The 243,793-nt window shown below is 44.7% G+C and overlaps 3 protein-coding genes across 21 annotated transcripts; all 3 read left to right on the top strand.

The window, feature by feature from the left end:
- The first annotated feature begins 3,668 nt into the window (after nucleotides 1-3,668).
- On the top strand, nucleotides 3,669-138,700 carry MAP7 (microtubule associated protein 7). 11 transcript variants are annotated; one of them, XM_084776276.1, is made up of 18 exons: nucleotides 3,669-3,883; nucleotides 84,151-84,249; nucleotides 87,384-87,461; nucleotides 102,198-102,361; nucleotides 103,503-103,620; nucleotides 106,778-106,888; nucleotides 113,467-113,580; nucleotides 118,197-118,345; nucleotides 123,404-123,519; nucleotides 123,746-124,011; nucleotides 125,942-126,149; nucleotides 129,822-129,996; nucleotides 130,339-130,440; nucleotides 130,784-130,834; nucleotides 131,130-131,187; nucleotides 133,045-133,144; nucleotides 135,241-135,464; nucleotides 137,117-138,700. In XM_084776276.1, the coding sequence occupies exons 1-18, from the start codon at nucleotides 3,817-3,819 to the stop codon at nucleotides 137,125-137,127; spliced, it is 2,211 nt and encodes a 736-aa protein (XP_084632402.1). In that variant the 5' UTR covers nucleotides 3,669-3,816; the 3' UTR covers nucleotides 137,128-138,700. The 11 variants fall into 11 exon arrangements, with proteins under 11 accessions (XP_084632402.1, XP_084632403.1, XP_084632398.1 ...); XM_084776277.1 differs by having other exon boundaries at nucleotides 3,676-3,883; nucleotides 118,221-118,345; XM_084776272.1 differs by lacking the exon at nucleotides 3,669-3,883 and adding an exon at nucleotides 4,204-4,283.
- A 23,583-nt stretch (nucleotides 138,701-162,283) lies between these two features.
- BCLAF1 (BCL2 associated transcription factor 1) lies at nucleotides 162,284-193,793 on the top strand. Of its 6 annotated transcripts, none has more exons than XM_084776267.1 (13): nucleotides 162,291-164,254; nucleotides 170,665-170,725; nucleotides 174,304-174,417; nucleotides 175,260-176,162; nucleotides 177,451-178,116; nucleotides 178,269-178,438; nucleotides 180,517-180,622; nucleotides 181,603-181,687; nucleotides 184,273-184,448; nucleotides 185,616-185,796; nucleotides 186,623-186,769; nucleotides 191,004-191,216; nucleotides 191,354-193,793. In XM_084776267.1, exons 3-13 carry the CDS (start codon nucleotides 174,314-174,316, stop codon nucleotides 191,357-191,359), a joined length of 2,757 nt encoding a protein of 918 aa, XP_084632393.1. In that variant the 5' UTR covers nucleotides 162,291-164,254; nucleotides 170,665-170,725; nucleotides 174,304-174,313; the 3' UTR covers nucleotides 191,360-193,793. The 6 variants fall into 6 exon arrangements, 5 of the variants coding, with proteins under 5 accessions (XP_084632395.1, XP_084632394.1, XP_084632393.1 ...); XM_084776265.1 differs by having other exon boundaries at nucleotides 162,293-164,254; nucleotides 175,254-176,162; XM_084776266.1 differs by lacking the exon at nucleotides 162,291-164,254 and adding an exon at nucleotides 164,642-164,660 and having other exon boundaries at nucleotides 175,254-176,162.
- A 7,142-nt stretch (nucleotides 193,794-200,935) lies between these two features.
- MTFR2 (mitochondrial fission regulator 2) lies at nucleotides 200,936-218,238 on the top strand (the record flags this gene model as incomplete). Of its 4 annotated transcripts, XM_084774912.1 has the most annotated exons (7): nucleotides 200,936-201,389; nucleotides 209,415-209,519; nucleotides 210,115-210,227; nucleotides 213,226-213,371; nucleotides 213,858-214,188; nucleotides 215,086-215,257; nucleotides 217,587-218,238. In XM_084774912.1, exons 1-7 carry the CDS (start codon nucleotides 201,327-201,329, stop codon nucleotides 217,590-217,592), a joined length of 936 nt encoding a protein of 311 aa, XP_084631038.1. In that variant the 5' UTR covers nucleotides 200,936-201,326. The 4 variants fall into 4 exon arrangements, with proteins under 4 accessions (XP_084631038.1, XP_084631040.1, XP_084631039.1 ...); XM_084774914.1 differs by lacking the exon at nucleotides 217,587-218,238 and having other exon boundaries at nucleotides 200,936-201,085; nucleotides 215,086-215,266; XM_084774913.1 differs by lacking the exon at nucleotides 217,587-218,238 and having other exon boundaries at nucleotides 213,873-214,188; nucleotides 215,086-215,266.
- Nucleotides 218,239-243,793: the final 25,555 nt, after the last annotated feature.

Here is a 243,793-nt window from a genome sequence, read left to right as displayed (position 1 = left end):
AGCATGCAGTAAGAGCTCTGGTGCTCACTCAGAAGCATTTGTTAAATACTGACTGTAGGCCAGGGAGGTGACTCGGTGAGTAGAGGTGTTTGCCACACAAGCCTGGCAGCCTCTGATCAATCCGCAGAACCTGTGGGAGCAGAGAGCCCATCCCACAGCTGCCTTCTCACCTCCGTGTGTGTGTGTGTGTGTGTGTGTGTGTGTGTGTGTGTGCGCGCGCGCGCTGAATTCCACACACATCCTACACACAGCATGGTAAATAAACACGGGCAGTGCATACTGCAGTGTATGAGTAAGAGTGAGTTCTTGCCACTCACGCCCCATTGTCAGAAGTGCAACCAAACGTGTAGGAAGACCGTCTCCCACTTGAGTGGCTGTGACGAACCAGGCACTGTAGCACCCTGGAAGAGAAACAGCGCCCACAGTGCCTGCCAAGTGCAGAGACAGTGCAGGGACAAATAAAACAACTCGCAGTTCCAGGCTTTATGGAAACTCCCCAGAGACCCGAAGAGGAGACGGAGTCCCTGACATCAAAAATGAGCATCCGATTGCAGACCCAGACCTGCAACAGACCCTCCCACGTGTCTCAGAGCAAGTGTTAAAGCCAGGGAAGTGCAGAGGGTAGGCCCGCTGAGGCAGGCCAGGTGGACACATCCCATGTAGGAGGATCCATCCTCACCTGGGCCTTTCAGAGGTGACAAGTCAGGACCAGGAAACTGCATGGACAGACGACAGGCTAGAGAGGGGAGGTCCGAAGCATTCTAAGGAATGTGAGTAAAACTCATAGGCCAGAAACTGAAATGATGGGGTGAAAAGTTCAAGGACCCCCTCAGGAAATGAAGGGGAGGGAGGAAGTTTAACATCACAGTATTTGGGGACAGAGAATCTATTTTAAAAAGTGTTTTGTTTTTTGTTTTTGTTTTTTGAGCCAGAAAGAGCTGTGTAAAATGGACATGTGTTATATTTATAATCTAGTGACATGGTATAAGTGCGGGGAACCAAACAGGGCAGTTCTGAGCCTGTCTCAGATCTGAAAGAGGGTCCAGCATGAGTCAGGCTACTGGGAAGTGAGGGTGAGGGTGGCAGGGATGCGCTGTAAGGATTTGGGAACTCTGGGCAGCAAGGACAAGGTGGGGGGGTGGGGGGAGAGATAAATGCTGAGCCTATGTGGATAAGAGATTCCAAGGCAGAAACTTAGCGGGGTAGGGGTGGCGTGTGCTCAGGGGATGCTGACTTCATAGCAGAATTATTCAAAGAATATTGAAAAAGGGGCTGGGAAGAGATTTTAGTCAGCGCTTGCCTTGTACGTTGAGAACCTGAGTTCAACTCCCAGAAAAAAACAAAAGAACAACCAAGCCAGGCATTGGCGGTGTGTGCTTGTCACCTCAGCACTGGGAGGCCAAAACAGGCAGCTCTCTGGCCATCCATCCTAGAAGGAAGCTCCAGACCAAATGAGAGAGCCTGTCTCAAAAACCAATGTGGGCAGTGTCCAGAGGGATGTCTGAGGTTGCCCTCCGGTCTCCACACTTCCACACATGGCATACCTATGAACAAACACACAAAAAAATCTAAAGAATGCATCCGAGAAGGTTGGCACTGAGGTCAGGAGTATACAGTCTAGACCTGAGAGTCTCCAAGGGGGAGTTAATTATAAACGGAGGGTCATGAGAGACAAAGCAGAGATAGGAAAGGTGTGGCCTAAACTCTGCGGAGTATGAAGATGTCGGGAGGGAACAGGAGAAAGGAGGAAGAGAGATCTATGTCAACAAAAGAGACTGAGGAATAACAAAAACCTAGTTAGTGGCCAAGTGACCCAGTGGAGGACAGTGCGGCATCAAGCCCACAAACTATCTCGGGGACCTGGGGTGATTCTGTGCTCCTGTCGTCCCAGCCATCAGGAGGTGGAGGAAGATGTCCAGGAGACAACTGATTGAGAAACACTCAGCAACTGCATGTTGTGATTTGGAAAACTGCTATAGATGAGCAAGAAAAACTGTGCATCTGTTTTTTTTTTAATAGCTAAGTCTCAAGAGCCCATAGAGTTATTACTTCTGTTGGACAAAACATGTGACACTAGATGAAAAGTCACGAGAATGGACTTGGGAATCAAATGGCCCTGGGTAGACTGGTATCCAGGTGACGGGGAGAGCAGGAGGCAGAAGGGGAGCGGATGGTGCCAGCGGCTCGGCTCTATCCTGGGAAGGGAAAGCAGGGCGTCTGGAGAACTTCTGAGTTGGATGTGTGAGCTCAAGGCAGATGGCTTCTGTGCTCCTAGGAAAGTACAGCCTGAAGGACGGGATGGTGGCATCTGACATTTAACAGATGTCATCACTCCCCTACCGTGTGGCAGACACTGCAACTTAGGTTTGGAACAAGGACTCTGTCTAAGGGCCAGATTGGTCTCCTTGTTTCATTAACTTGGGAGAACTGACACACAAATTATCAGGAAAAAAAAAATGCCAGTGAGAACAAACACACATCAATAACCTCTTTTGTTTTTGAGACAGGGTCTCACCATTTAGCCTAGGCTGGCCTCAAACTCCTGATGATCCTCCTGCCTCAAGGATTAACTTGGGACAGAAACACCTAGTATGAATAATGTCTTGACTTACTAATGTCAACCAGAAGGCTGAAAACGAATCACCCTCCTTTTCCAGGGGTCTCTCAAATAGTTGAACTACATACACTGAGCTAAGAGCCTTTTCTGCTGTTCAGAGAAAGGTGTCCTGAACTCTCCTGATTTCACGAAGTGGAACATTTGCTGAGGCCAATTAGTGCTTCCTCTGCTTACCTGGGGCTTTATATGTACTGACCGGAAGTGTAGTTAAGATCGATCTGAATATGATGTAGTGCTATCTCACAGTTCTAAGGTCGTTTTTGACTCTTCTACTGCAGGCCTGGCGCTTTGGGGGAGAATCCAGAGCCGACCAGAAAACCTGTAAATGAAGTGACACACTCCAGTCCTGGGCTTGGGCTGACATCTTTTTCTAACTGTGACACTGTCCTGACTGACACTCTTGAGTGTCCCCCAATACGTTCCGTGGGGTTTCAAAGTGTAAAGAGTTCGTGGGTTATGTTCAGCTGATCACAGGTAGTAGGGACTTGTCTTTCCGTGTGAAGAGGCAGCACTGGCAGGCTGCTCCGTTCGCTCTTTTGTTCCGTCTGTTTCCATTTCTGTAGGTTACTTAGCCACCCCCTCAGCCTTTTGTTGCTTATCATTTATTTTGCCTTGCTCGGGCAGAAATTCGTTTCTCAGTTCGTAATGTTTCTTTTTTGAAACACTGCCTTCCCCACTCCCCTGGTCCATCCAAGCCAAGTCACAAGACAGTTTACTAATCGGAAACAAAGAATAAGAAAAGCCACACGACAGTCAGCGCAGGTTTCACAAAACCTGCCTAGTGGGACTTATCGGGGACACGGAAAAGCCAAGGGAGCTCAGACCGAGCCGGGATCCCCAGCGTGGAACCCAGCCAGTGCACTTCAGCTCTCCACGTGGCATCGGACTCTTGGGCGACCGAGCGCTCGAACGCCCTCTCCGCACTAGGCTGCGGGTTGGACCGGGGAGGCGACCTCGGGCGGCGGTGGCTGGGAGCCGAGGCTCGACGGCGGCGACCTTCGCGGCGCCTGCGACGCCGCACCTGCCCACGAGGGGGCGCGCCGAGCCCCGGCGGCCTCGGGCCAGCGCTCGCCGTCCCCGCCCGCCCGCGCAGGCTGCCGCTCACCTGTCTGGGCCGCGGGCCGGGGAGGCGGGGGCCCGGCGGGAGCGTAGCCGAGGAAGAGGGCGGAGCGGCTCTCCGGGCGCGTCATCGGAGCACCATGGCGGAGCAGGGAGCTGGCGGCGACGGCCACAGGGGCGGCGACGGCACTGCGCAGAGCGACCCAGGTGACGGCGCGGCCGGGGACGGGAGAGGGTCGTCGGGGGGTCGCGGGAGTGGGCAGGGGGCTTGGTCCCCACGGCGACAGCGACCCTCGGAGTCCGCGCGACCGGCCACCGCCGAGCGCCCTCGGGGCCACAACAGGTGGAAGCAGGCCTGAGCGCGCGGGGAGGTCACGGGCGCGCGGAGAGATCGCGGGCACGCGGAGAGGTCGCGGGCACGCGGAGAGGTCGCGGGCACGCGGAGAGGTCGCGGATACTCGGGGAGGTCGCAGACACGCGGGAAAAGTTGGGGGTGCGGGGAGGCCGGGGGCGCGGGGAGGTCGTGGGCACTCGGTGAAGTTGGAGGCCCAGGGAGGCGGAAGAATCCGAGCCTCCGAGCGACCAGGCGGCGGGAGCGCGCGGCCAGGTGCGCGGCTGGTGGGGTGGAGTAGAGTGGGGGTGACGGGGGAGCGAGACGAGCAGGACGAACAGGGGTCGGAGTCGAGGGAACCGGCCTGTAGGTGCGAGCCGCCGCCGCCCCCCTCCGGACCTCGCTGCCCGACCTTCGCCCGGAGCACCGAGAGTGCGGTCTCCCAGCCGGGCTCCTCCGGGACACCGAGCTGGAGCGTTGGTTCGGCGGCGGCGGTTGGCCCTCGGGCCTCGGTGTTGACAAGCCGCCTCCGCCGCCACCACCGCGGATACGCAGGGACGTGGCTCACACCCTGGGAAGATCTTCCCACTCGCTCCCATCTCACCGTAATATAAAGCCATCTCTCCCCTCCCACGCACCCCCCCGTCCCGCCTCGTGATTTTGTTTTTGGTCTTTGGGGACTGCATTGCAAAGCATACCCTTCGTCTAACCAACCCCCTGTTCTATTCCTGGCCGGTAAACAGTTTCTTGTACCTACCTACACTTGGCATGGGGGCGGGAGGCGCTTTTGTTATTTTAAAGAAATGTTAAGTTGCAGACCACGCAGTTGCAAGCTGTTAACAGCTTCTGTACACCCACAGCCCGAAAGTGATTTGTTTTCTAAATGCAAAAGTCGCTCCACCTCCTGGCCCGACCCCCAACAAACCGCTTATGGACGCGAGGTCCATAGAGCTTAGCAGTGTTTTCCCAATTATGTATCTGCGATTGTACGTAAACTCTCATGATTTACACCTGAGGTTAAGACTGACACGGTGTCCTGAATTTATTTCCACATCAGGCTACATCCTGTAGTGTGGTTGAGTTTGTCTTACCGCGTTTGAAAGATCGGTGATCATTATTTTGGTCTGGGTGGAGAAGCGAGGATGCCTGAGTAATTGAGGAACTTGATGAGCTGGGAGCTGTCCAGGCTCCCCAATCCAAGGCATGCTTGGTTGTGAATAAGGCACAGATAAGTAACAGCTTCTGGGGCGGGGGGGGGGGGGGCGGTTGTTATAGTGATTTAATAGGCATCAGTTTGTTCTTGATTGCATTGGTGCTTGTTCAGACATAAACGAACTTGCAGCTGGAGTATATTCCGTTCCTATGCAACTCAGCCAGGCGTCGTCACTGTAATGCTTTCTTTTTAAAAGTTACATTTATTTACATGGCGGGGGTGGGGGTGGGTTGCGTGCATGCCACAGCAAGCATGTGGGAAATCAGAAGGTAACTTGTAGGAGAGTTGGGTTCTCTCTTTCCATCATGTAGCCTCTGGGAATCAAACTTAGACTTGGCACCAAGTGCTCTCTTTTATTAAAGGTGGGATTTATTTATTGATCATCATTTCCTTCTAGTAAACAGTTCCTCCACATCTTTGCCTAGAAATTTAAATTTCCCATAAACGTGTTCTATATATGACCAACACACATGTGCATAGGTATGTGTGTATAGTCATATATTCTGGCCTGTATTTCCCCACTTTTCTATACTTGCTTTTAGTATTGGAAAACACTCGTACCAGTGGATGCTAAAGGAAGGGACTGTAAAGCCTATTTTTGGTTTAGTTTGGGGTTTGTTTGTTTGTTTGTTTGTTGATACAGTCTCTATATTTACGTACACACTGGGCTTTAACTCTTTCTACATCCCAGACGGGCCGCTAGCTCAAGCTGCTTCTGCCTCGGTTGGGATTACCAGTGTAAGCCATTACGTTTGGCTCTCAGCGTATTTTTAGTTGCATTGATTTTGTGTGTATTTGTGTGTGTGCACTTGTGCGTGTCACACACGTGATGGAGCACGAGTGTAGGAGTCAGAGAACAACCTGTGGGAGTCAGTTTCCTCTTCCCACCTAGTGATCCGACTCAGGTCCCGGGCCTGGCAGCAAGCACCTTTACTCACTGAGCTGTACCATCGGCCCTGTAAATATACATATATTTAAATCCAGGTAACGCTATTCTGAGAGAACACCTGGGGGTGTTTGAATGTTGGCAGCTGCGCCCTCCTATGTATGTATAAGCCATGACCTGTATCTGAATATAAAACTTCAGTTTAACGCTCACACTAAACATTATATACATTGGGACACTTCACTTCATTGTTTTTTAAATCACAGGTTTATGTGGGATTTTGTTTATTTATTGAAGAAGAGGGTGCCTAGGCCCATCTTTTATCGCCACTAGAAGGTAAAAGTCACCACCTCAAAATGCCACATTTCTTTCCTTCCTTTCTATCTTTGTTTTTGTGTGTGTTTGCTGGAGCTGGGGGTCTTGCCATGTGTTCCCGGCTGCTCCTATCCCCCACCATACCGCCCTCCAAGTCCTAGGTTACCTGTGTGCCGTTTTTTTCTCAGCCACAAACGGCAATGCATTTCTTGAAGCATTCATTTTGTTTTCTTTTTATATGCAATTATTTTGAGGTAGAACCCAACCTTAAGTGGTTGTTAAATTTTATGCCCCTGTGCAAAGGTTGCAATTTCAGGGCTCTTCAGATGAAAGTCTCAGGTTATTACAAAAACACTGCCTGTGATATGTTCAAGATTAAAGGCCTATGTATAGGCATGTGCAGGGCTTAGGTAGAGTGAACTTTATCCGCACAGTACGTATTTAAAGGGTGCTATACAAATGCAACATTCACAAACACTTCTGTGGATGTATGTTTAGCTTTTGCTCAAGGGTTGCAATTAGATTCTTTCAGTTCTTTCAGTATCCTGTAATGTTTTCCTTGTCTATAGTCAAAGAGAAGCAAGAACTAAAATAGACAATTGCCTTGGAAATACGTTTATATTTCACCACTAGAGGATGTCAGGTCCTTTTCTTTTAGAATATTATTTTGAGCAAATTCACAGGCGATCACATCACAAAACTATCTGAGCTCAAATTCTATGTGCTTGTGCTCACGAGCTATGGAAAGCGGCTACACAAAACAAATCCCCCTTTGCCAACCTCCTTTAAAACACACACACAGTTAAAATTTCAACGCTGCTTCCCATGTGCCTAAACTTTGGTGTGCAAAAGAATAAATTAGTGAAATCATAAAAAGTAAATGTAAATAAATTAGTAAAAAAATAAATGTAAAATTGGTAGGTTCTACTGCTGTTCTTTTGGAGAAATTACTTAGAACCTAGAATTGGGTTTTTGTTTGTCTTGGGGAGGACACTGGTGAGAGAACTTAGACTCTTACCGTCACCATGTATCTCCTGTGAATCTTTGCAAAATAAAAAGTGATCTTTCTGGTCACACTTAGGGCCTAAGTTAAACGTCTGCAAATGCACAGAAAGCAGATGCTCGGGGCTTCCCGTGATGCAAGCCCTGTTGAAACTCAGAGCCCAGACACTAGAAGGACGTCGTCAGCTGGCGAACTCTGCATCTTGCTAAGTCGGCGGTTCTCAGCCTTCCTGAGGCTGCGGCCCTTCAGTACGGCTCCTCCTGTCCTGGTGACCCTCAGCCTTAAGATTATTCCCACTGCTATTTCATGAGTGCAGTTTTGCTACTGGTATGAATTGTAATGTAATTATCTCCTACTCCTGATGCTTTTAGGCGACCCCTGTGAAAAAGTGATTCAAGTCTTAAAGGGGTCGCGAGCCACAGGTTGAGAACCACTGCCCTAAGTATTAACACGAGGTAGTCATGGTGCTGTCATACTTAGGCGTGTGTGTGAAACACTAATTTACATTGCCAGATGTAAATCAACACACTTGTGTCTAGATACCTGAAAACAAATTATTCAAAGAGCTTTAAAAAAAAAAAGCTAAAAAAATGTCTTATGCTACTGCAAGAACTAAAAACATGAAGGCTTAGAATAATTTGGCCAAGAATGTGTACTTTCTATAGATTGTTAAAATTATGGAGGGTGGAAGGCTGGCAAATATGATTTTCAGATTTAGTAAGGAAATCCAGATGAATTTGGGCATGTTGTGAGGAGTTTGGTCGAGGAAGGATTGCTTCTGGCCGTGGTCATCCGGGAGCACCTACTGCAGATAGCACTTAAACGTCTATGAGCTGGTAAGTGACATGCAGTTTGCTGGAGGAGGAGAGAAAACACAGATACAAGTGTGGCGAGAAATGCACCGAGTAAGTATCCGGGAAAATCAATTCAGAATGATGGTGCGTTGAGGGCAAAGGTCGAGCCAAGAGGTTGGCACAGTATTGTGTGTGCAGGGAGAAGTGTGTCTGTCCATCAGATATTTTCTATGCCGGTTAACTATGACTCTCAGTTGCTCACTTTAGCACAAAAGAGCTCTGCTGTGCCTTTAACACAAACTGATCGCTCCTAGGAGAGGAATTTCTGTTGTTTGCCCAAGGGTTGGGGTGCCTTCAATTATAAGCGGTTAGTGATGATCCAGTAGTTGGGTAGCAGAATAGCCCAGTGGACCTTTGCAGAGAGGTTGTCAGAGAAAGTCAATACATTGAGCATCCATAAGTAGAGGGATTGTTTTTTTTTTTTAATTTTGCTTTTTAATTTGTATATAACCATTTTCTTTCAATACACAGTTAACATAGATTTATAGCTATGTTGTTGCTATCACTATCAACTAGACTTAGAAGAAGAGTCCTTCCTCTCCCTCCCTCCCCCCTCCCCCCATCCCCCCCCCCCCAATTCCCTCAGGCTCACCTCCCACCCACTTATCTGTTTGGCATCTTTGGCTTTGACCTTTTCTGGTCTCCAGAGTGGAAGCATACAATGTAACCTTTGCAGTGGTCCCCCGCCTCCCCAAACCTGCCCTAATGTTGTTTAGATTTGACCACACTGTGAAGGACATTGTTAGTTTCCTCTCCTCACTGATACAGAAGTGAGCAGGGGACTCCTTCCCCATCCACCTAGGTTTGGGAGGGAGGAACAACCCTTTTGCAAATGGCTTGTATGCTGCCTTTTACGTCACCTGTTTTCATTTGAGGCATTACTGTCTTTCTTACATTATTGTCTGCACTGCGATTACAGAGGTTGCCACACTTCCAGGGTGGCCCTACAACTTTTTCTGTGAGCATCACATGGGAAATAATTGCTGCGCATCCTCATCGGCCCTTGTATGTTTTGTTGGTTTGATTGTTTTCATCTTAGCCATTCTGCCAAGTTTGTGTGTGTGTGTGTGTGTGTGTGTGTGTAAACTATAATCCCCTCAAAGTGAGGTATTTGTATGCTTGATGCTAAGGCAGGCTCTCTAAGGAAGTCAGGTTGGGCCCAGAACCCAAGTATAACGCTGAGTTTCTTTTCGGTGTGTCTTCTTTGTTCTGTGATTCTGAGAAGTGAGCCCAAGCTCTCGATCACCTGCTTTCTTCTTGCTTTGTCCCCTTTTCTCTTTATCCCCGTGGACTTTCTCACTTACTGTGCAGCCCGTACCCTGAGATTCCGAGCTGCAACACTTTCCCACAACAGCACACGAGCCAGTGCACTTCTCTCTTCCTCCCTAGCGCCTCTGTCCTCTCATCCCTAGACCTTGGAAGGGGCTGTTGTGTTAGAGAATTGTAAGTAGCCTGGCGTGGTGATGCCGGCCTTTAATTCTAACACTCAGGAGGCGGAGGCGGGCTGGTCTTCATGAGTCTACATAGTAAGGCCCAGGCCAGCCAGGGCTATATAGCAAGACCCGGTCTCTAGAAGAAGGAAAAGAAGGCAAGCTGGAAATACTGGTTTATGTCTTGCCTTGTGGTGTTCCTATTCCTTGTGGCACACTGTGTTACCGAGATGAATACTTTGTACTAATCTTCAATTTGTGCAGTGCACTCTCAGTGCCTTGCGGTCTGTCACTGGACACTCCCCCATCAGGGACCAGGCCTGTGTGCCTGTGGTAATGGTTTGTTCTTCTTCCCCAGTTTCAAAGTCTATCTGCTCTTTAGTGATGGTGCCAATCACCTTATATTAGTTGTTAGTTATTATCAAAAATTACTATTTATAATTAGTTATCCCTATAATGCTTGGTTGTAGTCATTTGCAATATAAGTTAAATGACATTTGTTTTCTCCCTTATATGTTAAGGATTATTCTCTTTAATGTATTTTTAAATTTGAGAATTAGCCAATTGAAGAATTAGATTTTGGTTTATTAGATGCTGCTTTGATTTTTCATTTTTCATATTTTTTCTTGTGTGTGTGTGTATGTGTGAGGATGGTGTGTGTACTTGTGGTGTATGCGAGTGTGCAAGGTTCGCCCACCTGTGAGTGTGAATGTGGAGGCATGGGCATGGGCCGTGCCATCCTGTCACATTGTGCCTTATTCTGTAGCTGACTGCCACCCCCACCCCGCTCAGTCCTTCTGCCTCTGCCCACAGCTCCGGGGTTCCAGGCGCCCACATTCACGCCTGCATTCACACCGGCGTTCACACCGGCGTTCACACCGGCGTTATTCCTGGATACTTGACATTTAGCTCAAGTCCCCGTGCTTCTGCATGCGCCCTTGGCCACTGAGCCATCTTTCCGGCCCTTTTTCTTTTTTCTGTAGAGCTAAGGATCAAATGGTCCAATGAGCTGCATCCCACGCTAGTGACCTTGAATGTTTTTGATGATATGAGAACAACTACATTAGAAAAACAAACCAAAAATAAATGATTCTGTTACACTCAACCTTTCCTCGTCTTTGAGGTCCCTCCGGAGGTAGTTATGAGGCCCATATTTGTTGCTACACTGTTTAAAAGAGCCAAGAAACAGAACTGGCCTAGATGTACATCAGTATGTGAATGGATAAAGAAATGTGTCCCAGCAAGGCATGGTGACACACACCTTCAATCCCAGCACTCAGGAGGCAGAGGCAGGTGCGTCTCTGGGAGTTTGGGGCCAGCCTGGTCTACACAGTGAGTTCCAGGACAGCCAGGACTACACAAAGAAACCCTGTCTCAAAAATTAATTAATTAATTAATTAATTAATTAATTAATGAAAAATATGTGGCCCTGTATACCCAAAGTTTGTTTGTTTCTGTTCAGCCATAAAGAAAAGTGAAATTAGCACATGCAGGAAAATGGATGGAACTAGAGAATATTGTTAAACAAAATAAGCCAGACACAGACAAATATATTTTCTCTCATGTGTTGAATTTATGTCTAAGAGAGTGTATGATGGCCCTGTAGTCCTAATGCTCGGAAGGTGGAAGCAGGAGGGTCAGAAGTTCAAGGCCAGCCTTGGCCACGTGAGATCCTATTTCAAAACACCTGGTTGGGGAGGTGACCATGAGTGAGCAGGAAGACATCTAGAGGGGGGTGGGGAGTGATGGAACCCGTGTGGGGAACCAGCAAAGTGGGGGGCGGGCGGGAAGTTACGCAAAGAAGGTGAGCGGAGGCACGAGCCCCACTACTTTGTCTGATAACTTAATTTTAAAACCCAGTTGCATGAGAAAATGCCCAAGAGGGTTGGCACAGCTAGCCGGAGAGTGCAGGTGGGCACAGGTGGCAAGAAAGTAGGGTGGGCGGGTTCCCATATGTGAGCTGCACTTTGGAAGCATGGTTAGTGAAAATCGCTGTTTCTAAGGCTAGAATATTCCCATAGGAGGTATCTTAAAATTCCGTGGCTTTTCAGAAATTGCCACCAAAACCTCCTCCTGAGAGCTGGCTTTCTGGTAAATAGGACCATCCTGTAGTGTGTCATATCCTTCTGTGCATAAAACGTGCGTCACCGACACCACACTGAATATAGAAAGAAGCTACACTCCAGGGTAAGTTCAAATTTCAAGGTGAAATTCTAGGAAGAACCCCCTTCCTCCAAGCCGTGCTGGGTGGCTCTGAAATGCATAATAATTCGGTTATAAATAAGATGGGTTCCCATTGCAGGAAGCTTGGCTGCTTCTCAAGATCTTAAGCTCCCTGGGTATTTCTCAGAAGCTCCTGGCCTGAGAGCCTTCCGTGTGGCAGACAGGGCAGACAGGACCCGGCTGACCGAGTTCTGCCTTCGCTTTGGATTGGTTTCTGTTCACTGTGGTAGATGCTCTACATTAGCCTGGTGACACCACAGCCCTAGAGTGCTCTCTTAAATAAGGTTCACCCCTTGGCAGAAGAAGGTCTTGCTGTTGAGACAGTCACTGAGGTCATGTGCTAGAGCAGCGTTACTTCAGGCCCGTAGTGCTTTTGGCAAAAAGTTAAAATCACTCAGAGACCTAGAACTCCCACAGCGCCCAGGCAATTATCAGAGAATCTTGCAGGTGGGAGCCAGGTGGCAGTGGATTTAAAACTCCCCAGGTGGCTCCTGTGTGCAGCCCATGCTGAAAACTGGTTTCAACCCACTTTCCGCTCCGTGATCTTCCATTTGACTGTCTGGGTAGGTTTAATTTGGAGGTGTCAGGAGGTCCTCGCTTACAACAACCTGGAAAATCTTTACAGCTATTACTATCCTGAAGTGTGTACATTTGTTCCATTTCTCTCCCCAAAACTCTTTGAAGGATGTATAGATATAAAAATAGATGTGAATACATTTGCATGGACAAATAAACACACAATCAGTGGCACACTTGTATGTGTTTATATATAAATGGGAAGCTAGACAAAATGGCATATAATGAGCTTTTCTTTTCTCTCTCTCTCTACTTCCTTTTTACTCTTCTTCCTTCTTCCCTAAAAAGGGGGAAAAAGTTAATTTGGAGTGAGTAGATAGCGTTTTGTCAAAATATAAATACTCATCTCCAGAGAAGTTGCTGGTGACCCCATGGCCTCTGTTCACCTTGGTTGTTCTGTCATCTATAAACAGTTGACAGGTATGACCTCCTCCATCTGTTCCCTAGGAGACTGGATGCTCATGGCCTTTAGGTGGACACTCTGTCCCCTCTCCCTTCCACCAGGCTCTGTGGTGCCCGAGGCTGGAGGGCTTGGTTTCCTACCAGGCGCTCTCTGGTGCCCGAGGCGGGAGGGCTTAGTTTCCTTGCTGTTTTCACATGAAACTTTTTTCTCTGCATGGCTCTTCCCACTCCAGTTAATATCTGACATCACAACACTCCATGTGCTGAAATGCCTAGAGCTCTCCTGTGCAGCAGCTGTGTCTGCGTCTGTGCGCTTGCAAAGCCATCTTTTGCACTCTGAAGTGAGGCCTGACCTTCGGCATCCCCGCTTTCCCTAGCTCTTTTTCTCCTGGTAGCTTAGCCTTGTATGCATCACCATAAGATCTAGAGCCAAAATAACAAGGACTGGCCCCTCAAAACAGAATGCTTTTGATTTCTCCTCAAGTTCATACTGAAAATAATTTAATGTGACGCCAGACCTTGCAAGGACAGAGTGAGGCCTTGCTCTTTGAACTGGAACTGCTCAGGAATTATACTGAGCACTTGGTGCGAGAACACTGAGGCCTCCGTCACTTGCTCTAACAGGTTAATGCTGCCTCACCATGCAAAGATGGGCATACCCTGGCATGTCGAGTTTCTCCCTTAAGCAAGGCTCTACTGAACTTGGTGAGCTCACTGTGTTGAGGGCGTTGGAATGCAGTGCTGACTCAGAACGGATTGTAGCTGTGTGATCTCACTGTCCCAGGTAAGGCTGGGAGTAAGAGGCACAGCTTTCCACCTGTCAGAATGCTACCCAGCCTGCTTATTCTTTCTCTGAGTGCCACCAGGTGTCCCCACCACGGGGAAGTGGTCAAATATGGGGCACCAGAGTTCATGCCTGAGTCAGTCCCCACTCTCCACTCAACTGTGGAAAATGTCTTATCCATTGGCTAGATCTGAGAAGGGGTTCAATGTTTACTGCAAGTATTGTCCTTGGTTGGTGCAGTACTTTGAGCAGAAGCCCTGGGCCCAGATCCACCCGTCATGATGTTCTTCTTGTAGACAGCCTATGACCATATAGTGGGGGAGGAAGTCCCCCTCCGTCACAGACATAGGGGAGGGGAATAGGGTGAAAGCAGGAGGGAGGGAGGAACAGGAGGATGCAAGGGATGGGATAACAATTGAGATGTAATCTGAATAAATTAATTAAATTTTTAAAAATGCCAACCAGTGTTCTGTTCAGATGGCTCTGTACTAGCCCGTGGGACACATAGAGCATGTTGTGTTGTTGAAGCAGGCACCAGTGTCGGCACCTCTTGGCTCAGTCTCACTTTACTTTTATCTTACACAGTGATTTTGATATCTTAAGTTCTCTCTTAAAATATTATTATTACAGAAGCTAATTTGATTTATGCCACGAAGACAGACTTACTTCCCTTTGACCATGAGGATAGGATCCCTAGACTCCTTCATGCTAAAACACCACCTCTATGAGGAAAACAGGGGCCTGGGTAGCTCATCTTCCACTAAGCTTCCAGGAGAAACAGGCCACAAATATGACTTCAGGAAGTGATTTCATTTCTCAAAGTCACCAGTTTTAGAAGGAAATTCCTTAAGTTGCAAAAGCTCATCCTGGTTGTATGGAGTGCAGATGTGAGAGACCATTTCTCCCTAGGAAACGATATATGCAAGCCAGGCTTGGTTGTAATTTAGGTTTTATATCTCACTAAGAAAAAGCAACAACAACTTAACAAAGTTAAAAGTGCGTGGCCTCCTTGGATGGGTTCTTAGAGTCTCTGAATAGTTTCTTCAGTGTTTATGGGCAGTAGCAACTGATGAAGCAACTGTGCTTCATGATACTGTAGAAGTATTAAAATGTATCATTCCTCAATAACAGTATGTTACAGGAAATGATTGTTTAGTATATTCAACATTAAGATTAAATCCAGGCCCAATGCGGTGGTGCATGCCTATAATCCCAGCACTCGGGAGGCAGAGGCAGGTGGATCTTTGTGAGTTCGGGGCCAGCCTTGGTCAACAAAGTGAGTACAGGACAGCCAAGGCTACACAGAGAAACCCTGTCCCAAACAAACAAACAGGAATAAATCCCAAATCTGTTTTTCTAACAGTGACATTATACTTGCAAGCCCCCTTGTGAAGATACATTCTTTCTATATGTTCCATGCTCCATAAGGGACTGTGTAAGACACAGGCAGCATTAAGAACCAAAGTGGAAGTGGAAGAGATGGCTGTGCCATTGGAAGAAAGTATTCAACAAGTTGAGGAGGAGGAGATGGAGCTGCTTTAGTCCAGGAGATCTGTAAAAATCAAATGACGTTAGATAGGAAATGGTAAGTGTGCATCTAGCCCAGTGAAGCTCCTCACACTCTCCTCCGTGGACCACCTGCCCCCGGGGTCACAGCCAGGCGCTCCGTTCCAGCTCACTTCCGGGTTGAACAAGTCCAGAGTGTACCTGCTGCTCATCATAAGCACCCAGAGGGGAGGAAACAGCTCTCAGCACAAAGCCTAAACCCTTTATGTAATTAAAGCCATACAGAGTGGTGAAGGTACCACAGGATGCGTTGCCGGGCGTAAGAGAAAGCGGACATCTTGCAAAGAGAGAAGGAATGTGTGAAATGTTGGGAGAAACGGCAAAAGGCCACTGTACATCCCGCAAATGGTTCAGACTAGAACTTGGTATGCGGAGCTCAGACAGCTGTGAATTGAGTTTCACAAAATGCTGTAAAGGACTGTGTGCTTTCCAAAGCATTCAGGCCTAAGGGTAGAGCTTGGAAGTAAACCACTTACTTAGCGTGGACAAGTCCTGTATTTGATCCCAGCAACCAACCAAACAGTAAACAATTACTTAAAACAAAACAAAACCCAAAAAAACCTAAAGACCTGGCTCAGTGGTTAAGAGCACTGGCTGAGTAATTAACAGCAGTGGCTGCTCTCTGGGAGGGTTTAGTTCCCAGCACCCACACGGTGGCTCATGACTGCCTGGAACTCCAGGTCTAGGGCATACAGTGCCTCTTCTTGCCTGTGAAGGTACCCGACACACATATGGTGCACATACATATATTCAGGCAAAACACTCAGGCACTTAAAATAAAAGTAAATAAATCTTTAAAGTCTTGGAATGTGTGTCTTTCTGTCTGTCTGCCTGTGTTTGTGCCTATATCTATGTCTATGTGTATGTACATTAATACCTATACCAGCCATGTACGTGGTCTGCAGACAACCTAAGGTGTTTGTCCTCAACTTGCACTTTATTTGCGTCAAACAAAACTCTTGTCTTTATTTATTTCCTTCTGCATATACTAGGTTCTCTGGTCCATAAATATCCCATGATTCTCCTGTCTCCCGTCTCCTGTCTCCACATGGGCGTGTGCTGGGCTTGAAGACATGCACTACCATGTCCGACTTTAATACATGCTGGGAATTCAGAGTCACATCCTCACACGTGCATGGCAGGTGCTTTACCCATTGGGCCATCCTATCTCTTCAGCACCCCCACCCCCACCCAGTCACTTTTTCAGTTTTTGTTACAGACGTCCCTGTCTGGAAATACATTCCTGAACAGATGTCAGTATCCCGATATTTTTAAAATAAACAACTAGTTATGTAAACACCTGTCCCTTTGTTTATAAGCAAGATCTTATCCCAGTGAGCCGGATAAATTAAACCCTTCTCAGGATATAAAGGGATTAGTTTCAAGGGTGTGGTACAGGGGGCAGGGGAGCTCTGTGTCTAGAACAGTTTTCAAAGCGCTTCAGAGGTTTAGTAGACTTAACAGAGTGTAGGCATTTTGCCTTATGTTAAGACGTATAATGGTAAGATCAGGGTGTTTTAAAAGGAAGTTCGCCAAATAAAGTGTACATGGCACAGGCTTAGATGGTGAGTGTGAAGAGTGAAAGGACTTCAGAGGTAAAGAGGGGCCCAGGAAGTGCTTGCCAACTACTCATCTTTCTGGGGAGTTATTTCTTCCCACATAATGCCCCCCCCCACCGCCCTAAAACCTTCATGGCATTAGCTCACTCAAACACAAGAGAAAGGTGTTTATTGAAAATAAACAAGGGCACAGCTTTGGTAGCAGTAGCCAGTTCATGGGAATTAAACAAACGCTCCATATCTTGCTTTTATTGAAAGCAGTGATTCTGCTCAGAATCTTTTTTTCCTTTACATTTTTTCTTTACATTCTTTTCAAAGCGTCCGAGCTTTCCATTGAATCCTACAGGCGTCTGCCTCTTGTCTTACAGTCCAGCTTCCGGTGTTGTATGTCTGCTTGGCTGCTGGCAGTCACACTTGTTGACAGTTCTCACTGCCGCTTTCACTGACTGAAGAGTCACCCTGCCGGGTTCTATCACTTGGCCGTTCCAGTCGGCGCTACTCCCTGTAGGCTACTTTCAGACCGATCTTGCAGACCGGTGTCCTTCCTCAGAATTGGTTGTCAAATGTTAAGTGTCTACTGTTTAGTAGCCAGACCTTCATGCTCTGCTTTGTTTTGCTGTCCATCCTCCAGGCAGGGTCTCACAGCTGCAACCCTGGCTGCTTTCAGCCTCACAGACAGCCCTCCTGCCTTGGCCTCCAGGTGCTAGAAGGACAGGTGCGAGCTTCCTCCTCACTCCCAGCTGCACCCTTCATGCACTTTTTACCTCCTCACAGAAAAACACGCTATCCCCAACTTGACTTCCCTGTACCCTATCCACAAAATTACACGCTTGAGTTCCTAAATGAGACGGTGGGTTTGCTTTATGATAGCGTGTGTGTGTGTGTGTGTGTGTGTGTGTGTGTGTGTGTGTACTCTGCATTCCACTTAATATTGAGAAAACAAGACTGCTTATCTCTCAAAATGACAAGTGATTTATTTGCTAATACTTTTAAGCTTACCATTAGATTCTTAATGGGAGATCATTTATAAAAATAAAAGGGGATTTGATAGGTCTGGTCTGACGTGTCCTGATCCCAATCGTGTGGCCATCCCTGTAAGAGTATTACTATGCTGGGGAGTTATATGAGTAACTAGTATCCATTCTACCCAGTGAAGGTTATGGCCACTGACGTGAATGTGGGATGTAATAGACCTGTGCAGTCATCCGACTTTAAGTAGATATCCATGGATATGTGGGGAGGTAGGTGTGACCCACTCTATTGTAAGCCTTAGCAGCAAAAACTGGGGTTTCTTGGGAAAGGAATTCTGGCTCAAGACTGCAGTGGAAAAGCCCTACCCTGCAAGTCGCAGTTGTTTACACTGAGAAACATAACTCAAAACAGATCTTTGTACATATATTACACATTTATTATGTGTTGAACCAAAGATGCTGGTGTTTTTGTTTGTCTGGGCTGATACTCAGGCCCTCAGAAAATCAAGTTTCCCCCAAGTTTTACTCAAATCGTTTAAATTATTTCTTAAATGATACATTTTGAAAATAACTTCTGTTTGATTTGTGAGGTTAAGAAAAGAACATTAAACCTTTTTTTCTGGGGATTGAACCTGAGTTTCACTACATCCCTGGCCCTTACGCTATCTTAATGTCTTGGGGGGGGGGGGAAGCACTTCTCTATTGCTTATTTTGATGTTAGGAAATTTTAAGGAGAAAGATTGGGAAAAATGAAAACAGCAAAGTTGGGATTGAGCGAAAATCTCAGCACATTGTGAAATGAGTGTTGAATATGTTGTTATGTGCCCAGTTCTGTAACGATCTAAAGACAGTGATCACTGTCCTTAAAGTGCCCATAAATAACAAAGTGTATTGGTTTGCTAATGTTGTGTATTGCTCATCACCCCAAACCTTTAGATTTCCTCTCAAGTCGCATAGTTGCAGTGAGCCACCCAGAATAAATTGTCTCTCTGAAGAAAGAGCTCCGTAATCATCCTCATTTTCATGTTTAGTAGGAGAATGAGGGTATCTGTGCATCCCAGGTGTGAAAATCATCACAGTGCAACTGTGTCCTGACCAGAGGACAGTGGGTGCTCCAACGCTCTATTACTTAGCATTAAAGCCCAAATCTCTGGGACTGTCAGTGCAGAAAGTAGAGCATGCGTGCTGTGTCCACTGGCAAAATGAACCACCTAAGGTTTATTTTTACGGGTAGGTGCAGAGATTTATTACAACAAAAGGGTTATCTGAATTTGGGGTTTTTTTTCCCCCTTTGTCCATTTCCTTCTGCGTATATAGCTGTACTTTCCATCTTCACCAAGCAGGAAGCACAGCTCAGAAAAGGACTGAGGCCTTAAAAGCCCAGGCCATACACAACACATTAGGCTAACATCAGCACCTCAGGTCGGCATGTGTGCATGGCTACCCACAGTGATAAAAAGACAGCTTGTTACACCCGGTCAGCTTCCAGCCACTAGTCTTGGTTTTGTCTTCCAGATCTACATTAGAGGTAGAAATTCTGCCAGGCATGGTGGCGTGCCTGTAATCCTAGAACTGTAGCTATAAAATAAGAGGTTCATGAGCTCATCATGATCCAGCCTGGGCTATGTAGTCAACCACATAACAGCCTGGGCTACAAAGGGGGGGGATGGGCTAGAAATCCCTCCATATGATAACCCTGATTCTGTTATCCCCGAATCCTGTCAACCAAGCCCACACCTCTGCTGTGCCCTGGATGCCTGTGAGTCCTGTGGTAATTCCTTCAGAATGTTGTCATTTGTCCTCTCATCTGGAGCATTGTGTTCAGAGCCACGGAGCATGAGGACCAGAAAGTAAGACTGTCCTGCTCCGCATGCTGGACACCTGCTGACACCTTTTGATACTTTGGGGGAAGGGTGTTCATGGCCTCGTCACGTTGATGATGTGCAGTGAGTCCATTGCCCATCCACGTGCTGTGGCAGCTCCATTTTGCTGTCTGTGAGGTTGACCCCTTCTTTAAGGATTTATTATTACTATTGCCATTATCATTACTGTTGAATATGTGTGTGTGTGTGTGTGTGTGTGTGTGTGTGTGTGTGTGTGCATTTGAGTATGTGCACGTGAGTGTGGGTGCAACAGAGTCTAGAAGAGGGCATCACACTCCCTGAAGCTGGAGTTAGAGGCAGTTGTGAGGTACTGATGTTAGTGCTGGGAATCAAACCTACTTGCTCTACAAAAGCAGAACTAAGCCATCTCACCGACCCTCCAAATTGGATATCTGTCCCAGCAGAGGCCTTCCACACACCGTTCTTATCAAGTTCAGAAGTCCATGTAATGTGTGCTCATAAGGTGTCGCCAATAAGAATCATGAGCAAGAAGGCAAGAAGTATTCTAACACCATCCTACGTTAAAGTTTAATGTGGTGGGGCTAGAGAGATGGCTCAGAGGTTAAGAGCACTGGCTGCTCTTCCAGAGGTCCTGAGTTCAATTCCCAGTCACCACAAGCTGGCTCACAACCATCTATAATGCGATCTGGTGTCCTCTTCTGGTGTGCAGATAGACATGCAGGCCGAACACTGTATGCATAATATTTTTTTTTTAAGTTTAATATGGCATTTGATAATATTCCCAAGTTAGCAAGTGAAACTTAGGGTTTAAGGAAGAGTCAAAGAAAGCATTATGTACTTACAGCCATATACTTTGGCCATGGTAGAACAGGCGCAGGAAAATGCACTCTGTTGGGATTGTGAAGTGCTTAATGCCATGAAAGGCACTGCAGGGCTCTGGCCCTTCTTGCCTGATGGCTTTGCCACTACTAGTGTAGTACTTTCAGTTTCTCTCATGTGCCCATTCACAAAAGATGGTCAAAAAGAGAAGATCAAAGCAAAACCTCTCTTTTGAGTTTCCTCTCAAAGGGTCAGCATCTTTTTGTGCAGTGTCCTTTGTGACTCTTAGAAGCTATAGTGCTTCAAGATAGCAGAATGTGGCGCGTTTGTTGCCACAGAAGCAGCAGCGCCCTAGAAAAGTGTGAGGGAGCCCCTTAACTTGAAGGATGGGAATGGCTGGGCCCCCTTGATCCCCCGGAGTGGCTTGATCCCCCGGAGTGGCTTGATCCCCCGGAGTGGCTTGATCCCCCGGAGTGGCTTGATCCCCCGGAGTGGCTTGATCCCCCGGAGTGGCTTGATCCCCCGGAGTGGCTTGATCCCCCGGAGTGGCTTGATCCCCCGGAGTGGCTTGATCCCCCGGAGTGGCTTGATCCCCCGGAGTGGCTTGATCCCCCGGAGTGGCTTGATCCCGTATCAATCTGCCACGTTCAAGCCTTATGAGGTTGTAAACTTGCATTCCGGTGTGGATTTCTAAAAACCCCTGCTGAAGGTAAATTACCGCTTACCTTGAGGGGGGATACATCAAATATTTTAAACATTACTAAGTTCAATAGTTTTCGAGATTAAGCACCTCATTTAATAATAAAAAAAACATCAAAGAGAATTCTGATATTTCTGGGCTCTACCGAAAAGTGGGTAACATACACACGTAGAACTTATAATTTGCCAGCGGCAGCCACTCAACCCAGTGGTGATAATTTCTGTTTTCAACTACAGTCCTCGAATAGTCCAAAGTAGGCTTTTAGAAAGGAAAATTGTAGGTACTGCCTCTCACCGATTAAGCGGATTTCTTCAGTTCCAATCATGGGCTCTGCTGTTTTCTAATTCTCTGCTTACAGCATAGATGTGGTCATGTTTGCACATGTGTTTGGCTACACGTGCTCAGCCCTGTACGGCGTGGCCACAGCCACGTCCACGCCTTGAGCCGCCTTCCCTAAGCAGCAGCAGGTCTGACTCTGTCCCATGGTTTCCCACCTCAGGATTTGGAATGTGGCCAGAGGTGCTAGCGCAGCCATCTGGGAAAGGAGGACAACGCGGCAGAATTCACAGCACCATCGTGTTTGCTTGTTTTATTGGAGACAGAGCCTCGCCGTCTAGCCCAGACTGGCCTCAGTGTTTCGATCCTTCTGTCCCAGCCTCCCAAGTTGCCATCTACCTGACTCTACTTTATTTTAAACCTTTGAACATATGTATATTTTATGATTATTGCTTTTTTTTTTTCAGATTATTGCTGATCTGGTTGTAAAATCTACCCTATTTCACTAGGCCATGTTTCATTTGTCTCAACTTTATACAAAGCCTTCATTACACTGTTTTAACAATTTCGAGAAAGCAATGGTGAGATCTTTTTAATCTCCTTATGCCTACGTGCCCTTTCCCCTACACGGACTCTGTGTGCAGGTGACATGCAAGGATAGTTTTACTACATTGAAGTACAGCAGGATGTGGTTGCACACTCCTGTGGTTGCACACTCCTGTGGTTGCACACTCCTGTGGTGCCGTCGTCAAGTGCAACCTGGGCAACTGGCGCAGGAGGATTTAGAGTTCCAGGCCAACTTGTGCCGCATAGGAGGCACCATGTGAGCCTCAGCTACGTAGCAAGATCCTGTCTGAGTAGCTGGAGAGGAGGCTCAGGAGTTCAGAGCGGTGCCCATTTTACTGCAGGGAATACTTGAATTTAATGTCCTGCGATTCCCCCGTCTCATATTTGCCTTTGTTGTGAATCCAAGTGTGGAAGTCAAAGGAGCTGGGGTGAAGGTGGCAGCTACCTTGTGCCCCTGAGGGACTAAGCCCTGAAAGTGTAAGAGCAAACTGTTATGTCTGCTGAAGATTGCATGGAAACGCCTAAGAAAGCCATCTCAGACTGGAGAGGTGGCCCGCCATGTTGTGCAAGCACGAGATCCCCAACATCCACATGCGAGCTGCCCACAGCAGCCCTTGTCTTTAACTCTTGTTAGGGAGAGAATAGAGATGGGCGGGGTGGGGGTGGGGGTGGGGGGGGGCTAGTGAGGGGATAGAGATGGGCAAGTCCTGGCGCCAGGGGTGGGGGTGGGGGTCACTGGCTAGTAAGAGGACAGAGACGGGCAGGTCCCAGGGGTGTCACTGGCCAGTTTAACTGAAGCAGTGACTTGTCCCACAAATAAGGTGGTTGAAGGAGGCAGGTTCACGTCGGTCTCTGGCCTCCACATTGCACCCACATCCCGCGTACTCACGAAAGAAAACTGGTATGACATGTGTATGCATCTTAAATGAAGAGAGCTCAAGCCGCAGCATTCCTGGGGTTGTGTAAGAGCAAAGTCCTATGTCAGAGATAGGATTGTAACATTTAAGAACGTGATCTCGGGCTGGAGGGGGCTGGGGACTGAGTGGGCAAAATAGAAAATGGGAAAATGCGTATGAAAAAAAACAAATCCAACTCACTGTTACTATTGGCTGTTCGCTTCCTGGTGAGCGATCGCAGCTGTGGCTGTGACAGACAAGTCAGCGTTCATAAGGCCCCAGGACAGAAACGTCTTGACTCCTGGGGCAGGTGGCCAGGGTTTAGTCCTGACTCAGTGACCCAGTTGGCTGTTTGACTTTGGCCTCTCTGTGCCCATTTCCTGTCTGTCAGGTGGTGACTGGCCATGGTGACTTGCACAGCCTGTGCTGTGGTGAAGCTCAGCGTGTTTCATCAGTGGGCTCCATCCTCTGACTTGGACTCATGGTGTCTTTGGCGGGGGCTTCTGGCCCCTTCAGTCAGCCTTTCATTTTTTTCCAGTAAAGGTCGTCAAGGGCAGCTTACAGTGTACAAAGGAAGCAGAAGCTTCCATTTAGGTGATTTTCACACATTGGTGTAAGCCTGATTTCCGTGACCTCTCGAGCTAAAGTGTGAAGAACCTATTCTTTGTTGTTGGAGCATGTTCCCTGGACACGGACACCTTGGGCACGGTGGGTAGTGGCTGGGCTCTGGTCTCCTCACTGGTCTTCCTACGATCTCCAGCACGTGGAGCTTCTCGGTGAAAGTTGTTGTCTTAGGAGAACAAACTAAACTACAGAGCTTTTGCTTTGCTCTAACCCGAGACGCGTCCAAGGCCACAGTCTACTGTTGTGTAAAAACAAGTCGCACACGGGTTAGCACACTTATTTCTTGTGTTTTGCCAATTCAGATCTAAGTGTGTGTTAATTTAAATGTCCAAACCTTTGGAGGGAATCATTTTCTTGAGGATTTATTCATTTCAGCGGGGTTTGCCAGCCCTTATACCCAGCAGTGGGCAGGGCGATGCAAGTGAGAGAGTTTATAGTTGGGTTGAAAACACCTTGAAAATGCGCGCAAAACAATGTATATCATGACAGATGCTACCAGACACAGACGTTACACAGACACAGGGTGTTAAAACTATCGGGAGAGTGAGGCAGCCCTAGGATGCCAGCCTTGTCCTTTACTTACTGTAATAAACAACCTATCAAAGGAAAGAAGGAGAGCCCTGCCTTACTCTCCCCTCCTTCATGAAGAATTGGCTGCTGCTTATGCTGGCAAAACTGTTTCTCCTCCTCCACCAATCCAGCGGCTGTCTTCTGCCACCCGGAGGCAGAGGGAGCTGCCCAGGGGCCTCCCACTGCAACTAAGACTCTGCTGGTGAGTTCCAAGGACTCTGCATCCTAGGGCAGCCGCTCCCTGCCCTCCCTTGATTAGGCTGTGTCTGGGTTGTCTGGGCAACTGTTCACAGCAGGCATCTTGTCATCTTTTACCCTCTGCTGTGTCCTCCCACCCTTCCCCCGGTGCAGTAGCAAAAAGAAGACTCGGGGAAAGTGTCGCGGCAGGAAGGAGACGCTGGGCTCTGATTGAACAGGTTAGGCAGTCCGTGGGAGGCATCTGAACCTGCACGCCTTTCACAGAGTCCTTCTGGCATGGGTGTGCGTGCATGTGAGAGTGTTTACTCGCCAGCGCGTGTGCCTGTTGCGGGGAGTGAGTGGGAGGGGGCTGCTGCTAGGTGAGGGGAGCTGCCGGATCTCAGTTGCCAAGTAGCTGGTAGTATCTGTCAGCTGTCTGCACACTGTTTACCCATCGGGGATCTATTACAAGTGCTCGAATGAACCGGCGGCTTGGGAACTAGCAGCTTCCTGGGAGCTGCCGTTACATAAGCATATATATTTAATATAATTGCCGAACAAGTAGCAGCACTATGCCTGGATCAGCTACAGCTATCCGACAAGAGAGACTGAAGAAGACCCACGCAAGGACAATTCCCCTTGGTTTATTCACCATTAATGAGGAAGATGAGCTGCAAAAGAGTGGAAATTCCAGAAGACCCAAAGGTATGCATTAGCCCTGCTCTCTCACCGGAGCCGGATCCCACCCCGCTCCTGAACACTGCTTATAGCACATGTTCTGGGCTGCGCCCACGGTGCCTGCTCCTGGCAGCCCTCACGACCTTATGACAGTTTGTGGGTCGTGTCACACACCTGTAGGGTGGAGTATTTGAATTTGGAATAATTTTTGTAGGTTTGGTCTATTTCACGTCAGCTACTTTTTAAGACCCAAACTGTTTTCCTACTGTAAAGGTCTTTATTGTCCGCTCATTCCTTTAAATGGGGGCCAGTGACTGACCTCATTAAGGGGAAGAAATCTGAGTTTGAGGGGTTTAAGGGGAACAGTGCCCTCACCTTCCTGTGGGCACATCAGATCATGTACTTCAGTGAAGTGAGTTTATCTTAAAAAAGGATGGATTAGGTAAAGTGATTTTTTTTTAATGCACTCTCTCCATGGGCAGAGGATGAGGATGAGGAGGTTTTCTTTACTAAGATGCTGAGGGAGAAAGAAGGGAAGGCAAACTTCCAAGGCGACTGCAGCGCGCAGAGCCGGGGAGGCAGGCTTGCACTGTGGTGCCCAACAGCTGATAACTGCCACTAAGCACTTGTGTAGCAGTTCACACATGAAAAGAGACAGAAAAGAGAGGTCTGAGTCCTGCAGCGTTCTCCCCTGCGGATGACACGCAGCAGCTGGCCGGGCTTCGGTCCCATGTACCGCCTCGTCCGAGGTACTGTCTCATTCACTCTCATGCATTTTTGAAGAAGGGCTTTCAGGCGAAGAAGGGCTTTCAGGCTTGCGCTCAAGTTTTCCAGCATCCTGATTCCCATAGCAGTCTCCCTCAAACGACGCAAGCTGTTCTCTCACGCAGATGAGAGCAGATGAGGTACCAATCTTGTTATTTGCATGAGCTGATTGAGTGTTAGCTTGTATTCTGTCACTGGAAAATTATTCTATCACTGACATTATTAAAATATCCATAGTACGGCTTGGAGCGCCAGCACAGCATGGCAGCCTCAGATGGTTAAGCCGACCTCACCAGCCACTGCTGCTTTGTGTGCCTGGTTCCCAAACGGGTCCTGTTGCTTTTGCTAAGTATAAGGGATACTGCCTACTTTAAATCCAAAAGTGTGTTTTGCTTCCGCCTTTTGTTTGTTTGTTTTTGTTTAAGAATCTTATCACTGTGGTTGGTTTCTGTTTATTGCTGGGGCTTCTGTCTGAAGACCAGATGACCTCAGATTCCAGTTGACATGTAGAGGAAAGTGCTTCGTAATTTGCCCATGAGTTGACACTTGAGTCTGTGCTGCTCCCAGAGAAACCGCTCTGAGTGGTCAGCAGCAGATCACTCAGCCTCTGAGGAGCTGGTGACTAAAAGTTAGTGGAGTATTTTTTCCCACGGCGTGCTTGTCAAACCGTTGTGGACCGCCTCCCCCTCAGTGCCCTGGACTAACACGAAGGGTAGCTGCCTATTCTGTTCTGAGTAGTTCCCATGGCTTTCTCTTCCTGCCTCCTACTCTGGTTGGGTTGGGTTTGATATATATATATATTTTTATTTCCCTTCCAAATAAAAACTGCCTTTGGATATTTATTTAAAAGAAAAGGCGAGAAGGGAAAGTCAGTACTTCTAAAGAGTCTTATTCAAGGAGTTTCTAGTCCCCTGCCATTTATCCCTTTTTATGTCTGCACACATACACAGCCACGTACACATGCACACACACAGACACACACAGATACACACACACACACAGACAAGAGAGACACACACACACATACACAGAGACACAGATACACACACATACACACAGAGACACACACAGAGACACAGACACACACAGAAACACAGACACAACACAGACACACACACACACACACATACATACACACACGCAGATCCTGGGGAGTGATGTGGGAGCAGTAGGGATGTTCACTCTCTAGTCCAGCTCTGCCTAATAGAAACTGGCAGCAGCATTTCATTTCTGCACTGTCCAGTGTGACAGCCATTAGCCACGTGCGTGTGGCTGCAGAGCCTTGGAAATAAAGCTAGAACAACAGAGGAAGGGAGCTGTTCTTCTTAGTTTACCTAAGTCCAAGTTGCCACACGTGACTACTCTATAGGGGAGCATATTCTGGTCTGTAGAGCTATGACATAGATTTGCGTCGTCCCTGCTTCGTCCGTTCTCCTAATGCCAAACAGGGCACTAGGCCTTGTGGTAGAAAATGGGAGGATGAGTTGTTCAGGGCCAGTCCCAGCTATATAGCAAGTGTGAGATACAAGGCCTGGGCTACTTAAGACCCTGTCTCAAAAAAAAAAAAAAAAAAAAAAAAAAGGAAGAAAGAAAGAAAGGGAAAGAAAAGAAAAAGGTGGGGACAGCGTACTAGCTCAGAATGCATGAAGTCCTGAGTTCAGTCCTCAGTGTAGCATAAACTGGGTGTGGTGGCCCATGATTTTGGTACGCAGAATCAATAGTTCAGGGTCATCTCTGGCCACCTAGGGAGTGTGAAGCCAGCCCAGGCCACATGAGTCCCGGTCTCAAGATACAAATCCTAAATTTTAAAGGCCGAGTTGTGAAACCTACTAACGTCTTCAGTGCGTGGTGGCCCGCCCGTGGCAGTTCATTCCTCCGTCACCCCAGGCACGCCTTACAGTCGCCGCTGATGTATTATATGTGTATCATCTCTCGCAACTTTTAATGGGGCTTCTGTTTCCAAAACAGAACCTGATGAATACAGGTGAGCATTAAGGCAAGCAGTCAAGTTTTCTTCTTGTCCCACGGCCTAATTAGGCAGCAGTGTCTGAACCTGGTGCGCAACGCTGCTCTGCGTGCCTAATGCCTTCCTTTTTCCTGTAATGATCGGTGGTAAAGAACCTTGCTATCTGAAGTCATTAAGCTGAGTGCTTCTGGGGAGGGTGAGCGATCAGTGAACATACTGTTGAGTAACCAACCAGGGGCTCTCAGGAATGGACGGTGTGAGCCACCCCCCACCCCCCAACCCTCCCACCCCCATCCCCACCCAGGCTGTTCAATGATGTGGCCTCTGAGTTACTAAGTGGAATGAGACAGGAAATTTGGTTAGCTAGTGGACAAGACCAGTTCTTAAAGCAGTGAGCATGTGCCCATGGTGAACGTGTGCCTGTGGCAAGCGTGTGCCCATGGTGAGCATGTGCCTATGGCGAGCACATACCTGTGGAGTTGGCACTGGAGTGCACATGCTTCACACGCCTTGCTGTGGCTGACACATAGCACTTAAATAGTATTGGAGCAAGGAAGGCTGGTCCTGCGGCTTGTCTACCCCTACATGTTGAACCTCCACGTAACGGTTACCTCGGGCCTGCCTAAGCGAGCCTTTGTAGGCACTCCAGAGGTGAGTGCCCTTGCTGGGTTCCAAGGCATGCTTTCTGAGTTTTCGTGAGCACAGTATGTCATTAAGTAATGACGCCTTCCTCACTAAGCCAGCCAGCATTCATTCAATATTCGCTATGGCAGTGTTGGTTTCAGGGGTCACACAAATGCTGTGGTGCAAAGAAAGTGGAGTGTTGTTGCTCTCAAATGTGTTAACTGTCTAGTAAAGGACAGCAAATATAGCCACCAATACAAGAGTATGCCTTAAAATGAGGGAACCTGGCAGAAAGGACGGGGGAGCGACAGACACGTGAATGAAGTGCCCATGACGAGGCTGTTGGCTGCAGTTTCAGGCTGAGGGAGAAGGATCATGGCTGGAGTTCTATCCATCTCAAACATCTGGTCAAGGTTGGAAAAACATCTGGAAGCATACCCAGGACCCAAGGCAGGACACGGGATGAATGGACGGGGCGTACCGAGGACCTAAGGCAGGACACGGGATGAATGGACGGGGCGTACCGAGGACCTAAGGCAGGATATAGGGTGAATGGTGGAAAAGCTTCTTTAAAGTGGTAACAAAACCTAGTTCTAAGCCCAGTGTTTCTGATGGTCACTTGCAGGGCTCCAAGTCTACCCCAAAGCTTGACAGTTACAGTACTTGTGTAGCTTCCCTTCCGTAGTGACTTCTCTACCGTGTGTGAACCAGCTAAAGTGTTGTCATCAGACCATGTATTCCTGGGTTCTGTCTGTTCCTTACTCGTTTGTTTGTTTGTTTGTAACAGTGTCTCAGTTAGCCTAGGCTGGTCACAGACTCACCGTTGCACTGAACATGACCCTGAAATCCTGAATTCCTCTTGATCCTCTTGTTAGCCCTTCCATGTTCCGGGATCACAGGTGTGACCCTCCTGTCACTCCCTTCTACATGCTGGGATCACGGGTGTGTGTCACCACTCCTTGCTTGGCTTGGTTTTTAATAAACCTGATCAGCTTCTGGCTCCAGTATTAAGTTTATTTGTGAGGCTTGTCTCCAAATAACTTACTTTTAGAAAATTACCACCCTCAAAATATGAAGGGCTGATCCCTGGCTGGTCCCCCTCCTTCCTTCCTTCTTCCTCTTCCCATCATGCTCCATGGCTACAAGGTCTCTTCCCACCTCACACTCTTTGGTGCTTTTCAGTGGTGATGCTCCAACTGGGGCCAGTGTTAATAACTGAGATTCAGAGCCGTATTTGAACTATAGTATTTTCATTTATTGTCTGTTTTTAAATAAGCCTCCATTTCAATAGATTGTTCACAGTAATTTGAATTTCTGCTTCCCTTCTATCTTAATTGCTTGCTGTGATAAAGACTGACCAAAAACAACTTAGGAAGGGCAGAACTTATTTCTCACTACAGTTGCAGTCCACCATGAAGGGAAGTCAGAGCAGGGACTCAAGGCAGGAGCTAAAGCAGAGACGACGGAGGGGTGCTGCTTGCTGCCTTGCTCCTCCTGGCTTGCGCGGTGTGCCTCCTTATACACCCCAGGAAGACCTGCTCAGGGGTGGCATCACCCACAGCAAGCTGGGCCATCATCCTATACCAATCGTTAATCAAGAAAATGCCCAGAGCTTGCCTACTGGCTAATCTGATGGAGGCGTGTTCTCAGTTGATGTCCTTGGCTCCTGTCAAGTTGGTTAAACGACAGCGACAGCAGCAATCTAACCAGGAGACCTGAAAAAATTGGAAGGCAGGCCACACCTGACCATTTCTTCTCTGCAGTAATCAGCAAGAGCTAATTGGCAGCTGCCGTCTGGAGCAGTCATGCTTCCAGTATCCCTGTTCTTTAATAGAATGTGAACCAACTGGTCTACCTCAGCTACATTGCCATGGCCATTTGCTTTTAAAGCCCCTGACCGAATGAATGAATGAATGAATGCATGCCAGATTCTTTACCCTGGGACCTGAGTTTCCTGTGGTCTGGCCCTTATCATTCTCTTCCGTTTTACCCTAGCTGCACCAAAGTCTGGCTCGTCCCAGCCCCCTCGTTCTCCGGGCCCTTCTCATGGCGTTCCTTCCACCCTCTTCCCCTTCCTTCTGTGTCCAGTTACGCTAATTCATGGTTTGGAGTCAGATCAGGTGTCCTCCCCTCCAGACCTCCCTTCCTTGCTGGGCTCCTCTGAGAGCCCCCTTTCCCCCCTCCTTCCTGCCCCTCCCTCTTCCCCCCTCACCCCCCTCATCCCTGCCAGCCTCCCCATCCTGGTGCAGAAGGGCCACCCTTCACTATGCGCCCCAGCTCCCCGAGTCCTGAGCTTACTTCTCTCCTGACACTCCTCTCAGTTGACTCCAGCTGCATACCCCGCCCGGCCCTTCTCTGGACGGGACGCCTAAGGGCCTGAAAGCCTCCTCTTCATTCTGTGTCCGGGCGGGCAGAGTGCGTAGAGTGATGAAGAAGATAAATTTAGCATCTAATATAACTTCTCCAGTGGCACTCAGAGGAAGGATAGCAGGCTACCAAGATGCGACTTGATAGCCTATGATCATATGGTGGGGGAGGAGGTCCCCCTCAGTCACAGACATAGGGGAGGGGAATAGGGTGAAAGTGGGAGGGACGGAGGAACAGGAGGATACAAGGGATGGAATAACAATTGAGATGTAATCTGAATAAGTTAATTAAAAATTTTAAAATAAATAAATTTTTTTAAAAATTAAAAAAAAAAAAAACAAGTGCTAAAGGTCTGATATTCTAAGGAAGGGTTGGGTGCGTTAGAGCCGCCCTTCCAAGGTAATGAGAGGGGGAGGGAGAGAGAGAGAGGTGGAGGGGAGAGTGGGTCTGCTCTGTTAGCCACATTACTCACCACCTAGCTGCACTTATATAATAAGATCCCGGGATTTTGTTCCAGTTTGCTGTTTGCTGATTCTGTTATTTTCTCTGGTGTAAAAATGAAGGCATATACTTGTCTGGTATGGTGACTACTTTGCTCATATCAAGGTTAATACTTTCTGTCCTTTGTGTTCAGATTAAATTGTTGTGAAATAAAATTTCCCCTTGAAATCATGACATAGTAGTTCTGAAACACCACTTTCCTGCCACCCCTGTTGTTAAGTTGTATTTAGAAACCCTTGGCACATAAACCATAGGGGGAGAGCCCCTGCAGATTAAAGTCTGTAAATGGAATGTGATCTGCCTTTTACGTGGGTTGTTGGACAGGTGATGATCCAGCTCCTGTGATATCCGCCTGTGGGTGTTCTGTTGGACAGGTGATAACTATCCAGCACCTGTGATGTCCACCTGTGGGTGCTCTGTTGGATAGGTGACAATTCAGCACCTGTAACATTCATCTGTATGCGTTCTAGTGGACAGGTGATGATCCAGCACCTGTAATGTCCACTTGTGTATGTTCTGTTAGACACGTGATGATGATCCAGCACCGGTGATGTCCACCTGTGTGTGTTCTGGTGGACAGGTAATGATCCAGCACTTGTGATGTCCACCTGCTAAGTCATGAGTCTTTGTTCACTGAAGAGTCATGGGATGAGGCATGTGACACGACTCTGCTGTCCTTCTCACACACCCTCCTACTTCTTCCTTCCTTTGTTCTGTAGGACATGAGCACTGTCTGTTACCAGTGTCCTTTCCTGGCCATTTCAGAACAAGGTAAATGATTTCAGTAGGAAATGTTAGCAGTGAGTGAGGCAAAAGTGAAGTGTATTCTAGAAGAACACTAACTTCAAAACTCCCTATTATAAAAAAGAACTGCTGGTGTCAAGTTGATTGGCACAACATTGATGTACTTAAGAGACCCTAAATGTAATCTTTATTCAAAATATCTGTATAATCATAAGAAGTGTTGATGCAAGAGTGACTAACATTATCTGATCTTTATCTTTCTCTTTGTGGAATCTCTAAACATTTGTAAAACAAAAGGCTCGAACTGTTTCCTAGGCATTCTGTGTTAGAGAAGAAATCATTTCATGTCACTGAATGGAAGAGAACACGCTCAGCCTGTTTATAATCAATGCATTTTACAGGTAGACACTATATGAATGAAATTTCCTGCAGTGGAACACCAACAGGCTTAAATTAAATAGTTGATGTGGTTAAAAGATAATGACTCAAATCATAGGATCCAAGCACAGTTAAAATGCCTAGCTTGTAACCTTCGCACATTACTGACTTGAAGGTCATAGTCTGTTTGAGTTGACTGCCTTTTGTCCACTAATGTCAGTGCCTCAGGAGTAACTTTAACTTGTTGTTTCTAAGAAATATTCCAAGTGAATTGCCACCTCTTTCATATTTTATTTTTTGTTTTTTTCTTCTTATTTGGTTCCATGCTTTTATCCACTAGTTTGCTTATCAAGGCAAGAACGTACATAGCCCAGGCTATCCCCAATTTTCAGATCCTCTGGATATCTAGGAAGAACCTAACTTGTTTGGGGTATTCTCTGTGTTAACTACCAACGGCAAATCGTAACCCCACTGTACTGCAGACCCAGGTGCAGTGCCCCACAGTGTGTCACAGAAGGGCAGAGGACATTGCATTTGAAGCTTTTACCGCAACACCATTCCATGTATGCTGACTGCAGAGTTCAAGTGCGGTATTTGAGGCTGTCATCCCAGCAAGGGTTTGTTAGTGAGAATATAAATTTTTCTAAATTCTATAGAATATACAAACCTAAGTCCAGTGTCGAGTTGGTACTGAGTATGGGGTTGAAATGAAGTCCAGGAGCATGGATGAAGGAAAATGTTCAGTTTTAGTCATTAGTATATATGAGTTAAGGGGCTACAATGACCCTCATTGAAGACCCTGGCCTTACTCAGTGTGAATAAGGTATTAAAGTAGCAGAATTCAGCAATAGCACCTGTCCTGAAAACACTGGGGTCAACACTGTGGAGGCCAGTGTCACCTCTGCATGGGTAGCAGAATTATCCCTGACATCAGGAATCAAGCATTATCAAGAGATGGCTTAGAATGTGGCTAGAGAGCTGAGACCCTTACCGGCCCCTTTAAAGATCTTCCTGAACAATGCAGCACAAAATCTGCTTAAAAGAAATGTACCATGTTGACAGTTGCCCTGATCCCCTATATAGAACTGTACAGTTTCAAGGCCTACCTTTATCAGTAGTTACAGTGGGAAAATAGGGTGCTACGCATAGTTAGCCAGGCTGACAAGTATTGAGGGGCCCCAGGTCCAAGTGAACTGCTGTTAGTAGGGTTCAGTCTAGGTTTCTGTGAAAGACTGTGGTGTGACAGGAAAAGTGCAGCCGATGAGGTACGTTGTTCACTCATTTCTGCCTTTTCTCATCTGTGATAGGAATTAAATCATTCTTGGGTGTAGGAGGACTAATAGACTTTGTAAATACACAACACACTTCCGTGACAGAGCCGGAGCTCATAAAACGATGGATTATAACAGTGATTTGTAACCCAGTGACCCATATTTTCTGTTCACTTCTGGTTTTGTAAGATTCATTTTCAATCGTGTGTGTGTGTGTGTGTGTGTGTGTGTGTGTGTGTGTGAGAGAGAGAGAGAGAGAGAGAGAGAGAGAGAGAGAGAGAGAGAATCTGTACAAATGTGTGTGGGTTTCTACAGAGGCCAGAGGAGAATGTCAGATCCTCCAGTTAGAGTTTGTGGTTTTTGTGAGCTGCCAGAAGTCAGTGCTGGGAATTGAACTTGGGACCCCTGCAAGAACAGCATGTATTCTTAACTGCTGAGCCATCTCTCTGGTACTCTATTCATTTCTTTTTTCTTTTTTCTTTAATATTTATTTAATTTTAATTTGTGTACATTGGTGGGGGAGTGTCAGATCTTGGAAGTACAGACAGTTGTGAGATGCCATTTGGGTACTGGGAATCGAACCCGGGTCCTTTGGAAAAGCAGGCAGTGCTCTTAACCACTGAGCCATCTCTCCAACCCCCTCTATTCATTTCTGACATGTTCTATTGGTTGGTTTTACAGGAACACTACTGTGCTTAGCCATGCCTGCTGTTCTACAACTTTGCCCAGTGTCTTTATTCAGAGATGCCTCTCCTCCTTGTGTTTGCTGCCTTTATCTTAACTTGGGTATAAATGAAAGTGTCTAGGAATGCTGACTCAGTGTGTTGTGTTGTTGTTGTTGTTGTTCTTTTTGAGACAGGATCCTGCTGTGTAGCCCTGGCTGTCCTGGAACTTGCAATGTAGAGCAGACTGGTATTGAACTCACAGACTTTGTCCCCAAAGTGCTAGGATTCTGGTGTGTGTGTGTGTGTGTGTGTGTGTGTGTGTGTGTGTGTTGCATGCAAGCATAAGTGAGGGTGCGCTACCACACCCAGCCTTGAGGCCCTTTTTAGTAATTTCCCTGTAGTGGCCCTGTGTGACTAGATCTTTGTTCTGTGTTTACTCACGTGGATCATAAGTATTAGGTTACTCATGAAATACCCTGTAATTTTCTTGTGTTTAATGAAAGAAGTAAATTACTACATTAGATCAGATCACCTCACTCACTGTTTCAAATACAATTCAGGGAGTGTACTTTATTCCTTAAAATTGGTGACAAACTCTTGGTCTTTGTTGACTAGGGAGGAATAGCAGTGATTCATCTTGGAGTCTTCAGAAGGAATTTGTTTCTTAAAATGACCAGGTCCCTCTTACTCTTATGATGGACTGCGCGTGTGCCCATCACCCCATGGGAATGTCCTAGGACTGTCGGCAGCTTTCTACTGGTGTGGCCGTACAACTGCTTGTTCTCAGCATGCTTCATGCTGACCTTTATGTCAGAACTTCTTTCTCTGTGGTAGGCTTCTTTCTTCTTTCTTTCGTGAGTCAACTGTGATAAGTACCTCGTAGACACTTAGGATGGCAAAGCCCCCAGTTGCAACCAGGTAACACGCTGTTGTCAAGCGTGTGCAATTCAGACTCTGTATCCCGAAGCAGCGGGTACTGGATGCCTTGTGGCTTTCCTCAGAGCTCCGCCCTCAGCTGCATGGCCCTCAGCTCTTCCTCCCCTCCCCTCCTTCTAACCCTCATCCTCTCTGCTTGACCTGAGGTCATTTCCATAAGGACACACAAGCCAGGTCTCAGGGTTCATGGATCGTGAATTTGTCTCTTTTGTCCCAGCCAAACTATAAATCACGTGCCTGTTTGCTGAGTCATTGTTACGTCTCCTTCAACCTAGACTGTGCTCAGACATGACATTCTATGTTAAATTCACTCTGCGCTCTCCAGCACCCTAATACACAAGCTTTAGTGCAGCTGTAGTGCCCTAAATATTAAGATTTTTAAATTGATCAGAACATATCCAGCAGACTTTAACATTTCTCATCAATAGTTCCAAGACACGTGACCTCTGGTTTCCCAGTTGATGTATATTCTCTTTCCATTACGGCCTTGGGGGAGATGCCTTCTAGAAGCCAGTTCCAGCTTTCTGGCCCATGGGTGGTGGCTGTATGTGGAAGCATAAATCTAGCTCCTCAGGAGCACTGCAAGGCAGAGAGGAGGAGGGAGGGCAGCCACGGAAGTCTGGTTCTGCAGGCTTGAACATTCCAGGGCCAGGACTTTGTTCTGAACCTGGCAAAAGGCAGAGGCATGAGATCGATCATTACCCTGAGCGTTGTCATGACTGTGACTTTGTATGAAAGACCTTTGCCCACCAGCCTTCATGTGGAAGTGGTACGTGGCTTGTAAACGAGACAGCGTTATGGCCTCGAGACTCTGAAGCAACTTGCCTGCATCAGCTCCTAGTGGCCAGATCCTCCTGGGAGCACCTCGTACTGTCACACTTCTTCAAGTACCCGAGCTGATTATGAAATGTTCACTTTGAGTTTGTGGCACATAGTCACTGTGGCCATGTTTGAATTACTATCAACATACGCTTTCCTTTTGAGCAACTGGAATCAACTGTCAAGGCTGTACAGCTTTAAGTTATAGGCCAGCGAGAAATTACATAAGAAATTCTCAGTGGTTTAAGCTCACACCCACCCCTACCCACACCCACATGCTCCACTAGCTCCTCTGTGCATCAGGAAACGTCTCAGAAAGAGAGGATGGGTTCCTGCTAAATTAGCAAAATCCAGCCTGTACCCTGTGGCACCCCTGTCTATCCGCACCCTTGGCAGTGCATCTCCCTAAGCCATCCTCAGAAGTTGCCTTTTATGCGGCTCTTGTAAAGTGGGCTCCCATCAGGTTCTTTAAGACCTAGAAAAACAGGTTTCTCGGTAGGAAGACCTTTCAGACAGCTGAGGCCTTAGGTTTCAAAAGTTTGGCTCACTCAGAGAGCCATGCTTTCTCTATGATTTTATTGCAGCCAGTTCTTCTGTGAGTCTGCAGTGCTAACGCCTTTCCTCACCTGCGCGCGGTGCTGGTCACATCCCGCAGCTTACCTCTAGTAATTCGGGATGCTGTGACATTAATAGTAAGTGGAGTTGTGACTAGAACTCCAAAACAGCCACCTAACCAACACTTGTAGTCATCAACCAACTTTATGTCTTTTTCTCTCGGTCCGGTTAATTTCCGACTCCTCTCCACAGGCTTATATAACGCAGTGACATGTCTGAAGCTGCGCAGCCTTCACTTCAACCACCGTGCAGGTGCTCAGCGGCGCAGGGCTGTGCCAGTACTTGTATCCACTGCACCTCTGCATTCCCTGAGGCCCGCAGACCTCACCTTTAGCCAATGCCGTGTGTCTGTCCTGTGCTAGGCAGTGTGCTACATGTGTCCGTGTATGTGAGTGTATATGTTCCTGCAGGTCTAAAGCCTCGCCCCCTGGGAGCCCACATCTGTGTGCATTTCAGATTTCAGCCTTTGGGTGTTAGGGATGTTCAACCTGTGTCTTAAGGCCAATCTACTTTGGCCTTAAAGGGGAGGTGGTGTTTTAACTTATAACAAGGAAATGCTAGAAGAAGAAAAGATGACATAATAAATGCCCACATGCTCATGGTCTCAGCCATTAAACATATTTAAAACATTTTACAGTAAAAGACCTGAAAATGGGAGTATATATAGATGTGTATATATGAAGATAGATAGATAGATAGATAGATAGATAGATAGATAGATACAATATCTGATGGCTAGCATCAGTTTCCCCTGTATCCTTCTGTAGTTGACTTCTGTCTGTGCTTTCATCTTCTCCCCAATGCCTTGTCCCGGTCCATTTCTGTGTCTCTGATATGTGCACACATCTGTAAATACCATACTACCTGTCACTTCGCAGTTTTGTGCTTCTTCCCACATCCTCTGCCCATCTAGAATGTTCACCGCAGCCTGGAGCTCTGTAATAAGACAGGCTTAGCGTCTGCAGTTCCGCAGCTGATGGGGAAGTTGGCTGCGGCCATGTTTGGGCTTTCATCTTGTCGCCATTATAAATCTCCACTAACCTTTCAAGGACTTCGAGGGCACGCGTGCAGACTTGTCAGTGTATGCTCCTGGACGTGAGTGGGGTGTGCATTCTCATGTGCAGACCTACTGTGAGATGCTCTCATTGGCATATTTATTAGTCATGGACAGCGGATGGGAGTTATTGCACCTGGGCTTGATGTAGTAAGACACTTTGCTTTTCATGAATCAGATGGATATAAAATGGCACTTGATTTTAATGAAAAAAAAAAAATAGGCATTAACTCCTGTGGATTCTTTTGTTTTGCTTTGCTTTGTTTTTCGAGCGCTCGTCTATTCCTTCTTCCCGCTCTTACTCGGCTCACTGTTACTAGGTGAGCAGAGACGCTGCAAAGCCGGTGGATTAAGCCAGGCTTTGATCGAATTACTTCTACCAAAGTTTCATTCCGAGTGAAGGATATTAAGTAGAAAGAGGAGAGAGCATCTGGAGAGTTCTCAGGAGAGCATGTGTTGAAAACAGTCCTTAAAATCAGATTTGCTAATCGTTGGTGGGTTTCCATTATTCATGCAGTCCTTGGGCTTGATTGGCATGTGTGAAGTATAAACTCTGCAAATGCTGAGCATTAACCTGAATAATTAAAAGGCCAGGAGGTAGCTCCGTGTGACCGAGGGGTTCTTTATTATTATGGAGGCTATTTTAGTCACCAGGAGGAAGCGTTCATGTGTAGACAGCCAGTCTGAAGCCCTCTATGCTGCTGTAGCCCAGCCGCATGTATGTACGACTGCCTTATTTTCCTGGAAAAAGAGAGTTGCTTTGCTGGAAAAAAAAAAATCAATGTTCTGTGGTCTCTGTATCAGTAAGATGCCGTCTGAGTTCCTGGAACGGGAGCTGTGTTAGCATAGCCACGATAGGCCAGGAAGAGTGGTTTGTTTTAAGTTCCCTTGGTTCTTGTTCTGCAAATTTTCAGTCCCAAACTTTGGGCATTCCTCAGGGATGTCTAGTGGGCTCACACTGTTCCTGTGAGTTTTGGGGCATCCCGTCTCGGTTGGCATATAATGCTGGGAAACTCAGGGTCGCCTCTCGGAGTCGTAGCCTCATTCATCAAATGATTAAGAACTGATTAAACAGAGGCTTAAACAGAGTGCCACCTTCCCACTGGTGCTCAGTGTGCCCTGCGCCACCACTTAGGCTGTGAAGCTGTGTTTCCCAAATAAGGGTCTGTCACCAAAGTGGGGAGGTGGGGCGAGGTCTCTACTGAGATGCAACTGGGATTACAGAACAGAATTTCAGGGCCAATCAAATCAAAAATCACCAAGCTCATTCCTTAGGAGAAGGGAGGCAGGTGCAAGCATCAGGACAGAGCTCTGTGCTACGACAGCGTTTGTACTGTCTCTCCTTTTGAAACTGCTTCTCACTTATGCAGTTAAGGTCGCTCGGCCCCTGACATCACCATGTGCACGCCCGAGAGGGTGTGACCCCTAACCTTACTATGTGAACTAAAGGGGGTTTATACTCCGGTCAAAACTGTTGCCAATGTGACCCAATGTCAGTGAAAGGAGTTTACTTGAAACAGTGCTAGGCAGCAGCTAGGGAGCAAACCTTCCTTATATGGATGCCTGTAAATGTTCAAGGCTAACAACCACCAAATGCTAACAGTGTGTTCCATGAAGCAGGATTTGAGAGAAGAAAGATGTTTTGAAGAAACAGTGCAGGACTGCAAGGAATAATTTTTCCCTCCCAGAACACCTGTAAAAGTCTGAGTTTAGAATTTTTATCAGAACAGTTGTTTAGTGCTGCTTGCCAATAGTTAACCAAACGCTTGCTGTGTAGCACACAGCACTGTGCTGTTTGGACACTCCAGCGCGAAAATAGCCAAATAACTTTTTTTTTTTAATGAAGTGTCCAGCCTTCAGTGATTTGTTACAGTGACACAGACCAGGCTAAGTCACAGTCCATGCTTTCAGACTGGCAGTTAGCTTTCGGCTACAACCAGAAGTATAGCTTGTCTTTGAAGCATTCTTTAACTCTTATCTTTTGGACTACAACCACTTTAAGCTCATTGCTAGATCTGTAGACCCTGAAAGTTCAGTTAGCATGACTGAAATGTCCTCTCTTGTCCTTCTGCAAAAGAAAGCAGAAGCCTGGAAGTAGAAGACTCCTTATCATCCGAGCCACGCCACCACAGGAGGACTTGAAAGTCACATTCTCTTTTGCTACTTCCAACAGTCCTTGGAGGCACAGGCCCCAGAGAAGGGGGACGAATTCCTCCCCTAGCCAGGGGAAAGCTGAAGCCTCTGTCTGTCTGTTGGTGTAGCCCTGTGACTCATGGGAATTCCTGGCTGTTTGGAATTCCTCAGGGAGGAGGTCTCAGTGGCACAGTAGAGGTTGATAACTACACCTGCGGCCAGGACAGACTTCCCGAGCTTTCGTATCCAAGGGGAAAGAGCGTGCAGTTGAGCAGCGCTAATTCCACGCATAGCCTTTTACATTTCAAATCTGAGTACGGAGGAAGATACACAGCACGCTCCTGAGATCCCGAGCCTGGCACACATACTGCCGGGCCCCTGCAACCCCGGCCTGCTGAGCCTTGCCTCAGGTCCTCCCGTGTAGATGAAGGATAGTTGAACGTAATGAGTAAGGACGTGGCCTGTGGGACTGGAATGCTCCGGGCTCACTCCTGGCTCTGTTGCTCTTATCAGCCGTGTAACTTCAGGCAAGTCATGTGACCTCTGAGCCTGTTTCCTGAAAACCCTGTCAAAATGGTGATGATAACCGTGCTGGCTTCAGGGCTATCACATGATTAAACAAGGGGACACATGTGAACGTGTTAGGACAAGTAAACTGCATGAGACTGAATGGCCTCTGTAAATGGCTTGTTCACACACAGAATGCAGGGAGACCCCCTCCTTAGGAGAGAAAGACCCCTCAAGCTTCAGGATAGATGACCTTAAGAGGAGGACAGAGCCATGAAAATGCCACAAAGCACATGGCATGGTTGCAGGCACCTGTAATCCTGGCACTCAGGAGACTGAGGAGGCAAGGGTCTGAGTCTGATACCAGTGGTCTACAGAGTGAGACCCTGTCTCAAAAGATGGGGAGAGCAGATGGGAATGTGAAAGAGGGCACCCTAGGGCCTTTCCTACCTGGAGGTCCATCTGATATGAATGCCTGTCCAGGTGTGGCTGCATCTGCCGATGAGTTCTGTCATGGGCTTGCCATAACAAAATAGCAGTTGTGGCTTTAACAACAGGGACTTGTCTCCTTACCTAGAGGCCAGAAGTCTGTTGTGTCTGCAGAAATGGTGCCTTCAGGAACCTGTTTGCTGATTTGTAGATGGCTGTCTCTGTCTTCGTCCTGGATTCTCAGTCCACCTCAGTCAGTGCCTTCATGTCCTTCGATCAGGACACCAAACGTGCCCACAGGACCTTATTTGACCTTAGTTACTTCTTTGAAGCATTGTTTCCAAAGTACTGGGTGAGGGGACTTCAGGCCATGGCCCACGGCAAGCTCTGATTTCTACAGTTCTCTATGTGCATTAACCAGCCCTTTAAGGCTCCTCACAGTAAATTGGTTTATTCCAGTTAGAGCATCATCTTGGATCTGAATAGGGAGAGTCCCACACCACAAGGAAGGTGAGGTGGCTGTTGGCAGATTGTGATGTTGCTACAAGTTCTTAACCCACGTCCTCTGGCTGCTCAGTTGGCCATAAATATGTAAACTGGGGGTTTTGGGGCATTGGTGAGGGGTTTCCCCAAGACAGGGTTTCTCTGTGTAGCCCTGGCTATCCTGAATTTTCTTTGTAGACTAGGATGGCCTCGAACTCAGAGATCTGCCTAAGCAGAATTTTTTTTTTTTTAGATACAATTTTCATTTCTGGAGAACTTTGTACATGAGCACCCACTGTGTGTACATTACTCCCACCTCTCCCGGTGTGTACCGTTTTTAAGAGATAAATTCAAAGCTGGATGTAGTGATGCACACTTCTAAAATCAATACCCCAGATGCCGAGGCTGGAGGGTCTCTTTACAAGTAAGGCCGGCTTGGGCTACGTAGTGAACAGAGGGCTGCAGAGTGAGACGCTGTCTCAGAATAAATGAGGGAGAGATAGGAGGAGAGAGGAACAGGGTGGAGAAATGGTATCTGCATCGTAAGACTACTGAATAATTTGTAGTAGTACCAAAAAGTATATTTTTAACTCCTAATGTGCCACATCATTTTTTTAAAATGAGTATGTTTTTAGAATTGCAAACTCAGGAAGACACTCTGGAAGTCATCTCTTGAGCCACGTGGAGCTCCATCGTTCATCCAGCCGAGAAGGTCGCTCCACACCTGGCAGTCTTCGCACTGTGTACTACTGGTTCCATCCGATCCACCTGACACACCACACCCAAGGGACGCATGAGGAGTGCGGAAAAATTCAGGAGCCGCAGCTTCTCCGTGTCACAGTGCTGTGGTCTGGCATGGGCCTCTCTAGCTGGTTTTGCCCGTGCCTGCTCAGGCCCCTTTCAGCAAGGGCACGCTGGCTTAGAGCGCTGTGGTAATCTTACCTGCCCGGCAGTTCCTGGTAACTGTCAGCAGGTTTGTCCTTGTGCTCCTGCACAGGGCCTCCTGACCTCTGTCCTCTCAAGGAAACATTCCAGAAGAGTGGCAGCCGGCAGGTGCTGCTAGGTCCCTTTAGGCCCAGCCTTGGAAGTTGCCCATGGTTACCTTTGCCATGTACAATACAGGTCAAGGAAGTAGAAGAGGCCCCACTTCCTGGTGGGAAGCGTGGCCAAGTCAGAGCCAGAGAAGGCTGTGACCCAACCAGAGCTGTGACTGTAGCCAGCTGTGTGTTCCTGCGTCCGTCCATCTGCCAGTTGGTTGGTCTGTCTGTCTATATCTGTGTGTGTGTGTTCTTTTTTCTTTCTTTCTTTTTTTTGAGACTTTTTCTGAAAGAATTCAGAACCCCTAGAAAACTGCAACAGTTTACAAACCACTTTACTGGAGTAAGTTAGAGGCATTACATCATTTTCTCATTGGAAGAAGTTGAATTCCGTCTCCTGAACTCAAGCTTTTAGGGTGTCAGAGGCTCAAGGAGAGCATGGCGGGTTAGATGTGAGCAAGTGATGAGATGCAGTGGTAATAAGGAAGGGCCCAGGGCCTCTCTGAAGGGCAGCGTGACTTCCATCCAGGATATGGGTATCTGGGTTTGGAGCTGTTGTGTGTGAGACTTTATTTACGACAATAGATTAGGTGCTTAGATTAAGCACTTTGTCTTATTTCTCTGGGTTCTTGCATATACTCTCTGTGTGGTGGCCTGGCCTCGTACGATGCTCTCTCTCTGAACACGAGGAGCGGACGTCCTCGGATGCCATGCTCCTTCTTCCAAAGGCTCCTGAGGACACATTCCGTCTGCTGTTTGATGCACAGGGCTTGAAGGTAGTGTGAAGTAAGGTTACCCCAGGGGGACATCTCACTGCTCACCATTTGTTTCCTAATGGTTTATATACTTTTGTTATCACTTTCCCATAAATGTAGCCTCAGTGTTCAGGGAAACTACTAGACAGAAAACATGATTGTGTGAGGATGTGTTTAAAATGTGTTTAAAGTGTGTGTGTGTGTGTGTGTGTGTGTGTGTGTGTGTGTGTGAACTACATATATGTATGATCATAAACCCACTGTCCTAAACATCTGTAAGTGTATGCTTCTGTACCATTAGTACATTCACAGTGTTATGCCTCTAACGGGTTGGTTTAACAATTGTTTCTATATAAATATTTCTACCTTGCATAATCAGATTTACCTCTGCAAACCTATGTATCTTATTCCAAATCCCAAACATAATATAAGTGAGACATACCTGCCTCCTAAACACATCTGCATTAACAGATCCACATAATATTATAACCGCCACAAGTCTGTCACTGTCAGAATTCTATTCAGCAAGTCACACTCCCTGAATGTAGCCTTTTTCTACATGGTCAGCTAGCTCTAGCTACCTTCTAAGTCAGGGGGTTCAGCCTCTCAAACTGGAAAGTGGTTTTATATCTTACAAATAAAAAATGATAAGGTATTTTTGTTTGTTTGTTTCTTGTTTTTCAAAACAGGGTTTCTCTGTGTAGCCATGGCTGTCCTCAAACTCCATAAACCACCTGGCCTTTGAACTCATTGAGATCCACCCACCTTGCCTCCTGAGTGCTGAGATTAAAGGCATGCACCACCACCACCCCACTACCTAGCTATGATACAGTATTGAGAAATCTAAAAACTTTAATGACTAATAACTTGAGAGGCAGATAGGACATACCATTACAACTCTATAGATACATAATCTAAAGTTTAAAGCTTAAATAGACAGCATCTCAGTGGTAATATTGTTTTAGCCTATGTCACCTCATTATAAAATACATCCTCCATTTAGAATTTAATGTCATCCTTAGACTTAGAGGGAGACAAAAACAGACACGAGGACCCAGCATGCTCATGTGTCTGAGGCCATGAGTTCAGTCCCCAGGAACAAAAGACTAAAAGCATCAAGCATAAGAGAGCTAGGTATCTATGCAAAGACTCAAGGGACAGTTCCTGATATGGAGACACCATGACTATGCAAGTGTCATGTTTACTTCCTCTGGTAGATCTCAAATCCCCGAGTACAGCCATTTGCTTACCAGTCCCAACTGCTTCCTGTTGGAATTTCAGCTCCATGGTCAGAGGATGAGGACAGGGACAAGTCACTATCTCACTCCTAACTCTGCACCCACCCCACCCCCCGCCCCAACAGCTTTGTTAAATACTAAGAGGCTATTAGACGTATGGGGTTCCGAGTGATCATCTATTGTACAGAACAGGCATTACGGCATAATTATCCCTCTGTTTCCCCAACAATGCCCCTTTTCAGATCAGATCTGAAAGCAAATAAAGCAGCCAGTCATGTGGAGACAGCCCAGGTGGACCCTTTTAGCACTTTTTCATTTTTGGTTTCAGTTCTGTACCTGAATCTAGGATGTCTGCTTGTTTAATATGACCCTCTAAGTAAAATGTTACACTCACATTTTACCATGATTTTGGAATGCTGGGAAGATGATACCTACCTGTAATCTCAGCCCTGGGAGGTGGAAGCCGGAGGATCATCCTTGGCTGCGTATGGGCTCACAGGCCAACCTGGGCTACATGCAATACCTGCCTCAAAACCAAACAAATAAAAATTAATATTTGGACAAACAGTAAGGGCAAGGGGTGGGTTCTTAGAGCTGTCCTTTCACTGTCTGTTTTACTCCTCATATCCTTTCCTAGTCACTGGTGACGTACCTCGCACACACAAACACAGTCCCCAACCAGGGTTCTCCTCCTCTGTGCAGTTGCATCTGTAGCATTAGCCGCCTGCTGGCATGGTAAGCGAGGTGAAGCCACTTGCTAGACTGGGTCTGGGCACCACAGGGTAGCAAATCTAGGCCACCAGTTATGAACAAGGGGCTTGCTGGTTGCCATCTGTCTTTGCACAAACAGCTCATCTTTGCAGCAGAAAGATGAGCATAAACTGGGTCAGGTAGTAGATTGAACCATAAGAAATTGCCCCCATCCAACTATTTTTGACCCAGCATAACAGTTTAATGTTGTTCAGTCTACAGAGCACAAGTTGAGGAAATCTATTAAAATTGTAGACTCTTGTGATACAATATTAAGACATGTACTTAAAAAACACTACCCATTAAAGCCAGGCTCAATAATCCAAGGATTTCTACAGCACCTTTGACTTTAGAAATACCACTAATGTACAAAACATTGCAGAGTCCTAACTGTAGCAACACCAAAGAAGCTTCTGCAAGAGGGGTTAGCCATGGGGAGGAGAGAAGGAATGTTTGACTGATAAGGCTAGTCTCCAGCGGAGCACAGACGAGACAAAAGCCCGCAGGGCAGACCTGTGGTTAGAAGGGTTGGTCACCCAGACCCACAGAAGCAGTAACGATCGGTCAGGCCTCTGGAGTGCTGCAGGTAGGTATGTGGACACAGGATGAGGCTCCACACCCACTTACACCAAGTAGCTTAAGCCTTAAACTCAGCAAGGCCATGCTGTTTGCTGAAATCAACCTGGAAGATTTAATTTTCCCTTTATATTAAAAAAAAAAGTAAGACATGAATAGCTGGAAGGAACAATCCATCCAGTGCTTGGTAATAGTACGCTGTAATCAGCTTAAAAACTAAAAGTGAAAATAGTAGACTTCATAGATCATTGAGATCAATGTTAAGATAACAAAACAAAATCCAGGATGAGCTTTTCTAGTCCGAAAGCTCAAAGCCCATAAAGATCCACAGTCACTCTGAACTCGAACCTGGTGCCACAGTGGAAAATTCCACATCTATTCTTCATATCACTGTCAAAATACAGGTAAGGTGCATAAAGCACTGTATAAATTAACCTTCAGACAATGTGTGTGAAGGATACACGAGATGTAAGTGAATGCCAGGTTTAGCCTTGACTCCCATTTCCTGCATATCGTGTGTGTGTGTGTGTGTGTGTGTGTGTGTGTGTGTGTGTGTGTGTGTTGTCGTCAGATACAGGACACTCAACCTGTATTAAGAATATGTGAGATCTGGTGACGACTGTCCAGTAAAATGTTCTAGAATCTGACAGTGATTTTGTATTCTTGGCTCTTAGGTTTCTTGTGTTCATTCTATTGTAAAAATCAGAACTTGATAAGTACAGGATTACTAATTATGAGGCGTGATTCTTGAAGCTTTACAACTAGCACATTTTTCTTTGTGTTTGTCCTTAAAGACAGAAAGACTTATTTGCTCTTTAAGCTCTCAAGATTATCTCTTGCCAATTTATAAGGAAAAATATTTAGAAGTGGAGTTGAAGTCTTCAGCATTGCCTGTCCCAAAGACAGGGGTGTCTTATGAATCTGAGGGTCATTGACGCCTCTCCCAAATGTATGAGCTTGCCGTTCTGATTCTTTTAAAGGGCTTTGTTGTTGCCTTGGCAACTGTGATTAGGTTTCTCACAACTATAATATGGGAAACAAATTTAAAGTCATCACGTTACAAAACTGACAGGACAAGCAACATATTTGTGTTTCAGTTTTAAAATGTATCAGTTTAGTTGGATGCCATTTATCTAATTATAAATCATCTTATTCTGAAAGTTGTGAGGCTCCTGGTTTAAGATGAATATTCCCATTTGTTTAATCACAGGCCTTTTATTTTGTTTTGTCTTGGTTTGGTTTGGTTTTTTGAGACAGATTTTAATGTGTCACCATGGCTGTCCTGGAACTCACTTTGTAGACCAGGCTGGCCTCAAACTCCCTCTGCCGCCAGAGTGTTGGGATTAAAAGCGTGCACCAGCACTGCCTGGCTAATCACATGGCCTGATACACGTTGCTCTCTCAAGAGTCTTAATCTTTGTGATCTACTATCATAGTGTAGTATTTGTTTGTTTTTTTCCTCACGGCTCTAGGTAAACTCTTCCTTCCTGCCGCCCACCACTATCCTTTACTTACTCTTTTCTTAAAAGTGTGAAGTCACCGCAACCTCAAGAAGTGCTGGGCTTCTCTCGCTGGTCCTTGTTTCCTCTCTTGCTTCCTTGCTCCGAGCATCTGAAGAAAACATCTGTATCTGTCCATTGTAGAAGACAGGCAGCCTCCTGGGGGAGGTCTGTGAAGGCTTTTCAGCATCCTTATGGTGAGATACAGGATGTTACAGATTACAGTGATGCTGTGAGGGGACTGCAGTGTGTACAGGTGACTAAATAAACGGCATGAAGGACTGAGTTGAAATCTTAGGCAAGAACAGAAGAAAGAAAAGAAAACGACTGCTGATGCTGTGATAAAGGTCGTGATGCTGTTAGGTGTTTATTTGCTGGTTGGTGGCCACTTGTCAGTTGAAGGTCCTCCAGTGAGGACCAGGGAGACAGGCAGTTCAGCCAGTAAAGCCTGTAGAAGCGTGAGTTCAGATACACAGCACCCACGTTAAAACAAAAAGCCAAGTACAGCAGCATGTGCCTGTGGTGCCAGCACAGGAGAGACAGATGGGAGAAGCCCTGGAGCCTGCTGGCCAGGTAGTCTAGCTGGGCTAGTGAGCTCTGGGTGAAGTCAGACTTGACTCCAAAAAGTAAGATGGAGAGTGACTGAGGAAATGCCTGGGGTTGACTTCTGGCCTACATACAATTCGTTCTACCCCACCCTCACCCCCTGCCTCCCTCCCTCCCTCCCTCTCCCCTCTCTCATTGCTTTTCAGTTTATAGGTGAATTTATGTTTACTTAATGATACAGTACGCTTTGGTAACTTTCTATTCCCACCCACCTGCCTCCTCAAGGTGGGGGTAGGATAAATTCTGAAATTTTATCAAATAAAAACATGATAGTCTGCCCTTGGAAGCTAGAGACAAGGCTTTAACCTGGAACCTACTAAAGTCTATTCCTGTTAAATTGACAAGTTGCAAAAACAAAGGGCCAAGGTGAAGACCCATGTGGGGATAGAAGCCGACCACTATGCATGCACTGCGTGCTCCTCGTGTGCAGTATTGTCATGGGTTATTTCCCATAGCATACACAAACTTCATTAAGAACCTCACATCGCAAATAGCATAAATCAATGTATCTGTTGTTCTTCCAGAAGAAACTATTATTTTTGTTAGGATTCTGCTCCTGTCTGCCTACCTGCGATATCAGGAGCCTTCTGTGCCTACCTGTGATGTCATTGCCTACCTGCCATGGGGGCATGGCCCTACCCAAGATTATAAAAAACCCTCCTCTCCCTCTCTCTCTCCTCTCTCTCTCTCTCTCTCTCTCTCACCTTTCTCTTTCTTCCTCACTCTCCCTGTCTCTCTGCCTCTCTTTCTGGGGTACCCTTCCCCCCTTTCCTTCTCTCCCCATACTCATTTAATAAACCTCATGTAATCTAATATCTGTTACCTGGCATCTTTTTATCTTATTTCTTATTACTAATTATAAAAACGTCATTGTCTTCTGAAGTATTTTAATTAGTTGAATGTGAACATAATAGAAAATTGGAATTTAAGTGTCCTTATGACATAAGACTCGTCTTTAGGGAGTTCTATTTTTGTTTTTGTGTCCAGAGTGGGGCTGGGGGCACACCTTTCATGGGTGCAGAGAATAACTGTGCCTCTTAACAGAGGACTCTCCCGCTGTTCATTAGCATATGAAATGAGCATCTATATTACTTAAAGATTTTGTCTGTCCTCACTAATAACTGAGGCACACAAAATCCTGAGCAGAAGTCTCCAGGTATTTCTCACCTGTTTATGCCTAAATATTTAAAACCGAAATGCTTTTTTCTAATGATAAAGTAGCAGTGAGCATGGGTGTGCTTGATTACTACAGGAAAAGACTAAAACCATCAGTTAGCTGTATCCTTACTTTTATAAATAGCATTAGCATTTGTGTGCGTTGTTCTAGCTTTCACAAGCTGTACACACACTTGACTGGGAAGTTGACATATCATCACATACTTGATGTTTTAGCCCATTTTCCACTTAATTATCAGCAGCATTTTTGAGACATTCTTCTGACTTGAAGTTTGCTCCTAGGAAAAGAACTGGTGGTTTATTGTGATAATTTGCATCTTTGTGACTGTTGGTGAACTAAGGATTTTATGGATTTATTGGCATTTTCCATCTCCCATAGTTGCTTTTCTCTTCTGGTTGTTGTTGTTGTTGTTGTTGTTATTGTTGCTGCTGCTGCTGTTGTTGTTCCCCAGTGTCTGGGATTAAACCTATTGATTCTGATTTGCTAAGCAAGAACTCTACCACTGGACTACACCCCTCAGCCCCTTTGACATTTCCTTTTGAGTCATCTGTCTGTCTGTCTGTCTCTTATAAGGAATATTTATCCTTTTCTGTTGACATGTTTAACAAATAGCATCCTCATGCCAGTGTCAGGCTTGTGTTTAAATTTTTCTTGTTTGAGTTATTTGAGATGGCCCTCAGTGGTCAGATCCTCACTAGTTTTAAACAGCAAGTGACCTACAAACCGTAAACTCCTAAGAGCTGGTGAACCCTAAAGCCTGGAAGCTGGGGCAGGATTAACCCAGCTCAGATGTACTCAGCCTGCCTTCTAACTAGGTCAGTCTGCAGTGACTCTCCCAAGCTCTGGGCTATTTTTAATCAGCGTTTCTTTTGCCCATGAAAATGAGAATTGAGAAAACCTACGGATGCACCTCACATGGTTGCTGTTAGTAAAACTATGTGCAGAAGATCTCATCTGAAGAACCAGAAGATAGGAGACTCCAGCAGCCACAGAGCAAGCCCCTGTCTGCAGGGAGGGGTCAGCTCCTCTGGGAGCCTCCTGCCCCTCTCTGGGGGTGGGGGGTGGGGAGAAGGGGGTTACCAACACAAGCGCCGGGGCATCCAGGTGACTGTCTTTGGTGTGGTGCTTTTCATAGGCATCCAGTGGTTTTCCCTTCTTCCTTCTCCATATCACTCTCTTCAAATAATCACCGCCTTGATTTTTATGTCCCTTTGTTGGTTCTCCACTGGGCTAGGTGAGTCACGCAGATAGCAGATGCTGTTTCCACATCTGGGACATAGAGAGCATCTGTTTTTGTTGTAAGAACATGTTCTCACAACAGTCTGTGTAGGTACAGGGGAGCACTCGATGATGGCTTGCCACCCTAATTGGTCCATTAAACCTATTCACTGTCTCATGAAGTTCTAGGAAGATTGGAAAAAAACCGCTGACCCACATCAGACTGCTGGAGCCTGCTAATGGAGTTTAATATCTATTTTTGCCATCTTTAAAAATGCATTATGGATTTATATTTAAGGCCTAAAAAAGCAGGAATTGATTACTAAGTCATTAAATTCAGTTACCTTCTTCCAAGACAATCTGGTGACTCTGTAAATTTTCAATCAGCATGCTTCTGCTGGTATATCTGAGTAGGAAAGAGGATTTGCTGCTGTGATGTGTTGATTTTATGGGAAATCATGTTGAAACATATAATGTAAATGGAGTCTTAAAAGGGACTTTGACCATGTCCCCTGGACGGGGAGACCTGGTGGCAATCAGAGGAAGGACAGCAGGTTACCAAGAAGAGACTTGATACCCTATGATCATATAGAGGGGGAGGTAATCCCCCTCAGGGACAGTCATAGGGGAGGGGAATAAGGGGAAATTGGGAGGGAGGGAAGAATGGGAGGATACAAGGGTTGGGATAACCATTGAGATGTAACAAGAATAAATTAATAAAGGAGGAAAAAAAAAGAATATATTTCAAGGTGGGCGTGGTGTGTGCCTGTAAACCCAGCACTTAGGAAATAAAGGTGGGAGGAAAATTAAGAGTTCCAGGCCATCCTCCAATGCATAGGGAGTTCAAAGCCAGGCTAGGCTCACAAGGCCCTGCCTTGAAGGGATGGTGGTGGTGGTGATGATGATGATATTGATGATGGTGATAATAATGATTGATGATGATGATTGATGATGGTGATAATAATGATTGATGATGGTGATGATGGTGGTGATGATGATGGTACAGCAGAGAACTCCATCCTCTTGGAAACAGAGTACACTCTTGGTAGATCTTGAGCTGTTCATAAAGTGACTAAATGTACTTTTGTTATGCTTACAGTTCAGGAATCATTGCACTTGGCTAGATTTATTTTGTAATAAAACTTAAATCTAATACGTGATAAAATGCCTCCAGTTCTTTGTCTGTGCAGACACTGGCAAGGAACGCTGAAGCTATACGCCGTTGCCTGTCACGTGGTTCCAGAAACTGGGTTGGATCTTAGTACTGGGAGGAGAGAATCTAAGGAATTCGCCAGTCATTTGAGAGTTTAATAACTTAGTAAAGAATGCAGTTAAGGGGCTGGAGAGATGGCTCAGTGGTTAAGAGCACTGTCTGCTCTTCTAAAGACACCGGGTCCAATTCCCGGCACCCACATGGCAGCTCACAGCGGCCTGTAACTCATTCCAGAGGCTCTGACACCGTCACACCAAAGAGAATGTAGCTAATGCATCACCCATCCACATCATACTGGAGTGGGTGTTTGGGGAAAGAGGGGAAATGGGGCAAAAACATGAGATTGATGTTTGTAACGCGGTCACAAGCTACAGTCCAACAAAAAAGCCTTGGTTACTATTGTGTTCTCGTCAAACAGAGCATGGAGTTAGCCTTTTATCTTACTTTATAGGAAAAGAAGCATAAAATATTTTTTTCTTGCTTTTGCATTGGAACACTGCCAGAGTTTCCTGCGGCTCATGTTGTTTAACGTGGGATCCATCTTGGCTCTAAGAGAGAAAACTGGTCTTCCTGGACATGGATCTTCAAGGTTGAGGCTAAGAGTAAGATTCTCAAGTCAGTTGATGCCTTCTGGGCATTTCCACATGACGATCCCCTTTATCACAGGCCAATAGTCCCACCTCCAGTTGCCTTTTGCTTACTTTTCATACTTAATTTTGGATAGCTTGAAGTTAGGAAGCATAGCTTTTCTCATTTGATGAAATCCAGTAGACTTTTTTATTTTGTAAAGGAAAAAGTTTTTTTTTTTTAAATCTGAAAATGATACACTGTATGTGTAAGAATAGATAGTATTCTTTCCTCTGGAAGTTATAACAAGTTGCTTGTAATTGAAATAGACAAAGGGATACAGGAGAAGCTTACATTTCTTTTCTGTCTGTTTTGGAGAAGCTGTTCTAGTCTGTTTTAGAACAACATTAATTTGAGAGTTTTACATTCAATTCTGTTTCTACTTTCATTAGCATTCCTGTGTTTATGAAGCAGCGCAAAGTTGCATTAATTTTTTTTAAGATCAGTAATGAACAGGATTAAGCCTTTTTCATATAATGTCAGGCCTCAGGAAGAATTGAGGAGTTGCAGGAATGTTACAAAGATTTCCTGTGTTCCTTTCGCTCAGATTCCTGTAGTGTTAACTTAATTTTTAAAAATTTATTACTAAAAACATAGTTTGAGTAAAAAAAGATTTAACTAGACTCAAAGACATTAACTTTTTAAAAATTATTTATTTAAAAATTTTTTCATGTGCATTGGTGTTTTGCTTGCATGTGTGTCTGCTTGAGGGTGTCAGACCTCTCAGAAGTGGAGTTATATCCTGCTATGAACTGCCATGTGGGTGCTGGGAATTGAACCAGGCTCCTCCGGAAGAGCAGCCAGTGCTCTTAACTGCTGAGCTATCCATTTCTCCAGTCCCATGACTTTAACTTTTTTTCTATTTTTAATTGTAAAAAAGAAAATCAAGAAAAGATCAGTCTTCTGAGCATATTTTATCTCTCAAATGCAAGAAAGTAGCTTTGGTATAACCTATTGTCCGCAGCACTTGTCCCTGTGATGGGCAGCCTGGGTGAAGCACTGCTCTTTCCCTCTGTAACGTTAGCTCGCCCTCAGGGTCTCTCTGTGTAGTTTCTAACACTAACTTTTTTGAAGTGTTTAGGCCAGTGTCTCCATGGCAGTGTCTCTGTCTGGGGTTTGGCTAATAGGTGATTTAAGTTTAGGTTCTGTGTTTGGGGCAGGAACGCGCAGAAGCAGTGTTTGATTGGGCACGTACTGTATCCAGAGGCTGGGCTTGTCCGAGTCCTGGTGATGATAACCTTGTCCACCTGGATAGGGTGTATCAAACAGCTAGTTTTTGTTTTGTAATTTTATTGTGGGAAGATGTTTGAAGGTTTGTGAATGCGCTCACCTTCCTTGTCTGTTTTCCCATGAGTTTTAGCCTCAGTTATTCTTTCCTGAAGCAATTACTGTTCTGTTAGATGCCAAGTAGAGATCCGTTAGTTCATCATTCTTTCTACAATTATTAGTTGGCTTTCTGCCATAAAACCTGCCTCCCCTTTTATTTTATTTTTATCAGTATGTACTGATGATTTCTTTTCTTCTATTATTCTCCCTCCTTCCCCCCCCCCTCTCTCTCTCTCTCTCTCTCTCTCACACACACACACACACACACACACACACACTGAGACAGGGTTTCTCTGTGTAGCCCTAGCTGTCCTGGACTCGCTTTGTAGACCATGCTGGCCTCGAACTCACAGGGATCCACCTGCCTCTGCCTCCTTTGAGTGCTGGGATCACAGGCAGGCACCACCACACCCGGCTTTGTTATAATTCTTTTTTACTAATTACATATTTTATGCCAAAATTCTCTCATCTATGATGAGCGAGACTTCACAGTTCAACAGGCAGCCTTGTCCATGACATGTAATTTGTAAAATTACAAATAATCTAAAGTTAGGCTGTGTCCTATATAAATGAGGATGCTTCCGTACAGTTCAGTGTTGTGTAGCCACTAGAAAAGCTGTTCTGGAAACACTCTTGTCACCCCACAGACATCCAGGGAGTAGATTCTAGCGTGACATGAAAATTCTGGGTTTGTATCATACACACAAATATGTATAATATTTGAAGAAAGCCTGTAAGTGCACATTCTAAAACGCTTGTGGTGTTTGTGTCTGAGCTGACACTGCAGCTTCTTGTAAGCATTGTGCTCGTTTATATTTCTATTTTCTACACTTACATTTGTTCCTTGATCTGTTTTGATGAGTAAGGCTCCATTATTACTGGAAATTGACAAATACACTGGATAGTCGGCCATTGCAATTTGAAGTAAAGCTTAGGCTCCTAGGAAACGTTAGTCAATGTGTTTCTGGATTGATAAAACGAGGGAAAGCCTTTCCTGCCAGGAAAAGTCATGTGGGCTTCCTGCCGGCAGAGTCACGTTCCCGAAGGGAGAGCCATGCGGCCTGCCTGAAGGAAGAGTCACATGGGCTTTCTGAAGGGTGACAGCACTTGCTTGGGCTCTGAGAGCACCTGGAAGGTGGATCATAGACAAGACTGAAGAATTGTACCTGTGGAGCGAAGAGCACAGTGAGCCATGAAGCACAGGATGGCACGCCTTAAAGCATCTATTCTGTGCATAAAGGGAAGTCCGGTATCTGAGGAAATTAATGAATAGCCCTTTTGAAAGTAGGTCATAGTCCTCACTTCTGTTTCTGGGCTAGCATGAGACTCCAGCCGCTGCGTCCTGCCACTAATCCTCAATATCAGTAAAATCCCCTCTGAAATGCATTGTAATCAACCCAGAAGACTTGGCACCAAAGTAGAGAGCTCCGATACAATATCCTGTTAAGATCCACCAGAAGTGCATGGAGGAGCGGAACTGTGGCAGAATTTCTGTCCACTGAAGGAAGCATTGGACTCTGCCAGCAGTTTCAACTCAAATAACCCACCAACCAGGCAGTGCACTATGCTTGGCTGTTTAGTAAGCTATTTGGCTTCCAGCATACACATTTTTTCTTTTATTTTTGAAGTAATCATTTCATCATTTTCGTTCCCTTTCCTCCCTCCAAACCTTCCCATATACCCATCTCAAAGCCGTGGCTTCTTTCTTCATTAATTGTTGTTACACAAATGTGTGTGTGTGTGTGTGTGTGTGTGTGTGTGTGTGTACATATATATTCCCAGATATAACCCTTGAAGTCTGTGTAATGCATACATGTTTTGAGTAGCTCCAGTGTAATTACCCCTAAACCATCAGGAGGCTCACAAATGCGCAGGCGTTTGAGGACAGCTGGCTACAGTTGGTGGCAGGCCTGTAACCACAGTAGTGAGAAGACCGGAAGACAGCATGGTAGAAGGGTGTCACTGATGCTCTGACTACTTCATGGAGAACCTAGCTTTGGCCACTACTGTGAAGTACAGACATGAAGAAAATTGATTTTTGTAACTTGAAGTCTGCATGTAGGAGCCAAAAGTAATGTGCATGCGACTTCAAACAAACAAACAAAGCCAGGCCCGGTGGCAAATGCCTGCGAGGCAGAGGCAGGCAGATCTGTGTGCGTTCGAGGCCAGCGTGGTCTACAGAGCGAGCCCAGGACAGCCAAGGCTACGCAGAGAAACCCTGCTCCAAAACAAACAAAAAAATAAACCAAACACACAAAACCTAAACAAGTATGTCACACCCCCTTTTCTAAAGAGAATGATCACGGGGTTGGACCTGGTGGCTCACACCTACAAAGGCAGCTAAGACAGGAGGACCAAGGGCCTAGAGCTTTTGTCACTGTCGGAGGCACTGTAAATTTGGGGCTAACCAGGCAGCAGGTGCTTTTCCAGTGTTGTAAATGTGTCCTCTGGGAACTTCCTAAGGGAAAGAAAAGAGAATAAGACGGCCGCTGAGAGACAGTTAACATGCCTGTGAGTGCTGCAGACAGGGGCCTTCTTGAGCACAAAGGAAGGGAAAACTAGGAATTAAAATAAAGGGGTCCAGCCGGCCGTCTGGGTGTGGTGACCCACACCTTTAATCTCAGCACAGTGGTGAATTCAAGGCCAGCCTGGTCTAGAAAAGTGAGTCCAGGACAGCCAAGGCTACACAGAGAAACCCTGTCTCGAAAAACCAATTAATTAATTAATTAATTAATTAAAATAAAGATATCTGAGGAAAGCGGTGTGCTGTGGGACTCTTGAACTGACATTGTGACTAGAAACAAACCAATTAGCAGGAGCCGACAGCTGCCTACCTAGCTGGAGTCCTTTAATTGTGACTAGTGCACATATACAGGTTTTTGCTTTTAAGTTTTTAAGAAACAAACAAACAAAAAACAAAAACCACTCACTCACCACATACATTCCTTTATGAAATGAACCTCTACTCTTTTCTTTTCTATAACTACAAGTAAAATACATGTGAAATCTCTTTCTCAGTATTCACCTCCAGATAGTAATAGCGAAGCTCCTAAATGGTTTGTTAAAACATCAAATCCCACTAAACACCAAAGATTAATCTGTATCATTTGATCATTCATTTTGATCACTGTGACAAACCTAGTTTATTCTTCTTGTGTGAAATACCTTAAGGTCTACAAGGGAAAAAATATTTTAAATTCTTATAAAAATGAGAATGCACTCTCAAGTGCAGAGTCGGTTTCAGGTAGCTGGTTAGTGTTTTGTCAGCGTGACACACGCTAGAGTCATTTGGGCAGAAGGATCCTCAATTGAGAAAACGCCTCCATCAGATGGGCCTGTGTGCACGTGTGGGGGGCGTTCTCCTGATCAGTGATTGATATGGGAGGGTCCAGCCCTCCATGGAGTGTTCCAACCTTGGGCAAGTGGTTTTAGTTTATGTGAAAAGACATTGGGTAAAAGCCAAACAGCGTTCCTCTGTGGCTTCTGCTTCACTTCTTGTCTCTAGGTTGCTGCCTTGCTTGGTTTCTGCCTCAGTTTCCATAAGTGATATTCTTCTGTGCCTGGGACATGTAAGCTAAGTAAACCTGTCCTTGCTAGGTTGCTTTTGGTCACTGCCTTTATCACAGCAACAGAAAGCAGACTGCGACTGTATGTAAGGGATTGACCAGTCCATGTGAGCTCTCAATCACTAGGGAGGACACCCAGGTCTTTGTCCCTTCATTTACATGTTCCTTAACTGTCCCTGTCCAGAACAGGAAAGGATGCTAGATCCTCAAGTCTCTGTTGCATGAAACATTGTTACAAACAAGCAGAGGACCGGGAAATGGGGAGATATTTGTCAAAGGGCACAGGGTTTGAGTTACAAGTTCTGGAACCCTGCCATACAGCGGGGCAGCAACAGAGGACACTGTACTTGAAACTCGCTAGGAGAGATCTACATTCTCAGCACACACACACACACACAATGTGAGGCGATGGGGGCGCTAATTAACTCCATTGTGGTAATCACTTTACAGTGTGTGCATAAGCATGCTATTATGTTATACACCTGAAACGTACAAATGTACTTCTCAATTACGTGTCAGGAAAGCTAGGGGTGGGGAGACAAACAAACGCTGTAAGATGTTTCATAACCACAGAATTCCTGTCGTATAAAAAACCAGTAGACCAGTAGCCAGGCGTTAAGGAAGAAAAGCAAAGGAAGGGGGTGAGGTGCAAACTCAGTGGGAGCATAATAAATGCTCTGCCCCGTGCCCAGTTACCATGTCTTCTCAGTTATCTCTCCCATCTCAAGGATGGCATGCAGGCTAGGGTTGGGGAAGAGCTCTGGTGGGGCTTGGTCCTGACCAAGTTACAGCTGAGGCCAACTGTAGCGAGAGAGCAGGAGATGGATGGATGAACACGTGGAAAGGAAGCAGGCAGCCCTCAGACTTTCTTCTTAGGGTCTGCTCTGTAGTCAGGGTTACCTCCTCATCCACCACCTCCCGCTGTGAAATGTTTTCATGTTTATATTTGCTAGAGATCACTCATAAACTGTTTATTTCCTCACAGCTTATTGGGATTTGTGTACATTTAATCTCTACTTAAGTGATTTCCATCCCTTTAAATAGTAAGCTACCAGTTTGACCCTTATTCATCTGTCAACATCATCCATCGATATAGTTTTGCAATACATTGAAAAGCCAAAAATGGAGCGATAAGCCAGGGCTTTTGGCCTGAGGAAGTAGCAAGAAGGACAGCTACTCCCAGGACTGCACCGCTTTCCGTGCCACGCAGCTTAAGATGAGTCATTCACGGCACCCACCGCTGTGTCCCGGGCATAGACGTCTCCTGCAGCCACTTGTCCCATAGAAAGCCCTTTGTTCTCTTTCCTCTTGTTGACCGTCAGCTGTTCTGCTGCGGGAACGCATCAGCGCTTAGTTAAAACACTGTTGTTTTCAGGAAAGAGTGGAGCGCTGTGTCCACAGTGTCCTCCCCTGTCCCTCCCTTTCTTCCCTCCTTGTGGTACCAGTCATTTCCCATCAGCAGGCCATCCTGGCCCAAATGCTTCTGGGATGCTCGGCCTCGCCTTACGCCAAGAGCACATGCTGCACCAGAGGATGGTGTAAGAGTTATAGAAAGAGACTGACCCTTAGAGGGGACCCTGCAGTCTCTCCTATTTACAAATACCCTCCACATGCATCTCTCCCTATACTCTAAGTAATTCCACACTTCTTACAGTGCCTACTGCAGTGTGAATAGACTGTGCTGTTTAAGCAATGCTACTCTTCCACAGTGTGCTCGACCAGAAGTTGATTGAATCTAAGGACTTGAGACGAACTTCCATGGTAGTCTGTCTCCATGTTGCCCAGGCATCCTACAGGCGTCCTTGACCTACAGACAGGTCAGCCCACATGTGTGAAGCTCTCCGGATGACATCTGACCCCAAGTAAATCATCATTAAGTTTGAGCTCCACAGCAGGACTTTCCAGGCTGAAGATCGGTGGCCTGGGGTTGTGAGACCCTGCATCAGTGAACTTGTCCACACTGTGCAAGCTGGTTTTGACAGCGTAACAAGCTGGGGGCAAGAGTGATAGCAGCAGCTGCGATGGTGGGCCCTGAGCGGGCTGGGGTGCACTGCGAGAAGCCTGCACCCCATCGGCTCCTGCTCAATAATCTGTCCTCTCAAGGGCTTCATAAATGATTCATTGCCAAGTCCAGTGTCTGCTTGAGTCTCTTCCATCTTAGAAACCACGGTACCCAGCCTTTCACTGGGGCCAGCCACGTCACTGGGAGACACTCAACATAACTTTCTTCTAAAAGCCCAAGTCTCCTTTTTGAAGTTGGACCCATAGCTAACTGAAATTCATCAGGTTAATTGGCTTTAATCAGAGTTTTCTGAACTCCACGTCACATGTATAAGTTTTCTGTTATGCCTCTACCCAAAAGCCCTGTAAAGCTCAGCATCATGGTTCAGATCTGTAATCCCAGCACTGGATTGACAGAAGTAGGAATTTCATGAATTTAAGGTGAGCCTGGGCTACATAGCAAGTTCCATCCAGTCCAGCCTTAGCTACATGGTGAGCTGCTGTCTGAAAAAAGCAAAGAGAGACTGGACACGTGGCTCAGTGGTTAAGAGTATATACTGCTCTTGCAGAGGACACTGAGCAGCTCACAACCACTACATACAGGTAGACTCCATCTCTGGCCTCTGTAGGCACATAAACACATAAATAAAAATAACATTTGTCTTTTTAAAAAAACAAAAACCTCTTTATAGCTGAGTAAAGCTGGGGAGGGGAGAGGCGGCCCTTCTCAGGAAAGACACACCAATTAGTTGTTTAGTGTTCAATGGTCAAACCCGGAAAGTATACATGCAAGTTACATTAGAAGTATTCAACTGTTTATATTTATAATAACAATGAAAAAGGAAGCCATGAATTTAAAGGGGACAGGGAGGAGTATATGGAAGTGTTTGGAGTGGGGAAAGAGAAGAAAAGAAATGTTGTAATTAAAATACCATCAGAGATGGGGTTGGGGAGGGAGAGAGAAAATTAAAAAATAAAGCAAAATGGCAGCAGAGGCACTGAACCCAGAGTTCCATGTGGCTCCCCGCTGACTGCAGCAGATTCTCAGGCCCTGTGCACAACCAGTGCAGAATATTCTAGAGCTTTAGAGTTTGTATCTCTTTGAAGACTTTCATCATTCCTTAGAACAAAGCCAGCTAAGCTTCCCTTGGCGCGATGGTGACTCAGTGGCTCCATGGCTGTCCTCAGCAGCAGAGGGGCGGAAGAACAGAGGTCTCTCTGCATGACCGAGTCTGAATGATGCTTCTAGTACAGGAACAGAGTTAGTCGGGACCTTGGAGGACTTAAATGCCATTGTTAGTGCACCCCCAAACCAAAAGGCAAAAGAGCCGGGAGAAATAGAAAGCAACGCACAGATGCTTTTAATCAACAATTTCATTTTTCAGCGTGCTTCATGCACTGCCTGTTTGAGGACTCCCTGCCCCCAGCCAGTGCATCCCTGAGATTACTGTCTTTTCACAGGCTTTTTTTTTTTTTTTAACCAGGAAAGGCCTCCCAGCCTGCAGCCCAGGCTCCTGTGAGCTTCACTGATTCTTTTGAACAGAACTTTTACTTGGTTCAGTGAGCAGGGCTGCTTGGTTAGAGGCCTCATCACCCCTTTTTCTTTCTCCCGACTGCACCTCAAGCTCTAAGAGAGGATCTTAGTGCCATAAGCAGCTCTTGTTGACCACTTGGCGCTGGCCGGGCTGAGGGACCCAAAGCGAGAGGAGGGAGCCATGCAGTTATGTTGCGGCGTATTCGAGAAGGGGTCTTGGGATGGAAGATGCTGAAATGGACTGTAAGTTTCCCAGCTCAAGTGCGTCATGAAAATCTTAGTAAGAGTCCGTAGGAGTTTAGTGGTCACTTGGCCAGTTTTGACAAATTAACGTTTTTAACAGGTGGTGGCAGGGTAGGAAGGTTCTTACTAGATCCACTTGCTCAAATGAGAAAGAACTTTTTAAGTTTCGATATTTTTAGAAAGCAGAGTGGGGTTTAAAATTGTCTTTGCTGTGTTATGTAACTGATGTGAGTGTTCCTGTCATGTCCTGGAGCCCTGCGGGCTGCTTCAGCCATTCTTCCCTGTCCTTGTTGCAGATGCTTTCTTACAACAAAGACAAAAACAAAAACAAACAAACAAACAAAAACAAGAGCCCTAACCACCCGTGGGTTCTCCCTAAAGCACTGCACGTCCGCAGCAGACCACACGCACAGTTAAGCCACCATCTGAAGAAATGTTTGGTACGTCGTTGATGATGTCTTAACTGCCCCTAATATTTCCATATGGATCAGAAAGGGAGGGCTGGGAAACAGCTCCTTTTCTTTGTCGAGTTATATCTGCAAATGCCTTTGTTACTAGAAAGGGTCGTATTTGTCTCACTACCCGCCCCGCCCCCCCCCCCCCCCCCCCGTGTGTGTGTGTGTGTGTGTGTGTGTGTGTGTGTGTGTGTGTGTCTTTCTCTCTTTCTCTCTCTCTCTCTCTCTCTCTCTCTCTCTCTCTCTCTCTCTCTCTCTCTCTCTACCTTCTTCTTTTATTAATTTCAGGAACATGGCCTGCATTTCCCTCTCACCTTTTCCTACCAGATAACTTTCCTTGTCTTGGCTTGTGAACACAATTTCATATGGGCGCCACAGAGAAAACGTGGCACATGGGTTCTCAGCTGCTACTTGGAAGGGCTATTTCTGTCACCTTATTTTCTTCTCAGGTAGTTTCTCTGGTAGATGCTCACCCAGCTTAAATTTGGAGAGTAAGGAAGAACTTGCTACGTTTAAATATATCTCATAAGTATTACTTATAATATTTACTGTAAAACACTCACTATGGGAAAGACAAGAATTTTATGTAGTTATTAATCTCCAACAGCCACTAGGACATAACTCACGGTCTGAATAAGAGTTATTTACACTTTCTGATTTAAAAATATAGAATCAGGGCAGCATATTTGAAAAAGCTTTGACTTTTGATCTGCGCTTACCTTTTAGCTCTGACATTTGCTAATTTTGAGATGTCAGAAAATTATCAATCAAAATTACAAAAAATGTTATATTCTGTGATCGTGTCAGTATTGTTGTACAATGGATCATCTCAGATTTTAGGCTTCCACATCTACTAAAGTAAAGCAAAATGCCTCCTGTATGATATGGTCAGCTAACTAATTTTCACATTCTCTTTGCTCTTGATTGTATTTTATAGATACAGCTTTCTACGTAAAAAGTACATTTACAGGGTGGGAGGCGGAGTCAGGAGTAGAAGATTTTTCTGCGTGTTCACGGCCCCCTGTTTGACCCTTAGATTTACATTGAGTTATCATGTCTTAGGATAAGACAGTGATGAATACACAGAGGGTCTCATTATTCAGATATGACACTTTATACATTTTATTTAGATATGTTTGCCAACATCAGATGAACTACAACTGCCTCAGCAGGAAATGGGATACATTTCCAGCCGATAGATTTCAAATGGAGAGAGGTAGAGGCTAAGCCAGAGAACTCTTAATACCCTAGATAAATTCTTATATGACGTTGGATTTTAGTCCTGTTGTTCCCTTTCCTTCTTTTCATTTGCACAGACCCCGCAGAAGCACACAACACAGAAGCCATGTGTTTCCATGGACCGAGGCTTCAGTGTGAGGCCGTAGCTTTAGAGAGGGGATAAGCAGATTATACAGCTATGCATGTCCTCTGCTCAGCCCTGGGCATGCGCACAGGTGGGAGAAACCCGTTTCATTCTAACTGTGCAGTGGCCACCTGGAAAGGGACAGTCAGGGACTAGAGAGTCGGAAACATCCAGCCCCTCTGCTGGTCTGTGTAGTAGCTCACACCACTTTCCCAGCACCCAGTGCACAGTGAGGGGAGGGGAGCTCCTGGAGTCTTGCCCCCAAAGGCTGGCAGCCCCACCCCCACCCCACCCCCACCCCCACTCCTGCCCAATCCATCCAGTAAGTTAGTGAATTTGTCCTCAGCCTCCAGTAGGACTGGGAAGCAGAAGAGGCCACGCCCCTTTCCCCGAAGCATTTCTGAGATGAGTGGAGCATTGTTTTTGCTATTGTTGTTTTGTTTGTCAGTAGAAATTGAAAGTGTCAAGCACCATCATTCACTGACTGTATCTTCCAAGACTTCAAAGTATGCTAGGTTAACCGTGATTTAACTTACTTCTCCTGAACAAAACACAAATACTCAAAGGAGGTAATGTCTGAGAGGGGTGAATTAGGAACAGAAATTAAAGTTCTTTTTCTAGGAACTAACTGTGTGTTGCTCCTGGATCCTCCAGCTGTCCAGCCATTCAGTGTGTGTTCTAGAAATGAGATAGCAAAAAAGGAAGAGGAAGAGACTCAATCACCAGGGCCATTACAAGGTAGTGGCACATGTTGTCACATAACCTGACGGTGTGTACCATGTCGAATTCCAAGACTTAACACCTATCTTCTAGGTGAAAATCATACATCCAATTAAAGCCATTAAAATATTCTAATGGCATTTTACTGAGTTGTTATTTAGGAGTGATTCTCACAACTGAAATTTTACTGCTGAATTTCAGGCCCTTGTATAATAATAACAACACTAATTTGTATCTCATTTTACAACCTCGGAGGAACATAAAGTTTTTATTGAACTGTAAACTGGCAGGTCTTTCAAACTTTCAGATTTTTAACACTTGTGAACAACTAATATGTAACTACTCGTCATGAATAAGAACAGTTGTGCTTTTTTTAATACCAGAGACATTTTGCTCAGCGAAATCTAAAATGCCTGATCATGTGTTGACAAGTGCGTGTGTATAAATAAGTTCCATGATACTAATCGTTAGGTTTGCTGATATGTACCTTACTTCAGAATATCCACAGGAATTCTTAAAGACATGATTTTTAATGAGAAATTGTTTTTCTTCAGTCCTATTCCATTTTAAAAGTTAATACCACAGACCATTTCTGCACTGTAATCTGTTAGGTTATACAAGTATGTTCTTATGTCTTCAAGAACAACAAAATAGCATGACCAAAGAGCAAGTAATGTGACAAATGGCCAAGAAAGTGAAAGTTAATATTTAATCTTTCTGCTTACTTGATTTGATATAATATTAACAATGAAAGGTTTCGTGGAATTCTGTAACAACCCTCATAAAGTTAAAGATTAACACTTTTAAGTAACATCTTAAGACTTCTTAAGGCTAGGGGTCTAGTATATGCTTGGCAAGTGGGAAGCCCAGGATTTGATCCCTGGAGCCAATATGAAAGCTTCTTACCCTGAGAGGTTCAGTTTTATAATATTTTTCTGATAATCAAAATTCCCAACTTAAGGTGGAAGCAAAATGAAAGTGTGATGTCAGTCATAGTCAATATAAAAAGAAAAGAAATGCATCATCCAGGGACCTGAGCTGGGTGAAGTGAGATCACCAAGAACTAAGAAACATGTTTATGTACTTATGTTTTTCTACGTGTGAGAGTTTATCCTTACCAACTGTGGAGCTTGGAGTCCTCTTAAATATTCTTTATAGGCTCATAAGGTATATTAAGTATGTTTAAAGGTTAATGGCCAGGCAGCTGGTGCTGGTACACGCCTTTAATCCTAGCACTTGGGAGACAGAGGCAGGCAGATCTCTGAGTTCAAGGCCAGCATGGTCTATAGAGTGAGTTCCAGGACAGCCAGAACTGTATAGACAAACCCTAACTTGGGGGAAAAAACAAAAACAAAAAATAGTAACAGTGAAAACACAACCAGTGGGTGCTTGTGGCCAGATGGGGGCCCATGTACTTAGGTGGTTCTTAGTCATGTGAGAGTGTACCGTGCTTGTATGGACTTTGCTTTTGCCATCTATAACTGCAGCACCTGAGCTGACTGAAAGAGCCTAAGCCTTATATCCACCTGGGGTGTGAAATCAAATAATGTGGTCTTGTGCATCCAGAAGGATTGTGTTCCTCATTATATTAATTGTGCTTCCGGCTTACAGCAGTTGATCCTTCTTAAACCCCAGAACAGATCTGGGGCGTGGCGTCCGTCATGGTATGTACTTAGCAGTTACGTAGCCAACAGCAATAGATGAGGTGAAGTCGCCCGTGACAGTGGGTGAGGCTAGGTTCTATGTCACAACCAGGCAGGTTGTAAACTTGCTTCTTTTGGAGGGTAAAGGCAGCACAGAAGAGCCTTCTGACCTGTAAGAAATGGGACGGTTTTTCCAAGTGACAACCCGCTGCCCACCTGTAATCCCAGCACTGGCCCGGGCAGTTACAGCAGAGAAGCAGGAGCCGGGGCCAGGCCGCGCACTGTAGCAAGACCCTGTCTCAAAGCATCAAAACAAAACTGCCCACTGCAGAGTGGACTTGCTTCTTTGTGCCTTTTATGGTCTGGGTGAATTTTAGGTAGGAAATTGAGAATCTAAGTCTGTTTAAAAGGCAAAGGTGAGTCGATTTTTCAGTTGTCTTTTTAAAGGAATGCTGCTTCTCAGATTTATCTCAGGTTATGAAAATATACCTTATCACTACACAACCCTTGACAGAAACACGAAAGAGCCATTGTCCACAACCCTGTCACCATAGCGCCGCTTTAAGAGCCTTCATGTATCCGCCCTCGGCATCGGTGTGCATATTGTAATCTGGTTACTAGCCACAACATTGCCTCTCGGTGCTCTAATGTTGCTGGCCGTAAAATGATTTATGAAGGGATACTTCCCCATTGGCTATTACTTTTTTTTCCTCAGTTGTGTTTGTTTTAACAGACCACCTGTAGATATAAAAAGATTGTTTATGCTTTACATTATTTCCTTAAGGTAACATTTTAGAAGAGGGATTGTAGAGTCTATAATGTCTGTGAACAGATATTACTAAATTTCCTTTTATAATATACTATAATTTTGATTGTTGCTTTTTTTTGTTTTTTGATTTTTTTTGTTTTGGTTTTTTTGTTGTTGTTTTTGTTTTTTGTTTTTGCGGTGCTAACAATGGAGCTCAGGAACATATACCAAGGCAAATTTGCCACCACTGACCTATTTTCCCATCCTGTGTTTTGTTTGTTTTTAACCTATGGCATTTATGTACATTTAACATAAGATCAGCCCCTGATGTTTTGCAGTATAATACGGTCCTGTTAGCTCTGTGCACAGTGTTGAACAGCAGTGGGTCCCTAGAACTGACTCATGTAGCACAGCTGAATCTTTAAACGTGATGAATAGCAGCTGGGCGCAGTGGCGCACGCCTGTAATCCCAACACTCAAGAGGCAGAGGCAGGCAGACCTCCGTGAGTTCGAGGCTAGCCGGCCTGATGTACAAAGCAAGTCCAGGACAGCCAGGGATATGCAGAGTGGACCTTCTCTGCTTCTGTGAGTTTGCTGTGACTTCAAACTGCAGTTTGTCCTGTGACTCAGACATTTCTCGTAGGAAAACCCTTTCCAAGCTTACCTGGGCTGCTGCCTCCTCCGGCCATCTTTTCTCTAGCTACCCAGCACTAAATGGACATTTAAGTTGTGCCAGCATCCTGACCCTAGCCATGTATAGTGAAAACGTTTGAGCACAGAGATGCTCTCTGAGGTCCTGATTCCAGCTCTCTGGACCATAATTCTGGTGCTAGTATTTGTTGCTTGCTTGGTATTTCTTTGTTTCTTTGTCTTTAAAAAAAAAAAAAATTTAGGTCCCTCCATACTGTTTTCTATAATATCTGTACCCATTTTCCATTCCCACCAATAGTATACAAAGGTTCTAGTTTTTCTCCATCTTCATCAACATTTCTGATATTTTGGGTTTAAAAACTCCATCCTGAGTATGAGCTGCTATCCCACCATGATTTTAGTGCATGTCCGTGGTGGCTGGAGGTATTGATCACGTCATATACACTTGACCCTCCGCATTTGTAGGCTTTCTGCATCTGAGGATTCAGCCCATTACAGATCAAAATATATTTTAAAGAAATTGCATCTGCACTGAACATACATAGAATGTCTTTTTTCTTTCTTTCTTTCTTTCTTTCTTTTTTTTTTTTTTTTTTTGCCATTAACCCCACATAGGGACCAGACCTCCAACATTTGAACCCTTTGAATATAAGCCACGTGTCTCTCACAGACCGGTTACTTTTTACATTTGTTTGTTGGTGTGTTTGAGACTTGCGGGGCTGAGGCAGGAGGAGCACAGCAAGTTGTAGTCCAGCCTGGGTCAAATGAGGAGTGATTCTGATAGGGGGGAAATGGCTGACCGTTTCTAGCTCAGAATTGGAACGAAGCCGACCAACGGGCACTTGTTGATAGAGGCGCTGGCGGTTTGGGAAGAGCCTCGGGGCTCTGCGTTCCTGGTAGGCAAAGGACTACTCAGAAGCTGCTGGATAAGTACAGCGGTAAAGTATTGAAAAGTAACAGTTGTGCTGTTTTTTGAAGTCCTAAACTAACAATAAACAAGACATACATGTTATACGCAGGTAACAAGTAAGAAGTCTCACACAGAGAAAAGAAGGGCTCGGTCCTCTCAGCGGACACAAAATTCTTTGTGTCTTCTGTTTAATCTGCCTTTTGGTACAATGAACTCAGAAAGGGAGAAGGAAACTTTGTTTTCCCTTCCTTTACCCCAGAGCTAACAAATAGCTCAAAATGCGGGGAGTAGGAAACCTCTCTGTTTTTCTCAAGGGCATAATTTCCAACCATTCTGGTGACAGCTGTTGGTGGTAGGAGCCATGTACCATGCGCACAATGGCATAGCATAGGCCTGTCATCTTGTCTCTCAAGCAGCTGAGGCAGGAGGATTGAGTTTGAAGCCAGCCTGAGCTGTATAATAAGTATCAGGTTGGCCTCAGCAAGATGCTGTCTCAAAAACACAAAACAAAACAGAATGAAAATTAATTAGTCTGTTCTGTGTTTGTTGGAGTCAGAACTGGTAATAAACAGACTAACTGAACATTTGGAATTATTTTTTCAGTGTTACTTGTTGCTTTTTTTAAAAAGTTCATATTATTTAGCAAACTCTGTCAAAATATTTTATGTCCCCATTGCCTCCAGGCCAACATAAAGAAGAGCAAACAAGCTCACTAAAAGATATTGGGAATACTGATGGCCAACTGTATGCAATTAGTCATAATCACACACCATTCTCCTGTCTGTAGCAGGAAGTAGCCTCCTTGTGTGTTCTAACAGTGAGAGAAGCCCTTTACAGGTAATGGAAGTAGTTAGGGCTCCTAAGAGCTTCCAGACCCCAGACTCTCGCTGACCGCCAGCTTTTAATTCTCAGAAGGCACGTTATGACAGTGCAAACGCAGGGAGGGCAAAATCCTAAGCAATGCATTTGAAAATGCAGAGGCAGCTTGGATTTATTATAAATTAATGACATAGGATGCTTATTAATTATTAACCTCGTTGAAGTATGCTGAGTGTTTTACACGGGTCCTACCGCCAATAGCTGTCACCACAATGGCTGGAAATTATGCCCTTGAGGAAAACAGAGAGGTTTCTGCCTCTGTGCATTTTGAGCTATTTGTTAGCTCTGCAGTAAAGGAAGGGAAAACAAAGTTTCCTTCTCCCTTTCTGGATTCATTGTAGCAAAACGCAGATTAAACAGAAAACAAGGCCTGTCTGATACTTACCCAGTGTGTTCCGGATGATACGAGGGAGAGTGCACTTCAGTGTGAGGCACCCCCCGCCCCCCAAGGGCCCTGTGGGGACTGCAGAAGCTGAGCTCATCAGGAGGCGAATAAGACTGAGACCTGTTGGATTTAGGAGTGTCTGGCTCAGAGAAGGGTCACCTGAGCAGCAAGCTTTCCTACAGAGGTTCATCTGTTGTTAAAAGGAGATGTCTCTATCCCTAGATCAGTTCAGTGTAATCATTACGCCAGAGAGGGAAAGCCTGGGGCTGCGTATTCTTATCTCTAATAGTGTTTTCTCTTGGGGTGTTCTAAATGTTGTTATCAGTCACCTTCAAAACACAGAATATTGATTTGTAGCATTTCATGTCTCCTCAGAAATTTTAGCCACCGTTTTGAAGCAGTATCGTCTATACCAAAAAGTTTCTCTTACACATGATTAGGAGCTACTAAGCCCAAGAATTTGAGGCCAGCTCGAAAAGTTAGAAAGACACTATCGCAGAAGAAGAAGAGGAAGAGGAAGAGGAGGGGGAGGAGGGGGAGGAGGAAGAGGAAGAGGAGAAGAAGGCGGCAATGACAACAACTCTGACAACAGTATTTAAAATATCCAATTGGTTCTGTATTAGTAAATGTTTACTGTTTTGATCAGATAGGTAGAGGTTATTTCATTGTAGAAATTACATTGTTTTAAATATACGTTAGTAGATCATGAAGGAGAAATTCTTACTTCAAGAAGTTAAAGACCTCCATGGAATAAATGCTGGGTTGTAAGTTGTTTCTAGTTAGCATGTATTGTTAAGAAGAGCAAAAGCCCTAACATGTTCCATAGCTTATAATAGCACCATATACTCAGCTTCCTGTGATGCCTTCGCGCTCCATGGAGCTGTTTCCTTCACCTTCCTGCTGAGCGGGGCCTGTTCTTCATTGCTGCGCTCCTGAGGCCAGTGCCTGTGTCCTGTTGTCATGGTGCTCTGCCTACCATCACGGGTGGCCCGTGCCTTGCTTGTCACACACAGGCATCCTGTGAGTAGATGGATGGATATGGGGAAGAATTTCTTATAGTCCCCTTCAACGCATGGAGCTTTTTCAAAGACGATAAAACATGTTTTTCTTGGCCACTAATAAGAGAATCACTTGTTATTTTCTTTCTTCTTCACCTTGGGTCATGTATCTGGCAAGCGTTGCTATGATACCGATTTGTGGAATGGGAGCCCTTCATCAGATTTCATAATCCTTCAGTAATTATAGCCTCTTGAGCAGGAGTCATGGCAGAGACATTTATATAACCATGTTGTTTTTTAAGGGACCTCATCTGAAGCTACATTCGTGTGCAGTGTTTTTCCCGAGACCACGGAGCATTCTTATCTAACTCCCACACCAGTTCATTCCTTCGTGGGCTCAGAATAGCTGCTTACTTCTCACTTCCCAGGCATGCCTGCTTTTTTTTTTTTTTTTTTTTTAAGAGAAGCCAGCATTTTGACATCACTGTATTTCATCAGCACAAAGCCGAATGAAGTCATTGGTTTGAGTTTGATCCCTGGGACCCATGTAAAGATGGAAAGAGAAAAAAAGTTACTTACTTCACAGAGATGTTCTCTGACCGCCACATGTGTGCCGTGGAGCGTGTGCCAGCACTCATACGTCATGCTCATAGAAATAAACCCTTGGACAATAGTAACAAATACAATTTTTGTTTTGGTTTTTGTTTTTCGAGACAGGGTTTCTCTGTGTAGCCTTGGCTGTCCTGGACCCGCTTTGTAGACCAGGCTGGCCTCGAACTCACAGCGATCCGCCTGCCTCTGCCTCCCGAGTGCTGGGACAAATTTTAAATTAAGAAAAAAAAAGAAAGAATTTGTAGGCTGGATGTGCGATCCTGGGGAGACTGAGATAGGTCACAAGTTTGAAGCCAATCTGAGCTACATAATGAGACCCTGTCTCAAAAATAAAGGTAAATCTGAGGACCAGATGTGTCTACAGTCCAGTGTTGGACCTAATAGGCATGAGACCGTGGCTCTAACCCATAATACTTGAAAAAAAATGAAGAAGAATACAAGAATGCTTTTTCAGATTTCTTAAAGCACCAAGTGCTTTGGCATGTTTTTCTTTTCAAAATAATGTCACTGACTCATCCAGTTTTGGGAATTTTAAATTTGGCCATAAATATTACAGCTTAAAGTTTGCTTGTAGTTGTTTCTAGTTAGCAGAGAGATGTGGCAGGCGGATCATAAGTAGTCCAGCTTAAATAGCAAGACCCTGTCCAAAGCCCCCGAAAAATAAGTATTACAGGTTAAGATGTATTAAATCTTAAATCAAGGTATAAGTCTTAATTCAAATACTAAGATTTCTTAATCTCTACCTAATTAAAATTTAAAAATATGAAAACTTCCAGAAACCTTCAGTTTCAAAAAATATTCATGATATTCTGTGTTCTAAAAATATTTACATGGTTCGGTAAAGGACAGTGTGCAGTTTGATAAATTAGAAGCATTTGAGGAATAAAACAATAAACCAAAGCTGTAAGGTAAATGGCACATGAAGCCCAGTCCTCGGAAAGTTACACCCTGAGTAGTTCCGGGGTCTCTAAGGTATTTACACTGGTTATAAGGAGAAACTCTGCCACGTTCTCAACTTGCTTTACTGGGAAAAAGAGCATCAGGGGCTCAGAAGAAATACAAAGTTCTAAGTGCTAAACTGAGACAACTTTTATGTACTGTGCAGATGCTCACCTCAGCCACATGAGGCTAGAGGCCCAGCAGCAAGCTTCATGGGAATGAGCTTCGTGTCAGAGCAGACACAAGTAGAACCCCATGACATGGGCTGCCTGGGAGCATCTCCTGTTTCAGACATGGCTATGTGGGGAAGGCAATGTAGAGCAACTATGACATATAATGTAAAGTGAGAACTGCACACCTTTAATCCCAGTGCTCAGGAGGCAGAGGCAGGTGGATCTTTCTGAGTTTGCGGCCAACCTGGTCTACAGAATGAGTTCCAGGACAGCCGGGGATACATAGAGAAACCCTGTCTCAAAACAAACAAACAAAGTAATGATTAATCATCATGGTCATCATCATCACCACATCTTTTGCTAACTAAACTCCCCCCTGGAAATTGAGAGCCACTTTCCAAGTATGGGTGACAAGCTACAGTTGGCAGATGTTTTCATTCAGTTTTGTAAGGGTTTCAAAGAGCTCAAAAGAAGTGGTTGAATTGATGGCTACTTTGAAATCATGGTAGTTACTACACAGGCCCCTAGATTTTAACCATCAAAATAAAAAAGCAAATATAATTCTGTAGTGTAAGCTTTCGGATATCTTGATAACCTTTAAGTATAATTTAAGCATGTTCTTATTGACTTTGTAATTGTTTTAACTCATGCATTTCTAAATGTCTTGAGAGGCTGTCCAGACTGGCTTTTCCAGATCACCAAAAAAGTTGAAAGCACTAGAGCATTGAAGTGCTTTTGTGGAAAGCCTTTGAGTGGCCTGAAGACTGTACACTCAGTTGGGAGTCTACTGGTTCAGGGAAAGTGGAAGCCAACAACTGCTCTTAACCCCCAAAGCCCAAACCTGTCCTTTTTGGTCAACAATGAACAACGTGAAGTTAAACTAAATTCTGCTATCCAGTGGTGCTACCTACATCAGAATACTCTGGAAAGCCTTGTGAAACGCAGGGCTTCTGCCGTTGCAGTTCAGCAGGTCTGGCCTCTCTGTGTCAGCGGCCCTCTGGCGTTTCTCCAGCAGTTCACAGACACGCTTTGATGGCTTAATCTGTAAGGATCTGTTTTAAGTTATCAGCATTTTTTAAAAAAAAAAAACTTAAAGGTTTGTATTTGATTCAGAACACCCTGTCAAGAAACTGGGCGGGTTCCCTTTACAGTGTAGATCTTTGAACCACTGAAAGAGCCATTTGCCGTGGCAGGAGGTAGCAGCTCTTGGGGACACCCTGCCCACAGGTCTTCAGGCTCTCCCGAGGTTTGCAAAGACATGTATGCTTCAAAGTCATGGATTGCTACTCGTGCTAAAACCCCACACACGTTAGCATTAAGGAAACAGTTGTGGGACCTGCGTTCATCTTAGCATTGCTCTAGTTTGATCTCAGCAGTGCTCTCTGCCTCTTATCCCGAAACCAAAGTACCGCATTTGTTACTACAACACAGGTGCGGGTCCGCAGGTAGGTCGGCCACTTTCTAGTCCACGTTCCACAACCATGACAAGGCACCCAATGTAACGTACTTAAATGGCGGGAGTTTTATTCGGACTTGATTTCAGAGGCTTCAGCCTGTGCCTAGATCACTTGGCACCATTGCGTTGGGTCTTGTGGCAAGATACACGGCAGCAAAGGAAACTACTAACTCTAAAGCAGGGGTCAGGGGTACCTGCCTGCAAGGGGCAAGGTTTATAGTTTCCTCTCCCGGGACATGCCTTCAGTGAACTGGGTCTAGTGGGGTGAGGCCCACCCTCTGTAGGCTCTGCCAGCTCCCCGTAGCTCCATGGCCTGGTGAGCCAGCTTTTATAACACGTGGACCCAAGCCATAGGTGACACAAGAAAGCCTTGATGGCATCAGGGAACCCTCCCCTAAGACATGCCGTTTCTGTATACGGATTAGCTGGACAGAGGGAGATACGTGGGGAGCAACCAGAAGAGGGGAGCTTTCTCTGAACTCTTTATCTGCCTGAGGATAGAGCCTTCAAAAGGAGCCGTGCGTGACTCCAGCTTCCTCCTGAGCATCTACTCGCCTTTCCCCAAATCCTTTACTACCTCTAAGTTGCTATAGTTCCTACCCTTCCCCCCCCCCCCCACTTTGTGAAGCAGGCATATAAACTTCTGGTTCTTACTGTTTGTTCTAATGAAGTTTAAAGAGCAGGGTGACTGAAAGCTGTGAGGCCGCCCTTTTCCCCACCCTGTGCCACACAGCACAGAATCCTTCCTGCTCTTAGCGCCTGTTCCTCTCTCCCTCCGGGGCACATCGTTTGGAATCAGCATGGGTGTCCTATACACCAGAAACTCCCATTATCTGTCTCGGCTTGCTCCTCTTCCTCCTAGTCCTTAGCACATTCTGTTCACTACCTGTGTGTGTCTCCTTTGGGAGACTTTAGCCTCAGCGCCATTATCGCTGCAGTATGCCTGTATTGGTGACTGCTCACTGTGCGTCTTGCTGTGTACACACACGCATACTGTTCAGCTCCTGCCTCCCACCTGTCATTTTGTGCCGTACAGACAGGACAGCTGGTTAGGCAGCATAAAACGTGTGCTTTGCCCTTCAAGCTCCCGTCCTAGCCAACTGAGCTGAGCGGCCCAGCCCAACTAGCCGGCCATCCTGACAAGGTGTTTGCCCAGCCACCAGCCTGATTTGCCCTTCAGAGCTACTGCTGCTCTGGCCCCTCCCCACATATGTCTGTGACAGCGTCCCAAGCTTACAGCTTTATTACTGTCTTACCAAGACCGCATTTGCTCCAGGTCTGTGCTGTTAAAAATGTGGAGGGAGGGAAGAGCCGCTTAAGTCCATTCAGCTATGAGCATAAAGTATCTTAATTCTATACTAGAAACGTGTTTTCTTTTAAATTTATTTATTTGCTCTTCTCTCATATATTACATCCCGACTGCAGTTTCCCCTCCCCCCTCCCCTCCCCCCAGACCCACTCTTCCATTTCCCTTTGGAAAAGAGCAGGCCTCGCCGGGAGATCAACCAAATACAACAAAACAAAACCCAAACAGGACTGGGGGAAAAGCCACTGAGAGGATGATTCCTAGTGATGTCTGCTATTCTGATAGACTGGAGCCCAGCATAGCTGTCATCAGAGAGGCTTCATCAGCACCTGGCAGGAGCAGATGGCAACCCACAGCAACCTCAGGCAGAGCTCGGGGAATCCTGCAGAACATGGCCCACAGACTGAACCGTGCAGGGCTCATAGGGGCTTACAGAGACTGAACTGACAATCACGGACTCTGCGTGGGTCTGACCTAGCCCTCTGCATACATGCTGAGGTTGTGTAGCTTGGTGTTCTTGTGGGACTCCTAACACTAGGAGTGGGGACTGCCTCTGACTCTTTTGCCTGCTTTTGAGACCCTTTTCCTCCTACTGGCTTGCCTTGTCCAGCCCTGATATGAGGGTTTGTGTCTTATCGTAACTTTTTTCTTTTCTTTTTCCCTTTCCATTTCTGCCTTCCTCCCTCTCTGACTTCCCTCCTTCCTTCTTTCCCTCCTTTCCTCCCCCATCTCTTTCCCTCTCTTCCCCCCACTTTTCCTTGTTCTTGGTAACGGGAGACAAACATTATCGCCCAGGCTGACTTGGAACTCACTATGTAGCCCAGGCTGCCCTTGAATTTGCAATGAGCATTCTGCCTCGGCCTCCATGACAACCAAGTGAATCTAGTGCTCCTGACTGGGGGGTGGGGGGCGGGGTCGACTGTGGTAGGACGCAGGGATTCCTAAGTTATAGAGTTCACAATGTAGGCCAAGGACTGGGAAAGGATCGAGGAGGCAATAATGCACAAAAACTGAAGATAACCACTGAGTGTTTCTTCTGTTAGTTCTGCCTTAACCAACAAGGTAAATTCCAGGATAGCCTGGGCTACATAGTAAGCCTGTGGTAGCAGGGGCGGGCAATGAACATGAAGTTGGGTGGGTAAGGATGTATGAATCTGAGGATAGTTGCGGGGGAGGGCAGACATGGTCAAAAAGCACTGTATGGTCTCCTCAAAGAATTAATAAAAACATTATTTTTTAAATTGGGAAGACAGCAGTGTTGCAAAAGTCAAAGAAAGCAAAGTGGTGGTTTGAACAGTTTGAAACATTTTCATGAGAGAGAGTTGAGCTGAACTATGTATCACAAATGGATGTGGTTCTGTACGCTATGGTAACAATGAATATAAATCATTACACGGTCACAAAACACAGTGAATCTACTGTGCTGAGAGTGGACCATAATGTGAAGTGCAGGTGGGTGATGCTGATGGCGCGACCATGTATGCATACCACGGGTGATGCTGATGGCACGACCCTGTATGTGTACCATGGGTGATGCTGATGGCGTGACCCTGTATGTACACCCACGGGTGATGCTGATGGCCTGACCCTGTATGTACACCCACGGGTGATGCTGATGGCATGACCCTGTATGTACACCACAGGTGATGCTGATGGCCTGACCATATATGCATACCACGAGTGATGCTGATGGCACGACCCTGTATGTGTACCACGGGTGATGCTGATGGCGTGACCCTGTATGTACACCCACGGGTGATGCTGATGGCATGACCCTGTATGTACACCCACGGGTGATGCTGATGGCATGACCCTGTATGTACACCACAGGTGATGCTGATGGCGTGACCCTGTATATACACCACGGGTAATGCTGATGGCCTGACCATGTATGCATACCATGGGTGATGCTGATGGTGTGACCTTGTATGTGCACCACAAGTGATGCTGATGGTGAGATGCTATATGCACACCTTCTCAGGCAGATGCATCATTTTAGTGTGGGAATGTGGACAATGGGTAAGGCCTTCTGGCCAGTTGTGCTCCAAACCTGATGATGCTGTAAAAAGAAGAAGGAAGAGAAGGAGAAGAGGAAGATCTAATGTGGATAAAGGGGAGATGCTGAGGCTGGGGTCCAATGAGGGCCTGAAGAGCAAGGCGGCTGGAGGCAGATGGCTGCAGGGTGGCAGGAATGGGCTATCCCGTAATTTCCCCCAACTTTAAATTCAAAGATTAGTGGCCACTGGCATGAATTGGGATAAAATCTGTCTTTCGGTACCTACCACTCATTCTTAGGGAAGTTTATATGAAATTTATGTAGGAATTTAAAAAAATATGTTACTGATTTACTACAGAAGAGGAACAATTAGTTATTGATAGTGAGACGTAAGTGTCACTGATTAAATGCTTTCAGACAATCCTTGGGATTTAATTTAATTTACACTTTTTTTTCCCAGTTAATATTTTAAACTGAGTCCACTATTTATTTAGGGCAGCTTTCACTTCTCACTTTGATTACATTTTCATATTTAAGTGTGAAAGCTTTACTGTTTTACAGTTACAAAACATAATAAGTCTATAAATTATTGGCATTATTTCTGTTAATTTTCCTTGAAGTAACGTATTATCCTGCTAAAATAAAAACAACCTCTTTCTCCTTTAATTAAGCAAATTCTAATGAAGTTGAATTTTAATTATTTTTCTTTTCCAAGTTATCTAAATGGTTTCTTCTAATTACAGACTGAGCTTAATTGATTTAATCTAATTTTATAACTGCACCCAGCTGCTGGCCTTCAGCTGGGCAGCAATTACAATCTCTGACTGACCATTTCTCGTGAAAGCTGGAAACTGTTGGCATGGTTAGCGTTCCCTCCCTTTGCGTTCACTGTAGTTTGCTTGGTCAAGCACAGGATTCCCAAGGCACCTGGGTAATGTGCATCGCAGCTGTTGTAGCTGGGGATGGCGACTGGAGAGTTAAGTTGTCAGTGAAGGAGGAGAGGGTTGCCCTGTAACCTGGTATGCACTACACTAGGGAGGATTGTCTCTATCTGAAGAAAAGCTTTCCGTTGTTTGTTTGTTTGTTTGTTTGTTTGTTTGTTTTAAGATGAAGGCATTTTTCTGAGATCTGGGAAGACGGCTTTGTGGTTAATATTTGTCTTGCAGAGAACCTATGTTCAGTTCCCAGCACCCACATCAGGTGGCTGCCAGTTAATATCGCTCCAGGGAACCCAACACCCTCTTCAGCACTCCCCGGGCTGCTGCACTCACATGTTCACAGACACAAACATATACACACAACTTTTTGTGTGTGTGTGTGTAGTGTGGTGGTGCACACCTATAACTTGGGAGCACTTGGGAAACGGCAGGAAGAATAGAAGTTCAAGGTCATCCTTATCTATTGGTAAATTCAAGGCTAGCCTGGGCTACATGAGATCCTGCCTCAAACAAACAAGCAAATAAACTCCCCCCACCAAAAAAAAATTTTTTTTTAATTAAATTTAAAGTGTGTAAAGTTTAGTCCTGTTGGCTCAGTGCCTGAGGGGACTATAAGGTGAATCAAGGGTATGCTTTCAATATTAAACCCAAACAGCTTAGGAGGTGATTTTTTTTTTTTTTTTTTTTTTTTTTTTTTTTGTTCCCACAAAATACGTTGGACACATGTGGTCTACAATATCCTTTTCCTTGTGTTCACTAAGGCGGCTGTTTCCTGGGCTGTCTTAGAACAAATTATCAAAACAAATTTCACAGATTACTTCAGGAGAGTTTGGGATTTGCAAATCTCAGAGGCTGAAAGGTTTATTTCTGTACTGTGCTATCAGCTGAGACTGTAATAGCCACGTGATCTCCCCCACACAGGACAGGCAATTTTCTCTTGTGTCTGGACACTGGCCCGTAATTCCTCACACACTTGCTTGGCCATTTGATTTTGAGTCTTGTCTGATAAAAATATTGAATTTAGCACTGACTGACACCACAAGTATAGAATTCCACCTCTGGTTGCACTTGATGGGTTTCAGTCAAAATGGATATACACGAAGAAATATATTAAATTGCTTTCCGAATAGATGTGCACGAGGTTTAATTAGTTTCATGTTGAGATGTGGATCATGTCTCCCAGGTTGTAATTATGCATATGCAAATGTTCTGAAATGGGGGGCATGGTGGGGGGAGAGCTCAAAGCTGAAGCATTCTCACCTTAGGTATCACACCTGTTGCTTGCCCCCTGGGAACGCCAGCACCAAGTCAGCCTAAGTTTCCTCTCCCTCAAGGCGCACAGGGCTATTAACCTATGGTGCTGTTTCTGAGCCAAGCCTGTGTGTCCTGTTTTAGTAGGGCGCTGTCTGAATAATTGGAAGGAGGAAGAAAACTGAGGCTGCGTGGACTAAAATGCATATTTATCTGGTGTTCACTCCTCTGACCTTTGACTGTTCCTACACAAGCTCACAATCATTATGGTTCAGAAGGCAAAGGAAGGAAAAGTTCTCAGTACTCAGGGAAATGGGTGTTATAAAATTGCTTTATTGCATCATATAATACAAATTTCACAGCCAAAATTGGATAAATATTTACCATCTATGATTAAAATGCAGCCGGGCGGTGGTGGTGCATGCCTTTAATCCCAGCACTCGGGAGGCAGAGGCAGGCAGATCGCTGTGAGTTCAAGGCCAGCTTGGTCTACAAAGTTAGTCCAGGACAGGCAAGGCTACACAGAGAAACCTTGTCTCGAAAAACCAAAAAAAAAAAAAGAAAAAAGAAAAAGAAAAAGTTACAATAATTCTGGAAGGTATAGTTGAATGAGTAAATATGGGGAAGAAATATATATAAATATATGGGATATCAATGTGTATTACAGTAACTTTTCCTACAGATAGATTGAAACTATTAGATTAGACATGAAACTACTAATATCCAACAATGATAAAAGGTGATGTCACCTGTTCTCAGCCATTACCCCAAAAATGTATGTCCACAGAGGCGATTAAATGATGGCCAGGTGTGCCTACACAGAGAAAACTGAGTTCCAGGTTTCTGCTGCCTCTCAACCCATATTCTTTATTTTATTAAAACTCACAACTAAACCCGTACATGATGTTGTATGCCTGTAATCCCAGGACTGCAGAGCCTAAAGCAGAAGGTTATGAGTTCAAAGCTAGCCTGACACCCAGTTCCAACCAAGGGTTAGAGTACTTGACTAACAAGCACAGAGCCCTGGCTTCATTCTCCAGGTCATTTTTTTTTCATGTGCTATAGAATATGAATTCTGACCAAATGAACGTTCAGTTACATCAAGCTTTTGATAGAAGGGACTTCCATCACATCATGAGTTCAAAAGTCAAAACAAAGCAGTTGGAATCACCAGGACCTCCAAGGGAGAGGCCATTACAAGCTACTGGAAGTCACTGCCAATGGACTGTGGGATGGTTCATTCACTCTTGTCCACTTGTCCATGGCTGGGCAGTTTTTAGCAGATGGCAACCTCCAGTGCCGGCTGCCTCTGTATTTGGCTTTGAGTCCATCAGAGAGACTATCCCATGGCTGCCCGAGGGGCGTCTTGTCTGTACGCTTCCCTTGGCCTTATTCCAGCAAGCTCACTCAGACACTAATGGAATAAAGCTCTTAAGGCAGCCAGAAGCTCACTCGAGGTTTTGCAGGGTGAGCGAAAACTTACTGAACATCGTGGGTTTTGGCTCAGTTTTCCTATTTGAACATGAGGAAAATAGTAAACAATATTAGATGGTTATCTGAGCCAAAGTGTTTTCTTTTTCTACCAATAAGTTTAAAGGTGGTACAAAAAGCCCTATCTACAAGTTTCCTAAGAGTGTCAATGTTTTTAATTTTAGAAAACTGAAGATAAATTTCTACTTTCACTTTTTTGTTGTTTGCTAGAATTTTTTGCTTTTTGGGGTGGCATGGGGTGCTGAAACCAAACCCCAGGCCTTCCATGTGGTAGGTGCACCCTACTTCTGGGCTAACTCCAACCCCCAGGTTTTCTTATCTAGCAAGATTCCCTGTATTATTAAACTAGATGTGAATAATTTATCTTTCATATTATTATGATGGAGGTTTAAGAACTTCCATCTTAATTGATGTTATAACGGCCATTAAGTCTTTGAAAAAGATCCTTTCTCAAACTCCAGAAAGACTGATGATCAGCTTTCCCCAAGCCAGATCAGATGCTAAGAACCATAGCAACATGTTCGGTCTGCCTGGCACCTGCAAGATGGTTAGAACTGAGCTGAAAGCCTTTGAAGCCATCGCTGGGCCATTGTTCTTTGCCACATCTGTTGCCCAATCCCCAGGAACACTGTCACCAAGTTAAAGCTCCGAGGAGAGAGAAAGGCAGTTTACTCCGTATGTAGGGAACAGAGAAAGTCAGATGGCTCTGTGGTTTGCCACCAGCAAGGCGTTGGGCTGCCTTTCCTGGACATTATTTCGCTTACTTTTCACGACTCCAGGTCTCCTTTGCTTTCTTTACCGAAAGGCAAGTAAGACTTAGCTTAAGTGGTCTGCAGAGGCTTCGCACAACAGAGACAGGTTTGCTGGCTCTGAAATGCATGTTCACATGGAAGTCCCTGGACACTGTGGAAGGGCATAAAAGTTGTGAGAAAGGCCTGAGCAACAGCCTCTGTGTATCGAGCCTGTGAAAGTTGTACTATACATCCTCCCGGTTTATCCTCCCACCGCCTCTGAGATGTGGGCACATCGTCCCCGCCATGATCTACTCGTTGCCACTCAGCAAGTGAGATCCAGGTCTGAGATCAAATCTGAGTCTGCCTGTCTTTTGTACTTACTATAATCACCAAAAAAATAGTTGAAGAAACATACAGTTGTGGAGCAAAAAGTCTGACAACTCAACCCTGGCACGGTGCTGTACACGTGTAATCGCAGTGCTTGGGAGTGTGGTGCACACAGGCAGAGGCATCCAAGGCTGCTACATCTGGATCCACCATCTGTAGGAAGAGCAGATACACTGATTGGTGTGGGCTTTTGAAACCCAAAGCCCACCTCCACTGACATACTTCCTCCCACAAAGCCACGCCTACTCCAGCAAGGCCACACCTCCTATCCCTCTCATGTAGTGCCACTCCCTAATGACCAAGTAAGTATTCAAATATATGAGCCTGTGGGGCCATCTTCATTCAAACCAGCACACTTTGTCCTAATGCTTATACAAGGGGCACTCCACCCAGTCTCACTTTTTTAAAAGTATATTTATGTCTGTCTGTGTGATTGTGGCAGGGATGCAGGGGAGTGTGCATACTGTGTGCTAGCACCTGCAGAGGCCAAAGCATGGTTTGGGACTTCCTTGAGCTGGAGTTACAAGCCATCCAGCCTGGGTTTGGGGAACCAAACTCAAGCCCTCTGCAAGAGCAGCAGATGATTTAAGCCACTGAACCCTAATCTTCGTGTTTTTAATAGAAGCTAAGCCCGCAGGATGAGGTGCAGCCTCAGTGTCGTTGGTGTTCATTCGTGAGTTTTGTTGACAGCGTCATCATTTGCTGTTAGAGGGCTGGGACCAGCGTGCAGGGTCTTACTCATGCTCAGGGCTCTAGCCACTGAGCGACACCACCACCTCCAACCCACCCCTAGCCTTGATGTAATATCAACTTCATTCCCTGATGCCCAAAGATGTTGGACATAAAACTGTATCTGTAGACAGTTGGCTTTTTTCACAGTAAAGCAAATTAGAACCAACCAAAAGAGGAAAGCTTTTATCAGGGCTTTTTCAGAAAAGTGACTCCCCATAGACACTTATTGTCCGTCTTGTTACAATACTCAGTTGGGGTTGATATTTGTCAAAAGAATTATGAAAGAAAGTCAGTCAGTATGGAAAATTTATAAGATGTTGTGTGAGTGCTCCAAGCAAGATACACAAATATGTATTTTTAAGCCAGTGGCACAGTTATACTCTTTATGTAAAAACTGATGTGATCACGTTCTGAAAGTTTGCAGTCGTCCTTTCTCTCCCTCAGCCTTCAGAGTGCTAGGGTCTCAGCTGTGCCCTCCTAAGCCAGCTCTGTAGAGCACGCTCTTTAGTTCAGTTCATTCTGTATTCTTCATAGTGCAAAAAGTTCAAGTGACGTTCATAATAATAGGCACGGGGTATGTGTGTGTGTGTGCGTGTGTGTGTACCAACAATTGGGTGTTTTCTATAAATCTGTCCATTTCTACTAATAAGGTGAAGTGTATAGGGCATTCATAAACTGCGGCGCGCAGCCTCGCTGATAAGGAGCACGCCACACTCAAGATTCTTCTGACAGCATTTATTGATCAGCTCTTTTTGATGGCAGATGCGAAGGACCCCAAGTCCCCCAAGACCCGCTGCTTATATGCTGTTTCGGGAGGCGTGCCGAGTCCTCATTGGCTCACTCAAGTGCCTAATTAGCATGTAGTAAAACATGCTTTGCGCAAGCGCATTAGCGAATGGTTTCGCGCCACACGCAGGCGCACTCAAGGCCAGACAGCCGTGAAGAACCAGGAAGCAGGAAACCGGCGCCATCTTGTAATGGCGATTGCGGCTCCTAACAATAAACAACCTAACTTGGGAGGTGCTGGAGATGACAATAACATTAACAACATTATCAGTAATAACAACAACAACAACAACAACAAATTATCGTCCACTCACTCCCAAGCCCTGTGGCACATCTATTCATAAGTATTATTTATGAACTTATAGCATAAGGGAAAACCTTGCTCTGTCACAGTGAATGACAGAGGTTCCAGTGAGTCTCCAGTTGGGGCCGGTGGGGGAGGGCCGGAGGCTGCCTCTCTGACTCTGAAACGGTAGGCCAGCCCTACCGCTACATGGTGACCACTGACCACATGATTTTTAAATAAGAGCACCCTGAGCTGTCCTGGGTCAGTGTCAAGGCTCAAAGACTGTTTCTGTACTCTCAGCTGATTAGGTTCAAACCCCTTGAACCCTGTTTTCTAAACAATATCTAATAATAATAAAGAATATTTTCTAATAATATCCTGCTCTGGTGCCGTAGAGAAGGAAATCACAGTAAGCCATTTATGAGTAAGGACAGCAGGCTAGGGAGGAGCCAGGAGTGCCATTTGTAAATAGGTCAGGAGGACCCTGATGTCACAATTGAGCAGAGATGCAAAGAAGTGAAGCAAAGACCCCAGGTGCCATATGGGAGAAGAGCTTTACATGCCCAGAGTCTGGAATGGACTGTGGCGGTAGTTGGTTCTCCTGGAGCAAAGTCCTATGGGAAGTGGAACCCCTTCAAGACCAAACCACACCACACTTCCCAGGCCACGGTAGAGACCTTGGATTTTACTCTGGGTGTGGTGGGGGGGTCGTCGCTAGAGAGTTCTGAGCAGAGAGAGGGTATGAAGTATTCTTATGTGGTCAGTGACCTGAGGACAGACTGAAAGGGCCTAGATAAGTGAGAGGACACACTTGCAGGAGAGATGCTCAGACGCAGTGCTCAGCCGCTTTTCAAGGCAAAACAGAAAGAACTAATGAATTAAGTGCAGGGAGTGAAAAGAGAAGCCAGTGATGACTCCAGAGGCTCAGGCCCCTTGAGCGGGGAAAGCAGATGGAGTAGCTGACGTGAGTGGGCGTTGGAGGTGGAGCAGGAAAAGGGCAAGGATTGGGTTTCGGCATGATTTCTGAAACTGCAGCGAGCATCCTTTGAAAACAGGTCCCGTCGAGCAACTTATGTAAAACAGCTGCCCCGGACATGGAGAAGCCTGTAAGAACCAGAGGTGGGCCTGTTTTTCCGTCCCTCCTGAGGACATAGCTGACTAGAGATGCGCCCAGCAGGTGTAAGGCGGTGTGAGGCACCCAGCACCGAAAAATACACTGATGCTAATAATTAGCTGTGAGGTTGAACTTGGCCAGAGCCTTCCTCCTAGCACATTTGTCTCCTAGTTCCCCCTTGGTGACCTACATGGTTCTGTTTGTGGAATGTTTGAATCTCCTCATGTTTGAACTTTCTAAGATCTGGGCTGAAAGAATGGTTCCTGTGATGTCATCTCAAGCAGGAGAGTTTTTTGTCAGTTTGAAGCCAGCCTGAGCTGCATACTAAGCACCAGGGTAGCCCAATACCTGCTATCCAAGACTCAGTCTCAAAACAACAACAGAAAGATGTAGCTTTCCATGAAATGTGGCTAAGAGCTCTTCCCGCCCTTGAGCACGCCGCTAACACAGGATTGGTCACGGCTGCTGAGCGGTGCCTCCTCGTGGTTGGGAGCTGTCCCTACTCTACTACTTTGTGGTTGTGACTCTAGCCTCCTAATTGATGTAAGAGTTAACAGTAAATGTTGGATAGCTGAGTGCTTGTGAGTGAATTTTAAGGAACTAATGAGATGTCTCTTTTTGTCTCATTCTGTAGCGTCTGATGCCTTTAAAGTACAAGACAAGAAAAGTGCCCTCAGCCGCCTCTCTTCTGCAGTTTCAGGACAAAATAGCAACCACTCAGGAAATAAACCAGGTATGATAGCAGGTGTTTACATGGGGCAAGTTATTTCAAAAGCCTCAGACCCAGGCTAATGAGTAGAAACTAAAGGTAGGGTTTAGGAGTGCTTGATCCCTGCCGCCAAAAACCTTCACACATTTGTGAGGCAAAAGCAGTCTCTCAAAACCTTGTTCCTCTGTCTGTGTGTCTGTCTGTCTCTGTCTCTCTCTCTGTGTTTCTCTCTCTCTCTGTGTTTCTCTCTCTCTCTCTCTCTCTCTCTCTCTCTCTCTCTCTCTCTCTCTCTCTCTCTCTCCTTTTTGTTTGAGTGAGTGCTCTGTTCGCATGTATGCCTTCATGATGACAGAAGAGGGCATCAGATCACATTATAGATGGCTATGAGCCACAGTATGGTTGCTGGGAATTGAACTCAGGACCTCTGGAAGAACAGCCAGTGCTCTTAACTGCTGAGCCATCTCTCCAGCCCCAGATTTCTCTCTTCTAAATAGAAATGAAAGTACAAGCCTTTTGGAGTCACTCAATCACTGAGATGGTGTTTGTAGTCACATTTACCTACCATCAAGCTGCATCTCAAAGGTGCTGTGCTTGAAGTCAAGTCATAACACAGTTTTTGAGCCTGCATTCCGGCATTATTGTATATCTCCTATGAGTTTTCTGGAAACCCACTCAAGTCTTAACATAGACACCCACACAGTAGTAAGTGTGTTCCGTTCCGTTCCCTGCAATGGTCATACTCTACCTACAGGGTAATTTTATGTAATCACTTGTGACTCATAATCTGTTCCATTCAATGACACAAAGAAAGAAACTGCACACACAATACACACATCAGAACAGGCAACACCGCCTTCTTTCCGGCATCTCAGCAACCGGTGTGTGCTCGTTGGTAAGTTGAGCCTTGCACGGTAACGATGGTGATTGATAGTCTCCCAAGGTTCTCGGAAACCTGCCTGATGCATTGTTCAGGCTGGACCCCTCAGCTTCAGTGCGTCATGAGAATGAAGACAGAAATGCCCGGGTCTAGTCTTAGAAAACACTCTCCGTTACACTGAGTTTTGTCTTTTTGTCATGTGGAAAGCATATTTATCTGAGTAGGTTAGTCTGACCTGTCTTGTAGGAGGAAGACAGCAGTGGATGTTGTTGCTTGAGCAGTCTCAGCCGGGTCTTAACGAGCAGACTGAGGTCTCCCCTCTACTTAGTTACCTCTGTCCACCCATCTTCCCACCAGCAGCCAGTACTTGCTAGAGGCTTCTCTGTGTCTGGGATTGGGGGGGGGGGTGGCGGGGGGTAGAGAAAAGTTAATTCAGAGCATGGCTGTTCTTGGAAAAGATTGCATCCAAAGACCTTGTAGGTCTATGTGATCTGGCTGATATACAAACACGCCTTTAATATAGGAGACAGAGGCCAAGAGATAGGAGTTCAAGGCCAGCCTGATATAGAGCCGATATTATGTAAAGAAAAGCTTAGATCCAGGCACAGTAATGCATGCCTTTAATCCCAAACAAAGGTATAATTAGTCTGTAGAAGGAAGCACCCATGTTTGAAAGTGATGTCTAATTGAGTGGCAGAAAAGGTGACGAATCAGAGAAGATTTGAGAGGATAGGATACGCCCAACTCTAACGAGAAGAGAGAGGAAAGGGAAGCTACGTACGTGGCAGTTTTTCAGACAGAGAAGGGAGTTTTACCAGGACAGTGATAAGAGTGATGGGTTGCAGAGAGAGAACTCAAGTGAAGATGGAACTGGCCAGAAACTGAGAAGAAGCCAGAAGATTAGAGCAGATGGCTGAGTTAGTTTGAGGCCAAGCAGAGCAGTTCCAGGCTGAGAGAGAAGACAGATTCAATCAGTCAGCTGAGAGAGGTTTAGCCAGAACAGCTGAGTGGAACCAGCCAGCCCAGAACTCAGAAAGAACAAGGAAGGGTGAGCTCATTAAGCAGTAAGTCTCAGAGGCTGAAGACATTCTAGGCCTAGGTTAGATTGTATGGATGCTAGCAGCTTCAAGGACCAGGCCTAGGTTAGCGCGTGCGTGCTCACACGCTCTCTCTCTCTCTCTCTCTCTCTCTCTCTCTCTCTCTCTCTCTCTCTCTCTCTCTCTCTCTCTTCTAGCAAAAATCTAGTTCAAAGATACATTAACTTGTTACTTTCATACCAATGAGAGACAGTAGGGAAGAAAACATTAGATCTGTTTTCCGTAACTAAACCATTAAATTTTGGCTCAAGCAGAAACTTTCTATGTACAATAAAGACACTGTAGTTTATGACATTCAGAAGTCCTGAGTCTGAGCGGACTCTTTTCAGGCAGGGCGCCTTTGGTGTTGGGCGGCATGGCGTGATGATGTGCACAGTGCATGTCATGTAATGTTTTCCAAGCCACGGCTGCAGTGGAGGCGCGCGACGCACAGCACAGGCATGCAGGACTGAGAACACCACGTGCTTCATTCCATGTTTGATTTTGAGTTAATTTTTGGTTGTTTAACTCCCAGGTTTTCATGACTCTTCAGTTACACGACCCCATGTGGGAGTCACAGCCGCAGTGTAAACAGCTCAGATTTTGATAATAAGAATAATAGACATGTGATAACGTAGTGACACAGACATCATATTACTTGATAAAAAAATCAAAAGGCTTCAGAAAAATTATGATTTTTCACTTGATTTGTTGTTTTTACTGTTTGTTTTTTCTGATGATGTGGGGAGTGAAAACCAAGGACCCACACGCGCCTGCTAAGCACTACCACTGAGCTGTGCCCCCAGTCTTTGATATGTTTAAACACTTAGAAGTTCTCAGAAAAGTAACGATACCAAAGCATATCGCCAAATGTAGACACATACTAATTTTCATAAGAATTATTAATATTTCAATCAAATTTTTAAATTTTAGTTATGTGTGTATGTAGTCTGTATAGGGGTATGTGTGAGTGCCCCCGTGGGCTAGAGGAGTTTGTGGGATCCGTAGGGCTAAAGTGTAGCCCTATTGTGAACCCCCTATTGTTTTGATGGGAATCAAAACTTGGTCCTCTGCAAGAATAAATAGCTAATTATTCTTCCATTGAACCATTGCTTCAGCCTCTCAATCATCAACAGTTTAAACAGGAGATAAATGCCAATATATACCTTTTTAAAATTCACTCTTGTCACACTCTCTCATTTCAGATCCCCCGCCTGTGCTACGGGTTGATGACCGGCAGCGTCTGGCCAGGGAGCGCCGCGAGGAACGAGAAAAACAGCTAGGTAGCCCAGGCCTGCGTCACTTGTGTGTGTGGTCATTCACTAGCCACCTTGTTGAAGTGCTGGTTTTTCTGCTCTGGGACAAGGGACACTTAACACTGAGAGGGTCGGCGTCTCTGTGGCACTGTGCTGTCGTGTGTTTGCCTGGGGTTGGGAAGCAGCCTGGTGTGTGATGCAAGCAAAGGGCAGGCAGCTGCAGCCTACACCACCAGCGAAAGCAAACGCAGCACCAGGACAGTAAACACACACGGAGGCACGAGACACCGCCACAACTCTTCCTGGTGTCCACGCTGAAATAATCCTGCTGTTGACTTTACAGACAGGAAAGGCAGGGACCTGGTGCCAAGGCCCCTGCTTTTCCTCTCGTCACCAGAGGCCCTTGTGAAAGGTCAGCAGCTCTAGCGTTTGCCTGTAGCCACCTGGTGAGCTGAGTCACAAGACTGGCTTACCAGGAAGTGGCGAGCATAGCACAGAAGAGGGACAGTTTCCGTGTTCTGGGACGTTGGCTAAGGATGCCAGTTTGCCATCCTTCGTTTTCAGAACTGAACTTTTATATCGAGTGGTCTTACGGTTTCAACCCAAACAGCTATTTTTTAACTTCACTTTTGCTTTTGGCAGTTTCCTATAGAGAGCATTTTGATTCCCATCGCCCTCACCCTCTCTTAAGTTTCTCACACCACCGTTGTGGCTACGCCAAGTCCTTTTCCCACATTCGTCTCTTGTGTGCGTGTGCATGTGTATATGTATGTGTGCGCTCATGTGCCTCTGTTCATGTGCATCTATGTGCACATGTATGTGTGAATATTTGTGCTCATGTGCCTATGTGTGCTTGTGCAACTATGTGCATGTGTCTGTGTGCGTGTGCACGCACGTGCGCTCGTTTAACCATGGCCGTGTGTCAGTGGGTTTGCCTTTTTTTTTACAGAGCATTGTAAACTCAGCAGCAGATACCCAATTACAGACAGTGACTGGCCCTCCCCAGCGCCCATCAGTACAGTTCAGCAGGAAGGGCAGGCCAGATTGCCAAACAAGGGTTCTTACGAGCTCTGAAGAGAAAATGCTTAGCGTGTCTAGACTGTGCAGATGTTTTGAAACTAAGTCAGGCTTAGGCCTGAGGTCTTCACAGGAAGCGGCCTGTGCTGTACTGAACTTGTGAGGTCTAGAAGAGCCAGTTCATCCCCAGGAGAACCTAGTCTCTCTAGACCGTTCCTTCTGCTGTTCCTGACCACGTGGTACTTGTGGCCTGGTGACATTGGTGATGTTTTTAGCACGGACCTGTTTCTCTTCCTTGCTATAGTAGCAAGATGGTGTCATTTTGCTTGTTACTGTGCTTTTTTTTTTTTTGGTTTTCCAAGGTCTCTCTGTGTTAGCCTTGGATGCCTGGACTCACTTTTTAAACCAGACTGGCCTCAAACTCACAGCAATGCGCCTGCCTCTGCCTCCCGAGTGCTGGGATTAAAGGCGTGTGCGACCACACCCTGCTTGTTACTGTGCTTTTTACTTTTGTTTATTTTTTTAATTTAATTTTTTTACTTGTATGTATATGTATATGTTGTATGTATGTGTGTATGTATATTTGTGTGTCTATTTCTATGTGTATGTGTGTTTATGTGTGTGTGTGATATAAATGTGTGGGTCCCCGTGCCATAGTGTGTGCTTGGAGATCAGAGAACAACTGTGGAATTGGTTCACTGTTTCTACCATTACCTAGGTTTTGGGAAGCAAATCCAAGTTATTAGGCCTGTGGGAAGCCATTTTACCCACTGAGCCATCTCGTCAGCCATTTTTGTTAATTTTGTTTTTACTGACATAGAGTCTTATTATATTTACCCAGGCTGGCCTCAAACATGGGATTGTCTGCCTCCTTAGTTCTGGGATTACGGGCACAACACGCCATATCCGATGCTGCTGAGATGTTTTAAACACACTTTCACTAGCTTGCTGGGAAATAATTAAACTCTGCTGCTTTCCAAGCCTGGTGTTTCCTCCTGGACCTCATGTCCCTGCTTGTGCCAGTTTTCCTGCAGGCAGGCAGCTCCTGGAAAGCAGCTGGTTGTGGCCTTTAGGCCTCCACCTCGTCCCATGCACACTGCTCCCTACTCAGGTTGGTAAAACAAGTTGGCCAGCACCGGAGTATTAGAAGAGAAAGGCTTTTAATGAATAGGAGCCCATTTGAAATATGCACAGTATAAAGACAATAACAACAAAAAGTCAACTACTACTGTGCTTTCAAACTTTGTAGTGCTGCATATATAGAAATGTTTAAATTATTAGAAGGAAACTAAAATTAATGGCTAATGATCGTGATTATTTTCTGTTGAGTATAGATTGAAATCATTTTTTTTCTTGTTGGTTTCTTTGTTTTTTAGTCCAGAACTTTTACTTTAACTATTATTTTATTTTATTTTTATTTATTTACTTACTTATTTTGGTTTTTCCAGCTAGAGTTTCTCTGTGTGGCCTTGGCTGTCCTGGAACTCACTCTATATAGACCAGGCTGGCCTCCAAACTAAGTGATGCATCTGCCTCTGCTGGGACTAACAGCGTGTGCCACCACCACCCAGCCTGTCGAGACCTTGTAAAAAACAAAGTTAGAAGCAGGGAGGGGAAGGTCGGGTGTTTTCATCTGGTGGCGCGGTGTGCTTGTGCTGGTGGGCAAGGAGGCAGGGTCTGTTCTTACTTTCTGTGTTATTCTCTGAGTCACGCTTTCATGCTTTTATGGTCAGATCACATCCTGTGGCCTGTTCTTTCTATATTGTCCATCAGCTTTTCATATAAAATCTAGCATAATTCTTCCTGTGTGAGACTGCACTGTGGGTTGACTGGGCATAGGGCCTGTGCACTCTGAAAGCTCTCAGTTCTGTCTTAAGAGCTCTGTAAGTGTCTCCTCAACCACCCCAACTCCTGCTAAATCAGTTCAGGCCATCCCTCGACGTTCCCTCCTGATGTCTGCATCTCTCTGGCTGTCTCTCTTCCAAGCTTCAGTTGTGTTTGTTTTCTTCACCTAGGGGGAAGTGTCTCTGTCCTGCTCATTGGTCCCCATGTGCTTGGCACTGTGTTGGTGGTGCTGACCATTCTCGCATCTCTTAACTCCTCACAGGCAGCAGGAGGTGCCCAGTTGCCTGAAACAGTTTATTTTGCTCTATGGATTTTGGCATAGGCCTCTGTGTGGTCCAGGCTGGCCTCAGGCTCGCAGCACTCCCCCTGTGTCTGCCCCTACCTCACCCCTAGTGCCGAGATTACAGGAGCGCGATGCCACGCTCTGCTTTAAGCTCAGGTCCTGTACAGCTGCATTGTCATCTCTCTCCAAAGCTGAGTCACCATGGTAACATCGGTGCCCTAATCAGTTGTATACCTTCTTGGCCCTGAGAAGTTCAGGTCTCATTTTGAGTTTTTTTGGGGGGTGGGGGGTGGTTAGCCAGTTTTGACATTCCCACTGTTGTTAGAGGTACTGGGGTCTTCTTCATACCGGTCTTAGCTACTTACATGCTTACTATGAAGACATGAGGACCCGAGTGCAGACTCACTAAAACCGGAGTATGGCATTGTATGTATACAACCTCAGCTCTGAGGGGGAAGGCAGAGCCTCGGAGCTTGCTGGCCCAACAGTCTTAACTGAAACAGTGAGCTCCAGGTTAAGGTGCAGGGTGATAGTGGGAGATAGCTAACCTCAGTCTCTGCCTCTACATGCACATGCATGGGTCAGCACCTGTAAACATATGCTTAGATCATGCATGAGTCAGCACACATGTACACACACATGCTCAGATCATGCATGAGTCAGCACACATGCACACACACAAGCTCAGATCATGCATGAGTCAGCACACCTGTACACACATGCTCACAGTATGCATGCATGAGTCAGTGCACCTGTACACACATATGCTCACAGCATGCATGGGTCAGCACACCTCTATACACACATGCTCATGGCATGCATGGGTCAGCATACCTGTAAACACACATGTCCACAGCATGCATGGGTCAGCACATACACCTGTACATACACATGCTCACAGCATGCATGGGTGAGTACACACATATTCTCACAGCATTCATGAGTCAGCACAACTCTACACATACATGTTTATGGCATGCCTGGGTCAGCACACCTACACACACACACACACACACACACACACACACACACACACACACACACAATCACAGCACGCATGAGTCAGCATACCTGTAAACATATCTGCTTGTGGCCTGCATGGGTCAGCACCCCTCTACACACACATGCTCACACAAGCATATACCACACGCACACACAGCACATGCACACACAGAAATCTTCCTTGACTGGCCCAATACTGTTTACTGATGAGTACGCGGTTTATTCAGGGGCCATTGGCAGCTAACCCCAGACAGTCTAGACTTAGCCTAATCCTTTAGGTGAGGCTTCCGCCATCCTTAACGCAGCGTAAGAGTAAACCATAGAGTGTTCTGCCCCTGTGGAATGCCTTCTGCTGTTCTTCTGGCTCGGCCTGAAGGAGATTTAGCTTAGTCACAAAAGGACCCTGTGGTTCCTCCACTTACACCTCTGTGTCAGATCAATGCCAGCTCTCATCTTCCAAGCCTCAGAGGCAAGTCACAGTCACCCTGTCATGAGATGTTTAGCATACCTGCTGCATTTTGTGTATATTCTAATGATATACGGTGATGAGTTATTTCTACTTAATTTGTATATGCCTCCTTGGGTATATAAATTTAAAGCCCTTTTTCCTGTGACCTCCATTTCTCAATACATGGCACAATGTAAATATAAAATATGTGTAAGAAAATTTGCTGATGTCCCTTAATCTGCCGTCTTCTGTGAACTCATGGTGACTGTGAGCAAGGGGATGGCCAAGATATACTTCATTATTAGGTGTTGTGTCGTAACTGATAATGTAAATGGTTTCATAGACTGTCAACTTGTTTTGAAGTATACTGTGAAGATTTAGCTTAAGGAATTCCAGAGATTCTACAGCAATAGTAGTGATCAGTAGCACCCTTGTTATCCCCTGCGTTAGCTGCTCAGCGTGTGTTAGCTGCTCAGTCACCAGTACTGGAGGGAAAACTCCCCAGGAAGTTGTAGCACTGTGGGTAAACAGCAGTCCTGTGCTTCAGAGAACTGATGGACTTTTCTCAGAGGATGAGGAGTAGAGCATAACGGGTTCTGTAAGGGCTGCGGGTGAGGGGATTGTGTGTCCTCACACAAGTGTGGTGCCTAGGTGGTGTGTTGACACAAATTTGACACAAACCAAGAGAGTGAAATGTAAGAGTCTGTAAGTGCTGGATTTTAGCAACTTCTAGGGGCGAGAAACTTTGTTCCTGTCCATTAGTAGAAATAATAAGCCCTGGTACTAATTTCTCTTCAAAGATCATTGATGAGGATCAGTGAATTTGGCATTTATAGGACAGTGTGAACATTTTATTCCAGATAGCTAAAAGCAAAACAAACCACCGCCTCATTTATCACAGTGTTTGTTTGTTTGTTGATATGAAATCTTGCTATGTAGCCCAGGCTGACCTTGAACTTACGCTCTTCTTGCCTCTACCTCCAGAGTGCTAAGAGCATAGTTGCGCACCATCATGCCCAACTCCACCCTTTCCCTTTCAAAAGGACTTTGTGTTATTTTGATTCATGTGTTCATTCAGCTAATAGTTAATAAGTGATTAGTTTTTCACCAGAGATGCTAGGATATTAAAGATAGGAGCTGAATAATAGTCAAAGGTAACATAATGTCTGAGCCAACATTCATTTCTCTTACATCCCATAATATAATGATATCGGATTGTGAGCGTGTCAGTAAATGCCCTCAAACTATATCTGGAATATAACTTCTTGTTCCTGCTGCCAGCACTTGTCAAGCTACCAATAGTCTCTGCTTTGTTGCCAGACCTTCGCTTCCCCTCTCTCTCTCTCTCTCTCTCTCTCTCTCTCTCTCTCTCTCTCTCTCTCTCTCTCGTTGTCTGTTCTCAACACCGTGTCGTACCTCTGCTTCAGGACTCCCGATGCCTTTCTGTCTCACCCAGGACACACCAGAGCCCTGTGGTTGGCCTCCTGCTCCTTAAAGCCACCAGGCACATCCTTGAGTCAGAACCTTACCAGCTGTTGTTGGCCCCACCTGGGATACGCTGTCTGAGACACCCACGTAGCTCACTCTCCCCCCCTTCAAATGTATTGAAATGGGGTAGTTCCTGACTGCCTTACTCAGACTCGCAGCTCCCTCAAATCAGACTCCCCTTTTCTCTCTAATACTGTCAGCATCTAAGCAGGTCAGACTCTCTAAGGTACACCTCCCATAAGGGAGGAGGGCCGCACCTTTTTCAACCTCTAAAGACCAGTAGAAGAACCTAGAACAGCCCTGCACACAGTAAACGCCCTTCTTGTTGGATGGTGAGTCGGGTAGATACGTGCATTTTAACTGCAGGTTAACACAGCAAGTATTGCAAGTTAGTGCCGTTGCCTGGTTACCATGTATGCGGTGCCTGATTTTACTGTGGCGCTGTCACCTAAATGCTAAACTCTTGAGCTTAACCTGCATCTGAGATTAACAAGACAGAGGTAGTCTGTAAAACAGCTGTACTTTGAATCTTATTGACTTCCATGTGCTATTAAGATTAATATTCCTGCAATATCTTGACAAAGTTCAAGAGAATATCTAAGAAATATTTAACAACAGCAGCAACAAAAATAGTCCTCCACATTTCAGCACATACATACTTTATTTTTTTTTGAAAATAATATAGAATGAGTTTAGGTTTAATTTTCCACATGTTTTGGGATATTTTTGGTAAACATCTAGTTATTCCATCTTTTCCAAACACCAAATCTTGTGTTGTGTATGCGAGTGTGTGTGCAAGCGTATGTATATGTTTTGTTGTTATTGTTGCTGCTGTTGTTGCTGTTGTTAATGGTACTTAGGGTGTTAACCTGCTATAGATAATAATCTAGCACTGAGCTACCCCCCACAACCCTCTGAGACCAAAGTCTTTGTGAATGTATTTCAATTCCCAACCTTGGCTGTCTGGGCTTTTCTGGGTTCTATAAAATCATGGGAGAGGGATGTGAATGCTGTGGTATGACTGTCCCTACACATATTAATACATATATGAACACCATAAAAGAGAAAAGGTAAATGTAATTTAAAATGTTTAAATGATGAAAGATTATTACATAATATGTGTACACATACACACACACACACACAGAGAGAGAGAGAGAGAGAGAGAGAGAGAGAGAGAGAGGACTCTTGTTGAACGTTTAAATTTTTAGTTAGCATGTGTTGGCTTTTACAGCTAAGTTTAAAGGTGTTCAAGAGATCTACCAGAATATATTCTCAAAATAACACAATAATTAAAAAATGACTTTAGCCTTGTAACAAATTTCAATTAAGTTAGCTAAGGTATTAGACTCTGCCCCTCTAACCAAAGCTTTACTATTTTGCCTTTTTTCTTTTTTTTTTTTCCTTTCGAACTTTAACGTGTTATCACTTCAGGGACAGCAGTGTGTTAGTAAGTATGATCCGAGAGATAAAACATCATTTCATCTAAAAAATACTGAGAAGCAGATAATGTCAATTAGCAAGCAAGCAGGTATGGCCTGACCCTGGCAAACGCTGCGTGTGAAACCCCGTCCAGTTTTGTACTTGATGTCATTTGTTGAACAGTTTTCTTCTGGGGAAAGGTTTGGAAACCTCAGAAAGTAGTCACAGGAAAAGGAGAGCCAGCAGCAGGGAGAGAGGACAGAAAGGGGAAGGAGAGGGAATGTGTCGAGATCCAGGAAGTGGTCCCTCCAAGCCTTCTCCCTCATCCAGAGGTCAGTCAGGTAAACTAGCAGCCCTTCGGTCTGGCTTAGCGCTGGCCTCTGGTCTCCGGCTCCTGGTGCGCCCCTATATAAAAGCTCCTAGACCCACGGGTGGGTAAGAGGCAGCTGCGGATCTAGATGCCTCCCGTGGGAGGAACGCAGACGTTAGCGCATACCGGAGCAGGCTCAGACAGGAAGGCTTGTCTGTGGGTGGGTCAGGGAAGCAGGGCCTCGATGGAGTCTTAGGATCAGATGCCACAGACTCATTGTCTTTTTCACTCCTAAATTTACTTTGCCTTTACGTGTGAAAATAAGATCTTAAACCTGAGGAATAAGAATCCTTGTAAGCACAATTAAGGGTGACATTGAGTAATGGAGACCTTCCCCGCTCTCCCCGTGTGGAGGAGGGGCATTAGTCACTGGGAGGGGTTCCAGCCCAGACCTTTACCCAGAATGGCTCTTTGTGCTTCTACTGTCACAGTCCGGAGTCTGAACTGCAGCCTCACCACCTACTCGTTGTGAGCTGTGGAGCAAGTTACCTCACCTCCCTGTCTGCCGGGGAGAAGATAACTTAGCCTGTACATGGCTACTGGGGGCCGCCATCAAGTTTGAGCTGAGCCTCTTTCCGGTGATGGTGGTGATGGAGGAGTGAGGCCAGTCAAGTGTCTAGGTGCCTGGTACCGCAGGCCTGATGATCCTGGGCTGAGGACTAGCAGATAAAGGGGTGTGTGTGCTTCCAGGGAGGGTTCAGTGAGGCAGCCAAGAGAGGACAAGGCCACCATTCCATGAGGAGTGTTAGAGATTAGGGTTGAGGTGGTAACAGGAAGATTCCAAGGACAGCCATTGGTTGAGCCAGACTCCGTTGCTTTATCAGAGGCTAAACACAGATTAGAACCAGCGCCCTTCAAGCACAGAGAAACAGGCAAAGTGGGAAGGCCCCTTAGACAGGAGGCAGTGCTGTGGGTGCCCTGCAAGGCCTCGGCAGACAGTCCCCACTGTGTGCTCTAATCGCAGTTAGAGGGAAGGCAGTCTTATCCCAGTGCTGAGACAGGAGAATTACCTGGAGTGCAAAAGCAGCTTGGGCTACATAGTGACTTCCAGGCCTGCTTAAGCTACAGAGTGAAGTTCTGTCTCAAAAAAAATGTTAAATAATTACTTAATTATTAAAGGAGGGGCTTGAATTGCGTTCATCAAAGCAATGTAAGTCACTTTGCTTGACAGTCATTTTACTCCTTTATCTTTCATCCCTCCCTCCCTCTCTCTTCCCTCCCTCCCTCCCTTCCTTCTCCACCCACCTGCCCCCATGCTAGGGAAGGACCCCATGGCATACTTTAAACCATCCACTAAACTAGACCTTACAAACATAGACAAGAGCATGGGTGACACCTTGGGTACAGTGATGGGAACACACACACACACACACATTTATCTTAGAGGATATTATACACTTTTTTTCTAACTTGGAAATCAGATAATTTCCTGAAGATTACAAAGTATTAATAGTAAAAATAAGACCCAAACTCATCACTCATCTGTTCTTATCACTGTCCACTTTGACTGTCTGTGGTATTATTGGCTACTTTGGTACCCAGTGTTACTAGAAATGCTCCTGTGCCTTACTTTAAAACTGAGTTGTAGCCTAGTGGCAGACTGTAGCACAGAGAGAGAGGGGGGGAGGGAGAGAGGAGAGAGAGAGAGAGAGAAGAGAGGAGAAAAGAGGAGAGAGAGGGAGAGAGAAAAGAAGAAGAGAAGAGAGGAGAGAGAGAAAGAAGAAAGAGAAAGAAAGAAGAGAGAAAGGAAAAGACAGGAGAGAGAGAAGAGAGAAGAAAGAAAGGAAAAAAGACAAAAGAAAGAAAAAGAGAGAGAGAGACAGAGAGAGGAAAGAAGAAAGGAAGGGAAAAAAGAAACAAGGTGATGACGTCCACATGTTCTCTATTCTGTTCCCCGTGCAGCAGTGAAATATGCTTTCTTTTGTGTTTAATATAAGATATAGGGCAATAAGATAATAAGGTAATAAGGTACCAGATGACAGATAGTATGTTGTAGAGGAGTTTATTAAATGAGCATGGGAAGAGAAGGAAAGGGGGAAGGGGTGCCCCAGAAAAAGACAGAGACAGGAGGAGTAAGAGGGAGAGGGGGGGGGGCGGTAGAGAGAGAGCCACAGGAGGATTTGTCCTCTTATATAGCCCTGGACAGAGCCACGCCCCAATGGCAGGTAGGCAATGATGTCACAGGTAGGCAGACTGCAGCAGAGTCCTAACATTCCCCACTTGTACAGACATAAACCTGCTCAGAAGGACCAGGACAGGCATGGACTGTGATGGGTGTAGGTGGGGTGCCCGCCCAGCCTGTGAGCACACTGAGTTCTCTCTCCTGCCTGACTCCATGTATCAGCTGAATGCTGTCTGTGGCAATAGAACCCACCCAAGACCATGGCATGGTACCCAGCGTTGCGTATGTTACCGTGAGCCTTGCCAGCAGCTTGTTAGGAAGTCAGTGCTGCAGTGATCTCAGGAAGAGAACCACAGACGCCATCATCTGTTCACTGGCCCATAGCTGGTCAGTGGCAGGATATGGGTTGGCCTCAAGTTCCCGTACAGCCTGTGGTACTACCCCAATGCCCATCTTTCATCCTAAAGTTTCTTGGCAAACAGGCACTGTTTCTAAATAGAATCCAAATTGATAGCGCATTTCCGTTTCATAAGGCCCCAACATATTATGACTATCGTGTGCCATTAGAACATCCTGGTTGCTCACGCCCACATTAGAGGCTTGGGGGTGGTGTCCATTTCTTTCTTTTTAAGAGCCTGTGAACTAGGAATGAATTATAACTTCAAAGGAGGAAAGGGCAGTATTCACAGGGCTTTGCAGTTGGTCTGGACATGCCCTCCTCTTATATAGCCGCGTAGTCTTTATGAAGTTAAGTGACTGTTGAGGACTAACAGATGTAATATGCTTTATTGGCTGTCCAGGGGCCGTTGCCCTCACAGAATCCATGGACTGAGAAGCATCAGCATCAGAGTTACATTTTCTCTCAGCTTGGAGTCAGGGAAATCTCCAGAACAATGTTTGGTCCCCTGTCTGCCTAGGGCTCTCCTTCCCCTGAGCACAGGCATGCAAAGAGAGCAGCATGGGCCGTGAAATCAGCTCAAGGGCCACAAACCAGGAGACCTAAGCTTAATTCCAGGTACCCAGGCAAAGATGGAAGGAGAGAACCAGCTCCACATGTACACTGAGGCACACACACAACATACACACATGGGGTGGGGGTGGGGCACTCAGTTATTCCTTCTTTAAAAACCCATTAATTCTATTAGATGAGGGTTCTCCCCTTAGGAACTCATTTGGTCTTTTTTCTTGTTTTATATTTTTGCTTTTTGGAACAGAGCCTTGTACGTAGCTCAGAGGCCTGGCACAGTGGCCTTCCCTTCCGTGGCCTCAGTGCTGAGGTCATAGGCATGCACCGCCATGCCCAGCTGGTTCAGTCTTTCTTACCTTCTAAAGGGCTTGCTTCCAAGTCCAGCACACTGACGAATAGAGCCTTAGCATAGGATTTGGAGTTAGGGGCCACAGTTCAGTCTACAGCATTCTGACCTTTTTTCTTGTGTTCAGAATTCTTAAAAGGTGTGACCTCAAAACTAGATAATAGCTTAACTGACTAAAATTTGTAATAAATATACTTTCCTTTCTTAAAATAACGAGTACCTATGTTGTCCTTCAGTTTAAAAGTCGCATGATCTGTACTTAGCAGCTCATCCTAGCACTCACCAGCAGGCTCAACAATGACCAGAAAGTAATATTTGCTTTTCCAACAGTGTTTGCCTAGTCTCCGAATGACTGTTTACAGACAATTGCTGTGTTTGGGGTGGGGGACAAAACGCCCTGCAATAGAATCTCCACTTCCTGTTAAAGATACAGTGGGAAAAGCTTTGACTAAAGAGACGATTGTATCTCCTACTACGAATATGCAAGGATACAGTTTGTCCCCAGTAGCCCCAGATTTTCTCAAAGGAAAATCCTTCCTTCAAGGGATTATTTGTTGCAAAGTTAATCACTTGAATAATGATGTAAAAATCTTGTGATTTATAGCACAACCATGAGAGACTTTAATTTTCTTAATTGAGATGTTGGTGACAAATGTGAAAGTCTTAGGTAAATTTTTCTGAGTGCTTAAGTCCGGGGAACTGTTCTCACTGCTTTAAATATAACTATATTTTAATCCCCGTGACAGCCTGAAAGTTCCCATGTTTTCCACAGCTTACTCTGATAGAACTCATTCCAGGTAACTTACCCAAGATTGGGTCAGTAGTTCACAGTGAACCAGGAAGTAATTATCAAGATGATTCTCGAAATGAACCAGGAAGTAACTATTAAGCTGTTCAGATGTGTTCATGTGGTGAAGTGTACTGAGAAAGAGGGGCAATCGACTCTTGCTACATAAAAATCAGAGCTTAGGAAATAAACGTTAAAGTTTGTGTTAGATGTCAGAGGAAAATGTGTGTGTGTGTGCGTGCGCGTGCACGCTTTGCAAGGCCTCTTCACATGACACCAGTGGACCATTTATCTGAGATTTATTAGAAATGCAAAGTAATGTCCCCAGCACCACCAAGAATAAAAGCCGAGCATCATCTTGTTTTTAGTAACTCTGAATGTGAGGATTGGAGCCTGGGGAGTTGATTCTAACTAGACACTTTCTTTAACGCCCCTGACTTCCAAAGTTCATTAGGATGTAAGGCCACTGCCTCCAAAAGTGGATTAGCTGGAGACTGAACAGGAGCAGAAAGAGGAAAAGATGTTGCTGGAAATCAGAGCCAGGAGTGTGGGCTAACTAGAGGAGCCGTGTTGAGAACAGGCAGGGAAAGCAAGCAGGATCTTAGCAGTCAGAGGAGTTTGCATCTAAATGAGAAATTAGTAACAAATGTCCGTTGCATTTCATTGCCCAGGGTCTCACAGACACTGTGCAAATACGTTCCCACTGAGGTGCTTCCCCAACTTAGTGCCCCTTTTGACTCGGCACCACCAAAAAATAAAAAACCAAGCATCATTTTGTTACTAGTAGCCCTGAGTATAAGGACTGTGCTGCTTAGGAGAGATCTGTCATCGCACAGTGTTGGGTGTCACGCAAAGGCTGAACTAGTAAAAAACTAAAAAATGTTTCAGATAACCTATCAAGCAAGTGATGATTGTTTATTTGAACAATGCATAGGCAATAAAATGCTGTAGGGCTATTAAAATGCAATTAGATTGGGAATTTTCTATTTTCTTATGAAATGATCTCTAGGAGACTCAGTAGAAAAAGTTTGGTGCATGTAGTTACACTCAAACAGTTCAAATGGTATGCACATCTGGTGGAGACAGAAATGCAACAAAGCAGTTTCCAGGGAAAGGGGAAGACAGTCGTTTCACCTCTGACAGTTTGCTCCTATAGCTCCACCACTAGATCTTATAGATACTAGTGAGGTGCACTTTTAAGCCCAGAACTTGGGCCGCAGGGGCAGGCAGAATTCTGAGTTCGAGGCCAGCCTGGTCCACAGCAAGTTCAGGACAGTGAAGGCTACAAAGAGAAACCCTGTCTCAAAGAAACAAAAATGGGGGAAAAATAGATAGGCCACTACCTTTCTTTGTCTAGTATCATTAAGACCTTGCCGGTAAGGTATTTCCATGAAGAAAAACCAACTTTATATGCATGCGTGCATGTGATTAAAGCGAGTGCATCTAACTGTCTGGATCATGGCCTCCTGTTAAGTTTCAAGATGGCTTCTCAGAGTGTCTTTCTTTATTCAGCCATTCAGTGCGTATTATATGTGTGCACTTTCTTAAAGTCTCTTTCAACGTGATCTTGAGCCTGAGAATCTCTCAGGGGCCTTTGGCTTTTGTATAGGAAGGAACTTTGAAAACCAGCTTCCTCGATTTTGATCCAGTGACTGACATCCAAATGGACAGACATGCTGAGGGCTAGGCACTCACTCCTCAGCAACAGAGCTGCCAGGGGAAGCAAGGTCTCACATGCTGCCCAGCCCTCCTCCTCACTGCCCCTGCCAGTAGTCCTTCCACCAACAGCACACCAATTCAGCTCTTCGCGTCCTCAAATGACTAACTCTGAGAAATAGCTAATGCTGCAGAAAGCACTGTGACTGAGCCAAGGGTGGTGGTGCACGTCTGTAATGGTGGTACTGCTGGGGGGGGGGGGTTGGATTGGAATTCAAGGCCATCCTAAGATACGTAGCGAGTTCAAGGGCTACATAAGATCCTGTCTTAAAAATATAAACAAAGACTTTATGGTCCAAATATTGCTTGGACAGCTTTAATAATATGTCAATATTTAGTTATCATAGTTGAAGGAAGTATCATATACTAAAGAAAATAGCTCTGAGGTTAAGTTTGCCTCCTGAAATGGGAAAAGGATATATATAAAAGAAAAAAGTCTTTTATCATTGAGTAATGGTTCTTGGCTGTTTATGTGTATTTGTATGCATGTGTGGGTATGTTTGGAGGTGCATGTTGCACATGCAGATATACATGCACATTTATGCAAATGAGTGTGGAAGCCAAAGGTGTATGTCAGGTGTCACCTCACAGAAGCCATCCACCATGTTTTGAGGGTTCTCAATACAAGCTTGCCAATTAGGCTGGTCAGCTAATACAGGGCCCCTGCCTTTCTAGGTTGGGTGCTGGGGAACAAACTTGTGTCCTCAAGCTTGCATTGGCAAGTGCTTTTACACACTGAGCCATGTCACCAGCCCAGGGACCACTAGAGTATGGCGTGTTCCCAGAGAGCAGAATTCAGGGCAACCCCTCTGACATAAGTGAGAAAGGCCAAGGCCAAGCTGGATCCGCACAAGCTCACAGAGCCTGTCGGTTCAGTGTGGGCCACTTACCAGAACTAACTATGCAAGTTCTGAGCTTGCCTGAGGTGGATCTCCGTTTTCTCCCCCAAGCTGCACGAGAAATCATCTGGCTAGAGAGAGAAGAGCGAGCCCGGCAGCACTATGAAAGGCACCTGGAAGCACGGAAGAAGAAGCTGGAGGACCAGCGGCTGAAGGAAGAGCGGAGGAGGGCGGCGGTGGAGGAGAAGCGAAGGCAGAGGCTGGAGGAGGACAAGGTGCGACCACACCCCTCTGCGGAGGAAGGGTCTCCTGTGTCTGTCCAGCCAGCCAGCTGCTGCCACGCGGTCGGCAGTACGGATAGTTATTAGTGTTATTAGTGTTGCTGCTGGGTGTCTCTCGTGGAAACCTAGTGCTCACTTCTGCTTTATTCAACTGTACTGAGGTGCTAAAATCACCAAGTGGGCTTCCGCAGGGTCCTGCCATATGTAAACATTTACACGAGGGTAAACATTTCACATGTGCGTATCATTCACACTCACTCGACCCTTAGGTGTGTTATGTAAGTTTTCAGAAAGGGGGAGGCTCATAATCAAAACGGTAAGTTATACAGCAGAGAAAGGCATGAGCGTCCTTGCCAGGTGGTGTGGAACATGCCTATAATCAACACTCAGAAAACAGAGGCGGTAGGATTGCCACAGGTTCAAGACTAGCCTGAGCTACATATGAAGCCCAGGCCTCGAAGGAAAAAGAGTTCTGGTCTCTTGGGCCCCTCCCATTCTTGAGAGTTCTTTCTCACTTTTCCTTAATATGTTGACTGTACTTGTGACGAGAAAAAATTGTGTCCTCACCTTCTGAATTCCATTTTTAAAATATGGCTCCAATTTGAGCCTGGGATATAAGCATGAAACAAGTACCTGCTGGCATGCTTAAGGTCCTGGCACCTTGTATCTGTGTATCACACACACACACACACACACACACACACGTGAGGCATAATGGTACACACCTAGAGTTCTTGCACTCTGGAAGCTGAGTCAGGAGGATCACAAGTTCGAGGCTAGCAAGACACTACATAACGTGTAGGAGTAAATAAAAACACATGTTGGATATCCGCTTACATGAGGACTGTACTGCCATGGGCCTCTTTCATGTTGCTGAAGACGCCACACCCAGTAGGGAAGTATTAATTTGAGTGTCCCGTTGCACACAAGGGCTCTTGAACTGGGAGCTAATGGCTACAGAAACTATCCCAGATTGTTACTGTCCCCATCTTAAGATTAAAGCACAGAAGTGAGGAAATAGATTATAATAGCAATCCAGCAGGGCGAGAATTCAGGTGGTCTTCTCTACACTGCCCTGAGCTGCAGAACCTTCAGGCAGCTAACCCTAACCACTGGCTCCTCTGTCCCGTGTAAGGAGCGCCATGAAGCTGTTGTACGACGGACGATGGAAAGGAGCCAGAAGCCAAAGCAGAAATACAACCGGTGGTCGTGGGGAGGCCCTCTCCACGGGAGCCCCGGCATGCACAGCGCAGGTAAATGCCCCCTCCACTCTCAAGTCTCTTCTTTGAGGTTGGTTTTGAATTTGTGTTTGGGGGTTTTTGTTTGTTTGTTTGTTTTTCCTTAAATCTCCAGTTGCAAAACAAAAACCCCTCTGAAATCATTAAACTATAACTAAGTGATGCTTCTACTGTTTGAAGACGGAGGTGAGACCCAAGGTCCCCTCTTTGCCTCAGCATGAGCCCCTACCTGTTTGGGTTACAAAGTCGTCGCCTGGAGAGAAAGCTACACAGCACCTCCGGAACGCCCAGCCGGGACCGTGCTAAGATCTGTTTGCATAGGGTTTGCATGGCCGTGGGTCCCTTATTCCTTGTCACTCTCAGCTGCACAGCTGGGTCAGAGCCATGTGTGAGCAAATGCACCCTGACCCTCACGTGCGTGTGCAGATGCGTCAGACTGGAAGCAGTGAGCGTCCAGCCTACTTCTCTCTCCTTGAGTGGGCATAAAACCATGTTGAAATATTAACTTAGCGAAAGGCTTTGGTTCTGTACTATAAATTCAATATGCCTTAACTCTGACATAGTATATCAGTTCTTTTTTTTCCCCCCATCAGTTCTTTTTCATTGTGTGAGTCTAATAATCTTTTCTTTTCTTTTTTTTTAATCATGTCTTACATTCTGTCCCCAGGTGGTTTTGCTGAGTCATCCATCGTTCACCTTCTCAGTTTAGCAGGTGTGGACCACCAGGCCACAGCTTTGGGGGGCAATACTAGACAGTCTGGGTCAGACATCCCTGTAATTGCTGACCACCTGCTTTGTAGCTAGCCCCTCAGACATAGGACCAGTTCACAGATCGCTGAGCCGTCACCAGCCAAGTCACCATGCAGGCTGCTGCTGTCTACTGCATAGGCTTAGCTCTGCGATGGCACAGTGTTTCTCAAGTGTGATGTTACAACTCAAGTGACGTAAAGGTGCCGAAATAATTATACATGGCATATTTGCCTTCTCCTTAAGCCATTTTTAATAAAGCCTGTTTAAATGTCTTCTAGCTAAGAATTACAATCGAAGTGTATCCACTTGCTCGTCACGGTCAGCTACCACTCATAATCAGCCTTAGTTTTATCTGAGTACTTGATTTTTTTTTTTGCATGTTTGCTGTGTTTTTTCATTACTGTTTTTTATAAGCCTTTAATTTTTTTTTTTAAGTTCATTGGGTATGACCACAACACTTATTTTCCTGAGACACTGAACCAAACATAGAAGCACATTTTCCCCACGTGGCTCTTTACTGCCTGTGACAGAGCATACACCAAATCTGTCATCATAAAGATATGACGCGTCAGTGTGCAGTGTTTCGTCGGGGAACAGTTTTCATGGATGTCCCATGAAGGAAAATGGTCATGGTCAATGTTTTTATCGCATGTTTTTCTCTTACTGATTCGTGCTTTCTGTCTCTGTGACATAAAAGTTCTGTCGCACAGTGACAAACTTCTTTTAATTCTTGCTTTCTGTTCTGCCGCTCAGAGCAGTAAAACCAGCGATACATTTATGAGTTATTAGGTAAAGCCCAGTTTTATCAATGGCTAGACTGGAGCAAACTCGTGGAGACTAAGAAATAGACATTTGTGTCAGAAACGGCTGGGATCAGTTGTTCTCAAAGGCTAGGAAATGGTCTGCTGCTGGTGTGTTGAGAAAGCTTCGAGTGGTGGTGGTGCACGCCTTTAATCTCAGCACTCACGAAGCAGAGACAGGTGGCTCTCTGTGAGTTCAAAGCCAGCCTGGTCTACAAAAGCGAGTTCCAGGGCAGCCAGAACTACACGGAGAAACCCTGTCTCAAAAAAACAAAAAAAATAATTCCCAGTTAAAGATGAACATCTCCTTTATGACTTATTACCAGTAGATTGTAGATAATAGTCAAAAATGGCTCTGCTACCTGGCAGAAGTCATCAAAAATGTTTACTGTCCAGGTTATTCAGACCAGTGGGGACAGTGCAAACACGGTTCTGTGGAGAATGTGTCAGTTTTCCTTTCATTAGCCAGTAACAGAAGGCATGGCATCACCTCTTTAACTTTAGCCATCGTGAGTCAGTTTCTGCACACCGCCGGCAGATATGCAGTGAGATGGGTAGTTTCCATCACCTGTAGTTTGTTCAGTCCTCATGAACCTAACAACGAGCAAGCCTTTTTTTTTTCTTTTTTTTTTCTTTTTTTTTGCCTTTACAGTGACGCGGTATCCCTTCCGGTTCTTTAATTTTAACAATAATATTCGCTGGCTTTAACTGAATTCTGGTTTATGTTGCTGTCAGTTCTGCTGGGCAAGTTCACATACCGATCCCTCCTTTTGATACCAGGAGCGACACAACCCCCTAGTATTTAAGGACCAAGCCCAGAGCCATGGGCACTGTACACAACCTCCCTACTGCTGAGCCTTTTAGTTAGTTTATTTCCTACTATGGGGCAGTCGTAGGGCTGCAGATACAGCTCAGTTGTGGCGCCCGTGCCTAACAGTGGCCTCAGTCCCCACAACAGAGAGCGAAACAGGAAGCAGAAGGAAAAAGGAACAGACGGACAGTCTTGTACTAAGCGGTATTTACCTGTGATCCCTCGAATTGGGCGTCAGATGCAAAGTAAGGGCCAGGCCAGGCCAGGCTACGTTGAGATACTGTCAAAGTGAGGGGCTTGCAAAGATCCCTAAGCTGGCCTCAGACTTACAGTTCTGACTTGGCTTCCCAGCCAGCCTTTCTTGTCAGTCAAATCATTCTACGATGAGTGGCAATGCCTCGAGTGAAATGACTGTACAAGCAAGGGTCCCCGCAGCAGGACCGGATGTGCGTTTTACCCCAGGTTTTGCAGTTCCAGACCCACTTCCGAGGCCTCTCTTTGTTTCACAGTTGGCCTGCGTCAGCTCGGTAGCCTGTGTCGCCCTTGAGTGTTGCCTTCGTGTGCTTGTATCATAATCGCACGCTTGAGTTTAAACTGGTGAACTAAACGTTTATATTATCTCTTAAGAAAAATAAGTTTTATTTCTAACCTCTAAGTTACTTTAATATGTCCACTCAGAAAACTGTGTTGTTGTGGAAGATCTGGGAATAATGCCAAAGGCTTCCAGCCCTGCCTCTCCCTCCACCACGGAAGCAGGAAATCGCAACCCTGCGTGGCGGCTGTCAATTAGCGCTATCTCCATTTGTTTTAGATCCAGACAGGAGGTCAGTTTCCACCATGAATCTTTCGAAACATGTCGATCCCGTCATTAGCAAGCGGCTCTCGTCCTCATCTGCAACTTTGCTAAATTCTCCAGATAGAGGTACAGTCAAAAGGAAAACAAAGCCTGTTCTGTCATTTACTTAATGTTTTCTTTTCTGGATGTGTCCGGGTAGAAATAGCATCTGAAATTGCTCTCCCTACATTTCTTAAATAGGAAGAAAAAAGCTTGAGAGTAAAAAAGCGCAAGCGTCTGACCATCACTTGCCTTGGGAGGAGAGCGTTTCTCGTGTTAGAAGGTGGCCAAATGGTACATTTAGCGGTGCAAAGCGGTGCTCCCCTCAGCCCCTTAGCAAATGAAATCAAACGCTAATCAGTCCGCCAGGGAGCAGAAAGTCTTGCTCTGCATAGTTCCCTTCTTTCTGTCCGGCACATGTGGGAGTTCCAGGCGCCGCCTTTCAAAAGAAAACTGTAAATGATGAATGGCGCAGTGTCGTTTTTCTAATTTGTTTCTCATCTGGACAAACATTTCTTACATGTGTGATTGGTTGCTTGGTGTCCACTTGTTTCAATCTTGAGGGATTGGCCTGATTTTAAGATGAACATCACCACTACTGCCTCCTATACAGGCTAATGATCAGGTCTTCCAGATAAAGTCTTACCTGAGTTTTGAGTTTATGCATCCTATGGATTTACAGTACATGAATATTTAGTTATTCACAAAATCAAAGTTTTATTTTTCATCATAGAAGAAACAATCAAGCTTTTAAGAAAAGCTACTTGTTTTAATAACTAAGGTGATTTTAAATAAAACCAAAGAATTATTGTGAAATACAAAAGAACACACTTTTTAAAAATAACAAATTATGGCAATTTTGAGTATGTTTTTAAGCAATTAGGAAGTGTTGTGTCCTTGTCTTGAATAAGAATGTAATGTATGCATGTTCTGTATGTATGTCAGTTTATATATCTTGTGTTTTGTATTGTTGTGATACCATTGTAATATATAATATTATGTAAATGTTGGTATTATTTTATAAAGTGGTAAATGTTTGAGCAATTTCTTATTCTTGTCTACCTACCCAAACTGTTCCTTTTTAAAGCTAACTTTGCCTAAAGCATTAATATTGAAATGTAATCAAGTTTTAGGGTTTTTATGTTAATTTATTGTTGATTAAATTTTCCTTCACAAATATCCGGTACTGCAGACAAGACAGAGTGTATTTGGGGGAGGGGTAGACTTCTGTTTCAAGTTCATTCCCTTAGTAGGACATAAGATACAATGTGGATGCTATTCATTCCTAAGGTTCTCTGTTCACTTCCTGTTCCTTTTAAAGTGGTCACTTACCCAGCACTTTAATGTCATACTTTTGTGAACCTGGGTCTGAGACAAGCCATAGTTAAGGATTTATAATATATATTTTGTTTTGTTTTGTTTTGTTTTTTTGTTTTTTTGAGACAAGGTTTCTCTGTGTAGCCTTGGCTGTCCTGTACGCCCTTTGGAGACCAGACTGCCCTCGAATTCACAGAAATCTACCTGCCTCTGCCTCCCGAGTGCTGGGATTAAAAGTGTGCGCCACCACACCTGGCCAATATTCTTAAATTAAGCCTTGCTTTCCTGCCTCTGACAGTCTCCCAGATAAAGATGAGAATAAGGAGACTGGCTATAAACAGGCTGTCCTCTCTGAGGATTGAAAGTGATGAATTCTTTGTCAGTTAGAAATAAAGTTACATTTAAAAACTTAAATGATGTATCGGATTGGATTTTCTTAGGGATCTTCTTGTGGCTTGGGGACTAAGATGCATTGGATAGCCCATCTCTTCTGTTTGAGGTGACTCAGTCCCTCAGAGGTTGAGAGTCTAAGTTTTAGTGTCCCACAGGATAATGATTATCAAGAGAGATTGGAAGTGAGTTTAGCAGCCCCTGTCTATGCAACATCTCTGTGGCACCTGCAGGTCTCAGTTCCGTGCAGCTGCTCTGTGGCACCTGCAGGTCTCAGCCTCCATGGCCTCCACACGTGCTTTCTTTGTTCTTGTTCTGTTTTTGAGACAGGGTATCACTATGTAAACCTGGCTGGTCTGGAATTCAGTATGTAGACCAGGCTGGCCTTGAACTTGATTCAGCCCTTTTGCCTATCAGTGCTGAGATTACAGACCGCACTGGAAGAATGAGCTATGCGTTCTTTGGGTGAATCAGAAGTGGAGTTAGGGTGCCAAGACCAATAGACTCTCAAGAACTAGTCTGTCACTGGAGCCAGGAAACTGCCCCTTGAATCAAGACACAGGACTGAGGAGTTGAAGACTTTTTTCACAAGAGGGAGAGCTCTGAGGTCAGTCTGTCTGGCTTCCTGCTTCCTATCAAAGGAGCTGCAAGAAAGTTCCTGGCCTAACACCAAATCAGCCTGGAAAGGGCTCCCATGCTATAGAAGGTTCTGTTGCCTTGTTTTATGGTTAGACAAATTCTTCAGTAAGAGTACTTTTCTGCCAGTTATTTTTGAACATTAGTTATGCCTTATCGTCTCGCTGAAAAGAGTTCTTATCAAACAAACTAAACTAGAAGCTTTAAAGGCAGATTCCAAAAAAAGCCTATGCAACGTTGTCAACTCATTTGAGCTTTCTCTGGCCTGTGGCAGTAGCCTTAAAGCTGATATTAAATTGAAGCTCTAAAAACCATCAGGGCTAGAATGCATCTGAACAGCTCTACTGGTTATTAAATGTTCTGAAATATTGTCAAGTTACTCAGTAGCCACTGCCCCTAAATGAACTTCCTTCCCAGACACTGCAAATGCAGTGGACGCTACCACAACTGTGTCTGTGACCTACTGTCTTAAAATCATTTGTGACTTAGGACCGGGAGATGGCTCTGTGAGTCAGGTGTCACACAGGCATGAGGACGTGGCTTAGATCCTTCAAAGCCTGCTTTAAAAGATCCAGGCATGGACAGACACAGTGATGCACACCTTTAATCCCAGCATTCGGGGGAGGCAGAGGCAGATGGATCTCTGTGAGTTCAAAGCCAGCCAGGTCTTCAGAGTGAGTTCTAGGATACCCAGGGCTACATAGTAAACAAACATATTTAAAATTAAAACAAAAACAAAAACAAAAAGACATGCCTAGCAGCATCCACCTGTGATTCCAGTACTGGAGACAAGGACATCCTCAGGACTTGCTGAACCTGTCTGGCTAATCAATGAAGTCCAAGTTCAGGCAAGAGACCACACCTCAAACAATAAGGGGAGAGCAAGAAAGATGCTCAGTAGTTCAGAGCACTGCTGCTCTCCCAGAACATATGAGTTCAGCTCCCAGCACCCTGACAAGTGGCTTAAAAGTGCCTGTAGCTCCGGCTCCTGAGGTTCTAACACCCTCTTGTAGCCTCTGCAGACACGAACACACACATACACAGACACACATGGCATTCATTCACAGACATACACATAAGTTTAAAAAACAATAAAAATTATAAAAATAAATCATTTTTAAAATAATAAAAATAAATCATTTTTAAAATAAGATGGATAGCAGTTGATGTAGATACTTGACCTGTGGCCTCCACATGCACACACATGTACTTACACCTACACATGCGCACATACACATATACATTATATACATCTACAAAACAAGTACACTCACAAAAGGAAAAAAAATACATTTATTTTTGTACCTGAATTTAGTGTCAAATGAACTGATAAAATTACCTGATGTAAAGGAAGCATGTGAATTCTTACTGATTATTCCTGTAAGCTACAGCATTAAAGGTGCATGTCCTCATCTTTAATGCCACCCACCTAACCAGACTTTTCTCAAAAAGGAACACCAGGCTGCTTTAAAAGAGTGAGCATGAGACTGTCTACTCTCAGCTTAAAATGAGTCTAGACAGGTCAGGTGTGGTGCCAGATGCCTAACACCATCCCCTAGGAGGCTGGGGCAGGAAGACATGGGCTCCCTGGCTTATATAGTGCGACCTTGTCTGGGAAATAAGTAAGGGCATAGAAATGAGTCAGTGCATTCTCACCTTGAACCAGTGTCCTAGGACATAGTGACAGATCCCAGCTGAGTTCTGCCCAGAAGCCTTTTTTCTAACCTAGCCCGTGCCTTTTCACTCTGGCTGTAGTTTAATGGTAGCCACAGCTATGGGAGGTTTCAGGTAGCCTTTAGGTAGTCTCCTAGTGCCAACAGTCAGCATCTGGCAGCATCTGTCTAAGGTCTGCTCCTCGGCACCCATAACCCAAAACCCAGCAGCGACTTCGTGTTCATCGCTGACGTGTGGCAGCGTGATTTGCACAATATTGACTCAGCCCAGATCGTTTAGTTCTGTGAACCTGAAGCCTCGATGGGTAGCCATGGGCTAGAATCCTTTGAGTTTGCCTCCCCTGATCAGAGTAGAGTAGTCTGTGCTGCCGATGGTCAGCAGAAATAGGTCAGTGTAGAAATAGGTCCCATACCGGCCAGTTCCTCCCTGAGCATCTCAAACTCTCCACATCAGGAACCTCTACATTAAACAAGGAGGAAAAGGCTAGTGTGTGCAAACGTGGGCTAAAGTCCTCCGGACGGTCAACCTGTCACTCTCCCTCTCATGTACCTCCCATGGTGGGATTTGTCGTAATACAAGCTACTGTGAGGTTCCTAATGACCTTCCTGTGAAGCGGCTTTTATAGTTGACGCCCCGAAGCCTCACAGAAGTGGTTAAGAATCTTAAGGGAGAAAAGAAAAGAAAAAATGTTTCTAGGGCCAGGAGTGGTGTCGCACGCCTTTAGTCCCAATCCTAGCACTTGAGAGGCAGAGGCAGGCAGATGGTCTACAAAGGTCAGAGCAGCCAGGGCTCTGTTACACAGAGAAACCCTGCCTCCAGAAACAAAGTAAGCAACAAAAAAAAAAAAAAAAAAAAAAAAATGAGAGGTTTATCTTATCTCTGCAGTTCTGAGCTCCTGTCACCGTATAGTTTATCTCAGAGACGGAAGCCTGTTCTGTTCTCCCTTTCTTGTTGGCTTGAACATAAAAGTTCTGGGGAAGATTTTTAATTTATCCTGAGCGCATATCCACATTGGTCTTATCCATAGGTTCCGATGTAGGCTGTTCTGTATTGTTTCTTCAGGCATCCTGCCCTGCCGTGTAGGTAGCCTATTCAGCCTATTCACGGTGCTCTCTACTAACTTCCGCCGCTGACTTAGCGTTTTTTACTAAGCCTTAATGCTAGAAAACATTTAACCCTGGAAGCCAAGTGCAGTGATTCAAGCCCGTGATCTGTGATCCCAGCACTCGATGACAGAGGCATGACACACCATGAGTGTGAGGCCACCTACCGAGTGCAACGTTGTTACACACACACACACACACACACACAAAAAAAAAAAAAAATAAAATAATAATAGTTTAACTATAGAGATTTCCCTAATAAACAGAAACCTCATGGAAAAGTCACCAATTCTTAAACTAAAGCTGTGATCAGAGTAGTCGCTTTTAAAATAAAGTCATGTCATTAAATGACTTCCTGGAGACTGGTTCTCCCTGCACAGAGGCAGCTATTTTCAGTGTAGTGCTGTTACCAGTCTATGGTTCTTCTTATAAACTAAACCAGATCTCCTAGAGTCTGGAGTGCCATTCCTCTAAGAAATGACTTACAAAGGACCGCGATGAGAAGTTACCCCCGAGGACTCTAGACCAGAGGTGACTTGGCCGGGGGTCAGACAGTTTTAAAACTTTCACAAATGGCATGGGAAATCATCCTAAAAGAGTAGCGTGTGATCTTTTTATTGCAGAGGCATCCGTAGGAACTTGCAGGCGTCTTCACTAGCACCCCTCCAACAATACCGTCCATGTTCTGGTGGGCCGTCACCAGACGCTACCAGCGTATGCAAATTCATAGTCGGTGTGCACTCTCTCACCACAGCCTTGCCAAATCCCAGTCGTTGGGGACCCATGTGCCATTGTGCAGTCCCAGAACTTAAGTTTGTCTTCGAAGTTCTCCAGACATCACTTATAATCTTCAGGGTCGTAGTTACTATTGAACTTTTGGTGTTTCTGCTTCATTTTGTCTTCCTTCAGCTCTGGCCTTGGCCCTCAGCCGAAAGTTTTATATTGTGCCAAACAGGGACCTGAAAGAGCCTGGCTTGCTGAGTGGAGAGGTCAAGAGAACCCCATACAGACCTTTGCATGAGTGTCCCTTCGCTTTCTTATAGCTCACCCCCTCCAGTTACTCTAGACCATTTGTGGAGAGCCGTCGGCGTTTAACAGAGCCCTCGCAGTCCTTTATGTAAACCTTGTCCTCATCTGCCAGCCCTAACGAGGCTAAGATGTAGAAGAAGCCTTATGTTGGAGATGGGTACCACCACTCCGTCAGCTAGGTGCACCCTCCACTCACCAGTAATAGCAGATCTGCAGTTGAAATGGTATTCTCATTTCAAGACCCAGTGTTTGCCTAACAAGGGTGATGAGCAAAATCCGTCCGAGCTGCCCCTTTAGAGCCCGCTGTAGGCAGCACAGGGAAAGGCAGAGTTCGTGGAATAGCTGCTCCCCTTGGGTGGGGAATCCTGTCGCCCTGCCTCATGGCCACATGTCCTCCCTGGAGAGCCTGGGCTGCCTCAGGTCTGTCCAGACTGCGGAGGTATTGGTGTGATGCTCTGCACCCTTTCGGCCCAGGAGAGAACCTTCCTAACATCTTGCTCATGTGCTGACATTTAGCTCGCCGCCTGCAGCTCAGCCCTTGGGAGAGCAGCGTTGTTAGCAGACTGCTGACGCCCACGCACTCGTTCCTGGCCAGGAGTAAAAGCACGGCCGCCTTGTCTGGAGACACAGGTAAAGTTGGCCAGGCGGGACGTCCTGGTGAGGTAAAGCCGTCCTTTTGGAGCCTGTCTGCCCTTCCCACTTCATCTAACCCCAGCTCCATTCATGCCAGTCCCCGCTTCCCTGTGTTGGTGTCGGCTTTATGCTCTTGGCGTTGTCTTCCCTTCCCATCCCCGAGAAGCATCTTATCTGGACACCAGATGCCAGGCTGGCAGGTGACGCCCCTCACTGTGATCAGATGGCCTCTGCCTGTCTGTAAGATCACTTACCTGCTTTTCTTCCTGCCCCTGTATCTGAACAGATGACCAAGGGTAGGAGATACAATTTAATACCACACCGTACAGGCTTGGAAATAGATCAGGACTCCCTCCCCCACACACCCCGATTTAAGCGTGTAGTTCCTTCATGCAGCGGCTTCCGCCTCCTGTTCCAAGCTTCTGTATGTAATCTACAAGTTGCACCCTTCTAAACTCTCAGGAGTGGAGAAGGCGAATTAAAATGTGCATATTTGTTACGTTCACAAATATACAGAACATAACCTAATCCTGGATGTCACATTGTTGCAACTTTATACAATGTAAAATATGCCAGAATGAGGCAATGAATGAAAAGTGGGTGTGATGCACCCAGCCGGTAAGACCCCCGGCCATATAGACTTTGAGTAGCATCTCTGTCCTGGTGTGGGGTGTAGATTTCCCAGCTCTCCCTGGGCATAGTTGGCCTCATCTGTGGAAGCAACCTCACAGCCCTTGTCCTTTGCATTGAGGAAGCTGTATGCCCTCTTTTGAAAAGTTCCCTTTAAAAACACTCCGTCTCTTCGTGCTCACCTGTGGTACCTACCCAGCGAGCTAACAAGTGTCAGCTGCTCCTCGCTGTCCGGTGTGAGTCAGTCAAGGCCACGGGCCTACACATTCTCAGCGCCTCGCACAGCAGCAGTAAGTGCCCACACCAGGCCGCGTAGAGGACCTTGTGGGTGGTCACCTGTCGCTCTCAGCACTCACACTTCAGCTGGGGTTTTTTCTGAGGGAAAGAGCGCAGCACCTCAGGGTCAGTGTTCTACGCCAAGCAGTGAAAACAGTCCTCGGCGCGCCAAGTCCTCCAGGCTGCTTGTCCATCCTGTTTTGTAGATACCCCATAGTGTGTGGCCATCAGGCACCTGAATGTTGTGTTGTACGTTGTCTCTCGCCGTTTCTGTCAGCGCTAACTCTCGGCAGTGCCTTCGCTCCGCAGTCTGGCCCTCACGCCATTTCTTCATTTCCACTCATCTACTCCCCACCTGCCCCTCCCTTCCTCGTTACGCTTAGTCGAGTGCTTTTTATCTGCAGATTGGCTCTTTATTTTATGACTTTTCTAGTCTATTTTCATTTAGCTGCTACGTTTCTGTAATTGATTTTAGAGGAAAACAGGACATAGTCTCAGATTTGGTTATCTACTGGTATATTCACTGGATTGTCATTACCTATTGCATTAACAGAGCTTATATTTAAAGAGATTTAAAGGTCTTAGTTTCTATAAAGATTTCCACTTGGAATTATGAATGTAAATATATTGTCTTTTCAGGGACATGTGCTATCACCTTTATTTTTTTTTCATGTACCGTCCTGATTATTATTTTCTCCCCATTTTAGTTTTCTTTCCTACTTCATCTTATTCTCAATTGTCATTGGCAAAAGAGGGAGCTATATCTATAGCCAGGATTGCAGTAGCAGTTAAGACAACCACCCTTGTCCCTCAGGGTATTCAGAGATTGCAGGGCCCTCCCGCCCACCTGAGCAAGCAGCAAAGCTCCGGTTGGAAGCCCCGGTTTACACTTCTCATTTGCAGTCACTGCTCTGGGTTTCCCTCCTTCACCCCCATGTCTGTGGTTTTCCAGAACCTGCGGAGTATGTGATTGCTGGAGGTCAGGATTAAGCAAGTCAGACATTGTAGATGAACATGGTATCCTCCAATCGATGTTAGCGTCTACTGGTCCAGCCTCCTGCTCTCCAGTCCCACGCCCCCAGCTGCATTGCCTTCCCCACTGAAGCCCAGGATGGGTTAGGGCAGCATGCTTTGAGGGCCAGGAGAAGGGGAACACTGCCTGGAATCAAACTATGCAGAACATGGAGCATGCTTCGGGATGGAGCAAAAAAGCTCTTGTTTCTTCAGAAGAATGAGATTATCCAGTTTGCAGATTTCAGGTTTTCAGTGATAGATATTCAGTATTTAGTGTCCTTGGAATTTTTAGTGTTTATTTTAGCCAGAAAGTGGTTTGTTTTTTTTTTTTTTTTTTTTTTTGAACAATTAAAGTTGAGGATTTTTAAATAGAACACCACAGGTAGAGTTAAGGAGTAAACCAGATATAGTGGCGCACACCGTTAATCCCAGTACTCAGGAGGCAGAGGCAAAGGCAGGTAGGTCTCTGAGTTCGAGTCTAGCCTGGTCTACATAGCAGATTCCAGCACTGCCATGGCCACATAGCAAGAACAGAATGTTTTCTGCCTGTACTTGATGCTTTTTTCAGCACTACAATGAAGAATAAACCAAAAGGCATGCTGAGATTGGATTGCATCCAGGATGGTCTCAGCAAATATTCATGAAGTTTTTCACTATAAATGATGGGAAAGTGAAATCATCTTTATGTTTCCTTCCGTTTTCAGTATCAGCCTTGACCTCAGAACAGGACTGTTCTCCGGCGTTTATTGATCCTTGAGCAAGGCTAATGGCTCTGGTTCTGCCTGGGCACCGTGCACCTCTCCTCCTGATTAGTAACCCGCAGAAATACCCTGTGTGGGCCATGGTTTCTGTGGTGCGTCTAATTGACTTGGAAGAGTTTTGCATTAACGAGCCCTCTCCTTGTCTGGGAAATGAAAGGCCCTTGTGATACTTAAGGGGGAAAGTTATTTCCCAGTGTCTTCCCTTGTGGGCACCACAAGCAAAGGCAAGAGGCCCTCCTACCTCAACATATAAAACTTCTGTTTACCACTGAAGGTCAGAAGAAAAGCTTGGTGTCCAAGCTCATGTTCTTATAAGGAGAACTGAGGAAATGGCAGTATTTCAGGTTACTGCAAATAAAGGCCATTTTTTCCAGATATATAGGAAAGGACAGTTCAGTCCCGAGTCCCTTCACCATTCGGTGTCAGGCAGAAGTTCCCTGGGAGTGAGGGTGATGGCGTTCTACCTATGCACAGGAGAGAGGGAGTGCAGCTCAGTGACTCTCGTAGGTTCCACCCCTACGGAGAAACACAGAAAGATGTAATGCGACACAGCTTTCTGTATGCAAATAACACATGATTTTAAAACTTAAGATTGCCCTAAACTTAGTAATTTTGAGTTTTTATCAGTACTGTTAAATTTAGCTACATATAAGTTTTTTTTTTAAGGTTTTGCCTTAAAGTTGGGTGTTGCAGTGCACACTTGTAACCTCAGAAATTGCCACAAGGTCGTGGTCAGCCTGGTCTACATAATGAGTTCAGTACAAATGCACAAGCCCTGTCTCTGAAAGCTAAGAACTGCCACAGGAACTAGATTTCCATAAAGTAATTTTATAACCTGGCTCAGGTATATGCCATTATCCTCAGTAAGCATCTTTGCTTTATTTTTAAAGGAAGACAAGATTTTTTAATGGGATCTTAAATTCTGGCCCCTGTGCAATGTTAAGTAAATTTCCTTAAATCCATTGTTGCATAGTAACTTCATAAATGTCAAGGATCCTTTAAAGGGGGGTAGTTAAAAAAAAAAAGTTCAAAGGCTGGAGAGGTGGCTCGGAGGTTAAGAGCACTGACTTGCTCTTCCAGAGGTCCTGAGTTCAGTTCCCAGCAACCACGTGGTGGCTCACAACCATCTATAACATGATCTGATGCCCACTTCTGGCCTGCAGGTGTACATGCAGGGAGAACACTGTATACATAATAATAAAGAAATCTTTTTTTAAAAAAAGTTATGTTCTTAGTAAGACTGTAACTGCTACCATGATTTAGCCACAGCTGTGGCAGTCCTAAAAACCAATGTTCTTCACACCATTTTAAATAATTGCATCCTGTCTCCCCATACTTTGTGGGGAAGTTCTTTTTTTGCTATTATTAGCGATCCCTGTAACAATAGTCTAAACACCTTGTAGCTAAGACTTGGTCAGTTGACACTTTATATCTCAGTTGACATTTCCCCCATTGACACTTTGTATCTCAGTTGCTCTCCACTACTGGCTCCTTGACCTTGGCTCCTGAGACAGTTGTAGGCCTGTCCCTTGCTTACTTGCATGCTTCCTCACCCCACCTTTAGTTCCATTTTGGAGGTAATTAGGAAAAATCTGTTCATAAGCCAATCTTCATATAAAAACGGCATCATTGATACAGGGTTGTAGCCGAAACATTGGTTTGTAGACTTACAAGGCTGCCACTGTCCGCACTACTGTCCTCACATAACCGAAACAGACAGGTAGCATTATATTCCAGGTGTGTCAGTTGGGCACCTCACAGACTCACAGGTATAAGGAGTGTTGAGGAGCATGGGGCTGGGCACCTTAGGTAATAACATCTTCTCCCCACTTTTCTCTCTGTCTCTGCTCTGCTCCTTCTGCACCTGCCTCTGGCTCTCTCCGCCTGCTCCTCTGGCACTCTTGTGTGTAAAACCAATCACCTGCACTCTAGTTATCCCCATTTGTCCTCGTTCAGCATCTTCCAGCCCCATCGTCACGCCCTTGAAAGCTGCACACTCTAGAAACACAGTGGATCGACCAAAACTCTTTGTCACACCGCCTGAGGGCTCTGCACGGAGGAGGACCATTCATGGACCAGCGGTAAGTAGCAACCAGAGAAGCCGCTGTCTGGGAGTCCGTGCTGTTTCTGTGCGGAGTGGGCACTGCCCAAGCTGTACTCTGGGCACACGGTCAGGTGACTGCGACACAGCATCCCGCCTGTCATGAACCCAGCTGGCTGTGTGCTGCTGCCCTCACTGCCTCTCCAGGTGGGAATTTTTCTCTCCCTAAACATTTGAACTTGAGGTTAAAACTGTTCTTTACTCAAGCACAAATGAGTGGCCAGTCTATTCTGCTGGGACCTTTATACAAATAAGTAGATAGAATACTTTCTCAAAGTCAGAAAGGAAGTTGCCTTTGCATGGGGAGCGGGTCTGGCCTGCTGCCCTGACCTATCTCAACCACTTCCTGAAGGTAGCTCACTCTGAACCAGATGTGGATGTCCGTCTGTGTGTACCTGTCAAAGCCCATACATTAAACCGTGTGGGCACATGTACACTGTCCCTGCTGTGAATGCAGTGAGGTCATTTGTGTGACCGTGGGAGTCCGCCCTCATCTTTGTTTAAACTGTGAGCTTGTTTGCTGTTGTTGGAAGATACAGGCATTGTTTACGTCTTTTGACCCTAGACTTCAGTGATGATGACAACCCAGTCCACCACATGTCATTGCTGGCCTGGCAGGATGAGAATGTGACCCTTGTTATAGAGGCTGGAACCTTAAAACAAACAAACAAACAAAAACATCTTTCCAGGCAGAGCAATTCTAATGTTTAGAGCTGACAGAGCCTTCAAAAGATTTTGCTTAGAGGCAGATTTGAGGGCTGTGAGAGTTTGGTGATTTTGCCTACAGGAAATTTTCTCATGATCCCCTTCAGGCATCTGTGCTTGATTCATAACTGAGACATGCTCACAGCCCTGTAGTCAAGGGCGAACCTACCTTCGATGTCTGTGCAGTTTTACTTCATTGGCTGCTCCATGCTGTGGAGATCCTGGCTGTGGACAGAACAGGACAGTGAATCAACATTTAGGGTGCTCACTGGGTAGGGGACAGTGTTTGCCAGCGGACAATATCTTAGAAGGCTGGCAGTTGCCGACAAAATGAAAGCTTGTCACCTTTGGTGGTTACGTCTGTCAATGCCTTCTTCTTGTCATTGGTAGGACTTTTCATTGCCTTACTATCAGATACTTAGGGGTACGCCACTGTCAGGAAAATGGCTCCTAGAGCTGCAGCATAGAACCCAGAACTGGTTATAAGATTTGAAACGTCACCAATGATGTTGATGAGCTCAGTATTTGGATCTTAAAGTGTCTGTGCGTAAGCAAGGAATGTGCTTCAGTACATGAAGTGCTTGCTGCGCCAGTGTGAAGGCCTGAGTTCACACACCAGCATAAAAGACAGGTGAGTCCTCATCCTGTAACCTCAGCACTGGGGCACAGACACAGGTAGATCCACAGGCTCGCCAGCCAGCCAGCCAGCTGGTCCAGCTGACATGGCAGTCTCTGGGTTCAGTAAGAGACCCTGTCTCAAAAATACAAGGTGGAGAAGCGCTTGAGGAAAGTGTGAGCCTCTGACTTCCATCCATGCGTAGGCACTGCACGCACACATGCACATGCCCATGCCAAGGCTGGAGTCGCAGAATCGAGTCAGTTCTGTATAAGCGTTTGAGCAACCACCATACTGTTTTGCATAGCGACCGTGCTGTTCTTCACTCCTGCCGGGCACGATAAGAATCCCAGTTTCTCCACATCTTTGCCAGCACTGCTATTTTCTGTTTTGTTTTCATAATATCCAATCTAGTGAAGATGAGTGACATCTCACTGTGACTTTGATTTTCATCTCGACAACATGGCACATTTTTTGTAGATGTGTTGGCAGTTGGTATATGTGTGTTTGAACAGAAATTGGTAAAGCCTTTTGTGTCTGTACGTGCGTGTCGTTGATGATCCAGCTCAGGGCCTTGTACATGTAAGGGAATTGCTTTTCCACTGAGCCCACCATTGTCCCAAGCCCATTTTAAGCCAGGTAAGGAATTGTTGCATCGTGGGACTTATCTCTTTATTCCAGATAATGGCTCCTGGCCAGATGGGCATAGGTTGCTTGTTCAGCCTTTTGTGGCTTTTGACCTATAGAAAAAAATGTTATTTTGATGTTCATGTGTCCACTTTTGTATTGTTCCTATGCTTCGGGCCCATACATTAGTAACAGGTCGATGATATGAAACTTTTCTAGATATTAGCTCCATTGTTCATGTTTGTGTGTTGTATAAAGGGAGGATCTGGTTTCATTATGTCTCATGTGAATCCTTGGTGCCGTTTGCTGAGTGGCCCTGCACTCTGCAGTTTCTAGAGTTTCTCCTGTTGGTCTACATGCCTGAGTCTATAAACCAGCACCACGCTGTTTTACCTGTTACTGCTTTAAAGTATATTTCAAAATCAGGAATGTGGGTGGTCCAGTCTGTTCTTTTTCATATTTTGTGACGTCCTTGCACGTTGGCCATCGGCCAGTTGACTTGAGCAGCTTGTATGTGTGTGTCCTCAGCATTGTGGAAAGATGATCACAGAGCTTGCTAGCCATTAGCTTACACCAAGATAGAAACCTTTGTGCCTTTGTGTGGGGGCTGCCCAGACAGGTGGCAGGCTGTAAGAGAAGGACAGAGTCCCATCTGAGGCTCTCATGGCCCTGTGGGTTGAAGAGAGAGAAAGACATCACCAGCTCAGTGTGACCTTGATGCCAATGACCTGCCATAGGTCCCCTCCCTGGGCTGTGATTCAGGAAACACAGATGTTCAAAGTTAGCCCCAAACGCTTTCCTGACTTTCCCACTCCGCTCTCTTTGATCTTATTTAAGCTATATCAAAATTACTAGCCACAAGTGGTGGTGCACACCTTCAGTTTCAACACTTGGGAGGCAGAGGCAGGTGGTTGTCTGTGAGTTCAAGGTCAGCCAGGGCTAAATAATAGAGAGACCCTGTCTCAAAAGAAACAGGTTTTGCTTTGACTCAACCAGGTGCACACTCAAAAGAGAAATGAACAAATAAGCAAGTATATGATGCATCTTTTTTAAAAAATGTTTTTAAAGGGAAAAGAAAAGTCTAACCTTGGTACATTAGCATCCATCCCCCTTAGGAAGAAAAGAAGGCCCTCCATCCTAGCTCCAGTGTCCCGGAGGCACATGGGTTTCTCTGTATACCACTCAGGAGGGCCCCACCTGGAGGCTGCAGCTGCTCTTCAAGGCCCCACCTGCCTTTGAGAATTGAGGATGGGCCGAGGGTAGCGTGCAACTGGAATGATTCAAAACTTTCCGCCATGCCATAGGAAAGGGCCCCTTTGCCCTCAGTTCTTGAGTGGTAGGGACCCGACAGAGGTGTTTAATGTTTCCTACACTTGCAGCCAGGGAAGATGGGAGAAGCAACTAGAAGGAAGCAAAAGAAGAAGGAGAGCAGCATTCCCACTGCTCCTGTAGGGAAGGAGCCGGGCCCCGGGCAGCTCCTGGACATTGCTATCTACCCTGTCCCTTGTTCCCTTGCACTCGGCTTCCCACAGATGTGACCAGCCAGGCCTCTCTGCCACCCTTAACAGGCTCAGATCCTTCAGGGTTTTATTTGGTTTTCTTTTGGTTTTTCTCTTTTTCTGGCCTTTGTTCCCTCCTTCCTCCATCCCGTGTGTGTGTGTGTATGTGTGTATGTGTGTGTGTGTGTGTGTGTGTGTGTGTGTGTGTGGTGTGTGTGTGGTGTGTGTGTGTGTGTGTGTGTTGTGTGTGTGTGTGGTGTGTGTGTGTGTGTGTGGTGTATGTGTGTGTGTGGTGTGTGTGTGTGTGGTGTGTGTGTGTGTGTGTGTGGTGTGTGTGTGTGTGTGGTGTGTGTGTGTGTGTGGTGTGTGTGTGTCTGTCTCTGTCTCATTGTCTTTGTCTCTGTGTGTCTATCTGTTTCTATGTGTGTCTCTGTCCCTGTGTCCCTGTCTCTTTCTCTCTCTGTCTCTCTCTCTCTACATGTGTGTCTGTCTGTCTGTCTCTGTGTCTCTATGTGTGTCACTATCTCTGTCTGTCTACCTGTCTGCCTCTCTCTCTCTCTCTCTCTCTCTCTCTCTCTCTCTCTCTCTCTCTCTCTCGTGTGTGTGTGTGTGTGTGTGTGTGTGTGTGTGTGTGTGTGTGTGTCCCCACAGCTTGCGTTTCTTCACTTATCTGGGCTTTCTCTTCCCCTTCCCTTTCTCATACCCTTCGCCTCCTCCTTGTCCACGTTGACTCAGAACCTCAGAACACGTCTCTAGTGTTTTCTTCCTACATTGGCCAGATCTCAGGCTGAGTTCCTAGGCAGCCATCAGCGGAGGACTGATGTTTCCACTCACTGTTAGATCTTTCTCAGAAAGACTAACCTAACCTTCCTCACTCTCCCCAAGGAGCATATATATCTATATATGGACTTGTCTACAATGTCCACATAAATGGGGGCCCATGCATCTGAAATAATAAATGTGTAAACTTTTTTAAAATGACTAAGCAATAGTATTTCCCAGAGCAGAAGAAAACTACCAAAGAATAAAAAAGTAGATTATGTGCTTAAAGATTTTTGTTTTTTAAAATGGGGCTCGTAGTGTAGTTCAGTGGTAAAACACTTGCCTTGTATAAAGCCTGGAGTTCAATCCTCAGAATGGCAAAAGGAAAAAAAAAATCACAAAATTTAAAAGGAAGTGTCCTTTAACATATGTGAGAGGCAAGGTAATTCACTCCAGGTAATTTTAGACAGAGAGTATAGATGCTTTTTAAAAGCCTCACTACACTTTTTATTGTTTATTTATTTTCCTTTTTTAGATTATAATTACATCATTTCCCCCTTTCCTTTTCTTCCTTTTTGACAAAACAATCCAAGTCATCCATCAGATCTACCTTATCCGTGCCATCTGTGTACATTTAATTCCATACTGTTCAGCTGTTAGCTGACAGGGTCCTTTTCCTGCAGTGGGATGGATAGATATGACATAGTTTAGACATAGCCTTAAACAGATTCTTAAAAACACTAGCCGGTTTGTAGTTTATTGTCGGATTATCATTGAATATGATTATGTCCCTCAGAAAATCTTGATTATTGAGTTTCTCTGACCCCAGAGCCATAAAAGAGAGCGAGACCGAGAACACGGCCCCTTCCATGTCTCCTCCGGCTTCCGGCGGACTCAGTCTCCATCTCATCCCAAAGCAAGAGCTCCAGCTCCGGCCCGCCTTCGGTGAGTGTGATGGAGGGGGTGGCGGGAGCGTCCACACCGGCCTTCAGGAATGAATAACAAGCTTCCTTTGAACAAGAGGAAAAAGGAGCTTTGAACTGGGCCTCGTTAGGGCCTCCTTTTACCCCATAGGGAAAAAATACTCATATCTAAACACCTGCTGAGTTTCCCACTAGTGGGCGTTGTGGGTGCTGGTAAGCGATCCTGACACACCCCATTTGTTGCCTAGGCTCCCATCCAAGTCTATGCCTCACTTGCCTGGTGCACCCCGGCCAGCGTCCACCTTGCCTCCAGGCTCAGTCAAAGCCGCTTCCACTCAGGCCCATCACCCATCACCCGGCAACATCCGCCCTGTCAAGAGAGAAGTCAAATTGGAGGCTGAGAAAAAAGACCCGGAGAAGAGAGTTGCCAGTGAGCCATCTGTAAAGGGCAGAGCACCCCTAGTGAAGGTGGAGGAGGTCACAGCTGAAGAGGGGACACCTGCAGAGCCAGCTGGTAAGGATGGACCACCTAGTTTGCCCTGTTTGCCCTGTTCACTCATTTCCTTTCCTTACTGGATATTTGAAATTCATATTCCCATTCTCTCTTCCTCTCTTTTTCTCCCCTACCACTCTGTATTGTGAATTTACTGTGTGGCCAAAGATGACCTTGAGTTTCTTCTTCCTTTTTTTTTTTTTTTTTTTTGGCTTTTTGAGACAAGGTTTCTCTGAGTAGCCTTGGCTGTCCTAAACTCACTTTGTAGACCATGCTGGCCTGGAACTCACAGAGATCCACCTGCCTCTGCCTACCGTCATTACAAGCATGAGCCTGGCTGACCCTGGACTACTACTGATTCCAACTCCCAGGTTGCTAGGATTACAACTGTTTGCCACCAGGGCTGCTTTTATGAGGCCCTGGCACAGACTTGGACCTCATGCACACCAGGCAGACGCTCCAAGCTTCTGCCCAAGCCTAGTCTGTACTTTTGAAAACATTTTCAAAGAATTTCTAAAAATATTTTTTAAACTATCGCCTCCAGAATTTCTCAAACTATCAGCCCCTGGCCTTACCTCAGACCCACTGTATCAGAATATGTGGTAAAGGGTCAAACCGCTTCCATGCTAGACTTGAGGCCCACTGCTTTAGTGTAGAGATGGGCAGAGATCAGAAGGCCTAATGCTTGGCTTCTGTGAGATAACTCAGTGTTCTTTAGAAATTTGGGAGCCACCTGGAGCTAGGACTTCAATATCTTCTTGCTGCAAATCATTTTCATACAAATATAATTCGGGGTTTGAGGAGGGGAACCAAGAACAAGTTAAAGTGCTAAGGGGGGAAGAAGAGCCGGGTGTTGACGTCATTCTGAAGGAGGCGATAAGGACCCAAAGCAGCAAAGTGCTAATGAAAGGACCGGGCCTGTGTTTCTTTCTGGTCATCCTAGCTCCGATGGAGGCTGAAGCACACAGATCTCAAGTTCAAGGCCTGTCTGAGATAAAGAATGAGCTCAGATCCAAGCTGAGCAAATCAGTGAGGCTAATAAAAGGATACAAAGGGCCGGCGCGTAGCTCAGTGGTAGCCTGCTTCCCTAGCCTGCACAAAGCTGTAAATTCAACCCCAAAGCAAAGGGGGCGGGGCTGGGGGAAAAAGGGCGCTGTGATTGAGATGGACTGTAAACCTGAAAGGGAGGGTTTACGAATGAACTCTCAGATGCCTACGCCGTCATGTACAGTCACGATAGTCAAGTACCATCGTCACACCACACAACTGAATAGCTCTTGCCCCAAGCATCCTTGAGACCAGATATACGGGCAGCTAGCATACCGGCCCCTGGACAACACTGTGGCTTCCTCACACTTGAGGTCTCAAGATACCTCTGGGTAGATTTTTTTTTTTTTTTGAGATAAACTCTCAGTATGTATCCCAGGCCACTTCCCAAGTGCCGAGATTGAAGGTGCATGCCACCACACCTGGCTGAAAAGATGACTCTTAGCAAAGTGTAGTGGTGCACACCCATGGTCTCAGGAGTCAGGGAGTCCTTGGGTATGGCCTGGGTCTAAGGATGCTCATTAAAAAGGCTAATTCTCTGGCAACGAAGTCACCAAAGCATAGAGATAGTTGTAATAAGAGGCAAATGGAAAACCTCGTCCTCATCTTGCTGGGTGTAGAGCTTCCCACAGAACCAAACACGAGGCTCCTAGTGCACATTTGGTGGACATTGTTAACTGATTTAACTGACAGAGCGTGAGCTTTGTTGGACGTCTCACTTACACATACTGTTTTTATCACTGGTTGCTTGGCTACAGATAGACAGTTCGGTGAGACCGTGAGAACACACAGTGGTTCTTTGAGAATGGTGGATCCCAGGCCTGGGGCGTGGGGAAAGCCAGTTTTTGTTTCATTCCTCGAGTTTCAGCTCCACTTGGTTTTCTCCTTGTGCCTATTTGTACAGCTGTTCCAGCCCCGGCCCCAGCTTCAGCTACGGACCCGGCCCCAGACCCAGCACCATCATCCGCTGTGGCTGGTGGTGTTCCTAAGACTTCCGCAGGCACCACTGACCCTGAAGAAGCTACAAGGCTGCTGGCCGAGAAGAGGAGGCTAGCCAGAGAGCAAAGGGAGAAGGAGGAGAAGGAGAGGAAGGAGAAGGAGGAGCTGGAAAGGTAAAAAGTTGCTCGTGCCCTCAAACTTGCTCTATAGCCAAAGATGGCACCCACCGGTTCCTCCTGCCTCCCCTCCAGAGTGAGGCTATACTCATGTGCGTGCTTGGCTTACTCAATGCTGGTATCAGACCCAGGGTTTTGTCTGTGCCAGGCAAACACTGTCAGCTGAGCTACAGCCCCAGAACTGCTTTTAAAATCAAATTTCTTCTGGATAGAAACATACCAACAAGGATAAGAAGGGTTTAAAAGGGGTCATATCTAATTCAAGTCATTGCATACATTTTTAGTAGCCCTTCCTGTTCTCTGAAGGCTCAGAATATGTGCGCAGGTTCAGGCAGGTGTGGACAGGCCGTCTGCAAATCCATAAGCAGAGTGAAGGTGCAGTTGTCAGGTCTGCTTTTGCAACTAAGGCATCTTCAGACTAGAAGTTTCTTTACTGTCTTTGTATCACTGTAAAGCTGCCTAAGACTGATATACATGTTCCTCAGGGCTCCTGTCAGCGGGGTAAGATGTATAACTGCTCTAAAATTGCCTGACAGACAAATGCCAGTGTGGTGGTTTTGGCAGAAGCATTACGTACAGGAAAGGCAAACCCATAACCAGGATAAGTATCTACTCCAGTAAGGATAAAGTGTTGTCCTTTTCATGGAGGCAGTGGCCCAGGATAGTAAGGATGCTATCTGGTCATCCCAGGGACTACAGGTGTATCTGGGGCCCAGTGTTGGCCTCTGCTGCTGGCAGATCTGGCACACAGCAGCAGGTGAGCGGAGGCCAACATGTCAAGTATAACCCCCACATCTCCCGCCATGCCCACCTTGTTGATGTGCCTACGAGGCAGTGACAGGAATGGCTGGGGAAAGAGACTGACTGTCCACAGGATGGGTGCATCCAGTCTCCTCAGCTGAAGTCACCTTTCGATGAGCATTTACAGGGGACACAAGTATCTTCACATGCTCTGCCCCTACCCACAGACTTCTTCCCCAGATGTCTTTCTCATCAGTTTCCCAATCTTGTTCTTCCCAAGCCCCTGACCATCCAGCCAGTACCATTGGCTACACCCCATGAACAATTGCACATCTGGTCATCCCTCCTTCCTAACAAAATGTACGGCCATGTGTACTGCCTGAAGTTCTGCCCACTGTCTTAGTTAGGTTTTCCATTGCTATGAAGAGGCACCATGACCAAGGTAGCTCTTATAAAGGACAGCATTTATAAGGGGCTGGCTCACATTTTCAGAGGTTTATTCTGTTATCGTCATGACGGGAAGCATGGCAGCGTGCAGGCAGACATGGTCCTGGAGGAGCCAAGAAGGCAGCCAGGAGGAGGCTCTCCTCAGCACTGGGCAGAGCTTGAGCACTAGGAGACCTCAAAGCCCGCCTACACAGTGACGTACTTCCTCCAACAAGGCCACACCTCCTAATAGTGCCAGTCCCTGTGTGCCAAGTATTAAAACATGTGCGTGTTTGGGGACCAGTCCTGTTCAAACCACCACCCCACTCTGAGGATTTCCCTTCACCAGCATCCTTCAGGGTTGTCCCAGATAGGGGCTGTAATGCCACCAGCTATCTCGTCCACTTCTGGGTGGTGCCTGTATAACGTGCAGAACCATCAGTAAACCAGGCCCAAGTCTTCTATTCCTCAGTCAGTTGATCATAGGGCACATCCCATGAGGCCCTAGCTGCAAGCTTGGCAGCAGATGGCAGTGTATCAAGGAGTAGAAAGCATGGGCATTTGTGCAACTTCTTCATATAATTTGCTTGTGCCTTCAGAGCCTGCTCAGGCATGTATACGATGGTGGATGGCTGCCGCGCACGTCCAGCGTTGTGACTTGGCAGGTGCTCATGATGAGAAGCTCAGGCCGCATGGTAACTTGGCGGCCCCATTGTCAAACCCACAGCAGGCCAAGAGCTGCCTTTCAAAGGGAGAACAGTTGTCTGCAGACGATGGTAGAGCCTTGTCGCAGAATCCCAAGGGTCTCTTCTGTGACTCACCTACCGGGGCCTGCCGAAGGCTCCAAACAGCATCCCTATCTGCCACTGACACCTCAAGTACCATCGGGTCTGCTGGATCATGCGGTCCAAGTGGTTGAGCAGCCCGCACCCCAGCCTGGACCTGATGAAAGGCCTTCTCCTGCCCCAGGCCCCACAACAAAGCTAGCAGCTTTCCGAGTCACTTGGTATATGGGTCAGAGTCACACACCCAAGTGAGGAATGTGCTGTCTCCAGAATCCAAATAGGCCAACTGAGCTCTGTGTTTCTTTCTTGGTGGTGGGAGGAGCCAGGTGCGATAACTTACCCCTCCCCTTAGAAGGAGTATCTCTGCATGCCCTACTCCTGGTACCATCGTCTGTCTGTCTGAGTCAGTGCCATGCTATTGTGAAGAGGCACCGCGGCCACAGCAACTCTCACAAAGGAGAGCATTTAATTAGGGCTTGCTTACAGTTTCGGAGACTTAATCCACTCTTATCTCTGTGGCACGCAGGTAAACACGATGCTGGAAAAGTAGTTGAGAGTTCTATATCCAGCACTTGGCTTGGGCTTTTGAAACCCCCAAACCCACCCACCCCCACCCCACCACCCCGGACTTACTTCCTCCAACAAGGCCACACCTCCTAATCCCTCCCAAGTAGAGCCACTCCCTGATGACTAAAGCATTTAAACATGAGTCTATTGGGTGAGGGGAGGGGGCGGCGGGGGGGGGGGGTGGGATTCCTATTCAGACCATGGGCTAGGCATGGTGTTCTGGTCTCAAACTGTTGTTGTGATGTAACACTCTAACTTGAAGAGGAGGAGAAGCTCATTTGGCGTACACTTCCAGGTCAACAGTCGCTCTTTGAGGAATGCTGCCCTCGGCCTTGCTCGCGGGCTTGTGTATTACCAGCCTCCATCTGCATCACTGCCTGAGGTAGACTGGGCTCTGCTGCATAAGTAACCATCACAGCAACCCCCTACAGACATGCCCACATTCCAACCTGATCTGGACTGTTCCTCAAAAGTGTCAAATTGATAGCACAAGCTAACTACAATGGTTTGCTTAATAAGGCTTGACGGAGCTGGGGAAGACCTCAGGTCTGGTTAGGGCCACCCGCTTGGCTGTGCCCACCCTTCGTTCCACAGGAAGCTTACGTGGCCTGTCTTCCTCCTGACATGACATTACCAATCTTATTGTAAAAGGTCACCTTGTGTCTGGCGAGACAACCCATCAGTGCAGAGCACTCACTGGTTGCTCTTCCAGAAGACCTGGGTTCGACTCCCAGTGACCTCGGCTCACAAACACCTGTTATCTAGTTGGAGGGGTTCAGGTGCGCTCTGCATGTAACAAGCACACACGTAGCACGTAGACACACTTTCAGGCAAGATGCCCATACACGTGTAATATTTTGAATTTTGATTTCTTGTTGAGGTACGGATGGACACTTGATGGTTTTTACTAAAAATCACCTATGCTCAAGTCTCCTCCTTTAAAGATGAATTGCAGATCCTCTGAAAAAACAAGTTGTCCCCCAAATGTGTGTGGTTGTATGCTGCTTCTGACAGATTGTTCTGGAGAGGGAGGAGGACGGGAGAACACTGTTCCGCATCTATGGCGGAATGTGACCAAAGTGCGGATTTTTCCTGGCCTCTCTTCAAAGAAGTGTCTTCACCATGAACCTTCATTCTTGTCTTTTCCCAGACAAAAGATAGAGGAACTGTCCCGAAGGATGGCAGAAGAGCGAAGCCGCAGGGAAGAGGAGTCCCGCAGGCTGGAAGCAGAGCAGGCTCGAGAGAAAGAGGAGCTGGCGCTGCGTCTGGCTGAGGAAGAGCGGGAGCGGTGGGAGAGGGAGGAAGTGGAGCGCCTGCAGAAGCAGGTGTGGGCGCTGCCCCAGACAGGGGCTGTTCTCAGTTGAGAGGGGTGCAAAGCCAGTGTGGGCCCCGTCCCAGACTGGGGGTGTTCTCAGATGAGAGGGGTGCAAAGCTTGTTCTGGCGGATGCTCTAGAGGGCTTTGTTCCCAGAAGATCAGGGCTGCTAAGCAGGCACAAGGCAGGTGCAGTGATCCACTGCTCCCGAGGTGGGGACGGGAGGGGGGGGGAGGCATCTCCAAGATGAGTAAGGTGTTGCACACCGTCATGGCTTCCTCCAGTGTGGGGAGGGGAGCTGGGTTGCAGGCGAACAAGACTAGGGATGAACAGTGGAAGTAACTTGTTTTCAGAAAGAAGAAGAAGCCCGAGCCAGGGAGGAGGCGGAGAGGGCCCGGCAAGAACGAGAGAAGCATTTCCAGAGAGAGGAACAGGAACGCCTGGAGAGGAAGAAGGTAGGGGTCGGCGTAGGGGACCAGCATGGCTCTGCTGCTTCAGCCATGGTCTGAAGTTGTCCAAAGCTAAGAGACTGGACAAAACATACTACCTTTGTCCAAGAAATGGCCCAAGGTATTATTAATTCCAAGAAAGCTGCCAGAGTTTCCGCCTTCCCTAAAGCAGTTACTCCACCACAGGAGCTAAAAGGAGGCTCCAGCGTCTGTTCATAACTCCAGTTAGGATGCAGGACTGTGAATTATGTCTTCCCCACGTCTTAATAATCTGCTACTTGTTTTATCACCGGAACGGGAGGGGGGCTTCCTGTGTCTCATCCACTGTCTTGTGTGTTCTTCCTTACAGCGCCTTGAAGAGATTATGAGAAGAACCAGGAGAACGGAGACAGCAGATAAGGTGCTGGCACGGCCTTTTCTAGCTACCCTTTTGTTCTGTGAGGCGGGGGCTGGCTTCCCTCAGGCCTCCCTGAGCGTGACCTTGAACACCCTGCACCTCCTGCTTCCTTCCACGTGTTGGGGCTACAGGCCTATGCCATGCCATGCTAGCTCTCGCCGTTCTTGATAAGGCTTTTCTTTTCTTCTTTTCAATCACACCCTCCTCCCCTTAGAGATCAAACCCAGGTGTCCAGCCAGCATTCTACCACCAGGAACTTGAACTTTAAATTTTTACATTGGCTTTCTTCTCTTTCTAGAAAACCGCTGAGCAAAGAAATGGTGACATAGCCAAAGGAGTTCTCACTGGAGAAACAGGTATTAATATCAGTGAATTCGAGTCAGTTGAAATGTTGCTGTAGAGATAAGAGTGGGTGGGAGGGCACTTGTTCCACTTTAAAGGCCTAAAAAGAAGAATTTTTAAAAATGTGTGTGTGTGTGTGTGTATATGTGTGTGTATGTGTGTGTGCGTGTGTGTGTATGTGTGTGTGTGTATGTGTGTGTGTGTATGTGTGTGTGTATGTATGTGTGTGTGTATGTGTGTGTGTATGTGTGCATGTGTGTATGTGTGTGTGTGTGTGTGCACGTGTGTGTGTGTGTGTGTGTGCACACGCGCGCATGCCCACAGAGCTCAGAAGGGGATGTCAAATCTCCTGGAGATGGAGTTACAGCTGGCTACAACTGCCGGACATGGCTATTTTGGCTGCTGAGCCATCATCACTCCACCCCGTAAGACCATGGTTCTCAACCTGTGGGTCTCCACCCCTTTCTGGGAGTAGGGGGTGGTAGGGTCACATATCAGCTGTCCTGCATACCAAATATTTACATTGTGTTTCATAACAATAGAAGAAAACAGCTATGAAGTAGCATATAAGTAGCTGCAGTTATGAAGTAGCCACAAGATGATTTTATGGTTGGGGATCACTACAACATGAGAAAGTGTATCAAAGGGTGGCAGCATTGGGAAGATTGAGAACCACCAATCCTGTGGCTTTACACATGCCCATTTTGATAAGATCTTGTTTGTCTGTTTAGGGTTTTGCTTGAACTAGAGTCTGAATTCACTGTGTACCTGAAGATGGATGTGAACTCCTTCCTCAGACGCTCACGTGCTAGGGACATACACTTACCCTGCTACCCCCAGCTTAGATGTACACACGTTCAGGACTTGCATTTATAACAAGTCTTAGAAAAAGAGATTTGAACATCACTTCCTTTAGTCTTGACTTCAAAAGGGAGGTAAAATCTAAATGGTGCTGGTTACATTGTAACTTGTTCATATAGTGTGCTCTTTGGGCAAATTATTGTCTCTTGGAGATTTTAAAAACAAATGTGGCTCAGATAAAAAAGTAGCCTTGGTGTCTGTACTCCTGTCTAGTCAGGATCAGTCTCCTTTCTGTGTGTGATTCTTGGGGAGTAGATACCTCATTCTTAGTTCCTGACATCTGGTTCTCCGTGTCTGGGGACACGCATAGTGGGGGCATATGGACCCTTTCACACTATTGCTTTGCTCTGCTCGGAATTGAATCTACAACCTCATGTATCCTATCCGAATGGATCACCTCACCCGCTTCCATCTCATAACGTGAGATTCCCAAGAGTGCTTCTGCTAATACGGGCTGTCAAGGTTTCTAAGATTTGAGTCAGATGTCAGTAATGTTGCCTTAAGCTGGACTCTCAACATTGAGCAGCAAGCCAGGTGATGAAGTTGAGGACAGCAAACCGTGGGCTCCCATTCACGACGTCCACAGCTTCCTAAGTATGACTGAGTTTATAAAATGCGCCTTCCTCTTCTCCGGTGATGTGCTCGGAATCCTTCAGTCAAAGCGTTCTGTGTCAGCCAGTCAAGCCAGCCAGCCTCCTGCTACCTCATCAGTTGATTTGGTTTCAGTATATACGTCCAGGACTTAGTACAAATGGAAATAATAGTAACATCTGTTTCTGCCTTTCAGTGTGCTGAGCAGTAGGAGCTCGGCCCATATTAGCACACTTAGCTCTCACAGTAGCCTGTCAGGCAGGTACCAACCATTATCCAGGAAGGACTACAGTTTGACTTGCCCAACATCCCCCAGGTAGTAAGTTGTACAATCAGTTCATACATCCAAGCTCTGGTTCCTAAGGGTTGGGATTGATGGTGGGATGCTTCTAACTGCCTGCTCCCCTTGCTGTGTACAGAGGTGTCTGCACTACCAAATATGAACTCTCCAGGAAATGGGGACTCTGCAGACAGCCCACGTGGAGTGGCTTTACAACCGTCAAAAGTGACCACAGAGAGGTGAGTTAAGCGACTGAAGCCTCTCTTATTGCTATGTATACGGTGCAAAGCGCTGCTGTGTCCACCCCACGTAGAATGCCAGTTTTAACAGGAAAGTTTAGTTTTCATTTGTCTCCTTAGTTTTTTGTAGAATTTGTAACTCTAAATAAGAAAAGGGAAACCTCTTCTTTCTTTACTCCTCAATGATGCTTGAGCCAGCCTCATTGGTGCAGGCTTGTAATCCCTGCATCCTGGATAAACACGGAAGGCAGGGTCAGGGTAGGGCTGCGGAGAGAACTCAAAGCAGCCGGGTACAGAGATGGAGAGGAAGGGGAAGGGGAGGCAACTCTTCCTCTGCTAAGAGTGCTTTGAATGCCAGTGTTTTTGGTGTATCAGGAAGCTGGGTATGGTAACCCCAGGACTTAAGGAAACTGAGGCAGGAGATGGTTGCCAAATGGAGGCTGGTCAGGACTACATAGCAAGAGTGGTCTGTGCCTATAATTCCAACACATAGGAAACTAAAGCAGCTGATCTCTGCTAATGTGAGTCTAGCCTGGGTTACAGAGTGAGACCCTGACTCAACAACAAAGAAGAACCACAAAAGAAAGAAAAACAAAACAGCGGGGCACAGCGGCACACATTTGGGATCCCAGCACTTGGAAGACTGAGGCAGAAATGTCTGAAGCGCAAGGTTACCCTTGACTGCGTTTTGTTGAGTCCAGCCTGGCTCACGGATCGAGACCCTGTCTCAGAAAAAACAAAATAGAGACATACAGAGGCAACGAGAATTAATTGACACTTTCACCAGCCATGCATGGGACTCTTCCCTACCTAGTGCATCCCTGTCAGGGTTCCTGTTCAAGCCCTAGAGCCATGTTCCTCAGCCATCTTCCTTCTCCATAACAGATTCCCAACTAAAACATAGAATTTGGGGGTGGGGTGGGGGTGGGGGGCACCTGGAGAGATGGCTCAGTGGTTAAGAGCACTGTCTGCCCTTCCAGAGGTCCTGAGTTCAATGCCCAGTACCCACATGGTGGCTCACAACACCTATACTCACTGATGCCCTCTTCTGGCAGGCAAGTGTACAAGCAGTTAGAGCACTCATACATATAAAATAAAATCTCTTTAAAAAAAAAAAATGTGTGTGGGGGGATCCAGGGTCTCATACTGGTTGGCCTGGAACTCACTATATAGACCAGACTGGCCTCATTTGCAGAGCTCCTCCTGCCTCTGCTTCCTAAGTGCTATGGTAGTTATCTACCACCATGCCCAGACACACACACAGAACTGAAAAGGGCGAAACCAGCAAGACGGCTCGGCAGGTAGAGGTGACTGTCACCAACCCTGATGACCTAAATTCCATCTTCAGGACCCACGTGTGGGAAGGAAGAACTGTTTCCTGTAGGTTGCCCTCTGACCTCTGCTTGCACACCATGCCATGTGTATATGTAGCCCTCACGCAAATCAGTGGTAATTTAATTTCTCTTTAAGAACTGAAAGCCAGGCTTGGTGGTGCACACCTTTAATCCCAGGCAGAGGCAGGTGGATCACTGTACGTTCAAAGTGAGCCTGATCTGTAGAGTGAGCTCAAGAACAGCCAGAGCGATGTAGAAACACCCTGTGTCAGAAAGAAAGAAAGAAAGAAAGAAGGAAGGAAGGAAAGAGAGAAAGAAAAAGAAAGAAGGAAAGAAAGAGAAAGAAGAAAGGAAGGAAAGAAAAAATTGAAGAACCAATGATAACCTTTTCCTGTTAGAAATGATGTGTTATAACAAATTGTCGTATTTGATAACTGTTATACTAAAAAGATTTTTTTAAGATGCAAATTTGTCACAATTCCCCATTCCTATTTGTTAATAATGATAGGGTCAGTCAATTTTGTGTCTGTGCTTATTATATTTGGGGGAAACACATGTCAGGGCACACATGTGGGTCCTGGAAGCAAACTTGGGTTATCAGGGCTCACATCTTCTGCCAGCAAGTGCCTCCACCTGCTGGGCCAGCTCTGTGGCCCTGAGTTTCTCTTTCCTTTCAGAGTTATAAAGCTATTTAAAACAATTTGTTCTAAAAAATAAAATTAATTTGAACTCATTCTATTTTTGCCTCTTCACATCCCCCAGTTCTCCGATTTTGGAAGAACAGCCAAATGAAAATGGAATGTCTGTACAAAATGAAAATTTTGAAGAAATTATAAACTTACCTGTTGGATCAAAAGCATCCAGATTAGATATCACCAACGATGAGAGCCCAGAAATTCCTTTGAAACCAATTTTGGCCTTTAGTGACGAAGGGACACTTGGGCCACTACCTCAGGTAGATGGTGTGCAAACACAGCAGACCGCAGGTGAGCTGGCCGTCAGCTTCCTTCTGTAGTCCTCAGAATGATTGTTCTCTTCTTTGAGGGAATGAGTAAGCCACTGAATAAAAGACAGTGCATGAGTCGTCCTAGGCCCTTGCTGCCCTCACTGCCCTCCCTGCCCTCCCATTCAGTCTGCTGCAGCCAGAGAGCACCCACCAGCCCTGGCGAGCAGCATGGGGGGCGCCACGCATCAGACAAGCTTCATGTTGAAACAGACTCCTCTATAAGTGGCGCGCCTCTGGAAACAAAACCTGGGCTTTGTGCCTCTCCCCTGGGTCATCGGTACTTGAATACCATCTTGAGTTCTCCTGAGTTCTCTCTCATTCTCACCTCAGTTCCTGTGTTATCACTGCCTTTTTAAAATACAACACAACACAGTGAGGATGGCAGTAGTAAGAACCGCACACTAGGGCCTCCTGGAACCCGAGTGTCTCCCACTCATTGATCATGACTGCTGAGCCTGCCTGTGCCTCCTCCTTACACAGTCCTCAGGACAAGCTACCCCGAGTCTTAAGCGAAAAGAACAGTATCAGATTTTACTAGTTCAGTGGTCATTGCCAACTCCATAGCACAATCCTAGCTATATCAGGAATATCTCTATCCCTCCCCCTCCCCCTCCCCCTCCCCCTCTCCCCCTCCCCCTCCCCCTCCCTCTCCCTCTCCCCTCTGCCCCTCCCCTCTCCCCCTCCCCTCCCCCTCCCCCTCTCCCCCTCCCCTCTCCCCCTCCCTCTCTCTTCCCAGCAGATCACGTTCTCCAGCTCTTTATACTGTCCTTATGAGGAGAACTGGGCTGAATGCTGAAGTGGAGTCCGGAGACCACTGTGGTCACACTGTTTGGCTGTGAACCATATCAGCAGTTTAACCAGTAGAGGCCCCTGCTGAGGCAGTCCCCAAATGAAATGTACCTTCTTTTCTCCCTGAGGGTGAAATCCATTCTCTAGGCTGTAAAAATAATTGCATAGCCCTCACCCCACCCCACCCCACCCCCACCCCCGCCTGGTCTTGTGATTGCTAAGGCTTCGGAACCGAGCTGCCTAATGTTCTGTTTGGGATACCCGGCGGTGGCTGGTGCTTCCGGATTTGTCACATGCCAGATTTGCAGGAAGGAAAAAGAAAAGCGTCCAGGTGTTTTTCTGCCCCACTGCCCATGTTTTAAGTCATGGTTTACCGTCCCTTTCTCCAGGATGTGGTCCAGGTTCTGATTTTGAGTGGTAGAGTGTTCCTTTGGGTGACCTCCCCCTTCATCCTCCGTGGAAGTTTGGAACCCTAAGCCTTGAACCCTGAGGGTACAAGACAAATGAATGTAATTTTCTTAGAGGTTTTTGAATTGAAATTTCCAAAGCATGGTGTTTTTTAGTCACTGATATTCCCCCGAGAGTTTTTCCTAGGAATTGCGGCCTTAACTTAAATATGCTGAGCCCCAACACGGTCTCTCGTTTTTTTGTTTGTTTGTTTGTTTCTTTGGGTTGTATTTTTGTGTTGCTGGCATTGAACCCAGAGCCTCACGCGTGCTAGGCATTCCAGCACCACAGTTGCGTGTTCTTATGTATGATACTATATATTAAGGCACGGTGGTGGTCTGTGAGAGCCTCGAGGCATCTGCGTTAACCTTTTCTCTCTCCTGTCTCCTCATGTAGAAGTTATATGAGCGTTCCCTCCAAAGAACCAAAGCAGACTAATGGAATTTCTACAACGGATGGAATTTCAGGCTGCAAAGGAGCACCTCCCTCAACTTTTCTATAGACTTCTTGACCATCATTTTGAAAGACTTATTAAAGCCAGCTAAAAACAACAGCCTGGGTAGCTTTTCTAATCATTGTCGCCAATTGAGAGAACTGCTCCTTTATCTTGACGCCCCAAGATGGCTTTTTCCAGAGTGCACCTTCCTAGTAAATCAATATTTTTCTGCATTCTTAAAAAAAAAAAAAGGAGCATTTGACTATAAAAAGAAATGGACTGACAAGGCATGATTTTTTTCACACTGATCTTTTCATTTTTAAACTTCAATATATAAAATTGGCAAAAATAAAATACCTTTTACAATGTAATACTTGACAATGAGTACCTCTTTGCTCTCTAAGTAGAGTGAATGGGGGGAGGGGGTGAGTAAACCTGTTTGTTTAAATGTTACTGCAAAAAGCAGTTTGTAGCGGCAGAAGGGGGCCAGGTCAGCAGGCTCTGGTAAACGCAGCTCGTCATGGGTATCCTGCGGCCCGGCCGCCACAGTCTTCTCAAGACTCCTCTTACAGAGCTATACTGACAAGTTTGAAAATGTGAAAACATTTTTTTTTTCAGAGCAAGAAAATAATTTGCTGTCCTCTTAAGCAATGTATTTATAAAAGGTTTTTTTTTTCAGATAAATAAATTAGAACAATGTGGCAAAGCTGCAAATATGCACTAGTAGATGTACTCCGTCTGCTGCCGTGGGAGAACATAGGATGAACCGGGGGCTGTCTCTGAAGTTTGTATGTTGCTGCTGTCCCCAGTGATGGTGGGACTTAACTCTCTTTGCCTTATATGATCATAAATGATGCGGGGCGTGGGGGATAAATATTTAATATTTCTTTAGATTAAAAATGAATTTGGTTATGCTCGTTTCAGAGCAATGAAAAAAAAAATGATGGAATGTCACCTGTGAGTGGGACGAAGACCCGCGTGGATGTCCTCGGTCCACGTGGCATCCATGATGGAATGTCACCTGTGGGTGGGGCGAAGACCCGCGTGGATGTCCTCCATCCACGTGGCGTCCGTGGGTTCTTCGTTCTTTTCATCATTCCTCCCTCTTACTGCTGAGCCGAGCTGTACAAACTTGCACTTTCACTTGCTGATATAAATCCAAATTTATTTTCCCACTTAAGAGACAAGTGATGAGAAAAGGAGAAGGGCATGCCGAGAGGGAAGTGGTTTTCTATGGAGTGTTAATTAAAGATAAATTCCTACCACTATGATGTACGGTTTTATACAAAGAGCGACTGGTTAATCTACAATATGTAGTGAGAGACTATTCATCTATTGGATTATTTCCTTTAAATCCAAGCACATAATCTTTACCAACAGTTTGTAATTTGTTAAAAGCATTAATTTGTGGGGTTTCCCTGTTGTTTGGTTGGTTGTCCGTGTACATCTAGGTATTGTATTAAAAACTTCTGTTCAACAAAGTTGTTTTATTTCTTTAAATCTACCAAACATGGAACACCAATAAAATGTTTGTCATAACTTTACCTTAGGGTTTTAATATGTGATAAATTCTTTCTGGTAAATACACACAAACACACACACACACACACCCATTTATCTTCAGTGGGTTAGGGTTTGGGTTTGGGTTAGGGTTAGGGTTCCGTCTATGGGACGAGCTTATGTAAAATTCAAAATCACCATTGTGTTTTGTTCCAGTCATCTTTTCCTGTTTATATATTTCAGCTGATTACTCATTAACACACTGAAGCCTTTCCAGGTAATCAAGTTTTAATTAAAGGAGTCAGGCGGTGGTGGCGCACGCCTTTTATCCCAGCACTTGGGGAGGCCGAGGCAGATGGATCGCTGTGAGTTCGAGGCTAGCCTAGTCTACAAAGTGATTCCAGGACAGCCAAGGCTACACCGAGAAACCCTATCTTGAAAAACCAAAAAAAAAAAAAAAAAAAAAGAAGATGATATAAATGTTTCTTTACCATTTTGTTAAGAGCCACATTGCCAGACTGTGCGTTTGAGCTCTGTAATAACTGGGATGCTTTCTGTTCAAGCACTGAAGGACCTGTGTCTAGTTACTTACTCAAGGAAGCCTTTAGTAGAATGTAAGTGGAGTGCCTGAGGATCAGATGTGACCCTCGCCGTGGAATAGGTTTGAGTGGCTCTTAGTTTACACCACTGCATGCTGTGTAGGGCAGTTTGGTCATTCTCCAATCAGAGGTTCACTTTAAAAAGGAACCTCTGGCTACTACAGAAAGGTAAACCTCTATGTTTCTCCTGCATTTCCTCAGAGAAGCCAGCAGAGCCCCCGGGGGCTTGAGCAAGTCCCTGCCACGTCTGTAAGTGCTCCCACCAGCACCTTCACTGACAGACTCTCAGTGAGTTAGGCACCCTGGTTAAACCCTGCAACAGCATCTTAAACCTGAGTGGAGGTTGGAAGGGAGTTAGGAGGTTCTGACTAAGTCATTAGCTTACCAGCCCTGCTAGATTCTTAAACTTCATCTCAACCATTTTCTTGGCAGCTGCTTCCCCTTCAAGCTGCAGTCACAGAGGGAAACTTCATAATATTCCTGAACTAACCAACGCTTGCTGTTGACATGGATTACAATTTGATGTTTCATATGCCATCTAAGGAACTCTCGGGGCAAAGTTACATTACATGTGCATAAATATGCACCACGGGTTTTTATGGTTTTCCGGGGGTTGGGGGATGTTATTTGATATGGGATATCATTCCGTAACCCGGACTCAGCTCTAAACTCATCAGCCGCTTGCCTCAGCTCCCTGATCCTGGAATTACAGTGCGTTGCCACACCCAGCTCACATTGCCAAGTTTTAAAAGTATCTCTTTTAAAAGGTCTTACTATTTAGCCCAGGCTGGCCTTAAACTCATGATAATCCTGCCTCAGCTTCTGAGGATGCTACTGCAGGCTCTGCCACTCCAACCCAAATCAGATTAGTGCATATTAAATGTAATAGTCACCAGTAAGTTCACATATCTTTTTAAGAGGTTTTCTTTGAAAGATTTGCTTATTATTTATACAGTATTATGTCCACATCTGTGCCTGCCCACCACAAGAAGGCACCAGATCTCATTACAGGTGATTATAAGCCACCGAGAGGTTGCTGGGAATTGAACTTGGGACCTTTGGAAGAGCAGACACTGCTCTTAACCTCCAAGCCATCTCTCCAGCCCAAGTTCACATATCGTAATGCAGTGTTTCAAAAGACATCCTTAACTCGTCTGTTTGATGCTTGGGTCATATTTTCTGGCTAGCCCACTCTCGTGACTGTTCTCTATGAAAGAAGGTTCTGCTAGCCTCAGGTTTGCCATTTCCCTTCCTCTGCCTCCTCGCCCCTTTTGTTTTTGTTTTCTGAGAAAGTTTTCCTATGTAGCCCTGGCCTTCCTGGAACTCCCTCTATAGACCAGGCTGGCCTTGAGCTCAGAGATCCACCTCCCTCTGCCTCCCGAGTGCTGGCATTAAAAGTGTGCACCACCAAACCCTGTCTAAAAAAAAAAAAAAAAGTGTGCACCACCTGGGCTGGAGAAATGGCTCAGCAGCTAAGAGCTCTGGCTGCTATTCCAGATGAACCGGGTTCAGTTCCCAGCACCCACATGGCAGCTCACAAGTGTCTCTAACTCCTGTTCCAGGGGATCCGGCAATCTCACTCAAACATACATGCAAGCAGAACACCAATGCACATAAAATAAAAATCATTTTTAAAAGTGTGTGCCACCACCCTCTTTTCTCTTTTTTTATTTTTACTTTTTAACTGATGGAAATCAACTACTGTGCTAAACATTAAATACAAAATGAGCTGTAAATACAGCCATTGGGTCATGTTAGCATAAGCATGCTTCTCAAAATTAACTTTCAAGAAACATTCCCCTTTTCCTCCCTTCTACTTTTATTATGAAAACTAAAGCGCACTTAGAAATACTCTAGGTTGGGCTTAGCAAAATGGCGCAGTCATTAAAGGCTAGGTTCACAACCAGAACATCAAGAAACAAGTCTAGATTGTCATTTCTTTACACCTGGTTGGCACCTTGCTGGTTTGGAGGGGACACTTGAAGGCGTCGGGGGGAAGTGGAAGAGGAGGGCATCATGTGACTGGAAAGACTATTTCATGCTGAGTGCAAGTAAACTACCTTGTCAGTTATTTCCCCAATGAGTGTGTTTGACAGATTTGACTACGGTTTTAGCAGTGGTAAATCCCTTCCCAATTAGTGCCAAGATTAAGAAAGCTAAGGAGAGATGTAATCACTGTTTAAAAGTATACACTAAAGGAAGTAGCCAGGAAAGTCCCGTTTGAGTGATTGGCTCTCTGATGTTTTGCAGGACGGTAGAAGGAGAGGAAAGTCAGAAGAAAGTAGAAATAGCAAAATGACTAATAACTGAGCCTTGGTTCAGAGACCAAGTCTGTTGCTAATTAGCCAGACAGCTTGGTGAGTCCTCGGTTGGACTTTTCCCTCTAAATGGGAAGCTAAAGCCCATCTCAGGGTTATGTTATGACTAGGGTTGAATGCTAAAGTCTTAGCACATGAGTGTTCGGTAAAGTGATACGATGTGTTTGAGATGCAGGAGAAAGAAGTCCTTGGAAAGGCGGATTGGCAGGAAACCTAACTGGTGGGTGAGGATGTCACTCTTTTCCTGGTTTCTAACAGTATCCTTGAGTGCTGTAAGCATTTTTAATGAGATGCCCACTGTGGGCAGAGCTCCAGGTAAGCTGAGCAGAAAGGAAGCCATCCATCCATCGTATTGTTGTGTTTTATCTTCACCTTGACCTCAGCCTCTCCCAAGAATTAGCGACTTGTCATTTCTGTATATTTGAGGCATTTCCTGACATCCGTTGACATACTTGCCCTGTTGACACCAGAGGTGCTAACTGCTTTTCCAGAAGTCACCATCAGTCTTGGCCACTGGGAGCTCCTAGAGGAAGCTGGAGACATAAGTGGGTCCCAGAGCACTCAGTGAGGGAAGGACAGAGTGTGTCTCTTCTGGTTTTATGTAGCAATCACTTTTCCTCCCTGTGTGGAGTTGCCTTTACAGAAGATGCCAGAAGAGAGGGATTAGAAAAGAGCTGAGTCCCCTTCTTGGATTGGGACAGAAGAGAGCGTTCTTGCTTGTCCATTGCTAACTGTAACGTCCTCCCCCGCAGAGTAACTGGAAAAATGTCTCGCTGTTTCTTGGCTGGGCCTGTCCTTCAGTTAGTTATGTTACCAATGACATGGTCAGGGCATTAACTATGCCCCACGCTTATGGATTAATTTATGGCCAGTTAGCAAATTTAAGAGGAACCAGCTTTTCTGAGACAGGGTTTCTCTGTGTGGCCTTGGCCCAATAATCCAGGGGTCTAGGCAGCTAAGTGCCTTCCCGAGAGACATTTGACTATGCAGGGGGTAGAGACAGATGATGAATTCCTACCTACCTCAGACTGGTTCAGGCTAGTTGCCACTCAGTTGTAGAAAGAGCAAATTGCCCTGGATGGATGGGTAGATAGGTGGATAGATGGATGGGTGGGTGGATGGATGGATGGATGGATGGATGGATGGATAAATGATGGATGGATGGATGGATGGATGGATAGATGGATAAATGATGGATGGATGGATGGATGGATGGATGGATGGATGGATAAATCATGGATGGATGGATGGATGGATAAATCATGGATGGATGGATGGATGGATGGATGGATGGATGGATAAATCATGGATGGATGGATGGATGGATGGATAAATCATGGATGGATGGATGGATGGATGGATGGATGGATGGATGGATAAATGATGGATGGATGGATGGATGGATGGATGGATAAATCATGGATGGATGGATGGATGGATGGATAAATCATGGATGGATGGATGGATGGATGGGTGAATGGGTGGGTGAATGGGTGGTGGATAGGAATAGATGGATGGATGGATGGATGGATGGGTAGATGGATGCATGGGTGGATGGGTGGGTGGGTGGGTGGGTGGCACCCCCTGGCACTGGGATTCTGCAGGACACTTCTCAGCTGCTTTCTAGAAGCTGATTAATTTAGTGTGGGGTGAGGGGGCCTAAAGTTGTATATCTTAGCAATCATCCCAAGTGATTCTTAAAATATAGCCTCTCTCAGGCAGGTGGATCTCTGTGAGTTCAAGGCCAGCCTGGTCTACAAAGTGAGTCCAGGACTGCCAAGGCTACACAGAGAAACCCTGTCTCGAAAAACCAAATAAAAAATAAAAAATACACACACACACACACACACACACACACACACACACACACACACACACACACACATCCTCTCTTAGGATGGGGTGCTTGGGTGCATGCTCCCGTGTGTGTGTGTGTGTGTGTGTGTGTGTGTGTGTGTGTGTGTGTGTGCACTCAGGTGTGTAATGTTCCTATACATCTCTGTGGGTGGGTGTGGTGTATGTGTGATGTGTGTATGTGCATATATGTAGTGTGTGTACTCAGATGTGTGATGTTCATATATCAGTGTGGGTGGTGTGATATGTGTGTATGTGCATGTATGTAGTGTGTATGTGTACTCAGATGTGTAATGTTCATTTACCTGGGTGGATGGGTGGGTGGATGAGTGTAGTGTGTGTGCGTGTGGTGTGTGTGTATGTGTGTGGGGTATGTGTGTGTGTGTGTGTGTGTGTGTGTGTGTGTGTGATGCCTCCACCAGTGATGTACTGAAGTGACAGAAGGGCCCTTTGACCCATGTGTCAGCTGTGTTTGATCCACAGTAGCCCTCCTGAAGCTAAAAACTGTCAGCTACTGTCTTAGAAGGAAAGTTGGAAGTGCTTCTGTGTTTAATAGTGACCCTATGGGCTACCTGAAGTGAGCCCCAGTTGGGCCTGTCCCTTACGGTAAACATTAATAGGACTCAGTTACTCTTCAAAGGGCCCCTGGACACAGATTAGATCTTCAAGCCACCAGAGCCCCTGCCTGGTTCCCACAGCACTGGTTTGTTCACATCTCTAGTCAGCAGATCTCTGACCAGACCAGGATACACTTTGTCCCCAAGACTTAAAAGAACCACCAGACCGTGAGAGCCATTTGTAGCCTCACCACACACCAGCAGGGACAGCTGCAAACTAAAGTTGCTTCAGGCATTCTTTCCTAAAATCACAGAGATAGCGCTTGTCAGCTCTGTCCCTGTCAAAGGCCGGCTGGGTGCCCAATGCCGAGGGCCCCTCTCCCTACCTCCATCTCTGACAATGCGATTCCCCACCATCCTGCAGCTCACACTGTTTCCCCGGAGCTCCCTGGTCCTCTATTGATAATGACATCATTACTCACTCTCCAGATGGAAGTGACAAGGGTGCCATAACAAAGCCAGCACTGAGCTGGCAGGCAGGCAGGGGCTTTTGTGTGGGTGTGTGTACACTCTGAGCTGCGGCTCTTGAGGCTGAGGAGATCTGCCTGTCTCACAGCCTGGAAATAACAATTAAATAGAGAAAGCTCGGGCAACCTGACAAGATGTTTAAAAACATACGTGGTACAATAAGGCCGTGAGAACAGGACCCTGCGTTATGCCTCTTAAAGCCAAATAACCCAGAAAGGATCTAATGTTAAACTCAAACCACATTGATAACACTAAACTCTGCCAAAAACTGTTTTTCTTTCTCTATTTTTTTTTGTAGGGGGGGAGGGTGGGGGCATTGTGCAGGGACAATTGAGAGAGGTTCAGACACTGGCTTTGTCTTTACCTCTGCCTCCTGAGTGCTGGGATTAAAGGTGTGTGACACCATGCCCTGCTTTCCTTCTGTTTCATATCTCCAGATTATTTTTCTGTTGATCATAACAAGGATGGTTAAGTTTAAGCTGAGTCAGCAACCATACACATATAACGACGACCATCTCTGTTAAGGGCATACTCTGGCCAGGCCTGGAGGGGGCGGGGGGGCAGGGGAAGCATCTCGCTTTAATCCTCCCCAAACCTGGTAAAGGTAAATCTCATTATTCATATTTCAGAGATGAAGAAATAGAAGGCTTTAGGCAGCCATATGAGGCCAGTGCTGGAGCTGGCTCTGGGAGCCTGTGTCCCTTTTACCAAACACAGCCAAAGGACGGAGACATGAACCTCCATAACTAATGACACTATCCTGCTGAAAGAAGGATGGATGAAAATTGATTTGAGAACTGAAACACCCAGGAGAGTTGGATGTCGGTTCCCACCTTAGCCTTGAGGTAACATAATGAATAAAACAAACAAAAAAAAAAAATCAATGGTCATGGGCTATAAATATTAACTTGTCTCCCCATTTTGTTCTCCCTGCTGTTACCATGGAGACATAGCTCCTCAATTTATCTGGAATTCAAACCACCCAGGGGATATGACTGCAAGCTTTGAGAGGGGTCCAGTAGGGACAGATACTGTGCAAAAGCTTGAGGCCCTTCCATTTGTTTGTTTCCTTTCCTTCTCTTCTCTCTCTCCCTCTCTCTCTCTCTCTCTCTCTTTCTCTCTCTCTCTCTCTCTCTCTCTCTCTCTCTCTCCCTGTCTCTGTCTCTCTCTGTGTCTCTGTCTCTGTCTCTCTGTCTCTCTGTCTCTCTCTGTCTCTCTCTGTCTCTGTCTCTCTCTGTCTCTCTCTGTCTCTCTGTCTCTCTGTCTCTCTCTCTCTCTGTCTCTCTCTCTCTCTCTCTCTCTCTCTCTCTCTGTCTCTCTCCCTGTCTCTGTCTCTCTCTGTCTGTCTCTATCTCTCTCTCCCCCCTCTCTCTCCCTCTCTGTCTCTCTCTCTCTCTCTCTGTCTCTGTCTTTGTCTCTCTCTGTGTCTCTGTCTCTGTCTCTCTGTCTCTCTGTCTCTCTCTGTCTCTCTCTGTCTCTCTCTCTCTCTGTCTCTCTGTCTCTCTCTCTCTCTCTGTCTCTGTCTTTGTCTCTCTCTGTGTCTCTGTCTCTGTCTCTCTGTCTCTCTGTCTCTCTCTGTCTCTGTCTCTCTCTCTGTCTCTCTCTCTGTCTCTCTCTCTCTCTCTCTCTCTCTCTCTCTCTCTCTCTCTCTCTCTCTCTCTTGCGCGCGCGCGCGCGTTCTCCCTTCCCTATGTGTTCCTTAGAAGATGAATGGCATGGACCCTGTAACGAGATACAGATTTCATAAAATGGTCCTCCGTTTGCAGGCTCTAAGTAGAAAGAAAGAGCCCTCTATGGTGATGGGGTGTCTCTGGCTCACAGCAGCAGCAGCAGCAGCAGCCACTACCTTGCCCAGAGCAATTCCCTGAGGACTGGGATCTGTCTACAGACCTGGCAGGCATCACCTATACCCACTGGGACTAATCAGATACTTCCTATTATGTAGCCTAAGCTGGCCTCTAGCTCGCAGCAATCCTCCTGTGTCAACCTTCTAGGTGTTGAAATTAAAGAAATAAGCTACTACACCTGACTAATTTAAGTTTTTATGCTTATATTTTACATTGAGATATATCTGTCTCCTATAGGCAACAAAGATGCAGAAATCACCTTAATAAAAAGCATGGTGCTTTAATGTGCCCCAAGTGGGGGTCTCCCAAAATGCCTATTTTCTTCCTTGTTTCTCATGATATGTGTTAAAAACAAATAACTAGAACATCAACAAATGCAAACAAACAAAAGCCTTCGTTCATGATGGGGCCATCATGACATGAGTGATGATAGCTAAAGCCTGAAGACAACCTGAGTTCATCCCTAAGACCTCCCCGGTAGAAGGGACGAACCAATTCCCAGTTGCCCTCTGACCTCTTGCCCTCTGACCTCCACATTTGCCTGTTGCATGCACAGGCACACAAACACACACCACTAAATAAAAAAATATCATTTTAAGCTCCAATGTCCATCAAAATATTACTACTCAGTTTTCTAGACTGGAGATATCCAGGGTGAGGGTTGGTGGAGTTTTAATTCCTGAGCTTGGGCGAGCTCAGGAATTGGCGGGTTTTCCTGCTCAGGGATTGGTGGGTTTCTGTTTCTTGGCTTTAGGGCCAAGTTGGAGTAAGGGTGTTCTTTTTCCTTTGGCCCTTTGACCCTACACCATCCCTGGGCGAGTGGTTCTGGGTGTTATATAAAGCAGGCTGAGCTGGACATAGGGAGCAAGCCAGTAAGCAGCACTCCTCCATGGCCTCTGCATCAGCTCCTGCCTCCAGGATCCTGCCCTGTTTGAGTGCCAGTCCTGACTTCCTTTGGTGATGAACAGTAATGTAGAATTGTTGCTTTGGTCATGGTGGTTTGTCACAGGAATAGAAACCCCAAGACAGTAGGTATCAGAAATCTAAAACACATAGTGGCTCAAGATAGTAAGTGGCTCTCCTGTACGCTAGAAGCAGGCGTGTTTAAATTATGACTTTAGAACTAGAGTTTCACCTAATATAAATGCCTGAAAAACAGGATCAGAAGCGAACCTAGCAGGCAGGCAGTGGGGACGCACACCTTTAATCCCAGCACTAGGGAGGCAGAGGCAGGTGGATCTCTGTGAGTTCGAGGCCAGCTTGGTCTACAAAGCAAGTCCAGGATAGCCAAGGCTACACAGAGAAACCCTGTCTGGAAAAACAAAATGAAACGAAACAGCAAACCTAGTGCCCCTTCCCTGGAGGAAAGAGAGCTCTGCTTATTCTGGAAAGTTCCACCGACGCTGGGATTTTTACCACAGCAGCTCTGCTGGCTGGAAGGTCTCTCAGGTTGACAGAGCAGCCTGGCACCCACTGTTCACTGCCCTGCTCCTCCCTCACACGTTCAGATCCTGCCTCCTGCCCCTCCCTCTGAGGCCTAATTCTACTCAAGGCCACAGAAAATGGGATTGCAGGAAAGACAGTCGGGAGAGAATGGCTTTCCAGCCTTTACTTTAACACCAGGGATTTTCTGAACACAGTGTGTCATCTTGGGGACGCTGTATGTCCTCGCCGTGGCTTTTTCTACACTGGGATTTGTTCTCTAGGAAACTTACTACAGAAAGCAGAGGGTATTAGTGTGTCGTGTTATTCAAGCTTTTACCTGAAATAAAAAGCAGTCAAACCTTACAAGATGACACCGGCTGTTTCAAGTATGTGAGTGTGTCCACCTTCTCTCTCTCTCTCTCTCTCTCTCTCTCTCTCTCTCTCTCTCTCTCTCTCTCTCTCCCTCTCTCATTTGCTATTGTTTAATTAAACAAGGTCTCACAGTAGAAGTGGGTTTGCTTGGAACTTGCTCTGTAGGCCAGACTAGACACAAACCCATGCTCCTTTTTCCTTAGACTCCAGAGTACTGGGATTCCAGGCATTTGTCAACACAGCCCCAAAGTGTCTGTTTTTCAAAGACTAAACTTGTGCTATTCAATGGATCCGTGGGACAACAGTTTCGTGATGGTCACTAACAAATCCCCAAGTACCAAAAGGCAGGTCAGATATGAGTGATAACACTTTTTTCCTTCTGGTTTTCTGAGACAGGATTTCTCTGTGTTAGCCTTGACTGTCCTGGACTTGCTTTGTAGACCAGGCTGGCCTCGAACTCACAACGATCCGCCTGCCTCTGCCTCCCGAGTGCTGGGATTACAGGTGGCGCCACCACACTGGCTGATAACACTTCTCAGCAGTCCTATAAGGAGGGTTTGTTGTCACTTAAAGTATATTTTGTTTTCTTTCTTATTTAAGACTTATTGTTTTGTGTCTTGCCTGAATAAAGGTAAGGGCATTGTGTGTGTCCATGTGCCTGGTGCCCCAAAGACCAGAAGAGGGCACCAGATCCCCTGAAACTGGAGTTACACGTGGTTGTGGGCTGCCATGCGAGTTGTTAAGAACCCAACCAGGTCTTCTGGAGAAGCAGCCACTTCTCGGGGCACCTTGTCTTATCTTTTTAAAAGATTTGTCTCTATTCCTTTTAGTTATGTGTATGTGTGTGGGTATGTGCATGCAAGTGCAAGAAGATCCCTCTGGAGGGGTAGCTACAGGTGGAGAGATGTGGGTGTCAAGCCATGGTCACACTGCACGCCAATTGGCTCTCGGACCTCTGCATTTCCCTACGAGCTTACAATTCAACGGCTTTGCTAAATGATCTTCATCCTACTGAGTTTGCCTTGCCTGAGCTAATGCAAAAGAAAATCCTTTTTCTCTCTGTAACCACTTCACTAAAAATGCACTATTTGTTGACAGAGAATCTTGACACAAAGTTGAGAAGAATTTCTCTGTTTATGATACTGTATCTTCTTCTGGCTCACAGAAATAGCATATCGCTTCGTTTATTGAAACTTTCCTTAAATTTCTCTCACAGTGTTATAGTTTCCTGTCTGAAAGTTTCATACATTTTTTCTTTACATTGTTAGATCTTTATTATTTATTTGTTTATTTATTTAGTTTTGTTTTGTTTGGCTTGGTTTGGGTTTTGTTTTGTTTTGTTTTGTTTTCCGAGACAAGGTTTCTCTGTGTAGCCTTAGCTTTCCTGGACTCTCTTTGTAGACCAGGCTGGCCTCGAACTCACAGAGACCCACCTATGTCTGCCTCCTGAGTGCTGGCATTAAAGGCGTGCGCCACCACCCACCGGCTACTTATTTATGTATTTGGTTTGTTTGTTTAGTTTTTCTTTTTTGTTTGTTTGTTTTGTTTTTCAAGGCAGGGTTTCTCTCTGTAACTCTTCTGGCTGTCCTGAACCTCACTTTGTAGACTAGGCTGGCTTCGAATCATTATTTCTTAATATCATTATAAATAGTTTCTTTTTCATATTTAATTTTCCAGCAGGACAGAGTCAGGTGGATCACTGTGAGTTCTAGGCCAGCTAGGTCTACAGAGTGAGTCCAGGACAGGGCTACACAGAGAAACCCTGGTTTTTGGTTCTAGTTTTTTGAGACACCAGGACAATAGTGGGTTTTCAGCGGCTGAGGTTCCGGTCATTTTCTCGTCATCCACAGCACCACCTTGCAGCCCTCCCCGGCAGATGCTATCCTAGCTGAAGCCGGGCTGGGTAAGGGCGTCTGGCCCCCTTCCCCTTGATTTTGATCTAACGGGGCGCAATGCTCAGGTAGGGGACGGGGGCGGGGGCGGGGGCGGGGCTCTTCAGCTTCCCACGACTGGCAGTAGGATTCATTTCAAGCGACTGAACTCAGAGGTTGTAATGGATGCGCAGACAGGTGAATACTGTACAGCTATCTTCGCCTCCTCTGGCTGCTGTGGCTTAAATAACAGCAGTGTCTGGACAATAGGAAGGTAGGATCAGGCGCCACCTGGTACAGGCCTTGTTCGGGCTCCATTCCTGTCCGACAGGGGGTCACCTTCTTGTACGCACCGCACCGTTCTTGTCCACCAGAGAAGGAAGGCAAGTTTATTGACAGGCCCCTTGGCCTTGTCGCAGCCATCTCCTCACAGGTGTCTCTGCGAATCATCAGTGTAATTTCTGTAAAAGTAGAAACAAATGAACGAAACAGGAGGTAAATGCTGGGAAGACCTGAGCCACCTATGGACACTGGCATTGTGCCTCTAACGTTGTAATTGCTTTCATTCCTCTTCTGTTTGTGTCTTGTGACAGGGCCTCCGTATGTATCCCTGCATCGTCTAGAACTAACTGAGCAGCCTAGGCTGGTCTCAAATTAGGGGCAATTCTTTGGCCTCAGCCTCCCAAGAGCTGGAGTTACAAGCACGGGCCACCACAACCAGCTGATGAATTCCTTTTAAGTGCCCGCTCACTTCTCTGGATTCTCCTATCACAAACAGAGATAGTTGCAGTGTCAGTGTCAGTGGTAGTGCAGAGCCACATTAGTAGTGATAACAGCAGTAATTAACTCATAAGGAGGGCTTGCTGGGTGCCAACTGCTAGTCTAACGGCATTAGACGGTTGTCTCACTCGTATGTTTGAATTCAGAGCGTCTTGGAATTTAGTAAGGCAGCACCTGCCATGTGAAATATAATCCACAGAAGCAAGATCTCAGTAACAACTTAGGGCAAATTCACACATTTATAATGAAACACATCACTGTAGCAAATCGCATAGGTTACCATCCTAAGTAGTTTCAGATTTTTGTTTGTTTTTTGTTTTTTGAGACAGGGTTTCTCTGTGTTAGCCTTGGCTGTCCCGGACTTGCTTTGTGGACCAGGCTGGCCTCGAACTCACATCGATCCACCTGCATCTGCCTCTGGAGTGCTGGGATTATGAACTGTATGATAAAAAGGCTCTACCAGTTTGCCTACAGCCAGATCTTATAGAGGTTTTTTCTCATTTGAGGTTCCCTCCTCTCAGATGGCACTGGTTAGTGTCAAGTTGATGCAAACATTAATCAGGACACACGGTGACCCTGGTAGACAGCACTGTATGCTCAAAAACGTTTTCATTTCACTTCCCCATTTAATTATCTGCCGATTTTGTCAGAAATCACTTAATCCTACATGCATGGGGCTATCTCTGGGCTGTCTATTGTGGTGTGGACAAGAGTGTTAAAACAATTAACACTCTTAAATATAACTTTGGAGCCAGGCATGGTGGCACACACCTGTAATCCCAGCACTCTGGGAGGCAGAGGCAGGTGGATCTTTGTGAGTTTGAGGCCAGCCTGGTCTACAAAGTGAGTCCAGGACAGCCAAGGCTACAGAGAAACCCAGTCTCAAAAATCAAACAAACAAAACACAAATGTGTGTGTGTGTGTGTGTGTGTGTGTGTGTGTGTGTGTGTGTAGAGGAATTTTTCTTAAGGTTTATTTATTTAATGTATGTGAATGCTCTATTTGTATATACATCTGCAGGCCAGAAGAGAGCATAAGATCCCATTATGGATGGTTGTGAACCACCATGTGGTTGTTGGGAATTGAACTGAGGACTTCTGGAAGAGCAGGCAGTACTCTTAACCACTGAGCCTTTTTTTTAAACCTTTTTCTTTTGTTAATGTGAATTGATGTTTTGCCTGTAAGTATGTCTGCCTGAGAATGTCAGATCTTGGAGTTATAGACAGTTGTGAGCTACCATGTGGGTGCTGGGATTTGAACCCGGGTTCTCTGGAAGAGCAGTCAGTGCCCTTAACCACTGAGCCATCTCTTCGACCCCAGAATGTGGCTACTCGGGCAACAGATCACATCAAAGACCTTCTAGGTATGTGTGATCTGGCTAGAATAAAAACCTGCTTTTAATCCAGAAGACAGAAGCAAGCAGATCTGAGTTCAAGGCCAGCCTGGTATAGAGCAAGTATCAGGTAAAGAAAAACTTAGGTCCAGGCATGGTGATACACGCCCTCAATCCCAAACAAAGGTAAAGTTAGTTTGTAGAAGGGAGCATCCATGTTTGAAAGTGATGTCTAATTGAGTGGCAGAGAAAGGAAGTGACAATCGGAAAAGATTTGACCAAATAGGAATAAGCCCAACTGTCACTAGAAGAGAGGGGAAAGGGAAGCTACTTCAGAGGCAATGCAGAGAGAGGGAGGGGACAGTTTTACCCTGACAATAATAGAGATGGATTGCAGAGAGAGAACTCAGAAGAAGACAGAATGAGCCAGAAAACAAAAAACCTGTCAGGAGATTAGAACAGATTGATGGGTTAGTTTGAGGCCAAGCTGAGCAATTCTGGGCTGAGAAGCCAGATTAAATAAATCAGCTGGGAGAAGAGTTTGAGCCAGAACAGCTGAGTTGAAGCAGCCAGCCCAGAGGTCGGAAAGAAGTGAGGGTGAGCTCATTAAGCAGTAAGTGTCAGAGGCTCAAAACATTCTAGGCCTAGGTTAGATTGTATGGAGGCTAGAAGCTTCCAGGACTAGACCTAAGTTAGCAGACAAAGGCAGTAAGCCTCCAAGACAACAATGGAAGCAGGTGGCAAATAGTTCTTTTTACATATATATGTATGTATATATATATACACACACACACATATATGATATATATATATATATATATATATATATATATATATATATATATATACACAAAACTTTGGTTCATAGTGAGTTCTGAATTTAGGTGTAATAGCTGACCACATTCATTTTCTTTTTGTTCAGGCTCCCCTAGGTTAATTGCAAACAAAAGTTATAATCAACTTGACAATTTCCACACACAAAAAAGTAGACATTTGTGATACAGAGGTATAGAGGTAAACCCTGGAGAAGCAATGATGAAAGTAATCAAGTGATTAAATATAATAATAGGATAATGTCAGGTTTGGTGGCCTGTGTCTAGGGAGGCTGAGGCAGGAGGATTGTGAACCTGAGCTACATACCAATCCCATAGATGAAAAAGGTAAGTTGTCTGCATGGGTAAAGATACTTGCTGAGGAGCCCGATGATCTGAATTTAACCCCCAGAGCACATATGGCTGAGGAGAAACCAACTGCCCCCCCCAGTTGTTATTGCCTCTGCAAAAAGGAATATATTCACAAAGTACCTAGACATATCATCACTGAGGGGCCCCTTAGAAGCCTGCTGAAAGAGACAAAATTAATGTTCATCAAAGAAAAGGCACCTATCATACTTGAGTAGGATGACTCACCATCTAAACCGCATTAGTTCTCTCAAATTTGTAAAGTTATTTTTCTCATCTACTCAAATCCTAGCTTTTATATGACAGTAGACAAATACTTAATTTCATGTGGAAAATAAACATGTAAGAATAAATCATAGTAACTTACACATTTATGCAGGGAGAGAGAGAGAGAGAGAGAGAGAGAGAGAGAGAGAGAGAGAGACTGAGAGCTTACTCAGATGAAAAAAAATATGCTATAGAGACTTTTAGTTAAAGCAATACTGGGTTGATGTAAATATACAGATATATCAGTCAAGCAAAATAGGAAATCTAGAAGAAAAATCTAAGCACCAGGAAACTTTACTGTGTGTGGTGGTTTGAAAAGGATTATGGTCCCATAGACTCATGTGTGTGAATGCTTGGCCCATAGGGTGTAGCACTAATCGGAGGTGAGGCCTTGTTGGAAGAAGTGTGTCATTACAGGAGATGGGCTTTAGGGATGAGCTCAAGTCTGGCCAGTATGTCACAGTTTCTCCTTGCTGACTGCAGATCAAGATGTAGAGCTCTCAGCTCCGTCTCCAGCACCATGTCTGCCTGGATGCTGCCATGTTTCCTGTCAAAATGATAACGGACTAACCCTCTGGACTGTAAGCCAGCCCCAGTGAAACGTTTTACTTTATGAGAGCTGTTGTGGCCATGGTGTCTCTGTACAGCAATGCAACCCTAAGGCACTGTTCTATGACAAAGGTGGTGTTTAATCCATGGGGACCAATACTGGACTGTATTAAACACTGCTGGGGCAACTTCTTAGACATCTAGGAAAAAGGGATTAAAAGTTCGATTTACACTTCACATCATATAGAAAAATAAATCCCTAATGGCTCAGAAATCTAAATGTAAGAAGTGAAACCATGCAGTTACGAAAGGAGGCTTGGGTGGATTTATTGTTCCCTTGGTGTCGTGGTTTCTGACAATTATTGGAAGTCTAGATCCAGGAGAAGAAGAACAGATATGCTGTAAAATATAAGTTAAAAACCATTTGCACGGCCCAAATCCCTTACAGAGCCAGAGTTTCTGATGGACAAGATGGCCGTTCTTGATGTATGTCATCCTGTATGTCTAATATACTCTTTTAGGCTTTTAAAAGTGAAAGGGAAGGGCGTGGACAGAGTGTGTGAAGAGCTGGATACATCGTGCACACGTGTGTTAGCAGCTACTAATCTATGACAGCCCTTGACCGCTGCAGCTTTTTCCCCTTCTCCCTTATGTGCCTGTTGGTGGATGGTCTTGCGCTCTGTGTATTCAGGTGCTGGTTTCTGTGCCCAGACCTGGTTGTCATCCCGATGTGGGCATTGCCGTTATTATTGAAGACTCTCCTATCTCAATGTTGTGTAAAAACTGTTCTCCATCATCTCTAATTGGTTAATAAAGAGCAGAAGAGCCACTAGCTGGGCAGGAGAGTCGAGGTGGGACTTGCAATCCCAGGAGAAGGGTCAGGCCGGGCAAGAAGAAGTTGGCAGGTAATGGACACATGGCTGGGAAGTAGGCCAGGTCAATGCAGAAGAGTCACAATAAATGAATATCTGCCTACATATGGTGCTGAGAGCTTTTACATACATTTCATAGGTCTCCAGGTCATTATTTGAGAGCTAGAGCAGGCATAGAAAGGCCATATTTTATTTTTACATACCTCCTTCTCACCCTCCCCTTGCCTGCTTACAGTTAAGACTGTCCACTCATCTGGTCTCTGCATTGGTCCTGTGCCTCTGTAAAGGCACAATAGATCACCTTTCCCCCACAGTGAGGTCTTGCTCAGTGTTCAGGCCAGGTGTAAACTCCCGGCCTTCCTGCCTCCCAGGTATCCTCAGGCCTGGCTGCACCACAAATCTTGACACAGGAAAGACAAGTGTATCTGCCCCATCTTGACTCACTTTCAGCCAGAAGTTTACTAGAGGCAAATTCTGCTATATGAAAGGACTTTTAGCAAAGAAGAATTATTTCCACATATTTGGTGAAAAGCTGCAGGATTGTTTTAAGGAGGAGGAGGAAGATGAGGAGAAGGGAAATGATGCGAAGAGAGAGGGGAAAGAGAATGAAAGGAAAAAATACGCAAGTTTCTCTCCTAGACTTGAATTCCTTTGGGAAGGCAACATACTGGAATCTTCTACATCAACCGTGCTCCATGTTGCTCATTAAAATAAGCATCCTGGGGGACAGGACTGGTAGAGTGCATACTTAAAAGCATGTGTGAATCTGTGAGTTCCAACCCCAGCACCTCCCCAAACAAAACAAAATCATAAGTAATTTCTAAAACTTATGCAATACTCTGAATGCCCAATACGTAATTTGGAATACAGAAGGTAACGCAAACCTGATCGGCTTACGCGGTTGTCTTATGTGCTTGCAGCAGAGGACAGTGAAGGAATCTCTGCAGTGTTTTCAGAACAGGACAGGGGTTAGGACTTTCAGCACGTGGGCTGATGAAGCAGAATTCACAGAGACGGAAGACATCGCCCTCAGGGACGTTAACAGGACGCAGAATTGCATAAATGTGCTGTGTGATCCATTAACCTTGCTTATACTGGAAGAAGGCTACTTGTGAGGAAAAAAATGGTTGGTTCATGGAGCTTAGCTCACAGTTTTGGAGGTACAAGGGCATGTTGTTCACACTAGATTAGTGATGGCCTTCTTGCTGGCCGAGTCCAGCACATGGTGTCACATGGCCAAGCATACTTGTCCAGTTTGGAGTGCCTGGTTACTGTCTATTCATACAAAGTCACCCAGATTCCACCAAGGAGGCTCCACCCTTATGACCTTACCTAAATCTAACCACTTTCCAAAGGTCCCACCACTAAACACCACCACTGGGTTAAGTTTCTACCCTTTTTATACCATTAATGCGTGATTTGCGGGGGTGGGGATTAAATCTCGTGTCCATTTGGCGGAGAGCACAAACCACAGCGCAGAGTAAAATGTGTATAAAGTCCAGCCTATATGTATGCAAGTAGGGTCAGCTTGAAAGGTGGGAGGTGAGGTAGAGGGGGTCCAGCTTTTAACTGTGGTTAGTGAGTGTGTGCTTATTTCCTTTAAGAAACAAAGAACTACCAGGGCCTGGAGAGATGGCTCAGTGGGCAGCAGCACTGGCTGCTCTTCCGGATGACCCAGGTTCAAATCCCAGTGCCCACACCACAGCTCACAACTGTCTCTAACTCCAGTTCCAGGCAATCCAATGCCCTCTGCTGACCTCAGTGGGCCCTGCGTGCACACAGTAGACAGCCATCCATGCAGGCAAAATACCTATACACATAAAATAATAAATAAAATAAGAATCATTTAAAAACAAACAAAAGAACTAAAATGCTCTGGAGGTGGGGTGTGCTGTGGTCCCAGCACTTGGAAACAGAAATTAAATGATGATGGATCACAAGTTCAAGGCCAGGCGAGGGTGGGTGCCACAGCATGTGTGTGCAGGGCAGAGAACAGCTTTCAGGAGCTGGTACCCTCCTCTTTTTGCTATGAGGGTCCCAGTGAGACTCAGGTCCTTAGTTCTGGTGACAAGCACCCTTATCCATCGAGCCATTTTGCCAGCCCAAAAGCCTTAAAAAGAAAAAGAAATGCTGTTTGAATTAGGATGGGGTGACATCCCATAACCACTGTGAGTTGAAGGTACAATTATTTTGTATAACTTACCAAACATCGTAGTTTAGCCTACCTACATACTTTAAACATGCATAGAATATCTATAGTAGCTTATGGTTGGACAGAGGCTCCTGATACAAAGCCCATTTTTAATAAAGTATGTCATATCTCATGTTATTTATTGAATATGTCTGTATCCAAAAGAAGAACTGGCCACATTATATACTGTAGGGAATCGCTTCATTTGACTCAAGACTGAAGCACAGTTTCTACTAAATGCTATTGCTCTTACTCCATCATAAAGTTAAAAAAAAAAAAAAAGAATAGGTTGAAGTATTGTCAGTTAGGGGCTGTGCAGCTTCGCCTTGCTGAGTTCACTTCAGAGTTGCCCGACTCCACTCACGGGGTCCTGTGCTAGAGGACATGAAGAAGTGGGAAAGAAGAGGTTTAAGGACCCAGTATGTCCTTCAAAGGCACATCCCTCTGTGACCTCCAGGTAGGATCTACCTCCCCCCTCCCCCAAATGTCACCAGCTTCAACCAAAGCACTCAAAACCTGAGCCTAGGGGAGACGTTTCGTATTCAAGTCGCGACAGGGCCATCTGCGTTTGCCTTGTCAGTGGCTAGGGACTCAGAAGATGGGTTAGCTGCTTGGAGAGGAACACCAAGTAACACGAGGAGTAGTCATTAACTTGAGGTGCCAGGAAGACAAGGCTACTGCTGGGAGAAGCAAAGAAGTAAAAAAGAAAGAAAGAAAGAAAGAAAGAAAGAAAGAAAGAAAGAAAGAAAGAAAGAAAGAAAAGAAAAGAAAAGAGCCCCCTTCCCCTTTTAATAGACGTGAACATCAAGTGGAATTTAAAACAATTTTTAAAGATTTGTTTCACGAGAGTCTTACCCGAATATATGTATGTGCACCACATGCATGCCTGCCTGGTGCCCACAGAGGTCCAAAGAAGGGATGGCATCAGATCCCCTGGAACTGGAGTTAGGGATGCCCGTGAGCCACCAAAGTGATGCTAGGACCAGAACCCAGGTCCTCTGCAAGAGCACCAAGTGCTCATAACTTCTGAGCCATCTCTCCAGCGCCCCAAGTGGAACTTTTAATGTTATGAAAGCAACTCGGGCAAGGAGAGGCAGACACTTCCCCTGATGAAAACGTTGGGACTTCCTGGTGGGCAGCAGCAGCACAGGTCGGCAATGCCCTAGCCTTCTGCTGCGTGGACAAGTCCAGGAACATCAGTTGAGATAATCAACTTACAAGGAGCAAAGATTTATTTGGGTTCGCGGTAGCGTAGGTTGTATTCCATGGTTACTTGGCTTTGTTGTCTGTTTGAGGCCTGAAGTTAGGCAGAGAAAATACAGTGGGACAAAGCTGCCCCGCTCCATGGTAGCCAGGAAGCAAAGGATGGGGGAGGGGGGTCACAAGACCCTGCCTCCACAGACTCGATCTCTCACTCACAGCTCCATCCCTCAGGCTTCTGGCATGTAGGCCTTCAGACCACTCCAGAAGCAAACCCTAGTGTAGCTGGGATCCCTGTGCTGAAAGAACAGCTCTGAGAACGGTGGCACTATGGTGACTTCCAAGACATGAAACTGAGGGTTGACTGCAAGGCAGGATGGCGGATTAAAACATAGAGTTACTTTAAAGGGGAGAAAGTGCATTAACTTTGTGAAAACATTTAGGAAGCATATGAACTACTATCCTATTGCTGTGACAAAATACCATGACCGAGGCTTATGATTCCAGAGGGATAAGAGTCCGTCACGGCAGGAAGGCACAGCAGCAGGTGGCAGGAGCAGGAAATTGAGAGATTGCATCTTCAGTGGCAAGCAAGCAACAGTGAGAACAAACTGTAAGTAAGGCATGGATAGACCTCTCAAAGCCAGACGCCAGTGACACTGTACCACCTCCTCAGACACTGCAGCTGTACTGGCTGGTTTTGGGTGTCAACTCCACACAAGCTGGAGTTATCGGAAAGAAGGGAACCTCAGCTGAGAAAAATGCCTCAGTAAGTCCAGCTGTAAGGTGTTTTCTTAACAATCAGGGAGGGGATGGGCCCAGCCTATAGTGGGTGGTGCCATCCTTGGACTGGTGGTCCAGGATTCTATAAGAAAGCAGGCTGAGTAAACCAGTAAGCAGCACCCTCCATGGCCTCTGCATCAGCTCCTGCTTCCAGGTTCCTGCTGTGTTTGAGTTCCTGTCCTGACTTCCTTTGGAGATGAACACCGATGTGGAAGTGTAAGCTGAATAAACTCTTTCCTCCCCAACTTGCTTTTTGGTCCTGGTGCTTTGTCACAGCAATAAACACGCTAACTAAGACAGCCACCAACTGGGAAGCAAATGTTCAGATACTTGAGCCTGTGGGTGACATTTCTCACTCAAAAGTCTCACAGCAAGTTAGTGATATAATATGCTGTGCTCTGTGGCCACATCACAAATCACAGCATCTCAAGTTTATTACCTTCTGGTTTCTGTGGGTTAGGAATCTAAAAATAGTCTGCCTAGGTAGTTGTGGCTGAGAAACTCACTCAGTGTTAAACAAGGTGACAAGTCGCTGTGCAATTATCTGGAGGTTTCATCTAGAGGAAGAGTGCATCGGGAAAGCTGTCAGCAAGCTCAAGCTCTTTGTCACACTGAGCTACCCACAGACTTGCCTTGTGACAAGAAAACCGACCTCCCCAATACCGGTGCAAGCGTTCCAGGAAAGGGTACAGACCCCATGGAATTTTATAACCCAGTCTGTAAAATTATATATCATCATTTCTGCAATGTTCTGTCCACTGGAACGGTGTGCACTAGGCACCACATAAAACATAGTCCCTGCGCTCTGGAGGTAGAGACAGGAGGACCAGAAGTTCAAGGCCATCCTCAACTACATACCAAGTTTGAGACCAGCCTGGACTATATCTAAAACGAATGCCAGGAAGATGAAATAACAGGGGCTGTCTTTAGGGCTGCTGGCCACACAGTGACTGCTGTTTGGTATGGAAATGTAGGATCTAGAAGCTGATCTGGTAATAAATACACGTGAGAGAAAGCTGGGAGCTGGGGAGAGGGCTCAGTGGTTAATGGTACTTGCCGCTCTCTCATAGGACCTGAGATTGGTATCCAGCATCCACAGTGGCCAACTCACAGCTGCTTGTCACTCTAGGTCTACTTCTTGTCTCCAGCCAAATGCACACAGGCAGGCACATAAATACAAACACGTGGATGAAGAACAAATGCCAAGTATAGATTATTTAAAAAACTAATCCAAGATGGGCGGTTCAGTTCATGGAAATCAGAGGCAGTTTTCCCATGAGACAGATTGAAGAAAAGAAGAAGCCAGACACAGGTGAAGACAGAACAGAGAACGAGCCAGAAGGTTAGAACAGATTGCTACAATTAGTTTGAGGCCAAGAAGAACAATTCAGAGGCTGAGAAGCCAGATTGAATCAGTCACACACACACAGACACACAGACACACACACAGACACACACACACACACACACACACACACACACACACAGAGAGAGAGAGAGAGGAGAGAGAGAGAGAGAGAGAGAGAGAGAGAGAGAGAGAGAGAGAGAGTGAGAGCACTGCAGCAATAGAGGTAAGCTGCCTAACCTGGGTGCTGGCAACCAAACTTTTTCCTCTGGAAAAGCAATAAGCACTCTTAACTACTGAGCCATCTCTCCAGTTTGTCTTTTGTCCCTTAAACAGCTAGTTCTTGCCTCTTGAAGCACTGGCACTTGCTTACACGTCACTGCCCGCCCCTCGTTTGTGTTAGGAGTTACACTCGGCTCTACAAGCTAGAGTTTGAGTTCCAAAAGCAGAAATGCGTTGTTCTGTTTTGTAACCCTCTTGTTATAGCTACTCTTGTCAACTTTGCTACATCTGGACTTAAACTAAGATTCAAAAATGGAGGGCAGACCAGTGAGGGCTTTTTGCCTAATTTTAATTACGAAGGTCCACTTCGCGCCCAGATAGTAAGGTGGGAAGATACATGCCTTTAAACTAGGCAATACCTTCTGCTCGGAGCCTGAATAAGGACTTGAAAAAAGGAAGTATTTGCTCTTTGCCTTCTTTCTCTCTCTGTCTCTGTCTCTGTCTCTGTCTCTCTCCCTCCCTCCCTCCCCCCCTTCTCTCTCTCTCTCTCTCTCTCTCTCTCTCTCTCTCTCTCTCTCTCTCTCTCTCTCTCTGGCAAGCCCATTCCTCCACTGGCATTAGAGCCGACTTCTTCAGGATTCCAGCGTCTACTGAAGACAAGATGAGCCTTCCAGCCTCATAGACTGAGCAACTTCTGGATTCTTGGACTCTCTGTTCACAGCCAGCCCTGGCTGAATGAGGTGGACGAGAGGCTGGCTGTAAGTCACTTTAATGCCTCCCCTTTCTACACACAATCACTCTCTAAGTCTGCCACTCTAGAGACTCCTAATAACGCCTAGATACAGGCTTCAGTAAATCTCTCGTGTATTTAAGCTGACTCCTATAGATCTGTCTCTAAGTGTGCAGGGACGGACACCTTCCCATCTCCATCCTGGGGATCAAATCTAGGGACCGGAACGTATTAGGCAAGTGCTCTAACCCTGAGTCATAGTCCTAGCTCAGGGCTATTCTCATAAGGTCAATCGAGGTGGTTCATATCCTAAGAAAATTATTATTAGGGTTTGTCAGTATCAATGGTGACTCCATAGACGAGGTTGATTTTTATTTTTATTTTTTTGAGACAATCTTATGGAACTCAGGTTTTCTACAAACCTGCTGTGCAGCGAATGAGCAGACACTATAAGCTAACATTCGCTAATTTATTAGTCATAAAATATTACAGCATTTACTTGTATATTAGTAAGGTTGCCAACTTTACAATCCATATTTCTTCTTGGAATACTTTTATATTTTTACGAGATGCCCAAATTTCCATTTGGATTTTTCCTCCTGTGCTGTTTTCAGTATATCCATCATTTTCACAGGAACTGGATTGAGTACAGAGAATGGAGTGATAATGGTGCCATTTTAGGTTTTGAAAAATAAAGTCAAATAATAGAATGAATGTCCAAAATAGTATCTAAAGAGGAACCTTGAAGCTTGGTTTAAATAAAAAAAAAAAGGTATTACATATCAAACCAAACTTTTTCTTTAAAAATTATCTGTTTATTGTGTGCATAGTCTATGGATGGGTATGTGGTACAGCTCCTGTGGAGGTCAGAGGACAGCGTTTAGCAATCTGCTCTCTCCTGTTGTGGGGCATGCGGTAGAGGAGACTGGTTGTAAGGAAGTCTTATCAGCTGGTTGTTCAGGATTCCACTGTAGCCTGCAGCCTGTCTCAGGGTGAGCTTTTAAGCACAAGAACCATACCCTGGGTTCACATGGTTCAGTTAACAAGAACCATTAGCCAGAATCGGAACTACAGAAGCCAAAAAGCAAAGGCAGTGCAAACAGAGACTTTCCCTGAGCTACAGATTTTGATGGACTAGGTCTTCGTTTTCCTTTTGGCATGTGGTGCTATCTTTGGGCCGAGTTTTATGACTTCTATCATGGAGTCAGTTGTGCTAAGGTCTTGGGCCCTGTTACACTTCCACCACGTGGTCTCAGGGATTGACCTCAGGTTGTGTAAGGTTTGGCAGCAAGTTCCTTGACCTGCTGAGCTCCTCCACACAGGGCCTCAGTTCATTATTCTGTATGTTCCAGTGTCTTCCATTTGGATAGCATATCGATTTATTTAAAGTTAGGGCTGGAAGGTGTGCTTCTGTGGTTGATAGTGTTGCAAGCGTCAGGCAGGCCCTGGGTTCAATCCCCAGCATCCCTTGACCCCTCCCCAAATCATATTGCCTCAGATGAAAAGATGACTTTCAACATGCACAGGACTTAATTGCTGCAATGTGACCAGGTTTTGACCCTATTAGCATCCGCTGTCTCAATATGAAATGGGAGAACTGTGTTGCCTTTTTAAGGATAGTTCACTTGACAACGTTTCTGAGCTCCTGCTTACTAAATGTTTTGGACTAGTCAGTGTCCAGTGTATACCACAGGTCCCAGCTTTCACCTTGGGAGTCGGGGCTGGATGAGGAGCAGATTGCCCAATTAAAACACAACCAAAACCACGATGCATCCCAGGAAAATCGGGTACTTCCACTTTAAGCTGGTGACTGGGATTGTGAGGACAGGCTGCCCCGGACAGGGTTAAATATCAGAATCAAACTCAGAAGCTGAACTTAAGTGACAGGCTGCTAATTTCAACTTTGAAATCCTTCAAGGAATTTAACATCAAAGTAATAATGGTTTTAGTCCCGTGAGTAGCCCCACTTTGATAAGAACAGCAAGTAAATATGCTTAAAGGTTTTTTGTTTTTTTTTTGGTTTCAAATCAAGCATGGCTTGCTTTATTTATAATCTGATCTGGCAGATTGAGTTATGGCGTGCGTTTTCCGGATCCGGCACAGACTTAAAGCTTTGCCTCTTTCACTTTCACGCCCAAGCCACCTTGAGAAAGCCTCGGGTGACAGGCTTTAGCGTCTGGAAGTTAGGAGCCATCCCATAACGCAAACGCCCAGACCGACTGAGCAAGTCTCAGGACCGGTTTCCAAGCAAGTGCGTTTAACCCTTTAACGGTCGAGTTAGGCGTCTGAGAAACGCGTAGCTTCCGGGCGGAAGCAGATGGCGTCGGCAAACAAGAGCTGCGTCGTAGCGTTCCCGGCCCTTCCCCCGCAGGCCCAGAAAGACCCAGGCCCGCTGGGTGAAGTTAAAAAGTGGGAGCGACAGTCAAGAAGCCCGGGTTCCCCTTAAAACGAAGCCGAGTCCCGGGCGGAAACGGGCGCCCAGGCGGAGAACCTGCCCCGCGCTTTCGCCCGTCAACACGCTTGCGCGAGATCCGCCACGCAACTTCCCAGAAGGCCTCGGGCGACGTCCCGACAGCGGTTCCAGGGCCGCGCCTAGGCGGAAGGGTGGGCGGGGCCTCAGGGCTCTGGAGGCCACGCCCCAAGCCGGAAGTGACGGAGCCGAGTTAGCGCGTCGAGGCTACCTCTATGGTTTTCCTCTCCTTCTGGAGTCGGGAAATGGCCGCCGTGTAGCTACCACGGAGGTGAACGCCGAGAACCGTGCATCGCCGTGTCAGGTAAGGCCTTGCGCTGCACTCAGGTGATTCAGAGGAGCCCGGGAAGATAGCACGGTTGGTTGTTGTTAACTCTTGACAGGCGGGCGGCGAGTAAGGGAGACCCCCCCCCCCCCCACGCCCGGCCCCGTGCCGTTATTTGTGCGTTTCGCCATCAGTTAGTCCTCGGGCTCTTAAAGCGCCGTGGCCCTCGGGGGGCGGGGGGGATGGTGAGCCGGGCGAACGGCGCCCTGGCCGGGCCGTGTGGCTGACCCGGGTCCGAGGGAACCGTGAGGCCTGCGCGTGCCTCTCTCCCGCCCTTCCCCCACCCGCTCGGGCGCGCTCCCGGCGCAGGCAGGGCTCTGCGCATGCGCGCTCTCTTCCCCTTTCTTTCCCTGCCTATGGCAACGCGGCCGCGTGTGTGGGCTTGGTAAGGGCCTGTCGTTGGCCTCCGGGGAGGTGTCTTCTTCTCGGCCTGGCTTTTGGGGCCCGGGTGAGATAACGGTGACCTGTTAACGAAGTTTATGCGAGCGGGCGGGCGGGTCAGCCGCTCTGTGCTTTGCGGTCTAGGCTGCCTGCGTGTCTCGCCTCCGGCGTACACGTCGATTTAAGCCGGCTTTAACTTAACCGAGATGGAGGCTCCTGATTTCGAGGCGCCCGCCCGGCACCAGGGTGTTGGCGGGAAAGTTTCTCGTTTCGGTTCCCTAGCAACTCACACTTGTTTTAGATCTAAGATGGCTCACTCTTCACTCTTAGTAGTCGGTGCGTAGTTACTGTTTTCTAGCGTGGGATTCAGGTCATAACGGCTGCGTCTGAGAAGGACTTTCCTCTCAGCTAATACACAAAGCGCTGGTGAGAGTTGGCACTCGCTAGAGAGCTGTCTACTCAGGACATTGGCAGCGGCAACTGGTGGTGGTAAATGGGTGAGGAAGATGAGTTTGTAAGCCTCCCAGTGCTGGCCACGACGTGCTCGGCAGCTAATCTCCTGCTGTGGCTTCGGGAGTGGTGGGATAATAGTTGCATCACTACCTCGGGACCCTGCTTAGTTGTAAGATTTGTTTTCTTGGCCTGGGGAGTGGCCAGAGTATTTGGTCTCTGTATCCCAAATTGGCGGCAGTTTTTTTATTTAGAGACATGATTTCTCTGTGTCGTGGATTCGCTTTGGAGACCACGCTGGCCTCGTACTCACAGAGATCCTCTTGCCTGCCTCTGCCTCCCAAGTGTCGGAATTAAAGGCGTGCGCCTTCATTCCCTGCTGTAATTTTTATTTCCTCTTAGAATTGAAAAAGAAAAAAAGGATCGAAATTGAAAGCAAATGTGCGTAAAACTGATTGAAAATCGTCAGTCATTTCAGACTTATATCCTGTTGCTACAGCTTTTATATTTGATTTATATTAAAAGGAAAACGCAGAACATAATTTCTTGCCCCTACTCAGAATCTGCATTCTAGATTAGCTCTCACTGGGATAGTTGGGGTGCTGTGAGGTAATAAAGGACCTTTACGGAGGAAAGACTTAAGCAGTATATTTTCATTTTTTGTGTGATGGGGAAGTAAGTCTCTAACGAAGTTCAATAGTAAACGACTGAGGTTCGCAGGGTTGGAGTAACAGGCTTCAGCCACCATACCCAATTAACCGCAGGGTTTCGCGCCTGCTGGGACGCCCACAGCTGACTTTTGTCTCAGGAAACAATAGTTAAATTTTGGACTTGAAGGCCACCTGGAAAAAGCACTGCTCAGTGATTAGTTAGGCTTGCGTCTCCTTGAAGATTTAATGTGGGGAGCAAACTAAACTGCACTAGATTATGATGTAGAAGTGAAGAAAGTGTCTTCAGCTGTATGCAGATCTTTGGGAATTCCAGGAGCTGTATTTGAAACCATTGGTTGACTACTATCCACCAGCTGAATCTGTTTAACTTTCATGGGGGGGGGGGAGGTTAATGAGAGACTCAGGAAGACCATTGAGTGTGTCTCTGGGTAGTAATTGTGGCTGAAGCTGGGAATATGGGTTTGTGCATTATTGGTACCTGGCTTCTTAAACATTCTAAAAAAAATACTGAGTATCACCTTTGAGTTACAAGCGTTTTCTCCAGTTTTGTAGATGGGGCCCCAGAGGTGTGAAACTTGAGGCCACAGAAGCCAGGGAGCAACACAACTTGGTTTAGAATGTGCTGTAGTGCCTTAGTCCATTTATAAGTAGCTGGAGCAAACTGAAAGTTGGTGACTAATCGATTTTGCTTTTAGTTATGGAAAGTTTTTAGTACAAAAGTAAAATAGTAAGGTAAGCCTGATGTAATGGCTCAAACCTTTAATCAGCAGCAAGCACGAGGGAGGATCTTTGGGCTTGAAGCCAGCTTGTGCACAAAGTGAATTCCTGGATAGCCAGGGCACTGTAGAGAGACCCTGTCTCAAAAAACCAAATAAACAAAAAGGTAAGATAATTAAATGAACTTCATGTTCTGGTGATTTATGATTACTAATTTTCAGAATTCTGTCTTTTGTTCATTTGTGATACATTTTAAATCAAACTGTAAACATTATTAAGCATTCTGGAATGACTTATAGAATACTTGTTATTGCTGTATTGAAAACAGGATTAGTCTTAAATAGACAAATAGTTTGACATAAATTTATAGGTAGCCTGTAGAAAACCTGTAGCAAACAAGGATGACGTTATAATGCCTGAGCACACACCATGTGCCAGTAGGTAAGCTTAACCTTCTGTACTTATTTAACCGTAGAACTGTAATAAATACCATGTTTTATACCTGTGGAAATTAAAGCTTGAAGTGTTGAGTTGTCATTTAATGAGTGAGCTTTGATTTTAACCCAATACACTTGAGCATTATGTATCTTTAAGATTTTAAAAGCTGTGATTTTCAGTAATTTGCTTTAAATTTGGATCCCAATATGCTAAATGAATATATGGCTTAAATATGTTTGCAATTGTAAGCCAAAGAATCTACTTTGAGTAGCTTCATCTTAGGTTAGTTTTTTTTTGTTTGTTTGTTTTTTTTTTGAGATGGGTCTAAATTGAATAGCCCTAGCTAATCTACAAACTTGCTCTATAGATGAGCTGGCCTTGAACTTGTTGAAATGCCCTTGTGTCTGCGTCCTGAGTGTTGGGGAGTCTTCAGTTTTTCTTACTTCCATATTCCTTGTTTTATATTCGATACTCCCAACAAATACATGAATGTTTATATATAAATTGAAACCAAATTCTAGATCTCTGTCCTTTCTTTCTTTGCTACCATCTTGCCTAGGTAACTTTGAACTGTTCAGTTTGCCCCCCTTGTTCTCTTTTCTCCTATACACAGCAGCCACCCTAAAATGTAGATCAGATCATTAAAACTCTCCTCATACACCTAGAGATTCCCATGAGAGTCAGAGGGTTGGGGAGCTGGCCCTGTTGGGTATATTGCTTGCTGCAGATGTGGGGACCTGGGTTTGGACCCTAACATGCACCTGAACATCCAGGCCTGAAACTCAGCACTAGGGAGTAGAGATGGGAGTTGGGGGAGGCTTGTTCAATCTAAAGGGTAGTGAGGTCCCTGGAGAAGCAGTTGAAGAAGACTCTGATGTCAGACTTGGGCCTTACACCTGCTTATATACATAGGCATACATCACACATAAGAAAGACATTATTTATTTCCTCTGGCCTATAGATGCTGTTTAATGTGTTCTGTTTCTACATGTTGTTAAGCTCAAATCATGAGAGACCCCCAACAGACCACCTAAGAGCCTAGTCCAAATGCAATCACAAGAAAGTCTTTATTTATTGCAAGCTTGAGCTCGGGCCATACCTCCTATGCACCGACACAGTAGATGTAAGGAAGTAGCCCCGAGTCTCAATTGAGAGGGGTTTTACACAAAGAAATGCGCGTGTGCACACACACACACATACACACTCACTCTCTCTCCCTCCCTCCCCAGTGTGGTAATTGTCATTGTTTGATGTCCCCCCCCCCTTCCCTTATATAACTCAGGCTGTCCTGAGTCTTAAAACTCTTCTGTCCTGTTGCTTGGAGTTCACATGTGCAACCTTGGCATTGTGATCTTTGATACTGACCATTGTATCACATACTGTAGTTGGTGTGGACTCTTGGATACATCTGATCAAGCATATATGGTCATTGGTTTTAGTAGCCTACAGCCTATTTTTCCCTCAGTTACCTCTTTTTAGTGTTTATTTTCTTGGACCTTAAAAATCATGACTTGGAGTTAAGAGGCTTGGCAGTTGATTCTTAGGAATATGCAGCTTAAAATTATCTATTTGGAAATGTTTAGGCCAAGTATTAGCTGAAATTCTTATTTCTATGTGGGTGAAATCAGTTATCTTCTAGATCAGAATAAAATTTTTCATGTAGTGTGTGGGTGAGTATGGCTGTGCACATCTGTGTTTGTATAGGTGTAGATTTGAGGTTGACATTTGGTGTTTTGCACTCTACCTTTATTTTTTGAGATAGGGTCTCTTACTGAACTTAGACTTCACCAATTCTTCAGGTATATTTGCCGTGATCTCCTGGGGCTCCTCCTATCTCTGCCTCCCAGCTTTCAGATGACCGTGTGCATCACCACCACATATAACTTATTACATGGGTCTTGGGATCTAAACTCCAGTGAAGTGCAGCAAGTATTTAAAACTCAGCCATCTCCCTAGCACCAGGATAAAGTTTTAACAGAACACTAAGTTGGGAAGTTAGCTTTTTTGCCGCCTGTAGTCCCAGCACTCTTGGAGGCAGAGACAGAAAGGCAGGCGGAGTTCGAGGCCATCCTGGTCTACAAAGTGAGTCCAGGACAATGAAGGCTACACAGAGAAACCTTGTCTCCAAAAACCAAACCAAACCAAACCAAAACAAAAACAAAAACAAAAACAAAAACAAAAAAACCTCAAAAACAAACACACACACAACTAAGCTTGTACAAACTTTAGGGTTACATTTATATTTGTACCATAGCCCACTTGAGGTTGTGGTGTCACTAGGCACACGCCTTTAATCCCAGCACTTGGGAGGCAGAGGCAGGCGGATCTCTGAGTCTGTGGCCAGCCTGGTCTATAAAGTGAGTCCAAGACAGCCAGGGCTGTTACATAGAGAAACCCTATTTTGAAAAACAAAACAACAAAAAAATCCCCAGTTGAAGGGATGCTATTTATTGATTGACCCATTTGATTTTACTATTTCTTTGTAGTTCCAAAATAACATTTTAAAATTTGATAATTACGGAATGAGTCATGGATTTTTTATTTTATGAATACTTTGAGTGCAAACTTAATGTCAGCTGTGTGTCTTGAATTTCTGTTCGAGTGGTTTTTAATCTTTGTATATAACTGATCTTTGAATATTATTTGCAAAGTTGTAACTTTTTAAAGTATTGATAACTGAATAACATTAAATATATTTACATGGTAATGGTTAATTAACTTAAGAATATAATTAATCCCCTATTGCCATTGCTGTCTTTCTTACATGGTTAATCAGATACTTGTGTAAGAATGCTTTGTTACTGTGGTTGCAGTTGAAGGAATTTTTAAAAGTAAGTTTGAAATAAGAAGTTTTTAAGAAAGTAAGCAGAGCATTAAGCTATTGTAGATGTTAAGAGAATACAGCATTATGAATATTCATTACAGGCTACTTATAGGTTATACTGTTTTCATATGCAAAGATGATGTTAACTATTTTGGGGTTTTCTGATGGATTGACATTTGTTCCCTACAGGTCAGGTGACTACAGTTAGAATTCAGGTATCAGTTATATGATGTTCCGCGGCATTGTGACTAGAAGGCTTTTGTTTTGCTTTGCTTTTTTAACTCAGGGTTAGGTGGTGTGGGGTCTCATGTGGCCTGGGGCCTGGAACTCACGGTGTTAACTGAGGATGAATCTAAACTGAGTCTCTTGCCTTCTTGCTCTAATTTGTGGATTATAGGTATTGTTGTTAGCTTAATTATTATGTTTTGTCTGCATGTAGGTCTGCACCAGGTTCCTGCTTGGTGTTTTGGGAAGCCAAAAGAGGGTGTCAGGCCTCTTAGAACTGGTTGTGAGCCACCATTTGGGTTCTGGGAATTGAGCATTGTAATAGCAGCCAGTGCTCTTAACCAATGAGCCACATCCCTGGCTTCTGTCAGCTGACACAGCTCAGGCTAACATCAAAGTCACCTACTGCTTAGCTTGGTAAATAAATGCTAGGATTATTTCCCACTATGATCACCTTAGTTAAACAGTTCTGATCAAAAGTTTACTGTTTCCCCAAGTCAGGCAAGGTACATGCCTAGAGGTCAAAGTGGAGATGAGTTTGGGCTACTTAATTCAATACCACACCCAATGTCTGTATTACAACCTGTGTTTGTCTGTTTACCATAAACTCACACCCCCTCCTTCTTTAATCTTTGCTAGGAATTTGAATTTTAGAGTTTAATTTCCCATAACATTCTCCACAGGTCGAATCTTGGCAGTACCTTAAAGACATCACTGACTTTTGGATCCTGCATAAAGCCCAAGGTAAACGACATTCATGTCCTCTAGGTTTTATTTTGACTTAATTGAGAAAATTGACTGCCAACCTAAATCAAATGAAGTGATGTGAGTGTTGTGAACTGTCCGTGGAGATGCAGCTCAAGAAATAGGGTGCTTGCCTCATATGCACAAGGCCCTGCCTAGGTCCAGCCCTAGTGTTTTTTGAGGGTTGTGTGTGTGTGTGTGAGATCTTCTGTAAACTCACACTTTGAGTTTGTTTTAAGAAAAATATTTTTCCGTTCTCCCATTGTATATTACCTTTTTAAGACTCGGGACACAGAATGCTATTTAAAAACAAAAGGAAACCACCAGCACTCCCTTTTGAGACAAGGTCTCGTTCTGTAACCTGAGAACAACCTCAGTGAGATGACAATCCCTCTCTCTTCCTTTTTTCTTTTTATTTCCTATTAAATAAATAAATAAATAATTAATTATTGTTTATGATTGCCTTATCTGCAGAAGAGGGCATCAAATCACATTATAGATGGTTGTGAGCCACCATGTGGTTGCTGGGAATTGAACTCAGGACCTCTGAAAGAACCATCAGTGCTCTTACCCACTGAGCCACCTCTCCAGCCCTGCAATCCTTTCTTTATCATGCCCAGGTTAAAACCTTGCAGCTTTTTACTTGGGATAGTCCTGGCCGTCCTAGAACTCACTATGTAGACTAGGCCAGCCATGAACTTACAAGGGTCCCCCAGCTTCTGCGTTCTGAGTATTGTGTTAAAGACCATCCTACTTGGCTTATTATCTTCTCTAATGTGCTTTAGTACTATTTTATAACAACAAGCTAAATATTCAAGTACCTACAACATTATTTAATGAGCATTAAAATTTAAATATATGAAAACCACAGGCTTTTCTAAGATTAATGCATTGAGTTTTATGGACATGATTACTTATTTTGACTAATAAGTTACAAATTCGGAAAGTTACACAATTGGCCCTTGACTAACATTGAACTTTGAGGCTGGCGAAGATGGCTTAGCAGTAAAAACACTTGCTGTGCAAGCCTTGTAACCCCAGTTCAGACCCCTGAATGGAGGAAGGGGGAACCAACTCTTCATAAACTTCATAAAGTTGTCTGATTTTGACCCACATATCATATACCAAAACTAAGAAGTTGGGGCTAGAGAGATGGCTCAGCAGTTAAATGCTCTTCCAGAGGATATGGGTTCCGTTTCCAGTACCCACATGGCAGCTCATAACTACTGTAACACTATCTCTGGAAGACCTCACCTGGCACCAGGCATGCATGTGGCTACCTGTATAGGCACATCATCCATACACATAAAAATGTAAATAAATCAACTTATTTTTAGTTTTTCCTGCCCTCTGTAAGTGCCGGGAAACAAACTCCTTACCTGGTGCATGCTAGGCAATTCCAAACTCTAAGGATTGAGTCTACAACCTAATGCTTGTTAAGCAAGTGTCCTACTACACAGCACGCTCATACTCATATACCCCCCTTCCCTCCCTCCATCCCTCCGTCCCTCCCTCTTCCTCCTCCTCCCCTCCTCCTCTCCTCCTCCTTTTCTGGATACTAGGTCTTACTAAGTAGCCCAGGCTGGTCCTGAACTCATGTTAGCTTGGGTAGGCTTTCAATTTGAGATACTTTTGTTTCAGCCTTCTGAGTAACTTAAGAGTGCAGGCCTGCCATCTGGGCTAGCTATATGATGGCTTAAAAAATTGGTAGCAGTTTGGAAAAAATTATAGACTGTATGATTTAGAAATAATTGAAAAAATGAAAAAGATCACTTGAATGTAAATATGTAGGTAATACTTTATCACCATAAAATTATTTACAAGTTAAAATTTATGGATACAACGGACAGGTTTGTTATTAAAATATAAACAAGTGTACAGATGCAGTGTTAAATAGTGACTTCGTTAACTCTAGTCATACTACAATAATTTCATAACTACCGTTGTAAGCTCCTGTGTATGAATAGCCACTTAACAGCATGATGCTAATCTCAGGTGAGCAGCTTTTGTTAGCAAGTTTTTTATTGTTTACCTGCCCCCCCCACACCCCAAAAGACAGGGTTTCTCTGTGTAGCCTTAGCTGTCCTGAACTTGTTTTGCAGACAAGGCTGGCCTCGAACTCACAGAGATCCACCTGCCTGTGCCTCCCTGAGTGCTGTGGCTCCCTGGGTGCCACCACACCCAGCTTTTTGCCCTTTCCTACCACCAAAATACAAGGGGAACTTGACATGGTCCTGTAAGTTCCAAAGCTGTTAAGGTGTTTCGTGACCTTTAGTCTACAGGAAACTATATGGTGCAAGTTGAGGCTTTTGTGTATATAAACAGTTTAGTGCCTTCTTAAATCCATAAAGCACTGTAATAACAGCTTGGTGAGTTTCCTAGTTAATTTGTTTCTAAGGATTGTGTCAGGTTTTTTTCTTTCTGTTATGTGTATTGGTGCTGGTTGCACATTTGTTGGATTCCCTGTTATAGAAGTTCTGGATGGTTTTTAGCTATGTGGGTGCTAGACATTGAACCCCAGTCCATTAGAAGAACAACCAGTGTTTGTTGCTTTCTTTTTTTAATTTAAAAATTTCTCTTAGAGTATATTTTGTGTATTTTTATACAGTATATTATGTTTTACTCCTCTTAATTTCTTCCAGATTCTTCCCACTTCTTTTCCTTCCTTGCTTCCTATCTTTGTTTATTTTTTGTTTGTTTGTTTTTAAAGACAGGGTTCTCTGTGTAACAGCTCTGGCTGTCCTGGACTTACTTTGTAGAGCAGGCTGGCTTTGAACTCAGAGATCTGCCTGCCTCTGCCTCCTCAAGTGCTAGGATTACAGGTGTGCACCACTGTGCCCAGCATTTTCTTCTCTTCTTAAAACTAACAAAAACAAGAAACACAGAATAACTCCCACAAAAACACAGAACAAAATGCACAAGCAAAAGACTATTAACCACCCCCCAAAAAAACGCCAAACAAAGCAAAATGAGACAAAAAGTCTATACTGTAGAGTTTATAGAAATACCACTGAGTTCATATTGTGTTGGCTAAGTACTCTCTGGGGATGGGTCATGCCCTGAAGTGTGGTCAGTGCACCCATTGGGACTTCATTGGAGAGAGCTGATTTTTTTCCTTTGTTAGGCGTGATCACTTGCAGTTACGGGTGGGATCCCCACCTCCAACAGTGCTCTTAACCACTAAGCTATCTCTTTAGTCTGTATTGTGCCACTTTCCTATGTTTTTTTTTCTAGTTTCTTTTCTGTAATACTCAAATAATTTCATCTTTTCTACAGGTAGGTAGAAACATCTAACACAAGAATAGTCTGACACTGCTCTTCTTGACTTGTTGTTGGTGCCTTTGGATTGAGGCAAATAAATAGGTGTTACATCCATAGAAATAGTTTGTGTTATCTTGAGTATTCTGTACCTGTTATGCAGGTAAAAACAGTTTTATTTAGGAACAATAGCCTGTTTTATAAGTAAATATTTATTTGAAAATGATTTGTACAAGTAAGCACATCTGAAAATGAGTAAATATCAAAATATCTTTATTTGTATTGATTTAACCTATTTGTTTGTTTGTTTGTTTGATTAGGAGAAAAGAAATGGGCCGCTCTAATTCTCGATCACATTCTTCACGATCCAAGTCTAGATCACAATCTAGTTCTAGATCAAGATCAAGATCACATTCTAGAAAGAAGAGATACAGGTGAATTAATGTGCTTCTGGTGCTTTTAATAGTGAAGTAATATTCAGTCATTAGTGTCTGCTGTATATGGTGCTAACAAACCAACCAATGCATCATTCTCAATAAAACTCCGTGAATTGGATTTGCTGTCTTCCATTTAAATGTTGAAATTGAGAATTGTCCAAATTGTAATCTAGTATCACCTGTGATTCAAGATCTGAGGTTTAATCTACTGTGCCAATACATGATGAATTTCTTTGTTTTTGTTTTTTTTCCTTATTAAGAGATGAACTGGATATTATAAAAATTCTTTGGCACTATATCATATTTACTGTTTTTTGGTTTTTCTTTTCTGAGTCTGGTTCTTTAAAGGATCATTTCCCTTTTTTATTGTTTAAAAATGATGTTTTCCTCAAATAATAATATCCATAATACAGAAAGTAGGAGCCTGTTGAAAATTAACATTAGTTTGTAATTTTTCTGTATTTTATACATAATCAGCGTTTCTGACAGTGGCGTTTCACTCTGTAATTCCATGAGACCTTATTTCCTGTGAGCAATACATGGTGCCATTTAAATGTCTCCTACTATAACTTTTAGTGTCAGCCTAAATATATTCTATCATCTTTTGTTGGATGTATTGATACTCTCTCCCCATTTCCTGTGTCTAATTTCCCAGGGCCTATTGTAATTTTACTCTCATTGCTTACTTGGTATAAAAGCTTTAAACAAATGAGGTTTATAAGTTATATATATATAGCTTTACCTTGTATATATGTTTTGCTTAGCCAGATGTTTCTTAAATGGTAGAATAAGGTCCTTTATTTTTCTTAAATTGATACTTATTTCATTTTTAGTTCTAGGTCTCGTTCCAGAACATACTCAAGGTCTCGTAGTAGAGATCGTATTTATTCTAGAGATTACCGTCGAGATTACAGGAATAATAGAGGAATGAGGCGCCCTTATGGGTACAGAGGAAGGGGCAGAGGGTATTACCAGGGAGGAGGAGGCAGATACCATCGCGGTGGCTATAGACCTGTCTGGAATAGAAGGCATTCTAGGAGTCCTAGACGAGGGCGGTCACGATCCAGGAGTCCAAAAAGAAGATCCGTGTCTTCTCAAAGATCCCGAAGCAGATCTCGTCGGTCATACAGATCCTCTAGGTCTCCAAGATCATCATCATCTCGGTCTTCATCCCCATATAGCAAATCTCCTGTCTCTAAAAGACGAGGGTCTCAGGAAAAACAAGCCAAAAAGGCTGAGGGAGAGCCCCAAGAAGAGAGTCCTTTGAAAAACAAATCGCAGGAGGAACCAAAGGATACGTTTGAGCACGATCCATCAGAGTCAGTTGATGAGTTTAATAAGTCTGCCACATCTGGTGATATTTGGCCTGGCCTTTCAGCTTATGATAACAGTCCCAGGTCACCTCATAGCCCCTCACCTATTGCTACACCACCCAGTCAGAGTTCATCTTGCTCAGATGCCCCCATGCTTAGTACAGTCCACTCTGCCAAAAACACCCCTTCTCAGCATTCACATTCCATTCAGCACAGTCCTGAAAGGTCTGGATCTGGTTCTGTTGGAAATGGGTCTAGCCGATATAGTCCTTCCCAGAATAGTCCAATTCATCACATCCCGTCACGAAGAAGCCCTGCAAAGACAATCACACCGCAGAATGCTCCAAGAGAGGAATCCAGGGGGCGGTCCTCTTTCTATCCTGATGGAGGAGAGCAGGAAACAGCAAAGACGGGAAAGTTTTTAAAAAGGTAAGAACCCAAAGTAGGGCATTTATATAATAATAATAATAATAATAATAATAATAATAATAATAATAATAATAATAATAGCAACAACAATAATAATAACAACAATAATAATAATAATAATAAATAAAATAATTTAAAAACGGCATCTTGGTGTGTATTTAACTATTTTTTCTTATTCCTACTTGATAATACTAAATTGTTTTGGTAATGTTTCTATCCTTTATTTTAATATTAGCCATTTTTGATCAGTTCTCAACTGACAGTTATAAACAAGGGAAAATTAATGTGGCACTCAACAATATATGTTAAACACAAACAGTTTGTGTTAGAGACTTTTTTCCTTTTTGCTTTAGAATCTGAGCTTACAAAAACAGTGTGATCAAATTACATCTCTTGGGTGGTAATATAGTCCCGCTGTCAGTACTTAAGTAAATTCTTCCTGACTTGGAAAAAACATCTATATATCTCAGTGAGTCTAATGATATTTTAAGTACTTTGTTTAAATTCTCATTTCAAACATTGAAGAGATGCTTACAAACTAATGAAAATTAGGTGCTTAATACAGTATGATTGACCTAAAAAGTGAGAAAGTAGAACAAGTATGCTGTTTTTTTTTTTAAACTGCAACCTGGATTCCCCCCCCCCCCCCCCCCGCAATGATGATTAGCTTCTATTATTGCCAGCAGTCATCTTCTAGAGCAGATTTTATATGAACTACTTTGTGATTGAGGTAGAGTATTACATACCTAATATTTTATTAAAGAGTATTTCTGTGAGCTCTTGTTTATAAAGACATATAAGGTAAATGTGGCGGCACATACCTGTAATCCCAGTGTTAGGGAGGTAGAGGCAGGAGGTTCAAGAGGGTCGATGGTAGAAAGTAGAAAGTTTGAGGCCAGCCTGGAATACATGAAATCTTTGTGCAAAACTCAAAAAATGAAATCTAAAAACTTGAGCATAAATGAAGATTGAATTTTAGTAGCCATATGTATTTTCTACTAAAAGTTAAAATTTAGGCTGTGTTGTATACCAGGATCTCTAAAAATTCGGATTCTTTAGTATAAAATTGTATGGTGGCTAACCGCATAGCGTAGGTTTTTGAGGATGGCTTTACTTAAGGAAATTTAAAAGTCTATAAAGTATGTGTGAATGCTTTTAATGGTTTTAAAAATAAGATTTCTTTTCAGTAGGGGTATTTTCTTTTGTTGGACACCTTTAAATATGCAAGTTATCTACGGTGAATGCCATCCAGAGTTACTGTCCTTTTCTTTTCTTTTCTTATTCACAGGTTCACAGATGAAGAGTCTAGAGTGTTCCTGCTTGAGAGGGGTAATGCCAGGGATAAAGAGGCTCCCAAGGAGAAAGGGTCAGAGAAAGGCAGGGCAGAGGGAGACTGGGACGACCAGGAAGTCCTAGATTACTTCAGTGATAAAGAGTCTGCAAAACAGAAATTTCATGACTCAGAAGGGGATGACACAGAGGAGACAGAGGATTATAGACAGTTTAGGAAATCAGTCCTGGCAGATCAAGGGAAGAGCTTTGCTGCTTCATCTCACCGCAATACTGAGGAGGAAGGACCCAAGTACAAGTCCAAAGCTTCACTCAAAGGCAATAGAGAAAGCGATGGATTTAGAGAAGAAAAAAACTATAAACTGAAAGAGACTTCATACATTGTGGAAAGGCCTAGCACTGCGAAAGACAAGCACAAGGAGGAAGACAAAGGCTCTGAAAGGATAACCGTGAAGAAAGAGGTGCAGTCCCCTGAGCAGGTAAAGTCTGAAAAGCTCAGAGAGCTCTTTGATTACAGTCCCCCTCTGCACAAGAGTCTGGACACACGAGAAAAGTCCGTCTTCAGAGAGGAGAGTCCGCTGAGGATCAAAATGATAGCCAGCGATTCTCATCGTCCTGAAGTCAAACTCAAAATGGCCCCCGTTCCTCTAGATGATTCTAACAGGTAATCCACACTGATGCCTAGGAAGTGTTGTAGAGGTAGTGATGAAATTATTTTTCTGAACATGAAATTTACACATTCAAGCCAACGGTGTATTGTGTGTGTGTGTGCGCGCGCGTGTGTGCATGTGTGTGTGTGTTTTTGATATATTTCAGACCTGCCTCCTTGACTAAAGACAGGCTACTTGCTAGTACGCTTGTCCATTCTGTCAAGAAGGAGCAAGAATTCCGATCCATCTTTGACCACATTAAGTTGCCTCAGGCCAGCAAAAGCACTTCAGAGTCATTTATACAGCACATTGTATCCTTGGTTCATCACGTTAAAGGTATGCTTAATGTGTTCAGTTTTGTGTCATGAATTAAGCTTTTCTTGTTTGCGAAATAAAAGGTAGTTAAGTTGAATAATAGCTTTGCTAATTGAGTTAGCCAGTGGGTGGATGAATCAGTACTATTAAATATTTGGAAAATACTTTGTGGAGAAGACACTAGTGTTAGCAGTTTAGCCTAATGAATATAAAATGATCAAATGGTTCAAGTTAAAACATAAAGATAAATATCACATAAAAATATGATATAGCTTTGTTTAATTTTGAAAATTTAAATATTTCATGTGAAGCAAGGACTGTTTAAAGATTAACTGTCATTGTCTGCTTATGACTTGGTGACACAGTACATAAATTTATAGCAACTTTAGGCCATATAGTTAGGTTGTTTTACTGAGAATTTGTAATTGTTTTTAAACAGAAATAATAGGATGTTTCTTTAGGTTCAAGAAATAAAAGGGCTTCATTTCAGCTAAAGTCTTGAGTTCATATTTTCACCAGTATGTTGTTGTAGTTTACAAGCTGCTAATTTCAAAGCCTTCGGGGTATGATTTTGTTTGGGGGCAAGTAGGTAAGTTTTGCTTTGGTTATTTTTATGTTGAGCAGGTTCTTTCCCAGGAAACTCAATGGCTGTTGGTCTTTTTCTTTCTTTCTTTCTTTCTTTTTTTTTTTTTAGTTGGTTGTGTGAACAACTCATAGTTGAAATTTGTCACTCACAATTCTTCATGAACTGAATAATAGTTAATGAATTTCTTTTTGGCTATAGTTAGCATGGTAACAACAGTTTCGCTGTGGTGTAGTAAGCTTGTGAACCGTATTATGACTTTATGACTGTAGTGTTGTGGCATAAAATTAGGAAGCACTAACATTTTTCTTTTTTTTTTTTTTCAAACCTTTTTTTTATTCGACCCGTTTCCACACTTCACAGTTTATTGTTGAATTTTGAGATCAGATTTTGATACATTTTTCCTTTTTCATTTTCTTTTATCCTTTTTTAGAGGATCTGTAGTTATGTTTCATATTTGGTGTTGTGCAACCGATCTGAACAGCTCTTACAGTATATAGAGCTGAAAATGCCCAGTGATGTTTTCTTTTTCATTGTAACTAGGTCCTGGAATATGTTTTGAAATGGCAAAATCCATGTTTCAAAGTAAAATAGCTGTTGAAAGATACAGGCAAAGTTGAATCTTCTGTCTTCCTGGCAAAAAAAAATGGCATAAAAACTGAGTTGCTAGCTCAAATTCCTGGGTTTCATGGAATTATGATTGAGGCACTACCCTGGTAGTGGCCGTTTCAAGTTTTAATGATTGGTTATGAGACATTTGCTGGATACTGGGCGGTAAGTGGACACAGTGTATGTTGACCTGTTAAAAAAGCAGATAGCTTGCTTCATAATGTAACATTTCATAGTTCATGACTTTATAGTCTATTTTACATTTACAGCATATCCTAAACTGGTTTAGAAACTAATCAATATTGTTATTACTAATTTAAAAATTGCATAAAGAAAGATAGAGTATCATATGTGCTACAGGTTTGCCAAGATGCCAGAATTTTTTTTTTGACAAATAAGTGAATTTAAATCAATTTGAAGTGTTGTTTTCTTTTTTTCCCAACTGAATGGCAATATTTGCTGTTTTTTTATAAAGCCATTTCTGCTGATATGTCATCTAAGCTAACACAATTTTATTAGTTTACTTAAACTATTATTTTTATTTTGCTGCAGATTAGTTGAAGTGAGAACTTTGTCTAATTGGCAGGGTTTAATGACATACTATTATTGTTTCTTTTTTGTTTGTTTGAGGAAGTAGTTTATTAGCATGGACTTACATTCTTGACTATCTGTTAGTTGTTCTGGGTCATTCTTAGTATTGGTAGGACCTGTGAGGACCTTTGCCATCATGTGTTGAGGTACAAGGAAGTAACAGGAAGAGCAGGAATTTTTATTTTAACACTTGATTCTCTTCTGATAGGTTTCTTGATTATTTTTATTTTCTCTCACCTGCTACATGCTCTTCTAAATGAAAATCCCTCTTAAAATCAAGATTTCTAATTAGGCAGTATTTCTCCTAAATCAACAGAGCAATACTTCAAGTCACCTGCAATGACCCTAAACGAGCGGTTCACGTCATACCAGAAAGCTACAGAAGAGCATGGTACTCGGCAAAAGAGCCCCGAGATACACAGGTGTGTTATGGGGAGTGTGAGTCTTTACATGGAGTAAGTGGTGTGAGCAAGGCCATGTGGGAGTGTGCTGTCATCAGACTGAAGTGTTGTATCTTCAAGTTGTAACAGATGTTAATTTTTTCTTGATTCTTAGTTTAAACTTGTTAGAACTTTGAAATACCAACTTTAATCACTGGAATTTAAGTAGCTGTAGTTTTGGGGGCCATGGTTGGGGAGTGACTGAAGGAAGCTTTAAACTTGCTGAGTCCATTTAAGGTAAAACACCACGGAAGAGGGCAGGTGTTAAGTCTAGCCTCTAGTACACTGCTGCATCAGGAGCACACTGGTCAATGCTAAGCATGAACACTTCATCAGCAGATTACTTTACGAGTAGCCTAAGACAGAAAGGTGAGAGCCAAGCACATGTTCACCTGGGTCCATCACAGTATATGAACTCTCGGAAGTCAGTGATTTGTTAAGAGTATAAATCTTGATACTAATGTTGAATATATTAATGCATCTCAATTCATGGTGACTTAATGTTTAAAATGATAATAAAAATGTTTTGCCTTCTTTTCATGGTTATAGTGTTTAAAAGTCTGCTTTCACTTATATATAAAAATCTACCCAAATCATTTTAATTTGTTTTGTGTTTGAGTCAAGATTTTGCTATGTAGCTCTGCCTAGTAGCCTCATACTCACTATCACTATGTGTGTGGTTTACGTGGGCATCAAATTCAAAGCAGCCTTTTATTTCCCACTCATCATGTTAAGTACTGGCATTAGAGGCATTTGCCACCATATACAATTGGTCATTAATTGATAATATATATAATTGTTATTTCTTGTTTTTGGAATTAAGTCAGTAGACTTTTAGTTGTGCCAAACTGGTTTCTTGGGAGAGCGGTAGCTACCTAGTTCCTCCTGACAGTGGGCAGTACTGTTTTCTTTAGACTCAGAAGTCAGCGATGTAACCACAAGTGTATGTGTTTTCTATTAAGGAGGATTGACATCTCACCAAGCGCTCTGAGGAAGCATACTCGGTTAGCAGGGGAGGAGAGAGGTTTTAAAGAAGAAATTCAAAAGGTATGTTTTCTTTAAGATACTTGTTTTTCATATGAAGCTGAGCTTGATGATACTGTACTAAACATTATTTTCTTAGGCAAAATGAATGTCTTTTTAAATTTGTAAATATATCATTTATGGTAGTGCATTCTAACACCTTTTTGAAAATGTTTATCAATGATAAATATCACTCCTAAGAATAGGAACTTGGTGAGTAAACAGATTATAAACACTGTGATATAAACATATTATGGTTTTTATGACGGTTTGAGATGAGATCGATTAAGTCAGATTTGAAAATGTCTTCAAGTTAATTATATGTCTGCTTCTTTAAAGAAGTTACTAATTCTGTCTTTTTGAGATATAGACAATGGAGGCTGTCCTTGAACTCTGACACTCCTGCCTAAGCTCCCTGAATGCGTGACTTACATATGTGCACCATCATACCTGGCTGTTAAGTGTTTTTTATGTAGTTTAAGAAATAGGTGTTTTTTCCCTTAGGATCTTTACCTTCTGTTTGTTTGGTCCTATTTCAGTTTGTTTTATCTACTATTATCCCTTAGATGCCTGTTTGTTTTCTAACAAGACACAAATGGGGAGGAAGAGAGGGAGGGGACACTAATTAGAATATATTGTATGAAAAAAAATCTTACTTACATTAAAAAAAAAAAAGGCACCTAGGAGGCAGAGGCAGGGAGAATCTCTGAATTCCCGGGCAGCCTGAACCACGTCTAAGTTCCAGGTCAGCTGTGGCTACATCGAAAGAAGAAAAATAGGCATTCTAAAAGCTGCTTTGCAAAATGAACTTTAGAACAAAACATGTTTTGTTTCTGTTGGATTACTTAGCAATTTGGCTTTGAAAGTGGAAAAGACCCTGTGTAGATACTACAGGTGAGATGAGGAAGCCAGGGCCTGGGTGAGACTGCAGTGCGGTCACCAGAGTGCTGGACATGAGACACAAGTCCATTTGGCTGCCTGAAGTGTAGTAGCGAAACATGCAGCAGAGGTGGCAAGGCGTCAGTTCTGTTTTGAGGATGTTAAGGGTTTTGGGAAATGATTAAAATCGTGAGCCTTGAGTTTTCTAATTAAGATAATAATGCATGTGTTTTGTGGTGTTTTGGAGTTTTGGGGGCATTTCGAATTGTTTTGACTTATATTGACAGAGTTAGTGCCATTGCCCGTGTACACATTTTCCAGTGGGGTGTGCCGCTAACTGAACTGGTTTGAAATCTAGAGCTTAGGAATAAGGTGATGTCTTGCATAGGAGGTAACAGTTTAGGAAAAACAGACTGAGGGGTGAACAGTTTAATACTTAAAAAAATCTTTTGACCTTATTACCTTAGATTTAATAAGGGTTACTTGTGTTTATTTCTTCCACAGTTCACTCTGTCTTAGTGCTCTGACAGCTTTTTTTCTTCTTATTACTCAGATGAGGTTTTGGTCTGAGACAAAAGTGATAAACTGGTCACCTGACTAGGAGGACATGAGAATTGTGCTTTGTCATCCTTCTGTCTTTAGTGAACAGTTAACATGTTAGTGTGCAACTATATACTTAGCAAAACTTACAGAGTAGTTCCACTTAGGTCTCTTGCAGAGTCAGTAATACCTAGGTGACAGGAAAGTTGGTTATGAGTAGACTTTTATTCCTCTAGAACAAATTGGTGAGTAGTACTTACCACATTGAGAGAAACATACATCAATTTTGTTCATGCTTATGAATATTGTAGTTAGACTTCCCAGAATAAATAATCTCATTGTTGAATAATATCAAGGATGTCCACATTGCATAGCATCTTACTGATGTATAATTTCTCTTCATTCCTAGATGCCTCTTTTCAACTCCTAAATTATATAGTATTTGACAAAGCAATGGAACAAGGAGGAGGTGAACTGTGACCCAGTTAAACTAATGTCTGTTGCAATCCCTGAATTGAGAAAGGGCAATATATGGCCCAAGATCCTGAGTACAGGATTAAGAATAATATCTTTTTGACTATGTTTGACCTTTGTTCAACCTCAGTTTTATTAATTGTATTACACTTGCATGTCATGAAAGTTACAGAATCCCTAATATTGAAGTATCTTACTGCATTTGTCAGTTTATCTGGGAAGAGCCTGATGTTAATGAAGCTGAGATAATGGAATCCATAATTCAGACTCTCAAGACTGTAGGCTGCAAGCCAAATTGCAACTATGAATTATAACTTCTAACACTGTTCAACTATTTGATTAAAAAGTATTTGGAAGAATGAGGGTTAATAATGGTTTGCTGAGTAGAAAGATGTATCACTTTGCTGTACAAGTTTATTATGGATTGCTTTGAATACATACTATAAAACTAAAGAATTAGTAACGTTTAGATCTAGTGTATGTTATACAAAGGCTCAGTAAAGATAAGTGTTTAAAAAAATTTCTTAGAGTGATGGTAGCATATGATAGAGTAGTATTTGATAGTAAAACACCAGTTTAGAATCTGGTGAAATATAACTATATATGTATGATGCATTTATGTTTCTTCCCCATATTTTATAGGGAAATCTATTTTTATAGGAAAATACATTTTTACATTTTATAAGAAATCTATATTTTACATGTGTTTTCTGCAGGGGGATAAAAAATTCAGGTGTGATTCAGCTGATCTTCGGCATGACATTGACCGTCGCCGTAAAGAGAGAAGTAAAGAGCGGGGCGATTCCAAGGGCTCCAGGGAATCTAGTGGATCAAGAAAGCAAGAAAAAACTCCAAAAGAGTACAAAGAATACAAATCTTACAAAGACGACAGGTGATTATTAACATTGCCTTGACTTAGGCTTTAGCTTCTAATTAGCCTTTAATAATTGTCAGCTTAATTGCTTTCAATTTTGACTATGTAATCGAATGTTTAAATTTAAACAATTAAAATTATTTGTTTTACAGCAAAAATGTATTTGTCTTTTACACGGCTTATGGTGGATGAGGACAAAAACTTTGGAATAGCAAGCTAACACTGAAAAAAAAAATGACAAATTAATGTGTCCTATTATCCAGGCTACATCAGGAGGTTGGACTTCAATGCAGTGCATTTCTAGAAACAGTTTGTGTAAGAACTTTGGTTCGTTATGCTTGATTCCGCACTTTTTCAACTCATAACACCCAGAGTACAAGACTGTTAACGTGATAATCTAGTGGTTTAACATGGGAGAGATGGGGGGAGGACAGACTAGGAAGTAGGACTGTGCATTAGTCTTTGAGAATTCTATTCCGTGGATACTGTTAGCAGTGGTAAGAGTTACTGCAGGTATGACCTTTCTGGGTGTTGTATTAGAATCATGTAAATTTGATCATTATAGAGTCAAATAAGTAGGAATACAATGTATTATAGATAATTGGTTTTCTTGATGTTCACTAGGTAAATGGTGGATTTTACTTGTGCTTTAAAATTTATGATTGTTATTTGTAATGTTACGTGCCTTTTATTTCTATCATGATATTATGGCCCAAGCTATACAAACTGCTCTCACTCAGGGTGTACATAGACTACAGTCATTTTAGAACTTGGACATGAGGACCTTTCAGGCTGGGGCTGTAGCTTAGTGGTAGAGTGCTTACTTAGCATGTGTTAGGCCCTGGGGTTCAGTCCCCAGCACCGCAGCAAACAACAGAAACCTATTCTTTTTCTTTTCCTTTTATTAAAATGACCAAAGATTACAAGTTAACATAATGAAGAACTGAACATCACTGAAGTTTACAAGCTACCAGTTTCTAGCTGGCAGGCTATATATAGTATGTTTGTTAATTATGTAAAACAATTATTGAACACGATTGGTAACAGACTGAGTTTACACCCAATTTTACTTGTGTAATAATTTTAAAGAGGATAGGCCTTTTTTAAACTTAAAACATTCCTCATAGTATTCTAAATAATTACTTACTTTAAAAAAATAGCACATTTCTCTTCTTTATTTTTCAGCAAACATAAAGGTAGAGAGCACGACCATTCTCGATCATCATCCTCTTCAGCATCACCTTCCTCACCCAGTTCTCGAGAAGAAAAAGAGAGTAAGAAAGAAAGGGAAGAAGAGTTTAAAACTCACCATGAGATGAAAGACTACTCAGGGTTTTCAGGAGTTAGCAGGCCACGAGGAACCTTTGTAAGTAGTAATTGTCTTTGATTATTCAGGAGGCTTTACCTTGTATAACTGAAAAAGGAGAAATTAAATGTATCAGTTATCTTTCCCAAAGTCAGAATCAGTCTTGAGAAATTAAGTGGTATTTGAAATACTGTCTTGACTATGAAATGCCATTCATTTTGAGATCTTGAAGCATCGATATAAACTAGGTACTTTTTTTAAACTTTCAGATCCATAACCCTGAATTCACTTATAAATCACTAATTTTGGAAAACTTATTTTTAAAACATTTAAAAAACTATCCATGTTTGTATTTCATTTGCCTATTAGGGTCCTTGCTTATGTGTGTACCAGTCACAACTTTCCTAAGTCTACAGAGCATACAATATCTCCATGTTTTTATACAGTCACTATAATTGTTACAGTCTTAAATGTAGTGCACTTTTCAGGTTCATACTTTAATAGGTCTTTTAGGGGAAGAGAAGAGCTTTTCTTGTAGGGTAATAGATGTGCTTGGACACCTGACACTCTGGTGATACAATTTTAAGGAACTATGTAACTTTTGGTTAGTGAAAAGGCAGACCTTCCTGTATCATTGCTTAAAAATATTAGTTTCTGGTCTTGAAAGTACATATTCTAATATTTCAGGATATTGCATTTCTTAATCTATTCAACTTCCAGTAGGCTTCTTTATAAAATGGCCATCCTCAGTGGCTTTGAAGACACACAGACACACACACACACTCACACATACACTATGCTTTTGTTACTGCAGTAAAATCTAGAGTTTGCATGTAACTAAATGCCTTTGATTGCATTACTAAACAATTTTGTTAATGTTAATCAGTTTCGAATTAGAGGCAGAGGAAGAGCCAGAGGAGTTTTTGCTGGGACAAATACTGGTCCAAACAACTCAAATACTACTTTTCAAAAGAGACCGAAGGAAGAGGAATGGGATCCAGAATATACCCCAAAGAGCAAGAAGTACTTCTTGGTGGGTGTTAGAAATGTGTTTTATTTGGTTTGCATTGATTTTCAAAACATCATAGGTAAATACATTTCAGTGCAGATGTTCACCATTTCGAGATTTTCATTGTAATTTGGGCAAACAGTTTTTAAGATACCATTACTTAAATTGTTTGAATCTTTGAGTTCAGATGTGGGTCCCTTTACTTTTGATTATGTACTTGACTTAACATCACACATGGGCTGATCAAGGTAAATTAAATATATGCCTGATTTGATTGCCACATTCAGAGGAAAAATACTGTAGTTGAGTTTAACATCTTTCATATCTGTCTATAAGACAGTTCTAAGTATAGACACTTTTTAATTAAATTGTACTTTCTATCATAGCTTTTTATTTAAAGACAAGGAAAGTAATGTCTTTCACAGTTCTTTTAATGAAGAACTTCAAGGTTTTCAAATTTTATTGGAATAATAGGAAAATTGTATTGAAAAATACAATTGCTAGATTTGCTGATTTTGATTCTTGGTTGAGATGGACATGCTATTCCTGTTCAGGTTGTTTTCTCAGGGTAGATGGGAGGCTGTAAGTCTTGAAGGATTATTGGTGAGGATGGTAATTATGTTTAGTTTGGCATGGGGAAAGCATTGTATGTGCTGTATTATAGCGACAACGGATGTTTTAAGTTACCAGAACTTACCAGGAGTATTAGTTTTATCATAGCTTTTTAGGGAAGTAATGTTTCTGAGGCTAGGTTTGAAAATTGAAGGCAAGGAAGTGAAAAGTAGTGGACCTAGAGGGTGATCAGATTTGAGTGTCAAGAACACACTGTTTACTCAGAGGATAGAGCTTTATTCTCAAGTGGATCTCTTTGGAAAGGATCGATTAGTACACCTTTTCAAAAATGGATTTCTACTTTTCTGTTTTTATTAATGACAATTTGGAAAAGGTAGGTGAACTTTTAGAATGTACAATGTGTAACAGTCATTCAATTTGTGTTCCTCTGCTGAGAAACTAATAACGAGTTAACAATCTGGAAAGAATAGCCGTGTGTGATCAGTTATTGATAAGTTGTTTTAGAAGAGTCATTTACATTTTATTTTATTTATATTTATATTTATTTAGGGGCTGGATAGATGGCTCAGTGGCTGAGAGTACTTGCTGCTCCTATAGAGGGCTCAAGTTCAATCCCCAGCAAACATATCTGGGATCAGATACCCTCTTATAGCCTCTTCTGTGGGTACCTGTGTGTGCATGGTGCACATAGACACAAAGCACATGAGCACAATCTCATAAATAGTCTTTCCCCCCCTTTTTGACACAGAGTCTTCTAATATACCCCTTGACTGTCTTGGAATTCACTATGTAGACCAAGTTGTCCTTAAAGTCACAGATTAACTTGCTTTTGCCTCCTGGGTGGTAAGACTAAAGCATATGTCACCACACCTGGCTAAAAAAATATAAACATTGTGGTCTTTTAAGAAAAAAATAGAGAGTCTGGGCATGGTAATGCATGCCTTTAATCCCAGCACTCGAGAGGCAGAGGCAGGTGGATCTCTGTGGGTTCGAGGTCAGCCTGGTCTACAAAGTGAGTCCAGGACAGCCAAGGCTAACACAGAGAGACCCTGTCTCAAAAACCCCCATCTCAAAAAAAAAAAAAGACAGAAAAAAAATAGGATTTAGAAATAAAGTACTCTTTCAATACTTAAAGACAACTAGGATAATCTCAGTTTGGGGCTTAAGGACAAAAGTGACATAAACTTTGATTTCTTATGGTGACTTCTTACAGAGGAGGAAATGAAGGTTTTCAAAGGAACTAATTAGGAGAGACTAATAGGCTTGCCGTAAAGGATGGGCAGGTAGACTGAGCATGCTAGAAGTGAAAGTGTACAGGTTGTTCGGATAAATATGTTGGGAAAATTGAGAACCCAGAAACCAAGGTTGTGGTAGGTAAACACAGTTTAGTAATAGCAGCAGGGTTGGGGGAAAACATGTCCCTTAGGAAACTGAAGCAGTAGCCTGAACCAAGGGGCTATGTTTGAGAAAGGACTTGGAGGAAGACACATTTGGTTTTCTTCCTTTTTTTTTTCTCTTTCTTTCTTTCTTTTTTTTTTTTTTAAGACAGGGTTTCTCTGTGTCCTTGGTTATCCTGGACTTGATTTGTAGACCAGGCTGGCCTTAAATTCATATAGAGATCCACTTGCCTGTCTCCCTGCATGCTGGGATTATGTGTTTGCCACAGTGCCCAGCTGAAAAACATTGTTTTTAAAGAAAATTAAATTCTCCCCTATCTAAGTTGGATTTGAAGTGAGTAACTTGAAATTTAATTTTTAAAAATTCAATACTTTTACTAATTGGACAAGGTTGGGACATGCTCTTGTATAGATCAGTCTAACTTTGGAGATTCCTGCTGCTGGATGTTGGGGTTACAGGTTTGCATTACTGGGGGGAATTTGATCTAACTGGTTAACTGGAGAGGCAAGGAGCCAGTAGACCTTCAGTCCATTATAGATTCCTTGTTACAGAGAAAAACACCATCTGGTTAGGTCAAAATTTACTGTCATCTGTAGAAATACTTAACTGCTAAAATTAAGAGATTCAAAAATTGAATGTAAAAATTTGAAAAATAAGACTTGTTTATTTATAGTGGCTTGGGGAGATGGCTCAGTGGTTAAAACCCTGGAATTCCCAGGAACCCCCTACAAATGTTGGATTTGTGGACTGAGGGCCTGTCTGTAATTTTAACTTCTAAAGTCTAAGGGTTCCTCTAGCCTTCCTTAATGGTCAGGGTGGAAGAGCAGTTAAGAGTGTTTGCAACTTCAGCCATGTCCTTCACAAGCATGCACACACATTTGTACAAGCACAATACACATGCTACACACATGAGAATGGGAAAAGAAGAAAAACATTAATATTAGTATCCACAGTTTCACATAGTAGTTGTTAAAACATTCTCTGAAAGAAACCGCTTAGTCTCCTGAGGTTCAGTTTCCTTTTACTTAAGTTTTCAGATGAGTGCATATCTGAAAGTGCTGACTAATTTGACTGGCACTTACCTGGCTTTGCTACTGGCTTTTTCCATTTCTACTCTGAGCTGCTTGATACGCTTTCTTATTTATCACCACCGAGATTTGTGGGGATTATATCCTGTGGGTAATGGTCAGTAAGGGGTTTTGGTTTTTGTCTATTTCTCAGTGTTTTAAAAGATAAGAACAGATTGTCACAGTACACCTGGTTTAAAGACTTCATGAGTAATTACATGTACTCAGAGCACTGTCTTACCATATGTAGTAAGCACTAGAGAAACATTGAGCCTTGGGTGGCAGAAACTAGACCCAGGGCATCCTATTGAGTGCCCACTGCTGGCTTCCTCTATTAGAATGTGGTGAATTTTCGGGGAAGTTGGTTTCTGTTGAAAGTGTAATGGCAGGTCTTTTCTCCAGAACTTGTTTGCCTCTTCCTGCAGATGGAAGAACTACTAAGTGCCATGTCAAACAAAGAAGGCTCTAAAATTAGTTATTAATGCCATAAGGGAGCAGAAAACAATGTAACTGCATAGACAGTTTTGAGTGTTTCTCTTCTGAGGGCTCTGTACTTTTGGTAATCTCAGAAGTCACTCCTAATTAACTCATGCACAGCTCCACCTAGTAATCCTCATTGGTTTGGTAAAGGTATCAAAAGATACAAGTTCTTAATAGCTGAGAACTGTTCTTTCAAATAGCTTAATACCTGCCTGTACAATTCCAGTGTTTAAGCTATATAAGAAATTAATCTGCACGAAATGCTTATGCACAAAGGTATATTCTGTTTTGAAAACAGGCTTTGTGACACATTTTAAAAGACTTTAGTAAGTTGGTTAGTTGCTCATAGAAGTACTTAAAAGGCTATGCAATTTTACAAGAATATAGTAGCAAAGAAAATAGCTGAGATAAATTTCCCCCGGGCTGTGCTGTCATGATTGACCATTGAAACTCCTGCCCCGCAGACTGATGTATAGTCATATCTAGATTTAAATCTCAGTGTAAGATTTAAAAATCTTCTTTATGCTTGTCATAATTTATATAACATTTAATAAATGTTACAGTATTACAATGACATTTTGTTGGTTTTGTAGTATCCTTATGATATTTTTTGGGGGAAATTTTTTTGACTCATTGTCAAAATGATTAGACATGTATGATTAGACAGTATGATTAGAAAATTGTTATCTTTACGCGAAAGTCATTTCATGGATGTGTTTTCTTTTTAAACCTTTCTATAGCATGATGACAGAGATGATGGTGTGGATTATTGGGCCAAAAGAGGAAGAGGTCGTGGTACTTTTCAACGTGGCAGAGGGCGATTTAATTTCAAAAAGTCAGGTAGTAGTCCAAAATGGACTCATGACAAATACCAAGGGGATGGGATTGTTGAAGATGAAGAAGAGACCATGGAAAATAATGAAGAAAAGAAGGACAGACGCAAAGAAGAAAAGGTAGACATTTCTGATTTTTGAGAGATTTTATTTAGTATGAGCTTGGTAGGCACATCAGTTGGTCAACTTTTAGAAATATTATGGTTAACATTTCCTACTCAGATTTATTGACCTCTAATTTCTTTTTCTCTTTTCAGGAATAGTCTCAAGATTGCAACAGAGAGCAGACTTGACACATTTTTTAAAACCTGAGTTTTGTTTTCAAATAAGAATGTAAGCATTTTACTTAAAATTTACTGTTTGCAAGTAGTCTATAGAAATTTGTTTTAAGTCTTCAGATACCTTGAAAACATAGTAGACTGTATGTTGAAAATTGTATTGAAATAAAGTAGAAAATGTTCCCTATCATATTTGTAACTATCAGCTTTTAAAAACCATTGACTGTTTTGTTAAATGCATTGTATTTCTGCTTTGTCTGAGAGATGGTCAAGTACAGCTCTGATTCTCTTTGCCTCCCTGTTAATGTTTGATGCTGAAGTAAACGTTAGCTCTACATAAAAATCTACACGAACCCTTGAGCAGGAATTGTTTATCCACACTAATTATTTAACCTGCACACATATGTTTAACATTTTAAATTTGAACACTACATAGTAGGCTGAGTAATTTTTGAAGAATATCACAAAGTTGCTCTTCTGGTAAACTAAACTAGATTCACACTTCAGCAAATAAATAAAGGAGGACAGCGGATTTGTTAATAGCTAAAAAGTACACATTATTAAAAGTTAGGTTTGAGAAAGTGGTATTTTTACTGAAAGCAAGCAGTGGCTTGTAAAATCATTTAAAGAGTCTTATATGAATTAAAAGTTGGGTATTCTCGTCCATTCTCATTTGATAGTTTAAGTCATGGTCTTAGATACCAGCTACCTAAGAGAGAGAGAGAGAGAGAAACTGATGTGTAGTATCAGTGTAAGTAAAAATCCTAATTCCACAGACCTTATTGTATTTAAAAAAAAAAAAAACAAAACCACAACAAACTTTTGGAGTCCTTTTCATTCGTAGGAAGATTATCCTGCAGCGTAATGTGATACATTGGTCATTCAGTACCCAACTGTTTAGCTTATGTATTCATTGGATGCTTTGAACAGCTGTAGAGTATAATCTATAATTTAACCACAAGATTAGATAGGTGCAGTAGACTGTTTAGTAGTATTTCAGTCATTTGTTTTCTCTTAGTGTTGCCAATAGAAGATTTTAGCAGGAAGCTTGTAGCATTGATTAACTCCCACACACACCTTTAATTTAGGTTTATGAAAACAGCCTTTTTCTTGGAGTCTATTCTTTACATCAGTGATCTTTCATTGCTATTTGTTTAATAGCTCTTGAAGGAGTATAGTGAATTTCAGGGCTAAGGCTGAAACTAGCTGTACTGCACCAGAATAATTAAAGGAGATAGTGCTTATTCTGTTAATGTAAACTTTTAAAGCCTGTAAGTGATGGCTCTTTCATGCTCCATTTTGATTTACAATGTGTCATAGACCTTGAATAGCTAGCAGCATTTGCTAAGAGCTATTGCCAAAATTGAACCAAAACCAAAGGCAACAAATGATGTGTCTATCATGATTTCACTCAGTAGTGCATGATTTCTCCCATTAATTGTCTTTCTGAAATTATTTAGTAAATCAGAGAAAATACTTGCAAAACAACTATTGCTTCAATCTAGACATAAATTAGTACCACCCTGTTCAGATTAATACTTACATATAAAAGTTATATGTATTTAATCCCCTAATAATTTTCATGCCACTCTATTTCATGAATACATGCAACTTTTAAGAGTTACTTATTTATACACTGAATCTTCATGTTTGTATCTGCTTTGGTACTTTTGTACAACAGAGAAAAGTTAATTTCCTGAAAAATTATTTGCTAGGGAGTAACAGGTTATATTTTAAGTGTGAGCTCAATGCTGTAAATTTTGGTTACTGTCTTTGAAAAGCTAAAGAGTATCCAGTACATTATATTCAAGTTGGTGGTTATAGGAGTTCTGGCAGTAGAACACCACTGGGAATCGTCTCCTTTTCAGAGCCAAACATAAAGTATCCTGTGTGTGGGGTTTTTGTTTGTTTGTTTTTGTTTTCTTTAGATCATCATTTAATTTCCCACTCATGACATATTACAAAAGCTAAACAGTGCCTCTTGGTAAAACTGCTTGATTTCAATGCCAGGAAAATAACTTATTCATGGCATACTATATGTTATACGCTGCATACACATAACTTCTTTTCCCCAGAGAAAAGAAATAAAAATGAGCCAAAGGATGTTTTCCAGACAGAATAAGAAAGTAGTTTCAGAAGGCCATGACTCAATTCTTAGGTTTGTACGCTTTGACATCTTAGGAGTTTTAATAAAAGGCAGAGTCTTTGCACTCGTTCAAAGAATTGTTACTGTTCCCTTTTGTCACAGTTAAAATCAGTGTTGGGAATAAATTACAATTTAAGGGAAAAACGTTACCCATGAAAATGAATGTAGATGGCTAAGCGATTTTTACTCAGTGTGGTGTGTATCTCAGCAGGGACCCTTGTAAACTGTCATATGCCAATAAAGTGTCCTAAGTGGTACTAGCTGCTGTCTGTTCACCTGACTCTGAGGCTTTTCTTGAGCGAACTCTCTAGCTACTCTTGTGTATAGAATTTCGAACACCAATTCAGGTAAACTTGGTAAGTGGTTTGATAAATGTTTTTAAAATTTCTTCAAAACTATCTTAATTGCTTTCTCCCCTCTTCCTAATAAGGAAGAGGAGATTGCATGTAGTTTTTAGTGAACCATTAAGTCTGAAAAGCACATGAATTCCAGATAGTCATCAAGGAAGAGAGGTCCTGGAAAAAGGCCCAGAACTTTAGTCCTAGCACTTGGGATACTAATTCCAGGCCAACCAGAGGCCTGTGGTTAATCTGTCTTAAAAAACAAAACCAAACCACCATTCTTTTTGTTTTGAGACAGCATCGCATGTGGCCAAGGCTGACCTTAAACCTAGTATATACCCAAAGTTGACTTAGAGTGCCTGATGCTTCTACTTTGACCTGTGTGTTGGGATTCCAGTGGAGGGCTACCGCACCTTACGTTGAACCCGAGGCTTTGTGCATGCTGGGCAAGCACTCTTATTGACTCATCCCCAGCCAGCTGCTCTCTAAGTTAATATCTCCTTAAGATGTTACAATTGGATTATTCCCTTTAAAAATTACTGGAAATACAAAAGAAAGTTTATGTGAATGCACATTTGCACGCCTGTGTGTGTGTGTATACACGTGTGCACGTGTACTAGTGCCCACAAATGCCAGAAGAGAATTCCCTAGAGTTACAGTTGTGCACCACCTGGTGTCGGTGCTGGGAACTGAACTTGGTCTTCTGAAAGAGTTTCCTGCTATTTTAATCCATGAGCCATTTCTCTATTCTGGAAAACTAACCCCTTCCCACACATTTCTTTTTCTTTCTTTTTTTTTGGTGGGTTCTATGAGACAGCGTTTCTCTGTGTAGCCTTGGCTGTCCTGGATTTCCTTTGTAGACCAGGCTGGTTTTGAACATACAGCGATCCAACTGCCTCTGCTTCCCAAAGTGCTGGGATTAAAGGTGTGCATCACCATGCCCAGCGTCCACAATTTTTTAAAAATTGCATTTTATTTATGTGTGTAAGTGTGTGAGGGAGGTCAGAGCACACCTTTAATAGGGCACAGTTTGGTCCTACCCCATAGGTCTCAGGTTGTCAAGCTTGGCAGCAAACACCTTGTCCCACTTGTGTCTTTGGTGGCCCAGGAAATGATAGCTTTTGATAACTTTTATTCTAAAATTTTGAAGCATGTCTTGCTATGTAGCTCAAGGAGGCTTACAATTTCTGAATCAGATTTTTGGAGACCTGGGATTAGAGATGTGTGTACCACTGTAGCTGGTTTAATTTGGCAAATTCTAATACATGGCAAAGTTAAAACACAAAATCCACCATAGAAAAACTTGTTGCATTTGTAAAAGGGTGTGTAAACTTGTTAATAAATTAAAGCTGGAAGTAATTTTTATACACTTTCTGTACAGAAGCTTGCTCCATTTGTTACACTGTTTTTAGGATGTTCTTACACTGTAGTACCCAAGGTGGCCTGGGCTGCCTCTGTCTCCCAGGCTGACTTGGAACTTGAGGCAGCCTTAGCCTTTCACATGTTGAGATTTCTGGTTTGTGGTGTTAAGCCCTGGGTAGCTTTCTGATTCCAAGAAGTTTCTATATAGAGAAGGCAAATGGAGACACACTTCATTGTCAGGGAAATGTATGTGGCTAGATGTAGTTTCTTTAATGGACCCTGATACATGCTTCTCAAAATTGCGAGTAGTATCTGAGACTGGATTGGCCACTTTTCTGTTGCTGTAATAAAACATCATGAGCGAGGCATTAGAAACAATAGGGTTTATTTGGGGATTATGATTCTGGAGGGATAGAAGTTGACCACTCTTATGGCAGAGAAGTTTTTTAGGTGTGGTAACCACTAGAGCTGAGCCACAAACAGGAAATGGAACTGGGGATGTCCAGAGGCTGAAGGTTTTTACCTCAAAGCTGGCCCTTAGTGACACACTGTTGGCTGTTTCTTAACAATTAGACTTTATTATACAATCCAGCAATCCTATACAAGAAGGAAAAAGGGTTAAAGGGAAACAAGAGTAAACCTTCCGGTATCTGTTCCACGGGACGGATCCCCATGTGTCTCTGGCCTGCAAACTGGTCTGGCCTGTAAGCTGGTCTCTCCCTAAATCCACGTGTGATCTTGTTCCAAAAGATGCAGCCTTCTCTCTCCTCCACCTGTGTCTCTCTTGAGTGAGCAATGGCTGATCTGGGTCAGGATCTCTGCCCCCATCAGATGTTCTAATAGAAACACAATAGCTGGGCTGGAGTCCCCATCCACTTCCTGAATTTCAGACCCAGGATGGCTCCATTCAGTCTATCCTTGGTGTTTTAAAGAAGCAAAGTCCGCCAAGACTGCTTTCACCTGGGACAAAGCTTACAATCCTTCCCACACATCCCCCCTTTTCTTTAGAAAAATAATTAAGAACTATATACACAAATATACACATATACAAAATCAAGAATCAAATACATAACCTAATGCTTTTATATTTGTGTTAACCTTGGCGAAAGTATTCCACTATCCTATCAAAGAGGGCCCGTTCCTATTGTCTAAAGTTTTTTTAAAAAATCTCTTCATTAGAAATTGCAATTATCTATAAAGGTGTTTTTAATTTTTAAACTAAAGCTTTTAGTAACACTGTCTTCAATACCATCAGAGACCAAAGAAGGAAATTTTATCTAATGGAAAGGAAGTGTTGGCAGGCAACTTTCATGTGTGGATAGGACAGAGAGAGCTGATCACTTGGATGGTTACTGGATTCTCTTCCATCGTTGGGGCAATCAAATCAGTCTTTAGCCTACTGGGCCAAAACATCCAACAAACTGCTTTGTGATGCAGGAGTTTCACCGGTTTGGTCCACCTATTCTCTCTAACGCTGGACAGTCAACTTTCCAGTTTCACTGTTGATCATAGCAGACAGCCTGTCATCAGCAGTAGATAAGAGCAGCTCCTCAGTTCAGTGACCGATCTGTCACCCTTGTCTTTTGATGCCCTCATCTTTAATGATGTATACGGAGATCCGTCCAGGAGCGGATGTCTCTCTTTCAGGAAAGCCCTCATTAAATGGCATATTCTGTGAATCTCTGAAGAGTTTGAAGACCAACTATTTTTACAGTTGTCAATCTATTTCTTTGAAGACATACACAAGAAACTAAACAAACCTGTTCTATGACCAAGTAAATTAGTAAGATGTTTAGGTAACTACCAACTTTTATCTCTGATCTTCCTGAACAGGTTATTAATAGTTTTTTTTTATAAGACATTAGCTTTTCAAATGAGTGGCACATGAATAATACATTAAATAAACATTGAACAAAATTATCTTGTTTCTATTAACATACAATATAGTGATAGTCTATCAACATAACGTAATACATAAGGCAAAAATGAACAATACACAATTTAAGTTTTTATCAATGTGAAGCAAAAGTTGAATAAAATAGTCTTAACTTTCCATCAATAAAAATAGTCTTAAATTTCTCCGTCAAGCCACACCTCTTAACCCTCCCACACAGCCAACAATTGGGAACCAAACATTCAGATGCCTGAGACTTGGGGCACAGTTCTCATTTGGACCACCACAGAAGACAGGTTACTCACGTTTAGTGATGTGCTGTATCTGAAAGGGCACAGAAGACTGACGTGAGTTAATTTTGAAACAGTTACTACATTGGCTGTCCTGACTCACAAACTCCATTCCTTTGAGTAACTGTCTGTAGGAACATGTTTGCTTTAATTTGTGCTGCTGCTGCTGCTGGCACAGGAAGAACATGGCCCCACTATAATAGAGCATACTACTGTATCATGTAAATCAGGCAGATGCTTCTGGTGACTGCTGTTGTTTGTTGAATGCTTCAAACATGGAGATAACTGCAGTTTGGTTGAAAGGAAATAGTTGAAGATAGAAATGTGGCAGCTGCTAGTGCAGATTTATCCCAGAAATCTGCTGAAATCCTGAAAAAGTGTAAGCCTTGAGGATCTTTGGGAAAACTCTCCAAACAGGATGAAGTAGTGAGTTTTCTGTGCCTGGGTTTTGAAGGCACTCTTCCCATTCTACCCCCTTTGGATGTTTACCAAGCTCTCTTTCTGCTAACAACTGTGACCGTGGATGTTGCTTTTCAAGGCTATAATGGAACTATAGCACAGGCAATAATGAGTAATCTGAAGTAAACTCACACCTATCTTCCAATCCTAAAGATGAAAATACTGCAAGAGCAAGTCCATGTTCTGAAGAAACTTGAGGTCACTTTTTTCTTGGAGTGTTCTCAGCAGCACTTAGAATTCCTCACATGACTTCATCCTGGACTGTTCCAACAGGTAGGTAATTGCAACTGCTAAGAGCTAAGTAAAAAGTTCATGTTAGGGAAGAGGCCAGCTTGATATATAATCTTCATCCTGTCACTTTGTGCTCTCCCTACCCCGCCCCCCCCATTTAGAAACAGACTCATGTCACCAGACTGGCCCAGATCACCATCCTAAAGGAGAGCCTCATCTTCCTGCCTCCCAGACGCTGGGATTATAGGACTGTGTTAGAGGCTAGCTACTAAACTTGCCTGCTTGTAATTGAGAACAGCTGGTGTGATTTACAGTTAAGTGAGGGCTGGCCCATGCCTTTAAAAATCCCAGGAGGAAGGGGCTGCTGGAGGCCAGCTTGATCTCCAAGTGAGTCCAGGACAGGCAAGGCTCAGCAGTAAAGAATGGTTGTTTCTCCACAGAGGACCCGAATTCTAACTCACAACATCCACATGGTGGCGCACTGATAACCATAAACTCAATTCCAGAATTCCAAAAAGGCATGCATATAGTGCATATACATGCATATGTGTAAAACATTAGTACAAAGTCAGATCTAGAAGCAAGTGATCGCCCCCACTTTTGGTTTCTTTGAGACAGGGTTTCTCTGTATAGTGTCCTGGACTAGCTTTGTAGACCTGGCTGGCCTCTGAACTCACAGGTCCACCTGCATCTGCCTCCCTGAGTGCTGGGATTACAGGTGGACACCACTGTGCTGTGCCGGGGCTCAAATGATAAGGTTTTTGTTTTTTTGGTTTATTTTACCTGTGTATGTGTATATCCCCTGGAACTGGAGCTAGACTGTTGTGAACTGCATTGTGGGTTCTGGCAATTGAATCTGGGTCTTCTGGAAGAGCAGCCAGTGTTTTTAACTGCTGAACCATTTCTCCAGCCACCAAAGGCATCTTTATGTCCTTCCTGGCCCATGTGTACCTGTGCACTATGTGTATTCAGTATCTGCAGAAGCTGGACCCCTGGGTCTGGAGATAGAGCTGGCTGTGAGCTGTATGAGTTGGAAGTTCAATCTGTGTTCTCTGGAAGAACAGCCAGCTCTTCTGAAACATCTTTCTTCCCTGATAGCCTTTACTTAAGAAATGAGAGGACTTTGCAGACTCCAGAGCCTTCACTCTCAAGGGCCCACTAGGCAGTCCAAATGCCCCAAACACAGCTTCTTCCACCCCCGGTTATACCATGGCTGCTTGCCAGTGATCATGGCCTCCCTGCTTGCTTCCTTTGGAACTCACAGGATGGTGAGCTGAAGGGAAAGATGGGAAAGATGAGGGGGCTTTATTTTGGGAAGAGGCAGTGAGTTCAATGCAAGGGCTCATGGAGGAGAGATATTAACATCTGAAAAAGCCAAAAGGACTCCTATACGTTTACATACAATACAATAAGTATTTTGGATGCACACAGTTTAGATGAGATGACACTTGGGTGATGATAATACTCCCTGTAAGAGCCACAGACCAGGCACAAGGAATTTCCAAGTTGTTGGTCAGTTGAGTTTGAGAGACTCCAAAAACAACTTGGTATTTTTGCTGCTACCCTTAATGGCCTCTCCCAAGCTGAAGGTAAGTCCCTATAACTAGCCAAAGACATCACACACTTAGGACGTAAGACTTGGAGGCATTGTGTTGATCCCAGCACTCGGGAAGTAACGGCAGCAGTTAAGAGGCCAACCTTTGAAAATGTCAGATCATGTCTGGAAAAGCCAGGCGTGGTGGTGTATGCCTGTAATCCCGGCACTTGGGGGAATTCGAGGCCAGCCTGGTCTACAAAGTGAGTTCAGGACAGCCAAGGCTACACAGAGAAACCCTGTCTCAAAAAGCAAAAACAATAAAACAACAACAAAGCTAGACAACCCCAAAATATCACCATCACCATCGACTACAAAACCCCCATCAAACAGCAAAATAACACAGATCTGTTTGTTTCTTTTCAGGAATGCTGTGTTTATGCTCAACTTTTTCTAGTTTGGATTTCTCATTTTGGGTTACTTGGCTTGTTTCACTTACACATCAGATACTTTATTAACTAAAATTTAGGATTAAGAAAACATTCCTAACAAAAATGTATTTAAGATTTTCAAAACTCAGTGTCAAGTCCTTATGGCATGCCAAATCTTTAGAATTATTTGACGTTTTGGAATTAAATACATTCCTACAATTAAATATCAATTTATGGAGTGGGTTGTGGTAGGTATAGATACATGGCCAGTGTTGACGTTTTGGAATTAAATACATTCCTACAATTAAATATCAATTTATGGGGTGGGTTGTGGTAGGTATAGATACATGGCCAGTGTTTTAACTTTTTTAGTATGTTTTACTGTCAATGCAAAAAGAGAGGGTCTGTGTTTTTTAATAGAACTTTTTTGCCTTTTACTAGGTTTCAAAAGTTTGAAAAGTAAAGGTGTAAAAGTACCAGGGCCAATGAAATGGCTCAAGCAGCTTGGTACCAAACCTAAGGTCTCAAGTTCTATCCCTGGATTTTAGGTAGTAGAGGGTTAGTCAACTCCCAAACTGTCCTTTGACTTTGAAACAGGTACTGTGGCATATACACGGATGGCCCCGTGCACACTAGATACACATAAACAACAAACGACTGGATATTGTGGCTCAACATGAGTAATCTAAGCATTTAGCTTATAGCAAAAACCCCTCCAGTCCGTTGACAGAATGGCTTGTAACCACTGAGGGGACGCCTTCCTTGCAGAGGCCACTTCCTACGCATGCGCCCTCCGGTGGCAGCCATTGGCTTCTGGCCTCCAATCACGAGCGGCGTCCCGCAGCATCGCCCAATGGGCACAGGCCCCGGCCTCGGCCCGCGGAGCTTGAGCGCGGTTGCTGGGGCGGAAGCAGCGAGCGGTTCCGGGAAGCGCCTGCTCGGTGGCAGTAACGGCGGCGAGCCGGGGGTCGTCGTGTCCACCGAGCTCCCGGACACCCTAGCGGCGAGCGATGCCGTTGGACAGTGAGTGGCTTCCGGTCAGCGGGCGGTGACGGAGGGTGAGGGGTGGCCCTCTCTGCGGCCCCGAACGCTTCCCGGGACGGGCTCTCTGGGAGCAGTCGCCTGCCGGTGTAATATATCACGATCGCACGAAAGGACTCGTGGGCGCTTCAGTGTGATCTACGTGACAGTCACTTGTCAAGTCTAATCGGTAACACTCACAGAAGTTACCAACGAACAGTGCTTTCTTGAACTTGCTTCACTAATGTCTTTCATTCTGAATATATTAAGAAACATGCTGGCATACTTTGGTGTTCCCGTAGACCAGGTAAGTGTCTGTAATTAGTTTTGCTAACGGTTTTGGGGTCTCAGATTGTTGCTTTGAGACAAGATATCACGTAGCTCAGGCTGAATGTCTGGACTTGGCTGACTTATTTTTGGATTTCATTATGGTTCTTTTGAGCGAGGGTATAACCCAGGCTGTCCTTGATCTCCTTGCCCCCAGGGCTGGGGTCACAGATGTCCACCTCTAGGCTGGATTTTGGTGTGTCATTTCGAATGTATTTTCTGCCCTGACTAGTTTTTATTGTCAATTCAATATCAAAGTGATGTGGCAAGGGAGGGAACCTCAAGGAGCTAGCTAGATTAGATCGGCTTGTGGCCCTCTCTAAAACATTGTCTTTATGGTTGATAGCTGTGGTAGGCCCATCCCTGTGGAGGATGCTATTCTTAGGCAAATGAGTTCTGAGCTGTGTAAGAAAGCTAGTTGACCGAGAGCATGAAGCCCTCTGCCTCGGTTTCTGCTTGACTTCCCTCAGTGATGACTTGGGACTGAGAAGTTGTGCTGTCTAGTTTTGTTTCAACTTGACACAAGCTGTCGTCATCTGAGAGGAAGAAACCCTGACTGAGAAATTGTCTCCATAAGATCAGGTTATACGTAAGTGTGTAGAGCATATTCTTAATTAGTGGTGAATAGGGGAAGGCTCAGCCCATTGTGGACGGTGCCATCCCTGCGCAGCTGGTCCTGGTTCTATAAGAAAGCAGGCGGAGCAAGCCGGTAAGCAGCACCCACTCCTCCATGGCCGCTGCCTCAGCTCCTGACTTCCATGATGAACAGTGACAACTCTCCTCCCCAGGCTGCTTTTGGTCATGAGGTCTCATTATGTAGTAGGACGGCGACACCGCAGTGTAACCCTACGTAAGACAGAAATGTGAGCCAAGTGAGAGAGACTGACAAGGGAATCTCAAGTTCAGAGTCAGACCATCTTGAACATCAGTGATCTGATGCCCTCTTCTGGTGTACATGAAGACAGAGAACTCACATAAAATATGTGAATTCAAACAAACAAACAAACAAGCAAACAACCCCCCCACAAACAAAAAGCTCTGTCTCAAGGAGCTGGGTGCAGTGGCGTACACCTGTAATCCCAGCACTCAGGGAGGCAGAGGCAGGTGGATCTCTGTGAGTTCCAGTCCAGCCTGATCTACAAAGTGAGTCCTGGACAGTCAAGGCTACCCGGAGAAACCCTGTCTTGAATCTTGAAGAACCAAAAAAAAAAAAAAAAAAAAAAAAAAGAAAGAAAGAAAGAAAGAAAAAGTTTCATTTAAGAAGATTTGTGGCCAAGTTCCTTTGGGGTATGTATAGTATGAGGACACAAAAGTTCAATAACCCTGGAGTTCGTTGGAGGGGAGAAGATGGCTCTAAGGTCGATACTTTTATATCACTTTTGTCTGTTGAACATGTACATCTCAGTTGTCTTGGTTCTAGGAGATGCAGAGGAGTCATGCGTGGCTCTTGTGCTTGTGATGCTAAAGTACAAGTAAGAGCCCTGCGTAGTGGTTCACACCCTTAGTCTCAGCACTTGGAGGGTGCAGGGGCAGGTGGATCTCTGTGAATTTCCGGCCAGCCTGGCCTCCATATAGCAGTGGCTCTCAGCCCCCCTAATGCTGCAGCCCCTTCAATACAGCTCCTCCTTTGTAGTGATTCCTGACCATCAAACTGTTTTGTTGTTTCTTCCTAGCTGTAGTTTTGCTACTGTTAAGAACCTAATGTAAATGTCTGATATGTGACTCCCTAGGAGGTTGAGACCCAGAGTTGAGAGCCGCTGACGTGGAGTTCCAGAGCAGTGCAGGGCTACATAGACCCTACCTCAAAACCAAACACAAAGAAAACACTCACAGAGTTCCACCTGCCTCTGCCTCCCAGAGTGCTGGGATTACAGGCGTGCGCCACTGCACCCGGCCAAAAAACATATCTTATGAGTGAGAAATATTTACTACTGGATGGCTTTCTGTAGTGTCGCAGTGCAGCCCCTCCTTCCTATCCCAGCCTGCACCTCTGCCACAGGAGCTGTCAATATGGCTGCTCTTGCCAGGGTATCAATGCCTCCTCAGTGAGCTGCCTCCCTGAGATGCCATCGTGGGAGCTGTTCATGGTGGTGGCATCTCCTCTCCAGTGCCACTCAAGCTGCAGGGAAAGGCCTTCCTGCCGAGCACTCCCTTTGTAAGCCCTGTAAAATCTAAACTTTGTAAACCCTCAAGCTGGGAAAGTGGCCAGGCCCCTGACTGAGGAGCTTCAGCAGCCAGGCTACCTCCACCCTGGCTTCTCTAACTGTCACAACCCTGGTTCCAGCCTCCATCACTGTCACAAAGGTCATCTCCTGAGTAGGATCCATCCCACATTATGCTAATTTTAGGGGAAAAGTCTCAACAAAAAGCCACCAATCCTTGAATTCCCCAAGCCCAGGACTTGAAATCCCACTAATCCTCGCTCTCGAAATCTCTGCTCTGAAAAGCCCCATATTCCTGAGAAACCCTATCTAAAGGCTATGTCTGCCCTGTTCCCAATTGCCTTCTCCCGGGAGCAGAGGCAGCCACCCCTGGATTCATCCTTTCCAATAAATGTCTTTTAAGAGGTTTGGTGCCTGGTGTGACTCTCTTGGGAAAGAGCAGTGAAGAGAAGTGGAACAGGGCCGAGGCTCCTGAACCCCTCAGCTCATCAGGGCAGTCACTCCCCTGGGAGCTGCAGCGCCTCTGCTGAGGAGGCCTCCCCTCAGAGCTGTTTGTTTCTTGCGTTTCCTAGTCCAAGGACATCCTTCCATCCCAGTAGGAAGGACAGCACTGACAGAATGGCAAATCATCCACAAGGATGGTGGAAAGAATTGGAAAAAAGATCAGGGATAATGCCAAGATTTTATACAAAAGTAAATTAAAATATGATGTTGCCCAGTTATAAAAAGGCAATAGTGTGACAAATGAGTTTGGAGGGGAACTGAGGAGGCCAGGAGTATTATCGTTGGACATATAGTTGAAAAATCCTGCAGACAGTTGGACATAAGGTTCTAGAAGAGGCTAGGAAAGAACATCCAGATTGGGGGTTCGTTGTGTCTGTGGGTGTTTGAAGCCATGTAGTTAGAGTAGCAATGCAGAACCATTAGATGCTGTGGAAACGTTGTCCATTTCAGTCATAGTGAGCCGAGGAGTAGCAGCAGCTGGTGGCTTCCTTAGCATTGTTGGGCCCTCAGCAGTTTCTGTGTGTCCCTGACGTCTGAATTCAGAAGTCTGAGGTAGCAGAGCTGTTCCTGCACGACCTTGGAGTTGACGTGACTGCATTGCTTGTGAATTGAGAAAGTACAGAACAAGCCAGGATGGGGTGGGCCACACCCTCTGTGGGAGAGGCATCGGCGGCTGGGAAATTCAGCACATTTGTTATGTACCGCCAAAAGAGGAATCAGGGTTATTATGAGGCTGAACAGGGCCATAATGTGTTTCTTATATGCAGTTGAAGGAGGGGTGGGTTAGGTAATCTTGGTGTGGGATCTTTTTAGGGGAGCAGTCTCGAGCTGCAGTTCCCTGGGGGGGGGGGGAGGAAATTGTGGTTAATGCTGTTGTTACGTACACTGTAACCAAACTCAGCCTCGGGGGAGGTCTTGCCATTCTCGTTGGTCTGAGGCATCCTTGCCCTTGACACACTCATGTCATTGACGCGGGACTTCATCTGCTCCATACAGAGTTGAGAGTTCAAGGCTAGCCTGGGATACATGGCAGGGCAAGCCCAACCTGGGGAAGTTCCACATGATTTCACCCCTACAGGAAGAGTTATAGGTAGTCAGTGACCACTGAGAGGAATGAGCTCCCACATAGCTTATGTCATCCAAAGTGGTCAGCCCTGGGCACATGTACATACAGTCAAAGCTAAATGGACAGTTGGTTATGTGTACATATGTCTGTACATACATACAGATTTACCAGTACTAATTAAAGGAGAGACCATGACTGTGGGAGGGGACATGAGAGGAGCTGGAGCAGGGAGAGGGAAGGGGAAAGTGATGCAGATGCAGCCAGTGCTCATGTGGGAGATTCCCTCAAAAACAAATAAGAACCACCCCAAAAACCTATTAAAAAGCCATACAAGAAGAAAGCCTAACATGCTTCCAGGAAGAATTTCTTCTCTCTCTCTCTCTCTCTCCCGCCCCCATCTCCTGTCCCTCCTTTCTCTCCTTCCCCACACCCCCGAAGGAGGAGCAATATTGAATTTTTTTTCTTTTCAGTATTAGGATCAATGTATTCGATTGTTTTTCTTATTGCTATGATAAAGCATGGGCCAAACCAATTTAAGGCACGAAAGTGTTTATTTGGCCAACAGGCTTCAGTCTACCAAGGGTAGCCAAGTCAGGAACTGAGGCAGATGGGGTGTCTGGTGGGTTTGAATCGGCAAGGCCCCATAGACTGGTGTGTTAGTGATTGGCCCATAGGGAGTGGCACTGTTAGGAGGTGTGGCCTTGTTGGAGGAAGTGTGTCACTGTGGAGGGAAACTTTGAGGTCTATATATGTTCAAGCTATGCTCAGTGTTACACACAGCCTCCTTCTGCTGCCTTTTGGTCAAAATGTAGAGCTCTCGGCTTCTCCAGCACCATGTCTTCCTGCATGCTGCCACGCCCCAATTAAATTTTCCTTTATGAGGGGAGCCTTGGTCATGGTGTCTCTTCACAGCAGTGAACCCTAACTGAGACAGGGGGATGGAGGGTGCTGCTTACTGGCTTGCTCTCCATGGCTTGCTCAGCCTGCTTTCTCATACAACTCTAGACCACTGGCTTAGGGGTGTCCTTGCTCAGAGTGGGCTGGGCCTTCCCATGCCAGTCAGTCATCAGTCACTAGTGTTCTCTGTGGACTTGCCTGCAGTCCAGGCTTACGGAAGCCTTTTCTTAGTTGTGGCTCACTTTTCTCAGATGACCCCACCTTGTGTCAAGTAGACAAACATCTAGCACAGTTAACGTTGCAAATTCTGGTTACAGCTTTGAAATACAAATGAGAGGTAACAGACCAGTGCACTAGAGAGTGGGATAGAGATCTAAAGCAAGAAGCCGGGGAAGGAAGAGAGGGCTCTATTTTACATAGGGAAAAAAAGAGATGACGGAGGGAGATTCTTAGATTATGAAAAATGAAGTATGTCATATAGAAGTCTGGCTTTTGTTTTTGCATTTTGGGGAGTTTAACTCTAAGATGTTAGGCAAAAGTGACCTACCAACTGACCTGTGCTCCCTGTTCCTGAAGGGTTTGGCTTTTTTGTTAGAGGCAGAGTCATGTGCATGTACTAGAACTGGTATAGGGGACAGCAGACATTGGTGGTGTAGGGGACAGCAGACATTGGTGGTGTAGGGGACAGCAGACATTGGTGGTGTAGGGACAGCAGACATTGGTGGTGTAGGGACAGCAGACATTGGTGGTGTAGGGGACAGCAGACATTGGTGGTGTAGGGGACAGCAGACATTGGTGGTGTAGGGGACAGCAGACATTGGTGGTGTAGGGGACAGCAGACATTGGTGGTGTAGGGACAGCAGACATTGGTGGTGTAGGGGACAGCAGACATTGGTGGTGTAGGGACAGCAGACATTGGTGGTGTAGGGGACAGCAGACATTGGTGGTGTAGGGGACAGCAGACATTGGTGGTGTAGGGGACAGCAGACATTGGTGGTGTAGGGGACAGCAGACATTGGTGGTGTAGGGGACAGCAGACATTGGTGGTGTAGGGGACAGCAGACATTGGTGGTGTAGGGACAGCAGACATTGGTGGTGTAGGGGACAGCAGACATTGGTGGTGTAGGGGACAGCAGACATTGGTGGTGTAGGGGACAGCAGACATTGGTGGTGTAGGGGACAGCAGACATTGGTGGTGTAGGGACAGCAGACATTGGTGGTGTAGGGGACAGCAGACATTGGTGGTGTAGGGACAGCAGACATTGGTGGTGTAGGGGACAGCAGACATTGGTGGTGTAGGGGACAGCAGACACTGGTGGTGTAGGGGACAGCAGACATTGGTGGTGTAGGGGACAGCAGACATTGGTGGTGTAGGGGACAGCAGACATTGGTGGTGTAGGGGACAGCAGACATTGGTGGTGTAGGGACAGCAGACATTGGTGGTGTAGGGGACAGCAGACATTGGTGGTGTAGGGGACAGCAGACATTGGTGGTGTAGGGGACAGCAGACATTGGTGGTGTAGGGGACAGCAGACATTGGTGGTGTAGGGGACAGCAGACATTGGTGGTGTAGGGGACAGCAGACATTGGTGGTGTAGGGACAGCAGACATTGGTGGTGTAGGGACAGCAGACATTGGTGGTGTAGGGACAGCAGACACTGGTGGTGTAGGGGACAGCAGACATTGGTGGTGTAGGGGACAGCAGACATTGGTGGTGTAGGGGACAGCAGACATTGGTGGTGTAGGGACAGCAGACATTGGTGGTGTAGGGACAGCAGACATTGGTGGTGTAGGGACAGCAGACATTGGTGGCGGCTTTATTTGACCCAGGATAAATGTTGATTCATGAAGGGATTGCAAACTGTTTCATTGTGAGGACCCAGTGCACTTGTGATGTTGGTACAAGTTTGCAATTTTTAAAAACATCTTTTGTCGGGCTGGAGAGGTGGCTCAGTGGATAAGAGCACTGTCTGCTCCTCAGGAGGTCCTGAGTTCAATTCCTGGCAACCACATGGTGGCTCACAACCAATTGTAATGCCATATAATGCCCTCTTCTGGTATACAGCTGTACATGCAAATAGAGTACTCAAATACAATAAATAAATAAGATCTTAAAAAAAATCTTTTGTGAGTTTTTCTCCCTCTAGGAGTAAATTGGGGGTTATTCATTTGCAAAAGAGCAGGAACCACTTTTGAATGGAGAATGAGCCTTAACACTGAAGTGATTAACCCGAAAAACCTGTGCTTGGTAGGAAACTCAGTGAAGTCAAAACGACAGCTCTGACCAGGAATAGGGAGGTGATACCTGTAGTGTGATAAAGATGGCTAGTAAAGGCTTGAGAGAGTTAGGACCACCAGACAGAGCCATGCATGAGGATGACTGCATGTCCACTGTGACCTCTACTCATATGGATGGTCCATAGAATATTTATTTTTAGTTTGTGTTTATGTGTCGGTGCCTACTGCATGCATTTACAGCACATGTGCACAGTTGGTACCCGTGGAGGCCAAACAAGGGCGTTAGATTACTTAGAAATGGAGTTGAGGGCAATGGTGAGCTGCCATGTGGGTGTGGGAGCCGAACTCCTGCAGGAGCATTAAGTGCTCTTAACCACTGAGCATCCCTCCGTCACCTCGCCATTTTTAAAGGTATTTAAACGCGGTTAGAATTTTATGTGTGTGCATGCATGCGCACATGCGTGTACTCATGGAAATGTGTGCCATGGTACGTGTGTGGAAGTCAGGTGACAACTTTCAGGAGTTGCTTCTCTCCTCCCACTGTGCGAGTCCTGGGGATTGGACTGAAATTACTAGGCTTGGTTTGGTGGCAGGTGTCTTTGCCCACTGAGCCATCTTCCCTGCCTTCATTCAGTTTTTGGTGTGGGTGACTAAACCTAGGGACTTAGGAATTGTAAGGTACTCCTGAGTGTAGAATGCTTCCGGTAGAAGTGTTTAGCTCTCCCAAAAGTCTTTTTCTTCTAGATTGTGCTAGCTGATGCGGTAGCCACTGGCCACGCGCCTCTGCCCCTCTTCTCCTCCTACATTTTGACACAGGATTTTGGGATGTGCGAAGCTGTAAGCCCGGGTGGCTGTGACCTTTCAGTCCTCCAGTGACTCCACACACTGGGATTACAGGCATGTGCAGACACCTGTGGGACTATCTGGATAAGGCTGAGACACCCAGCCACGTGCCACTTCTAAGTATCTGAATTAAGTTCTGCGATAGGTATAACATAACAAAGTTTGAAGACCCAGTGAAAAAGCAGTTGCTTCATTAGTAATTTAAAAGTGTCAGTTGCATGTTAACATATCTGTTTTTCTTAGATATACATATATAATTAACTGGAGTATATTTTAAACAAAGCTTTATTTCTAGGATTTGCTGACTTGGCAAAATAAAAACTATGGGTCAGCTCGGAGCATCATTCGTATTATTGGGAAAATGCTTCCTTTGAAACCTTGTGGAAGACCTAGTTTTGAGGTAAGTTAGTCAGCATGTGTTATTTAGCCCTGTGTATAAAGGTTCTCCCAGGGGACACAGGACAGAAGGACAAAGGAAGAAGTGTGCCTGCAAGCCAAGGGCCTGTAGTTTACTGCTACAAATAACCGTCTTATACATGGCTTTTTCTCTTTATTCCTCTTTTTTTTAAAAAAAAAGATTTATCTGTTTATCTATTTATTTATTATTTATCTGCCTGCATGAACGTCTAGACACCAGAAGAGAGCACCAGGTCGCATTACAGATGGCTGTGAGCCACCATGTGGTTGCTGGGAATTGAACTCTGGTTGCCTGGAAGAGCAGTTAGTGCTCCTAACCACTGAGCCATCTCTCTATTCCCATGTTTTTGTTTCTTTAATAATATTCAAAGACAGGTACAAAAAAATATCAGAGCTTGTTTTTCTCTTACTTTATATTTTCACCGTGAGATAGCATCTTTCCCTCTTGCTAACGTCCTGTAGGATGCTTGCTTGTCCCTTTCTGCTTTGGACTGTTAACTATTTAATATAATGAGCTGAGAGGTCTGTGTCTTCCCTCTTCCCTCTGGAGCGCTGACTTGGTTCTCTTTTTGTTTTAGTTGCTCCTGCACTTGAACTCTATGGAGTCTGATGAGCATGAACCTACAGTTCCGTCTTTTGCTGATGTTTTGTGTGTGGCAAATGATGAAGAAGCCAATTGTCTCAGATTTCGGTAATTTTATGTGCTTCCTTGGGACATGGGTGTAGCCTAAAACTGGACTTCTTGCATGTCTTGAAGTTGTTCCTAATGACTGGACATTTTTGTTGTTTTGTAATATGCTGTGCCTGGCACTCCTCTAATATGGATGACTGATGCCATCTCTTTTTCTAGCTTTTCTATAGTATATATTTAAATTATTTTTTCACTTAAATTTTTGAAAATGACTTTCCTCTTGATTCATAAATGCATTTTATCAGATCACCCCTCACCCTCCCATCCAGCTCTTCCTGTATCCTCTTCACTCCTCCCAATTTCATGCTGTCTTGTGTATTTGAGTATGCGTGGGGCAGGGAGGGGAGAGCGTGTGTGTGAACTCTCCTAAGTCCAGTTGATGTTGCCTGCTGAGGACATGGGTGGAGTGCTGTCTCAGGGCCTTTGGCTCTTAAATTTTCCATTGAGAAGTCACTGGTATTCTAGTGGGCTTGCCTTTGTATGAGATGTAACTTCTTTCTTGAAGGTTGTAAAACCTTTCTTTTTTCCTGTACATTTAGTGTTTTAACTATAATATTGCTAGGGGAATTCCTTTTTGGTCCAGTGTGTGCTCGGTGTACTCCTTGGCTCTGCATGGGCATCTCCTTACTTGCAGGGAAATTTCTTCTAGGATTTCATTGAATGTTTGCTCTGTGCCTTTGGCCTGGAATTTTTTTATTCCCATGATCTGCAGGATGCCCCAAAGTTCCTGTGTACCACTCTCTTTAATTTACCACTTTATTTGATTCCACCGTTCAATTCCTCTGTCTCCTCTTCAGGTCCTGACACTGTGTTGTTGTTGTTGTTGTTGTTGTTGTTGTTGTTTTAACCACATTCATTCTGTTGGTAAGGCTTTCCACTGAGTCTTTTGAATGGGTGGTTGAAATTTTCATTTCCATCTCTAATTGTATAGTCAATATTTCTTTCTCTTTGTTGAATTCATTTTTCATGTCCTAAATTGTTTTCATTATTTCGTTTGTGTTTTCTTGGACTTCAATCGGGAGTTTATTTTGTCCTTTTTAACTTCATTCAAATGTTTGATTCTGTTTTTTAACTGTTCGAAGTCTTTATAATTGCTCTTATAAGTTCTCTGTCTTGAGATTCCTTTGAATTGTTTCTGTCAAGGATTATTATTATAGGGTTGGTGATATTTTGGGGGCATAGTGCCTTGATGTTTTCATATTGCTGTGTTTTTGCGATGAGGCCTTTGGCATCTGGAGTTAGGTGGTAGTGTTTGCTCCTGTTTTCTCTGTTCCCATATTTGGATGGAAGTCCTGGAATTGTTGAGCAGTCTGGCTGTGTGAGTGAGTGCATGAGGTCTCCTATGACAGGTGGAACAAGACTGAGGTGCCAGCAGAGCCCTGAGTGCCTCCAGCAGACGTGAACCTAATACCCGGTCTAGGAGGCAGCAGCTTATCAAATGGGTGTGAGGGTCATATTAATTTTGTTTTCTGTATTATAAATAAAGCATTTAAAATTAAATGTTGGATTTGTGCAATCAGCCCTCTATCATGGTCTCCATGCAGGCTCTGTATCCATGGGTTCTCTTACAGGTTATACACCATGAAATCAAGCATGATAGATAGAACATATATATATTCTACACACACACACACACACACACACACACACACACACACACGGAGAAAATTCCAGAAACTACCCAGAAGCGCGAGCAGAATTTCTTGTATTTCAGAAACTGTGCTGGATTTACAAAAACGAAGTCACATAAAAGTCTTTTAGTGAGTATAAAATGTCTGCAGTATTACTTCATGAATACCTAAGTGGGCTGTATTTCAAATTTTAGATGTGTTTATACTCCTAGGAAGTACAGATTTATATGTTACAATATTCAAACAGAGGCTTTTAGAATCATGAATGTCAATTAGTCAGAGGTTCTATCTAAATTTATTATATATCAAACTAGTTTATTAATTAAAAAAAATTTAGAAGATATAAAGTGGCCCTAATACAGTCCTGAGTGCAGGGCCCTTCAGAACCTTATGTAGAATTTCTAAATAAACTTACACTATTAAAAGTTAGTTGGTACCTGGGCGTAGTGGCAAGGCCTGTAATCCCCAGCACTCGAGAGGCAGAGGCAGGCAGATCTGTGAGTTCAAGGCCAGCCTGGTTTACAGAATGAGTCCAGGACGGCCCAGGCTACACAGAAAAACCCTGTCTCACGGGGAAAAAAGTTAATCGGTAAAGCAATTATTGGGTAAATATTTTGTTTTACTATTTGAGGAAAGGTCGGTTTTCTCACTTGGTTTGTTGCTCACTGGCTGTGTGTTCTATATGTGAATGTATAAGTAAATAATAATATGAGGTGATTTTTCTTGGCCAGTCTGGAGATCATCTCAGGGGAAAGAGAGGTGCTTGGATCCAGGGCTTTGCACATGTGAGGCAAGAACTCTGTACTATGCTACAGCCCCAGCCCCTGTTTTTTTGTTTGTTTGTTTGTTTGTTTTATGTTTTTTGTTTTTCCTTTCTCCTTATCTCCTCAAAATATTATCTGTCTGTCTGTCTGTCTGTCTGTCTGTGGTAGGGGATAGAGTATATACCCATGATGGCTTTCTGGAGCTGGAGATGAGCCACCTGTCTTGGATTCTGGGAGCCAGATCAGTCTGAACTTTATAAGAATCTGTCTTAAAAATTCAAAAACAAACCAAAAAACAAACCAACTGTTTAAGAACAGTGAGCTATGTTTTCTGTAGCCCAGGTGTTTTGTTTTTGAGATAGAGTTTCTCTGTGTAGCCCTGACTGTCCTGGAACTCACTCTGTAGACCAGGCTGGCCTCAAATTCAGAGATCTGCCTGCTTCTGCTTCCCAGGTGCTGGGATTAGAGTTATGTGCCAGAATGCTGGGCCAGAGTATTTTTTTTTCCAATTGAACATTTTCCTCCCTTTGTTTCTTCTTTCCTTTAAATTGCTCTTTTTCATCCTTCAAAACTAATTTGGGATCCATTACCAACTGCTCTAAGACAGAACAAACCAGTGACAAGTGATCTCCCAGTAAATGAAGCTGCAATGAAAAAGATAGCTGCCCTTGAAGATGAGCTGGCTTTTCTTCGGTCTCAGATTGCTGCGATTGTGGCAACGCAGGGCCTGAGAGAGAGTGAAGAGGCCGGTAAGTGTTCTGGAGTTTGTTTGTACTAGAGTGATGCTGAGCAGTCCTCCTGCCTCTAACTCCCAAGAGTTGAGCTAAAAGGTGTGTGCCACTGCCCAGCTAGGAGCAGATTTATGAGGAAGTCACTCACTTGAGGGTATCGTCTGTAGAGTCACATGCCTGCTTCTTAAGTTCATTTTAGAAAGGATGCATCAATATAAGTACTTCTAACCCCATGCTAATGTTTTGATTTAAAACTGGAGAATGAAGTTGAGATTTTCTGTGGGTATCTAGAAATCACTTTATTTCCTCTTTAAATGCATCCTTTAGGATGTGCCTTGATATATCCTGACTGAAATTTGAGGTGGGTGGGTACCTAGGAGCGACTCAGATGGATTTGCTTGCTCTTTTGGCTGCCTCTCAGTGTGCAGCAGCACTGCAGATTGTTACTGGCTTGGCTGCTTTGTATTTACGCTAGAGACTTGTGCCTGTTTTGGGTTTTCACAGACTGCTTTGCTTCAGGCTTCATTGACTTGAGTGATGGATGCAGCGTGGAACAAGAGCCATCGTTATCGGTGACCGACGGGCCGAGTGCAGAACCACACCCCTTTCCAAGCGTGGCACTGTCTCCTCCTCCTCCACCACCACCTCTTCCTCGGTTTTCTCTCCAGCCTTCAAGTCCTCCTCCCACGCAACCTGGGTCTGCTCAGACGTGGGATGTGGACAGGCCAGCTGCTGCTGACTGCCGTCATTCAACAAGCCAGAGAGTTACAGATGTTCCAAGCATGCTGGATGTTCTAAAGGACATGAGTAAGGTCCAGCTTCGGCCTGTTGAAAGGTGTGTCCCCAGAATTTCGAAAAGGAACTGAAATGTTATCAGTTTTTAAGGAAGTTGTTTAGGAGGGTTGGTGGCTACATCTTGTTATTCCTTACCGCCTGTGGCCGCCCTTCCTGCCCTCACACTCAGGCCTCTTTTTGACTAGTGCTTCTATTGTCTCACTATACCTCACTGCTTCTTGATATGTTAACTATGTACAAGATTAGGAATAACTTTTGTCTTCTCTGAGGTTGGTTACCTTCAATGGAAGGTTCCAGAAGTGGCACAGTTACATATAGTTGTAATTCAGTGAAGACCAACTGGATAGTCAAGATTATTGAACAACTGAGCCTAATGCTGATTTTCATGGAATAACTCTTAAAAGATTTCTTTAAATTCTCCTATTCGGTGGTGCTGGACAAGAAAGTCATGGCACATGCCTGTCTGTATTCCCTGCACTTGGACAACAGAAGCAGGATCACAAGTTCAAGGCCAGCTAGCTGGTCTACCTAGTGAACTCTGTGGTAGGAAATTACAAGTTAAAAAGTAAGGTTGTAGCAGTGAAAATGAGGAACTTTAGGTCATGACAGGTGGTTTCTTGGTTTTCTGATTTTGATTTTTTAAATTTTTATTTTCAAGACAGGGTTTTTCTATGTAGCCTTGGCTGTCCTGGACGTGCTTTGTAGACCAGGCTGGCCTTGAACTCACAGCAATCCACCTGCCTCTGCCTCCCAAGTTCTGGGATTACAGGTGTGCACCACTGATTTTGAATTTTTAATACTCTTGATTTCTTAATTCATGGCAGAAACCTCCTTAACGACTAATTATAAAATGTTCATATTCCTACTGTGTTTGTGAACAAAGAGTTAAAATTGCATTAAAGTTTTAATATATTTGAAATTTCTTTTTTAAATATAGGTCACCGGGTGGTAGACCCATTCAAAAGAAGAAAAGAAAAAGCTCACAATGGGATCCGGTGTCTATAATAGCTAATGCACTTCAGCAGAAGTTTGCATTTCAAGATGATTCCTTTGACAGAGAAAACAGGTCTTGGGAGTGTTCTCCATTTTCCAGTCCAGAAACCTCCAGGGTGAGTTGACATGAGTCCTGAGGAGTGCGCCTCGTGGTTGGGCCTCATGCAGGTTCCTTGAAGTATCTGCACCAGGCAGGCTATATACATCATTTATTTTCTATTATTTGTTTATTTGGGGCAGAATCTCACATGGTAGCCCAGGCTAGCCTGGAACCTGGGGAGATCCTGCTTTAGCCTCTCAAGTGCTGGGAGGAGAGCTGTGACAGACTTATCCATTAGTTTTTGTTTTGTTCTGTTTTTCCTGCCAATTTTGCATTATTGTTTTTGCTATTAGCTTATATGAAATAAAACAGGATTTGAAAAACACAGACACAGCTGGGTGGTGGTTGCCCACACCTTTAATCCTAGTGCTTGGGAGACAGCAGCAGGCAGATCTCTTTGAGTTTGAGGCCAACTGGTCTACAAAGTGAGTTACAGGACAGCCAAGGCTACTCAGAAACCTTGTCTTGAAAACAAAACAAGAAAACAAAAATAAAAAGGAAAGAAAAAAAGACAACTGGAACACAACAAGAGCACAGGTGTGGGGCTTGTGGTGTTTGTCTCCGTTGATGTAGCTCCTTGTAGTGTGAACGAGATGCTTGAATTTGAAGAGGACTGGAGGTGGGGTGTGGACTGTGTAACAGGTCAGCCTAGCCGTGCTGGGTGTGATGTTTGCTGTCAGATATGAAGGGTTTGGAGTAGTCAGTTGAATGAATGTTAAACCTGTTTTAAAAATAAGATCATAGTCCCTCCTACCCCACCCCTTGCTCCCCCTCTGGCTGGCCCAGAGCAGAGCTCTCTTTGTAGAGCAGGCCTGCCTCTATATCCTTAGTGCTGGGATTGAAGACTTGCACCACCGTGCCTGGCCAGAATCAACATTACCTTTACTGGGTGTTTGTTGATGTATGAAAAGGTATCACACGTTATGAGGCGACTCTCATGCTCACTTGGTCGAGGTCAGACACAAGGATGAGCCTTGCGTTCAAGAGGTCTGCAGGAGGGACAGTACCTAAAATCAGGAGATAGCAGTCAGGAATGCCCTGTGGCAGAGACCAGAAAACTGAACCTCTTCCAGCTGCTGTGTGTGGGTGCGTTCTTTCAGGAGGCCACACTGCTGAGCAGGTGCAGCCCAGTAGGCTGCCGCTCAGATGCTGGCTCAGACAGTGGTGTTTTCTATGTGTATGGAGTATGAGGCTGCGGGTCTAGTTAAGTGCAGCGTGCCTGGCCAGCATGCGTGAGGCAGTAGGCTCAATGCCCGGGACCCTAAAACTAACCAGCAAAATACCCGTCCTTCTGACAAAACAAAGAAAGCAAAAGTTTCAGTGTGTGCCTGTATCTGAAGTCAGTGTTTAACCTCTGTGTAGCATCTGTTACTTGCAAGGTGAAGGTGCCTCCAGCCGTGTGCTCTACCTGTGTGAGCTAAGCAAACATTAGATGGCACTGGCTGGAGACAAGCGAGCAGCAACAAGCAGCTCCCTGCATCCACAGTGAGCTACAGACACCTTTATCTTTTCTTAGTGTTTACAGTGCACAGAGCAGGACTGTTCCAGTGGGTCACTCACTGGGCTCTAAGAGGACTGTCGGATGCTTGCTTTCTTTAAAGAGCATTGAAATTGTGTGTGTGTGTGTGTGTGTGTGTGTGTGTGTGTGTGTGTGAGAGAGAGAGAGAGAGAGAGAGAGAGAGAGAGAGAGAGAGAGAGAGAGAGAGAGAGAGAGAGAGTGTTTGAGAAAGCTGGTACTCTTTCCACCTTGTGGGTCCTGGTGATTGAACTCATAGGCGGCAGGGGCCTATCCCTGCTGAGCCCTGCCTGCCTTTTCTTAGTACTTTCTTGTTCACTTCAATAGCACTTAGCTTCAGGCTGTATATGGGGACTCACACTGTTGTTGACTGAAACCTGCTTTGGTTTAAATGTGGCTGGTATCCCAGAGGCCTGTGTTCACAGCATGATGCTAACTGGGGGGTGCTGTGGGCTACTATAAAGGTCTCAAGTCATTGGGGTCATGTTTGTAAAGGGAATTATGGGAACCTGGCCCCTTTCTGGCTCTGTCTTCTGATTCCTCTCCCCTCTCTGCACTCCTGCTGTGGTATGTGCCCCTAGGGCCACCAGTCTCAGCTGGTGACCACCACGAGCCCTCGTGAAGCCGCTGACGTTGAGTCCTCAGCTCTGAGCACGGCTCCTGATCCAGCTTGCCCGTTGTTTGCTGTGAGTGAATTAAAGCTCTAAGGATCTTCTAGGACCTGTTCATCTTTCTGCTTTTTCTCTCTCTGTCTCCTCCACCTCTTTTTTTTTTTTTTTTTTTTTTACCATTTCAGTAATTTTTGTGCTAAACATTTGCTTTGTTTCAGTTTTGATGCCACATTTCTCCAACAGAAAGTCAACGACCTAAGGGCAGGTGATTTATAAGAGCAGTTGCAGTTGTCCAAGGTATCGAAAGAAGAGCTGACTCAGATGTTCTTGCGGTGCCTTCCCTGCCTCCCGGAGGACCACGCCTCTCAGGGTGATGAAGCTGTGCATGGGGACCTCTCTGCGCCATCTAAGACTGGGAGGCGTGGCATTTAACGGCTGCTGAAGACACTTGGGTGGTGTATAGACCCCCGCTGTATGTGAGTGCTACTGAGAATGAAACAAACTTCAGGGCTTTCCTACAATTACGCTTCCTTCTTGAGTGCCTTTCAGTCTTGTAAGTTGGTATGGTATGGTTTATTTGGCCTTCAGCACCGTGGAGATTTTCCATGAGCAAGAGATGATCATTTTTTTCATTAAGATGGTCATAGTTGTAGTCCTATAGGATTGAATTTCCTGAGCTATTTTTATTCTGACTGCCAAGTGCTGCAGGTAGGAGTAACTCTTGCGTTTTCCACTCTAACTGTGCACATTCAGGCGCTGACATGTTTCCTCTGTTTTCTTTGCACCCATTTTTTTTTTGTAAATAGATTGTATAATAAATGGATCTTTTGAATGTGATTGAATTTTATAACAATTTAAGTTATATTCTTACTGTTTTATGAAGTCTGATTTCTTTGTCGGAAGTAGCAATGTAGTTAGAGCTTCTAGGGGGTACAAGTGAAACATAATTTGCAGTAGACATTCTCTCCTCCTCTGTATGCTGCTGTGACCCACACATCTGCATCTTCCCACATGTTTTAGCCGTGCTACAGCCAGGGAGCTGGGAGGAAGAGTCCATGTCAGTGGACTTAGCACCCACCTGCTTTGCCAGGCTCTCAGCTTTCAGAAGAGCCTGTCGCGTCTATCACTACAATTTATTTATCAGCATTTTATTGATAAGAGCTTAGGAATAAAAGCTATTGTGCAACAGGATCTCATCTTGAATGACTTATGGCTCATCTTAGTGTTTTCCATGTCTCCACATCAATAAGATGGGGTGGCTGTCATTTGCCTCACTCAGCAGACGAGAAACAGGGCATAGGGAGTTCTGAGCCCTGTTACTCTCCCAGGCCCTCGAAGCTCATTAAGTGGTCAACTAGGATTTGAAGCCAGGCAGATGGATTTTCCAACCCACATTCTAATAATAAGAAACATTGTAAACACTTGCAAAATTTTAACCTATTCATTTAAACTGTGCATTATTACTGAAGGCATTTCAGAGAGTTTACAGATAAAGTGTGTAAAAGCAACAAATAGAATGTCAACAAAACAAAACAAAAACCCTTTATGGTTGTAATTTTCTATACTTGCCACTAGAGGGAAGTACAACCCTGAGCACACCCAGGCTGACAGCAGCTGTTAAGCAGTCAAAAGATGACTTTTTAGATGTCATAGACAAAACAAGGTTAGATTAAGTACTAATTGCACAGACAGCTTATATAAAGAGCCATTATAAATTATAAATAGCCATATCCTTGACACACTTAAGATTATTCATCATTAAGCTAATTCAACGTTCCCCCCAGCAAATAGATATGTATCTTTAACTAAATTACATTCGCTTGCTTCGTTTTTGCCTGTTTATTTAGTGTGGGGGTCAGAGCAGTTCTCAGGGTTGTCTGTGTAGGGTTTAGAAGACCGGTCTCAAGCTGTCAGGCTCAATGGGAAGTGTTCTTACCTACTGACCACCTTGCTGGCCCACAAGTAGAGATTTGTTAAACGTTGGTTGGTAGCGCAAGGCATGGCATTGCTTAGTTGTTAGCATCCAAGATTGCAGCGGAATTCTCCCAAGTTTTAAGGCTTGAATGTGACTGTGTCACTGTTAGCGACAGAGCAGAGGGGCTGCTGCAAATAGCATGACTGCAGATTTTGCTTTCATCTCAGCTTTATCTTGTAAAGCGATGGATGTTTCACTGAGTAACAAGGATGTATATGTGTGTTGTAATACAGGTGTGGATCATCTTCCTACATCTTTCCTGATGTGAGACCAGCATCTGGTCAAGCGCCCTCCCTGGGCATCACTGGCTTCAGATCGCGGGGTGATGAGTCAGGTGCTGACAGTTATCCTCCGGGTGGGTTTCTGCCTGTGGCATCTGCCTGGCTACCTTCCCCAAGGCCCCTGCTTAGCTCTGCCTTAAGCAGCTGGCAGCGAGGTGCCTGTGCCAGGCCTGCTCTTGCCGGCCTTCTCTGGGAGCCACACCATGCTTTCTGCGTCCACAGTCCTGTTCGTGGTCACATGATGACTAATGGCAGCAACTGAGTAGCAGCTTAAACAGTGAACACGTAGTGTGTATCAGCCACAGTACGGACCACTTGAGTAGACTTATTTGTTAAATCCCCCTAGCCTCCTCAGAGGGACTGTCACACCCCCTTTTCAGAGGAATGAAGAGGTTGGCACCAGACCCAAGGTTATACCTCTGTGATCTGTGGCGCCACGACTCAAAGCTCTCGAGAGCAGCATGCAACTTCTGGTCCACAAAAGGACACGCTGGCACAACCTCGTGTCTTCTTGTTTGCCCTTCCTACCACATGAAGACTCCTGTCCGTGCTTCAAGCCTTCCAGGGAATGTGGCCATTGCCTGCCCTCTCAGGCTGTTGTACCTGTTGCAGTAGTTGGTTCCTGGTCTGGCTCTCCCATCCTACCAGGTTCTTCTGAGCAGCTTGAGGATGGGAACTGGGGCAGAGCGCCTTACTTCCCTCTCACCGACAGTCACTAGGTATATTAGTTTACTTCTCTTAGCACAGCTTTTCAAGACAGAGCGTTGTCCCCTTCTATAGATGAAGACGGTGGAGCCCAAACCACCCAGGCAGCTTGCCTAGGGCCAGTTTCTACCACGTGGAAGAGCTGGGATTAAACCCAGAGTGCCTGGTTAGGAATCTAGGCATGTCATTGTTAGACCATGGGACCTCTTGACACACAGCATCACATTCGTCAAAATAGTCTTGAGTTGAATTTAAAGCTATCAGGGCTGGGCCTAAGCTGCATGTGATGGCATTCGGGAAGTGGAGGATCAGGACTTTAAAGTCAGCTCAGCCTACAGGAGATTGTCTTAAAAACAAACTGCCAAACTAGCTTGGTCTGGTGACCCAGGAACTGTCATCATAGCTACCCTGAAGGCTGAGGCAGGAAGATTGCAAGCCCAAGGTCTGCCTGGGCTGCAGACTGAGGCCAAGGGCAGTCTGGGAACGTAGATACTGTCTCAAAGTGTGAAAAGAAGGCTGAGGTTATGGCTCAGTGCTTGCCCAGCACACACAAGGCTCTAGGTCCAATGCAGTTTGGGGAGAAAACAGTAACAACCTTGTGCCTCTGCCTGGCCCACAGTGTAGCCACCATGTGCTGCTCCTGGCATTCCTTGGTTGTGTTCCTCCAGTGTGGAGAGACTCCACTGAGAAGCCAGAGAAAGAGTGGGGACTGAGAACAATGGTCTCCTTTGTCTGCAGCTTGCGGGGCAGATGGATGGCTCTGTGGCTTAAGGTTTAAGGTTGAGAGGCAGATAACACTTAGCTAACGAAAGCCTATTGTGAATGACAGGGTTAGTCAGTGAGGCAGATCAGATTCCAATTGGATGGCAGCCAGCCAATGAGACAGACACAGGTAGACATGGATATGTTCCAGCAGCAGACACACGTGCACAAGCGTTTTTTCCCTTAAAAAAATAAAACAAAGGCCCTGGATAGGTGTGTTCTGTTTTAGTTGACATCAAGTGGAAGCAGTGCAGAGGAAAGTGCTGGTTCTGTGAAAACTGCTTCTTTCCTCTTAGCGGCACGGCCACTCACCTCCGCATAGTCCACCCAGTTATTTTGTTCTCACTGTTTTTGTTTTTTGTTGTTGTTGTTTTGGGTTTTGTTTTTGTTTTTTCAAGACATGCTTTCTCTGTGTAGCCTTGGCTGTCCTGGACTCGCTTTGTAGACCAGGCTGGCAAGGAACTCAGCAATCCACCTGCCTCTGCCTCCTGAGGGCTGTGGTTAAAGGCATGTGCCACAGCTGCCTGGCTTTGTTCTCACTGTTTTAACAACAACAAAGCCCCCACCAAAACAAAAATCCTTGCTTACCTTGTTCAGTTGGAGAATTTTAATGTATTCATCATTATAAAACCAATGGGAGTTTTCTAACATTTTCACACATAGCTGCCGTTGCATGTAGGGAAATCTGCTTTTTAAGCTGAGGCACAAAACAGAATCCTAGCTTTTTCTGCACGTCAAGCATCCTGTTGCTTAAATAAACTTAACAAAGAAAAGAAAACTCACTACATTTATGGTTTCTAACAGACTTAATTCAATGAAATAAAAGTATAATGCAAGATAATCTTCAAATCTGTGACAGCTTCACAGTGAGGATTTAAACCAGGATCGCCTAAGGCCTGCAGGAGGCTGGGCCTCCGAGGCTGTGTCAGTGATCTAGGAGCCTTCCTAGCTCGTGAGGGGACCGACCTGTCCTCTCTAGCCAAACAAGAGACAAGCCTGAGCAGCGAGTGCATGATCAAGTTGGATAATAAATTGGTTACCATGGGTGTGATATTTCAAGTGTTTCAGATGATGTATGTATATATGTGTGTGTGTGTGTATATGTGTATGTATGTGTGTATATATATGTATAGTGTGTGATGTATGTATTTGCATATGTATGTGTACGTATGTGTCTGTGTATGTATGTGTATATTTTTAGCAAGTGTACTCTGAAGCATCTATAGCTCCGTTTTTGTGCTGAAGAGCAAATCCAAGGCCTCATGTTTGCTGGACAAATTTTACTTGGCTCCCGAGCTAAAGACTAACCACCCAAATAATTTTGATTGCTATATTTTATTCTAAAATTACTTTAACAATGTTAGTAGCACTGTTACCCAGGTACAGCAGTCACTTTATTTTAATTGTTGTGTTGTTAGGGGTCAAACTCTGGGCCCTGCTAAGTATAAACTCTACCACTGAGTTACATTCCCAGCCTCAAATATCATATTAATTAGGGCATTCATGTTACAGCTTTTTATCTTGACACCTGAAATATTTCCCCTTGCCCTTCATAGGATACTAGTGACCTCTCAAGGACAAAGGACCTCTAACAGTTGTAATCTCGCAGCAGTGCCAGGGTGAGGACTACACAGGCTGCCGTTTATCTCTTCTGTACTGAAGAGGAGCAACAGGGCTTTGTGCAGCTTGGCACATGCTGCACCCAGAACTGTCTCCTCAGGAATTTATTCTTCCTTTCCTCCCTCCATCCCCCCACGCCATGAACTCTCTTTCAAGTTCATGAACTCTTTTTCCCTGAGCTGTTACACATACGCATTCTCTAGTATATAAATACAACCTGCCTCGTCCATATAATGTTATCTGCATGGTTATGGTCTCAAGATGTTTAATTTTGAGATCAGATCTTATTTAGGATGGCCTCAAACTTGTGGTCCTCCTGCCTAAGTCTCCTGTGTTGCTGGGTCTGTAGCTGGGTGCCTGCCTGGTCCAGTCTCTTCTTTTTATGGAAAATAGAAATAATAGTTTCCATATTTTTGCATTTATGAATGCATTGATGTATTCCACTGCCATGCATATACTTCAATGGCACATGTGGATGTTAGCTGTGCATAGTAGGGAACTGTCTGACCTTTACTTCAGCTGTGATGATGACATCTATATTCGAAAAAGGCAGCTGTGCTCCAGGAACCATGGTAGGTCCTACACACACAGTAAAACAGCTTTCAAGTTCACTTGGCTTGGCTTATGGTTAGCAAGTGTTTAGTCAAAATTCCTAAGTTAAAATATGCTCAGTGGGTTGTAACTGGATCCAGCCTGTTCCCTTATGGTGTTCCCTTCTCAGACACCTTGCTAGTGTATGTGTCATGTGCCATTTGAGGAAGCCATCCTCCCAGCTGCAGCTGTACACTGCACACTGGGCATCCCTGAGGAAGCCATCCTTCCAGCTGCAGCTGTACACTGCACACTGGGCATCCCTGAGGAAGCCATCCTTCCAGCTGCAGCTGTACACTGCACACTGGGCATCCCTGAGGAAGCCATCCTTCCAGCTGCAGCTGTACACTGCACACTGGGCATCCCTGAGGAAGCCAGCCTCCCAGCTGCAGCTGCACACTGCACACTGGGCGTCACTGAGGAAGCCAGCCTCCCAGCTGCAGCTGCACACTGCACACTGCACAGTGTACACTGGGCATCCCCGAGGAAGCCAGCCTCCCAGCTGCAGCTGCACACTGCACACTGAGCATCCCTGAGGAAGATTTGTCGGTCCTCCTGCATCTCTATCAGCATTGGTTATTTGAGATGCGTTTTAAGGGAAAGGTGTTTTGAGAAAAACTGACAAAATATTTGGTTCCATTCCAGGATGTTTCTTCCCCACCCTGCTCCCTAAATTCCCCTTCTGACCTCCATGTCTCATCCTCTATTGCCTTTACCTGGTTGCTGGGGAGAGGGACCAGGGTGCCATGGCAGAGAACCCAAGAACCCAAAGGTCTGAGAAATGTGCTCCATCTCTTTATTTTTCTCCCTTTCCCTATTTATTTATTTATTTATTTATTTATTTATTTATTTATTGAGACAGAGTCTTACCGTGTAGTTCTTGCTTCTCTGGAACTTACTATATAGACCATGCTGACCTCAAACTCACAGGATCTACCTGTCTTCCCAATGCTGGGATTAAAGGCATGTACCACTACTTTGCCTTCTCCCTTCCTCTCTCTACACAGAGAATAATTATGTATCCCCAACCTGGCTTTGGACTCATAATTATCTTGTCCCTGCCTACCAAGCAATAAGATTATATCTATCTATCTATCTATCTATCTATCTATCTATCTATCTATGAAGTGTGGGTGTGTGTGCATGCATGTGTTTTTCCTGGCAACATTGAGTTTTAAAAAGTACATTAATAATAAAAAAGACATTATCCAAGTTCAAGAAAAACGAGCAGTGTAGAACTTCTAGCTATGTGACTACTTAGTGACTTAGTAGAGTTCCTTTCTGTACTTTTTTCCGGGCTAGCCCTGGCCAGCAGCCTAAGTGTAACAAATCTAGTTACTCTAGAGCACTGGTTCTCAACCTTCCTAATGCTGTCAGCATTTACCGCAGCTCCTCGTGCTGTGGTGACCCCAGCCATAAAATTATTTCATTGCTACATAACCGTAATTTTGCTACTTTTATGAATCATAATATAAATATGTGATATGCAGGATAGCTGATATACAACCCCCAAAGGGGTTGTGACCCAAAACTTGAGAACCACTGCCCTAAAGCATCACCAAAGGACAAAGTAGACGTTTTGGACACTGTCCCTGGGGCCTGGGAGAAGTTCCAAGTGCTCAACTTCTGCTCCATGGGGTGCAGTGGACTCTTCCTGAGAGAAGTAGGGACTGTCCCTACTTGGGGAGAAATATTATCCTAGCTGCTAAGAGAGCAGTTTCATTCACACTCTGTGAGTGTAATCGTCCTGGATGGTAATTCCCTGTGTTCCTTTCCCTGCTTTTGTTTCTGAGCATTCTGCTTCCTGACTTCATATTTTCCTCACTCAAGGGCTTCCTTGTGTGTTCATTCAGCCCCTAACTTCTCAGGCGTTTTACTTGTGGTTAGTCACAAATGTATGTTTTGTTTTTATTGGTGCGTTTATGAAAATCATCTGAAGGTCTGGGGAGGTGGTTCACCGGTGAAGTGGCTGCTGTGTGGCTGCTGTGTGAGCTTCAGTTGGGCCTGGGAAGAGGGAAACCCCAGATGGACAGTTGTGGAGAACCGGAGGGCTGGATCCTGACGGGGTAAAGGTGGCAGGGAGAGAGACCTGCCCGCCCTGGCCTGGAAAAGGGTGAGCTTCGACCCTTCCAAACCAGAGGCAGCAGGTGGTTTAGACCCTGAAGCCTGTCATTCACTGCTGCGGAGGTTCAGAGCTCTGAAGTTTCAGGGGGTGTAGTTAGAAGCCACAGCTGCCTGCCTCCAGCAGGGTGATAAATACCTACGATGTCTTGAAAGTCTAAATCTCTTATCATCTCAGTGTTGTGGCTGCTTCTTATACTCCTAATGTACTTGCGGGACGCCTTCATCTAAAATATAATCCCGCTAGGTTTTATGGTCTGGGGTCTTGGGAGGGTGAGAGGACCTGCCCAGCCCACAGACGGTGAATCTCAGTGTAGCAGGAAAGACCCCTGGTATGCAAGGAGGAAGAATGCCACAGTGAAGACAACTGTGGTAACACTGGACCCTTTTCCGATACAGACTTAGCAACGGCATAAAGCAGAGGGAAAAGGGTTCTTCCCACCCTCCCTCCATTATAGACCTGCAACCCCAATGTTCAAGGAACCCAAAAGAGGCTGCTTCAACACCTCATTTTCTCTTACTCCGTTGTCCTCTCCCACTTGAAAAAACTAAAATATTTACCAGGTGTTTTGTTTTGTTTTGTTTTTTTGAGACAAAGTCTCTGTGTAATCCTGGCTGTCCTAGAATTTACAGAGATCTACCCTCCACAGCCTTCTCAATGCTGGGATTAAAGGTATGTGCCACCATGCCTGGCATATATTTAGAAAAATTTTAAAGGATTTTAAAATTATTTGTCTTATGTATGTGAATGTACGTGTGGATACCACAATTGTGCCTGGTGGCTAAGGAGGTCAGAAGGGGATGCAGATGCCCTGGGACTGGAGTTACGATGGTTGTGGACTGCAGTGTGGGAATCGAACCTCGTTCCTTTGCAAGAACAAACATGTTTGTTAACTGCTGAGCCATCTCTCCACTCCTTTACTTTCCCCCTCAAATTAAAAACACAAAACATGATTTTCCTTTCTTCATTCATGCAGTTTTGTTTATGTGTTTTTCGGTTTGTTGCGTGTGTGGCATACGCAGATGTGCACTTAATGAGTGAACGGCTTCTCTGCTCTCTCGTCCCTTTCCTGTCATTTTTTTTTATCTGATGCATCTACTGTTTGCTCACTTACCTTACATAATTCTCAACATCCTACCGTAGTTTTACTACTTTTAGTTTTATGGTCATTTGTGTAGTTAGTATTAGAGGGGTTTATATGATGTATAAAAAGATTAATTTTATTTTCAATTATGTGTATCTGTCTGTGCCTGTGTGTCAGTCATGTGCATGCGAGTGCAGATACAGAGACCAGAAGGGGCTGCTGGGTCCCCAGGAGCTGGAGTGACAGGTGGTTGTGGGCTGCCTCAGATGGGAACCAAACTTGGGTCTTCTGCACAAGCGATATGCTCTTTAACTGCCCAGGCCTCTTTCTAGCTCTTTTAATTGATGTTAACTGCATCTCCGTGTCTTGTATAGTTTGACGGTGTTGCTGTTACATAGTTTGGCTTTCCACTTGCTGAGTGGTACTGGGGAGAGCTCCCCCAGGACGCAGCAACACAGATATGCATGAAACATGAAAAGTAAGACCACGCGACTCCTTGAGAATATTATCACTCTACTGCTGGACTCAAAGATGCTGGGATGGGCACAATGCCTTTACGAAGATTTCAAAAGTTCTCTGGTACAAATTAACAATAACCCAAAAGAGAATACAATCTATGACACGAGTGGAAAAGCAGCAACACACAAGAAACAGCAAAATAGCAGAAAATAAGTAAAAAGATTAAAAAAAAGCTGCTGAAAATGAAAGAAAGATTAATGAATGACGAAAAAGGGAAACGTGGTGTCACCGATGTTTCACCCAAATACAAGACACATCAGGGTGGTGGACAAGGCTGACACGGTTCTACATTAGAACAGCAATAAGGAAAAAATAAAGTGAAAAAGAACAAGGATTCTGGGATGATAAAGAGATTGATTCTAAGAAACTATGGGGCAGAAGGAACAGAGATCAGAACTAAAGGCTGAGGATGTATTCAAGGAAATGATAGCAGACAGTTCCCAAAACGAGAGGAAGAAAAAAACGTTCAAATGCAGGTGGAAGGCAGGGCCCCGAGCAGAAATGACCAGAGAAGAACCCCTCTACAGTTTAGCCAAGATGTCAAAAGTACAGAGCAAAGGGACAATACATTTCTGTGTTAATTTGTGCGTGTGCATCTGGGTACACACATGCCACATGCATATAGAGGTCAGAGGAGAACTTAGAGCAGTCAGTTCTCTCTATTATGTAGGTCCTGGTGATTGAACTCAGATCATTAAGACTTGGCAGCAAGTGCCTCTTGACTGCCCAAGACACGGTATTCAAAATTCAGAAAGTATGGTCTCAGACACCAACTTCTGCAGGCACTTTCTTGGAACCCTCTCTGCACGCTGGCTGGCAAAGCAGGTAAGTGATCTTCAGACCTCCACTCTCCTCCTCCTTTTCCAATTCCAGTCCCCAAGTCTCATCCCCTGCTCTGCAGGCTCTCCTCTCTTTCCCCCCCCTTCTCTCCCGCTCCCTCTCAGTGCCCCATTCCCAGAGGACTATGTAGATCCTGTGTCCCTCACCCCCGAATCCAAATTCCCTGCTTCTAGCCCACCTGCATCCTACTACAGAGACACTTGTTCAACCATGTTCATAACAGCCAGAAATTGGGAAAAACATAGATGTCTGTCAATGGATAATTGAGAAAGAAAATGTGGTACATTTACACAATGGTATATTACTCACCCACTAAAAACACATACACAAAACACCAGGCGTGGTGGTGCACGCCTTTAATCCCAGCACTCAGGAGGCAGAGGCAGGTGGATTGCTGTGAGTTCGATGACTGCATGGTCTACAAAGCAAGTCTAGGACAGCCAAGGCTACACAGAGAAACCCTGTCTCGAAAAACCAAAACCAAACAAACAAAAAACAAAATAATTTCATAAGTAAATGGATGGAACTAGAAAAAAAAATCCTGAGTGAGGTAACCCAGGCCCAGGAAGACAAATATGGTATATATGTGGATGTTGGCTGCTATGTCACTGATAATCAAGTTACAAGCCCTATAACCACAGTTGCATGGCTAGAGACTAAGGGACCAGGTGTGGTGGGTGGATCTCTCTAGGGAGGGGAAATAGAGCAGAGGGCGGTAGGTGGACTGGAGTGGGAGGAGCACATCGGGAGAAAGGGAGGGAAGACAGGGAGGACAACTAAAATTAGGGTCTTATGGAAACCAATACAGTTGACAGTTCCTATAATATAGACATACGTGAAGGAGATCAGACCAGACCAGAAGCAGCAGTAACTCTGTGCTGTGTCCAGATTATCAGATGGTCTTTAGAAGAGCCTTGCTGGTACCTGATAGTGACCTCCTCCCCCTCTTCCTCCTCCTCCTCCCCCCCTCTTCCTCCTCCTCCTCCCCCTCTTCCTCCTCCCCTCCTCTCAGCTCCTCCCCCTCTTCCTCCTCCTCCCCCCCTCTTCTTCCTCCTCTTCCTCCCCCTTTCCCTCTTCTTCCTCCCCCTCCCTCTCCTTCCTCTCCTCTCCCTCCTGCCTTTCCTCCCCATCTCCCTCTTCCTCCCTCCTCCTCCCTCTTCTCTCCCTCCTTCCCCTCCTCTTCCCTTTCCTACTCCTTTCCCCTCTCCTGCCTTGGGTTAGTAAACCTCTGAATAGTCAGCCCCACGAGGCCTGGGGAACTTTCCAGTGATAGACCTTTGGACTTAGGTGGCATTAATATGGATTGGTGAGTCACACTTGGGTGGGCATTCGTGTTGAATTCTTACCCTGCTTCTGTGTATCACTTTCCACTCACTTGCTGCCAACATTGGAGATCCTTGTGGGTTCGTTTTCCTTTCTCTAGGTGGGAGTTCCTCATTGCCTTGTATAGGTACCCCCCTCAATGTGGATAGCTCCAGGTATGTGCGTGTGTGCATACATGTGCACATGTGGCTGTCACAAGGAAGTTATGGTGGTTTCTCTGCTCTCTGGATAGCCCAAAGCCGAGATCCTGTTACAGAGACCAGTGTCCTGTCCCTGGCAAGCAAGTGGTGGGAGGGAGGAGCAGGTGTCCAAACAGCAGACTAATTGGCTGGCCCTAGACCTCACTTTCCATGTTCTGAAAGAGTTTTGGCAGCAGCAGGAGCTACCAAAGTGAGTGTTGGATATGTATAAAACTGTTAGTTAGTCTTTTGGCACTTCAGACAAAAAAATTTTTTTTTCTAAAGGCGATGACAATTTTCAGTGTTATAAAGGGAACAAAGGCATTATTTGCAAATTAGCACATCAATAGTGAGCCTTCCAAATATAATTTAAATAGCAGAAAGCAGGCTGTGGCAATCTGACCAATTCCCTACTCCTTGTAGGGAAGTGGGTGTGCCAATGTGCTTTCAGTATGGGGGTGTACCAGTGTGCTTTCAGTAAGGGGGTGTGCCAATGTGCTTTCAGTTTGGGGGGTGTGCCAGTGTGCTTTCAGTATGGGGGTGTGCCAGTGTGCATTCAGTTTGGGGGTGTTGCCAGTGTGCATTCAGTTTGGGGGTGTGCCAGTGTGCTTTCAGTATGGGGGTGTGCCAGTGTGCTTTCATCATGGGGATGTGCCAGTGTGCTTTCAGTATGGGGGTGTGCCAGCGTGCTTTCATCATGGGGATGTGCCAGTGTGCTTTCAGTATGGGGGTGTGCCAGTGTGTGAAGGAGAGAGAAACCTGTTTTTTAGGATCCCAAGTGCGAGATCAGAATGGTCTTCTGAGAGAACAGGTGATGTTAATCCATTAGAAGACCAACCATCTCGTGCGGGAGCTTGATTGTTGCCAGCTGAAAAGATCCTGTGAACAGACTCTGGGAGGAGATACATAAATGAGCCGAAAACTGGAGTGGGGGAGGCTTTTTGGAGACTTTGGATAGTTTTGGCTGTTCATCACTCCACTTCGAGATGCTCCTAGATAGAACCGCTCAAGAGAAGGCTTCGGGGCTTCCGGCTCCTGCTGAGGTTCCTGGTTCTGGTTACTCCAGGTTCCAGCTGATTACAACAGGAGAATAGTTCCTCGGAACTGATATCCTTACAGTTTTGTTATTGTGTTCCTTAATCCTCGCTTCCTATTGTTTTGGTTAGTCGGGTTATAAAGGACATAAGCTCAGTTAATAAGTTGTAATAAAATATATTGGATAAGAAAATTGAGCATACAAATGTGCTTTAGTATGGGGGTGTGCCAGTGTGCTTTCAGTATATTCTGGCTGGCCACATTGCATGCTCAGGACCCCAGACTCTGTATTTTTGTTGTTTTTGGAAAATGAACATGGTCTTTGAAGTAGAAATTCTAGAAGACACATACTTGTTATAGACTGCTTAGGAGCATTCTGTGAATCTGGGGCAGGGCCACTGTGCTGTCTGCTCTGCCTTCAGCGAAAAGGGCTGATTTCAAGAGCTCGAAGTGGCTGAGGTCGTTCCTGGTGTGGAAGATGGGTTGCACCTTTCTGCAGGCTTTCTCTCAGCGGCCTTTACCCCTCTCCTCTAAAGAATGGCAGGCAAGAGCTCCAGCACCTGTGCTTTGGCATCTCTATGAGGCAGGTGAACCTACCGTCACTATCACTGTGCTCTCATCCTGGGTAACTCAGCGATGTGTTTCACAGCAGCCAGGGATCTCATTTCATTATATCTCTCAATATCATACCACATCTGAGCTTTTCTTTTTTCTTGTTTCACTAGTCTATTGGGGATTGCATTTAGCCGTTTTCATTGGAATAGATTTCTAAAGTTCAATTTAGAAATGTGCCAGTTTGTGTGTGTTGTAGGTGTGCATATGTGGGTGTGCATTCTTGTGTGTGTATGGAGACCAAAGGGAGACACTCCATCACTTTCCACATTATTCCCTTGGGACAGAATCTCACTGAACTCCAGGCTCACTGAGTTAGGCTGGTTCAGTGAGCTCCTGGGAGCTGCCTCTCTCTGCACCCTCAGCACTGGGGTTATAGTCACACACAGCCATGCCATGCGATCCTCAGGCTTATGCAGTAAGTGCACTTACCTGCTGAGCTGTCTCCTCCTCCCAAGAAGTATGCTCAGAGCAAACAGAATATCAGAAGCCCTAGACTTGCCCATCAGCTGTTGAATTGTTTGGAGACATTGGGCAGGATAAATTATACATGGAAACAATTTAAAACATAATGGTTTCCCTAGAAGCCTTTAAAACATTACAAAACAGAAGATTTCTTGCCTAGTGCAGCATCACTCAGCCCCATGAGGGTAATGAAGGGTAATTTATAACAGTAAAGCAACAGTGATGTGGGCATTTGCAGTTATTAGCTTTGCACTGTTTGTGTGTCTCTTAGACATTTTCATTTGTCCTTTAGTTGCACTGTAAGGAACACTGGTTACAATCATCATAATGACACGTGCCATTTTGACACAGCCCTAGGCATTTTAAAATGGTTCAACTAAACAGAAAGGTTGGCACTGACCCACTCCAGTTCTGCACTACAGCTCAGAGGGTGGTGACACATCAAAGGTCACACTGGCTGTCATGTGATCACAATCATTTAAAGATCCAGCTACTGTTGCCACAGCTTCTGTTTCTGAGGGATGATGGGGGCTACCATCTGCTACCACAGTCTGAAACGGGATTCCTGGATACAGGGTTTCCATTTTAAACTAGCAACTGGTCTTGACAGACCAATGTGGGCTGTCATTGCACCCTCTCATCACTTCAAGGGACATCTAGGGACACAGAGGCTGCCTGTCCTTTCCAGGTCTCCTGTTGCTGTGTCTCTTCCCTGGAAGGCCAGTTTCCCAGTCCTTCCACTTCTATGTCCTGCTTTTACAGGGTTAAGTTTCAACAACCAGGTGCAAAAAATGCACATCTTAGGCCGGACATGGTGGCGCACGCCTTTAATCCCAGTACTCGGGAGGCAGAGGCAGACGGATCTCTGTGAGTTCAAGGCCAGCCTGGCCTACAGAGTGAGTCCAGAACAGCTAAGACTACAAGAGAAACACTGTAAAAAAACAAAACAAACAAACAAACAAACAAACAAAATGCACATCTTTAGTCCCAGCACTTGGGAGGCAGAGGATCTCCATGGTGGAGGCCAGCTTGGTTGACACACTGAACTGCAGCTTAGCCAGGGCTATACAGTGAGACCCTGTCTCAAACAAAACCAAAAGTAAACCAAATCAAATAAAAGCAAAGGAAGAAAAAAGCGTGCAAAGCTTGAGTCCCAAGAGGTCTTCTTTTCTAGGGGAACTGAGGCAGAACTCTGCTCAGCAGTTAGAGTAACTCCAGCCCCAAGCTTGTACTGCAGGACCTAGGCTCAGTAGCTTTCTCAGGCCCCAACCTCTTTTTCCTTACCCATCAAATGGGGTGGTGGTGGTATCTCATCTCTTTGAGATGACAACGCCTAATGTTTCATACTTTGGACATTGTTTGTTGCCCAGTGCTGCCCGTTAATGAACCTTCTATATAATTAGAGTTAGACATCTTTTTATAATTTCTAGTCCTGCACACACTGATGGATGCTGGGTACCACGTAAGTACTAAGCTGTGTGAGGGAGTGCTGTGGGTACCCCAAGGTGATGGCCAAACTAACAAGTATCGTTACTTGAATTGAATAGGCAAATTGTTAGGCTTCTAAAAATCACCAAACATGGAAGTTCAATGACTTTCTTCTTATTTTTTTTTCATTTTTCCTTAATATCTTTAGAGGCTGCTTCTGCTTTGCCTTTTCCCTCAGGTGTCTGTGTCCGGAGTCACTGATTCAGGCCAATGTTTGGTGACCATGAGTGTCTGGCATCATACATATTTCGTCAAACACAGTTAGGCTGACAAAGATTCTGTTGCACTGGAAACCTGCATCAGAGAGAAGCATTAACTGGTTATACAAAGGTCAACTGTATTAGCATTTTAGAATCTGCTGGGTAGGTAGATGGACTGGTTAAAGCACAGCTAGATGTGGTAAGTGCTGCCGTGAGATGACTCCCTGCATGGTAGAGTCAACACGGAGAGTCATGAAGGTTGGAGGACAAGGCATTTTGTTTTGGAAATGAGGTTATGACAAGTTCAAGGCTTAATGAGAAGTGCAGGCACATAGGATTGTAGGAAATATGATTTATGAAATGTGATTGTGGATATTTTGCAGTCTTGATTATTCTGTTTATCTGTGTTAACATATATGCAAGAAGAAAGCATGGCCTCAGTTTCCTTGTTTTGTTTTATTTTTTATTTTTGCTGGTTCTATGTCCAAATTATTACTGGTCAGGCTTTGTTTAGTATTATGAGGTCCCAACCAAGTAAGTGCACTTCCATACTTTGACACAGTGCTGTGGGCTCTTTGCTCTGTAAGCCACTGAGCCTGGCTTAGAAAATAGCTTGTATGAAGTCAAGCTCACTCACCCTTTCATAACCTTGCAGGACTCTGATGGTTTTGTTCTCTATGTGCTGTTTCAGTGATTGCAAAGTGAACAACTTCAGTATTGAGATAACAAACAGTTCTTGAGATTAAAAAAGGCATTTATACTGGTTTTCTTAGTTAGGGTTCTATGGCTGCGACAAAACTCCGACCGAAAAGCAGTTGGAGGAGGAAAAGGTTTATTCAGCTTACACTTCCATGTTGCTGTTCATCACCAAAGGAAGTCAGGACAGGACCTCAAGCAGGGTAGGAACCTGGAGGCAGGAGCTGATGCAGAGGCCATGGAGAGTGCTGCTTACTGGGTTGTTTCCCATGGCTTGCTCAGCCTGCTTTCTTTTTTCTTTTTTCTTTTTTTTTTTTTAGCCTGCTTTCTTATAGAACCCAGGACCACCAGCTCAGGGATGGCCCCACCCACCATGGCCTGGGCAGTCTCCCACTGATCACTACAGCTGGAGCTCATGCAGGCCTTTCCTCACTTGAGGCTCCTTCCTCTCTGATGACCCTAGCTTGTGTCAAGTTGACACACAAACCAGCTAGTACACTAATGTTAACAATGCAGTCCTGTAGTATATAACTTAGCATTGATCATGGAGCGCTCAGGTAAAGTGTTTTCAGCCACTCCCTCCCTCACAGCTTAAATATCTTGAGAAATGGAAGAATAATCAGACATGAGCATTAGGTAGGACTCAGAAGATGAAGGGACTGTGCTAAGATATTTTTAAGTGAATGAGCCACTGGAGGCTGAGGTTGTCATTGTGATGCGGGGTGGTGGGGGATGGGCAATGTCTGTCTCATTCAGCATCTTTAAAACTTTATTGTTTTTGTGTCCTCACACATGCATTAGACACTGGCCCTATTTACTTTGACCTTTGTGGATTTGCTCCAAGGCTGCTCAGCTGTTGAGGATTGAATGTCTACAGTTACTACATTTGAGATGTTTGCAATATTGGCCATACTCTTGGTTTGGCATTTGTGAGGAATTTTTACTCTTTGCCCTATCTCTTTCTGAAATATCTTCGGTCTTTCTCTGGGTCTCTAGGTCTATTTGTCTGTCTGCTTCTGTCTGCCTTCCGATGCTGGTGTCAAAGACACATGCTGCCATGGCCAGCTACTTTTTGATATCTTTTACATAAAGTTTCTAAGATCATTCTGTCTAAAGTTCAGTTTCAACCAGACATATGACTTTGGTTTTTAGTTTCCTCTGTGTCTCTGATTCTGTCTCTGTCTCTGTCTGCCTCTGTCTCTGTCTGTCTGTCTGTCTGTCTGTCTGTCTCTATTTCTCTCTCTCTCTCTTTGTAACTCAGGTTGGTGGAAATCATAGAAATTCCCCTGTCTCAGCCTCTGTTGTCTGGTAGACATTGTGATATTTCCTGAGCTTGAATAGGGCATATCCAGAGAAGGCTAGTCCCAGAAGCAGCAAACTCAAAATTGTAAAAGTAATGGTGATGGTGGCGCACGCCTTTAATCCCAACCCTCTTGGAACAGAGGCAGGCAGATCTCTGAGTCAGAGGCCAGCCTGGTCTATGGAGCAAGTTCTAGGACATCCAGGGCTACACAGAAAAAACCTGTCATGAAAAAACCAAAACCAAAACCAAAACCAAATAAACAAACCCATTGGATGATGTGATTTGAGGGTACATTCAAGACACACACTGCAGTGGATGCACACAGGGAGAACCTTTCCTTGTGCTTCCTCTGAGCAAGTTGTGAGGTCGGGGGAGGGTTTGTTTCTGTGCTTTCTATGCATATATTCCAAAAATTGAAAACCTGGCATTGTCCTAAGTAGTTTGCTCTTCAGTTAACCCTTGGGGGACACCAATCACCATGCTAATACTGCAGAGACAGAGCCAGCGGGGATGAACACCGGACAGGGCTCTGAGCAAGAGCTCCAGATTAGGTCACTGTCTATGACAGCTCTAACATGCTGGGGCTTCAGGGGTTAATTGTAACTGCTAATCTGTTTTAGAGATGGGGGGAAGAACAACACTCAAAACTGAAAAGTCTTTGAAAGGTTTTAGTGCCTGCCAGTCACATGCCGCCGCGCTGTCCTTGCAAACATCTCTTGCATGCTCATGAGCGTGTTCCACACTGACTAGTGTTTGTGTCAGTGTGGAAGGTAAGCTCAGATGAGGTAGGTGGTGCTGTTGGTGGTAGAATGATCCGGCCTGTCTATCTGGAGACAACATCATTCCCATCGTGCCGGGAGGGAACGGCTTCTGCGCTCTACGTCGGGAGAGGTGGGTCACTTGAAGCGTTTCATGAAACCTGTCTGGAGTTCTATGCAGAGATCACAGGAGGCTTAAAGGCCTCTGGTCACCAATGTCAGACTCAGGGGGAAAGAAACATGATTTCTGGTAAGTTCTCAAATTCCAAGACCGCCCTGGAGATGCTCTGGGTGCGCTCTGCTTCCTCATTGCTTTAGGAAGCCAGTCCCTTTGTAGCTACATGATGTTAGTTCTTATTTTATGTATGCACACTGCATGTATGAGTGTGCACTGCATGTATGTATGTATGTGCACTGCATGTGTGACTGCATGTGTACGTACTGCAAATATGTGCCCTGTGTGCATGTGTGAGCACTGCATGTATGTAAGTGCACTGCATGCATGCCTAAGCCTACAGATGACTACAGAAGGGGTCAGATCCTTCTGGAACTGGAGTTACTGCTGTTTATGAACCACCCTGTGTGCTGGGAATCTAACCCAGTTCTGCGGACTGAGCAGCAGCTGCTGACAGATCTCTCCTTCCAATGCTCTCAATTAGTAAGAGTGGCCCACTTGGATGGCCAGAGGTAGATTTCTTTCAGATGAAACAATTATCACGTCTCTCCATTTCTTTTGGGGAAGTGGCAGGTCTGAGGCCTTTCTGTCACAGCGTGGCGTTCTGGTTCTCTGGGGAGACAGAAGGAAGAAGAACTGAAGTGTTACTTATGGCTGCTTCCAGATGACTCGCCAGGTCTCTAGCAATTCTGCTGTGAAGCCTGAAGTCCCAGTGGGAGAAGCAGAGCGGGATGTCAGCCCTCCCCGGTCCTCACACTCAGGGAGGAAGATGGAGATGGTGCCAGGAGTGACTCCTGCCCAGCGCTCTCACTTGTGGCCTCAAGGGCTTTTGTTTGCTGCGGCCCAGCTTTTGTGGCACTTGTAAAGCCTAGCCACCTGGGTCCTGGGTCCTGGGTCCTGTTCTTGTCACTGCCAACACTTTTGGAGATAGTACCCAAACCCCCTCTCTCTTTTTCTCTCTCTCTTCAGTGTTTCCGTGTAGCCTTGGCTGTTCTGGACTTGCTTTGTATATCAGACTGGCCTCGAACTCACAGTGATCTACCTGCCTCTGCTTCCAGAGTAATGGGATTAAAGGTGTACGCCACCACCGCCCAGCTTGTTTTTGTTTCTTAAAGCTGCAGGTAAATGAACAACTGGCGCACGCCTTTAATCCCAGCACTCGGGAGGCAGAGGCAGGCGGATCGCTGTGAGTTCGAGGCCAGCCTGGTCTACAAAGTGAGTCCAGGATGGCCAAGGCTACACAGAGAAACCCTGTCTCGAAAAACCAAAAAAAAAAAAAAAAGAAAGTTTTAAAAAATCTGACCAACGTAGCTGGTGTGAGTGAATGTGTGTGTGTGTGTGTGTGTGTGTGTGTGTGTGTGTTTGTGTGTGTGATGCAAGGTAAAACGTGGGGCAACTGGGTGAGGATATGAAGATGTATTTACCTAAATGGACTTCCTAAAATGAATGTCCACTCAGAACCTTATCTAAATATAGTTTAATTAGGTCACACAGGATTAGGGTGCACCCCGATTAGATGTTGTCCTTGTAAAAAGAGACTATCACCAATAGGCAGAGACTGAAGTCATATTGTCATTATTCAAAGGCCACCAAGTGATTCCTGGAAGTCAGAAGAGGAAAGGAGGGGTCTGCTCAGTGCCTCTAGAGGGAGAAGGACCTGCCAGTATACTGACCTCAGACTTTTAGTCTTCATAACTAAGATTTGTTTTGCTTGTTTTAGTTAACTAATTTTGTGGCAGTTTGTTATAGCATCATGTCATGTGACTTTCTGGAGAGATGTGAACAGACACCTATTTACTCTAGGTAGGGCACTAGGTAAGACTCAGTTGTGTCACGTGATGTTTTGCCGAAAGCTGTCCACTGAGAGAAGTCACGTGTGATGTTTTTCTGGAAGATGTCTTTTGAGAGGGTATGTAATGTTTTGTTGGAAACAGACACATGACAGATCCCCAAGGCTGGTGAAGCAGTGATTTTATTGGGTTATGTAAGATGCATGTGTGAGAGGCTGCTTACAGGAACATGCATAAAACCCCAGGCTGCATGTGGGTGGGTCCAGCTTCTGACCCGCAGGGCTCTGAGTCTGCCAGGCCAGAAAAGCAGCAGACAAGTGGCCAGCAGAGGACTCCATAGCAACAGGAGCTATAGTAACAGCTCTTGCCTGTTTTGTTGGACGTGGCTAGTGACCCAGAATATCAGGGCTCAACTGGTCCTCAATAAATCTGGCCACCTAGACCTGGGATTACACACATACACTTGTGTCAAGAAACCCATTGTAGCAGGAAGACAGAAGTCAGTGTTAGGCTCCCCTGGAGTGGAAGTTTCTGGTTTCTTTGAAGACTCAGTTGTGTCACATGATGTTTTGCCGAAAGCTGTCTACTGAGAGGTCACGTGTGTGATGTTTTTCTGGAAGATGTCTTGTGAGAGGGCATGTGGCATTTTGCTGGAAGCAGACACATGAGAGAGCACGTGATGGTGGGGAAGAGTATAAAAAGAGTCCCAGGGACAGTGGGACAATGCTTTTGGCATTTCTACGCCATGGAACACATTGCTGGATTCGCTGGTCTTTGCTTCGCAGAGAGATACAGTCCAGAGTATGGGTCGTGGTACTCTGTCTGAGTCTGGCGGCTTCCACTGACTTGTGATTCGGCCGCGCCTTGCTGCTTCTTCTGGATCGTGCCATGGCTACAGATTCATGTGACTGTTTGGTGCTGGCTATTGGACAGACTGCTGGTATCCTGACAACGCAGCGTGGAATTGGCCCAAGGAACTACATCTAAACAGGTCCACAACCCCTTTTTCCTATTAGCAGTCTTTCTCCCCTTCCTCTGGTTGGTGCGTTAGAAGTGAGATTGAAGTGTTTAAGAGCCCTACTAAGTAGAGTAGGTTTTGAGAAATTTAAGCCTACAGTCTCCACCCAGCTCCAAGGCTCACCTAGAGGCAGAGTTGGATGTGCTGGTCCCCCAGGCTTGAGGGCTCTGCTGCAGCACAGGGCCCACTTGAGACAGTCTCTAGAACTCAGGAGCTGCTACAGGCAGAAGGGTCATCATGCCTCAGTCTCAGGGAGCCTGTGGCTCCTGTCCTTTGAGACCTACTGTTTCTGGTCTATAGACTTGCTCCTCAAGGAATTGCTCTCTCTGGCACCCCAAAGTTCCTGAGAGCTTTGATTTGAAACATTTTTCAGATCTCAAATGGCTCTCAGAGCTAGCCTCCCACTGTTGCCACGTTTCCAACCATGTGGCAGTCGGCTGCTTTACACACTTAAAGGTAGGTAGTTCTGAGTTGGCCACACGGCAACTCCTGTGTGTGCTCTTTGCTGTCTTTCTATGTGTTCTAGGCAGGATGGACAAGAACTTGGTAGCGGATAATGGTCTGCACCTAGAGAAAAAAAAATATGCTCGATAAAAAGCAATTCATGAAAGCTGCATCCTTGGTGCTCCCTGCCCACCTTGCAGTCAGAGCCACAGGGCAGTCTACCTTTCCCAGAAATTGTTTCTTGTTTCTATAACCTTGGCGAGGGGCCTTGTGAATCCTCTAATTTCTAGGAGCTCTCTGAGTCTCTATGTTCCAGTTAAGTTTCTGAGTTTTTTTGTACCTTCCTCTTCCCTCCAGGAAGGAATGCTTTTGTTCAAAGAAAATAGCCACACAATGCTATGTTTCTCCGTAATGTGCTTTCACCCCCTTTCTAGAAGGAAGGAGTAATACAGATGTTTGATTATCCTTTGCCATTTATGGAACACTGGTCCAGTCACAATAATCGTTATTTATTGTCAGGCCAGTTATGAATCTCTGTAGGAATGACTGCTCATTGTAAAAATAGATGGGTTGCCTAGACAAAATAACAATGAAAAAGAAAAACAGTAACAAAAAAATCCACCCTATAAATAGACAGCACGCAACAACAAACAACCATAAACAAGCAAACCTGGAAAGGGCAGTAAAGAAACCTCAGAATCGAGTTGCATCACAGATAAATGGCGGTCACAGACATCAACAGACTATTTCATCCAATGTCTAGTGAGTATATATATATCCTTCGCAGCAGCTTTTTGAAATTTCTTTTTTAAAACTACATCACATTTTAAGCCATAAATAAAAGTGGCAATGCACACTTTTAATCCTAGCACTCAGGGAGGCAGAGGCAGGTGGATCTTTGTGAATTCCAGGCCTGCCTGGTCTACATAGTGAGTTCCAGGACAGCCAGGGCTACACAGAGAAACCCTGTCTTGGAAAACAAAAACAAAAACCCACAAAAGAAATAAAAAGATTTTTTGCATATTATCAGATCTTAATGGAATAAAAATCAGTGTTAAGAGAAACTACACAAACTATATATACACACACGTAGACAGTTAAGAACACACTCACACACAATAAGTGGGTCATTGAGGAAATAAAGGAAAAGATCCCAGAGGAGAGGAAAGTGAAAACACTACTTACCAGGTCCTGCGGGCTCCAGCCATGGTGGTTCCAAAGGGGCGCTTTGCTGCTGTCCCCACCTGCACTGAAAACATCAGGAAGACCTCAATTAAATAACCAAATGACGGACCGCAAGGCCTTATGGGGGCAGGTGGGGGGAGGGGTAGGATGACAGACCAAAACCAAATCCAAATTAGTAAATGTAACTAAATAGTAAGGATCAGGATGGAAATTAGCAAAACAAAACTGAAAAGAACAACAGGAAGGATTGGAGAAGCAAAGAATTGGTTCTTTGAAAGAGAAGCAATATTGGCTAACTCTCAGCTAAACTAACCAAAAGAAAAAGGAAAGTCTCAAGCTGTAATCAAATGAGAGCTGAAGATGAGGCCATTGCATCAGAGTCTAGTGGAATTCAGACCCTTAAGGAATAGTTTGAAACGTATTTCAATAAGTTAGAAAACCTAGTAGAAGTGGAAAAATTCCACATACAATTAATCAAAATCAAGCTGAGAGGCTATAAATAACTTAGACGTATCTGTAAAGCAGTGAGATTGAAACAGCCATAAAGAAAAGAAAAAAAAAAGCAAATTCCAGGACTAGACAAATGCTACTGAACTCTACTAGACCTTTAATGAAGATTTTATATCTTAAATCACTCCATTAAAAGGAATTTATATCTTATCTTTGTACCTTGGTATCAAAACCAGATTAAGACATAAAAAGGGGAAAAGTATATACCAATTTCCCTATAGATATAGATGCAAAAAATTCTCAATAATTAATGAAAAAAATCAAATTAATCAATGCATTAAGAACATCTTATGTCATGACCAAATTAGTCTAATCCAAAAGACACAAGGATGGCTCAAGAGATGCAGCTCAGTAAGTGTACCACACTTAATAATTAGAGCCCAAGGAGAGAGATTACAGGATTGACTCGGGAAATACAGAGATCTTTGGCAAAGTTCAACATCCTTTCAAGAATGAGCCCTATAGAAACCTGGAAGAGAGGGAACATATTTTACCATAAAGAAAACTACATGATGAACCTGTAACCAACATTGTATGAAATGGCAAAATCTAAATATATGCCCTTTGAGTTTTTGTTTTGTTTTGTTTTCTTCATGTGCATGCACTCCACCAATGAGCTATGCCCCAGCATTCCTCTTGATCAGCAGCCAGGCAAATGTGTCTGCTCTTCAGTATACTGCTTGACTTCTTAGCCACACTAATAAGGCAAAATGAAAAAAGAGGAGGAGTAGTTACAGGTCAGAAAGAGAGACGTCAAACTGTCCCTGTTTGAAAATGATGTGAGCATCTGCTTAAAAGGCTGTACTTCCACTTGAGAATTCTTTTTTTTTTTTTAAGATTTATTTATTATGTACACAATATGCATCAGATCACATTATAGATGGTTGTGAGCCACCATGTGGTTGCTGGGAATTGAACTCAGGACCTCTGGAAGCGTAGTCAGTGCTCTTGACCACTGAACCATCTCTCCAGCCCCACACCTGAGAATTCTTAAACAATACCTTCTGACAAAGAATCAAGATGCAAGATCAATGAACAGAAATCACTAGCCTTTTTATATACCAGCAACAAGCTGAGAGATGAATCTGGAAAACAACCCCATTTGTTACAGTCTCAGAGAATACTTAGGGATCAGGCTCAGCAAGGAGATGACAGAGCCCTGGGTCAGCAGAATTAGCATTGCGACAGCAGGTTGTATTCGCAGAGGCACTTACAGGTTTAGTGCAATTTCTGACAAAAATCTCAGTTACGCACTTTACAGAACCAGAAAGAGATGATATCTTTTGTTCACGTGGAAGAACAAAAGACCCTGTAGCAAGAGTAATTCTGAGCAAAATAAGCAATGCTGGAGAAGTACAAAACCAGATTTCCAGTTATACTTCAGAGCTATGATGGCAAAAACATCATACTGCAGACACAAAAGCAGACGCATACAGACATTTGTGGCTTAACAAACATTCCTCAAAGCCGCCTACCCCTCCCCCCCCCATCCTCTCCCAGACCCAATAAAGCCCTAAACCAAACCTCCTGACCCAGAGCAGTGAGACTGAATTAATTCTATAGGAGAGGGTGAGGTGACGAAAATATCTAAGTGTTGTGCAATCATTTATGAAAATGTCATACGGAAGTCAATTGTTTTATACAAATAATATATAGAAGTTTAAAGAGAAAGATTCAAGCTAAATTTAGCCATGAAAGGTAAGAAGAAATACTTTTGTAAAACTACACTTTAGTTCACTTGGCTTAGTTTGAAAAACCACAAAACTGCCCAAATGCCTGCTAATTAGGCAGAGTAAGGTGGGTCATGTGTATTCGAATTTTTAAGGGAATTACTTATTTTTATTTTACATGTATTGGTGTTTGCCTGCATGTATGTTGGTGCACCAGTGCCCATGAAGGCCAGAAGAGGCCAGGAGATCATCTGGAATTAGAGTCAGCCCTATGTGGGAGCTGGGAATTGAATCCTGCTTTTCAGGACGAGCGATCAAGGCTCTTGACCACTCAGCCATCTCTTCAGCTCCCCCAAAGTGTTTCTGATGAGGGTAAGAGGCTCACTGCTACCCTCATGTCATTTCTTAGCACACGACAGCACAGAGCTGTATAAGCTTAGCAGAGGATAGGAGTCAGTGGTTCTTCTGTTTCTGTAGGCTTCTTTTCCGACTGGATAGGAAATACCTAAAGCTCTTTGGCTGTCAGGGCCTCTAGAGGAACTACCGTGGCTTTCTCAGAAGAGTATGCTCAGAAACTCAGAGGGTGGTGGTGCACATCTGTCATCCCAGCACTCAGGGGGCAGAGACAGGAGGATCATAGTGAGTTCCAGAGCAGCCAGGAGTATATAGAGGGACCTTGTCTGAGGATATGAAAGCAAGAAAGAAGGAAGGAAAGTGAGAAAGAAGGAAGGAAGGAAGGAAGAAAAGAAAGAAGGAAGGAAGAAAGGAACCATGGCCTTTGAGGCCACGTTCTAAACACTCAGTACCTAGATCACAGTCATGAACTTGAATTGAATTATTGGGAAATTTATTGCTGCAATTTCTGCAATTTAAAATGTATATGTTTGTGTGTGGGCATGAGTTTTGCAGGATCCCATGATGGCCAGACGAGGGTACCAGAGCCCCTGGAACTGGAGTTACAGGTAGCTGTCAGCTCTGCGTGCTGGGAACATAACCCAGGTCCTTTGCAGGAGTGCTGAGTCCTGCTTTTAATCACTAAACAACCTCTCTAGACCCTGAAATTGGGTTTTATTTG

The sequence above is a fragment of the Acomys minous genome, assembly GCF_964271855.1.
Source record: "Acomys minous genome assembly, chromosome: 3".
NCBI lineage: Eukaryota > Metazoa > Chordata > Mammalia > Rodentia > Muridae > Acomys > Acomys minous.
This window is presented reverse-complemented; position numbering and strand designations above follow the sequence as displayed.

What these genes read in the sequence shown, in the direction of transcription:
- BCLAF1 (XM_084776265.1), top strand. Translation starts at nt 174,314, where the DNA reads ATGGGCCGCTCTAATTCTCGATCACATTCTTCACGATCCAAGTCTAGA. An exon ending in ACGGGAAAGTTTTTAAAAAG is followed by an intron (nt 176,163 to 177,450) that starts GTAAGAACCCAA and finishes TCTTATTCACAG; the next exon opens with GTTCACAGATGAAGAGTCTA. An exon ending in CCTCTAGATGATTCTAACAG is followed by an intron (nt 178,117 to 178,268) that starts GTAATCCACACT and finishes GATATATTTCAG; the next exon opens with ACCTGCCTCCTTGACTAAAG.
- MAP7 (XM_084776274.1), top strand. Translation starts at nt 24,835, where the DNA reads ATGCCTGGATCAGCTACAGCTATCCGACAAGAGAGACTGAAGAAGACC. An exon ending in GGAACGAGAAAAACAGCTAG is followed by an intron (nt 87,462 to 102,197) that starts GTAGCCCAGGCC and finishes TTCTCCCCCAAG; the next exon opens with CTGCACGAGAAATCATCTGG. An exon ending in CCAGCTCCGGCCCGCCTTCG is followed by an intron (nt 123,520 to 123,745) that starts GTGAGTGTGATG and finishes TTTGTTGCCTAG; the next exon opens with GCTCCCATCCAAGTCTATGC.